At 47.5% G+C, this 243793-nt stretch overlaps 2 protein-coding genes across 9 annotated transcripts in view; one reads left to right on the top strand and one right to left on the bottom strand.

Annotated features, from left to right (window-relative positions):
- Positions 1 to 18340: 18340 nt before the first annotated feature.
- HIPK2 (homeodomain interacting protein kinase 2) lies at positions 18341 to 205660 on the top strand. 7 transcript variants are annotated; one of them, XM_060020989.1, is made up of 16 exons: positions 18341 to 18732; positions 82939 to 84022; positions 155954 to 156077; positions 156371 to 156490; positions 158495 to 158581; positions 160756 to 160940; positions 165950 to 166112; positions 169799 to 169925; positions 171019 to 171140; positions 171525 to 171581; positions 178341 to 178483; positions 181249 to 181428; positions 184330 to 184611; positions 198646 to 198890; positions 203998 to 204131; positions 205199 to 205660. In XM_060020989.1, exons 1-16 carry the CDS (start codon positions 18714 to 18716, stop codon positions 205658 to 205660), a joined length of 3534 nt encoding a protein of 1177 aa, XP_059876972.1. In that variant the 5' UTR covers positions 18341 to 18713. The 7 variants fall into 7 exon arrangements, with proteins under 7 accessions (XP_059876972.1, XP_059876969.1, XP_059876974.1 ...); XM_060020986.1 differs by having other exon boundaries at positions 169718 to 169925; XM_060020991.1 differs by lacking the exon at positions 171525 to 171581 and having other exon boundaries at positions 178344 to 178483.
- Positions 205661 to 226663: 21003 nt separating this feature from the next.
- Positions 226664 to 243793, bottom strand: part of CLEC2L (C-type lectin domain family 2 member L) — a 19450-nt gene continuing 2320 nt past the window's right edge. Inside the window, exons 2-6 of one of the 2 annotated variants that reach the window (XM_060020985.1) lie at positions 236220 to 236294; positions 233733 to 233899; positions 232783 to 232883; positions 231089 to 231201; positions 226664 to 228189 (exon numbers count right to left, since the gene is read on the bottom strand). In XM_060020985.1, coding sequence (XP_059876968.1) covers positions 231090 to 231201; positions 232783 to 232883; positions 233733 to 233899; positions 236220 to 236294 — 455 coding nt within the window. In that variant the 3' untranslated portion in view covers positions 226664 to 228189; position 231089. Of the gene's footprint in view, positions 228190 to 231087; positions 231202 to 231330; positions 231884 to 232782; positions 232884 to 233732; positions 233900 to 236219; positions 236295 to 243793 lie in introns of those variants that run through there. The other variant, XR_009520690.1, reaches the window with a different exon arrangement.

Below are 243793 nucleotides of genomic sequence, written 5' to 3'. Positions count from 1 at the left end.
GACCCACTGACCATGTGGGAGCCTTCATTTGCTGACCCTTGACTTAACTCTTCTCTCTTTCCCTCCATTCCCCCCAAGGCCAAACAGCAAACAAGAAGGTCAAGAGCTGGGAGATTTGTTTGCAATAGAAAAGGATGGCCAAGGAGAGGGAAAAAACTTTCGTAATGGATGACTTTCTACCCAACCAGCTGAATCACTACATGCTTAACTTTATTTGTTAAGATGGACAGAATACTAGGACTTTGGCATGGTTCATTCCATCAATTCGAGCTTTTAAAAAACCAAACAAGATGATACTATGTAGGAATCAATGTGGGGTAAATGGCTAATACTGTGGCCAACATCCTTGTCTGACCTCAGAATAATCAATTCAGGCGTAAACAGCCTCGGGGGAGAAGTTTCCTGGGTCAGTCACCCCTAACTATGTTCCTTCAAAATTGAGAACAAGACACTGAATTTGGCCCTTTACTTGCTAAACTGATGTTCTGTGGTTCCAAATATTCATTTTGTTCCAGATAGATACGACTTTTCCTCAAAGCTCCTGTTAGGAATAGAGAGACAGACCAAGAGAAAAGAACTCTTTTAAATAACTACCATGTCTTGGTGGGGTTTCTTTCTGCTTATGTCTAAGACTCACTAGTTATAAGCTAATAGTATTTTTCACATTGAAATTTGTGTGTTAAATGTTGAATTTTTCATTGACATTAGGATTGGGCGGAGTCTATATCATGAGAACCCATCTTACTAATTCGGTTAGTTCATTGAAAAATCCTGGATATTGTGTCGACGTGATGTCAAGCAACAAGTTTAACTGAGTTTAACATCAATAGATACAACCTTTGAAAACCTCAAATACACGCATTGCATTAGGAGTTGCCTATTCTTTATCCCAATAGTCATTAGAGGCTACGGTCAAAATCTGAAACTCTTTCTTAAAAAAAATTAATAGACTTTATTTTTAGGACAGTTTTAGAAGTTTAGAAATTTTACAGATAAATAAGCAGAAAATGCAGAGAGTTCCCATTATTATCCCCTCCCCAGTTTCCTCTATTATTAACATCTTACCTTAGTGTAGTACGTTGTACAATTGACAAGCCAATATTGATCCATTATTATAAACTAAAGTCCACAGTTTATACTAGGGTTCACCCTTTGTGTTTGTACGTTCTGTGGGTTTTGACAAATGTGCAGTGACGTGTATCCACCATTATAGGATCAGACAGAGTAGACTCACTGCCCTAAAAATCCCCTGTGCTCTACTTTTTCATCCCTCCCTCCCCCTGTATCCCTGGAAACCACTCATCTATTTAACGTCTCCATAGGCTTGCCTACTCGAGAATGTCATATAGTTGGAATTATACAGCATGTGGCCTTTTCAGACTGGCTTCTTTCATTTAGCATTTAAGGTTCTTGCATGTTTTTCTGTGGCTTGATATCTCATTTGGTTTAATCACTGGATGATATTCCATTGTATGGATGTACCACGGTTTGTTTATCCATTCTGTTTTGTATTATTATATACCTCCCATGGTCTCTATATTCTACCTAGTTCTAAGAGGGTTACCAAAAATTTCTAAAATAGCTTTATTTTCAAGTTTAGTCTAATTATGACAGTAAGACATACGTTAGACAAAATAATATAAAAGTATATTTGAAAGCATTGAAGTATATGGTTTGTACCAAACAAATGTGTTCTATAAAGTGATGTTTTCAGAGAAACATGAGTCTCTTGAAATTAGGAACATTTTTTGTGTATATGTGTTCATCAGATTCTCAAAGGGATACGTTACACCTCCTCCCAATAGTAAGAAGCATTGCAGAGATCAGGAGGGTGCAAATAATCACCACTGGCACTTATAGATGGAGAGGAGCTTGTGAAGGTGGTAGGGCTTGATCTAAAAACTGAAGGGTGATGGTAGGACCTGGTTTGGTGGAGCAAGCAGCATATAGCAAGAGAGAAGTAGAAAAGCCAGATGGGGCTGCGAAATAGGGAGGAAGAATAGATCTACTTTGACCTGGGAAGGGATGAGAAGTAAGATTGGCTAAGAAAGAGAAGTCCTTCAAAGTCCAGGAGTTACTTAATTTGGGATTATAAGCTGTAAAATGTCGTGTTCACCCCAAATAGCAAGTGTCCCATGCCAACTGTTAGTTGGCACACAACACACACGCGAGATATCCAGAAGAATACAGCTTCCTGGCTCCCTTTGCCACATCTGTGGGGAGAAATTCCCCTGTAGAAGGGCTTTAGATTAGCAAGTCCATATGAAACCATGAACCCTGATCAGGAAGGAAGGGTAGAGGGGAAAGGAGGGATGTTTCCCTTCTGATAAGTCAGCTTCATTTCAGAACTGACTCTGAAAAACTTTGCTCATTTTCACCTCTACAGCATGGATGAGAAAATGCTCCGCAAACTGTAAAGCACTTTTAAATGTTCCCGCTATCATGCTGTCCCATCTCGTGTGAAATGTTTCCTTTTCTTCTCTGATTTCTAAATCAAATCTATCCCTAAATGTTTGGCTCAAAATTTAAGCTTTTCTTGACTATTTCAGCAGACTGCGATCTTTCCATCCCTTAAAAGTCAATAGAATTTACAATATGAATCTTTCATCTGGCCAGTATCACATACCGCCTGGATATTATTTGTTCATTTCTTCTGGGTTTCTGTTTTGTCTTGCACTACAAGCTTGTGAGACAGAGGCGTTCACTGATGTATGCCACGCACTAAAACAGTGTCTGGCACATAGTAGGTGTTCAATAAATACTTTAAAAATGTACCAATGACTAATAGGATACCCGCAGGAATGCTTTATGCTATTTTTCTTCCTCAAGAAGTGTTAACTTATGCCATCCACCTGGTAGATAACCATTCGATTACATATGTAGAAACTGGTGATCTGATCTGAACATCTTGCCTAGTCAGCCATGAATTAGGCAGGCCGCAGGCAAACAGCCCACATGACCCTTCTTGGTGTTTACTGTTTTGCCTTATTTCTTATCTATGGTCTCTTCTCTGAGCCTCAAATAATACCAAATGACGCTTACAAATTAAAAAGTGCATTTTCCAAGACATCTCTTTTGGAGGAGAGGAGTGACAGTAATCCTTTCTCTCTTCCCTCATTCATCCTTTGCCGCAGACTTGACCTAGTAGTCAAAGCCCTGGCTCAGAGCAAACTCGGCTCCTATGACTGTGTAAGTAGATGAGGTGCCTGAGCCCTCTCACTGCCTCACATCCCTGGTGGCTGAAGAGGACCAGCTAACCATTCATCCAACTTTGTTTCATGGAATTCCTGAAGGATAACCGCCTACATGGCCATCACTGTTTTAATTTGTTTGTTTTGTCAATAAACTATACGTAGATGCTGGGCTAAGTTCTCTAGTAAATTGACCTAAAAGAGAGCGTCTTCAACCTCTGGGAACTGCGGAGAGAATAAAGACGAGAGTGGGTGATAACACAGGCCAGAAACCAACCACCAAACAGATCATGGGTGAGGCTGGCTGGCTCTTTGGCCTCATAGGGGCTGTATCTCTGCAGAATCTTGCGGAGCCGTGGTCCAGGTCTCAGCCTTGTGGTTTTGGTAACTCTGTTTTTTCAGTTTACCAAACAGTCATCAGGATCTGAGGAGTTGATGCTTTCTAACCAAACCACAGACTAGCTTTGTTTTTTCTCCCAAATCACAGCACGAGTGTATTAGAGTGAGAGATCTACGGTCCAAATATTTAGGTCCAGGGCACTTACCTTCTGATATACACAAAACTGGTAAATGACATTTCTAAAGAAGAGATAGCTTGCTAAGCATGGAATCGGAGTCTTGGGCTGCACTTGCTGTGGAGAATAGCATAGCCTGATACACACACCAGCCCTGCCTGGCTTTGGAAACTGCCTTCCCAGGGGAAAGAATATTATAATGTGGAGATACACAGACACATTCTTCCTCTTCACTTCTTTTTTCTAAATTTCATGAGAACCACCACCCATTTACATATGTCATTATAAAATGCATCTTTGTTTAGCATCTTTCAATCATACTTTAAATTGTTTTAATTCCAAAGTATGCAATCATTGCAAGAGATGGAAGAAAAAACCCACTCCAGAAATGAGTAAAGAAAAAGTTAATAATCTCACATCTCCATTCCTGACCCTTGTCATCCTAGATGTGGAAAGCCTGGGGTTAGCAGCCTTCTGCACCTTTCACCAGGATCTTACTAAGACACACAGCACAGTTCGGGATTTCCAAATTCTTTCTATACACGTGGGCTTATATGAGGCACCTTACTCTGAAACTTACTCTTCTCACTTGATATGTTGATGAATATAACTCAAACATGTTATCTTTTGGTAGCTACATCATATCCTCTGGTTTGGGGAGATTTGCCCAATGTCCTGCTTCAGTCGAGTCTAGTCTTTGGCCACTCCAATTACAATAAAGTATTAAATAATAAATTGTTAAATACTTCTGTGCCTGTATTGTTAGATATTGATATTTTTGCTTCTGTAAACTGGATTCCCCAAATTGGGAATGCCTTTTTTAAAGAAATGGTAGTTCCAGTTCTATAAGCTGTTTTTCATGAATTGCAGTGAATTTCATTGACCATTTCTTAATGACACGAAGAGAAGGACCTTATTTTTATCAGAAAAATCTATTTCCTCATTACGTGAAGGGGCTGTTAAACAACCCCGTGGGGTATGGATTCTCATAAGACTTCTGCCACTTTGAGGGAAAGTCCCTGATTTAAGCATTTTGCCCTTTTCATAGCATCTGAGAATGTCTGAGCTGGCCTAGCCCAATGGGCACTTAATAAATATTCACTGAGTGTTGAATACATGAAGGTCATCTGGTTCAAGTTTCTCATTTCACAGATGGGGCAATCGAAGGCTAGAGGGCTAAGTGAGGCACAGTTAAGGTGAAAGGGAGGGAGAAGTCCGAGCAATCTAAGTTGCAAAGCGATTCAGGAGCTTGGAGTAGGGAGGAGAGGACTTTGGGAGGTGGCTGCCATGTGTACGGGGTACACACATGCAAAGGTCAAGACGCAAGAAGACTTACAGAGTTTGTGCATTTAGAAGATAATTCTTTTCTGAAGTTTTCTTGAGTGACAGCAGCCAGGGATTAAATTTACCTTTCTTACTGTGATGATTTCTTGAGGCTGAACCTATGTTTCTTTGAACATGACCCAGTGCAGAACTGGGCCCTTGGCGGTTCAGGGATTGTATGGTCTTCCTGTAACTTGCTCTCCTTCTCTTGGAGAAGATCCGTTTCCCAGCCCACTCTTGTTAGGTAGAGCCACGTGACTGAGTTGTAGCCCTTGGAGTGAAGATGGAAGACAGGGACGCCACCTCTAGGCCTGGCCCACGAAAACCTCCCATTGGGACCCCCCATTCTCTCCTGTCTGCCAGCTGGAAGCACAGGGCTCTGAGGTCCCACCCAGCAGTGGGGGAAGCCTCAGTCCCTGCATCACTGCACGAAAGGTCACCTGCTGAACACCCACTCTGGGATGTTAGGAGAAATCAACTTCCATTGTGTTAGACCATCGTTAGCTTTGATCTGTTACAGCAGGTGTGTGACGGAACCGAGGCCGTGGCTTCCACTGTACGTATTAGGGTTTCGGTTTGTTGTTTGTTTGGGTTTTTTAAAATGAATAACCAGATATGAAATCCAGAACCTGTCTCAATCAATAGCGCCATCATTGTTACCCATTCTCTTAACATCCACTAACTCATCCAAATTTCATATAGAGACCTAAACCTCCCACCTTATCCATGAGAATGAATGCACAGGAGCAAGGGGAAAAATGGTCTGACATTAAAGATTTTCCTTACTACCACGTAACTTAGTTTAGTTTGATCACAGTGCAAACTTGATTTCTTTTCTCCGGAAGTTTAAGGAATCATTTCTCTTTTGGAGTACTTTGTGTCAATTGCTCTTGCCCGATAGGTTTTGCTGTCTTGACAGGAGGGGAGATTTTCTAAATAATTATTTCAGTTTTTCTTGCTTTAAAACTAGGATAAAAGATGAATAGAAAACAGTTGGGGATGAAAAAGAAAGGAGGATGAAAGGAAATTAACAGGACTTGAATCGTTCCAGTTGTCAAAAATCATCAGCCTGCTGGTAGTAGTAGTAGTAGTAGAAGTGGGGCACGTTTGAATACTTCATTCAACCGTGAAACCCAAAGGATCCCCCTGGTCCCTACTTGCATTTTAAATTAAAGCTCCACTGACTCTGTAGCTAAGACAAATTATTTAGTAAGCCTAAGATCTTGACGCAGCTGTTTGGGATAGAATGATTGCCACGTGGTCACAGGTATGTGGGATAAAGGGGAAGTTACTGTAGAGAGAGATGTACACTTGATGATGAAGAGGAAATAAATGATGGAACATATAAACAGATGCCTTGGCATTTCACCCGTGGGCCTAACTAACCATACTGTTCAGATTACGAAGCAACAGTTAAAGCTCAGTGTCGGTCGAAGGAGGAATTGACCTAGAACTACACATACAGACCTAAAAATACTCTAGAAAAAAATACTCTTACAGGATGCAGTGAGCTGAGACCATAGTAAAAAGATCATCAAATCCTAGTCACTCGGGTGGCCATTTCGTTAATAAAGAGATACTAAAAGTATAGGCATTTTCTGTAATTTCTCAAATTATTACAAAGCAGACCGAAAGGTGAGTCTGTATGTCTGGGGTGTGGGTGTGCTGAACCCGGTCAGAGTGACACACCCTCACCCCAAGGACCACCATTCAGCATATAGGCAGGTGTCATGCAGAGAGAGCTGGGGAGAGGGGTTAAGTCTTCTTTTGAGAATAGTTTACAAGGTAGGATTGACCTGGACTCAAAACCTTATAGCTTTTGTTTCCCAGCCCTTCCTTTCCGTCTTTCACTCTCTACCAACTTGGACTCCTGCTGGAAAATATTCAGTGCTTCTCCATTGCTTGTAGAAATAGAGTCGAACATCTCTGCTTGGCACTAAAGGCTATCCTCAGTGCAGGTCCAATCTAACTGTCTACATGTGTGCTGTATTCAGTCTTGCCTAACCTCTGTCCCCTGTTGGGCAGGGCACTCTCCATTCGATGCACTACGTTCATCCCTCCATTCTCAACCCTGAGCCTTTTCTCCCCACTTCTCCTCTTCCCTCCAGTCCAATCCTACGGTGCTCTGGGCACAGCTCAGCATTCTAAGGCGCCCCCCCCCCATAGGTCTGGCTGCCCCTTTTCCAAGGGCAGGTGCACAGGACCATGTGCTTGACTTGATGCTCTGCTGACACTGTCCTGAAATTCGCAATAATTTCTGAACCAGGGGCTCACATTTTCAACTTGCCCTGGGCTCCACAAATTATGTCACCAGGCCTGTGGGTGGGAACTATTTGTGGGGACAACTCCAACACATGACCTTGTGTTTTTATTTAATTAAAGTGAAGACAAAGCTTTCACACCCCCAGAGCACTTTATGTGTACAAAACAATTTTACGCGCATCACCTCATCTAAACCACCAGGCAAGTCCGGGGCCTGAGGAGACCGAGTTCCAGCAGCAGCTGTGGGGCTTCAGGCATTTCTGAACTGATGTGAAGCATTTTGGGGTTTTCCTTTTAATTTATGTTCATATTTTCCAGCTCCTCTTTCTCTGTAATGGTTGTAATAATAAAAGTTCAGAGTAGCCTGCATGTTCCCCGCTCTGGTGTGGCTTAACTGCCTCCTGTACGAGTCTCCTTTAGCTGCTGTAACAAAGTACCACAGACTCCGTGGCTTAAACACCAGAAATGTATTGCCTCATAGTTCTAGAAGCAAGAGGTCTGACATCAAGGTGTCTACAGGCCATGTTCCCTCTGAAACCTGGAGGGGATACTTCCTTGCCTTTTCCTAGCTTCCGGTGGTTCTCTGGCAATCTTCGGCATTCCTTCGCTCATGGATGTACCCCTCCAATTCGCTGTCTCCACATGGCCTTCTCCCTGTGTCTCTACCTTCACACGGCCATCTTCTTCTAAGGACACTAGTTATATTGGAGTAGAGCCCACACTACTGCACTATGACCTTATCTTAATTGAACTAATTACATCTGCAATGGCCCAATTTCCAAATAAGCTCACATTCTGAGGTATTGATGGTTAGGACTTCCATATGTCTTTTTTTTTTGGTGGGGGACACAATTTAACCCATAACACTCCCCCTTCCTCCCCATACGACTAGTCATTAAGGCCTATAGATTCCAACTCTGGAATGTCTCTTTTTTTTTTTTTTTTTTTTTTTTGCGGTACGCGGGCCTCTCACTGTTGTGGCCTCTACCATTGCGGAGCACAGGCTCCGTCGCGCAGGTTCAGCGGCCATGGCGCACGGGCCCAGCCGCTCCACCGCATGTGGGATCTTCCCAGACCGGGGCACGAACCTGTGTCCCCTGCATCGGCAGGTGGACTCTCAACCACTGCGCCACCAGGGAAGCCCTGGAGTTTACATTTTAATTAGGAGAATCAGACAGTAAAAAATGAACTTAAAAATAAGTAAATAATATATGTTAGAAAGTAATAAAAATACTCTGCAGAAAGATAGCAGAATAGGATAAGGGCAGGGATTCTTATCTTGGAGTTCCATACCCACAAGGGGTTCATGGATACAATTCAGAGGATCTGTGAACTTAGATGGGGAAAAAAAGTAACTTCTTTATTTTCATGAACCTTAAATCTTCAAATCTGACTGTAGGCAGCCAACCACAGGAGTAATTGCAGTACCTGTGATTTTGTCACCAATGGAAGCCACAGGTATTTTTATATCATATTGACAGTTGTTATGGGTAACTTGAACTATTTTTCGTATTCATCACTACTTTGTAACTATTGCGCCTTCAGTTAGGTCTTGTTATTTAATGTATCAATAAAGAAACATATATTTAATAATTGTATCTCAATGTAATTAGATTCTTTGGTAACCTTATGTATTTTTTTAATACATCTAAAAGCATTTCTCTAAGAAGGGGTACCTAGGCTCCACCAGACTTCCAGGGAGTTCATGGAACAAAATAGTTTAAGGGGCTTCCCTGGTGGCGCAGGGGTTGAGAGTCCGCCTGCCGATGCAGGGGACACGGGTTCGTGCCCCGGTCCGGGAAGATCCCACATGCAGCGGAGCGGCTGGGCCCGTGAGCCATGGCCGCTGAGCCTGCGCATCTGGAGCCTGTGCTCCGCAACGGGAGAGGCCGCAACAGTGAGAGGCCCGCGTACTGCAAAAAAAAAAAAAAAAAAAAAAAAGTTTGAGAACACTGGGTAAGGGAAATGCGGTTCAGTGAAGGACAGCGGGGGTTGGGGGACAAGGTGGGCAGGGTTGGTCTCATACCTAATGCCCTGTTGAGCCCGTTTCTAGCACATGCTCTCCAGGCATGGCCTGGCTTTGCCCAAAGTTCAGACTCAGGTGCCCAGTGATGTATTCTTGTTATTCACCGGCCTATTTTCCTGAAGAAAGAACTCTGACCCCTCCCTGCTGCTCACCACCTTCCCCTCTCAGTGGTTATTTAACACAGGATTTAACGTTCAGGAGTTAGAATCAGCAAAACAGTGTTGAAAGAACACAAGGAAATTTAAGAATATTAAAAAGAAATCTTACTTTTCGTTTTTGTTCTGCCTTCTATTGAAACATCCAACTCAACCAGACAAGCTAGCTCAAATCAGCCAGGCAGTATATGTCTCCTCAAGAAAGATAAGCAAATCAGCAGTTTCTGAATGTTGATTAAGTATATCACCCACAGCAAACAGAAGACACTGCCATATTTCAAAAGAAATTCTTTAAAAATTCAAATTTATCTCACGCGTACAGTGAAAGTCCTCAGAATTCTATGACAAAAGAACCTTTTTTTTTTTTTTAAACAAAAAAAAAAACTAGAGCTTCCCTGGTGGCGCAGTGGTTGAGAGTCCGCCTGCCGACGCAGGGGACACGGGTTCGTGCCCCGGTCCGGGAAGATCCCACATGCCGCGGAGCGGCTGGGCCATGGCCACTTAGCCTGCATGTCCGGAGCCTGTGCTCCACAGCAGGAGAGGCCACAACAGTGAGAGGCCCACGTACCGCAAAAAAAAAAAAAAAAAAAAGACCTCACTCCTCTCACTTAACAAGATGCTTGGAAATTAGTGGTTCCAAGTCAGTTCATCTCCAAGATGTCAGGACTCTGGGGTAGCACCTAATCCTAGAGAAAATCACACAGCCTCTTGAAGGATTAGGTCTTCCCCTTCTGAGTTCCATCCTTTAAACTCTTAGCTTCTCATACCAGTGGCTGCCCCAGACCAGTGGCTGTTGAACTTCCCTGTTATAACTGTATTCTCTCGGGGGTGAATTTAAAATGCAGATTTCCAGGCACTACCCTCAGAGATTCCTGAGTCAGTAGGTTTGGGATTCCCCCCGAGGAATCTGCATCTTTAGAAAGCCCCTGTGTGGTTTTGATGCGGGTGACCCAAGGACCACACTTTGAGAAACACCACCATGTATATATAACCTCTCCCTGTGTGATCTCCCTGCTCCCATGGGATTAGCCACCCATGATATACTGATGACTCAAAAATTTTTTTAGCCCCCAGCCCCCTACACCCACATGGCAACTGAGCATTCCTATCTGAATATCTCATAGGAACCTTAAACTCAACAGTTCAAAATTGAACTCATTTTCTCCCCACACCTGGCACATATAGACTATGTACCCAAATTCGTTGACTTGGCATCCCTCCCTGACCACTGCTCTTTGTGTTTAGCAGTATTCAGACTTCTTACGGATCCTGGACACACATGCCTTTCTACATACCGTCCCCAAGCCAGAATTCATGCTGCTGGGCACAGACGCCCATCTACCCCCGTCCTATAAACACACTCCTTGCCATTTGTCTCTCTGTGCCAGCTTTTGACCATGTGCATCTTTTAATTGTTGTACTCACCATACTGTATTGTACACTTTACCTGGTAGTTTTGAACTGGAGCTCCTTGAAAAGGGGTTCTGTGGCTTATTCCCTTTTTACTCCCAGCTCCTGCTATAGACTCTAACACATAGTAAGCAATCACTGAACATTTGATGAATGGAATTTCTTGGTGAAAAGAAAGAAAGGGAAAGAAAGAAAGAAAAAGGAAAGAAAGAAAGAAAGGGAGGGAGGGAGGAAGGGAGGAAAGAAAGAAAGAAAGAAAGAAAGAAAGAAAGAAAGAAAGAAAGAAAGAAAAAGAAAGGAAGGAAGGAAGACAGGAAGAGAAAGGGAGAGAGAGTGAAAGGGAGAGAGAGAGAGAGAGAGAAATGAAGGAAGAAAGAAAGAAAGGAAGGAAGAAAGGGAGAGAGAAGGAATGACCAGGAGAATTGAAGGGAAATTTTATAAGTGCATTTTTATGAAAAGGGAGGGGATTGATTCAAGAACAATGAAGGGATTAACAGCATCTAACTAATGTGTTTCTAGAGATCAACCAGGGGAGGAGCTGGAAAAGGGCACTGGATTTGGCATCGAAGAGCTCACGGCAACATCAGAGCAAAGAGCCAGCCCTGACAGCCCTCTGCCATTCCAGTCAATCTCCCTCTGGGGGTTGCCACATAGGGGCAGGCTCTTTCATGCCGGGGGAGGAGACTTTACGATACAAACTGTGCACAGCACAGAAATGCTCAATCCCACTGATTAATCACTGAGCTAGGTTTAACTTGACTTAACCGGACCCTAGGGCTTTTCAAAGAGCTCTTCCTGTGTCTGCCCTCCTTTCTGCATCCACTCTTGAGCTAGAGGCTTCTCTCTGTGCCATGTCTGCCTAGTTTATCCAAGTTCAGCCTGGACCGCATGTCAGGCAAACCAAGCTATTACCCATCTTCCCTCATCACAGAAATTTCCCTGCAGGGCTGGATTGCTTCTTTTTCTCCTGCAGATCCACCCTAATCTGCCATTCCTGAAACCTCCAACAAAATCACCCTATCTTCTGTGTGTCTTCATCACAGCTTGTTTTACATTCACGGGCTGATTGTGGTTTGGGGTTTTTTGTGAGTTGGTTTTTTTCTATAACTCTTTTCTGCCGAATGCCATTCCTGCCTCTCTTTACCTTTCCCGTATCCCCGTTCAGGTGTCTGATCGTTTTTCTTCTAGGAGCAGAAGCAGAAAATGAATGGTTTCCCTATTCCCCTGATTTTGCTGGTGTAATTCCTCCAAGGCTGCCATTTCCACAAACAGATTCCCTTCACCCTGCCAAGCCTCACTCTACCCTTTGCCCTTAAAGCCATAGCTCCTGTTTTTCCTGATTTGAATGCAGTATCCAGCCTTTCACATCCTCTGTGGTATAATGCCCTGCCCCTGAAGCTTTTGTTTAAGGAGTCCTGTAGTTATTAAACACCAGTTCCACGCAAAATGTATCATTTCAGACGATCGAAGGTTTAAAGCAGAAATAGGAAGTTATTTCTTAAGAATAAGTAAAACAAATATAGGCCTGCATTGTGACTTGTTAAGAAAGAGAATCATAATAAAGGGGAAAGGAGAGAGAGAAGAAATAATGTGTGGAAGAGGTAGAAAGATACAAGGGAAAAGAAGATGAGACAGATACATTGTCAAAGAGAGAGGAGGGCTTCCCTGGTGGCGCAGTGGTTGAGAGTCCGCCTGCCGATGCAGGGGACACAGGTTCGTGCCCCAGTCCGGGAAGATCCCACATGCCGCGGAGCGGCTGGGCCCGTGAGCCATGGCCGCTGAGCCTGCGCGTCTGGAGCCTGTGCTCCACAACGGGAGAGGCCACAACGGTGAGAGGCCCGCGTACTGCAAAAAAAAAAAAAGAGAGAGAGAGAGAGAGAGGAAAACACACAAAGAGCAAAACGCCAAAAAAGAGGTGAGATCTGGAAAGATGAATCCTGAAAAGTGAACTGCCTCCCGCTGGCCACATCCTCAAAGACAAAGCCACAGCCTCCGACCCAGAAATAAGGCCCAGGAAGGCAAATGAGGGCAACACACACCAAGTCTGAATGAGGTGCAACCTGCAGGGGCTGCAGACGGTGAGCACCCTGAGAGTGAGAACAGGACATGCACACCTGAATGTGTACATCACAGAGAAAAATCTCTCCATCTTGTGGCCTTGAGGATAACAATATCCTTTGAGGATAACAATATGGTGTTGAGGATAACAAAATGGTGTGCATTTTCACAACTGCAGGCATAAACGAAGAAAAGACCCTTTGTCACTTGTCCTGTGAGCAAAATGAACTTGAAACGAGGTCCAAGCTCCCCCATGTTTACTCTACTGATCCCTGAGAAAGATATTACTCATGCCATTTGGTAGAAAGCAGATTTAGAAGAGGTAACTGCTGTAGGTGGTTACTAAATCCTTTCCAGTTCTCTTGCCTTTATTATGTTTCTCGTAGCATACCGAAGTTAAATGGTCTATCGGCAACCTAGAGTTCTATGTAGTGTAAAATACTGGATTTGTTAAGTGAGCTAATATTTGTAAACATCTTAGAACACTGTCTAGGTGCTAATGTGTTTATTAAACAAATAAAATACAATGCATACTATCTCTAAGCCAAATGGGCTAGCTCCTGGGCCCATCTCATGTCTCACCCCGGGACTTTGGTCGTGCTCTGGGTCTGGAATGCTCTCTAGTGCCCTCTTCTGGCGCCTCCCTGACCCTCCTCCCTTCCTCCCATCTCCCCCTGTCAAACACTACGCATTCTTTGGAGGCTGAATTTAAGAACCCTACATGTGCCCCATAATTAGTCTCACTAAAGGCACTAATGTAACTCTTGTTGCTCAGTCCTTTGGATGCACCCCACACGCGTCTTGTGTGACCCCTGATTAGCACGCAGCCCTGCTGACCTCACCTCCCTTTGCAATGGTCTCTGCCCTAGGATGTCAAGGGACCATCCGTGCAGGTTTTCCTCCTCCTTCCCTGCTCTCTCCTGTTCTTTTCCCTCTTCCCAACTTTCAAATACTGGTGCCCCCGGGACTCCGTCTCAGATTCTCTCCCTTCCTGCTCTCCCGCTCTCCCTCAGTGGAGTTTCGCTGTTGGGTTTATATCCCCCTCTCACCTGACTGCTGTCACTGGAGGGAAGGGAGACAGGCAAGCAGATTCAATCTGTCAAATCATGAAAACGTATCTAAATTCATTTAAATAACATTTCCCATCTATACGATGCCAAGTGTGCTAGCTCAGCTGAACGTTTTCTACTGAAGTTGTGCGTCACATGGGTCGGCTTTGGGCACGGTGATCTGAAGAGCAGGTGGGCGGGGCTTGTCTGTTGGGTTCCATCTTCCTCTTCTTTCATGGGACTCCATTTCCACACCCAAGACGGTTCTTGCGGTACGCGGGCCTCTCGCTGTTGTGGCCTCTCCCGTTGCGGAGCACAGGCTCCGGACGCGCAGGCTCAGCGGCCATGGCTCACGGGCCCAGCCGCTCCGCGGCATGTGGGATCTTCCCGGACCGGAGCACGAACCCGTGTCCCCCGCATCGGCAGGCGGACTCTCAACCACTGCGCCACCAGGGAAGCCCTCAAGATGTTTTCAGTTGACACAAATGATCTTTCTTCATTTTAATTTGCCTTCTAGTGGGATATATTAGTTTGCTTGGGCTGCCGTACCACAAACCGTGTGGCTTTACAACCAAAATTAATTTTGTCACAGTGCTGGAGTCTCTGAGATCCAAGCGTAGACAGGGTTGGTTTCTTCTAAGTCCTCTTTGCTTGGCTTGCAGGGGGCCTCCTTCTCCCTGTGTCTTCATGTGGTCTTTCCTCTGGTGTCTCTGTCTTAATTCTCTTTTTATAAGGACCCCAGCTATATTGGATTAACGCCCACCCGAATGACCTCCTTTTAACTTAATTACCTCTTTAAAGAGCCCCATCTCCAAATACAGTCACATTCTGAGGTACCAGCAGTTAGGGTTTCAACATATGAATTTTGGGAGGACAGAGGAGGTATTCCAGAGAGTGAGACTGCCTAGAGTCACTCATGGCTACACAGCAGCGGGGACGAAGTTAGAGACAGCTACTACACATGAATCAGTGCAAGACCTGAGCCGAGGGACATCCAAACAAGTATGCCATGGACCTTGCCCCAAGATGCTGCCAACCCAGTTGTGGGGACAGGGTGCCAATACAGAAAAGGAGAGTCAGCCATCTAGACTGGAGTATGCCGAGCCCAACAGAGTGTGTGTGACAGGCAGGAGAAAGAGAAGATAAAAAATCAGTTAGATTGGGACTGTACGAAATAAGTTACACCGAGTTCTTGGTGTTGTGCTTGACACAAGGGAGCATGCTATAAATGATAGCTATTATTCATCAAACAAATATTTTTGCAGTACCTACCATGTGTCAGGCAGCGTGCTCATTGCTGGAGGTACAACATCAACCAAGATGGTCTCTGCCCCCACTGAGCTTAACATTTTAGAGATGCATTATCCAATAAGGTAGCCACTAGCCATATGTTGGCTATTAAAATCAATTAAAATGAAAAATTCAGTTCCTCAGTCATACCAGCCACATTTAATGCACTCCAGAGCCACAAATGGTTACATTCCCAGCACTGCATAAAATTCTATTAGATAGTGCTGGAAAGGGGACGAGAGATTATACCTGTATGGTAAAGGTCATGATAGAGACTTATAGGTACAAGGGAAGAATATTATTATTATTACTATTCTCATTATAATCAAGATGCAGAAACTGAAGATCAGAGAGGTTAAATAATTTGATCAAGTTCACACAGCTACTAAGTGGAAGAGCTGGGATCAGAATCAGGTCTGTCTTAATCTCATGCTGCCTCAGGCCATTTTGTGGAGGAAATGAGTCAGGCACAGGTGGAATCTGGTTAAAGAGAGAAGATGGAGAAGGCATCCTCGGTGGGAAAGCAGCAGCTTGGACAAAGGCACAAAGGCACAGCTGGGCAAGGTTGGGAGAGGACCACGAGTAAACCAGTCTGGCTGGAGAGGCAGGGACTTGCTGAACTCATGTGCTTAGAAAGGTAAGTCGGAGCCTGCCTGCCTTGATTCAGAGCCAAGGAGCTAGGAAACTCAGCCCTATGTGCACAGGTTGACTCCTTGAAGGTTGTTAGCAGGAGCCTGGCATAGTCAAAACTGTATGTTTTGAAGGTAGAAGTGCTCAGGGTGAACTGGGCTGAGGACCAGTAAAGGATGGCAGGGGGATAGAAAAAAGGGAATGAATGAATGGTACGAAGCAAAGAACACCAGAGTGGGAGCCAAGAGCTTAACCCTAAGATTGACTGATTGATTGATTTCTGTTTTCTCCCTTTTAAAAAAAAAATTTTATTGGAGTATAGTTGCTTTACAATGTTGTGTTAGTTTCTACTGTACGGCAAAGTGAATCAGCTATATGTATACATACATCTCCTCGTTTTTCATTTCCTTCCCATTTAGGTCACCGCAGAGCATTGAGTAGAGTTCCTACTGTGCTATACAGTAGGTTCTCATTCGTTTTCTATTTTATACATAGTATCAATAGTGTATATATGTCAATCCCAATCTCCCAATTCATCCCACCCCACCCCTTCCCCCTTGGTATCCATATGTTTGTTCTCTATGTCTGTGTCTCTATTTCTGCTTTGTAAATAAGATTGTCTACACCAATTTTTTCAGATTCCACATATATGCATTAATATACGATATTTGTTTTTCCTCTTTCTTACTTCACTCTGTATGACAGTCTCTAAGTCCATCCACATCTCTACAAATGACCCAATTTCGTTCCTTTTTACGGCTGAGTAATATTCCATTGTATATACGTACTGCATCTTCTTTATCCATTCCTCTGTCAATGGACATTTAGGTTGCTTCTGTGTCTTGGCTATCGTAAATAGCGCTGCAATGAACACTGGGGTGCATATATCTTTTTGGACTATGGCTTTCTCCAGATATATGCCCAGGAGTGGGATTGCTGGATCATATGGTAGTTCTATTTTTAGTTTATTAAGGAATCTCCATACTGAACTCTAAGATTTAATACTGTGTTAACACTGGGCAATATACTTCATTTCCCTGGGCCTCATCTTTTCAATTCTAAAAGGGCATGGCTGGCCCACATGATCTCTGAGACCCCCTTTAGCAATGGTAATCTAGGATTCTGCAAATGTGAGTGACATTAGGCTAAGAGAAGCCGTGTAAAGTGTAGCACTGAATATAGGGGCAAGGAAGACAGCAGGGTCAAAGGCCATCCTGAGACAAAGGGGGAATGATGTGCTACTAACAAAACTAGGTAAGTGTGTGAAAGGGCTTGTCTTTGGGTTTTTTTTTTGGGGGGTGGTGGTGACAGGGTATGGAGGTTGGAAAGGATAAGAGGTAGTGGGAAAATAATGGGTTTGTTCATTATTTTATATTCCCCAAATACAGATTTCAAACTTTTGACCTATGACCCACAGCAGGAAATACAACTTGTATCCTGGTCCAGCACAGTTGTTCAGTATATATAACTGAAACAAAAGGTTTATGAAATAAACGGGTACTCTTACTAAGGGCAATGGGTCTAATCTTTTCTATTCTAGTACACTTCATTTTTTAAAAAAGCTGCTTGCCATCCACTGAATATCTTTTATGATCAATCTATGTGTCACTAAGAGGAGGCCCCAGTCTTCTTAAGTTGGGGGCGACGGCAGGGCATCCCATCACAGAATCCAAGAAGAAGCTGCAGCAGTGAACTGGCGAGGCTTCGGGCTGGGGAGGGTCTGGAGCGTGTTTAGTTGAAGCCCTGTTCGGAGAGAGCGTTGAGGCAGGTGGAGGGAACCACCCGTCCAGGTTATGGGGGTTGCGGGGGTGCCCTCAGGACACCGTAGGCGTGAGGACCGGGCGGAAACCTGATTCCCGCAGGAATCCAGCGACCACCCGGGGGCTGCATTTCTTAAGCGTGCTCGGAATGGCTTCTGCATCTCTGACCTCATTTGGATTTCAAAAGCTCCTCCGCTTACTCATCCTCCCCGCGAGGACGGCGTGCGCCCACTCCTCCATTCATTCATCGCACACCGATCTCAGGGAGCGCCAACCAGGTGCGAGAAGGGCGAGCCGCTGCCGGCCGGGGCTCCCCTTCTGGTCTGTTCCCCCTCCCGCCCAGCTCGCGCGCACACACAAAGTTCTGGCTGCTACCCCTGCGGACCGGCTCCCCTTTGCCAATCAGAGCTGAAGCGTGTGCACACCGGACCGCGCCGAGCCTCCCTGGCCTCGCCGAGCCTCCCTGGCCTCGCCCGCTCCTGCCCTAGGCTCGGCCTTCCCCGCCTCGCATCCGTGCCATCGGCGCTCGATTGCGCGCGGAATCCGCTCTCCGGGCTCGCTCGCTCGCTCGCTCGCGCTCGGCCGCCGCTCCCGCCCCCGTCCCCCGCCCCTCCCCCGGCTCCTCCCGCCCCTCCTCCGCCTCCCGTGCAACTTTTGCCGAAGCCCCCACACACAGCCATGCTGAGCTGAGCCCCGGCCGGGGACTGGCCGCGCGCTGCCCGCCCCGGCTCCCGCCCCACCGCGGACCCGCTCGGGGGCCGCGGCCGCTCGGCCCTCGGCCTCGGCCGCTGCGCCCGTCCGCCCGGCTGCCCCGGAGCCCCGCGCAGGGCCCGGGCCGCGGCGGCGGCGGCGGCGGCGGCGGCGCCCGGCCCCCTCCCCCGGCGCCGGCCAAGTGAGGCGGTGATGCGGGCGCTGGCGGCCCCGGCTGCGCGGAGAGCGGAGACACAGGCTCAAGATGGCAGATTCCGACTGAGGCTGGGGGGGCCGAGCTCGCGCGCCGCGTTCCCTTCTCCGTTGCCATGAATCGCGGACACCCCGGCCCCGATGGCCCCCGTGTACGAAGGTAAGCGGCGCCGGCCCGCCGACCCCGCTCGCCCCGCGCCGCCTAGCCGCCGCGGCCCCCGCAGCTTTGTTCTGCCCGCCGCCCCTCGCCGGGCAGCCCCCGGGCCCGCAGCCCCCGGGCGCCCGGCCTCCGCGCCCCACCCCCGGGGCTCGAACCGGCTGCCCGCCCCCTCCACGCCGCCCCCACCCTCGCCCAGCGAACGGCCGGGATCCGGAATCGAACAGATCTTATTTCCAGGGTGGAGAAAGAGGCGGTGGGGGGGGGGGGCGGGTGTTGGTGGGTGCGAGGGTGGGCTCCTGGCCGAAGAAAAGAAATTAGGAGGGGGCGCCGGGGAAAAGACAGACCCATGACGGTGCTCTTTATTTATTTGGAATAAATAAAGGTGATACGGTGTAGCTTTCCTCCTCCCCCCTCCCCCAAAGAAAATTACCTTTAAGAGGATGTGCTTTCCACTCTCTGTCCTCGCAGCTCCCTTCCCATTTCCCTCCACTCCCACCCCACGCTCCTTTATTCTTCGCGAGCCTCTGATTTTGGGGGGCTGTCGGGTCGGAATGTACGGGGCTAGGTGATGAGAGGGGGTCGGGAGGAAAAGTCCATTTCAGACCCAGGCAGAACAATGCAGTAGGCTAAAATCTCCCCGCATTAGCGTGTGTAAGGGGAAAATGTAGTTTAGGTTTTCAAGTCGGGGAGGCAGCCAAGACGTCTGTTCGTCTCGATCGGTCTGGGTAAACCTGCGTCGTGCACCTTCACCTGGCGTCGGGTCCTTTTTCTGATCTGTCTTTAGGAAGAAAGAAAGGAACGGAAGGGCACGAGCGCTACGTTTTCCCCTGCACTCCCTCTCTCTTTCGTTTCTCTTCAGTCAGTTCTGTCAGCTTCCAGGCAGAAATCAAACTGAAATCAACTAAGTTTTTACACTTCGGTGTGTTTTTTGTGTGCTTGTAGTAGGAGGAATTTTGAACCAAAGGGTGCCTGATTTTTTTCAGTCATTTTCATCGTGAAAATGTTTTCTCGTGCAATCACTGAAGTAGCAGCCTTTACATACTTTTAGCGTCAGTCCATCCGGCTTTCTTTCGGTTTTGTTCAGATATTCTGTGGATGAAATAGCAAATGAGAGGGGCAGGGGTTTGTGGGGGAACAGAGAGGAGGGGCGAGGAGATTTTAATCCTCTGTAAATCCGGAGAGCTGTCCTGGCGAGTGAGACAGGGAACGCATTAATAGTTTTATCTCTGTTATAAAGGCAGATTAAAAAAAAACTTATCTGAAAAGAAAATCTGTTATTAGTTCCAGGGCTCCAAATGAATTAGGTTTCTGGGTGGAATAAAGTTACCAGTCAGGTCCTGGATAACGAGGCTGTAAATAACCTATGGACTGTAAATATTTTTTTTTCAGACTCTCTTAGAAACAAAGGGGCCTGTTTAGAAGGCAACAGAGAGATGTTATTCCAGGGGCTTTCCTCTTTGATTCTGAAGAACACAAGGTCCATTTAACCATTCAGCAAAACAAAACGAAATTTCTGATCACTCCACCACGCAGAAAAGAGCGAGCCGGTGGCTCTGTGAACCCGCTAGGAGGACCCAGTCGGGCGTTCATTGTTTGTCTGTGTCTCTGGGAGGGGGCTACAGTCAATGCTTCCACTGTCTGTGGAGTGTTAAAATGAAACAATTTTCTCTTTATTAAGTACCTCTTTTGAGACTCCCTCTGCTGGACACTCCGGGTGAGCACTGGAGAAGGAACTTGGCATTGAATTGAGAACTATAGTAAAGGGCTGCTTTCCCTTTTCACAAGGGGCTGGGTGTGTGGGTTGGGATGTATTTAGTCAACTTTGTGGAAAGCCATCCTGGGAACTGTGCTGTTCTCCTCCCTTGCATTCTAAATCCATATGGAATGTAGGCCATACCCCTGAGGCCAAGACTTGGCACTCCTGTTTTTCCAACAGTGCTCTTCTAGTGCATGACACCAGATAAAGACCTCTGGGTGTGTAAGATGTTGTGGTGTAAGAATCATCACCGATCTCAAAGGTCTCAGGACCTCACTTTTTAAATTTGCAAGCCTGCTGTCTGTGTCCCAGGTGACCTGCCTGGTCCCCCCTGTCCACCCTGGGTTTCCCTCAGTCTTGTCTGTGTGCTGTCTTAATTATTCCTGTGCTTTGTGCCCTTTGATTCTGAGACAGTTTCTGCATACCTTTGTCATTCTTCTAGTCTTCTCACCCCTCTGCAAGCAGTCCCAGCTTCACTCTGCACAAGCTTAGGTCTGGGTCTTTTTCGAAAGAGACTGTTGGTCATGCTCTAAAACAGACAGGTGCCCTCTATAATCAGGCATTGTATTGCGGAACCCACATTTCCGTCCTGCTATGAGTGCCTCTAAGACTCCAGTGACCTCCTTTTTCCCTCCTTGGTGACGTCTGCTTGATTTAGCGAACCTGATTTTTACCGTATCCCCATCAGAGCACATGGACACCTTGTGTGTATCCTGAAGGAGCAGGGCTTTTCCTGTGGAATTCTCCAAGAAGAGTGATTTCTAATAGTTTTTAAGCTACTGAAAGATTGAACATGGGGTTCTCAGGAGAAGGATAATGACAGGTGAGGCATTTCAGCTGGAATTCAGGGGTGTACTCATTTGTTTAAATGGGGTGCAGTTGCCCCAAGCTGGAATTTGGTGTGAAGACCTGAGTGCATTAGTGGAGCATTCTGAGCTGCCAGGTTTTTAGAGAGAAATGCTCTGTTGGAAACAGGGTATGTTTGATAATACAAATTAATGGGTAGGAAAGTATAATCCGTCTTCTGTGACTTGCTTTTAAGGATAGGTTTATAAATAGCACATTAGTTTTCAGTGGCTTGTTACTGATCAAGTTAAACTTCTTTAAAAAGGTTTATTTTCTTTAGAAGGTTAAACATTCGCCTTGCTATTATGTTTACTCCATCAACTTGCTTAGCAAGGCTTTTTCCAATATGTAGTGCAAAGGCCAACCACAAAGGTCTATAGTGCCATAGGTTCTGAATTAGAGGACCCTAAATCCCACGTTAATTGTGTTCCACTGTCCCTGGGCTGTGCCATGTCCACTAGTGTTGGCTTATCAGTCAGAGTTCCCAAAACTGTAGCGCTGAAGTCTATCATCAGATGGGCCTGAAGACACCTACCAAGAAGTGGATTCTGAATCATCTTCCATTAAAAGAATTTGATGACACCTGTTCAAAAATATCTTTTCCTGTGTTTATGTTTTATATTTTTAAAATGAGGAAGTATAAATATTGTTTTCATTCTTACCACATTTGAGGAGTGAATCAAGGCTCATTAATTTTATCCCTGATCCTGGACTGTGTGGTACGATACTTGAATCAGAGAAACCTGGGGGTTTGAATCTAGCTATATGGCTTTGGGGCGTGTTACCTAACTTCTCTGAGCTTTGTTTTTTAAAGCCTGTTCGATTGTGCCAGGGCTCCATTAGAAGCGAGTACAGGTAAAGCGCTTGGCTGTAGTAGGCATTTTCTCAGTGCGTGTTAAATCCCTCTAGCTTTTGAGCTGCTTACAGGCATGATGACTCCAGGGAAAGAATAACCCACAAATAGTTTAGAAAACCAATAGTAGCAACATTCCAATTATTGATCTCCTGCTATTCCTTTTCCAGTTTGGGCACCAGCAACAATAAACCCCCTATGGCCACAGAAGAAAGAGCCTTTTTGGACCCCCTCTGTGACTTTTCTAGATTCTTTATTCCCGCTGAGCTTCTGCTGGTTTCAGGTAGAGGATTTCTCTTCTCTAGTGGCACATTCTATGCCACTTTAAAAATGAGGCAACAAGCCGTTAGAACAGAGTTTCAGGGGCTGCAGCTGTGCCTCTGGGAAAGTATCCCAAAGTATGAAAGATAATCTTTGCCCTTAATCAGGATCCATTCGTAACCCAGGCAGCAGCCCAGGAGAGGGAGCGCCCAGAGGTGGCTTCCCTACCAAGGGCTCCTCAGAGGGGAGGCACCCGCCTCACCATGAGCCAGGCTCTGGATCAGTGCACCAAACATAATTTTCCTATAGAAGAAAATTTGGTGCTTTATGCAAGTTGCAGATGCTCATATTCTTCGTATTTTATTTTTATTTATTTATTATTATTATTTTATTTTATTTATTTATTGGCTGCGTTGGGTCTTCGTTGCTGCGCGCGGGCTTTCTCTAGTTGCGGTGAGTGGGGGCTACTCTTTGTTGCTGCGCGCGGGCTTCTCATTGCAGAGGCTTCTCTTGTTGCGGAGCGCGGGCTCTAGGTGCGCCGGCTTCAGTAGCTGTGGCACGCAGGCTCTAGAACTCAGGCTCAGTAGTTGTGGCGCACAGGTTCAGTAGTTGTGGCCCGCGGGTTCAGTAGTTGTGGCTCGTAGGCTCTAGAGCGCAGGCTCAGTAGTTGTGGCACACAGGCTTAGTTGCTCTGCGGCATGTGGGATCTTCCCGGACCAGGGCTCGAACCCGTGGCCCCTGCATTGGCAGGCAGATTCTTAACCACTGCGCCACCAGGGAGGTCCCTGTGTTTTATTTTTTATGTTTCTTTATTTCTCTCTTCCTTCCTCCCGTAGAGACCAATCTTAAAGGAACCGCCTTTGAGGTGTATATGGAACAAAGTAGTGACGATCAGGAGGGTATGATACATGAACATTTTTTATTGTTCTCTGAACATGTCATTTGCCGATGCTTTCTGGTGGTCTTACGATGACAATCCAAGCTCTCCGGGTTGCTATCAAAGGCGAGGTTCAGAATAATGCCAGCAGATGTCATATAACCTCTGATGGAGTGTGAACTTGAAAGGCCCAAACTCATAATAGTTCCATTTTGTATGGCAGTACCCTGTTGGGGGTGGGGGAGGGATTGGAGGTAGAGAAAGAAAATGGAAAACCTGGAATATAGAAAGGTCTTTTTTTTCCTCTAAAAGAAACCAAGGTGCCTGAAGTTAATGGCAGTAATTGCGACTTAGACCCCACTTAATTTGTGGCATACGCTCTACCCACATTGACTCGCTTGTCCTCCTAACAGCCACAAAATAGGCACCGTCACACCCACTTTACAGGCAGGGCATGTCTTTAAAACATCCATTTCACAAACGTTTATGCAGGGTCCCTGTCCTCGAGTTCAGGGTGCATGGGAAGTGAAAGTCAAAACTAAACATGAGCTCACCGGACCGTGGTCTGACTCAAGATGGAATGCCTTTAATGTGTGTGTGTGCGTGCACGCACCCTCGCATCGGTTCTTAATTCTTACGTGCTCATGTTTCTTGAGTTATAAAGGGAAGACCCCACTTCTCTATTTTCTCTTGAAATATTTTCTTTATTTGGAATCAAAAAAGTATTTCTGAATGTAGAAAATAGCTATTACAAATTTCCTTAGAAATATCCCTGGAAATTACCATCTCTCATTTGCAGAAGAGTCCATCTTCCTCTTTCATTACTTACATCTTATATCTTTGTAAACACATTACACTTCTGATTTGCACATGCTGCTCAGAGACTTTCTGGTTTTGGCATTTGGCGTTACCGGCTCCGTTGCCAGTGGACCCATTCATCTTACGTGGCTGTCGGAGAATTAATTCCTGGCTTTGCTGCCTGGCTGAGATCTTTAATTCTAGGTAGTTTTGTGGTACTTATTGGTGGGGATATAGATCGGGTGGTCACTCAGCAGATCCCTCAGGGAAGGAAGTTGTAGAAAAAGAAAACCTAGCTCCACCTGTTGGGAGCGTGGAGCCCAGAGCAGGAAAGGACCTTGGGAGAATTTAGTCTGAGAAACAGAATGCAGCTGACATAAGTCATTAAAAAAAAAAGTTGAACTACTCTCAAAAGAAGAGGAGAGAGTGCACAGAAGAATCTTGACGATTTGGTGTAATATTCGGTGTAATTCGTCCAGGTTTAGAAAGGACAGTTAGTCAAATTCTTTAGAGGTTCTGAGTCAGCGAAAGCCATACCTGTTTTTCCAGGTTCTCTACGAGTAAGTGAGGTGTTCATGAGAGTGGCTACAAGTCAGACTTGCAGCCCGTATTCCTCCATCTTTGGTCTAGAGCCAATGGAAAAGGCAAAAGATACGATGGGCAAAGCCATTCAACTTGTGATTTTCTGATGGGTAACTTTGCCATTAAAAAGTAAGCTAGTGAAATAGTTGCCAATAAAAAAAAAAGCAGCAGACCTTTTTTTTAACATCTTTATTGGGGTATAATTGCTTTACAATGAATGGTGTGTTAGTTTCTGCTTTGTAACAAAGTGAATCAGTTACACATATACATATGTCCCCATATCTCTTCCCTCTTTCGTCTCCCTCCCTCCCATCCTCCCTATCCTACCCTCTAGGTGGTCACAAAGCACCGAGCTCATCTCCCTGTGCTATGCTGCTGCTTCCCACTAGCTGTCTATTTTACATTTGGTAGTGTATATATGTCCATGCCACTGTCTCACTTTGTCCCAGCTTACCCTTCCCCCTCCCCGTATCCTCAAGTCCATTCTCTAGTTGGTCTGTGTCTTTATTCCCATCTTGCCCCCAGGTTCTTCATGACCATTTTTTTTTTAGATTCCATATATATGTGTTAGCATACGGTATTTGTTTTTCTCTTTCTGACTTCACTCTGTATGACAGACTCTAGGTCCATCCAACTCACTACAAATAGTTCAACTTCGTTTCTTTTTATGGCTGAGTAATATTCCATTGTACATATGTGTCACATCTTCTTTATCCATTCATCTTTCAATGGACACTTAGGTTGCTTCCACGTCCTGGCTATTGTAAATAGAGCTGCAATGAACATTTTGGTACACGACTCTTTTTGAATTATGGTTTTCTCAGGGTATATGCCCAGTAGTGGGATTGCTGGATCATATGGTAGTTCTATTTTTAGTTTTTTAAGGAACCTCCATACTGTTCTCCATAGTGGCCGTATCAATTTACATTCCCACCAACAGTGCAAGAGGGTTCCCTTTTCTCCACACCCTCTCCAGCATTTGTTGTTTGTAGATTTTTTGATGATGGCCATTCTGACCGGTGTGAGGTGATACCTCATTGTAGTTTTGATTTGCATTTCTCTAATGATTAGTGATGTTGAGCATCCTTTCATGTGTCTGTTGGCAATCTGTATATCTTCTTTGGAGAAATGTCTATTTAGGTCTTCTGCCCATTTTTGGGTTGGGTTGTTTTTTTTGATATTGAGCTGCATGAGCTGCTTGTAAATTTTGGAGATTAATCCTTTGTCAGTTGCTTCATTTGCAAATATTTTCTCCCATTCTGAGGGTTGTCTTTTCGTCCTGTTTATGGTTTCCTTAGCAGCAAACCTGTAAAACTGCAAAATAGTTTTGTGGTTTTACAGCCACTTATTTCTAAACACGGCATTTAAGAGATTTGTAGTGTTTTTGAAAGTGGCCTGTTTTAGCAATTCTTGCCTAACTTATTTTGCTCTAGTAGGTTCTGATTAATTAAATGCCACCGTGTTTAAGTAGAATTAAGATTGATTGACTCTTGCATGTGCTAATGCTGTAGACTTTATAAAACCTTCATTGTCACAGAAAGAATGCAGTTTAATATATGAATGGACAAGAGCATTTCCCCCAGGTTGTACTGTCCATCCTCAGTGAAAGATCACTGTAGAACCTGCCATAACATTGGGTTATGACACTTTGGATTCACAGAGTTACAGATTGCATTCTGATGAAATAAGGTTTTTCTCCCCGTATATTTTTACCATTTTCCTCTAGATCAGTATTACCCTTTTGATTCAACCTATAGAATGGTTATTCACAATATAAAATCATTTTCCAAGGGCTCATCATAAGAAAAGTGATCCATCATGCCAGTTCTGTATAGAACTTCTAGTTTCACGACATTAAGGAAGCAAATTTTAATGATATGTGTGTCTGGAATCCTTTTAAAAGTCACATGGTAAGGCAGTTTGGAAAACTCTGGTTCATTGCTTGTTATGGAAGTTTGATCTTCTTTCCCCAATGAAGAATTTACAGAGCTCTGACAAAAAGCAGCGTGTAAGTTCTTAAAATTGTGCAGAAAGGCAGCAAGTTACACCCTCCTGAGTTCTGTGTCACTGCACCGACTCAACCAGAATCCAGGCTGATAGCAGGAGCTTCTGCAGGAAAGTGAATTTCAGGGGAACTTGTCATGGGGGCAGGGATCGGGGGCACACACCCCTGAGGCAGGTACATTTGAAGCTCCAGCACACTGTGATCACTGTTATTCATTAAGGATGACCTGCGCCATCAGGAAAAGATTAATCAATATTCATTATGTTCTGTTAACTGAGACTGGGAGTTTCTCTAATGTATTACAGAAATGTTTCCATAAGAAAATGGTTAAAATAAAGAAACTCTTTCATTTAATTATACCATGACTTACTCCCCAAAAAGGATTTAAGGCCTCTTAAAGGGTTAAGTTACTGGAAGAGGGAAAATTAATTTATATAGATCAATTCTGTGGATCGGCCTATTTCCAAAGATGTCGGATAAGTGAGGTTTTCCTATCCAGAGCGACAGCAGAAACAGTCAAAGCTCTTGTGCTGGTGTAACCAGGTGAACAAGCAGAGTGCATAATGGAATTCATTTGCAAGGTCATTTTTGCTTGGCTGGAGTGGTAAGCACAAAATAGACCAGCAGCCGAGAACGGTAAGCGTTTGGGATCAGTTGTTGAAAGGCTTAAAACGGGTTCTAATTCGAGAGACATTTTGTGGTGTGGAAAAGGGGACCAATATAATCAAAATGATACTTGAACAAGGTAATTTTTTTCCTGGCCTGGATGTAATAGAGGGGATGAGGCAGCAGAGGGTGAGCCACGTGGTGCGGGGGGGAGGCGAGCTCCCCGTGGTGATGGAGCTGGGCTGTTGCTGAGGTCACACAAGAGAGCGTGGCAGAGCACTTAGCCGCATGCCTAATCCGGGCATTCAGTAAATATTTGCTCCTTTCCAGTTTCCTCCTCACCCCTCATGGCCGTGATCTAGGACCAGGGAAGCTTGCTGGTGTTAGCAGCACCATGATACTTAGAGTCTGCCCACTATATCCACAGCTTGCACATCCATGGAGTCAACCAACCATAGATTGAACATATTTGGGGAAAAAATCCAGAAAGTTCCAAAAAGCAAAGCTTGAATTTGCTGTGCACCCGTCAGCTATCTACATAGCGTTCACGTTGTATTCGGTATTACAAGTAATCTAGAGATGATTTACAGTAAACAAGCAGATAGTGTAGGTTATGCGCAAATACTGCACCGTCTTATGTAAAGGGCTTGAGCATACTAGGCACTTGGTATCCACAGCGGTCCTGGAACCAGCACTCCTCAGATACCAAAGGACGACCGATTCTGTTTTTCTAGAGACTCTCTTCTCTTGGTAGGCTCTCTTATTCTACCCTGGGATCACAGTATCTCAGGATCTTACTGGGTCAGTCTTCACACACTCGTATCAACCTTTGACACTGGAGGAAACTGAGGCCCAGAGCACTGAAGAGGCTGCCTCAACATTGCCTTGAGAGTCGCTCCGGCCGTGGGCGCAGAAACTCCAGGACAGTGACCACTGAGTGAGGCTTCACTGGGCCGCACTGCCGGCGGGAGCTCCATGGTGTGCTTCCCACGAGGCTGTCACAGCTGCGAACCTTCTCCCAGACCTGGGGGAGGTCCTGGGCCTGGTCCTCCTGGGTGCCCTGCCGCCCACGGTACCTCCCCGAGCCCATCCCTGGGGGGCTATTTCCCACTGTCCCGAGCAAAGCAAGGCCACATGCCGTCAGCTCTGGTTTTTAAAGAGTCTTCTGTTAGGAAGTTGTTCCTTATGTTACCCTGAGAATGTTCGCAGCTTGTCACCACAAACCACTTATTAACAACAGCAACAAAAAAATCACAGAAGAGAAATCGGTACAATTGTGATGAGTTTCACAGAACCTCAGAGCACTTTTCAGTCATTAAGTGGCTTTAAAAAAAAAAAAATGCTGGGACTTCCCTGGCGGTCCTGGGGTTAAGACTCCACGCTTTCACTGCAGAGGGACCAGGTTCGATCCCTGTTTGGAAAACTAAGATCCCACAAGCTGCGTTGCATGGCCAAAAATAAAAATTAATTAAAAAAAAAGCTAATTTCCCAAGGTAGAGCTTCGAATCATTCTTTCTCTTTGATGTGACCAAAACTTGAACCCCATCCCTGTTGTCAGGCATGCCATTCTGACCCCACAGAGGATCCTGTTGGGGTCCCTTCCGTCTTGCGCCTCCCACCTCCCTTGGAAGCTCTTTCATCCCAGTGAGTAACCCTTCATAGTATTTGAACACACAGACTTTCACACGAAGGGATGGCTTGACTTGACATTGCTGAATCCCAGGGTGACGGTGCAGGGCAGCCTGCAGCCCACTGGTTCCTGGTTTGTGTGTCCAACCTACGACCACCTCCACCTCCCCGCGGACCTAGGGGTGCCTCCTGGCCACCTGCTCGGCCCCTGTGTGCACCCCACAGGCCCTGCCTGGGGAAGGCCTACAAGTGGGTGCGAGGCCTCTTGGACGGGGATTACCAGGGTCCCAGGGATCCGGAACATGGTCCAGAAAAGGACAGGGGCCCAGCTGGTGACCCTGGGGACACCTCTCCCCTTGGGGAGGGGTGTGGCTGGGGTCTTGAAAGTACGGGGTTCAGGGCTGGAGACCCTGTTGCCCTGTTCTCAGGGCAGTGCTGGTAAGGGGACTTCTTGCTCTACAAACTTGGGCAACAAAGGCAACTCAAAATGTTTCCTGTTGATACAAGTCATGGCTGGTGATTGCTTCACTGGGTGCTCTGCTCCTTTCTTTCCCTCCTCGGCCTTGATGTTGCGCTCACAGTTGCTCCATAAAGCGTGGTTGATGAAAGTGCCCATTTCCTGTTGCTGCCTAAGGAAAGCTCGGGAACCAGTATGTTGTTCCCACAGTGAAACTTGACAGAGAGCCTAGTCAGTCCAGCAGCTCTTCCGTTTTGTCTGTTTCAGCCATTGACATTCACTGCCTCTCCTACTTCTGTCCTCCCTTGACATCATCTCACCTCTCTGCTTCCACCTACTTATTATTCCCCACTCACCTACCCACAGCGAGCCAGGCTTCTTACCTGCCTGCTGATCGTTTGACTTTGTGTATCTTGGCTGTGTCTCTGCCTTGTTATAGGTGTAGGTGTCAGGGTCCAAGTGCAGGTACGCTGGGGCTCACTTTTTGGAGTATTTGTGTAGGGAGCTGTTTTGGAGAAGTGCTTCTCCAGCTTTGGAAACCGTCAGTCACCAGGAGGGCTTGTTAAAACAAATCGCTGGGCACCACGCTCAGAGTTTCTGTTTCAGTAGGTCTGGGGTGGGGCTTGAGAATTTGCATTTCTAATCGAGAGCCCCTATTTTAGAGGAATGCATTCAGAATGAGAAATCAGTGCATATTTAAAATCAGATGGTAGATGCTTTGATGAAAACTTTCCCTGGGCATGTGGGAGTCGCAGACCTGGCCAGGGTATTATTTGCTGTACTGCTCTTGGCGGCTGAGACGGCCTCCAGCCTCCAGCCTTTCTGCCTCAGCTCCGGGAGAGACGAGGCCCCATCTCCTCTAGGGCCCGTCCATGCAAGGGGCTACTTTCTCTTGTTCTCTCTCCAGAGCCGGCCAGTCTGTAGTTCATCCAGTTTGGCACTGGGGCCTCAGAGTAGAATGGGCAGATATCATTCTCACAGTAATAATATATTATTATTAATCAACATAAAGAGCTCTGTGATTGTCTCCATTTACGGAAGAGGAAATCGAGGCTTAGAGATATTAAAGAACCTGTCCAAAGTCTCATAAGCTAGGCCTTGAGCCCTCCTGATGCCAGAGCGTGCTCTTGTCTTGACCGGCCTGCCGGCCCTCCAGCTCCGCACGGGGCAGTTGGAGTGGTCGGTGCAACATGCGGCACGTAGAGCCACGATTAACTCGAGTAGGAAGGATCCGGGATCCTTCGCGGAGCAGGGCAGCCACGGCGGGGGTTGGTGGTGCTGGAGCGTTGATGTTGCAGACACACATCCTCCCACCCCACGCTCACCCCCGCTCTGCTGTCCCATCCGCCTCCTCTCCATCCATTAGGGACAAACGAGATGGTGAGTGTAAAGCGCTTAGTCCGGGAGCTGGCATGTAGGAGGGTATATAGTAAGGGGCAGCCACGCCATGAACCCATTTGAGCAGCTAAACCAGAAATCTGAGAATAATCTTCCTGAGACCTCGAAGAAAAAAAGTTATGAAAAGGTGGTAACAGCTAATACTTATCAAGCCCTTGGTATTGCCAGTTCTGTTCTAAGGTTTCAGTTATATTAATTCATTGAATCCTGTAGTAATGCTGCAGGGTAGGTTCTGCCCAGCAGTGTTAACACTGCGGAGGCACTGGAAGGTTCCGCCGCTCACAGGCAGCTGAGCTGAGGTTGCCCCCCGGCAGCCTGGATCCAGAGCTCCCACCCCTGCCCACCCAGGCTCTAGCTGCAAAGGGGAAAGTCTTCCCAATCCCTTCCTCGATAAGAGAGTGAAATTGGTAAATACGCTGGTTCTGCTCCCAATGTAAAATGTTCTTTGTTTCAATCAGAATCTGAATAAATGTTTTAAAATTTGAGAAACTGATTTCTGTTGGTATTCTTGAAAGATAAGGTGGCCGGCGTAGAACAGTCAGGTCTGAAAGATAAGAGCAGCGGAAGGGCCAGTTCTGCCATGTGTTAAAGCAAACCATAAAGGTTCAGATTTGGCGCGGAACTTGACAGACCCGTCGGTGGGCAGAGTAGGTGTGCCAGTGTTAAGATCCTGTTGTCTGTGAGCATTTAATAGACGACGAAGAAGGCTCCACGAAGCGGTGGGGCAAGAAAACCTGATTTAACAAATGGGAATGGGACCACGTGATAGCAATTTGAAAAATCGCAACGGGTATTATTACCTCATAACATTATACCAAGATAAATTCTATGTGATTAAAATGTTAAATTCAACAAAAGTCTGCTGAGCACATTAAGTATGCCAGGGACTGTTCTAGGTGCCAGAGGTGCAGCAGTGAACAAAACAGATGCACACCCCTCCCCGGAAGCAGCCTGCATTTTAATGGACAAAGGTAAATTTATCAATGGATTTAAAAAATCCGTTTTTTAAGAAAGCTTGAAGGAAACAGAAGTGGATATTTATTAAACCTCTGGAGGGGTTGAAATTTCTAAGCTTAGAATCTGTTGAAGGAATCGCAGAGGAGAATATCGGTGGTTTTATTAGTGTAGCATTCCCCAAATGTAAGGTTGTTTCTGGTTTTTCTATCATGAATCATTTCTCAGTGTCGTTCAGTGTAACATTAAGGAGTGTCTGAATTTTAGGATCGGTTCTTCAAAAAAGCATTGCTAGGTCAAGGGGTATGAACATTTATCCAGTTCTAGTTATAGACCACTGGATTAGTTTCCTCCCCTAAGTGTTTTTATATTAAACAAACCAAACCACCTAGATAAAGACTGAAATTCACCTGCCTGTTGATTCAGGAAGGCACAGAGTCCCTCCTGCCCGGGGCTCGGGTTGGGGCACACACCATTGCCAAGGGCTTTCAAACACCATCGTCTCTGTATGTCAGTGACTCCCAAAGCTGTGCCTTTACCTAGACTTCTTTTCTGAGCTCCGAAGTCATAAAGCCAACAATCTACACGACACCTCTATTTGGATGTCTCACAAGCATCTCAAACTGAACTTGTACGAAGAAAAAAATCTTGGTCAACCACCTGAAATATGTGCTTCTCCCAGAAATCTTTATTTCCATAAATGGCATCTCCTTCCACCCAGTCGTTCACATCAGAAACCTGAGTGTCATCCTCGACTTCGTTTCACTTCATATTTAATCCATCACTGAATTTTATTGATTTTTGCTTCCCAAATATAGCCATTCTTCTTGTTCGCTATTAGTTATGTTCTATAAAGTCACCGCAGAGGCTGGATTAGGGATGATGGACCACCACTCCTAGGATTAGTTTCCTGCCAGCCTCTGCTCATATTTTCACCAACTGATCAGTACATAACCTTGTTTCATGTGTGTTTTTGTTTAAAGACACCTTATTTAATATATATCGTTGATTGATGAGCATTGAATCACAGCCCACAGCACTGTAACTCATGCCCGAATGAAGCTTACCTAACATGCATTTTTCTATGAGACACATCACAGCTTCCTTGCACTTAGGAACACTAGACAGTCCTTCATCACTGTGCTTGGGGGTCATTTAAAAATCCCCAGCAAAAAGTACCCAAAAATGTGAAAAACGTGGTACGAAATAGACCACGGAAAGTAAGCTTGCTTTTAGTATAAGAGCTGAAGCAAGAAGGCAGAGCCTGACCTCTTTTGACCTCAACTGGGAACACAGGCATCAGGCTTCATGCAGCCCAGGTTGTTCCTGGCAGTGTGCGCGTGCCCAGGGATGACTGTGAAAGCACCTGCTGAGGACTGGTTTTGAAGTTACAAATAAATTTTAGCAAGGTGGTGAATTCGCAGATACGGAATCCACAAATAAATACGATCTGCTTCGTATGGTGAACCTGTTTCTCTCTCCACTGCCATCCGCTAGTCCATCGGTCAGCAGGCATTCTGTACAGGGCCACACAGTAGATATTTTAGGCTTTGCAGGCCAAATGGTCTCTGTCACAGCCACTCAGTTCTGCTGTGGTAGTGAAGGCAGCTGTAGACCAGACGTAAATGAGTAGGTGGGGCTGTGTTCCAGTAAAGCTTTACTTACACAAACAGGCTTTGGGCTGAATTCGGCCTTCAGGCTGTAGTTTGGACCCTTGCAGCCTAGTCTAACCCACCTCTGTATCTCGTCTGCACTACCTGCCTGACCTGTCCCCACCCCGCCCCCCATCCATTCTTGAGCCTCCAGCCGATTTCCATGTGGATTTTAAGTGTAACAGATCTGATCACTCTCCTACTTCAGATGGCCAACCGCCTTCCATCACACTTCTAGTAAAATCCCAAATCCTGAGTAACACAGCGACAGCACGGCCCCTGCTGATTTCTGCAATCTCACTTTAGGTCAGTCTTCCCCTTTGTCCCCTTCGTGACTGTCCCTTGCTGCTTCCTGCTTCAGCACCTTTGCACACAGTCTCCCTGCTTGGAATGCTTGTCTGCCCTCTGCCTGGCCAGCACCTGCTCACTCTGCAGTCACAACTGAAATGTCACTTCCTCCTGTAAATTAGATGCCCCTGTTCTGGTCGCAGGGCACGCCGCTCTTTTCCCTCGTGACACTTAGAGTGTTCGGGTGCCTGTGTGTTCGCGTGTCTTTGTTTTCCACCTGCCTGCCCCATTGGACTGCAGGCTCCGGGAAGATGGGCCGAGTCTGTCATTTCTGTCTTCTCTGCTCGTGTCACCTTCACATGCATTGTAGACACTTTCCAAGACTTGTTAACTCAGCACATGATTGTACAGCACAGTTTTGTTCGTACAGATCTTTGTATGATGCTGCAATATAGAAACCTGCAGAAGTCACCCTTTCAGAGCCTCTAGTATATCATCTCAGTTTGAGAGTGATGATTAAAGAGAAAAGAAATCCTGATAAGTGAGTTTGTAAATGGGTGTGAATGTGTCTTTATTGTCAGAGGGTGATTCTGCCATCAGGTACACCTAGTCCAGGGCTTTCTCCCTGGGACTTGAGTGCTGTGTTCAGTCCTGCTGGTCTCCCTTTTCTCCTAAAGATTTTTTTGAACTTTGCTGGTAACGTTTTTTCACACAGGGAAGTGGAGGTGAAGCGTGCTTGAGGAGCCATTTAGGTACCCCTTTTAAAAACTGACTTTCGTTTCTTATCTCAAACCATCACCTCATCCCTCTGAGACCTTAACTGGTATTAGTTTTTTCCTACAGCATTGCCATCATCTGGGGAAGAAAATCTTTGATTTGTCAGAGAATCATCCAAGTAACAAAGCTCCAAATTGAAGAACATCCCAAGAATCCTGCGTGCTCTCGGTGGACAGACCACTTAGCATATTTTAGGAAGGTCATGCATCATTTCTTAGATGGTCTTTTGTAGATTAGCAGTGATGAAAAAGCCTTATTTAACTACTTTTATTTTTTCAAGAGATGTATTATAGAAACACCACTTGTGCATTACAAAAATTAGAAGATAAAGGCAAGCAAAACATACACACACCCTTTCTCTTTCCTTTCTCCAGAGATTACCACTGTTATCCTTGTAGGTCTTTTTCTGTGCATGTATATGTACGCATACTTTTTTCTTTAACCCCAAAATGGTGTAGTACTGTTTTGTAATCTGCTTTTTTCAGTGAACAATTTACAGCCTTTATTTCAGTCAACTTTATTTCCTTTAGTTCCTTGTCCATATTCAGATTTCCATTATTGGCCTTCAAATGTCCTTTGAAGCCAGTTTGTCGAAATCAATATCTAATCAAGGACCACACACTGCATCTGGTTGTAACTTTCTTTTCATCTCCCAACCTGGCAGTCTCTCTCTAAAGAAATAGGCCAGTTGCCCATAGAAGCTGTCACCTTCTAGATGTGTGGGGCTGCTTCCTTAGGGTGGTGCCGAGCTCGATTTCTTCATCTCCTTTATTTCCTGTGTCTTAGGGGCTCAGTGAATTCAGGTTCATCATTTTGGGCTAGAATACCCCAGAGTTGATTCTGGGCGCTTGCTTCACCTTCCAGGGACCCACTATTAGTGAAGCTCAGATTGACCCCTGGATGAGGGTTATGGCAGCCCGAACCCTTCCCTGTCCAGTTCCATTTTCCCCCTTGAGACCAAAAGGTGATCTGTGAGGTATAACTTTGGCATACAGACCATGTACTGAACGGTTTTAGCACCAAATGATAATTCTTGCCTGGACTCATACATTTCATTAGGTTTTGTAAAATGATGTTTTCCTAATTCTTAAATAAAGTAGAGCTTTTCCTCTTCAACTGGGGCCAACTGGTTCCCCCGAAATAATAGTTCTTACTGGAAAAGCAGGATCTTTGCTAATACTCACCCTTTAATGATTAATTTTCAAATTAAGGAGTTGCATAGTAGCCATTTCAAATAGTGAGAAATGAGTTTTTTCTGCCTTTTCTTTTTTATCATTAAGTAGTCGTGGATTTTTATTGATTTGGTATGTTTTGATCGTTAATCTTTTTGTTACAACTTTAGGCAGTGAGACCCCCGCACCTAGCTCCTGTGACCTCTTGACAGGACCTCACAATTGTGAAAAGCTTTCTTGCTAAATGGTGCAAAGGCCCCAGGCTCATCTTGGACTTTGTACTGGTATTGGACAATGGTGTTAGAGACCACGATCTGGGCATTAGGGGTGGTTATTACTACAGAGGTGACTTTTTTCTAGAGAGTTTCAGTGGACAGAGCTAGAAAGTACATGTTGTTAAAAACTAAGAGTTCAGACACATGTTTAGTTTAGTTTTAATTACCTTGTGCATTCGCTTACTTTCCTCAATTTTATCATCGTAACTCCTTTCTTTTCTATAAAAAAATCTTTATTTCTTCTATAACCTATAAATATAAGAATAAAGTTTCAAAACACCAACATTTATATTATTACAGATGCTGAAACTACAGAAGAAACTTTAACACATCTTTGTAATTATGTCTTCTCTTTAGCATGCATCCAACTAAGGATGTACGGTTGACCCTTGAACAGTGCAGGGGTTAGGGGGACCAGCCTACACCCCCTGCACAGTCACAAATTCACATACAGCTTTTGACTTCCCAGAGCTTAACTACTAATAGCCTGCTGTTGACTGGAGGCCTTACCAACAATATAAACAGTTGATAACACACATTTTGTATGTTACATGCATATCTGCATATATCTTATGCATTTATGACGTACCTTTTTCTTGATTTTTTTTTTTGTGTGTGGATATTTCTAGGGCTACACAGTTCATCTGCAGGTTTTTTCAAATTATTGCAAATCTCTTAAAAAAAAAAAAAATTCCAGTATGTTCACTGAAAAAAATCAGTGTATAAGTGGACCCACGTAGGTCAAACCTGTGTTGTTCAAGGGTCAACTGTATAATTAAAAGCTGCATTCTAAAATCTCTAAAAATAAATTCTTCTTCAGGGTGACTGTGTCACCAGTTTGACATATGGTTAGGTTCATATCTTTCAGCTTCTTTTCAGTTTAAGAAATTTTTTAATTTAGCTTTTTTTGAGAGAGGTGATGCGTTTATATGACCGCAACGTCAAAACTACACCAATGTTAAACATAGATGACAGGTATATGGGAATTTGTTAAGTTATTCTTTCTACATTTCTTTTTTGTTTGAAAGTTAAAATAATTAACCTTAAACCATATAGGGACTTACCTGGTGGCGCAGTGGTTAAGAATCTGCCTGCCAATGCAGGGGACAGGGGTTTGAGCCCTGGTCCAGGAAGATCCCACATGCCATGGAGCAACTAAGCTCATGCGCCACAACTACTGAACCTGCGCTCTAGAGTCCACGAGCCACAACTAGTGAGCCCGCGTGCCACAACTACTGAAGCCCGCGCGCCTAGAGCCCGTGCTCTGCAACAAGAGAAGCCACCACAATGAGAAGCCTGCGCACCGCAATGAAGAGTAGTCCCCGCTCACCGCAACTAGAGAAAGCCCGTGGCCGCAGCTAGAGAAAGTCCGTGGCCACAACTAGAGAAAGCCCACGTGCAGCAATGAAGACCCAACGCAGCCAAAAAGAAATTAATTAATTAATTTTAAAAAATTTATAAATTTAAACCATATAGAAAGATATACACAATGAAGTCTTTACTTTGTTCCCTCATAGATAGCCATTTTTATTAGTGTCTTGACCCTTTGAGTCATTCATTTTGCATGTTCAAATTGTGTGTGTGTGTGTGTGTGTGTGTGTGTGTGTACACACACTCTTACTTATACAAAAGGTAGCATACCTTATATATTGTTCTACATCTTAACTTTTTCTCTTAACAATATATTCTGGAGCTCTCTCTATAGTAGTACTTAGAGATTATCCTCAGGCTTTTTTACAGCCACAGAGCACCTATTTTGTTGACATACCAGGTTTATGGAACATGAACATAATCTTGGATTGTATCCAATCCTCTGCTATTTGTAAACCATCTGTGTTTTGTCACCTTATAAACATGTAATTTCATACTCATGCAGGTGCATCTGTAGGATAAAATCCTGTAAGTGGGATTGTATGGTCAAAGGGTAAATACATCTGTAACTTTTAAAAGGTATTGACAAATTCCTCCAGTTAGGATTTGTACCATGTTTCACTAGAACAAGCATTCTACGAATGTGCCTGTTTCCCTAGAGCAGAACCCATAGAATCTGTTGGGAAACTTTTGTATTTTTGCTGGTAGGTGAGAAATGGTATTTCAAAGTAGTTTTCATTTATATTTCTTTTATTATAAGTGAGGTTGAGCATCTTTTCATTTGTTCAAATGTCATTTGATATTTATTTTATGCAAACTGTGTTTTGAACTTATTATATGTTTTCCTACTATGTTGTTGGTCTTTTTCTTCTTCATTTCTAAGGACTCTTTATATATTCTTTGTGATATGAGTGGCAAATATTTTTTCCCAGTTGGTCATATATGTTTTTTGTATGTGTGTATTTATTTATTTATTTTGAATTTTTGAATTTTATTTTATTTATTTATTTATACAGCAGGTTCTTATTAGTCATCAGTTTTATACACATCAGTGTATACATGTCAATCCCAATCACCCAATTCATCACACACACACACACACACACACACACACACACACTGCTTTCCCCCTGTGGTGTCCATACGTTTGTTTTCTACATTTGTGTCTCAATTTCTGCCCTGCAAACCGGTTCATCTGTACCATTTTTCTAGGTTCCACATATATGCGTTAATATATGATATTTGTTTTTCTTTTTCTGACTTACTTCACTCTGTATGAAAGTGTCTAGATCCATCCACGTCTCAACAAATGACCCAATTTTGTTCCTTTTTATGGTTGAGTAATATTCCATTGTATATATGTACCACATCTTCTTTATCCGTTGGTCTGTCAATGGGCATTAAGGTTGCTTCCATGACCTGGCTATTGTATATAGTGCTGCAATGAACATTGTGGTGCATGTGTCTTTTTGAATTATGGTTTTCTCTGGGTATATGCCCAGTAGTGGGATTGCTGGATCATATGGTAATTCTATTTTTAGTTTTTTAAGGAATCTCCTTACTATTCTACATAGTGGCTGTATCAGTTTACATTCCCACCAACAGTGCAAGAGGGTTCCCTTTTCTCCACACCCTCTCCAGCATTTGTTGTTTGTAGATTTTCTGATGATGTCCATTCTAACTGGTGTGAGGTGATACCTCATTGTAGTTTTGATTTGCATTTCTCTAATAATTAGTGATGTTGAGTAGCTTTTCATGTGCTTCTTGGCCATCTGTATGTCTTCTTTGGAGAAATGTCTATTTAGGTCTTCTGCCTGTTTTTGGATTGGGTTGTTTGTTTTTTTAATATTGAGCTGCATGAGCTGTTTATATATTTTGGAGATTAATCCTTTGTTGATTTGTTTGCAGATATTTTCTCCCATTCTGAGGGTTGTCTTTTTGTCTTGTTTATGGTTTCCTTTGCTGTGCAAAAGCTTTGAAGTTTCATTAGGTCCCATTTGTTTATTTTTGTTTTTATTTCCATTACTCTAGGAGGTAGATCATAAAAGATCTTGCTGTGATTTATGTCAAAGAGTGTTCTTCCTATGTTTTCCTATAAGAGTTTTATAGTGTCTGGTCTTACATTTAGGGCTCTAATCCATTTTGAGTTTATTTTTGTGTATGGTGTTAGGGAGTGTTCTAACTTCATTCTTTTACATGTAGCTGTCCAGTTTTCCCAGCACCACTTATTGAAGAGACTGTCTTTTATCCATTTTATATCCTTGGCTCCTTTGTCATAGATTAGTTGACCATAGGTGCATGGGTTTATCTCTGGGCTTTCTATCTTGTTCCATTGATCTATGTTTCTGTTTTTTTGCCAGTACTATATTGTCTTGATTACTGTAGCTTTGTAGTATAGTCTGAAGTCAGGGAGTCTGGTTCCTCCAGCTCCGTTTTTTTCCCTCAAGACAGCTTTGGCTATTCGGGGTCTTTTGTGTCTCCATACAGATTTTAAGATTTTTTGTTCTAGTTCCGTAAAAAAATGCCATTGGTACTTTGATAGGGATTGCATTGAATCTGTAGATTGCTTTGGGTAGTATAGTCACTTTCACAGTATTGATTCTTCCAGTCCAAGAACATGGTATATCTCTCCATCTGTTGGTATCATCTTTAATTTCTTTCATCAGTGTCTTACAGTTGTCTGCATACAGGTCTTTTGTCTCCCTAGGTAGGTATATTCCTAGGTATTTTATTCTTTTTGTTGCAATGGTAAATGGTAGTGTTTCTTTAATTTCTCTTTCAGATTTTTCATCATTAGTGTATAGGAATGCAAGAGATTTCTGTGCATTAATTTTGTATCCTGCAACTTTACCAGATTCATTGATTAGCTCTAGTAGTTTTCTGGTGGCATCTGTAGGATTCTCTATGTATAGTATCATGTCATCTGCAAACAGTGACAATTTTACTTCTTCTTTTCCAATTTGTATTTCTTTTTCTTCTCTGATTGCTGTGGCTAGGACTTCCAAAACTATGTTGAATAATAGTGGTGAGAGTGGACATCCTTGTCTTGTTCCTGGTATTAGAGGAAATGCTTTCAGTTTTTCACCATTGAGAATGATGTTTGCTGTGGGTTTGTCGTATATGGCCTTTATTATGTTGAGATAGGTTCTCTCTATGCCCACTTTCTGGAGAGTTTTTATCATAAAAGGGTGTTGAATTTTGTTGAAAGCTTTTTCTGCATCTATTGAGATGATCATATGGTTTTTATTCTTCAGTTTGTTAGTATGGTGTATCACATTGATTGATTTGAGTATATTGAAGAATCCTTGCATCCCTGGGCTAAATCCCACTTGATCATGGTGTATGACCCTTTTACTGTGTTGTTGGATTCTGTTTGCTAGTATTTTGTTGCGGATTTTTGTGTCTATATTCATCAGTGATATTGGTCTGTAATTTTCTTTTTTTGTAGTATTTTTGTCTGGTTTTGGTGTCAGGGTGATGGTGGCCTCATAGAATGAGTTTGGGAGTGTTCTTTCCTCTGCAATCTTTTGGAAGAGTTTGAGAGGGTTGGCTGTTAGCTCTTCTCTAAATGTTTGACAGAATTCACCTGTGAAGCCATCTGGTCCTGGACTTTTGTTTGTTGGAAGATTTTTAATCACAGTTTCAATTTCATTACTTGTGATTGGTCTGTTCATATTTTCTGTTTCTTCCTGACTGAGTCTTGGAAGGTTATACCTTTCTAAGAATTTGTCCATTTCTTCCAGGTTGTCCATTTTATTGGCATACAGTTGCTTGTAGTAGTCTCTTAGGATGCTTTGTATTTCTGCGGTGTCTGCTGTAACTTCTTTTTCAATTCTAATTTTATTGATTTGAGTCCTCTCCCTCTTTTTCTTGATGAGTCTGCCTAATGGTTTATCAATTTTGTTTATCTTCTCAAAGAACCAGCTTTTAGTTTTTATTGATCTTTGCTATTGTTTTCTTTGTTTCTATTTCATCTATTTCTGCTCTGATCTTTATGATTTCTTTCTTTCTGCTAACTTTGGGTTTTGTTTGTTCTTCTTTCTCTAGTTCCTTTAAGTGTAAGGTTAGGTTGTTTATTTGAGATTTTTCTTGTTTCTTGAGGTAGGCTTGTATAGCTATAAACTTCCCTCTTAGAACTGCTTTTGCTGCATCCCATAGGTTTTGGATCATCGTGTTTTCATTGTCATTTGTCTCTAGATATTTTTTGAGTTCCTCTTCGATTTCTTCAGTGACCTCTTGGTTATTTAGTAACGTATTGTTTAGCCTCCATGTGTTTGTGTTTTTTACGTTTTTTCCCCTGTGATTCATTTCTGTCTCATAGCGTTGTGGTCAGAAGAGATGCCTGATATGATTTCAGTTTTCTTAAATTTACTGAGGCTTGATTTGTGACCCAAGATGTGATCTATCCTGGAGAATGTTTCATGTGCACTTGAGAAGAAAGTGTAATCTACTGGTTTTGGATGGAATGTCCTATAAATATCAATTAAATCTATCTGGTCTATTATGTCATTTAAAGCTGTGGTTCCTTATTAAATTTCTGTTTGGATGATCTGTCCATTGGTGTAAGTGAGGTGTTAAAGTTCCCCACTATTATTGTGTTACTGTCGATTTCCTCTTTTATAGCTATTAGCAGTTGCCTTATGTATTGAGGTGCTCCTGTGTTGGGTGCACATATATTTATAATTGTTAAATCTTCTTGGATTAGTCCCTTGATCATTATGTAGTGTCCTTCCTTGTCTCTTGTAATATTCTTTATTTTAAAGTCTATTTTATCTGTTATGATTATTGGTACTCCAGCTTTCTTTTGATTTCCATTTGCATGGAATATCTTTTTCCATCCCCTCATTTTCAGTCTGTATGCGTCCCTAGGTCTGAAGTGGGTCTCTTGTAGACAGCATATAGATGGGTCTTGTTTTTGTATCCATTCAGCAAGCCTCTGTCTTTTGGTTGGAGCATTTAATCCATTCACGTTTAAGGTAATTATCGATATGTATGTTCCTATGACCATTTTCTTAATTGTTTTGGGTTAGTTTTTGTAGGTCTTTTTCTTTTCTTGTGTTTCCCACCTAGAGATGTTCCTTTAACATTTGCTGTAGAGCTAGTTTGGTGGTGCTGAATTCTCTTAGCTTTTGCTTGTCTGTAAAGCTTTTGATTTCTCCATCGAATCTGAATGAGACCCTTGCTGGGTAGAGCAATCTTGGTTTTAGGTTCTTCCCTTTCATCACTTTAAGTATATCATGCCACTCCCTTCTGGCTTGTAGAGTTTCTGCTGAGAAATCAGCCGTTAACCTTATGGGAGTTCCCTTGTATGTTATTTGTTGTTTTTCCCTTGCAGCTTTCAATAATTTTTCTTTGTCTTTAATTTTTGCCAGTTTGATTACTATGTGTCTTGGCATGTTTCTCCTTGGGTTTATCCTGTATGGGACTCTCTGCACTTCCTGGATTTGAGTGGCTATTTCCTTTCCCATGTTAGGGAAGTTTTCGACTATAATCTCTTCAAGTATTTTCTCGGGTCCTTTCTCTCCCTCTTCTTCTTCTAGGACCCCTGTAATGTGAATGTTGTTGTGTTTAATGTTGTCCCAGAGGTCTCTTAGGCTCTCTTCATTTCTTTTCATTCTTTTTCTTTATTCTGTTCTGCAGCAGTGAATTCCATCATTCTGTCTTCCAGGTCACTTATCCTTTCTCTGCCTCAGTTATTCTGCTATTGATCCCTTCTAGTGTATTTTTCATTTCAATTATTGTATTGTTCATCTGTGTTTGTTTGTTCTTTAATTCTTCTAGGTCTTTGTTAAACATTTCTTGCACATTCTCGATCTTTGCCTCCATTCTTTTTCCGAGGTCCTGGATCATCTTCACTATCATTATTCTGAATTCTTTTTCTGGAAGGTTGCCTATCTCCACTTCATTTAGTTTTTTTTCTGGAGTTTTGTCTTGTTCCTTCATCTGGTACATAGCCCTCTGCCTTTTCATCTTGTCTTTCTGTGAATGTGGTTTTTGTTCCACAGGCTGCAGGATTGTAGTTCTTCTTGCTTGGTCATATATGTTTTGATTCACTGATTCACTGGTGTCTTTTGCCCTTCAAAAGTCTTTTTAATTTTATGTAATCACTTTTACCTTTTTGTTTATGGCTTCTATATTTTGAGTCAGAGTTAGAAAGACATGTCCTATGTCAGGTTTTAAGTTCCCTCTGGTATTTCTGTAATTTTATTTTTCCACTTACATCTTGGTTCATTTGGTGTTTATACTTGGGCATGTTCTGAGATTTTGGTGCCAACTTTATATTTTTCCAATATTTAGTTGTCCAGACACTATTTATTAAAAAGTTTATATTTTTTCCACAGTATCATGATGTCTACTTTATCATATATTAAATTCCTGTAGGCCCAGGGGTCTGTTTCCAGATTCTGTATTTTTCCACTGGTCGATCTGTTGTTAATTATTGAGGTTTATATTGTCTTTTAATATCTGAAAGGACTAGTTCTCCCTCATTGCTATTTCTTTTCAGAGTTTTCCTGGCTATTCCCCCTGTTTGTTTTTCCATATGAACTTTGGAATCAGCATGTCTTGTTTTCAGAAGAAATCTGTTGGTATTTCCATTGGGATCACATTAAATTTATAAATTGCTCAGGGGGTATTAACATCTTTACAAGGTGTTGAGTCTTGTTGAGTGTTATCTAAGATCATGTTTTCTTTCCATGTGTTCTTTTTTGTGTGTGTACTTTAGTAATGTTTAAAGTTTACTCTATATAGTTTATATATATCTTAAGTTTATGCTTATAGTTTTTCATTGTCTTCTAATTGGTTGTTGTTTGCATGTATGAAGAGTGTTGATTTTCGTATATATTTTTAGCAGCCTTATTGAGTTGTAATTCACTATTTAAATGGTACAGTTCAGTGGTTTTTAGGATATACACAGCATTGTGCAGTCATCACCCCTATCTAATTTTATAACATTTTCCTCACCCCAAAAAGAAACTCTGTGCCCATTAGTAGTTATTCCCCAGTCCCATCTTCCCCTCATTCCTTGGAGACCACTAATGTATTAATACTTTCTGTTATGGAATTTCATATAGATGAAATCATACAACACATGGTCTTTTGCAACTGGCTTCTTTCATTTAGCGTAACGTTTTCAAGTTCTTCCATGTTGTAGCCTGTGTCCATCTTTTTTTTATCATAGCCATCCTTGTGGATGTGAAGTGGTATCTCATTGTGGCTTTGATTTGCTGATTTCTTTATGTATTTAGTTTGCTTTTGCCGCCACCCACTCTAGTGAGACTTCATGAGGGCAGGGAGTGGGCTTTCAGCTCTAAAGCCCCAATGCCTAAATAATGCCTGGCAAATATTTGGTGCAACTAGATGCTTATTGACTGATTGGATCTATTATATTTCTAGACCACCTCTACTTTTTAAAATTACTGTGTGGTTTAGCACACATAAATTAATTATTTTACCATAGGCAGAATATAATTAGAGAGTGGGGTTTTTTTTCCCACTAGGAGAGAAAGTCATGTGTTATATCCAACAGCCCTGTAAAAACAATTTTGTGTGATACATGGTTTGTGACGGCCAATGCTACCTTCTCTTACATTAGAATGAATGACTGACAGTTGCTGGAACATGTCTAGGAGATTCGTTATCTTTGCAGGAGGATGATTTTAAGCCCTAGATTCTATTGTTGTTGGAGACTCCTAGGTAAGATACATAAGATAAACATGAGAAATTAGGTAAAGGTGTTCTGAGCCTGGGAACAGGGAGTTTTGAGTGAGATAGATCAGCTCGGGTATATTTAAGAAGTCCTAAGTTTACCGGGGGGCTGTGTTCCAGAATTTCTTTTATAAGGTGGTTGTGTGGACACAAATCACATTTAACAATAGAAAAAAGTGGTGTTAGTTAAGATCAGGGTCTCAAGCAAGCCTTGAAGAACATTAAAAAGTACGTGGCTGATGCACGGGTGGGGGCAGGGCGTATGTGGGAAATCCCCATGCTTTCTGCTCAATTTTTCTGTGAACCTAAAGCTGCTGTAAAAAATAAAGTATAATAAAAATTTTGAAAAAATAGCATAGCTGAAATACATATATTTTGTAGGAAAAGGGAAATAATTTAATGCCAGAAAAATAAGATTGAATAAGAAATTATTTCTCTTTAATGTCAGTGTATGAAGAAAGATATTTTAATTACAGAAATAGGTGAGCTCTTGTGTGTGTGTGTGTGTGTGTGTGTGTGTGTGTGTGTTTGCAGGAGACTTTTGATCACCGTCCAAGGGTTTAGAGGCTGACAATACTGAATTTTTATATTGCTCCAATTTTGTTCAAAAGATGTGACTTTTAACAAGATTATTACCCTCATATTATTATCAGGCATGTTTGGGTTGAGGGTAGGAGAAAGAGAGAGATTGATAAATTCACTGATTCCTTCATTTAGATAGATTTTCCTAAAGTACCTGAACCTGAGGAACAGGGATGGTAGAATATTGTTCTAAAGCATCTGCATTTGCTGTAAGAAAAGATTCGTGTGAAAGGCACTAATTGAGAATTGAAATGTACGAGATAGAAGCCGGATCTGAAGGGCAGATGGATCAAAAAAGGTAGCTGTGGACCCACCTGGAACCAGTGGTTTGAGGAGCTACAGGGAGCAGAGTTAATCAGACTGTCAGGAAGAACGTTTTAATGCCCAGATCTGTCTACAAACGGACAGTCCTGGGGATCAGAGCCTCCTTTCGTGCTGGAGGTGTTCAAGGTGAGCGCCTTTTGATGGAACTGCTGTGGAATAGGATCCAGTGTAAGATGGACAGCTGGGCTAGGGGACCTTTAAAATTCCTTCCGAGAGAGAAGGTATAGTCCTGAGATACAGGACTGTAGAGAGAAGGTATACACTCCTGATAGGAGGGAATGTGTCTGAAGTGTGTGGGTCCAGCTCTTCTCATGACCTCCACCAAACCTGATGCATCGGTTCTCTTCTCCACCAGCGCACATGAAGCTTCAGCTGGGCGTCTCATTGACCCAAAGCCAGGTGACAGCACCAAGCACCTCCCGTTCACGCTCCTTCTATCAGGAGAGACTTAGGTTAAGTAACTATTTCTCTTTAAATGGTTCTGAAATGAAAGGACAGGGCCTGGTGTGCCGTGTCCTCTTTCCAGCCCTCAGTTCAGGCCTGGCCTGCAGCTCTTGCCCACTTTCTAAGGGTGTAGACGCAGAGATAACCAGGACGCGACCCTGAACTGGAGCAGGGAGCACGGCCCTGAGCGGTTCTGGCTCCGGCATGGCGCCCGCCTCTGAAGTCCAGTTGAAGCCCAGCAGCCCGGGCTGCTGCCCTCCTGCTCCTTGGTTATTCAGTGCAACCTTTAGTCTAGGAAAAGTGCCAGTCTTCCTTTCCAAGAATCATATCTCCCTAAATGGGGCAATCTGCTTTAAATGCCTTCTCGGCTGGCGCCTTCCCCATCCCACGATTGGCACAATTAAAGCAACAGTTTCACCTTTTTAACTGCCTGTACTGTGCTAGATTGGGTGGGTTGCTGTGGGCCGTGTGTGTGTGTGTGTGTGTGTGTGTGTGTGTGTGTTCCTGCCTGCCCGTGCGTACATGCCCGTGTGCACCAACACGTCATCCTTCCACCCTCAAAATGGTCATTTTCAGGAGTGCTAAGAGTCACAGATAAGCCCTGCATTTGCATTTTCCCTATTGTGCTCAACCTAAAAAAACGTTTTTTTAAAGCAGGCTGGCTACTGTGTTGCACAAGTCTTTCTGTATCTCGCTGGGAAGACCTTCTGCTGAGCTGAGAGATACCCTTCTCTCTGCATGGTCCCAAGTTGGAATTTGCTCTGTCACTCATGACATTGGGCATCTTTCTCCGGTCTCTCCCCTTTCTCGTCCTGCACTCGCCGTTCACCGTCCGAGAGAGTTGGGGCTGCTCTCAGCACGATGTGAAGAAGCCTCCTGTGGTTGCTCTGGGTTCTCTCTGATTCCCAGTTCAGCTAACAAGCCGACCCCTGTTCAGCTGAGCTCTTTTGGAACCTGGTTTCTATTACCTGCCACTCGGCTTGAACCAGAGGCTTCTATCAGGGCGTGCCGGTGACTGCTTTGCTACCCTCTGTGCCATGAAGGCAGCCAGTTATTTGCCAGCACTTCACCCTCAGAAGTCAACTTTTCAGCACCATTTGAGGCCCACTGGGTGTAGAGTCCTGTGTTAAGTGGTTCAGCTGGGAACGGAAGACACCACCTTACCTTCTGGGTCACCTGAAGAGGGACAGAAGAACCTTGGGGCAGACGCCCACCTGTGCTCTCCCAGTAACGTAGATGGAGACACCCTCTTGTGGGACATGGACTTGGAGTTGACTTCCTGGTCGTGGGGGACAAACCTGTACTCACCCCTGCCTTGTTCGTCGCCTAGGTCCCCTTGTGATTAAATCAGCTGTGCGGACGTTCAGCCTGTAGCAGTGGCGTTGGACTCATGTTGTAAGTTAAGTAATTTTCAGCCTGGCAAGTCTGGCGAAGTAAAACCCCTCTCATTTCAGCCGAGCAGGTGTGGCCAGTACCCCACGTGTTTCAGCAGAGTTTACTGTTTTGTTTTGGTTTTTTCTGCCGGAAGGAAATACAGGTTAGTGAGAAGTAGGATTTGCTTTGCAGAAGATGACTTTGGAGAATCATTTCCTCCAAAGCAAAAGCCTAAAGGTGTGAGCACTGGGGCTATTGGATGTAGTGATCCTGACCCCAAGGAGTTAGCTTTGAGTGCCTTCAGGAAGATTTCTGGCTTTTCGGTGGTTCAGAAGGGCAGTGTGGATGTGGTTTGGTGCAGAAGGGAGAGAGGTGAGTGTGGAAGTGAGAAATTCACATGCAGACTCCACACCAGGGGAAGGGCAGGGAGGGTCTGGCAGTGGGGATTACTGGATTACTGGAATATATAGGAATGTTACTTTGTTGTGCTGTGTGCAAGGCCATCTGGGGAGTGGGGAAGAGCTGTGTGATGCACTACATCTCAGGTGTCTCTGGGGCAGCAGTATGGCATCCTCGGGACTGCTAGAGGAGCAAAGACTCAGGGTGGGAAGCGACTGACACCTGGGGGCAGAGGACGCAGGGCGATGGCGAGGAAGGAGACACAGCCCCTGCCCAACCAAAGGAAGACGCATCTGTGTGCAGGAGGGGGCGGGCGCGTGGGTGGGTTGGAGAACATTTAAAATATTGGAATGTTTCCGAGCGTGTGTGTGTGTTGCCCACGGGTGTCTGGTGTGGAAAAGATAGAAAAGGCAGCGTTACTGGTGACCTGAGAGCAGTTGATTTAAACGTGGGGGCAGTGGTACCTGGTCCAGAGAACGCACAGAGTGTACTTCCCAGGGGGGTACTAAGTTCCCCTGGCCTCCGCCATCCCTTTCCTCCGTTTTCCTTTTGTGGAAGAGCGAGAGCCGTTCCTCTGTTAGTGGTGGGGAATTTGGTGCTTGTGTAGAGATCCTGAAAGCGCTGATCAGAGGTGACCCTTTAGGGCTCCCGCGGTTCCAGGGAGAATCTGGAGAGCTGCGTTTGGAGCAGCGTCCTCAGGAGTGTCGCAATCCTTAGGGCGTCCACCTCCTTGAGCCTTTTGTCGTTTCTCACTCATTCCGGTATCTCCCAGCGGGTGTGCGTTAGTATCCAGCACTTGGTGGTGGTAAAAATTAGTATGTGTGGTTGGCCCAGGAGAAATGCATGTTTGTTCATCCATTCACCGGTCCATCCATCTGTCTGTGATTCTAGCCGCACTGATAAGCCACTCATCAAACAAGGAGCCTTCCCCATGGCCCCCAGCTGTCCTCCTCTCCCTTCTTACAGGTAGAACCAGGTGTGTTCCTGATCCCTGACTGGCAGGCACAGGAAATGGTCAGCTTAGACTCATCAGGATTGGATTCTGAGTCACGAGGGGGAAAGTGGGAGGTGGTTGGCAGTGGTGACAGTTGGGGGCATGGGGGTGGTGACGTCTGAACCAGATCCGGGCTTTGCCAGAGGAAAAAGTGGAAGTGTTAGGAAGTGTCTTCCTTGTTAGGAAGGCAACTTACAGTGTCTGCTTCAACATGTTGATTTTTTTTAATGTTTTGTTCTGATTGTGTCACTTGTTTTTCTTAACTAAAGCATTCTCTAAATTTGGCTATACTTACTATGGTAATTATTTCAATTGAATTCTATCCAATTAATTATTTATACCTCATCTTGATCTGTAAATTCTGATTGGTTTTATAGTATAATAAAAACACAGACTATAATAACCCATACAATACAAAAAAGAATTTAAGAACAGGACCAGGAAAAATGCAAATCAATATAGAAGTTCAAAGCCAGGAGGAAAAAAGAATCCCAGATGTGCCAACAATGAGACCCCTGCATTGCTTTAGCTGAGCCTCCCATTGTCTCTGAGCTTCATAGGATCAAAGAGAAGTGGTCACTTCAGTAATTCTTGCTGCCAGACAAGGAAGACATACCACGTCCTCAAGAGAAGCAAAGAGTTTTTTGTCTTTTAAACTCAATTTTGCACGTGAACTTTTATCTGGGAAGAACTGAGTGGTATCACATCGGGATGTTCCACATTCCCACAGCAGACAGACAGCTGAGCTCTTACGGCTCTTTCTCACGTCAGTCCTCTTCGGAAGTGCGAGGCATAACATCAGAATGCGACTCAGCAAGTGGAATTCTAGCCTTCCGGTGTGGTGTGATGCAGTGCCCAGAACAACCAGTGGAAATGCTGGTCTGGGTGTCCATCAGACAGTCTTTACAACCATTACTTCTTTTAACTGGTGTGTGTGTGTGTGTGTGTGTGTGTGTGTGCGTGCGTGTGTGTGTGCGTGTATGAATAGGTATGTATGTATACGTGTGTGTGTATACATATATAAAGTACTATATATATATATATATATATATATATATATGAAGAGATAGTTTGAAGTTATATTCCATTGCCTACCATGTTGTTTTCTAGCTCACTGATTGAGGCTTTAGGAATCGACCTTGTAAGGTTGACATCTTTTGTAGAAATTAAGGATTCTATTTGAAACACTCACGGAGGAGAGTTCTATTTTTGTAAATAGGATAATTGGGTGGAAAACTGTGCTAATATCTATCTTTATTTAACCACTCCCAAGGAAGAAGCCAAGCAGTTAAAACCATGAGGTTATAACCAAGAAACTACCATTCACCCAGGGTCAGTGTCATCTGTATACAGGCTGAGTAGTTAAAAAGAGTGGGGACGTCAAGAGCCATACCACGCAGTCTCATCCTGTTATCTCAAGTGTGTGAATGAAGGGTGGGAATGAGTAGGGAGACTGAAGCAGGCTGTGCGTGGCGGGCGTGGGGGGAGAGTGTGCAGAGACACCACCCCTAAGTGCCAGGAGTGTTCTGTAGTGAGTAGGAGGTTACAGAGGAGGGAGGGTTTGGGGAAGTGGCAAATGAGATAATAATTGTGTCCTGAGAGAGGTGACATTTATTCTAACTGACTTTGATGATCTCTTACCCTTGTGCAGGTGTGAGGAGTGGTGGATGGCAGCACGGCATGGATTGTTAACACAGTGTGTTCAGTACCACGGCAGAGAGTAGGGGTGGGATGCAGAAGGAACGAGCATTTATAGAGCGCCCACTGTGTACCAGACCTATCATGAAATGGTTAGGGGCATGGCTTTGCCATCAGAGAGACCTACCTCTAGGCTCTTAAGTCTAAGTTTGCTCATTCAAAAATGGGGATAACGGCGGCACCTTACCCCACAGACCGGTTGGGAGGCATCATGAATACATCGCCTGTGTTCAGTAAAAGTCATTATTAGAATGATGGCCATCAGCAGGTCTTTCTCAACATAATATGAGGTGGGTCTCATGCTCCCCCTTTTACAGATGGCTAAACTGAGGCTTAAGGAGGTAATTACCTTGGCCAAGATCTTTCATCTCATAAGTATTGAGGCTGGGATTCAAACCAGGTTTTCTAGCACTAAAGCCTGTTGTTTTTCTCTGCTCCAGGCTGTCCGGATTTGTAGATAACCCTCTTGTATCTTGTAACTCAGATGTGTGGGCTGTGAACCAAAGCGCCTTTCTGGGTCCATGTGCTGGTGGATGACTTTCTGTCCTTTATGATCACATTTGATAAGCTCAGACAGTGATTTGTATGATGATTGTGAAAAGGAGCACTATGTTAAGGAGTCTGAGGGAGGAGAGATTTTTCTCCATCTGTGTTTGTCATGCTACCTGGAGATCATACCTGTACAGTGAGGTGGCTTGATTGAATGAACGTGGAGGGACTTCCCAGCACTGATTTTAGGACCGTGACAGTTGTGACAGTTTTCCTCTAGCACTTCTGGCAAAGTCCAGGTTTTGGTTTTTGCTTTTGGACCTTATTAAATCTAGTATCATGAGCTTGAATTGCCTTGATGGATAATGGAAACAGTGTTACGTAGTATGAGCTTCTGCCTGGGTTGCCACCTGCTCCCACAAAGCTCAGTGGCCAAGTAGCTCCTTATGGATTGTCTCATGTTAATAGAATAATGGAAAACAGGTAGTGTGCCAGGAGGAGTGCTTCTCCTTGGAGGCTTGAGGGCCCATCATGGGTTGAATTGTGTCCGCCTTCAAGTTCATATGTTGAAGTCTTAGCCTCCAGTACCTCAGAATGTAACTTCATTTGGATATAGGATCACAGCAGATGTAATTAATATAAGTTCATACTGGAACGGAAGGACCCTAATCCTATATGACTGGTATCCTTGTAAAAAGGGGGAGATTTGGACACAGACTTGCACGCAGGTACTTCGTGTGAACATAAAGGCAGAGATCGGGGTGACGCATGTACAATCCAAGGAACACCAAAGGTTTCCAGAAACCACCAGAAGCTAGGAGGGGGGCCTGGGACAGATTCTTTCTCAGACACTCAGAAGGAACCAGCCCTGCTGACACCTTGATCTTGAACATGTAGTCTAGATGATAAATTTCTGTTGTCTTAAGCCACCCAGTTTCTGGCACTGTGTCCCAGCAGCTCTAGCGAGCTAATACAGGGCCCATGGAGAAATAGTGAGTTATAAACTCCAGCAGAGGAATGAGAATCACTCACGTGCTTTGGTTAATGTTTCCATCGGAGAGTGGGAGCTGGATGTAAGGCTCTGAGGTCGGGAGGTAGAAAGAAGAGAAGCACAGACAAGCAGACCACCTTCTGAAGAATGTGAGTGTTTGTTGTATGAGGGACATTGCTCTGAGGTGACCTTTTGCCTTGCTGGGTTGTTTTTTTTTTTAAGGAAAGCAATTTGTCCATTAGGGTTGGAAATATATTTTCTTCAAGACCACAAGGTGATGGTTTTAAAAAAAATCCACCTCTAAGTTTAAATTTCACTGTGTAGAACTACTTTGTCTAAAGAACTTTCTGTACCGATGATAGTGTTACAGACCCACACCGTCCAGCCTGGCAGCCACGTGCTGCACGTGTAGCTGCTTGGCGCTTGAAATGTGGCCAGCGTGGCTAAGGAACTGAATTTTTAATTTTTAAAATTTTAATTTAAGTTTCCACTCGTGGCTAGTGAACAGTTGGACGGTGCGGATCCAGAACATAAGGGCAGCGGCGGGAAAGGACCCAGAGGAGAAGACTGAGGTGTGGGCTCTTTACTGAGGTTCAGGGGACGGTTGGGTTAACGGGTCACCGTGGGTTTGCTGGTGCCCCCGAGCGTGGCCTTGTCCTCAGCTGACGGAGCACTGGTGGCAATAAAAGTGAAGTAATGCAAGCTGACGTTTCTAGGTGCTTTGCTAAAAAGATGCTTAATACAGGGCTTCTTTTTGGAGCCCAAATCATCTTAGACGGTTCAGTACTCAGTAGAGAGGCGGGGCAGATGAACGAACAGGAGAGGAGGGGTCCAGACGGGCCGAGAAGTTGCTTTCAGGTTGTGTGTGCTGACCCTCGACCTGTCCTGAGGGACCCATCGTCGCAGATTAGGAAGCCAAGACAAGGTTAGACCACCTTGTCTGACGGCAGAAGGTTGCGCCCGGAGTATTTTGTGCTTGATTTGCTGTGCGCAAATGCCCAGGAGGAGCTCCTAGAGCCCAGCCCCCCCTCACCACCCGTCTGCACTGACAGCCGCCGCGTGGAGCGTGTGGCCAGAGGATGCTGGTTTGGAGAGAGTGCAGGTGGGAGGTTTCAGAACCTAAAATGGAACCAGAGCCGGGCGTTCTCAGATGCAGTTTCACACCGAACAGGAACGGGTCCCCACGCCTGTGTTGGCCAGCCCTGGACAAATGACTGTTGTCCTTGCTCACCACTGGCTTTGGCTCGGGGCCCCGTATAATTTAAAAATTGCTCCTTTTTCCAACTCTGTTTAGCTCTCATTTTGATTTCACAGAGAAGCAAATGGTTCATCAAGTCTTGTGATTTTTCTAAACCCTGAGTCAAAGGAGGGGCGTCATGCGGAGACGCTTTATGTCAGGATGGTGCCTGCCGCTTGCCCTGCCCCCTCACTCCAGCAGACTGGACTCTTAACAGTGTAGGGGCTGTCGTGGAAGGAAGGGGCGGACTCTCCTGATTGAGCAGTGAGCGGGTGGGCATTCAGTCGGAATGTCTGGGCCTTAGAGGGCAGGGGTTTTCGTTTGAGAAGAGGTTAGGGAGAGAAACGGGGTTGAGGGAAACCTGTTTGTCAACAGCACATTCGGTAGCTTGTACCATGTGCACGGCCTTATGCTGCGGGGCTTGGGGGCAGCAGTAAGTAGTGATAGCTCGTCGTGGCTCACGCGCACACAGACAGTGTGACAGTGCCCACCGAAGCACACGCTTGCTCTTCGCCAAGAACTCATCAACTCATTGCAGACGAGATTAAACAAAGCAACAAAAGAGATCAAGGGATGCAAGGTAAGATGTGATGAGCACCGTCAGCGAGACACAAAGAAAAAACCCTGAGGTCCCAAACGACCAGGGATGCTTGATTCGATCTGGTCTTTGAAGGATGGCCTTGATTCCGACGGGCGGTGGGGAGCCCGAGGTTGCTCCAGGCGGTGGTGCACGAGGCTCGGCTGGGGACAGTGGGTGTCTCCTTTGGTCCAGCTGGCGCAAGTTATAGGTCACAGGTTTTTCCATTTGAATGTAATGATTTGACTGTAGTAGCCATCAGCAAATGGAGAGTTCAGGGGGACCACACTGAAATAGTTAATAATTTACAGGTTCAGTCAGTGGCCCCGCTGTCTTGGTGTGCCTTTCCGTTCCAGCAGAATACACGCAAAGAGTGGCATCTGCTCTGCTCTTCCCGGCTCTGTTTTTTATTTAATAACCTCTCTGTGACCTATTCATGTGAGGTCACCCATCTCCTCTTTTTCTGTGCTTCAGTTGTCTTGGCCGCCACTTGCTGTGAAGGACTCAGCTAGTTGTGGATGGGGTTGGCCTCTCAATTCAGTGAACATTTATTGAGTCTGGGACAGGGCTTGTGGTGAGCACACGCGGGCGGAGGTGGACTCTAGTGCCCAGTGGATGGGGGACGTAGAGCCAGGGGACCCCAGGCAAGCCCCAGGGGTGTGTGAAAGGCAAGCAGCGTATTTAGCTTGGGCCACAGGGAGAATGGTGATGACAGTGTAGTCATGGGAGAAAGGGAAAACAGAAGAAGAGCAGGTTTGTGGGATGGAGAACAGGGCTGTGAGCTTGATTTGGGACATTTTAACTTTGAGACAGGACATCCCCATGGAGCCATTAAGCAGGCATCGAAAAGACCCCCAACTTAGAGTATTCGAGACCCCATGATTGCAGCGGCGATTCCTTTGGCTTCAGCTTTCCTCCCCTTCCCTTCTCAAGTGGTTCCCCTGAGTGTCACTTCAGACTGGGGGGGAGGAAGTTTCTTAAGTCTCCAGTGCTTTATCCTCGCATTAAATGCTAAATCCAGAACTCCCTGTCCCTGCTAAGTAGTTCAAAAGCTCCGAGGGATCCTTGGAACAGTTGCACCCTAGTGGGACTTTTCAGAGCACTCCTGGGGTTGGGAGAGAAATTTCAGGGTAACCGTAGAATAGTGTTGAGCTATAACCGGCTTGAGTGATCTTCTGGCTGGGATATGGGTGTGAGGCCAGCATGTTTGAAGGTTGCTGAATACCTGTTGACCTGTGTGCCCCAACTGGGTGAACTCCATCTACCTTTTCATTCCTGGCTAATTGCAGCGAACAGTACGCCAGCTCGTCTTCTGTAAAAGGAGAGGGGTGAACGTTCCACCGGCCTTGCCGCCTTGGTTGGGCAGGTCAGTTGACTGCCTTGAAGCTCTACTTATTCATCTGTAAAATGAAGGGACTTGGCAAGATGCCCTGTAATGTGACTTCCAGCACTAGCATTTTATGTCGGTCAGTGATTCTTTGTCCGGGGAGTGCTATTTTTTCCATAGGAACCGTTCTGCAGTTGCCAGTTAGCTTATCATCTTGGCAAGAAGCAGCATGATGAGGTGGCCAGAATGTGGCCTCTGGAGCCAGTGACCCCAGTTTAGACCCCGTCACCCCGTCACCCGGCCGTCTGGGCCCTTCTTGGCAATTAGCTCTTCCTCGCCAGTCCTCAAGTCTCCTCACCTGCAAAAAGTGAATGATAACACACATTTCAGCTTCACTGGGTGTCAGTATGTGTCAGGCATTTACCCTTGTGCGTGGTTTTCAGCTTTATTGAGATGTAATTCACATACCGGAAGGCTTATCCTTTTGAAATACAACTCAGTTCTTAGTATATCCACAGACTTGTGCATTGATCACTACTCTCTGATTCCGGAACATGTTCCTCACCCCCAGAAAGAAATCCCAGACGCATTAGCAGTCGCTCCCCATCCTCCCTTTCCCCTAGTCCTTGGCAACAGCTCATCTGCCTTCTGTCTCTATGGATCTGCCCGTCCTGGACATTTCATATGAATGGAGTTCTAGAACATGTGGGCTTTTGTGTCTGCCTTCTTTTGCTTAGCATAATGTTTTCACATTGTGTTCACGTTGTAGCAAGTATCAACACTTCACTCCTTTTTATTGCCAAGCAGTAGTCCATTGTGCCGATGCACCATATTTTGGTTGTCCATTGATCACTTGGTGGACATGGGGTTGTTTCCACTTCCTGGCTATTATGAGTGATGCCGTGAACACTGGTGTACAAGCTTTTGTGTGGACATGTGTTTTCCCTTCTCTAGGTATCTCACTGTGGTTTCTATTTGCGTTTCTCTAACAACTCATTATGATGAGCGTTGTTCAAGAGCTCCTTGGCCATTTGTGTGTCTCCTTTAGAAAAGTGTCTACTCAGATTCTTTGCTCGTTAAAATAATTGAGTTATTTGTCTTTTCATTGTGGAGTTGTAAGACTTCTCAATATATTTTAGATACTGTGCCTGGCTTTTAAATAGTCATGCAGGGCTTCCCTGGTGGCGCAGTGGTGGAGAGTCTGCCTGCCGATGCAGGGGACACGGGTTTGTGCCCCGGTCTGGGAAGATCCTACATGCCGCGGAGTGGCTGGGCCCGTGAGCCATGGCCGCTGAGCCTGCGCGTCCGGAGCCTGTGCTCCGCAACGGGAGAGGCCACAACAGTGAGAGGGCTGTGTACCGCAAAAATAAATAAATAAAAGAAAATAAATAGGCACGCCGTCAACGTTAATCGCTCCTACCAGGTTTCTCACAGAAATCTGTAACCTTTTAGGTGACGTCGAGAACTAACTGCCCAGATACTGGATGCCCAGTATCCTGAGCCCTAATACCTGCCCTTATGTCTTGTCACGAGCTCTTCTAAGCACAAAGCTCTCATCGTAGAGCCCACATTTGGAACCTAGAACAGCAGGGATAGCGAGGGTCTGGAAGGGAGCTCTGGCAGAATCTGTAGGGCAGTGGCTATTTCTAAGTCTTGGTTTTTCTCTAGATGGAGAACTTAGGGGGTAATTGTACAGCTTTTTTAGCTGCTGCAGCACCAGGGTATCCTCCATCCTGCCCCCATGCTGTGGGCACCTGGATGTCGGGGCTGAAGACCACATGGAGGTACACCTGAGAACATCCTCTTCCTTCCACAGTGCCGCTGCCACGATGAGTAACGTATTTTCCAAGAGTGATCTGACAATTTTAAGTCATATATAAAAATGTCCCGGGACGTCCCTGGTGGCCCAGTGGTTAAGAATCCACCTGCCAATGCAGGGGACACCAGTTTGATCCCTGGTCTGGGAAGATCCCAGATGCCCCGGAGCAACTAAGCCCGTGAGCCACAACTACTGAGCCTGCTCTCTAGAGCCCGCGAGCCACAGCTACTGAACCCACACGTTGCAACTACTGAAGGCTGCATGCCTAGAGCCCGTGCTCCGCAACAAGAGAAGCCACTGCAATGAGAAGCCTGCGCACTGCACTGAAGAGTAGCCCCCTCTCACCACAACTAGAGAAAGCCCACACACAGCAACGAAGACCCAGCGCAGCCAAAAAATTAAAAAAAAAAAAAGTCCCAAGGAAAATCATGGGTTTATTTTAAGGAGAAGGGAGTTTTATGGGGAACCCTTGAAGCTACCAAGAGGACCTGGAAATTATTCTGTGTTCTGAGAACTGTACTCAGCATCCCCGAGACATGTCCTGTACTTGCTGCCCCTTTGCCTTTGCAGCCATCATCCTCTCTCTCCATCCCCCCAACCTGACATGTATAACCGTCCCTTTTCTGCCAGTTCAAATCCAGGTCATCCCTCAAGGCCCAGGGGGGTTTCCTGCCCCTCCCAGAAGCCTCTCGGCGCCTCTATAGTTGGGGCCCCTTCTCCCTGCACAGCGGGGGAAGGGAGCCTCCAGAGGAGTGAAGGCGTTGGCAGTCTGGCCTGGGCTGTCCTCTAGAGAGCCAGCGCCACCAGTTTGTGAAACTGCCGAACCACACGTCTGCCCTGACAACTTAGCCTTTCCTTCAGTGTGGATTTGAAGTGTCGTGGACAGACATTATCGATTCCTCCTCTTAAGTCAGTCAGGACAGTTTCAAATCTCTTTAATGCCCAGCAAATTTGCTTTGGAGGCCAAAGCCAGTCCAGTTGCATTTGGATGATGGCTACTTATTTTTAAAGGGTAGGAGATCCCTCCAGACATGCGTGTCCATTATTGTGCAGCCATCTCTGTCTTCTTTTGCTTCTCTGATGAACACTTGGACCTGCCTCTACCTGGCTGCCATCTTCTTGATGTCACAGAAAAGCACATTCTACACTCAGAAAGTGTGTCATCTACTTGGAAGGGTAAGATAAATCAGATAATTATTGACTGTTAGAGCTAGAAGATTCCTTGGAGATTATCCAATCCAGTATTTTCCAATCTCCCATCTTGACCAAAAACCATTAAATGCTTTATGTGGAAAAGAAAAAGTTTCCCTTCGATAAATAACTTTGGGCTGTGGAGCATATTGTGTGGCCCTCTTGGAGGTTCACAGTGTGCACTGGTGCATTAAAGTCTCTGAGAAGTCCTGCAGTAAAGACAACAGCTTAATTTGATTTAACCCAGCCTTTCTTAAACTGTTTTGGTCTCAAATTTTGTTCTTTTTTTTCATAACAGATATTAACAGTTCCCAGGTCACGAAGCACACTTTGGGAAATGTTGCCTTGTTCACATACGAGGAAACCTGCATTCAGAAATATTAAGTGACTTGCTCAAAGTTAACACAAAGCCAGACTTGAAGCCAACCTTTCTAGCTCCTACTCCATTGCTCTTTTTACGAATAGTAACCATGTCATGCTCGAAAGGGGGTGTATGATGTTTAACACGTTGTCACTTATGTTATTAATGAAAAGCACACAGGCTTTAGGGTATAGTGACATGCATGTGAACCCTGGCTCTGTCCTTTTGCTAGCTTATGACCTTTGTCAGCTAAGCCTGTGAGTCTGAGTCTCTTTCTTCTTCTGTAAAGAGAGGGGAACGGTAACGGCCTCACAGGGTTGGTGTGAGGATGAGGTGAGATAGTAATGTAAAGCTCGAGTCTGTGTTCATATTGGTTTCCTCAGACTTTTCTCCTTAGATCAGGTGTAGGACCCATTTATCTATGATTTTAAAAGGCTAGGCATATTATAGACATCAAGAAATTAATAATGGTGATCATAATGGATATTTATTGAATGCTGACTTAAAGAGTGAAGGCACATGGGATAGGAGTAATTACCTATGGAAATTCAGAGCTGTATTGAACTGCTAACTATTCATGGAATTGAGGGGAAACTGATGGAGGGGTGGACTAGAACATGTAGATTGCGTGGGGCCTGGTGGGCAGACTCTGTCCAAGTAGGAGCCATTCAGGATCTCAAGCCACCTGCCTTCCCTTTTTCCATCCCCACAACACAAAAATGTGGTTGAGGTATCTTTTAAAATAGACAGCAGGGACTTCCCTGGTGGCGCAGTGGTTAAGAATCCGCCGGCCAATGCAGGGGACACGGGTTCGAGCCCTGGTCCGGGAAGATCCCACATGCCGCAGAGCAGCTAAGCCCGTGCGCCACAACTACTGAGCCTGTGCTCTAGAGCCCATGAGCCACAACTGCTGAAGCCCGCACGCCACAACTACTGAAGCCCACGCACCTAGAGCCCGTGCTCCGCAACAAGAGAAGCCACCGCAATGAGAAGCCTGCTCACCACGACGAAGAGTAGCCCCCACTCGCTGCAACTAGAGAAAGCCCACACAGCAACAAAGACCCAACGCAGCCAAAATAAATAAATTAATTAATTAATCAATTAATAAAATAAATTCGGTAGCCGTTTTCCTTTGGAATACCATTTATTTAAAACATTTGGCAACAAAGTTTGTCCAAGGTGGGAAAGGTAAAGGACAAGTGACACGTTGCAAGAGAATGAGACGGGGCAGGGCCCGGAGTTCAGGATGGCAGAAGGGACCCAGGGGCTCCCCGGAGCTGTGACGGAGCCACAGAAATCATCCTCACCTCAGCAGCTGGTGTGGCTCAAGACTTGCTGGTGTGGCTTCGGAATTTGCACTCTGCCTAGGAATTTAGTCCGGTGCCCTAACATGAGGCTCAGGCATTTGTCTGCCACCAGCCTGGGGGGGCCACAGGCCTGTTACTGAGCCGCCAGTTGCATCAGTGGGGGCCTGGCTGCTTTCCTGGGCTTCTGTCTTAGCCCTCACCCTGGAATGTATCAGGACTAACAGGTCCCGAAGGCCCTGTCTCTTTGACATCGCCCCCCCCACCCGCCCCGTCTGATTGCTCTCTGGATCCCTCGTGGCCCTCGCTCTCTTCAAGTCTTTCTCTCTGCCAGTTCCTCAGTGGGCGGTTTTAGGAGCTCAGTCTGCGGGCGACAGTAAATCACTCTCCCTGGGCTTTGACCGGTAGCAAGACAGCCTCGCCATGGTGAGGGGACCGGCGGAGAGAGTGCCAGCTTGCGTCCTGCTGCAGCTGCTCTATGCACAGAGAGCCTCTTCATCTGGCACCAGCGCGAGACGTGCCAGCCTCGCCTCCCATGCCAGGTGCTGGCTCGGCCTCTGGACGGTACGAGGCTAAGCGTGCTGCTGGCACCGAGCGAGTCACAGCTTCTCTAATTTATTTACCTCGAATCAAACAAACCCGGACTCCTGCTTTGAATGGAGACTGTGCTGTTTCACAGGATGACAGAGGGCAGCCGTGTCTGTGGAATTGCCTTCCGTGGGCTTTCACCGGGACCGCTGTCCGCCATGAGGCTCGGGGACTTCGGAGTCCACTTTGGAAAACAGTGTGGCAGTTCCTCAAAAGGCTAAACCTGGAGTTACCACACGACCCAGCAGTTCCACTCCCAGTTCTACACCCAAGAGAACTGTGGATGTGTCTCCACACAGACGCTTGCACCTGAGTTCTCAGCAGCATTGTTCATAAATATAGCCAGAAAGTAGAAACAACCCACATGTCCACCAGCTGATGAATGGATAAATGAATGTGCTGTATCCGTTCAATGGAACATTTGGCAGCAAAAAGGAGTGAAACGCTGATACATGCTACAACATGGACGAACTTTTAAAAATCAGGTGAAGAGAAAGAAACCAGACACAGAAGGCCACATATTGTGTGATACTATTTATATGAATTATCCAAGATAGGTAAATCCAGGGAGACAGAAAGTAGATTGGCTGCTAGCGGGGACTGGGAGAGAGGGAACTGGAGGGACTGCTAAGGGCGTAGGATTTCTGTTGAGGGGGCGAAACCGTTTTGGGACTCGATAGTGATGATGATCGCCCAACTCTGAATATACTCCAGACCACTGAACCGTATGTTTTAAAAGGATGACTTTATGGTACGTGAATTATAGGTCACTAAAGCTGTTATTTAAAACACTGCTCTGAACTTGTCACTGCAGTCAAGTCTTCTGTGGACATAGACGTATAGGCTAGGAACCCCGTGCAAAGAGAGGAGAAGCCCTGATCCTGCCGCTGGGGAGAAGCACCGGGTGGTGGGTGCGGATGAGCCGTGCTGTGAGGACACTGCGAGTGTCGTCTGGGATCCACAACAGCTCTTCAGAATTTTGGGATGCCCTGAACTTCCTGGTTCCAGCCCCCTACCTGAAAATAAGTTCCAGTTGGACCCTGTTAGATTTCCGTGATTAATGAATAAATGTTCACCCTCCTATACTGAAAAAACATTTTATTTGGAAATAATTGTAAACTTACTGAAAATTTGCAAAAATAAAAATAATACAAAGAATAGCTCCATACCTTCACCCAGGTTCACCGGTTATCATTTTGCACCATTTGCTTTATCATTTGCATTCACTCGCGTGTTCCCTCCCTCTCACTTCTACTCTGTTGTCGCACGTGTGTGTGTACGTACATATCTAGATATACATAAATGCTGCTTTTTCTGAGTGATTTGAGCGTAAGTTATAAATGTCATGGCCCCTGATTTCTGCACCATCCAATACGGTAGCCATTAGCCGCAAAGGACCATTTAAATTAAAAGTAAATAAAATGTAAAAGTCAGTTCCTCGGTCATACCAGCCACACTTTCAAGTGTTCAGTAGCCGCCTGTGGTTAGTGGCTACTGTGTGGGACAGAAGGAGTTACGGGCATTTCCAGCATCGCGCAGAGTTTGAGTGGACAGCACTGGCTCCCCCGCCCTCCCCGCGTGTGTTCTGTGTCCTGAGAACAGGACGCCATGCGGTTCCTGACTCAGGAGGACTTAGCCCTGATTCAGAACTCCCACGTAGCCCGCGGTTCATACTCCAGTTTTGTCAGGTGACCCAGTGATGTTCTCATTCCTTTCGGAATGAGGTCTTCAGTCTTGTTTGTGGCCCACATCCGCTTGACTTGTGCTCGGGGGAAGCATGTGGACTATGATAGATGGTTAAGCTTTGAGTCGGGGGTTCCTTCGCTGTGGCCCTTCTTTTCGCAAACTTGAACCCTTTCTCCAAGTCATGTGCTGGGGCCGGCTCGCGTTCCCTTAGCTCAAGAGTGACTTGGTGTCTTCGTCACTGGCTGAATAACTCAAGGTGCAGCTCCCCACCTCAACCCCCCATTCTGCACTGACATTTGGTATCTGAGCAGGTGCGGCTCTGCTCTTAAAGCGGCAGGAAAGATTTCCTGTGAGAAGAAGGAAAGCGGCCTCCCCGGCAACCACGGTCTTTTGCTTTGTTCTGATAACTTTTCCCAAATTTTAGCCTGCAACCAAAGAAAGACTCATCTTCTTGCCCTTCATTTTCTGTGTTGTGGCTGAGTGGTGATCCCATGGCTCTGAATCGCTTTGCGGGGCCCAGGACCAGTGGGGCGCGGCACCTTCCTGCCTGGACTCCTCGTGGAGTGGAGGCCAGATGGTCACAGCCCGGGCTGCCCAGCCCACATTCCCAGGTGCTACCAACCCTGGCCCATTGTCAGCTCACTTTCCTCCAGTCCAGGGGAAAATGGACTGTGGTGATTTTCAACCATACTTTGGACAAAATGCAGGGAAGACAAAGAAATTGCAGAGTGGTTTCTAGTTCTGAGCTAACTGGTGTTAGAGCTTTTCCTCCAAGGAATTCCTGGTGACTTCCTGGAATTTTACTGCAGGGGTAAGTAAAGCAGATTCCTGGGCTGCTGACTTTACTTCCATAGGGCACTACCCCCATGACTCTTAACATATGGAGGGGAGTGAAAGCTGGGAAACAAGAAATCCACAGGCTTATTCCTTTACCTTTCTTATATTTCCATTTGCCCCTTAGAATGTATTCTCGTACCTTCTCCCACCTTTTATTTTGAGTCAGCATTTCTTAGAAGAATATTTAGCAAACTAAGAGTCACTGAAGAACTCGGTGGGAATCTTATATGAGCCATATAGCTTGAGCCGAGAAAGAAAGAAGAAATGGATTCATGCAGAGAGAGTGGAAATGGAGCTGAAAGCTTCATTTTCTGCTTAACTAAAAAAGAATGCAAAGGGCTTGAGTGGCAGGGCCAAGACCACACGGCGTCAGCTGAGGGCCATGAGGTGCAGCGTGAGCAGTGCAGTTTCTGCCCTTCGCCGCCTTTTGAGAGCTGCCTTAGAACGAACTTGCAACACCGGGTCCCCTCAGCCCCTTTGGAGGAGTAAACAGGGCGCATTTGATGCTGATGAAGGAGCCAGAGCACTTCCGCTGCCTCTGGCCATCAGCAGGAGAGCACACATTCGGATGCTCTCCACTCACATCTTCTGTGTAATATGAGGTGCCCTAACTGGCCGAGTTGTTCTGATCGATCCATGGGCTTCTATAAGGGTTTCCGTGTGTTCTCACTCAGGGCCGTAGGTGCCCAAGCCTAAGGACTACGATTCTGTGTTCTCTGAGAGTGTTCCCAGCTTCAGCTGAGGCCAGCGTCACAAGTCAGTAACTCGTAGGCCCAGCCTAAGCGCTGATTAGTTTCAGGCCACCTCTGGCTTGCGAGATCCACGCACCGAGAATCGGGCAGGCTGGGGGTTAGGGGGGCAGTCTTTGCCAGTGAGTGCCTCTTGCATTCTGCTGTCTGGGTTCCCCGGGGGAGCACTGCAGCCACCCGGTCCCTGGTGTGTCTGACTGAGCTCTTTCTGGCAGCAGAGTCGCCGTGCCCCGCGAGCCCCTTTGTTCCCAGGGCCCACCGCCCAGCCGGCCTGGCCGTGCACACCACGCTGTGCCTCCCTCTGCCACGCCAAGAAAGGGACCAGCCTTCCCCTCGATCTGTCACCGTGACCTACACGATATCCCAGACTCCTCTCCTGCCCTCACTTCCCCTTTAGTTGCCGGTCTTTAGTTGCCCCTTCGTCTCCTGTCTGTGACCTTGCTTTAGTTCCCATTGATGCCAGGATCTTTCCTCCAGGATCTTCTCTCCCAGATGCACCTCCAAGGTGAGCAGGTTACCTCTGGGCTTCTGCCACGAGTCCATTTTCCATCCAGAAGCCCTGCTAATCCTATCCTCTCCCCGCCCCCACCAAACACCCCTGCGACTCCTCACCACCTCCCGGATACAGGCGAAGCCTGGCGCCAAAGGCCCTCTGCATCTGACTCCAGTCTTTCCAAGTTCATTTGCAGTCTCTCTGCAGGAGCCCTCACTGCAGTCAGACCCTTTCTGTTTCCTTGTGTTCCCTTTAAACGGCTTCCGTCCTGCTTTAAGTTATCTTATTTTTATGTTGTACCTGCAAACTACCCCAGGTCCTGTGGGGAGTACATGGCTTATAAAACTTACATAAAACCAGGTCTCAGGCTTCCCAGGTGGTGCAGTGGTTAAGAATCCGCCTGCCAATGCAGGGAACACGAGTTTGAGCCCTGGTCCGGGAAAATCCCACATGCCGCGGAACAGCTAAGCCCGTGCGCCACAACTCCTGAACCTGCGCTCTAGAGCCCATGAGCCACAACTACTGAGCCCACGTGCCACAACTACTGAAGCCCATGCATCTAGAGCCTGTGCTCCGCAACAAGACACTGCGATGAGAAGCCCTCGCACCACAGTGAAGGGTAGCCCCCGCTCGCCGCAACTAGAGAAAGCCCGTGCGCAGCAACGAAGACCCAACGCAGCCAAAAATAAAGAAAAAATAAGTAAAATAAATAAAAATTAATTAATTAAAAAACAGGTCTCATCTTATTCCCTAAGCGCACTGTGTGTCCCCTGGCCTCTGTGCTTCATTTGCCCCCTTCTTCCTCTTGGGGTGCTCTCCTGTGCCCCACTCTCCCTCTGACCGCTGCAGTCAGTCGGTAACCGTTACGCCTGCCTTATATGATCAGTTATCCTTTCCCATGTCACCCATCTCGTCTTGTTGGTCTCTTGAAAAGCAATGGTACTGTTTTTCACGATGCCTGTAGCCTTCCTCCAGCACTTTGGGTGGTGCTTGGGCATAGCAGGCTCTCAACCGGTATTTCTGGGTGACCACCACAGCCTCTAGAATCCTCAGCTTGGCAGATTGGGCAATGTGACTTCATAAATTCGTCAAGGATTATGACGTTGAGAAGGACGGATTCTTACTAACCGATGTTATAGAACAGGGGTCCCCAACCCCTGGGCCACGGACCGCTACCGGTCTGTGACCTGTTAGGAACTGGGCCGCACAGCAGGAGGTGAGCAGCGGGCGAGCGAAGCTTCATCTGTATTTACAGCCGCTCCCCATCGCTCGCATTTCCGCCTGAGCTCCACCTCCTGTCAGCATTATGGTGAGTTGCATAATTATTTCATTACATATTACAATGTAATAATAATAAAAGTAAAGTGCGCAATAAATGTAAGGTGCTTGAATCATCCCAAAACAATCTCCTGCCCCTCCTCCCCCCCCTGCCCCCCCCCCCCCCCCCCCCCGCATCCGTGGAAGAATTGTCTTCCACGAAACCAGACCCTGGTGCCAAGTTGGGACCGCTGTTACGGAAGATGATTAATCTGAATTATTTAAAGAAAGATAACCCTAGACATGCGTATACAAGGGCATTTCCTCCTTTCTGTTAGAAATCAGAGATTGCTTTACTAAGCACAGAACTTGAGCAGAGCGCATTATGTGCTTTTATGGATACCTGTAAATTATGAAAACATTCTCTGCTTCAGGGATATTTCTCTCTAAAGAACCCCTATCCGGCATCTAGGTTCAAATACCTTCTTTCCCCGCTAAACAGTGAAAAATGTCAGACTCTTTTTTTTACAGACTTCGCTGAGACAGCTATCACTTATCATTGTAACATCAGCCCTCTTTATTTTGGTATGTTCGGCGTGTTTGGCATAGTTCCCAAATTTATATATATTCTGGTTATTTATATTTTAGGTTCATCATTTCTGAGTCACAAATAAGATGGCATCTTAAATCCTGGTTTGTAATTTTTGAGAATTCCTTCTTTTAGGATCTGCAGATCTCTATTTATAAGACAGTACAGCGTAACACCCCTACTAGGGGAATGACAGATGCTGTGCCTCAATTCTAGGCGGCTCAATCCAAAATCCCATATAAGTAAGGAGTCCAGAATAGTGTTTGTTCTGCCATTAATGAATCAGTGGTACCCTGGGTGTGTGAGAAATGCTATTTTTAAACCCATTGGTGACTTCAGTGATAAAGAGGGTACAGCCTGTGCCTTGCCAGGCTTGTGAGCTTCCCATGAGTAATACTCATGGTTATTATGACGTCAGAACTTGACTGTTCTTTACCAGGAACATAACCGTTGCATCATGCAACTGGGGACAGGGTGTGAAAAGTCCATTTTTCCCAGAGAACACAGCAGCAGCACGGCATCAGCTGGTTCTCCCACGAGGGCACATAAGCCTAAATTCTGTAGTGCCAAACTCCTGTTTGGGTTTGGAGAGCAGCTTCCCATTTTGGTCACTGCAGAGTCATTTGCCTCAAAGTTTCCAAACCAAACAAGAAGCATTTGTGATGGGTGATCTTATACCTTCCACTTGCTCAGGAAAGTTACTGGGTGGGGCTTAATGCATGTACACCTGAAGTCACTAATAGCTGTGAGGGTCAGAGCTGTTCCACCATTTGACCCACTGATCTCAGGAAGCATTTTCACAAAGCCCAGAAGTGATGCTAAAATATGGAAGCTAGGGACTGAACTATTTAATATTTTTTAAGTTGTCTCTAAAATATGTGTGCTCTGATTTTGGTGGGTGAGGATGCCGCACGAGCGTCAAAAGGTAATTACAATCAACCTCATTAATTCAGGCTCATTAGGGATAGGAGCATTAAGGAAGGTTACAGGGCTGGCTAGGATAGGCTAAGTTATACTGCGGCAGCAAATACCCCCCGCATTTCAGGGACTTAAAATAACAAAGGTTTGCTCCACCATCTTGCTGCCTGTCCCCCTTGAGTCAGCTGGGGTCTCCGCTCCTTCTAACCTTCATTCCATCCTTCCACCCACCCTGGGATCATCTCTGGTTACGTTCGCAAGGAGAAGTGGGACCAAATAGGCAAATTGCACACTGGCTGTAAAAAGCTTCTGCCCAGAGACGACACTTGTCACTTCCTTTTTATTAGCCAAGTTTAACCATATGGCCAAGACTAATTCCAAGTTACTTGGCTTTAGCCACTCGAGTTATAACAGGGATTTTCAAAATGCAGGGCTCAGAACAATTTATTGGGATGTAGAAGAAAATATTAGAATATGTGTATTTTATCTCATCCTTTTAAATTCTCTATTTTTGTGTTTTTAATAAACATAAGAGTAAAGTAGAACATATATAATTTATTAAACATAATTCTCACATGTATTAGGGTCTTCAGTCTTTTTACTGATTGTCGATCAGAAATGCTTAGGTCATAGTTTATACAGTAGATACAAATGTGCAATGAGTACACTGTGCATAGAAACTGGGTCCTGTTTATGACCAGGAGTAGTGCTTTTCTTTTTAGTTTTTTAAAATTGAAGTATAGTTGGTTTACAGTGTTTCAGGTGTACAGCAGAGTGATTCAGTTATACAAAAATATGTATATATATTTATGTATTTTTCAGATTCTTTTCCATTGTAGGTTATTACAAGATATTGAATATAGTTCCCTGTGCTATACAGTAGGTCCTTGTTTATCCATTTTGTATATAGTAGAGTGCAGGAGTTGTGCTTTTGATTAAAATGTTACACAGAAAAGAAGGACATACGTTTTTAAGGTAAAGTACGTAAAATATAGAGTCTGTATCTGAATCTTCTGAATCCCTCCAAGTTTCCCCGGTGTCCTCTTCAGAATCGTTGGAAGTTGCTTCCTCCTGTCCAAACCTGCCTTCCCTCTAGGAACAGCATTTGAGATAAGTGACAAATGAGCTCTTGTCCCATTTCATTGTCTTTTCTGTCTTTCCTCGTCCGGTCATTCAGAAGTAGGGTACCGAGGCCCTCGTCCGGCCAGGCGTGGTGCTGAGGGGACCCCTGGTACCCTGTGAACTTGGTTCATCTCAGGCAGCCGGCGTGTTGGCCGTGCTGCTTGTTAGATGGGCCTCGGCGAGCCAGCTGACCTCCCCCTCCCCCTCTGTCACCGGACACTTACGTAGAGCTCACTCTGGACCAGGCACTGCTCTAAGTGCATGATAGACACTGACTCATTCCCTTCATACCAGGACCCTGTGAGATACTGTCTCCATTTCAGAGAGGAGGAAGCTGGGGTGCCGAGGCTGCATCACTTGCTGAGACTCGCAGCTGGCAAGGGGCAGAGCCCACATCTGACACAGTGGCTGGGAACTCAGAAACGATCTGAATTGAGCCCTTGGAACACAAACCATTGTTAAGTTGGGACCAGCTATGTCACCAGCTGCCATCCTCTGTGCCCCAGAGCAGGACACGTGAGAGCTTTCTGACGCCTTCACTGTGCTCCGGGGGTGGGAAGCAAGACCTGGTATCATCAGAGTGGGCACCTCCCCTCAGGCCGTGTGCCAGTGGCCAGCACTGTGGGGTTGCTGGGTCACAGCAATACCAGGACTGGTTTGATGACAGTGACTCACAGCATAAAAATGTCCTCGCAGCGGCCCAAAGAGCCCGCTTTAATTTGCGCGGCTTAGAATGGGCTGTTGGTTGTCCTGCCAAGGGATCCCTGTGCCAGCTGGTTTTTATATCTGCAACATCCACACACAGATACATGCCTAAATATTGTGAATAATACCATGCAGCATTTTTCTTGTGCTAGATAGTTTACAAAACACATCGCAGTGTTCCTTTATTATTCTGCATGTGCTCACAGTACCATTTCACTTGCATTCTGTGTTCTCCCTTCCCATCTTGTATTTCTTTTTCCTTTTCCTCTTCCCCAACCTTACTCCCTTCCAGCATCCCAGCCTGCTTTTCCCCCATCCCTCCGGTTTTTCTTTATGTCTTTCCGCCCCCCTTCCTCCCTTTACACCATCGGGCGGCGTTTCCTCTACCTTTTCCCAAATCGACTGCTAGTTGAGTTTCACCAGACGTCAGTTAAAGGCAAACTGAGAGTAATGAAAAAATTCTCCGAGGAGCAAAGGAGCTGTAACGTAGAGTTACTGTTGTAAACAGCAGTCACCATTTAAATCAAGTAGGAAGGATTATATTACCGTGCTTTTAAGAGGAGGGATGAAAGAATATTGTCTTTGAAGAGAACCCAGGAAAAAGAGGTCTGTGCACTTGGCCTCATGGGCATCCCTGGGTCTGTATGACATCTTCACAAAGCTTTCTTTGCAGGTAGGTAGCAGCCCCCGAGAGAAATGTTCAAAGAAATACATAAACATGAGTGCAAGAGGCAGCGACAGGTGTTGCACTGAAGGCAGGACGCAGATGGTGGTCTCTTGTCCTGGTTTGTCTGTACAATAGCAAGAAGCTGAGGTTTAGAGAGGGCAGGTCCAAGGAAGTGCTGGCCGGGACTCCTTAACTGTTGCCATAGCCGGTGAGAACAGACTGAACTTTTCTGTGCCTTCCAGAGGAGTCACATGTTGATCACGAAGAACAAACATACTTGCATAAAGAGAAGAGGTGTTTAGCAACCCCCTTCCGGGCCTCGGAATTCAGATGGGGGCGTGTAAGGCTAGGATGCTTCTCCTGTCTATCAAGCGAGAGGCTGAGAATACAGGCTGTCAGGGCAGACTGCTGTTCGGCCAGCGTGACTCTGCAGTTGTTATAAATACTTTATCGTAGCTTGAGTACAAACATGTTTTCTCAATGAAATATATCCTGAATTACATCCCAGAGAGTATAGTTTCCTAGGGCTACTATAATCAAGTACCACAAACCGGGTGACCTAAAACAACAGATATTTATTCTCTCAGTTTTGGAGCCTGTAAGTCTGAAACCAAAGTGTCAGCAGGGCCATGCTCCGGCTGAGACTCAGGGCAGAACCCTTCCTCGCCTGTTCCCTAGCTTCTGGTGACCCCCAGCCATCCTCAGCGTTCCTTGGCTTTTGCAGCTACATCACTCCAGGCTCTGTCTCTGTCCTGATGAGGCATTCTCTCTGTGTGTCTGTGTCCTTTCTCCTTTTCTTATAAGGACGCCAGTCATATTGGATTAGAACTCACACTACGGCCTCATCTTACCTTGATGACACCTGCAAAGATTCTATTTCCAAATAAGGTCACATTCACAGGTGCTAGGGGTTAGGACTCCAACATACCTCTTGAGGGGTCACTTCTTAATAGAATTTACCCAGAGTAACAGAGTAATAGATTTATATAATTTGTTGGTGTAAAAGAAAGTTGACAGTGGCTCAATAATAAGAACACCAAAATGGAAAAGAGTAAAGTAGGTTTTCAATTCCGATTCTGAGCGTGCCAAACATTGCTGAAGGAGAAGCTAATTAAATTCACAAGACAAATTAGTTGTGGGCTGGGCATAGGATGGGTAAGGTTAAATAAAACACATAATTTGGTAAGAGGAATTTAAGAATAACAACTTCTTTTTTGCCTAAAAGAGAAAACAAGCCTGCCAGATTTTTAGTCTTGATTTGGACCTTATCAGCCATTTCTGAAGGGTAGAAAAATTCAATCTGAGGCTTACCCTAGCATCGCCAGACACGTAGCTAACCCCTCAGTACCTGCCCCCGCCGCAGCTCACCGCTTTCTTGAGGTATTCAGTCCGGGGACACAGTGCTTTTGTAAAGATTTGTTGTGACTCAAACACCTGAAAATTACTGCTGCTGAGACTTTGACTGCCTCATTTAGAACATTTCAGGGACAATGTGAGCAGCCTGCTAGATCTTTGAAAAATGTGTATTTAAATGAAATTCTGGGTTAAACCCAGAAGTATAGCTGATTTTGTTTTTCCGGTTTGTGGGTGTGTTACCTTTTTCATCCCACCAGATGTGTTTAAGTGTTCTCTTCTTGAGATCCTCAGTTGGAAAGAAGATGCAAAGTTGAAAAATGTAAGCCTCTACCACCTTTGGACTAAAAGGACAACATGGGTAGCAGAAGGGAAGTAGAGTGTGTCTGAGAGAAGACCCAACCGAGGCTCTATTAAGGCGAGAGTGGCCCTGAAGAAGGAAAGTTCCTCGTCCTCGCCCAGCCCTCACCTGATTTGCCTCTTGAGCGTACTCATGTCTCCTTCAGAAATGTTTGGAGCACTCAGAATCTGAGCTAGAAACTTAGTTTACTTTCCCATTTTGGTATTATTAATATGTGACTTTCAATTCGCTTTTATACCAGAATGACTACAATTATTCCTCGATATACATTGCAGAGACATTCCTGCATGGCCTTTTCCGGAAGCACTGCATAAGTAACATAAACTTATGCAGAATTTAATTTGAAATAATCACTTCGCTTTTGCTTGTATCATATTTGACTAACTGAAATCCCCTCCTGGGTCCATTGAGGCAAGATATAGGGAAATTACAACATGGAATGTCTTATCTCCAAGGAGGGAAAAACAGAGAGAGTTCTTTTAAAATATGGCAATATATCCTGAGAAGGTTATGCGTTAGTAAAATGCATTCGGTTTCCTTAAACCTTCCGTTAAGGGTTGAATTGTCTCCCTAACCGCCTTGCCTGTAAAAACACATGTTTAACTCTTAACTCCATTACCTCAGAATGTGACCTTATTTGAGGAAGGGTCTTTACAGAGGTAGTCAAGTTACAGATCATTAGGGTGGGCCCTAATCCTATATGATTGGTGTTCTTAAAAAGGGGAAATGTGGACCTAGAGACATGCACAAAGGGAAGACAGCCCCCTGCAAACCGTGGAGAGGCCTGGAGCAGATCCTTTCCCTCAGGGTCCTCAGAAGGAACCAATCCCTGCCAACACCCTTCCAGCCTCCAGAACTGCAAGACAACGAATTTCTGTTGTTTAAGCCCCTCAGTCTGTGGTGGTGTGTTATGGCCATCCTAGCAAATACATACACCGATGTTGAGAAGTATTTTTTTTAAATAATTAACGTTCTTAATTAATGCAATTATTGCTTGAAAACAGAGTTTTTGAAGGTTTTTTTATACACTTGTTTTCCTTTCATTGATTCTCCAGTTTCCTGGAGAAAGAAACTGAAGAGCATGTTTGTTTTATCGGTATCATTCTTTTTTTTCACCAGAATTATCTTGGATTGGTCATGTTTAGATTGCTTATGAACACTTGGCAACATGGCCTCTAGAGAATCAATTTATAGAGCCTACAGTTACTTACCCACTGCAGTGAAAGGCCGGCACATCCATAGTGCTTTATGGCTTAGTCCCAGGCAACGAGGCAGAGTCACAGGAAGGGGAATTTGAGAGAGGCCTGACTCTGTTATAGGTGAAGTTAGCGACTTTCAGAAAGAGAAAGTAAGTCTGAACGTGGATAAGGGCTGATTTGGACAAATAATGAGCCAGTAGGTAGATAGATATGTGGAGAATTTGCAAATGGTAGGAAAAGGATGTTTTCTCAACTGGAGAAACAAAGCTTATGGTAGAATTTGCAGATTCAAGGAAGATGACGTAAAAGATTTTGAAAGTCCTTAAAAGAATCATATTTCTTGGGAAAGCAAGGGGCATAATATGATGCACTTGGTTCTCTTCCCAGGGGAGTGCCACTTCTTTCTCTCCTCCTGACCCTGTGGGAAAAGGGGGCTGGTGGCTTATTCCTAGCCAGGCCCAGTAGCGCTTTCTCTGTTTTCATTCTCCTGGATCAATCCCTTAATTGTTTTTTGGGTTTTTTTTGCTTTTGCTTTTTCATCGTTTTATACTTGACTTCTTCACTGTGACTCATACTGTCCTCCTCATACTGTTTGACAACGTCTGTGCCCCCAAGGATTACTTTATTTGCCATCTGCTCTGCTTTCTACACCAATTCTCCTGGGAAACAGCTTTACCCACATGGATTCCATTTTCATCTAGGTGTTGTTGGCAGCCCTCAGGTCAACGACCCCTCGCCCATTCTCCCATCCTGGTTTTTCTGTTGGTACATATAGAACGTCGTCTCCTCTCTGTTGTTACTAATGCCTTCAGTGAAACCTCTCCAAAATCGAGCTCTTCCTTGGGACTTCCCTGGTGGCGCAGTGGTTAAGAATCTGCCTGCCAGTGCAGGGGACACGGGTTCGAGCCCTGGTCCAGGAAGATCCCACATGCTGCAGAGCAGCTAAGCCCGTGCACCACAACTACTGAGCCCGCGTACCACAACTACTGAAGCCCACACGCCTAGAGCCTGTCCTCTGCAACAAGAGAAGCTACCGCAATGAGAAGCCCGCACAGCGCAACGAAGTGTAGCCCCCGCTTGCCGCAACTAGAGAAAGCCCGCGTGCAGTAACGAAGACCCAACGCAGCCAAAAATAAATGTTAATAAGTTAATAAATAAATAAATTAATTTTTTAAAAATCGAGCTCTTCCAGCTCACTTGGCTCTCATCTTCAGCAACACCGTTCCTTTCCCAGTCTCTTTGGGATGTGACCCTTTGATTTCGGTCTTTTTCCCTTTCCATATTTTTGTCACTGTCCTACTGGTATTTGTTTAGCCATATTTTTGACCTTACCCCTTTGTCCTTGGTCTTATGCATGGATTGGTCCAGGGTCACCTTGCCCTCTCCCCGCTCTGATTCATCCTGTGCAAGCTTAGCCCATCTTATTGATTTCCATTGTCTTTTCAAAATGGTTTATCTTCATTCAGGATTCAGCTCAGCAAATGGGTACTAGATGCTTGATTGTCAATGACCAGCGGCTCCTGACACTGTAACTTTGGTAAATTAAGCACTTCCCCGCCTCAGAGTTTCAGTATGAATAGCTGAACAGTGAAGGTTTCAACTTGGATCTCTTGTCAGTGCTTGTAATTCATCGTGTTCAAAACCCATTCCATTATCCCATCCCCCAAGAGAAACAACACTTTAAGACCACCTCCCATCTTCCGTGTCACCATCTGTGGAACCCCCGCTCCTTTCAGGCCCCCAGACATATTCGATTGCTCCCTCGCCTTTGCCCTTGCGTCCCGTCTGTCAGTGCGTCTTGCCTCTCTTCTCCGCACCGTCTTATGTTTCTGCTCCTTCCTTTCTGTTTTCTCAGGCAGGGTCCTCAGTGCAGGTCCCCATTACCTCCCCCCTGGACTGCTAGGACAGCCCAGGTCAGCTCACCCAAGACCGGTGAAGTTTACCTCTTTCAGGAGGTAAATTTATTTTATTTGAACAGTTTTGAGTGGTTGTATTTCCCAGATGTCATAATAACCAGAGGATAGAGAAATGCAGGTGACTTGGGAGTGCTGTCGTGGGGTCCATTGTGTTACCAGGTGGCGTGCGGTCGGCGTGCCCCGTACCTTAGATCAGTCTCCTCTCACACACCAGCTTTCATCTTGCCTTGGCTGTTTTGCTACCTGTCTCCTTATCTGGTGCTTTAACTCCGAGACCCTAAAGCATGAAGAAGAAGGGTTAACAGCACAGATTTGGTAGTCAGGCAGACCTTAGTTCAAATCCCAGCTCTGCTGGTAGTAGCAAAGTGAGCTTGGACAAACTGTGTCATCTCCCTGCACTCCACTTACCCATCTGTAAAACGGGAAATGCACCTGACCTTACGGTTGTGGGGTGTGTGCACCTGGAGTCTGACACAGAGAGCAAACCCAGTAACGATAGCCCCTCTACGACTTGTTAATGGAGTGTTAGATGACAGTCAGTATAAAGTGAGTGGCTTTAGTGGTAGGGCTTCACACCAGCCTTTTCAGTATTTAAAAATTACTTCCAAAAGATTGAAATTATCAGGAGAGGACAATTCTGGGTAAGTAGGCTGTTGGTGCCCACAGTGTAGACTGGTAGTTGCGTTGGGGGTGAGCATTTGTTAATGTATTAAATGCTCCTAAGTTGTCTCCAAGCAAAGCCTCAGCTTCCTGAGGGCAGAGACCACAGTGCTGGCTGCAAGCCCCCAACACCCAGTTAGCAGGAGCTGGAACGCTGTCCTTGTGCCCTTCAGAAGATATTAACATCTTTCTAGTCGCAGCTCAAGTCTTACTTACCTCCCCTGTAAACCCTTGCCTAACCACAGCCCATAGTGATTCCTGCCTCTGAACTCCTGTTGCATTTACTTCGGCAAGTTGCTTACGTTGCCCAGAATTGCCAGTTGTCCTTTTTACTTTGCACTGAACTTGGCGCCCCCATGAGATTTTAAGCTCCTTTAGCGCAGTGCCGATGTCTTAGGTGTCTTGTGCTTCCTTTTGTCCCCAGCTCCAGTCTTTTTATATAGAGGGCCCTTGATGGGATCAGTAGTATCGTGATTGTCGTTATTGATAAAGAATGCTGTAGAGCTTGTGGTTGATCCTAAACTGCTCTGGTGGAATATACTACTCATTTAACATTACACAGCTAGCAGGTAAATAGACGTTGATGGAAAATGATAGACAAGCCCCACAGACATTTAGTATACACTGTTCTGGAAATGTATTATTTAGAAATGGGCTAACCTGAAATTATCTTTGTTACTACTTGTGAAATATATAAACTTGACAAGCAGGATTACTGTCATTAAAATTTATGAATATTGTTACCTATATCAGTGAAGAAAACTTTTCTATTACTGTTCAACCCCCTGAGGCATCCAATTATGGTAATCAGCGATTATACAGGTTAACCCTTTTTAGGCGTTTTTAATGTCCATTCAGATGCGTATTTCTAACATTCGTATATTTTTTGAAATATTCTGTAATGTTACTGTACCTTATGTGCATAATGTGATATGCAAGAGAGATCTAGCAGTTAGCTGGGTACAAAAAAAAGAAAGATCTGTAGCTTCTCTCAGATACTTACTATTCGGTAGAAGTGTGTGGCCAAAGGACTACAGGAAGTGGGGAAGTTGGCACCTCCTAAACTAAGGTATTCTTTTTCTTTTTTTGGTCGTACTGTGCAGCTTGCCAGGGTCTTAGTTCCCCGGCCAGGGATGGAACCCATGCCCACAGTAATGGAAGCTTGGAGCCCTAACCACTGGACTGCCAAGTGAATTCCCAAACTAAGGTGTTCATGATTCTGTTCTCTTTAATAATATAACTGGATTCTGAGTGGTGATCTACAACACCAAAATTAAACTTTACATACTGATAAAAATGGTGCCACTGTTTCGCTTATAGTTCCTTCTCTCGAGCTTTGATAAGAGTCCAGTGAAATTGAATTCAGCTTAATTATTTTTTTAATCATAGTTGAACCCTCACTCATCCCTGTAGTATAGGCAGAGTCTGATCTTCCAGTAGATAATTTTGGGGTGGTGAAATGGAAAGGAAATGTACTCAGATGTGAAGCAACTTTTCAGTTCATCTAATTGTGAAATATAAAATTATGAAGAAACTAGGCAAATACGTGGAAAAAATGAACTAAATGAGCCAATCCTTTAACAAATGACCTTTTAAAAATTCTTGTGACTTAAGAGCTCAGGAAGATCATGAAGATTTTTAACTATCCTTTTTTTTTTAAGGTGGAAAAAATTATTCTTAACCCTAGAAAAATAAATTTCTCTTTAAACTATTAAGACAAAGTGGCACATAGAATTACCCAGATTTGAACTTCTGGGGTCAAGGTCTGGTTTTTCCACTTCTTATGGGAGCCTCAACCCATCACTTGACTTCCTAGTTTTCAAACTAGGACCCTTGTAAGAATGAAAGTGGAGAGGATGCTCTTACTAATTCATTTGGAATAACAAGGGTAATTCTGGACTGTCCCAAAGTCGGATGCACGTTTACCCTGTTCGTAAAACATCCTGCCCAGAGCCTGGTCCTTACTGGGTGCTCAGGATTTTAGAATCTGGAGAATCATGAGACTCCTGAGTAATAGGGTTTGAATTCAAGTGTGACAGCATTTGATGGACGTAAATGGCAGCTCTAATAAAGAGTAGAAGGCAAATGTTTTAAAAATATTATTTTGAAATGCAGACTTCCGTGCATATCTTTTTAAAAATGCAAAATGAGCATGTGAATAAAATGGCTAAAAGAGGATCCAGTGCTTTCACTGCCTTTAGCAGTGTCAGAAATGCACCCTAGGTGGCTGGGACCTGGATTTGTTTGGGGCATGAAAGAAGCAGTCTTTCATCTTTGTGGTAATAAGAAATGACTTCTTACAAGTAATGGAGTTTAATTCTGCTAACTATAGGATGTATTTTAGTGCCTATTTTATAGGGGCTGTATTTCATTTGCCATATGCAAGGAAGGACATATTACAGTTGTGTAGTACAAGTTGACTTAAATTTTAATAAATTAGTTTTTAAATGCTTTTTACTGGTCACTTTTATAACATCTGCATAAACTTGTATCAGTAACATTAAAAAGCATGCAGGGCCCTGATGAATATCTAATATTCAATGCTTATAATTTCGACCTTCTTATGAGACAGATGGTAACAGCGATGTGCCTTTTAGAAAGTTTAGTTCTAAATTGTGGTGACTCACTGCTTTCACATGAGTGACAATGCGGTAGTCCTGTCAGGAGTTATTTTGGGAGGCTACTCGGGCTTTTGTGGAACAGTCTGGGTCTCGTGGCCCCCTCTAGGGAGCAGGTATGAGTTTTGCAGATTTATCTCACAGTGATTTCCCTGGTGCCTCACTCCCCATGGGCTCAAAACCTGCCCTCACGCCCATATGGTAAGAGCCTCCCAGTCTCCCAAGGAAGGTGGAGAAAAATTCACTTCCTCTTCCAAGAACCAAATAGGAAGGGCAGAGATGACTTAAAACGTGATTGAAATGGTGACGTAGGATCAAACTGAAAATGCCCGTTAAACCCCCTGCCTTTTCTGAGAAGAAAATTGACAGATAAGGAGGGCAGCAGGCCTTGAAGAGCACAAAGGTCAACACAGAAAGAAATGAGAGGAAACAGCTCTTCCTAGAGTGGAAAACATAAAGGCCCTTGCCTTCCTCGGCCCCAGCCTTGGGGATCTGAATAAATAGAATGCAAAGGGTGTGGGCTGGGATTCTCCACGAATCAGGAGTACTTGTTCCAGAAAAATAATCTCAAGGAGAAATGTTTGGCAATAAGTTTGGTTATTCCTGTAGGATTGTTTTGAGACTAAGCTACGCAACTATCAGCAACGGTTTATCACTTATAAGATAGTTTAGAGATTTAAAAATAAGTAACAGTAGTAGTAATAATAATAATTGCTCTTATTATTATTGAAGACTTTCTTTACCTATATTTTCTTTGAGCAGTTTGCTTCACAGAGCAAAATGACCCCTGCTACAGAATAAAGGTAATAAGACTGTAATGGCAAACTTCCAGCTCTAAGATAAATAAGTTCTGGGATGTTAACGTACAGCCTGTGACTGTAGTCAACAACTGGGTATTGTGTACTTGAAAGCTGCTAAGAGAGTAGATCTTAAATGTTCTCACCACACACACACACAAAAGGTAATTAGGTGATGGAGGTGGTAACTAACCTTATTATGATCATCGTTTTGCACCATATTTTCGTATCAAATCATCACGTTGTACACGTTAAACTGCCACGATTTTATGTGTGTTATATCTCAGTCAAGCTGGAGGGGGAAATAAGGCTGTATTGGGAATTGCTAATCTACTTCTTAGAATAGTGGCTGCTGACCTTATAAAGGAGCAGCAGTGGCCACACCAGGCCAGGCCAGAGTCTGCAGCAGGCGGTGCGGCGAAGGGTGTCTCTAGCCATGCAGGTCTCCTCTCTGATCCCGCGAATGTCACCAGAGGTACCCAGTGACAATTTCCACAATTTTATGACCCTTGGCTGTCATCCCAGTAGCAAATAAGTCATAAGCCATTCTCTTCCCCTCTGTAAAATTCCACTGCTACACCCTGGCCTTTCCACCAAGATTTTTCTGGAACAGTGAAAACAGAGAATAGAGCTACATCTCCTTTACGTAACATCAGCATATTTCTTCGGCCACCTCTGACCCCTCGCTGCCCCCCTCCCTGTCCTCCTGCCACAAAGCACTGAGGATGGAGCAGTGAGGGGCAAGCTCGATACCAAAGAATAAAGGAAATGCTTATTGCTTTGCCCCTTCAGTGGATACGTTACTAAAAGCTGAGGGATTGGTCATTTCTATGTTGTATAAAATATCTAGAACAATGTGGTTATTTAATACTGATAAATATAGAAAAGCTATTTTCTGTGTTATTATAGAATTAAGGGGAGATTGACTTGAACAAAAAGTACCATAGGAAGAAACAGGTAAAGTGTGAATTCTGAATGAGCAAGCCAAAATAGTCTTTGTCAGGCAGAAGGCTGTCTACAGAAGTATAGTCATGTTACACAAGTAGATGTTGGAGTTCAGGAACCAAACAAGAAAGGAAGCTTCTGTCAGATCTATGGGATCAGCGTCAAGGTAGGGTTCAGAGCAGGTGCTGGGTGTTAGACAGGTTGAGGTTGCTGCTGGGAAGTGAGAGCACATCCGGGATGAAGTATAGACAGAACATGACTGCTGACCCCAGGACAGGAGCTGCCTGGACTCTGCCTTAGTTTGGGTGGAAAAGTATTGGCAGGTTTTTCTTTATTCTCCAGAGTGAGGCCAGGTTCCATAGGTGCTTGTGACTGGTAATTGCTGTATAGCTAGAAAACTAAGCTCTCCTTGAAGCCTGATCGGTTAGAGTGCTTTATTCCATCAACTGAGTGCCTCCCATATGTAACAAACCCGGCTTAATGCTGGGGGAGAAAAGAAGTATAACCTGTGGCTCGCGCCTTCCCAATATAGCCTGGTTACGGAAACATGACTTAAACGTATAAAAAGTTATATAGCACAAAAGATAAGTAATTCAGTTCAAGACAAGAGATTCTGCAAGGCAGAAATGCAGTTTGTGGGCAAATGGGCAGTGCACATGGTAAGTGCCTTAGGAATGGAGAGTTGGGAATATCAGTGTAGGTTGGAGTTGTCTGGGAAGAGGAGGCATCTGAATTGTCTTATCTTTGGATAAGCTGAGAGAAGAGGTGAAGGCATGTCGGATGGGGGAATTGTGTAAGAGCATGGAGGTAGGAACTGTAAGAGACAGTCTAGAAACAGTGAGTAGAACAGCTTAATTAAAATTGAGGGTTCAGGAAGGTTAATAGTTGGAGGTGAAGCCAACAAAGCAGTTGAAATACAAATGTGAAGGTGTTAAGAGTCCTCAAATTTACCTTCTAGACACTAAGGAATCATTGAAAGTTTCTGGACAGAGACGTGACATGCTTAGAAATGTTCTAGGAAGAGAATCTGGTGGCTGAATGTGGGCAAATTAGAGGAAGAAAGAGTGTTCAGGTAGACCAGATGTCTGTGCTTGCTTTTGTCTACTGGAGAGTGATAAATGCTTTAACTATGGAAGAGGCAGCAAGAACAGAAACAAAGAGATGGTTACAAGAGACATTTTGAAGGACAGAGAAATGAGACTCCAAATCTTCTTGTCTATGGAGGCAAAGAAGAATCCTCAAAGGTTTGGAACCAAGTGACTAGAAGAATATTTTATGAACAGCCATGCAGACATTATCATGGAGGGTGAAATGGCTAGATTTTTAGGAAAAGGTAAGGAGTTCATCTTTGGAAGATCATCCTTGATTTTGTAGCAGGAGGCAGAAATACGTCACTGGAAGGCACAAGGGAGCATTTCGCCTGTGATGAACGTGTCGGGGTCGCCTGCATAGAGGTGACAGCTTCGATCCAGAGAGAACAGAGTCCAAACATTGGAGACGCCCACATTTTAAAGGAGGAAGAGGAAGAGGAACCAGCCAGCACACAATGTGCAGTCAGACGCGGGATAGGGAGGATACAGATTCACACAGCACAGATAAGAGCATCAAGAAGGAAGTCATGGTCAGCAGTATCAGATTGGTCAGTTGCCGAGAGGTCAAAGGGATTAGAGGCTGAAAAAAGGCCATGGGATTAGGCAATTAGGAAGTCGTTTACCTTTAAGAACAGAGTCCTGTAGTGTGTGTATGTGTGTGGTGAGATGGATTAAGGAGTGAGGCCTTGAAGAAAAGGGAGCATAAACCATTGATTACAGGTGAGAAGAAGGGAAGTATCAAAAAGGAAGAATACGGCTGTTACTCCTCTTACCTTCCAAGTTGGGAGTTGCCATGTGCAGATGTGAAGGCAGAAGAGAAAGATTGTCACTGATTCTTTTGGCAAAACTTTATTAAGTACCTACTAAGGACTTGGATCCAATCAACAGGGAGAAGTGGAAAGCCATCAGAGTGGACAGCGGAGGGAGCATAGCATTCAAGAGAAAATGAGAGAGGCTGAATCGTGAGAATAGGGGGAACTTCTAGTGTTGGAACAGAGAGACACCTCTTACTCTGAGACCAGAAAGATGGAAGAGAGGATGGATGCAAATTCAGGAGTGTTTTGAAATGAAGAGAATAAAGGTGGACAGCAAAGCTGCTGGCCTCAGGCTTCTGGACAAAGTGGAAGATGGGTTGTTGCTGAGAGAGAGGGTGGACTAGGGTGATGGGTGACGAGGAGAGAAGGAAAATGTTAAATAACCACCCTAGGTAATGCTACGGGGTCAGAGAGACACGAACACTGGGATCGCTAAACACCAACGGTGCTTGATCGAAACCCCACTTTCCTTATGCTTTTATAGGAAATGTTTCTCGACTGCAGCTTAGAAGATGGGCAGTGTTTCTGCTTTTACCTGTAAGGACTTATCCTTCCTCATCTCCTTGTTACTTCTCCTTAATTAATTTTTATGAATTTTTGTTTGTTTCCACTATCACCATAATTATAAATTGTACAGCCATTCCAGAGTTATGGTCTTACAGATTTCTGAGGTTATCTAAATTGTGGGTGAGGTTTTGATATGAAATAGTATTACTTTCTAGATAAATTTATTGATAGATAAATTTAGCAGGAGCGCTGAGTGAACAGAGCCCATGAATTGTGCTGCCCACTCCTCCCCTCCAAAACAAAGCTGATAAAATGATTTCAGACTATCTAAATGAAAACATCAGACCAACTGCTGGTCGATTCAACCCTGCAGAATCATTTAAGGTGACTGAGATGCCAGGGGGTCATTATGGTTCATCCAGAAGCCAGCAGATCACGAGTGGCTCTGTGCTCGGACCTGTATGGAAGCTGTTTCCTCACGTGAGTAAGCCTGACAGTCTTAGGGCCTGTGACAGAGGGGAGCTGGCCACGTGAGACAACTAAGTATGTGACAGCTGGGCCACCTGATACAGTCTTCAGTTTTAATAGGATTGCAGCCCAGTGAGAACTGAGGAAGAATTTGTTTCTATCACAAACAATATTTATTTAAAAAAAACGACATAATGAACTAAGTTCTGGTATTCTAATCGTGTTTCTGAGTCTTGAATGTATTCCCACCCTGCAAGTCTCCCACCCTCCTGATGGTGGCGGGCAGAACACTGGAACCCCTGGAGCCCACAGACTGAGTGACGAGCCGGTGCTTCTGGGTGGAATAGATTCACTTTTCCGACGTTGTTTCGAAGTGAGAAGACAGTATACTCTAGGACCCATGCTGCCGGTCCGAACTGCAGTGGCTCTGTCGCGTTCATTCGTGTAAGGGTGACTAAGATATTTCTTTTCGCCTTTCTCTTTCTCACAGGTATGGCCTCACATGTGCAAGTTTTCTCCCCTCACACCCTTCAATCAAGTGCCTTCTGTAGCGTGAAGAAACTGAAAGTAGAGCCGAGTTCCAACTGGGACATGACCGGGTACGGCTCCCACAGCAAAGTGTATGGCCAGAACAAGAACGCGCCACCATCCCAGCCAGCCGCCACGACCGTCAGCGCCTCCCTGCCCATCCCAAACCCCAGCCTACCGTACGAGCAGACCATCATCTTCCCAGGAAGCACTGGGCACATCGTCGTGACATCAGCAGGTAGCACTTCCGTCACCGGGCCAGTCCTCGGCGGACCGCACAACCTCATGCGTCGCAGCACTGTGAGCCTTCTTGATACCTACCAAAAATGCGGACTCAAGCGGAAGAGTGAGGAGATCGAGAACACGAGCAGCGTGCAGATCATCGAAGAGCATCCACCCATGATTCCGAATAACGCGAGTGGGGCCACTGTAGCCACTGCCACCACCTCGACTGCCACTTCCAAAAACAGTGGCTCCAACAGCGAGGGGGATTATCAGCTGGTCCAGCATGAGGTGCTGTGCTCCATGACCAACACTTACGAGGTCTTAGAGTTCCTGGGCCGAGGGACGTTTGGGCAAGTGGTCAAGTGCTGGAAACGGGGCACCAATGAGATTGTGGCCATCAAGATCCTGAAGAACCACCCGTCATACGCCCGCCAAGGTCAGATCGAAGTGAGCATCCTGGCCCGCCTGAGCACAGAGAGCGCCGACGACTTCAACTTCGTCCGTGCCTACGAGTGCTTCCAGCACAAGAATCACACGTGCTTGGTCTTTGAGATGCTGGAGCAGAACCTCTATGACTTTCTGAAGCAGAACAAGTTCAGCCCCTTGCCCCTCAAATACATTCGCCCGGTCCTCCAGCAGGTTGCCACAGCCCTGATGAAGCTAAAAAGCCTAGGTCTCATCCATGCGGACCTCAAACCAGAAAACATCATGCTGGTGGATCCATCTAGACAACCGTACAGAGTCAAGGTCATCGACTTTGGTTCAGCCAGTCACGTGTCCAAGGCTGTGTGCTCCACCTACCTGCAGTCCAGGTATTACAGGTAAGGCCGTTCGCCCCGAGACAGGAGATGCTGAATGCCCAGCGGCATTCCCGGAGCACGTGCAGTGTTGGTCACTACCTGGGAGGTAAGATTGCTGCCCTCAAGTGATCACGATTTAGTCGGGAAATAGGACATGTGCACATTGAAATGATGATTAGAAGCCACGTAAGAATGGAGCCGAGTAAGATTCTTGGCGTAGAGGTTCAGAGTTGGGAGGGATTCCTGGGGGCTGTGGGCAAAGAGCAAAGGCATGGTCGGGGAGTCAGGTTGTCACGGACGGGTGGAATCCAGACATGGGTGAAGGAGCGAGAGAGACACGCATTATGATCCCTCTGGCAAGGGTGCGCAAGACTCGCACTGCAGACCGGGAGGACGCCCGCCTGGCAGAGCAGAGGATCCGTGGGTGGTGGAAAATCTGATTGCAGGGATAGGTTGGGACCAGGATGGTGGGGTCTTAGATACCAGGTGAAGGGGTTGCAACTGTGTCCATAAACGTGGAGCAAGTGCCGAAACATTTGAACGACAGAGGGTGGGTGATAGGATGAAAGTGATGCTCTGAGAAGATGACTCTGTGCCCGTGTGGGAAGGGGATGGGAGGAGGGAGGGTCTGTAGCCTAGGGACCAGTCAGCGTGCTCCAGTGGTGGGAGAACTTTGGGCTCAGGAAGATGAAGGATTGTAGCACCCTTGGTGGGAAAGTGTGACGCTTTTCATTCCTTCACTCGTTCAACAAGGATTTATTTCCCTTCTAACGTGAGCCAGGCACAGCGCTGGGGACCGGGACACAGCCAGGAGGGCAGAGGCAAGGCCCATCTGGGGTCACCAGCCCATCCGAGGGATAGCCAGTGCCTTGGCCAGCTCCCCGCCGCCGTTGTCACTCTACACTTGGGGGTGCCAGTTCAGCAGGCCAGGCCGCTCCATCCTAGGTCTTGGCCTGAATTTAGGGTGAACTGCAGCAAAGTCAAGGCTGCTTGGGCTTTTATTATTTTGTTAACTTGATGCCGTTTAATGGACGATACCGGCTTTATTCATGTTTTCTAAAACTTGAGCTGAGCAACTTGTAAAAGTCCGTGGCATACTGCTTCCCACCCTGGCTCCATGTCAAAAGCACCGGTGGGTGGAGCGGGCTTTAAAAAATAACCTGATTTAGGTCCCAGTCCCCGCAAACTGAATCATCGACATCTCTGGGGGTGGCGTCCTATATGGGTGTTTTTCACAGCTCTCCTGGGGCTCCCAGTGCACAGCCAGGGTTAGGAATCGCGGCTCTGGTGGGACCCAGATGAGAGCACTGGCTCTGGGGTCAGGAAAGCCTCAACCCTCCACTCGCTGAGCTGTGCGACTGGGCTGGTTGCCTCGTTTCTCTAACCCCTTCGTTCCTGACCCATAACCTGGGCGAGTCCGGGCAGCAGCCGTGTTGGGGCTGTTGGATGGCGGAGCCGGGACGCAGCTGGGTTCTTGGCTCCGTATCTGGCGTGTGGTCAGTGCACAGGGCTTGGATGGAAATGGGAAGCGAGTGAGTCTGTTCTGGGGAGATGGCGATGGGCTGTGTCTGAGGGCATGTTGAACGGTCTGGTGAAAGTGGAAGTTGGCGAGATACGAAGCTAAAACTCCCATGAGAAGATGGGGCTGACAACACATTTAAGAGGTTGACACGTGGGCAGCAGACCCAGGATCCCACGGCTCCTCCGTGACCGAGCCCTGCTGGCCCGACCCCTGAGTGAGCACGTGCTTTCCCCACACCTCCTTCCCGGCCACGGAGAAAGGCGGGGAATGTGCTTGAGCCGCGTCAGCACAGCTGGCCCGTCACACGTTCTGAGGCACACCCGTCCCCCCCACGCCTTGTTTGCCGATTTGCTCACCCCTCCGGCCGGCCGGCTTTGTCACAGGTGCCCTCGCCCGGCCCTCAGCCCGTGGGTCTCTGTCCTTGACCTCGTACCCCTTCCCCTGGGAGGTCTGTGGCCACAGGCCACACGCCCACACTGCCCCCTCACCTCCCTCATCTCAGTCCCGAATTACACAAGTCTCTAGGCCCCTCCACCCGTGCTGTCCTCCCCCTGCCGCCTGCCCTGAGCATCCAGGAGGAGCCTCGCATCTGCGTCCCTGCTGGGCTCCGGGTGGGGTGGATCTGTACTGCTCACCCGGTTCCTCTCCGCTCACCAGCTTCTTAGACGCCTGCGGTCTGCTGTCAGGCCCGCAGCCCCAGAGCCAGGCAGAGGGGGAGGCTGTGAGCCCAGGGCTGTGGCCACCGAGGAAGGGGAGCCTGGGCCTGAAGGTGGAGGGAGCAGGCCCTGCGGACCCCCGGGAGAGGGTGAAGGAGGACGCTGGCCAGGGGCCGGAACAACAGGCGTGCTCTCTACAAAGTGCCCTTCTCTGAACGCAAGCTCTGGGTGGTACCATCTGGGGTCAGCAGCCCATCCGAGGGATAGCCAGTGCCTTGGCCAGCTCCCCGCCGCCGTTGTCACTCTACACTTGGGGGTGCCAGTTCAGCAGGCCAGGCCGCTCCATCCTAGGTCTTGGCCTGAATTTAGGGTGAACTGCAGCAAAGTCAAGGCTGCTTGGGCTTTTATTATTTTGTTAACTTGATGCCGTTTAATGGACGATACTGGCTTTATTCATGTTTTCTAAAACTTGAGCCGAGCAACTTGTAAAAAGGCTTTTAAAAATTCTATTTAAAAGGCAATGCAGGGGCTTCCCTGGTGGTGCAGTGGTTGAGAGTCCACCTGCCGATGCAGGGGACGCGGGTTCATGCCCCGGTCCGGGAAGATCCCACATGCCGCGGAGCGGCTGGGCCCGTGAGCCATGGCCACTGAGCCTGCGCGTCCGGAGCCTGTGCTCCACAACGGGAGAGGCCACAACAGTGAGAGACCCGCGTACCGCAAAAAAAAAAAAAAAAAGAAAAAAGGCAATGCATACTTATAGCCAAACTTGATGCACTGGGTAAGCTGACTTTGGGACTCTTGGCCTCGCTCGTGTTCTCACCTTCCTGTGCCCACGTGACGTGTGGCACCCCTCTCGCAGCAGACAGACTCTCCAGGCTTCCTGTGCTTTCGTGTCGGCCCCGGTGCCCGGGGACCGGGGACCCCAGCGCAGGAGCTCTGGGAGGCAGGAGAAACCGCTCCACCGGGTATGGAAGGCTCGTGTGCCGAGAGTCCAGGGCTCTCCTTAGCCCCCCTCTCCGTCTTCCACTTGCAGCCCCGGTGCCCCCATTTGCCTTGCAAGGCCCTCCCTCTGGTTGTGTTGTGACCCCTTTCTTTAGACCTCCTGTGACTGTTGCCTAAATTTCTGAGCAGGACCTCTTCCTCCTGTGGTCGCTTTGACCAAAAAAGGCGAGAGTCCTTCGGGTCCTCCTGGTGGCCGCCTGTGCCCAGCTCTGCTTTAGGGGCACCGTCAACATGAAGCCAGCCCAGGGTTTCTGCCTGAAGTGATGCTTCATCTCTAAATTGGTCACAGCGTCCTGTTCCTCCCCCGGGGCTCGTCTGAACCCCGGAGTAGTTTGCTACCACACACAGCAGTTTGAGGGTTTGAGGACAGCCTCCAGCCCGGTCGGCATCAGTCCTTGCTGTGGGACAGCCAGCTCCCGGCCACATTGGTCCAGTCGATTTTCCTGATTGTGTTGCCTCTTACGGGGGAGAGGAGGTGGGTGGAGAAGGCTCCTCAGTGGTCCGTTGTTATCTGAGAAGGTCGGTGTTCTCAGCTGCGTCGTGAGAGACTGTGTTTGAGCCACCTGGAGTAGAGGAGTCATCACCCTTCGACAGGGCCTGGGTCCCCCGGGCCCCCTGTATCTGAGCTGGGCCGTCATCCCCTGGCGACGTCACTTTCAAAGAGGAGGACATTTAACGTCCTGCCCTGTTTTTAAGTGGACAGTATTAAATGTCTCAGCCCACCGTCGTCCCCGCCTAGTGATGTGGAAACAGTCTGATATAAAGAGATGTTCCTGTCCTCGTGGGGCCGGGGTGGGGGGATGTACCTGGAAAAGTAGGTGTGTCTCGGGGAGCAAACGGTTTCCCCCGGCTATTAGGCACGTGCTTGGTTGAGGCCGGGCATATTGCCGTAGGTATCCTGTGAAGCAAGCCTGACCATGTGTTTTTCAGGAAACAAAGGCTGCTTTTTTCATTGTTTAACCCTGATGCGTGGGTAGCTCCTTCCAACCTGACCTTCCAACTTGAAGGTCAGTAACCTAGTTAAACCATCCAACCACGCTGGTCACAGGCTTTATTGTGCATAAGAATCACTTGGAGAGCGTGTTAAGAACATACTACCGCCACGGCCCTGCCCCAGACCCACTGCACCCCGGTCTCCAGAGGGGTGTCCCTGGAGAAAGTCCTCGCCCTGCACACACCCCAAGACTCGCCACGGGGAATCAGAGGTGAGCTTGTGCAGGTGGTTGGAGGCCCACTGAGAGAGAAAGGGGTCCTTAATGGTGTCTCCTTTGAAGAGTTCACACCCTAAGGGATGGAACTGAAGCAGATCCTGTGCACTTCTGTGAACGTACCTTGGAAGTCCCTGCCGTTTCCCTACAGCAGCCCTGCCTTATCCTCCAGGTTACGTTCCAAGACCCCCAGTGGATGTCCCTGAAACTGAGGATAGTACCGAACCCTATGTACACTGTTTTTTCCCATATGCATAGGAAATTTACAAATTAGACACAGTAAGAGATTAACATTGGTAACTAATAATACAATAGAACAGTTACAAGAATATACTGTAATAAAAGTTATGTGAATGTGGTGTCTCTCTCAGAATATCTTATTGCACAAATTCAGTGCCTTTTCCGTCTTAACCAAGCCCTATCGCACACTGTGGCCGTAACTTGCAGTTTGAGGCGCGACAGCAAAACTAGCATGAATTTATTTTTTCCTTCTTCACAATTTAACGGATAGAAGATTCATTCTTACCGTAGATCTTAGCAACCTCAGCATACTTTCTTTTTCTTTCCTTATTAAATGGAGAACTTTCACCTTTTCACTTAAAGGGAGCACTTTCCAGGCTTCTCTTTGGAGTATCTGAATTGCCAGCATCAGTGTTCTTGCCAGTTGGGGCCATTATTAAGTAAAATGAGGGCTACTCGAACACAAGCACCACGATGCCACAGTCAGTCTGATCACCGAGCGGGCTACTAGGAGACAAATGGGCAGGGCGTGTCGGCCAAAGGGAAGAGTCCCGTCCTGCGTGGGGTAGAACGGGACTTTGTGAGACTTTATCACGCTCCTCAGAACAGCAGGCAGTTTAAAACTTAAAAATGGTTTGTTTCTGGAATTTTTCACTTAATATTTTTGGATCGCGGCTGACTGTGATTAAGGGGGGACTACTGCATTTGATTCTACATTGATGCCAGTTAGTTTTTTGGAGCAAGCAATAAATTGATGCTGGGGTATTTCCGCTGTCAGTGTGACCAGCAAACTGAAAACAAGACTAAATATTAAGCTCTACTCAGGAAAAACAAACGGAAAGCCATGCCATTCAGGCAGGAGATAGAGATTGAAATGTGTGGATTTTTTTGTTTCTGCTCCGGTTATTCAAAATACTCTTGTCTAGACTTAATTTGAAACACTTAAGACCATTACCAGGACCAAAGAAAAAGGGTGGGGCGTGCATAAAAATTTAGGACATGAAGAAAAGGCCAGTAATCTACTCTTTCAGAATAATGTAACCTTTTTTGTCTGGTTCTTTTGGTTTCAGACACTGTCTTCAAATTGATTCCATGGTGGTTTTAGGTGAGGGGGAGATAAATTTTAATTCAGTTCAATTCATCAAACATTCATTGGATGCCTACTGTGTGTCCTGCGATGTACTGACGGGTAGGAGATAAGGCGCAAGATGTCTAATCTGGAGGAGTTTATGGTTTCTCTGAGGAGATTAAGAGACACAAATTGCCTAGAGTGTATTTCTGATACTTTGATATTACAAATGTTTGATCACTCAGCAGATATTCATTGAGACTCTAGGGAACCCGTGATGAGAAAAACCAGTTAAAGAGATTCAAAGCCAGTGAAAGATTTTGCGAGATGGGTTAATAGGGAGGGTTTTTATTATATTTTTTATTTTTTTTACATCTTTATTGGAGTATAATTGCTTGACAATGGTGTGTTAGTTTCTGCTTTATAACAAGGTGAATCAGTTATACATATACATATGTTCCCATATCTCTTCCCCCTTGTGTCTCCCTCCCTCAATAGGTAGGGTTTTTAGAGAGCAAGCTGTATTGAAGTACTCTTGAGGTCCATCTTAAAGGAAATGTGAGATGGGGGTGGGAGGAGCCTGAGAGGCATGGAGATTGGAATTAATAAGGGAAGATGGGGGGGAGGGGGGATGACAGTGACACCTGCAAGGAGTTGAAGGCTTGGGCTGGCAAGTAAGGGTTAGGTGAGGGAGGCCTGACCGTGGAGAATTTTGATGGAGGCTTGAGGGGCTTGGACTTAACAAAGGAGTAATTCAGTGAAGTTAAGGATATTAGTGAAGTTAATCAATTGAAATGGGGGCAAAAAGTTGGGGAGCACGCAGAGGCTAGGAGACAATAGTAGTTATTCATAAATAAAGGGAAGAGGCCCTAGATTATAATGGGGATCCTCTCCCCATCCCCCATCAGTAGCCAGTATAAATGTGAACACTTTTAATGCTTTTAAATTCTGGTACTGTGATTGCAGAGTTGGCTAAGAGGGAATAGGTTTTGTTCGTTTGTTTGTTTTGCTGTCTTTTGTTTATGGACTTTGCTTTCCCTAAGGCACAGTTGTGAAGCTCTGGCCTCCAGAACCGGGTTTCAAGTCCCACCACTGGTATCAAGTAATAGCCTCTGGAAGGAGAGTTAAGAGACCTTAGCTCCAGTCCTGGCCCCGTCCATCCCCAGCTGACTGTGTTCCACTGAGTCAGTATATTGGTAGAATGTCAACTGTGAGGCATCCACAGCCCCGCATCTGGATCTCATTATGACCGGGGCCTGTGCTCAGTCCATGGCCAGGGGACAGTGTTCTCTCCTGTGGGCTGACCTTGGCCTCATTGGCTCAAACCGGGGACCCTCCATCATCTCCCCATCAGCAGGGAACACGGCATCTTCCAAAATATCTTTCGCTAAGTCGCTTCAAAAAAGGGGCATAGGGCTTCCCTGGTGGCCCAGTGGCTGAGAGTCCGCCTGCCGATGCAGGGGACACGGGTTCGTGCCCCGGTCCGGGAGGATCCCACATGCCGCAGAGCGTCTGGGCCGGTGAGCCATGGCTGCTGAGCCTGCGCCTCCGGAGCCTGTGCTCCGCAACCGGAGAGGCCACAACAGTGAGAGGCCCGCGTACCGCAAAAAAAAAAAAAGGGGGGGGGCATAACTTAATAAAGTCATAAAAATAGTTTCCAAAATTGCATAGCTTGTGCAGATTCCTGACTAGAAGTTAGGTTTGATTGAAAAGAAGAGCTCTGAAAGCATCTGCATTGCCGGCATTAGCTTTTTAAGTTAATTTGTGTTTTATTACTAGTAGATACAACAGGAAAGGCTTCTAGTTTACCCTTGAGAATATTGAGTGAAATATTCAACCCACTGACAGTCTCATTCACCCAGATGAGGGAGGTGGTTATAAATATGTAAAAGCTTTTAGAGTTGCAGTGTCTTTTCTGAGGAGAAGTAATCAATAAGTTATCGGGGCTATTAGGTTATCTTTAGTTTTCCCTTACTTGTCTCTAGGACCTTGAGTTGTGTGGTGAAATAATTTGAAATCGAATTTTTTTTTTTTAAGTATGAAATAATTAAAGGGAGAACCTCTCTGTGTATTTGAGTGTATCTCTGCCCTGGTGTTCCAGTCCCGCCTACACACACGCGCGTGCACAGTCACACGAATAAACACAGATAACACAGTACAAGCCCATGCATGACATACGCACAGCTCGGTGTGCTTGCAGGCACCTTGGTGACAGAAGCTAATGCAAAGATGCTGATGTACATAGATGCCTGCCACATGGAGGGAGACGCACGCCACAGACATGCGTATACATGCAGGGACACACACACAAGTTCAAAGACATTGAAAAACCATGCACATTCACAGACCACATGAACCAACCAGAGCGACCCCAGAGCAAGGGCCCAGGTGCAGAAGCAGTGTTGATGCCCCAGAAACTTGGCCCAGTTTCCTGCCTTGCTGCAGAATTGCCATCTACATGTCCCCAGACCTGAGGACAGGAGGGCTGGAACCACTCTTGAGCTCAAGGTATAAACCAGTTGTTTTCAAAGGGTGATCCAAGGACCCTCCTGCCGAAGTATCACCCAGGTGCTTGTTAAAAATGGAGATTCCTGGGTTGCAAAAGAAATCTAAGGAACAGGCTCTCTGCGGGGTGGAGCCAGATGACAGATTTAAGCAAGCTCTAGGGTGAACTCTTTTTTTAAGCCACTGTATTGAGGTATGATTGACATACAGAAAGCTGTACGTATTTACTGTGTACAGCTTGGTGAGTTTGGAGGTAAAGCCATCCCCACAGTTTATGCCTTAAAGAGATCCATCGCCTCCAGGAGTTTCTTCCTGCTTTAGTTATTTATTTACAGTTTTTAAATTATTGTTTTGTCCTTTAAGAACTGTTGCCAGAGGTGGCTTGGATCCCAGAGTCGGTTGCCCCACAGAGGGGGTTGCCACCTGACCTGTCAAAATGGGAGAAGTGGGGTGCCGTGGGCAACCTGGCACGGGGCTGTTGCCCTTTCACCTGGGTGGCTGAGAGCCCCGCCGTGGGGCCCAGTTGTTAGATTCCTTGTGGTCCAACCCCTTACGCCTCAATGGTGGTGACAGTGAAGATCCAAAAATCATTGGTGCATGCGACAGGAGGGGTTACTGGGTGGACTGGTGAACTGCCAGGTGGGTGGTTGGGAGGGGAAGCAGAGGGACAGAGGAGACATGAACACACGTGACTTTTTGCATAATTTGCAGTCGACGGAGCACTGACTGCTTAGTAGCTGCTGAACTCTCCCTGTGGCCACAGCTGGGCTTGGAGCTATAATCCTCACTTATGCATCGAGCAAGTCATTTTTTGAATTCCAAAGATGTGCCAGACACTGTGCTTTGTGCTGGGGTTTCAAGAAACGAGTAGGAGTGCCCTCAGCTATGCAGCTCTGCCCCCGAATCTGTCATGGAATGAGCTGTCCCTGGGGAGCCAGCGGTGGGCGTGCCAGGCTCCGCTGTCCTCGTCTACCCCGGTGTAGACATCTCTCCTTAAGCCAAGAAGGCAGAGCATGTTGCCTTTGAATCGCTCTGCCCAGTCTCCCTGGGCCGCTTGTATTATATGTTCCGAGTCCTGAGTGCCCTCCCCAGTGAAGGGGCCCCCTCCCCCCTGCCCTTGGCCTCCCCTGGCTGCGGGTCTCTGCATCACAGCTGGGACAGATCGGGCCAGCCTTTCCCCACCGCCTCACCAGCTCCCCAGAGGAGGAGGGAGCGCCCAGCCACAGCCTCGCCAGGGCAGCTCGAGCCCGGCGTTCCCTTTCGTCCTTGGCACCATCGGCCTCTGGCTCCCCGGGTCTTAAAGCCAGGTGGAGGAGCAGGGCTCTTGGTGACGAGTACTGGGCTGTGGCCCTCGTTCCTGGAAAGAGATGGAGATGGTGACATTGTAGAAGCGGTTGTCATAGGTGAGGTGTCCCCAAAGCATAGCCTGAGGCAGGGCTTGGGTGCAGCATGTCTGTTTGGGAGAAAACCTCAGGAAGCAGGAGGAAGGGAATGGGGTGGGGGGATACCGGGAGGAGTTAGGGGGTGGCTCCTGCTGTAGGCCTCAAGGACTGTGCCCCAGGAGCGGGGAGGCTGGGGCTCTGGGCCCTTTGAGACCGAGGGCCCTCAAGGGTATTGACTCCCCTGTGCCTTTGTTTGGGCCGAGCTTGTTCGAGGACTGGGTGGGTTTGAGGAGACTCAGGGGAGACTGCGAAGCAGAACAGACCACGTGACTGTGGCCAAGATCAGTGGGAACGTGACATGAGCCCAGAAGGACCCAAAGTGTGAGCACCAGCCCTGTGCTCGGGGATCCGCTCTGTCCTCCCCACCGATGACCTGTGTGCCATTTTTAAATGGAAAGGGAATAGAGGGGAAGTGCCTTTGTAGGCAAGTTTAAGTATTGCAGTCTAAGAATTCAGAGTTGAACTCCACGTTTTGGTTTTGGGGAGAGTTGGGAGATCTGAATGAAACGCTAAAAAAAAAAAAAAATCTTGCCTCCACCGCACTCTCCTTCTTTATCTGGCCAGCCTGCCCACTAGAGGTGGGAGATGGAGGCTGTGTCTGAGAGAGGAGACACCTGAGCAGGGGGAGGTGCCTGAAGCCTGAGTTTGTCAGAACCGTGGGGCGATGTGGAGGCGGGTTACTGTCTGCCGCGTTCTCTCTGCTGGTGCGTGTAGCTGTTGTGTGTTCCCCAAGGCGCCTTTGTTGAATGAGCGAGTGACTAACTGGCCAAATGAATGGATGAACGGATGGACGGATGGACGGATGGACGGATGGATGGATGGATGGATGGATGGATGGATGGATATATGGTATCAGTGGCCTCATGTTTATAGCTCAACTCACACTGTCACAGCAGAAACACCCACGTGCCCAGCTTCTTGTAGTCCTTCCTACAGTCCTTTCACTGTTGCCCTAAACCTCGGGCCCATGGCATCCAGCATCTCCAAACCCTGGATCATACGGGCCCCCTTTATCAGCCTTCTGGGGAGCAGACATCTCACCAAAAATGTTCGTTCCGTCAACCTGTGAGATTTCAATTTAAAACCTGAAGACAGCTGACTCAGCTTTTAACAGATTAGTTCCCTGATATCAGCCAACATCTGTCATGTCCCATTACACCTTGACAGAAAATTAGAAATGACTTCCCAGTATGAAGAAAGGGCCGAGCCCAGCAAGACCTGACTAGGGAACCTTGCACGTGTGGAGACAGCCCTGTCCTCTGGGCCGCTAACCCCTTATCTGCTTTTCTGTTTCTGAGATGTTACGGACATGCTAGTCGTGTGCCCCGGAACTTTGTCTTCATACGTAGGAACTGAATGAGCAAAGATCTCCCGCAGAGGATAAAGTTCCTGACACATGACTCAGCGTGTTCCTGGCACGAGGCAAGCACTCAGCCCATGTTTGCTGCTATATTACTTTTACTGCCACTACTGTTATCATCATTATCATTATTCTTATCGTCATCACTCTATTGGCAGAGATCTGGATTTGAATTCCGGATCTGCTGCTTTATAGCTGTGTGACCTCAGGCAAGTTCCCAAACCTCTCTGAGGCTCATTGTTCTTTCTCTTATGAGGGAAGTACGACAGCAGTTCCTGAGGTTGTTCTAAGGACTAAACGAGATGGCTGTGGTGCGTGCTCACCTGTGTGCACCTCGCCTCTGCTGTAAGTAACCATCACGCTCTCCCCTGGGCCCCCTTCCCGGTGTGTGTGCCTCTGGCTTAGCTTTTATTTTATTTGGCCTGGTATCATTGTAGGCTATCGACATCCCCAGTATTCCCGAGCTCCTTGGGATCACGTGTCGTTTCTTTTTCATCTCCGTGGACACGTGGAGGCGCAGCACGTACTTCACATCCAGTAGGCGCTAACGGAGTACGTTTGGTGGGTTTCCTCTGGTGTCAGGAAGGGACAGTGTCCAGTGCGATGGTGAAGGGGTTAGCGTTTGAGGAGAGGAACAACATCTCTTCCCCTGAGTCAGGAGGGAGACACGGGTGCAGCATTCTTGACTGGAGGGCACGGGCCCGGCACTCTCCTGCCGCTGCTCGTGTACCTGCGGTGAAGCTATGAATCCTGCGCTTGGGCTGGGCACACAAGCTTCACGGCAGTGGGGAGCGGGCACGGGAAGCCTCAGGAGGTTACATCGCATTTGCCACCTGCCGTGCTTCCCATATCCACTGTCTGTCTCCGCCGACATCAGAAGGATCCAGGAGCCAAGACTGGAGTGATGGGCAGGACTCTGCTCACGGACTCCCTGAAGGTGTGCGTGCGTGTGCGTGCATGTGTATGAATGTGTGTTGGTATGTACTATACGTGTGGTGTGTGTGTTGGGTGTGTGAATGTGTTAGTCTGTGTTGTATATGTGAGATGTGTTGGTGTCTGGGGGGGTTGTGTTGGCTGTGTGTGTTGTACACGTGGGGTGTGTGCCTTGTATGTGTGGCATATATGTTAGTGTGTATTGTATATGTGATGTATGTTGCTCCGTGGGGAGAGTGTGGGTGTGTGAGTTCAGTGGCAGCAGGTAGGCTGGTCCCTAGGGTTCCCCATACTTGGAGCCCCTTCTGATCCTGCTTCGTGTGACTGGGGAAGTGTACTCTCCAGTCACAACCTTATTTATGTCATTATTGACTATAAAAATCAAGGTTGTTTGGCCAGAACATGAGGGATCAACTGTTGGTGCCGCCTCTTTGTCATCCACTGACCACCAGTGAAGGCTTTCTATTCCTCTTCTCTTTGTAAATTAGAACTTATATTGGCAAATAAAAATAAACTAAATGTGAACCCCCAGAACAGAGATAGCTCTGGCACTGAGAGTCAGATGTTCTCACTGTGAAAGGTGAACATTCACCCCGACGAGCGGCCGGGAGGTCTTCGGGAGATGGTACTGCTCTGTGTCCTGACTGTCGTGGTGGTAACAGGCTAAAACTCATAGAACTTACATCCGAAAATTTAAAAATTCCAAGTGAAAATTTAGAATCTATTTACCCTTAAAGATCTCGAAGAAACTGTCGGTAATATTAAACCCTTCAACTTTATCTTGCCTAGTTTTTCTTCCTGTTTTTGTTGTGTTGTGTTTGGGTAAAAGAGATACCTTTGTTCATCCTGTAACAGAATGGCCAGCAGGGAAACAATCATTTCTGGAAACTGCTGGGCCAGGGAACTATGAAAACAACTCTGGGGAATAAACAGCTGTTGATGACGGAAGCATTTCTCTCCCACAGTTTCTTTACTTTACATCTGCCGTTTCATGTATAGGTCATGGACTTGCCCTCTAAAAGTGAAGGACAGTGACTGCTAGAAACAGAGAAGTGAGGGACTGTTACCCCTGAAATGCCGGAGTCCGGGAGGAAAATGAAGTCTTTGTGGAACTTGGTCATCCAGCCTTACTGTGCCTACAGCGCCCTGCCCTTGGCTCTTACATTATCATGGCCATGGCCAGCAAACCCAGGTGTGAAACAACATCGTTTTCGATAAAATAGCTTTCCTAAAACCAGCTTTTCCCAACGGCAGGCCTCTCATCTGTGGGGACATTCATGCTTATTACAGAGAAGTGGCTGGTTTTGTAGGAAAGGTCTTTTATCCCCTCGAAAGAGAGGCCACCTGCGTGCCATCTTGGATGCAATGGGTTCTGTTGTCTGCATTCTGAGTGATGGGCCTTGGAGAGGGGCTCCTGTCCCCAGCAGTGATCCCAGGCGTGATGAGGCCAGTTCCCAAGAGCACCGCCTGGGCCACGCACCCCAGTAACTGGGCCGTGACCCAAGGCCACATGCTGGGCACAGAGCCACGTTCTTTCCGTTCCCTCCCCACTGACAGGAACTTTTCACTTGTTTCCTTGGAAGAAACGAGCCCGCAGCATGTAAATGTCGTTGCATGGTGTCCTCTGCAGCTCAGAGCGGCCGGTTGAAGACGGGGGTTTTCTGTGACCCTCCTGGCAATGAGGTCCGTGCGTTTGCAGATCTGAGCTCGTGGCCACCCCACCCCTGTTTCCCGTGCCCCGTGATGCCACCCAGGCTGCTCTCTACATTAGTTCCGAGGAGAACTGGGGCCTCCTTCCTTGCTCTTCCACGTGCCCGTTTCCTTCTCGGAAGACAGCCCCTTCTCCCTCCAGCTCCCTCCTTGATTCCATGTTGCCTGCTCTGGCTCCCACATCCCAGTTCCCAGCCCGGAATTCGGAGTCCTGTTCCAAGGCCCCAGCCTCACGCTCAGCACCCATGTGAGCCCACAGTGTTCCCAGGATGCCTCCCCTGCCTGCCGCTGCACCCAGGCCCCAGAACCCAGCCCCGTCCGGCTCCTGTGGTGGAGCCCAAGTGCCAGATGTGCCACAGCCAGAAATGGGTTCTTCCTCCGGAGACATTCGGACGTTGTATAATCTGGCATGTTATGCACTTCCTGGGGCCAGAGTCTGGCTCTTAGACCCTGTGAAAGAACCAGGGCTGATGTTGTGAACCCACTTTACAGTGACCTGAAATGACCAGCCACCATTGGCGTTGTCGAGGGAGGTGACGCGGAGACAGAGACCCGGGTCTCAGTGTCCCACCAACCATGTGACTCAGGTGAATCTCCTAACCTCCCTGACATGCCATCTCCTTAGCTGGGCCAGTGACGTAACACACCAGGGCCGTGGGCACCTTGATGGTCTATGTGAGTTCGCACCGCTGTACTTAGCCTCACGTAGCCCCTCCGAGCCTTGGGCATAGCGGAGACTGTAAATAGGTTACTATTTCTAACCATGCCCAGCCTTTCCCTTCTATCCTGCCTTTTCCTTTTTCTTCTCTTCCTCTACCTGTGTCCCCAGGGTTCTCCCACGCTAATCCAGGTGGACACAGCAGTGGTGGGACGTCTCCAGGCACTAAGGCACCACCATACGTAGACTCCAGGGACACAGTTAAGCGAGAGCTTGGTTCTTAGAAGGTTGCCAGTTAATTGCTTTGCTGCCCCCGCAAGAAATGTATTCATGTGTGGCTCTCAATTTGGGGCCATGTGGACCCAAATGAGGTTTCTGCTGGTGCAGACAGAAACAGTAAGATTGAAGATAGATTTTTCTCTGAAAATGAGCCATTAGAATATTTTTTCTAGCTTTTCCTGTTAATATTCTGTGTCATGGTTTGTATAGAAGGACCCATATCCTCATCTCGGTGCTTTACTTTACAAGCTCTCTTCAGCGGGTGATGATGTCAGATACCTGTGTGCATAACACTGCAGATGCTGTGGGTACCGCGCCGCCCCCCCCCCCACCTTTGGGGAATGTGCCGCAGCTCTTGCGGAAAGAGCATCTCTTAGGAACACACCCATTTGACGAAAGTCTCAGGAACACGAAGCCACCAAAGAAATCTGCAGAAGTGCCGAGTGGGGCAGACCCTGTCGGAGGGGGGAATTAACCGTTTGTATTTGCCTGGGTCTTTGGTTACGAAGGTGACTCGCATTTTTTGTGTTCCAGGAACTTTATGTGACCGTTATCATAACTCCGAGGGTAGCTCGGGCAGCGACGTTGTCCCCGTCTCACTGTGCGGTCATTGTCTTGTCGGGGGTCACCCACGTGTTAGTGACCAGCCCCACGAGTGCAGCCTGCGTGTCCCACTCTGTCCAGGCCATTCCTGCCCTGGTGGAGGGCCCCGGGCCAAGACACCTAGAACAACGTCAGATGCAGAGGCACAGCCTCTAGCTCCCGTGCACAGGCCCGGGCCGCACGCAGGCCCAGGAATGTGTTTGGTCTGAGCAGGCTCCCGTCCACCCTCCTGCCCTCCCCACCCTCATACAGACTGGCGGCCTGTCCTCTGGAGGCGGGGGGCGCGGAGTCGTGATTCGTTTTCCCGTCACGTTGGGAGTCCGTGCTTGGTTCCGCATGGACACTGGGATTTGCATACTACTTGGTTTTGTTTGTTGCTCCCACCCTGTCCCGGTGGTAGCGAAAGGTGGTGTCCTTGACTCGAAGAAACAGACGGCATCTACGCCCGCTCGGAAATGAACGAGTCGGGGTGGGAGAGCCCATGGGGCAGGCGCGCGGCCACAGTGCGCACGCGCGTCCTCTGGGGCGTGCTACAGCCCCGCACCTCGCCCCTCGGTGCGTTCGGGGACCAGTCAGCCTCAGCCCAAGAGCTTACCCCCCAAAATGTAAACAGGATGGATGCAGACAACGGCAGTGCCAGGTAGAGAGCAGTTGATCTGTCAGCTCGCTGAAGTTCAAGTGCTGCGGGCTTCTGCGCTGCGGAGCACCGCGCCCGGACGTGGGGCGCAGCGACCCGCACTCCAGGCCCTGCCCGGCCCTCGCACGGCAGGGTGTGCCCGAGTGTCACACTGACCTGCGCTTCGATGAAGCGTCCCTCCGCACAGAAATTTAACTTCTTGCTGTGGAAGGAAGGCACACGCAGCCTAGTAGCGGTGGAGGTGTCCAGGCACTGCGGGGGAAGCGGGGAGGGACCTTGTACATCCTCATGTGATCCCTCCTTCCATCTCGCAAGCCAGACTCACCACACTTAAAATACTTACAGTTTTGCCCGCACGGCGTGAGAATTGCTGGGTTTGTTTTGCCACAGAAATTGAACATTTCTAACGAAACACGACAACGTCGCCTTTCTTAGCAGGTGGGAGGGGCGTTCTTCTGCAGGAGATTTGGTCCCTGCCGCCCTTGGGAAATGAGGTAGGGCTCTGTGCTGGCGAGGCAGGTTGAGGATCCCAGCTCTTCGTTTCCTTCTCAGGACGCTTGCTGCCCAGGCTACCCTGAAGTAACAGCGCAGAGCACCCCTCAGTCCATAAGGCGGCCATTGGATGGAAGCCAGGGGTTATTGTGTTTCTTATTTATTATACCCGTCCTTCAGGGTCTTACTCAGGCTTCATTTCTCTATTCATCTTTCTTTGGCCACTTTGCTCTCCGTGCATCTCTCCCTCGTCTGCTATAAATTCTTGTTGCATTTAAAAATGCCTCCTTGCATTCGATGGAACTTCTGGACTTAGATTTGTTTTGTAATTGTGTCCTGAGTGTTAGTCCTGGGCAACTAGCTAGATTGTAAATGTCCTGGGTGTCCGTTCTGGTGATTAACATATTCTCCATACTTGATGGGGGGGGGGTGAGGGGGTGCTGAGGATTAGAGATTTCACAAGGACTGTTAAAGGAAAGCTGTAACATAAATCCCCTAAGCCTTTCATGAGCTGCAAAGGTCAGCATTAATAAAAAATCATTTCAGGAATTTTTTTTCATAAATTAGATATGTTTAAAAGAACTTTTTCAGGAACCTTCATACATTCCTGGTGGGTATGTAAAATGGTGCAGCCACTATGGAAAAGTTCGGCCGTTCCTCAGATTTTTAAATGTAAAATTACCAGATGATGCTCACAGTTCCACTCCAAAGGAATTAAAAACAGGTACTCAGACAAATACTTGTACATCCATAGCAGCATTATTCACAATAAACCGAAGGTGGAAACCACCCAGATGTCCAGCAGTGGATGAATGTGGTATATCCCTACGATGGAATATTAGTCAGCTATGAAGAGGAAGGAACTTCCGACAACCCTGCCACATGGGTGTACATCCAAAACACCGTGCTCAGTGCAAGGAGCCAGGCACAAGAGGCCTCATGTTGTGTGATTCTTTTTATATGAACAGGACAGATAAACCCGTAAAGACATAATGCAGGTTGGTGGTTGACAGGGCAGGGAGCGGGGAGGAATGGGTGAAACTGCTGAAAGGGCAAGAGGGTTTTCTTTGGAGTGATGGAAATGTTTTGGAAATGGGCAGAGGTAGTGGTCACACAGTATTGTAAATATACTAAATACCGCAGAATGGTAAATTTTATGTTATGTGAATTTCACCTCAATAAATTACTTTTTAAAAAGAAAAAAAAAACTTTTTCAGGCTAAAAAGTTGGAGTGGGATGTGATTTTACTGGGACCTGAGATTTAGGCCCTTTTTGGTTTATTTGTACCTGGGACCCAGCATTGTTAAAAATGCCAGCTTGAATGTGAGTAGCTTTGAGAACTGTATTTGTGCGGTAACTATGGAGCTGACTTTAAAATTCTTACAAAAGCAGATTTTTTAGGGTCATTTCTACTTTCCTGGTACTAGGCTGAAACACTAAAGAACGTTTTGTTTTGTTTTGTTTTTTCCTTGACTCGGGAAGAAAAGGAAGAGCTTTATCTTCACTCTCTTTGAGGGCCCCAGGCACCAAGTGTGCAAAAGTGCAGGTTGGTGCTGTTCTGAGGAACACGATCTCACCTACAGAGCAGGTGCAGTGAGGATGGTGAGCCGGGGGTGGCTCTCGCTCTCTCCCTCTGTCTTATAAGGGAGACTAATCTTGGTCTTAAAAAAAAAAAAAAAAAAAACCTTTGTTTATGACAGTTTTAGTATTCTTAAAGTATATGGTATTGCTGGGTTTAGAGCAGGCAAACCTGAAATAAAATTCTAGTTCTGCAACTTACTATGTCCTTGGGCAGCTTATTTAACCTTCCTAATCCCTACATTTGGGACAACAACACTGTTTTAGAAAAGTGTGAGGATTAAATGAAATCCACACATGCAAGGCCTGGCCCGTGGAAATGCGCGGAGATGTCAACTTCTCTGAAGAAGAAAATGCCGAGAGTCCCCTGGAGAGTGTGGACCCCAGGGAGACGCAAGTACTTTTCTTTCATGCTTGCCTCCCCCTGGCCCTTTCTGCCCTTCCTTACATCTGTGCCCGTTGTGTGTCACACCCTTTCTTGGCCCTGCCATTTAGAGGATGTACAAAGTACCTGGGTTTTGTTTTCACATTAACTGTCTTCCCTAATCAGTAAAGACTCTGCGTTTCACCCTCCCCCACCCCTGGATTGCCACGTAGATAATTAGATTTTATTCTCACAGGCCTTTAGGTGGAAAAGGAATTTGCATATTACCACATGTATATTTACATATTTGCTTTTTTCCCCCTACTCTCCATAAAACCAACCAAAGTTCCACCAACATGATCTTATTGACGGCTTTCCAGGTACCTGCTCCTTGCCTTGGTGTCTGCTGGTCTGCAAGGCACTTTCCCCTTCTGGCCAGTTCTCCCAGAACTGTTGTAAACATTCATAATGTGTCTGCTCTTCTCCAAGTCTTGACTTAGAGCTTTTCGTTCCCCCTTCATTCAGGAAATGTTTATAGGATACCTGTCACAAGCCAGGCAGTGTGCCACGATGAATCAGAAGTAGACCCCTCTCGCAAGGAGAACCCAGCAAGGAAAATTAGAAATCGCTGTGATCAAAGTTAAGCTGTCTTAAGTGGGATAAGATTTCATTAAACTCTATTTTTACAGCCATTTTATTCCCCAGTCACGCTTCCCCATGATTTGGGGTGATTTGTCCAAACCATCTTTTATGGGGGATACTTAGTGACTCTGTACATCTCCCTTCCCTACAGTTTTCTCTTGAGTGTACATTCTTTGTCCTCTTGGAAGTTTGTACTGGTTGTAACAAACTTTCCGTCCTGTAAATTGTCCAGTAGAACAGCTCTGATTTGTTCTGGTTCTTTGCTTTCCTCTGGCCCCCTTGGAAAACTTTCTAACGTCCTCATGCTCAGCTAGATCCATTTCTGTGTCGTGCGTACAGAAGTTTTCCTCCTGATAGCACTGACGTCAGGTAACTGGGTTGACGTCATCAGTCCCATTTCACGGATGGGGTGGCCCCAGGAGGTGGTGTGGTGAACCCCCCAAGGCCACCCAGCTGGCCGGTGATGAAAGGTGGCTTCTGACCTCTCGATGGCTGTGCAGTTATATTTAGGCCTCACCCTTGGCTCTGGAGCTGCGCACTGTGATGGTCCCTTTGACGACAAGGACCGCTGTTCCTGGACCTCCGCCTCTAATGCTAGAACACATGTGGCTGCTGGCCCACCAGTGGGAGACAGTGTGAATATTCATAAACTGTATGTCACTTTTATTACTTTTTCCTTGGGTTTTTGTGGAGATGGTGTTGGTGAGGGAAGCCCATGTGCTGAGCTGAAGATGGGCATTTTGTTTTCTTGACAAAATGGCGAAGTCGTGGCCAGAAGAGGGCATGTTGAGGAGCAGCTAGCCAGGAGAAGCTGGCTTCTAAAATGGGGTGACCCTGGGAATTTTTTTGTGTGTGTGGTACACGGGCCTCTGACTGTTGTGGCCTCTCCCGTTGCGGAGCACAGGCTCCGGACGCGCAGGCTCAGCGGCCATGGCTCACGGGCCCAGCCGCTCCACGGCATGTGGGATCCTCCCTGACCGGGGCACGAACCTGTGTCCCCTGCATCGGCAGGCGGACTCTCAGCCACTGCGCCACCATTATATTGTGACCGTCATCTGAGGCAGAAAAGTACCATCGTTCAGCAGTTTTGCAGGGAATTTCTAATGTGGCCGCGGCAGCATCTCGCCCCATAAGTGATTCCCAGGCACTTGCCCCGGGTTGACATGGGACCATCGCCCTCCTCCCAGCCCTCCTCCCCCACCTTCCTCCGCTCATCAGCATCCTTCCACCAACTCAAAGCAGACACTGCTTCCTCCATCCCTCACGTTTCACCATCTTTCTCTGTTCTCGCGTGACCTTGGACAACACTGGAATGTACAGGAGTGATCGGGCTGGCAGGTGACGGTAGTCTTGTCCAGACCGCTGAACCCTGGTCCGTGGCCCTTTGAGACTCAGGTAGACCAGGACGGTGCGCCCACGTGTCTCCAGAGACAGGAGGTGGTTCTGCGCTGGAAGAATGTGCCTTTGGTCCTGCCCTGTGGGGGGGGACACCCCACAGAGCTCCGAGCCGAGTGTGGCTGGGATGTCACGGTCAGTCCACGTTATCTCTGTGGTGGAGAGGAGGGTGTTGCTCACTGGGCTGGGTGACAGAACCTCACTCTTGCCCTACATCTGGTGTCTGGTGGCACTGTGAGTGCATGTGTGTCTGGGCAGGACAAACTGTGTGAGAGTTGTGAGGGCACGGATTTTACTGAATACATCTCTTTCATGAGTCAGGAAAATGAAGTGAATTTCTGCTAACTCGAAGCTAAATAGTCTGTGTCAGCCAGGTCAAAAGAGAAACTTGAGAAACCCAAAGTACTGAGTTGTGCAGAGCACCTAGACTTAACCATTCTTGATTATTTACTGAATAGGAAAAAAAGTATGTTCCTGCTTTTTCAATTCCAGATTTTTTTTTCTCAGTTTAGAACGAATTATTGCAAGGAAAGACTGCACTTTTTTTTTTAAAATAATTTATTTATTTTAGGCTGCGTTGGGTCTTCGTTGGTGTGCGCGGGCCTTCTCTAGTTGTGGGGGGTGTGGGCTACTTACTGTTCGTTGCAGTGCGCATGCTTATTGTGGTGGCTTCTCTTGTTGCGGAGCACGGGCTCTAGGCTCACGGGCTTCAGTAGTTGTGGCACACGGGCTCAGTAGTCGTGGCACACGGGCTTAGTTGCTCCGCGGCATGTGGGATCTTCCCGGACCAGGGTTTGAACCCGTGTCTCCTGCACTGGCAGGCAGATTCTTAACCACTGCGCCACCAGGGAAGTCCCAAGATTGCACTTTTTATGCACATAAAAGTTGCTTGTTTTTTGGTTGGATTATCACTCCTTTCATGTATTCAGTTTGCAGCAAGTATTCATTAAATGCTTACTGCATGCTGCATACTGTGTTTTAGTGCTCTAATGAATGTAGACTTTTTTCAGAAATACTCACACGAGTCACACAATACTGAAGACTAAAGAATATCCTGTGTGTATAAGTTTTCCAGGTGACTGAAACTTACCCATTTCAACACCATACTTAAAAATGTTTTCATTTTTCTGGACAGAAATCTAACAAGAAGACATCAAAGCACCCACTGCCATCTGATATGGAGTAGAAGACAAAGGGGGAAAGGCTCTGACATTGAATAAGCACCTGCTAAAGGCCAGGGGCCTACATTTAATTCTCATGACAACCGTTACTATCCCCATTTAGTAGATGAGAAAATTGAGTTTCAGGAAACCAATGGCCAGTGTCACAAGGCTAGTGACTAGGGCTGCTGGGATTGGGACCGAGTGTCAGACTCCCAAACACAGCTTCCTCCCACCAAAGGGTGCTCTCCCCTCAGCTGAGCCTTTTCTGAATCCCTCAGGGTTGTCATTATGATGTGATGAAATGTGCTCAACTACAGAGATGCACTTATGTATTCTATGTAGGTGTTTCATCCTCTTTGCTCCAGAGTTAAAAGGCTCCTGTTAGCTATATTCATTGAGTTCTTAAGATAATAACTAGAGCTGCCATTTATTAAGTGCCCATTATGTGCTGGAAACTTTACGTACATTATCTCTTTTCTGCACAACTCTTGCAGCTAGTTATTATCGCCGTTTTATAGATGAGGAAACAGGCTCAGAGAGGTTAAGAAAATTGCCCGTGATTGTGTAACCACTGAGCCATAGAGCTCCCAGGGTTCAATCATCTCCGCTCACTGCTGTCAGTGTGCCGAGCCCTCCCCGCTTCCAGTGTGATGTTCTAATCCGTTCATGACTGCAGAGTCGAGTAGCCACCTTGTTAAAGGTAATGAAAAAATACTGACGCAGGAACCAAAGGACCTGGATTCTGGCCTCAAGGCTGGACGTGTGACCTTGAGCAAGTCATTAACTCCTGGGATTTCAGAGCTGGAGGCCCATAGTTTCTGCTTCCCTGCCTGGGCCTTGGTCACAAATGTAGGAGGACTCTCTGTGCTCCCCCCACATAGTGTGTGTTCACTAGTTATGTTTGGCACAGGTGCACAGGACTTTTTTTTTTTTTTTGAGGCATACAGACGTTCTTGTGATGAATATATTGAAGAGCATTACTTGGCTGTCGTAGCTTTTTGGCATTTTGTATTATCTCAGTTGGAAGATAGTAAGAAAAGTACAATTACTATCACGTGGCTCTTACTGCCCCCCCACCCCCATTTTGCAGAAAAGGACAGAGTTCTCCTTAATGTCTGGGGCCACAGTCCCCACCACGGGGAGAGTACCCACCCTGTACCCCTTAGCAGGTCTGCTGTGCATGTCCAGGATGGGGAACATTGCAGGGGACACCGAGCCAGCCCCATGGCTCTGCCCTTGCCCAGTGGCGTTTGTGTGAAGCAGGCTCTTGGGGAGGGCCTGATCCCCTCGCCATGCGGCACACAGGAGCCTCAAGTGTAGACTCCAGGACACCTGTCTGTGGCGCTCTGAGGCCTTTTGGAGTTCACTTCCAGTTTCTGGATTATATTCTAGGTCGTCGTTGAAGCCAAATACATGAGCTCCAAATGTTACTACATTTATGTATCTCAACTAAAAAGAAAATACTGTTTCAGATACTTTATGGTTAGAGATTGCATCAGACTAGCATTGCTCTGAGCACTAGTTATTTTTTTTTTTAAAAAAGTAGATTTTATGCATGTCGGTACAGTAAATACCTTTTACCTTTAAGTTTTATTTTTGAATAAAGAATTTTCTGGAAACTTCTCTTTTTATACAACCGGGTTGTGATAGTTTCAGTACCTTCCCTGAAAGGAGAAATAAGTGTAACACATACATATTTCTATTCCAAAGAATATCTGGATTTCTTTTATAGGACACAGTTCTTAATTTATTGCTTATTTTTAATATATAAATATAATTGTATACTTTACAGAGCACGACCTTGTGTACGATTCCCTTTACTCATCAGAACAACTCCGTTTCATCATCCCCACTTACACACGTGGAAGCTGAGAACCTACCTTGCCCCAGGACACAGAGCCAGAAAGGAGGCAAGCCAGCAGTCCCCAGCCCCAGCCTGCTGCCCCGACACCCAGGCTTTCATTTTAGTCCAGTTTCTCATGCATAAATTGTGTTCCACACAGTGGTGCCAGGTCAGAGTTACATGATTCCAAGCAACATATTACTATGAGGGGCGAAATAAATCTCTAAAGAGCAAGCCCCAGTTACATTGGATATCTAGTGTGTTGTCTTATAAAAAGAGAACATTAAGTTCGTTGGCACTCCCTCCGCAGACCTGGACGCTGACGTTTGTTAATGCTGATGGTAAAGGGCTCATCCGAGTGCTAAATGACCAACAACTGCCGTGTTGCTGGATGCCCAGTTTTATCAGCAGCGGTGCCAGATGTTTGCACGATAGAAACTATAGAACTGTAGGGGCTCTGCAGCTCACCCCATATATATCCAATACTGGACGGTGATAGCAAGGAGGGGAATTTGCTTTTGTCTGAAGAGAACCTTTCCCACAGAGTCCCAGCACCGGGGCGCCAAAAGCCATCTGACGATTATGTAATCCCACCTCCTTCGGTGTAGGTCCCACTCAGCACATTTACGTCTAACACATACTAAGTTTAGGTTTAGGGTTCAGGCCCCCGGCCAGGGGCTGAATAGGAGTAGCTGGAAGGCCTGCGTGGCTGAGTTTGGCCGGGATCAGACCCCAGGTTGGGAGGGGGCTCGGTATCCATCAAGGGCCTGAGTGCGTGGTGGGACCGCAGCCCGGCTCCCTGACGCCTGCTCCCTGCTCTCATGACACTAAACACAGGCAGGCGTTTCCGCGGTGGTGTGGTCCCTGCTCCTTTAACCGGCCAACATGTGCTCTGTGGTGCTCCAGAGGCCCGCCGGGCACGCCTCCTCCCAACACTGCCCTGCGGCCCCTTTGGAATCTGTCGTCTCTGCTGCTTCCTGTCCTCGGGTCCCTGACATTGGGCCCCCGTGTGCCCCTGCGTCCTGGGCCGCCTTTGTCTCTGACCCCATCAGGGAAGCTCTGTGTCTCTCAGGGTTATTGACTCATTTGTCCTGACCCTTTCCTCCTCCTCCTCTTTTTTTGATTTCAAGTTAGGTACCTCTAGACCCCAGTTAGTCTCTAGCAAAGTTCAAGCCATGACATTGGAGTTCTGAGCCACGTGGTTCAGTGGAAGTCAGGCATCACCCTCAGACCACCCTTGGACCAGCGGGACGTGGGGGCCAGGCAGGCATGGGCAGGTTTGTAGAGGGGGAGCTCCGGTCTGGGCTCATTAGGTGGGAGCATTTCTGAACAGCTCCCCTGTAGCAGGCAGAGTACTGGGCACCTTCAACAGTTCCGCGAATACATGTAAATGACGTTGTATGGAAATGATTTGGGACCGTTTCACAGGCAATATTTATTTTCATTCCAGAATGGATAGCAAGTTGATTCTTCTCATAAGAGAAGATGGGACATAGATAACTTCAAGGTGATGCACTTGTACTGGCTAAACCTTAATCATGAGAACTTCAGGGTTGTACATGAACTTCACTGTGATGATTGGATTAGGCAGCCCCATTAACACTAGCAAATGGGACCACTTCTCTCTGATTGCCTGGGCCCGACTTGATCAGTGTTCACCCGTAGCAGAGCAGGCCTCCCTGACAGAAGTCCCTTATTTCCCCAGCTCTTGGGGAGGAGACCACAGGGTCCATGGCTGCATTCACACCCTGGGCAAATTTGGCACTCAAAAGGCACCTCCTGGCTATGACAGGATTAATCTTTAGCTATTGCTCTGAGTCACCAACTGGCAATTATGTTTTTTTCATTTTGAGAATTTCTCTTCATATGCCTTGCGAATACTGGGGTCTGACTTGCAATGATACCTGAAGACATGAGCTTAATAAAACTAGAAGCAAAAGTATAAGTATACATATATATATTTTTTAAAGAAGATGTTGAGGGTAGGAGTTTATTAATTAATTTATTTCATTTTTGCTGTGTTGGGTCTTCGTTTCTGTGCGAGGGCTTTCTCTAGTTGTGGCAAGCGGGGGCCACTCTTCATCGCGGTGCACGGGCCTCTCACTATCGCGGCCTCTCTTGTTGCAGAGCACAGGCTCCAGATGTGCAGGCTCAGTAGTTGTGGCTCACGGGCCTGGTTGCTCCGCGGCATGTGGGATCCTCCCAGACCAGGGCTCGAACCCATGTCCCCTGCATTAGCAGGCAGATTCTCAACGACTGCACCACCAGGGAAGCCCTTGTATAAGTATATTTTAATACACGAAAGCTACTGAAAGTACCCCAAAGTCTTGTGTGTTAACGGTCCTTTTCACCAACTTTTTTTTCAGGTTCTATACTGGTAACATTAAATATACACATAAGCAGAACTCACCTTGTAGTGAACGTTAATATTTTTAAGTTGGTTCTCCGGGTCTGGGTTGGATAGGAGGTAAGAAGAGGGAAAATGATTGTACATGGAAATTCATCTCTGATGTTAAAAAAAATAGTAGTCAACGGAGACATACAAGTGATAGACAAATATTATCTCGTACCACATTATTCAGGGAAACATCTGATGCCAAAATTGTAGGCTGTAGTAGAAAATAAGTAGAAGACCAGCCCTCTGAGATATGTACCTGTAGCTGGGAGCAGACCCCCCAGCAATAGCCCTTGGAAGAGACCCCGACGGCAGCCATCAGCTCCCACCTTCTGGTTCTTGACATCTGACCCAGACTCTAGAGGTGGGAGAGTAAGAAGCCAGTTCTCCCAGACCTTCCTGGGTCTTCCAGTCTCGGGCTGCCCTCCACTGCTTCTGACATTCAGAGGTCAGGTTATCACTTACTCGACACTCCCAGTTGGCGGCAGTGGCCAGAGAGGAGCCGGAGAGGATGAACGTGGAGAAGTCTGAGGAACCTGTAGAGCCAGGAGAGCACCCGGAGGATGAGCGTCGTCCGTGCCCGACCCACACGGCCGAGCAGGAGCAAGACCTCCCCGGGCCGGGTCCGGTCAGGCTTCAGGGAGAGCAGGAGGGACTCAGCGTGCGCGGGTGCGCACACGTGGTGGGCGCTGGACTTGTCCCTGCAGGCCCAGTGGGACGTTTGTGTCTGTCTGCCAGCCTTGGCAGCACCTGGCAGTGGGTTGGGCTGACAGGAACCCGTGTTGCTAGAGAACAAGGCCAGACTTACCCGCGGGTGTGCTCAAACTCAGCTGTTCAGAGCGTGGCTAGGAAGGGCCCTAGCTGGGTTCTTCTCAGAGATCTTTGCCTCTCTGTGGGAAATCTTGTTTCATCTCGTATCTAGATTGTTCTCTCATCCACCCATCCATCCACCAGCCCCAAAACTGCCTCAGAATATTATTGAGCACAAAGCTGGGCTGTTTTGGCCAGAATTTTGTTTAGTTTGGAGCAGGGGGGATTGATAATGAGACCCACTCCGTACTGCTTGATGTTTGCAAGTTTAGGAATCCAAGGAACTAGTATTTCCTCCCCAGTGCTGGCCTCCTGGTCCTGGCAAGGGTGCCTGGTGGCGGACCTGACACACGGAAGGGGGGATTGAGACAAAGCTTGGAGATAACTTAGCGCCCACACTCTTTGTTAAAATTAAAACCGAAATTCTTAAATAACGTCAGATGTTCTGTGTTCAGCCCATTTGTCTGTTTTCTTCACCACTGTGCTTCATATCCCAAGCACCTAACAACGCCTGGCACGTTATAAAAATTCAATGAATATGTTGTCGAACGTCACAAATTAATTTTTTTAAGTGGTAGGCATTTAGAGTTTTGAAAAATACATAAAATTCCATCACTGACCACTTGTCTTTAATCCTTATCATTGACACTTGATTAAACCCTAGATGAGTGGCTATGCCTTTAGACACCCGCTCCATCTTCTGTGGAATGGCCCCAGGGCTTTGGATGTCCTGGCCTCAGCAGCTGTCTTAGGCAGCGGCTCTTTCCCCCCTCCTTTACACGGAGCCCTGTTTCACCTCGTGATGGGTACCCGTGGCCTAGTAAAGGAATTGTTTCATAGGCCAGATGGCCGTAGTTTGCTTTCCTACTGGAGAGGAGGGAAGAACTTTTCTCTTTATATATTTATTGATTTTTAAATTTTAAACTTCCCACCCCAGCTGTTTAGTAGTATTATCTGAGTTTTGTAAGAGCCAAAGTTGCGTTATAATTATTGATATTTCCTTTGCAGAGGCTCTAACTCAGGATCTGTTGTAAACTTGTCTCAAGAGGGCTGTTTGTTTGGATTTTGAAAGAACACATATATTTTACTATAGAACATTCTTTTTTTAAGTGTTAGCCAAAGTGTCACATTTTTAAATAGAGGTAAACCTGAGTTTCTTTACGGTCATTCTTGATACTCACCAGGTTGCCATGCCCCAGCCTGCACCAGGTGGAGAACCAGGTGGAGCCCAGCCCAGGGCGGGTCCAGAGAAGATCTACCCTCATTCCTTAAAGTTTCCCAACCACTAACCTTGGCATTAATTCAGAATCAAGAATACTTTCTACTGAGGTCTTGAAATGATACTGTATCAGTGACATGGATGATTGAAAATGTTTACAACGTTTACATATTTAAAAACATTTAAAAATAATCTTCGTGGACTTACCCGGTGGTTCAGTGGTTAAGAATCCACCTGCCAATGCAGGGGACACGGGCTCGAGCCCTGATCCAGGAAGATCCCACATGCCGCAGAGCAACTAAGCCCGTGGGCCACAACTTACTGAGCCTGCGCTCCACAACTGCTGAAACCCGTGCGCCTACAACCCGTGCTCCGCAACAAGAGAAGCCACAGTGATGAGAAGCCTGCACACCGCAACAAAGAGTAGCCCCCCGCTCGCCACAACTAGAGAAAGCCCACACGCAGCAATGAAGACCCAATGTAGCCAAAAATAAATAAATAAATTTTAAAAATAATCTTTGTAGGGAATTCCCTGGCACTCCAGTGGATAGGACTCGGCACTTTCACTGCAGGCGTCCCGGGTTCATTCCCTGGTTGGGAACTAAGAATCCTGCAAGCTGTGCTGCACGGCCAAAAATAATAATAATAATAATCTTTGTGCACCCATGTTCATAGCAGTATAATTCACAATAGCCAAAAGGGGGAAGCAACCCAAGTGTCCATAGACGGATGAATAGACAAACAAAATGTGATAAACGTATACAACGGAATATTATTCAGCCTTAAAAAGGAAAGAAATTTTGACACGTGCTACAACATGGATGAATCTTGAGGACATTACACTAAGTGTAATAAGCCAGGACAAATATTGTATGATTCCTCTTATATGAGGCACTAAGAGTAGCCAAATTCCTACAGACAGAAAGAATGGTGGTTGCCAGGGACAGGGAAAAGGGGAGGGTGGGGTGTTATTATTTAATGGACACAGAGTTTCAGGTTTACAAGATGAAAAGAGTTCTGGAAATGGCTGGTGATGGTGATTGCACAGCAGTGTGAAAGTGGCTAATGTCACTTGCCTTACACTAAAAAATATACATGCATGTTTATGTGTGTGGGGGGGGTAGATGGATACAAAAAATATACATGCATGCATGTTTATGTGTGTGTGGGGGTAGATGGATACAAAAAATATGCATGCATGCATGTTTATGTGTGTGGATAGATAGATAGATATCCGTCCTCAGATTCTGAGCCTATTAAATATTTCACAACCATTCTCTAAAGCATCTACAGCCTTCAAAATCACAGGAGGGGAAAAAAAAATCTATCTGTGTTTGTTGTGAGCAGCCCAGGAGAGTCCCATGTAGAAAGAAACCGAGGCCTCCAGCCAACAGCCAGAGTGACTGAGGCTTCCTGCCAGTAGCCATGTAGGTGAGCTTAGAAGCAGATCATCTTAATCCCAGCCTCATGAGACACCCTGAACCAAACCACACAGCTAAGCCGCTACTGTATCTCTGACCTATGGCAACTATGAGATAATGACTGTTATTTTAAGCCACTGAGTTTTGTGGTGATTTGTCACCTGCAACAGTAGCCAGTGCAGTGTCTTACAGTATTTTTATCTCGATACATGTAGCATATGCGTGTATAGGAAACACATGAGCGTGATGTGCTCATAGTGGTCGTTGTCCAGACCCTGCGTTTGAAAGCCGGGCCCCCCTGGGAAATGCTCCATATCACACGAACAGCAAGGTTTTGTTCAGTAATTAGCGAGTGACCTTATTGAAGGGATGGTGCGTGAGTGGTGAACATGCTTCGTCTCTAAGGGGGGAGGTGCATTCTCCATCCACCACCAGAAAGTCTCGTCCTGCTGCTGTGTTGCTCCCTGGGGGCCTGGACCTCTCCTCCCACCTGCTCCCCATCCGGGGCCTCTACTGTCCTGCAGATGCAGATGGGGGACAAGGGCCGGAGGGGTCTGAGGAGAGTCTTTGGAAAGCACACAACTCAGAGTGGGGAGCTGGGGCCGGCAGGCAGACTCCTGACTTCAGTCGTCTGGCACGCTTCTGCCCCTTCCATCAGAAGAAGGAGGAACTTGGGTTCTCGGTGCAGTACTTTGGGAAGGTTGCTGTTCACCCTGAGCCTAAGATTTACTCTTAGGTACATTTGAATCAGCCGTAGACATGCACGGAGCATTCGCCGTGTACAAGCCAGGGTGCCTATCGAGGACTGTTCATGCCTGTGCGGGCCGAGGTTGAGCACATTCATTACTGCCCTGCGCCCCAGGCGGACCCAGAGGAGGGTGGGTGATGAGGGAAAGCGTCCCGTCAGAGGTGGCATCCAAGCTGGGCCTTAAGGAACCAAGAAGTGTCACCTCCGTCCTCGGCGGCTGGATAGAGCCCTCCGTCCGGACCCTGTGCTGCACATGCATGGACACTACTCAAGTGTGAGCTGCTTTTTTTTTGTTTTTTGGGTTGTTTTTTTTTTTGCGGTACGCGGGCCTCTTACTGTTGTGGCCTCTCCCGTTGCGGGGCACAGGCTCTGAACGCGCAGGCTCAGCGGCGCAGCCGCTTCGCGGCATGTGGGATCTTCCCGGACCGGGGCACGAACCCATGTCCCCTGCATCGGCAGGCGGACTCTCAACCACCGCGCCACCAGGGAAGCCCAAGTGTGAGTTTCTTGAGGAAACTCGGCTCGAGATGCGTGTTATTTAGTGTCTCTGGTACCAGGCGCAATGCTTGACTTACTGTAGGCCTCAGGGGATCTTTATGAATGAATGAACAGATGAAAAAGGGAGTGAGTGAATGGACGTGGTGGTGATTGATGAGACTGGCAAGGTAACTTGGACTGAATTATCAGGGGCTGGGATGCCATGAATATTGAGCTAGTAATTGGCAGTCAAGCATGTTTTCCTTCTAGGGTGGAATGAGCAGCACCAAGGAAAGTTGGAAGCTGGGGCAGTGGCCACATCGGTGTGTTACCATGAGCCCAGCATCACCCTGGGTCTGTACCAAAAGTGGCACAAGCTGTGGGCCAGCAACAGACGTGGCAAATTAAGGGAAGGAACGAGACTTGAAGAATGCAGTTGTGATTCCTGAGCTAGAAAGAACAAAGCCCACTCAGGCTGGCACAACTCCCACTCCACAGGGAGGCTGTCCTGCGAGCGAGGCCCCGGGTCACTGGGCAAAGACCTGTGGGGGGATTCTGGCTCGGAGAACTTGAGGCCTTCCACCCCCCGGGGCGGTGGGTGCTGCAGTGGACACGGCTTGGCCAGCGGAGAGTCCAGGCTGCATTCTGAGACTTTTCTTAAAGAAAACCTTTTGTTCCTGGGGTACCGGGACATGTCACGTGAGAATCTTTAAATGCGCTGCCTGGTGGGGGCTGCGGCATCCTTCATTTTCATTTAGAGCAAACAGCTTAATTTGGGTTCACAGAAAATGTGACGTTTTTCCTACGTGGCGTTTAGCAATCGCTGGAGATAATTTTCCATGGTCGCCTCTTGATCGTCCAGGCTGAAGGGAGGAGGAGATGGGAGGGTGGGTGGAGCATTGCGGCTCAGTGTGTAAAACGGCAGATCATCCAGACATGGGCTGTGGAAGTGGATTTGTGCTTCTCTTTATATAGAGGGGTTGTACCTGGCGTTCTGAAAATTCACCACAAACTTTTGAAATCAACTTTTAATAAGGACAACTCAGAAGGGCCCAAAAAGCAGGGTTTCTACCTCCCTCCTCCCCATTCGCCCCCGTCCTGTCCCCGGTCCTCACGTCGGATAGCAGCCGGCTTGCGTTATCAAAACAAGCCAAGAAAGAGAACGATTAAAAGCCAAAGTCCGAGAAAACATCGCAAGTTTAGTTTGCAAGTTGGTTATGGGATGTGGCAGTGAAGACATTGACCCAGTTAAAACTTCAGAGGCCCGCACTTAATGGCCTCTCCTGTGCGTTTATATTAGGAGAGGTGTGTTACCAGCTCCCCCGAAGTGCATAGTCTACCCGAAATAGAGACTGAAGAGTGGCTTTATCATATAGTGAGTCAACGTCAGCCAGGACAAGGATGAATATAGCATCATGATATCCTCCATGGGAAATTCACGAGCAGGTACCCCGGGACAGGGGGTGCTGTGTAACCCAGGGGCCCTGTGGTCTAAGCAGGGTCCTCGTGACAGGCGGGAGACACAGCCCGTGGAAACGGCCTTAAAAGGACACGCAGAGCCACCATCGGTGGCTGTCCTCTGAGCTTTATCAGGTGCCACGTTCTGAGCCGGGGTGTGGGGGGGCTGTGCCCTTCTGTCCTGGCTGGGAAGTTCAGCAAGCATATTTAAACATACACATACCCACAGATGGAGAAAGATTCTGTCTTCTGAAGACTCATGGCCAATCTTAACATCAAGTTAAAAATGGTTTGCCACATTTGAGGCATTCTTCAAGCCAGTTTGGGGTACGGACTCTGATAATTCTGTTACTGGGGGTGTTCAGTACCCATGCCTGTCACGGTCTATACTTTTCAAAACAACCCCTTGCCGCCACAAAAGCCTTCATACAGCAGCGTCCCCAAAACACCCACGGCGGCACCCTGTGAGGCAGGATTTTAAGTCAGCAACATAAACTCAATATTGGGTACCTGAGCCAGAGGCTGCTCCCTCCCAAGTGCCCCAGGTCAGGGCTCTCCTTCTGAAGGCCCCATGCCCACCAGCGCTGTCAGGGCAGCAGCTAAGCTGGGGTGTAAATCAGGTTCCCAGCTGGGGGGAGGCTTTGCGGAGTCGGTCCTTGGGAAGCAGTCTGGATCCAACACAAACAGCCCTGGGGCAGAGAGGACCTTCCCTGGGACCTGCATCCAGAGTGGTTTGAAAATACAAGACTTAAAGAGTCTTGGGGAGGGGGAGGGGTGTTTTTCAGAGATCAGTTTGCCTTAGAAAATTCTGTGTTCACCCCTGCTTTCCAGCCTACATACCCTGTACACACGGTCCCTCGGCATCATCTGCAGAGAACTTTGCACCGCCAGGGTTCTGGCTTTGGGGGACCGAGAGAGACTAATGTATGTCTCAAAATGTTTCTTGATAAAGGCGTCCTAGGTGTTAAATATTTACTTTAAGCGGAAGGTTCTATTTCTGAGAGGTTAAAGAACAAATGTAATTTCACGCAGAGCCTTTTACTAGTCAGGGTATGAATGTCTTGAGGCTTTTTTTTTTTTTTTGGCTCTGCAGCAGCCGGCTAACAAAGTACATTCCTGAGATGAGCTGACAAGAGTGCAGAAATGAAGAAATAAACAAAAAGCCATGTTAATTTCAAGCTTCAGTAGGAATACAAAAAGAAACATTAACATTTGCTGAATGACAAATACCGAAACGGCTAGGAATGTTTAATGCTTCTAGTGAGGTTTTGTAAGCTCTCACGGAATTTTCTCCCAGTCGAGTATAGCACATTTATAACTGGCAGTGCCCCGTGAAGGTGTTTTGATAGGCGGTTTAGTTTAAAGGTGGTCCCTCCAAGCACATGGCGTTCCTAATACGATTCCATAGCCCCATTTCCACTTCTCTAATCTACTCGGAGTGGCCACGTCTCCTCAGGGTAATCTTCGCAAGTGCATGTCCACAGAATAAGAGTCACTTCGCCAGCTAGAAGGATGGTCACAGAGCTGTCGTGTTGTTGTTGTTTGACAGATACGTAAAAAAATACGTACGTCAGCCTCCAGCTCCTACTTATTTCCGGTTTCTTTTATGGTCCTGTTCTTCGGAAATCGGTCCCCTCACCGTAACATTGTATTATATTTATTGAAAAATATTAAAGTTCTAAAATTTTTTATTATTTTTTAAAAATTCATTAAAATTCTTTTCAGCCTCACTGAGATATAATTGACGTATAGCATTGCTTAAATCTGAGGTGCACAGTGGGTTCGATACACCTTTTTTTAATTCAGCTGTATTGGAGTATAGTTGATTTACACTGTTGTGTTAGTTTCTGCTGTACAGCAAAGTGAATCAGTTATACATGTACACATATCCACTCTTTTTTAGGTTCTTTTCCCATATACGTCATTACAGAATATTGAGTAGAGTTCCCTGTGCTATACAGTAGTTTCTTATTTAAAGTTCTAAAATTTGTATGCATGTGTCAGGTAGACATGAGGCACTATTAATTTAAATTTTAATTCACTCTATTAACTGTTTTTTGAGTACCCACTGTGTGCACAGAACCATGTGAGGTGTCTTCTCCGGAGGGGCCTCAACTCCAGGGTGTAGATGCGGAAGCGCGAGGTGTTTCGTTGTAGAGAGCAGGTGCCGTGGCAGGTCAGAGGCAGGGGAGCTTCATCCGGGTCCTCCGTGCTGTTGAGATCATCCTCACCTGTCTGTCACCCCTACTAGACTCTAACGCTCCCATGCGGGACCAGCCTTCCACTCTGTATACCTGGCGCTGAGCACACAGTGGGCGGCCCACAAATGTCTGCTGAAGGGGCTGGTTGGGGGAGCAGACGGGTGTAACAGTGGAGGGGCCTTTGAGGCAGGCAGAAGAGCGTGTGGGATGTTGACAGCCAGTAATGAGTGTGAGGGGACTCCGTGGAAGGAGGTTGGTCTCTTGGCTGGAAGGCCCAAGGGGGACGGCCAAGGGCTCAGCATGGCTGGGCCCAGCCTTGGGATGTCTACAGAAGGGTCAGCAAACCACGGCCCACAAGGCAGCCCCGTCCACTCATTGCCAGGTGTCTGTGGCTACTCTTACGCCAGGCCGGCCAAGGTGAATAGTTGCAACAGTGTGGCCTGAGAGCCAGAATTATTTATCACCTGTCCGTTTGCAGAAGGAGATTGCTGGCCTCTACTCAGACGAAGGAACCAGGATGAATACAGTTACCTTAGGACCATATTAATTTAGGGTGACAGCCTGTACTTGGTCCTCCAGAGCAGGGGACTGACCTGATGGGACGTGTAGTTTGGGAACGTTGCTGTGGGAGTGATTCATACTGGGGAAGGAACTGGGTGTAGGAAAACCACCGAGGAGGAGCGTAGCGCAGCCATCTGTTGAGGCATCATTGAAGGAAGTAGGTTGTTTTGAGTCTCAGCAGAGAGTTGGCTTGTCACACTTTGTCCCTGGACTGGAAACCCTTGCCCTCTCCTAGCTCTTAGCACTAGTTTGAGGGTCCACCTCAAAGCTCCTTCCAAAAAACTCAAGTCAGCCCCACCCAGCTGGCCAGGCCCTGACTTTTCGTGTTGTTTGTTGGTAGGTGTGTGTCCCGCCTCACAAGCTGTCCATACCCTGGGGCCAGGGACTTCAGCCCGCCACACCTCTCTCAGTGGTTAGCTAGTATTTTTAACATAGCTACAGTCACTTTGAAATGTTTGGTGATGATACAGTCACTGAGCAGGATGTGTTGCTGGAGAAAACGTACCCTACCTCGTTCCATAAATTAGTCAGAACGCACCAGGCTAATAAGTGTAGGAGCGAGCATCTGTCCGTCGGATGAACCAACACCCATCTGAGAAAGCAGTTAAACCCACGTCAGTCATTTTGGTACAATAAAACTAAAATTAGACACAGCACAAATACAGAAAAGATGAGAGCACTTAACCCAGGGTTAGTTTTAAGACTGATAGAGGCAGACGCTTAAGGCATCTGGATTCCAAGGACAGTTCAGTTCGATGGTTCTTACAGAGAAGAGCCTGGCTGGACGGAGGGAAGGTGATGGCCAGGGCTGGAGTCCCAAGTTCATATCCAGCACCTCTTTCTCGTCTTGACCCTAAGCCCTGTCAAGGGTATGAAAAGCGAAAGTTTTAGACATACAAATCCAGTTTTACTTAGTAATATTCATTAATGACTGGAATCAAGGGAGAATCTCCTACTTAATGAAGTAATTAATTTGCTCTGGTAATTGAGGTTGGAAACAGAAGACTAATTGATTAGTATGATTACCGTGTTCCTTTTTCTTCCTCTCGTGGAAAGGAGCAGCATTCCGTCCATGCCAGGTTTGCTACTCGGGGCCAGACTAGGCCAGTCTGCCTGAGATCTGCTTTTACTGTTCTGTTCGAGCCGGTCTGGCTCCCCTCTCTGTGCCCCTGTTCCTACTTTATCCCCAGACGAAGGCCCTCTCTCTACCGCGTTCCCTGCAACACCTTCCTTGCTCAGGCTCCGCTCACACCTCGCTCCCTGGATGGATTCGGGCTGTCTTGTCCTTACGGATCTCTCCTTTGTTTAAGTCACCATTTTACCTAATCAACACCAAGCAGTTTCTCGTTTAATTTTTCTTGCTGCTTTCTATGTGGATAACGGAAGAGGATTAAAAGATGAAAAACAAAAATCTCCCCTCACTTTGCATAGTGTGAAATCTGACCTCACTGAACCCATAAGCCGCCTTCAGCACAGCTCTGAGGGACGGAAGAGAGGGTGTCGGGGAAGACGCCTTATAAACTGTGAAGAGCCACACACATTTTGGTTATCGGCATCACTGTCATTTTTGGCTATATATAGCTTCTTTACTACGTTTATACTGAAGATCCCAAAACCGAAAGACAGCAGGTGTTTGAACACCACCCTCTATGAATGGGCTTTACCCGGTGCCAGACAGTGTGCCGGAGATAAACATTTTAAAAATAGACTTCTTTAGGGTACCTACTGCCCTTGCAGGTAGAAGGACAGCAAAGACCCACTTGAAACAGTGAGAGGGAATTCGAATGCAAACACCTGGGGCCACAGCCCGGCCAGCATCTCCACCCGACCCCAGCCCGCCCAGAGCCTCACACAGGTAGCCGCACAGACCTCAGTCCCCAGGGGCTCCCGCATTTCATCTTATAAAAAGAAGCAGACAATGCTGGGCTGCTGCTCGGGGAGGGGGGATTTGGCAGTGTGCTCAGAGCACTGGTGGCTGCCTGACTTTTCCTCTGTGAGGGAGAGAGAGAACTGACAGAATATGAATGAGAGCGAGAGTACATCACTGTCAAGGTCAGGAGACTGCCACCACTCCCTTCGTTTGCTGCCAGCCAACATGCTCCTTCTGTTTCTTCCCGACTGACACTCTTTTCAGTCTCGGCGTTGTCAGCTCATCCTTTGCCCAATCTTCACCTCTACCCAGGCCTCGGAGCAGGTGGGGTGACTCTGTAGGTCTCTAATGTCATTTACTGGCCATCCTCTCCCCCAACCTCCCCTCTCCCTCCTTTTTTTTTCCATAAAAATGTTCTAACCACTGCTTTTCTAATCACCACTGTTCTAACCACTAGGACTTTCTGTTCTAGACAGATTTATGGCTGTTAAAATATTTGTCTTAATTGTTGCAGGTGGTAATTTTGCCTTCTAGGCTTTGTTCCAACTTGCGTTATTGTTTTTGCAAGGAGGATACTGAATACGTTATAAAATACTAAATCATACCATGTCTGAGGATAGTAAAAGTGTAAATTCTTTATAACTATGATAGGAGTTAAAGATGAGGTAGTCATGTGGAGGACAACCCACAATGACTAAATAAATCATGATTCTGGTTTAATGATCTTAATTGACCCCAGAATTAATAAAAATGTTACTTTTAAGTCCTTATGTTCTGAAGTCAGGACTTGAACTGACCTTTCTCCAGTAATTGACTAGTTGATATGACATATTTAAAACTTTCCCAGTTATTCTTATAAGCCTGACTAGTCTTCCATATCAAAGATATTGTATAATTTCATGCCAGCTTAAATAAATGTAACATATTTTCAAATCACTAAGTCAACAGCTAATCAACTCTGTTAACATTCCGTGTGTTATATGAGGTAAAATGTAAATTCCATGAGGGCAGGGAGGTTTGCAGTGGGTGTGTCTGTTTTATTCACTGTATTATCTCTAGCATCTAAAACAGTGCCCAGCATGCATTGTGATCACTAGATTAAATATTGAATGAACGAATTAATGAACAAATGAATGAGCTGTAGACAAACTATAAGAAATTAATAAAAATTGTTTTACAAAAATCCAGAACAAGGTATTATAATGTTAAAATTCAAATGTGTCATTTTAAACTAGATCTATAAATACAAGCATACCCTGATTTATTGCGCTTCACAGATATTACAGTTTTTACAAATTGAAGGTTTGTGACAACCCTGCATTGTCAGATAATGGTTAGCATTTTTTAGCAATAAAGTACTTTTCTTAAGCACAATAGGCCCACAGTATCATGTAAAAATAACTTTTATATACACTGGGAAACGAAAAATTCGTGTGACTCACTTTATTGCTGTGTTCTGGAACCAAACCTGAAATATCTCTGAGGTCTGCCTACAGTGAACAAATGGGAATAATTAAAATAGTCTGCGTTGCCCATCTGAACTGTAGCACTCAAAGCTCAGAGTCTGGCAAAGCCCGTTTCTAATAAATACATTGAAGTCACTTCATTACAACTTTACTCACAACTGAAAGCACTGTAATGGAGTCCAATCCATGTGGGCACACAGATCGTATAAATAGTTCTCAATCGGCTTTGACTTTCTGATCTGCATTCAACACTTTTTTTTTTAACATCTTTATTGGAGTATAATTGCTTTACAATGGTGTGTTAGTTTCTGCTTTATAACAGTGAATCAGCTATACATATACATAACTCCCCATATCTCCTCCCTCTTGCGTCTCCCTCCCACCCTCCCTATCCCACCCCTCTAGGTGGTCACAAAGCACCGAGCTGATCTCCCTGTGCTATGCGGCTGCTTCCCACTAGCTATCTGTTTTACATTTGGTAGTGTATATATGTCCATGCCACTCTCTCACTTCGTCCCAGCTTACCCTTCCCCCTCCCCATGTCCTCAAGTCCATTCTCTACGTCTGCATCTTTATTATCTTTATTTTTTTTTAGATTCCATATATATGTGTTAGCATACAGTATTTTTTTTCTCTTTCTGACTTACTTCAGTCTGTACGACAGACTCTAGGTCCATCCACCTCACTACAAATAACTCAATTTCGTTTCTTTTTATGGCTGAGTAATATTCCATTGTATATATGTGCCACATCTTCTTTATCCAGTCATCTGTCGATGGACACTTAGGTTGCTTCCACGTCCTGGCTATTGTAAATATAGCTACAATGAACATTTTGGTACATGACTCTTTTTGAATTATGGTTTTCTCAGGGTATATGCCCAGTAGTGGGATTGCTGGGTCGTATGGTAGTTCTCTTTTTTTGTTTTTTAAGGAACCTCCATACTGTTCTCCATAGTGGCTGTATCAATTTTAGAGACTGGCATAAAGATGGGTGCAGAGTAATCACAATATTAGAGAAAATGTCACATTCGCAGTTCTTTTCAAGTCTATAAATACAAAGTTAACCAGTGTGGTTTTCTATAAACCTGTCTTGGGTATAATTACTGTTTCTTTTAGTTATTCTACCTTTCACTCTTACAGTCTTCTATTGTGTTTGACGTGCCAATTTCACTTCACCAAATTCCAGTTGTAATACTTCGTTTTCAAGTATTATGAAAATACCTTAATGTCCTTTCTGTCACAAATTACTCCTTTGGTTCACTGTTTCAAATTGTGGGTTTTAAGAATGTTGCTTTTCAAGTTATCATCAAAGCTGGAAGATACTTAAACTTGGCTGAAAGCAATCCGATCTGAATATCAGGAGTGAGAGGTGCAGCTCCCCCTCCACTGCCGGCTACGGGAATGATCAGGAATTACATCGTGTCCCTCCTGCCACCTGAGAGTCCAGAATCTTAATCAGGGTGCAGACCTGGGGGGACCCTTTGACTCTGCACCCCTCCACCAGTTGTGCGGGGAGAGGTGTCCACTGAAGGAAGAACAGCTTCTTGCATGACTTCTGAACCTTCTCAGGCCGGCTTCTCAAACCCATCATGAGAGTTGAAATTAGCGTTTACCGTATCAGTTCTCACTTGCCCAATGTCTGAAAGCAATTTGAGGGTAATTTAAACCAAATCTTTTAGTAGAGCTAGTAAAAAATACATTTAACCTGTTAATTGTGCCACGTCTTGCTCTGTCTTGGAATCTCCATAAATAGAAGATGAAAATGATGGGCATTGCAAGACATAAATAAAGCTTAGTGATCCCAGTTTAAGATTCAGCCAGGTACGCCTGTGCCTAGCTGTTGTGCTGACCTCATTGCCGTATGACTGCCGTCAATAGCTCTTTATATTTCATCAGTTTCCTCTAAAAGCCACACTAGCACATTTATAATGTTTGTAGACTATTTTTTCCCATCCTAGTTGATGTAGTTTCACATTATTGAAGTCTTTTTTGAGATACAATCTATTTGGTTATCCTAGGCTTTAGTGCTTTTCTACTTCATCACTTAGTTTTTGTGTGTGTGTGACTGTGGTAGTATCGTTGCTCGTGAAACAATTCGGTGGCACCTAGGAATTTCCCATTGCGTTTACGTGGTTTCAGGTCATCCCTCCACTTGCCATATATCATCTGTGTAAGAACCATACTCATCAGATAATTTATGGAGAACCTTTTATAGTCTTGTTTTCTCATTCACAAATGAGTCTTGAAAAGCTGGATTTAAGAAGACAATTTTTAAGATCTTTCCCTGTTACAAAAGAAAAAAATGGGCTTATGAATGGTACCGCTGTCTTTAATTATGTGAAGTCAGTGTAGCTATCCCCCCTGCCAGATCACCAGCTCCTCAAAGTGAGAGATCGGGGCTTCTGTTTATGGTTCATCCTTTTAAATGACTGAACAGCAGGCTGAGTACACAGTGACCCACTGGCCTAGGGGATAGACTGTGGCCTCCTGAGTGGGAGGAGGGCTCTGAGATTCTTCCAGAAAGGTCACTCCCTAGTCAGAATGATAAACCTCCATTTTTTAAAGTAGTTGTTAGCTAAAGGGATTAATTAACCCAAAGGAAGGGATTTTAAGGCCATGTTCTTGGTTTTGTTTTTGATAAGAAAATTGAATTGGCCCTTCTGTAAATTCTACACCTCGCATTAGAAAGCACAGGTTAAGTTGATCCTGCCACTTCGTGAATTCTTCCATGGTCCGTTATTTTCAAAATATCTTGACAGTTGAAAGGCATATAGACAAAAGCCAATCAGTGTAAATAGTTACATTTAGAGGAATAAAGGATAGTCATCAGTCCTTTTTTACTTCACCGTTTTTAACCACTTGGATTCAAAGCTGGATTTTGTCTCAACGAAATAGAACAGCTAATATCCAATCAAATGTGCAATTTTAACGTTAGCCAGACAGTCCTAGAAAATCTGAATTAACATTTGTAATTTTAATCACAAAATTAATGGCATTAAACTCTAATAGAATTGATTTCATTTATTAATTTCTTCTAGTCAATCTAGAAGAAATAAATGTGATAAAGCACACTTACCAGTGCTTTACGTGAGTGATGTCTCACCAGACACCAGTTAAATAAAAAGTAAATCATGTCTGTTTCCCACAACATGTAGCATTAATCAGACTTACTTGGTTAATAGTAAGTTATCTAACTGTTGTTGCATAAGATAGTGTTAATTTTGATTTATGTGTAAATAAATGCTCTCTTCTGTCTTACCTAAAAGATAACCCAGGTAAAATAGAAAGCATTCACAACTTATTACATATGAAACCAGATTGTTCTGTGTGTAAAGGAGATTAACCAATATGTTTTGTACATTGTACAAATGTACAAACTTTTTCCAGGATATATGGCTTTTTTGGTGAGAGCTTTCCCTTTGTTATTGTTTTTCTTATTACAAAAGCCAGCAAGTCAATGCCGTTTCTGAAATGGCAGTCACTATTTTAGGACCCTGCAGCAGTGACCCAACACAAGAGGTAGATCAAAAATTATAAAATTGAATTTAAAACTATATGTTTGTACAATCCTACTAAAGATCAACTTGGCAAATTATAACAGCAGCCATAAATATATTTATATCCTTTCATCCGATAATCTCATTCCTTAAAATTACAAATAATTGATTTTTAAAAGCTGTATGCATATATATAATTATCCAACTGTTTTTTCTAAAAATTGAATATTAGAGACAACAGAATCGGCAAATGAGCAATGAAGAATAAAAGTTTGAAAATGGAATATTAATAGTTGGGTGGAGTCTGGGTTATAAGTATAAAGATCAAAAGTATACAAGAGTAATTACAAACTATCAGTGACGAAAGAAAGCAAAATTGTACGTGGACTGTGATTACGACTACATAAAAAATTGTAAGTGAAAAACTTTTGTGTTAGAGTGGCAATACAGATGTTTTGTTTTTTTATTATTATTATTTTTTTGCGGTACACGGGCCTCTCACTGCTGTGGCCTCTCCCGTTGCGTAGCAAAGGCTCCGGATGCGCAGGCTCAGCGGCCATGGCTCACGGGCCCAGCCGCTCCAAGGCATGTGGGATCCTCCTGGAGCCATGTCCCCTGCATCAGCAGGTGGACTCTCAACCACTGCGCCACCAGTGAAGCCCCCAGATTTTTTTTTAATGTAGTTTTTTAATATTGTTACAAGGTTTTTGAATACACTTTCTAGCATGTTTTTGTTCCATACCACTTTAAGGAGGAATTGAAAGGATCAGTCAAAATGACTGCAGGTCATAGCATGAAAAATAAGGTGTCTCATGGTGCCATTTAGCAAATGACTGTGTCTGTTTGTGGCGCCCGCAAAGAATGGCTGCACTTTCTGGGAGTCCGTTACCAACCCCCAGAGAGTCACACAGTGGGACAGTTCCTTCTGGAGTGTCTTATCTGTCTAGTTAAAACTTCAAGGAAGAACACGATATTTGCCAGTCCATAAAATGACATGGACTGACCTTTGACTTTTAACAGGGAAGCCCTGACTTACTGATTTTAAAGAGCTTACAGTCTCGTTGGAAACAGAACAACTGAGGAACGTTCTCAAAGCTCAAAATGAACAGGTCTCACCATGAGCATTTGCACTGAAACCCCAGTCCTGGGTGATCCTCAGATGAGCAGCAGGGTCAGGTTAGCTGAGCCCTGGGTGTCCCAGCTGGGGTGACTATATATGTAAGAGAAAGTTAAGTACCAGGTACTAATTTAACAGGGGATGAGTTTGGTAACGTAGTGAGAATAAAGAGCAGTTGTAGATTTCTGGAAAGTGGGTAATGGAATAATAATTGTGACTAGGGCGTGAATTGATTGATGAATGTGGCCAGGGGCTGAAGACAGGAGTCCAGGCAGAAGAGCTGGGTCAGTGCCTGCATAGCTTGGGTGTCTCCTGAGAAAATGGGGGAAGACACAGCAACGTTAGATCTTTTACAGAAAAGGAATCTGCTGGGTTTCATAAAGTATTGAATGTGAGATAAGAAGAAGGAAGGGTAACCAAGGGAAAGGAATTTTAAGCATTTGGAAACCGTTGTTGTGTTGGTGTTGATGACAGGCTGGGGACAGAGTACCTATAATAAGACAGAAGAGGGATTCCGAGCTGCTTGTATGGTGTGTTGTCTCCATCCAGTATCAGTAGAATGTTCATTTGGACAATTAAGGTATAGAATTCAGGAGCAGTTAGGAGCAGAGATTAGATTTGTCAGTCTTGTGTGCTTTGGACGAGTGCGCACTCAGAAGGAAAACGCAGTTGAAAGTCAAGGGGAGGATTAAGTCGGTGGTGGAGAGGGGAAAAGGGCCAGCAGAGAAATAGGGCCGTAGTGTGGCCTCAGACCCACATCACTGCCGCCGCAGAGACCCCCAGAGGGGACGCTCCTTGGCCTCCGCAGGAATGTTCTAACACAGCAGCGCAGACAGAAGCCATGCTGTAGGGATGAGGGAGAGAGTTTTCAGGGGAAAAAACTTATTGGAGTAGTTGAGAAAGGAGGACAAGAAAAACGCAGATGACAGGGGAAAAAGGAAGATGAAAGCAGGGTGATTACTACCGTGAGGGTTTTTTCAGTTAGGAGAAGCCTGGGTGTTTAGGCATGAAGTGGGGGTGGCAGTGAAGCCAGTGACCAAGTGTGAGGAGGCACAGTCCCCATGGGAGCAGCCTCTTGGAGGGAGGCCCAGGTACCACTTCCTTCTGCTGGTGACAGTTGCTGGACGGAGCGCGCTCAAAACAAAGGTGGGCTTGAGGGGAGCTGGAGATAAGAGTGTAGGAGGTTTCTGGGCTAGTTACTTCTTATCAGTTACTCTGTCGCTAGTTTCCAGGGTTGGAAGGTGGAAAGTGCTAGTCTCTCAAAGTCAAATTGTACCCCAGAGTCTAACTGAATTTAGCTTTCACATGTTTTCTGTTTGTTTGTTTCTAATGTCTCATGAACCCAGTTTTACCTGTAGCTGTTATTTAAAGTTTGGCCCCTAATGCTTATAAATAGCACTATTTAAAGCTAAATGAAGCCCCTCTCCATGCACAGTTAACTCTAAGGTTTTCACCCTCTAGCTGAGGGTACTAGTGATACCACCGGCAGCCAACAGGCGTGTGGCTCTTTCTACAGAACTTGCTCTATAGTCTGGTATCTGAGCCTCAGGCAGTTGAGGAGCCCATGGGCTGTGTCACCCAGCTCTGTGGCAGCACAGTCACTCAGGCCCAGGCCCTGGGGCCCTCCAGCTACACGTGCTGCTGCATCTCTGGGTGTAAACTCCCTTCTAAATCTAAAGGGAGAGCTCGGCCTGGTGGTCTCCAGTCCAGTCTTCCAGGTTGTAAAGGCCATTATTCTATGACTCCACAGCTGTAAACATTCAAATGAATAGTATATAAAGAAGGCAAAGGTCAGTGAGGAACAGAATTGAGAGGAAAGCTTCATGGAGGAAGGGGCTTGAGGTGCACCTTGAAGAGTAGGAAGGAATGAGCAGGGCAGAAGGCAGGGAGAGTTTACGGGCTGAGGGTGGTGGAAGCAGGACTTAGTGTAGCCAGCAGTGGACAGACGAGAGGCACCAGACATAGAGCCGAAGATGGGCGGTGGCCAGGTCGGGTGGCGGGGCCAGGAGCGTCTTGAACACGGGGCGACATAAAGAAAGTGGCGTTTCAGGAAGCTTGGTTTGGCTGTAACACACAAGAGAGTGAGCTAGAGAGATCTGTGGGAACCTGGGTGAGAACCCGGGTGGTAAACCTGTTGTTAATTCCCAGGAAGATTCTAAAAGGGGTTAATTGGCAAGTGGTTTATGAGCAGCTATGGAACCATCATAAGGTCCCCGTTATTTTCTTCGTAACACTTCTGGAGGGATAGATCTGCAGGGGAGTGGGGTGGATCATAGGCAAATCCTTACCTTTATATAGTGCTTTTCTGCTAAAAGTACATCCTAGATTTCAGCTCAGCATTTGACAGGTGTTTGAAACTCTAGGAGCAAGATGAAGAAATATGGACTGGACAGTGGTAGAGTTGGTGGATTTTAGCTGGTGGGAGGAACACACTCAAAGATCATGGGTTAAAGAATCGTTCAGTGTAGAAGGAGGTCTTTTACAGCTGCTGCAGAATTCTGTCAAAGTGAGTGAATTGGATGAAGACATAAAAGGCTTGTTTATCAAGTTTGTGGGTAACACAGACTGTGGAAGAATAACTACGTTACTGGAAAATTGGAAAAGATCTCAGTAGGACAGAAGCACGAGCCAAGCTCACCATATAACATTTAGTAAGAATAATATAGTCATAGCATATGGTGTTTTTAAAAATCAATTGATGGAAGAAACCTGAATTAGTTGTGGAATATATTAAAAGACTTTGGGATGCAGGGTTGGCCGGGTTGGGGGGCTTTGGGAAAGACAGTTGTGTAAGGATGAGTCGTTGGTATAGGATGGCTATCAAAAGAGTTAATGCAACCTTAGGACAGAGTAAGAAAAACGTAGTATTTAGAACAAGGGAGATGATAGGCATATGATTCTCATTGAATCATATTTGGGTCATGTTACATACAGAACATTTTCTTTTCATTTTATTGTGGGGGGCCAGTTTTACTTTTGATGTGAAGGGTGGTGATTGAAGAACCTGAGGATGTTTGTTTAGTAAGGAGAAGAAACACCTCCAGGTTTATGGTAACTGTCTAAATATGTAGAGGGCTGCCATGTTGAAGACACCACCCCAGACAGGTAGATTTATCCTGCACTCTTCCACTGGGCACACCTAGGGGATTCTAGGGTGAGCAGATTGGGACTCAGTGAGCAGCTCATCAGTGGAGGATTAGACGGAGCTTTGATGAAGAGTTGTCAGGGATTCTGCAGAAGAGACTCTTATTGGTTTCTAATGTGTTATCCAGTGTCTAATGTGTTATCCAGTATCTAATGTCTAAACTCCATGGTTTCTAATGTGTTATCCAGTGGTGTGCTGGTGGCTTATACCAGCTTTCAGGGGCTAGTGGTTAAATAATCAGGAATTTTGCAAGCCAGGAGTTCAACTGTTGGTGGCTAGAAGTCAGCCATGGGGGCAGTCTTTACACCACAGAAGTCCACAAATATTACAGATGACCTGCTCCACCCCCACCCAGTGCCAGCGTACCAGCACACCCCGGGATTGTCCCAAATAGAGTGTTAGGGGCTTCCCTGGTGGCTCAGTGGATAAGAATCTGCCTGCCAACGCAGGGGACACGGGTTCAAGCCCTGGTCCGGGAAGATTCCACATGCCGCGGAGCAACTAAGCCTGTGCGCCACAACTACTGAGCCTGCACTCTAGAGCCTGAGAGCCACAACTACTGAGCCATGTGCCACAATTACTGAGCCTGCACTCTAGATCCCGAGAGCCACAACTACTGAGCCCATGTGCCACAACTACTGAGCCTATGTGCTCTAGAGCCCACGAGCCACAACTACTGAAAACCGTGTGCCTAGAGCCCGTGCTCCACAAGAGAAGCCACCACAATGAGAAGCCCAAGCACCACAACGAAGAGTAGCCCCCGTGAGCAGCAACAAAGATCTAATGCAGCCAAAGATAAATAAATAAATAAATAAATTTTTTAATTAAAAAAAAAGAGTGTCTGTTAGAAGCCATGAGCCTGTGGAATGTGAGACAGCAAATCGGAGAAGGGAACGTCCACGTTTATGTTCTTTGGACTATTCAGATTCTGTTTCCTTCCATTGTACACAGCTCCCCTTGTTGGTGCTCAAGCCACTTCCTATCTCCTGCCAAGATCTGAGGGCTGGGAGTTTCTCTGTCACCGGATCTGCCAGGGAAACTCAGATACCTTCTGTTTCTTGGAATAATTCTTTCCTTGTTAAGTATCTAGACTGGCTAGCCCTGGGCACGAGGCAGCCTGACTCCATTCTCAGCACCGGCCTACAGAACTGTGAGTCCCAAATGAGTTCAGCCATCGAAATAGGATTTGGAAACACCTGGGCTGTGGAGGACAAGTGATCACAGGTGCAAGGTCCAACTCACCAGTGTAAAAAGCCCTGGAGGCCATATGGCAACAGCAGACCTCAGATCAGCCTCTGTCCCCATGGCCTGTGGGCAGAGAGCAAACAATGATTTTAATTCTGTTTCTCTTATTTCTTTTTTCAGAAAGGATTTGAAGAAAGTCTGAATCGTGTGTAAGGGAAAAGCACATGTCCTGTGGTAGACATGACAGCAAAGTCAGCTGTGGTCACGCAAATAATACTTATTTGAGTGTGTTCTGAAGTTCTAAGTCAGAAAATTGTGTTTACTTTTCTCATATGTCTACGATGTCCCACTTGAAGCCCCCAATGCTTTTCTTTTTCCCCCGATGCTGCCTTCTCCCCACTCCCGCCCGTTATTGGTTCCCCAGGAGACAGACAGTAGCACCCAGGAATGGTTAGGCTGTACACGGGGGATGGCCCTTCCAGGAACGTTCATATGGCCAGCCAGTGAATGGCTTGTATTTGATAAAAAGTTTTCTTGCCAAAGAAAACTATGCAAAGGTGATTTTTGAGCTGTGGAGCAAGCTACTCTGAATCTCAATATCCAAATTATAAATAAGGGGGCTTCCCTGGTGGCGCAGTGGTTGAGAGTCCGCCTGCCGATGCAGGGGACGCGGGTTCGTGCCCCGGTCCGGGAAGATCCGACATGCCGCGGAGCGACTGGGTCCGTGAGCCATGGCCGCTGAGCCTGCACGTCCGGAGCCTGTGCTCTGCAACAGGAGAGGCCGCAACAGTGAAAGGCCCGCGTACCTCAAAAAAAAAAAATTATAAATAAGGGAGTTGAAGTATAGGGGTTGCTTTTATCATTCAGTAATGTGTTGTGAAGCTGTAAAGAGGTCTGTTTTAGAAGTGACAAAACCAGTGACGATGAGCTGTATCCCCGAATGGAGATGGAGTGTGAAGAGGGGTCAGAGAGAACTGAATAAAGGAATAAAGGCAAGACAGGAAGGGCAGGAAAGAGATGGAATGCAGCTGTAGCACCACAAGGTTACAGGCTAGGGACCCACCCTTAGAAAGGTGTAGGCCAAGGACAGGGAATAAAGAGAAGATGGGTTCCTACGGGTTCCTACTTCAGAAGCTGTAGGATGACAGGAGGTGGTGACTTGATGATCATTTTAACCGCAGGCCGGGCCTGGGACCCTAGGAGCCCAGGGAAGAGCGTCACTCTAGACTTAGAGAAGCCACAGCCTGGGCTCGGAGCTCTGCCGAGCGCTGGGCTCAGGGCCTGGAGAACTTTGCAAAAGGATGGACTTGAAAAGGATTGTTTAAGACTTGCAATAAGTACAGAAAGAACTGAATGCCATGCAGTTGTGCCCGTGAAAATCTTCAGCTGAGTGAAATGCATACCTGAGTGCAGAGTAGAGAGTTTGGGTTGAATGGTCTGATTGTGATGCAAGTCAGGGAGAAGGTGAGGAAAAGGGATGCTCCCTGGAGAGAGTAGGGCAGCGAGGGAAATGTGGACACAGGGGTATAGAAAATCGACTGAGTTCCTTAAGGCGGTGCTCCTGAGTAAAGAAAGTCCCTCCTGCCCCCTTGCCCTTGGTGGCAGCAAAGAAACAGGGGCCCTATTGGTTTTGGTCGACCACGTGCTGCTGGCCTCACTGAGAAACACATCCACTGGTCGGCATCTCACCTTCTCCAGCCAGGGCTTCAGGGCAGAATGAAGCCCTGCCGCCCTAGACATCCACTGTGTGTAAAGAGTCAGTTTCTCGGGCTTCCCTGGTGGCGCAGTGGTTGAGAGTCCGCCTGCCGATGCAGGGGACACAGGTTCGTGCCCCGGTCCGGGAGGATCCCACATGCCGCGGAGCAGCTGGGCCCGTGAGCCATGGCCACTGAGCCTGCGCGTCCGGAGCCTGTGCTCCGCAACGGGAGAGGCCACAACAGTGAGAGGCCCTCGTACCGCCAAAAAACAAACAAACAAAAAACCATCAGGTATTTTAGCAACCTACTGGGGTTCTGCCTAAAGAGGACTGCAGAAAGCAGCTGGCCTCATGGGCACTGGGGATTGGGAATGTACAAAACAAGGTCTTACCCACCTTTGAAGCATTTCCCAACTTTGCTGTACCCATCAGAACCCCAACTGTCCCCTCTCTTTACCCAAGATGAAGTCTTTTATTAGTAAACCAAATCTATGCTTCCAAAGGCTCACCCCTGTCAAAACTTTTAGTATTGGTTTCTAGTCGTGTTGCCATTAGTTAGTTTCTATGAAGAAAATTTTGTTTTTGCCTTCCCATTTTCTCATGGAAATTATTCCATGAAAATAACTTCATGGGATTGAAAATTCTTGTCTCATCATCCCATAACAGCTTTGTCATTTCTATGGTGTCCATTGAATAATTGAGTGAGTGAGTGAACTAAGCTTACGATCAAGTCTTTCACGCATATTGACACTCTGTTGACCTTTACCCCAATATATAAGGTGACCAGGTAGGAATTATTCTTAGCATCTTACATTTGAGAAAACTTAGGCTCATAACAATTAAGAGACTCAACCAGGAAAACAAAGTACGTACATGGCAAAGTTGGGTGTAGAACCCAGGTCTCCCGATCCCTGATCCAGAACTTTTAAAGGGAATCTAGAAGAATGATGGCCGGGTGCATGGTGTGAGACAAAATAGGACAACCAGTTGTGTCTTGGTGAGCACCTAGTGTATAACACTGGGTCCTCTGATGTGGGTGTCCAGGAAAAGAAGATGCCATGGTTTCCCATCAAGAAGCTAACAGCTTCATTGTAGGGATCAAACTGCCACACCTAGAAACAATTAGGTTTAATGGAAGGTGAGTGAAGGGAAAGAAGAAAGTTCTGGAATGCACCAAAAAAGTTCCCGGGGGAAGAAATGAAACTGAATCTTGGGCAGAGATAGGACTGCATAACCATACACCAACAAGAGCGAGGGTCTAGCAAGCAGGGCATTCTGGCCAGGGGTCATCTGGGTGCAGGCAGAACGTGCAGGTCCTGTCATATCTAGAGATGAGCTAAAGGTGAGGTCTGAAAGCTCCACAGAGGTCAGGCCCGAGAGTTTGGACCAGTAAAGTGAAAAATTGAGTAGATGAGGTCTGAAGGGACATTTGGGTCAACTCGACCCACTGTAAACAGCGTGATCATGAGCTGTGATGGCAAAGCAAACATTGTCTAACAGAAGGCTTGGGGCTGATGTAATGCCTCCTGTGGAGAGACCGTGGCAAGGGGGGCAGAGAGCAGTCTGGGGCTCCTGATGGGGCAGAGCCTGGGTGAGGCCTGGAGGGACGGCCAATAAAGGGGGTGGAGCTGAACCCCAAGGATGTTTCAGATTTGAATCGGAGAGGGGAAGGCATTTCAGGTGGAGAAGGCAACACACACAAAAGTGTGGAGTAAGAAGGGAAGATTCTGGCCTGAAAGAAGAAGTTATGAATTGAACAGAGAGAGACAGGATGGGATAAAGAGACGGGAATGGCTGCTCAGGGGCTGGGAGGCAATTCGAATTTGGATTGCATGTGATAAGCAAATTGGTTCTGGAGGAAGGAAGTTGGTATGATGAAAGCGGTTCTGGGAAAACAAGTCTGGCAGCATCTTAGATGGGATTGGAAGGGAGAAAGATTAGAGGCAAACCAGCCAGGAGACTCTGTCAGAAATCTGGATAAAGCCACGGGGGTCGTGGCACTGAGAAGGAAGAGGAAAAGGTGACTGAGGAACAAAGAAAGCAGAAACTTGCGATTTAAGGGAAGATGCCATGGGCAGAGATGACCTGAGGGTCCTAATTTTGGAAATGAAAAAATAATGGTTCTACTGGGATCAATGGGGTGGTCTGGAAAGGAACCCCATTTCGAAGGGGGAAGGTGATAGTTCAGTTTGAGGCATCCGAATAGAGATACTTCCGTCTTTGAGAATATGGACCTAGAGGCCGCGAGGTTGGGGCCGGGATGCACCTGTCTGACGGCCAGTGCCTGACAGTGAACAACAGTGGACCAGTCCCACAGGAGGGGATGGGGGTCCAGAGTGACAAAGAGAGAGAAGGAAGAGGAGGCAGCAAAGGAAAGAGAAGAGCGATGGGAGAAATCCGTGGAGAGCCGGCAAAGCGCATGCTAAATCTAAATGGACTTGGAAAGAGTTGAAGGTTATCAGGGTCTGTTATCAAAGACAGGGGAGGCTAAGGGCGGGAACTGAGGAGAAGGCCAGCGGGTCTGCGCAGAGGGAGGTCAGGGCTGGTATGAGAGCAGTCTCCCTAGTTTCCTTAGGGTGGGCCTCCCCTGAAATTATCTGCCGGGCTCCAGACTCCCTGCCCCCAGCCTTCTCAGCTGACTGGTTCTCTGGGGGCCTGTCAGGAGAATGCGCTTGCTCTAAAATCTTAATCATAAGCTATTAATAGTTATGTTTCTAAACTACAGATCTAATGATACGTCTTAAATTGGATGGGTGAGTTACCTGGGCAGAGGAGGAAGGTCGTGTGGGCTCTAGGTCGGTGGGGAGAAGAGGGACGTGCTGAAGAAAGGGACGGCGGCGCAAGCAGCACTGCTAACAAGGAAGAAGAAGGGACTTCCCTGGCGGTCCAGTGGTTAAGACCCCGAGCTTCCACCGCAGGGGGCGCAGGTTCCATCCCTGGTCCGGGAACTAAGATCCCACGTGCGTCGCAGCACGGCCAAAAGCGAAAAGTAAAAAAAAAAAAAAAAAAAAAAGAGAGAAGAGAAGGGAAAGGAGAAAAGAAAGAGGGAGCAAGCACGTCTGAACCCGAAGCAAAAACTTTGCAGCCTGGGATGAGGTGCAGTGGCTACAGCAGGAGACAGACGGCTCTGCAGGTCCCTCCTTCCTGCATCTCCGGGAGCCCAGGAACTGGCCGCCACCTCCAGCGGAAGGCCTCTCCCACCTCGTCTCCCCACGAAGCTCTGCTAACCTCCTCTGCACTGCGGCTTACAGCTTAACTGATGGTACATCTTCCCTTTGTTCCAAAGGGAAGATTGACGTTTGCTTCTCGATCATAAATTGCTTCATTTGCTCTTGCCTTCTCAGTACTTCCGTCCGCTGTTTCCCTGGTTTGCATTTATCGTGAAGGTGTTCCCTCAACTAAGCGTGGTTGTTGCCGTTGACTCTGCACTTTGTGGGCACCTGGAATTCAGTCACTTGCTCACAGCCCTCAGCTCCAGCCTTAGACCCTCATTCCCAGGGACGCTTTCTGATCGGAGTGGGTTCCCTCCGCAGTCATACAGCCCTTCATGCAAATGCGTGATCTTCCACTGCTCCGTGTTGCCTGTGCCTGTGGAACTGCGTGTGTTCAGAAGGAAAGCAGAATTGAATCCTAGAACCATGATGTTGGCGAGGACTTGAGAAATCACCCCATCCTGGCTCCCGCTCACAAGGAACCCTTTCAACAGCTTTTGTTTAACTTACTAAATAAATAGCTTTTCTCTTGATTTAAACTGTTCCCAAAATAAATATTGGGTGGGTGATCCAAGGAGTGGTTTGAGAGTTGATATTACCAGGATTATCGAGACGGGCGTGCTTTTTGCAAAAACAGAACTTTGCTGAATTTGTAAGAAGCGGAGTCTCTCTTGCTGCCATGCCCTCCGTGGAGACAGTGCTGGTGCTGTCATGGGGTGGGGGGCGGAGGGGGCCAGATGACAGGCTCAATGAAGCCCTAGTCCAGAACAGACCCACCCCTTCCTAAATGCGCGAAGCAGCTCCAGAGATGTTGCGAACGATGTTTACCTTGAAGAGCAGCATTCGTGCAGCAGCCGCTTTTCTGTGTCCCGTACCATTAAGCCCACGTGAACACGGGCCCCGTCAGGTCTCTGCGCCGTTGGGACCCCGTTTCGCCTCTTTGTCACCCAACATGCTGGGCTGCACGTGCGTAAAACCGTCTCGGGTTGTTACAGACGCGGACTTCGGGGCGGGGGGAGCGTGGTTTGCTTCTTCCCTCCCCACCTTTGAGAGGGAAGAAACACTGCCCAGATGGAAAAGCCTCGCTAACGCGACAGAAAACTTGGCAATGTGCATCACGCGGGGCGGGGGGTCCTGGGCTGTGCTCCCCGAGGCCACGTGTCTCACTTCCTTTGTCACTTCTCAGCTCTCAGTGGCATCTCCAACAGGAGACCTTGGCCTCCTTCCAAGGTCGGTGTGTCAGGCGTTTACGGTATGTGCTAGGAGCCTGGTAGTCCCATCAGATCTCTAATCCCACCATCCATCTTACAGCGTTTAATAAGTCTCAGTACCACCTTTTCCAGTTACTCATATTTAGAGACAAACACCCTTGTGTCTGTACTTTCTGAGTAAAGGAATCAAAGAATAGCTTATTGTCTTACCTCAGGGCCGGGGCCCCAGAAAGGCAGAGTTCGTGTTTGCTGCCCTGGTGTCTTTTGCCCATTACTCATGCCGGCCTAGCCCATCATGTCCCTTGCTTGTTCTCTTGGACATTCCTTGTGTTCTCCTGCCTCTGCGCCTTCGCTTATAGTTTTCCAATCTGCAGGCCCTCTGCCTTCTCTGGACCCTCTAAAGTCAGCTGAAAGTCTACCCATCCCTAGCAGTCATAGTTAAATCCTACCTTCCTGTGTCCTTCCCAGCCTGGAGTGAGTCACTGAAGTCCACTAGAGTGTAAGCCCCGTGAGGGCGAGACCACCTTTTTTGTTTATTGGCAATTACTAAGCGCCCAGGACAGAGCAGATGCTCAGTAAGTTTTGTTGAGTGAAAGACAGTGATTGCTTTCTGTAAACTTGGTGGCCATCTGACATATATCCCTTCTGTCTGTATTCATCCTTCTCTACATGTCCACCAGATGCTAAGCTTCTTGAGAACAGAATCCATGACTTTGTATCACCCTGTAGCAGGGTCTGGAACACACTAGGAGCTCAGTAAATACTGATGATTGCATTTACGCAGTAATCACTCAGTAATGTTCCCTGAGCGTGGGGCGGGGTAGGGGTGGGGAAGCAGGCAGAGTGTCTTTCTCTTGCTCTTATATAAAACCACCCTGAGCAGCTTTCTAAACCAGTCCAAGGGCCCCTGTCCTCCCACCCAGCACTTGAGTGTTTAAGAAGGACATTCTTAAGAGCACGATGTTGTTAACATTGCATTCCTCGTCCGGTAAATTAGCGAAGGACTGTATAGAATTGTTCAAGAATCAGTTATCCAGGGGTTGGCTAGTTAATTCCTGAGTAAGCCACTCTGAAAACTGATTATAATCCTATTTCAAATGGAGAGTTGGGCGAGGGCCAACAAAGGGTATATTATTGTATCTTGTAGGAGGGAAGAATCCGGCAGATAGTCACTGAGTTATGGCGCCAGAGCCTTCCTTTCTTCTGTTATTGTAAATTATTGTTATAGTAGAAAGCCAGGTCAGCAGAGTGAGACTCCAGCATCACACTTCCTCTCAGCTGAGGTCTTATATAATGGAGACTTTCATAAACACACACTGTATACACTTCACGTGGGATCCTTTTAAAGTTCATGCTGTTCAGTGTAAAGTGTAATAATTGTTTTATATTCCTTCTAAGTTCTAAAGTGTCCCTTGCTTCTGGGGTAGCTGTTGACTAAACCTTCTTTGTTTAATCAAAGAAAACTAGTTTTCTACCACTCAAAAGTCCCCAGGATATAGCTAAAAACAATCATCTTGCTTAGCTACCCCATTTGTCTTGCCTCTCGCCTCTTTCTTAAGGGCTGCAAACCCACATGCCTGTAGGGCCAGGCGGGGAAAGTCAGCGAAAGTCAGCGAGCAGGGAGGGCACAGCAGGGGGCACACCTGGGCGCCATTTAAGGGGGCAGCGCTACTTGGCCCAGGCTGATGGCTGCCAAGCACAGACATGTAGCCCCGAGTTGGCAAAGCTTTGGATTTTCAAGAGAAGCTGGAAATCCAGATTTTTAGGAGATTTCACTCGATTTCTAAATGTTAATAACTAATTCCAAAAAAAATTTTTAACTCTTTACAGGCCAAACAGTTTTTGTGTCTGTGTCAGATGCTTCCTATGGGGATAGCAGTTTGCAACCTTTGCTCTATCCCTCAGGCCTTCCTGCCTTTGGGCACTTGAAAGTCCTTCTTGGGCATCACTTTCATCGTGCCACTTACCTTTTTAAGAGGGTGATCGGGGCTTCCCTGGTGGCGCAGTGGTTGAGAGTCCGCCTGCCAATGCAGGGGACACGGGTTCGTGCCCCGGTCCGGGAAGATCCCACATGCCGCGGAGCGGCTGGGCCCGTGAGCCATGGCCGCTGAGCCTGCGCGTCCGGAGCCTGTGCTCCGCAACGGGAGAGGCCACAGCAGTGAGAGGCCCGCATACCGCAAAAAAAAAAAAAAAAAAAGGAGGGTGATCGTTGATTGACATCCAGAGTGTCTGTCCCTGCAGGGAAGGGACCAGGTGGAGCGTCAGGTACAGCATTGGGCACCAGGCGGATGCTCAGCTGAGGCTTGTCAGATGAACAAGTCTCAAGCTGCTTTTGCGTGCTCCCTCCTCTCTTAGAGGTGTGGTCACACGTGGGTGTTAGTTATTTACCGCTGCGTAACACATGACCTCACAATTCATTGGCTTAAAACAACAATAAACATGTATTTCACAGTGTCTGTAGGCCTGGAATTTGGGAGCAACTTGGCTGGACAGTTCTGCTCACGTTCTCTCGCAAGGTTGCAGTCCAGTTCTCAGCTGGGGCTGCAGTCGTCTGAGGACTTGCCTGGGCTGGAGGATCTTCCACGGTGGCTCTTTGTCATGGCTGGCAAGCTGGTGCTGGTGGTTGGCAGGAAGCCTCAGTTCCTTGCTGTGTGGGTCTCTCCGTAAGACTGCTTGAGCGTCCTCACAACGTGGCCGCTGGCTTCTCCCAGAGTGAGTGATCCAAGAGAGAGCAAGGTGGCAGCTGCAACATCTTTATAACCTAGTCTCAGAAGTCACATGTTATCATTTCTGCAGTATTCTGTGGGTTACACACATCTGCCCTGTTCATGTGGGAGGGGATTCACTGTTGAATACCAGGAGGTAAGGATCACTAGGGGCCATCTTGGAAGCTGTCTGTCACAGCCGTGCTCACAGTAGTCACTAAATCCTTTTTAAACAAATGATCAAACACTGAGAGTAGTGTTTGATCTCCCAAAAAAACCTAAGGGAATAATATTTATGTCCTAGTGATTTGTCTCTAATATTCATCTCATTTACTACTGTGTTCTTGAGATCAACCTCAGAAATTAAATATCCTGTTTTCATAGCCCATCTTAAAACTGTCATCCCTGAATGTGTCAAAAATCACTTTTTAAAAGTAGATTTAAAAATTCTACCTGTATCACCTCTTAGAGTGATAGACTCAGGTGTACCATTTGCTTTTCAAGGGAGCCCTTTCAATTATTGCCTCCCTCTGTCTGCTTCGTGGGCTTTCCTTGTTCTCGTGTTCTCTCGGTTGCCGGAGGTGACACTTCTTTACTGAGCCTAACGGTGTTTTTAAGATATGAAAGGAAAATCCCCAAGAAGTAGTGTCCTGAACAAAGAATAGTACCCTCTTTGATATATTAATAGCATTTGTGAAGACAAATAGCCCCCTGAGATTCCCTGGGGCCCTCTGAATTGGTAGGAGAGGGGTGCCAGTTATCAGAGGGTCAGACAGAGAGAGGGGTGACCTCAGTTCCTGCCACAGGATCTATTTCAGGTACCCCCTGTGCAACTCCCCACCCCGACTCCAACCGCAGGACCAAGTGGGAGCTGCTACTGCTTCCAAACATACACACACACACACACGCGCGCGCGCGCGCAGAGTCTCTGTCTCTCTGCACCTTTCCTCTGTGGGAGCTGCTGCTACTTCCAAACATAGACACACACACATGCTGCACCTTGCCTTTGCCTCCTTTAAGACCACCCTAAATACTCATTTTAACCATATTTCTCCTGAATACAAATGTTCAGGGGAAGGAAAAGTGCCCCACTGTGATTTCCCCTAGGAAAATCTCCGCTGGTAGCTAGTGCTTATTTGTTCAATAAACAAAACCTTACGCTAGGAACTGAAGGGGAGCACAAGGCGAGTCCACGCGTGCGCACTGTGCGCGGGGCTCAGGGGCGTGGAGGGGGCAGCGTTTGCCTGCGCACCTGGGGGAGGGGCCTACTCCGCCCCGCCCCGTCCCAGCCACTCTGCCTTAGCAGTGGTCACCGAGAAGGGTGCTGCTAAATGGAAATGATATGCATAATTCATAAGGCCGTGATGGCGTGCCATCTGTGGAAAGCGGGGTGGTAGTTACAGAATTGAGAAATGAGGCTGCAGGCGGTAAGTAACCTTTCTAGGTTAGAGGCTGCTGTGATAGATGGCCTGCATTGTTCTCTTTCTGACCTTTTTCTGAACTTCCCCTTAGAAGAACAGCGGAAATGCAGTTCTGCCTTTTCCCATATTGTTTTTGAATAATACCTTCAGATGCCAGCTTTTAGCGTTTGCGTTCTTCCATTTGGGGTTTTGCTTTCCTGACCCGCCCCCCCTCCCCCGCTTCGGGTCCCCCCTACTCCATCCCCGCCCCGCCCCGTGCTTTGCAGCTTCCCATAGTAAAATCTAGTCACTACTTCATCCCGGTATTAATGATAAATACAGAGGCTACACATGTGTTTGTCCATATTGAATACTGTGTACAGGGAAAAAATACCCCTGCAGCATCCTTTCCCCACCTCTGCCCCCTGCCTTTCCCTCCCAAAGCTGGCTCCCCCAGCCAAGCAAGACAGGCCTGCGAGTGGCCCTCGGGGATAATGCAGATGGGCCGGTGAGAAATGTGTGGGACGTGGCCTCTCAGTAGGAGGGATGACAGAACCGATGATGCACCTGAAGCCCCAGCTTGCAGAATAGACTCATTTTCACCAGTTGTTAAGGTGCATATGCAGGAATGAGACTCATCTAAACTACTGAGGCAATCACAGAGGGAAAAAAAACATAACTAGGCTGGGGAATGTGTGCCATTATTTCTTTCATCAACCTTTCCTCTCTGCAACCCGAAATACTCAGTGCTGTACACTCCACACTTCCTCCACTGGTATTGATTTCCTGGTCTGAACTGTGAGTCCCCGGCAATGGCCCGTAACTTTGGGCTCTATGATCATCTGAAGCCTATCAGCCTCTGTAAAGTCAGGGGACCCCAGAAGAGAGAGGAAGGAAGACATCTGTTTGATTTTCACGCAAGTAAGCATCGTTAAAGAGTCAGGCAGAATTGTTCCACTTAGCCTCAAAGTTGAATCTAGAGTTGAATCTTTGGGGTATTTGGTGTTGTTTTGTTTCTTGAAAAACAGACCCTTTTTGAGGCTGAATGAAAAGGAACGAGACAGTTCTGTGTCAGAGGCTTTCAAACCGGAGGGGACGGAATTTGGTTAGTTCCATTTAGTTGGTTAATACTGATTGAACACCTGCTGTGTGCAGAGCACCACCGGGCTGCACGGCAGCTCAGCACTTCCGTAGGAGGCAAATATAGGCTCTCTCTTCTCAAGGAACTTTTGATCTCATGGGGGAATCCAGGACAAGCCTAAATGTGTACGTACAAAACCCTACTTACACAGCTGACACTCTACAGAGGCGAGTGTGACAAGCAGCCTCTCGGTTACTTTAAATGATTTTTCAAAATTTTTATTCTTTGGCCAAAAAAAAAACCCCAAAAAACTGAGCTCTTCATACCAAGGATGACTGCCGTTCTTTCAAACATCCATTTAATTGCTTGTGGTTTTTTTAGTTGTATTTTTTAAAATCTCCCTGGCTGCCTCTTCTCTTCCCATCTCCATTTGCTATTCCTTTCCTCAATTCCAGATAAATAGTTTCTCCTTTTCTGCCACCATTCCTCTGCTGACGTATCTTTTAAGGATACAAACTTCCCGTGTCAAGCTTCTCCCACTAAAAATAAATAAAGCTTTATGGGTTTCTCTTCGGATTTCTCCATGGAAATCCCCACTGTCGGAGAAGTACCAGAAAGGGCTTGCTTGTTCCCTACCCCTTCTCTTTCCTTAAACAGAAACACATCCATCCATAAATACATAAACAACAAATAGCAGGAGGTCCCCGTGTTTACTTCTTTCTCAGACCATCACTTCCGTGCAGCACGCATCTGTATGTTGAGCGTTAACTACATCTTGCGTGGGGCTTGTGGTAGGAAAAAGAGTGAGCCCGGCGCTTCTCCCGGCCTGTGAGTCTGAAGCGTGACTGTCCATATCTGTGGAGAGCTCACCCCACAGCACCTGTGCCAGGTGTACGGATGGATAATGAACAATCCACTGCCTCGAGATGCCTCCAGTCCAGCTGAGAAGCCGCCAAAAGAGTTTTCTCGTTTTAAGAAATAATTATCAGGGCAGGGATGAGTGAAAGCCAGAATCGGCAGGAGACAGATGTGGGACACAGAATAGGAGAGAGCCTCAGGGCAGAGCTCTGGAGGAAGCAGGATTCGAGTTGGAAACCTTGCGGTCCAGAGGAGTGCTTTCCAAGGAGGCAGACTGGGGGTGGCAGTGGAGGAGGCGGGGGATGCCTGAGGGTGTCCAGGGCGTTCTGCCCTGTTTTCTCTCGTGCTCCCAGCAGGTCAGGTCCTCCTTCCCTCTCGAGTCCTTTCTTCCCTTCCTTTCACGCCCCCTCTTGAGCCCCAGCTGATTGGTGTGCAGCGCCTTGATTCCACACGCGGGTTAGCTCACTCGGCTGGAGTGGGGTTCGGTGCTCGAGAGAACAAAGTGAACATTTTCATCTCTTTTGCTGAAGGCTGCTCCATTCCAGAGGCAAGATCCAAGAGTCTCATCCCTTGGATTACAAAGAAGCCTCCTTGTTATGATGAGAAAAACAGTTTCTGGACAGATGAGCAGTGGTATCCTCGTCTGCGAGGACAGCCGCCTCCCCTTCCGCCGACAGAAACGTCTTCCGGGCTCTAGTCTGCAGTGTGCTGTGGACCTGTCGCCGTGAGGTCCCGGGCTCTCCCCCGTGGGCTCTGTCCCTCAGTCCCGCAGGAGCTGAAGGTCCAGGGGCCCCTCAGAGGGTGTGTCCGCTGCTCTCCGGCAGCCCCTGATATCAGCTGCAAAGAGCCAGCTTCGTTTTTCCTCCGTGGCACAAGCAAGCACAAGAAAGCAAGCTTGAGTTTCGTTCTGTTTTGTTTTCCAGTTCCTTTAGGAAGAGGTGAATATTGGAAGGTTTTACCTAAATCAGCTGCCCTTGGTTAGAGACCTGGGATGTATGCCCACTTTGTTTGGCAAAACTCTCCCGTCCTGACTCCTGCCGGAACCGACAGCCAGCCGCCATGGGTGTGGCCTCCTTGAACTGACCGTGGCGGGTCCTAACAGACCGTGGTTAAGTCCACTCTGCAGCATGTCCTGCTGTAGAATTGGGTGAAGGATGTGTCCTCAGTCCTCTTCTGCCCGCCTGGTCTCCTGGCAAAGCCAGAACGGTGTGCACGTCCCTAAGGGAGCAAAGCCAGCCTCGCCTTCCCCTGCTCACGCCTGTCCGCTTGGAGACGGGACGCATCCTGCACCTTGTGGGCCAGAACCTACTCAGTCGGCCAGGATGGCCCCTGACTTCAGTCGAAAACTTGCTTAGGTAGCATATTAGCTGGCTTTGGCCCTTCTTTCTCTGTAACTCTATACAAACAGCGCAGTATCGGGAGGGAAGCCTCCTCTTAGGAAATGGGAATATCCCTGCGGCTGCAGGGGAAATTCACCCCCCAGCGTGTGTTCAGCATCTTCACTCAGTGGATTCCTTTTCCTGTCTCAGGTTTCGGCGCCCGCTCTCTCCATTGGTAGTTCTCCAGTCAGTGACGCCAAATGCATCTCCCTCCCAGAGAAGGAACAGGTTTCTGTCTTCAGGCCTTGTCTTCCTTACCCCCATCCATCAGCCGTAAAGACGCCTCGTGATTTAGCCCCACGAGCCACAGGACCAGCTGGTGCTGTAGGAAAGGAAATAACCTGAGGATGAGCCTTGTCTTCGGTACCGTTCACTTGCTGAGAGCTGGGCGCTCAGGGGCCTCTATGCAGGGCAGGCCCAGGGACCCCCGGGAGGACAGCATCCTGATTCTCCAGCCTTGTGCTGGTTCAACCCTTCCCCCCGACAAACGTTTCTGAGTACTCACTACAGAGCCAGTCGAAGCTAAATGTTAACCAATGGGAAGTTTTACATTTAAATGGATAATTTGCACATAGGTAAGTAATAGTACCTTCTTAGTGAGCTTTGAATTCACTAACTCAAAGGTGTGAAGGAGGCCCGCCTGCCTTCCTTCCCGGCCTGATGTCCCACTTTCACTCCGCTGGGGGTGACACGTCACCACTCTGAATAAAGTGGCTGCATCTACACCTGGTCCAGGGGAATTGAAATTCCAGATTCCCTCCTAGCGCAGAGAAAAGAGGAGTGGCCTCGGGAAGACAAGGGTGACAGTGTGACAACATGGGTCAGGCCTTCCCGGTATCAGCATGCTTCCCAGGGAAGCCCTAAATGCACGGTTTTAACCCTCAGCTTCAGTCAGCAGACTAGCAGCAAAGCAGAAGAAACAGTCAACCAAAGGAACTAACAGGAACGTCTGAGGCTTTGTCTCCTTCCTCTCCCTCAGCCGGCCGCCCCGGGCCTTTGTGCTGAGCCCGTTACTGCAAAGCCAGGAGAAGGCAGAGCCCGGTGGAGGCATGCAGTCTGCACCTCGATGTACGTCACCACTGCGTGCGGACAGGGGACAGTGTACGGGAGGGGCTTTGTGATGCCAACCGCGTCTCTCTACCCGGCTGGGAGTGACACCGGGCGTTGCCTTCTGATAAGTCATGGAGCTATATGTCTTTGCTCTGTGCACTTCTTGGTATGTGTGTTATCTTTCACAATCAAAGTTTTTTTTTTTTTAACGTTATAAGAACCTGGAGCAGGACATGTGTAACATGAATCATTATGTGTAGATAGTGCTGAAACCTGAGATTCCATTTCCCTGGCTGACAGGTGCTTCCACAGACATTTACTGAGCATGTTCTTTGGCCAAAAGTATGAGTATAAAACCTGGTAATAGGGCTTCCCTGGTGGCGCAGTGGTTGAGAGTCCACCTGCCGATGCAGGGGACGCGGGTTCGTGCCCCGGTCTGGGAAGATCCCACATGCCGCAGAGCGGCTGGGCCCATGAGCCATGGCCGCTGAGCCTGCGCGTCCGGAGCCTGTGCTCCGCAAAGGGAGAAGCCACGACAGTGAGAGGCCCATGTACCGCAAAAAAAAAAAAAAACAAAAAAAACCTCTGATAACATTATAGTCCTTTGGGGTGTTGGAAAGCAAGATCCAGGTTTCTCCAGCAATCCTTGGCTTCGTGGTAAACGCCCCAGAGACCAGACTGGGAGATAGAGGGCTTGGGAAGGGCCGAGTAGACACAGTACAGTGATACGTGTCAAGAGGATAAGGAAGGCCAGGGCAGTGTGCATGTCTTTGAAATGACCCATTGTGGAGTCCAAGTCGTTTTTCCTGTGAACATTTCTTACTGAGGTTTACAAGGAATTAGAGGCTGACATCAGCTTATCCTCCAGATTCCTGGGAACTGGTTTCCAGCTCACACCAGCATCATTTAGAAGCCTTTGGAGATTTTAGTCACTTGAGTTCTAGATCCAACCTTTTTTTCTGGTATATAATCAAGAAGGTTAGATTTTGGCCCTGCACTTTGCAGCGTTGAAGTAGTGCTGGGAACCAAGGGTCGGCACAGGGGTGGGCGATGGGAGTGGAGAGATACATACGTTTCTTTAGGGCACACCAGGAAAGTCTTCTTCCGAGCCAGGATGTTCATTGCCAATCCAAATCCAAAAAACTTCCACTCTGAGTGTAACATTGTACTGAAAATGGTCAGTTGAATCAAGGAAGCTCGCTTCCTTTGGGAGGCTGTCCCAGTGTGGCGTGAGAATGTCATCGACACCACAGCCAAACCCACAGTCATCCGAAGTTGATTATATATTTATATATATATATAAAATCACCTTTTCTGTATGGATGTGATACTTCGTTCTGATGTCTTGAGCATTTCTGTTGGTGAGAGCTGGAGATATTCAATTACAGCAGAATCACCAGTGAGGGTGTTGAATCCTCATCAGCTCACACACAGTTTTATGGATATCAACAGTGGCCCCAAGCTAGAACTTCTAGAACCTCTCTGCAACAATTTTGTTGCCTATGTAACATCACGCTGGGACCACCACAGGCACAAGTAGGGTGTCTTTCCTGGCTTTCCTTCTAGAGTCAGAGCCATGGTACCGTCAGATGACATGCCGTCTGAAATACTCTTCTGTGGGGTGTGTCTGGAGCTCTTAGGGCGCACAGTGTTTGGCTAGGCCGTTGGTAATAAGGACAGTCTCCGTATTACCTTGGCTCAGTGCAGGCTCACACAACAAGGGGGCTCCTGGTCAACCACACCCTGTGTTTTGTCCCTGGAGCTCCATCTCTGAGTCCCTTTGTCTTTCACCTCATCTTTCTAGCACCCCAAAGACAGAGCTGTTTCTTTCACATCTCCTGTTCACCAAGGAAGCTGTGTCTTTTTCAAAATCAAGTCCCAGGTTGACCTTAGATTAGCCAGGCCTCTGTTGCTATGTTGATCTCCACTTGGACCTTTCTGGATCCCCCAGACATGGTATGAACCCATGCTGTCTTCCATGCAGATCCTTTGGGCTTTGGGGTCCAATTTCTCTAAAGTAGCCTCCTCGTAGCCCTCAGATTTCTGCCATTTCTCGGGCCCTGTGTTGCTCTGATGTAATCCTTTGCCTTCTACTCCGGGTCACCAGCTCAAATAGTGGCTCTGAGAGCATGTCAGCATTTCCAAGTCTCCTTATTTTTGTGGTGGAAACATAAGATTTAACAACCCATCTGAAATACAGTTTTACATTTTGATTGCTTCTGCCCTAGCCATACCGAGGTTACTTTCAATCTACATATATTTGTGGGAACAGGCTTTTTTCACTGCAGTTCAGTTCAAGTACACCTTATAATATCAGTGAGTATAAAATACCATGGGCTAACAAAGTGTCTTGCTTCCAAGGAGTTCAAACTGCCTTATAATTCTGCCGACCATAATTTATCTTCACAAGCTGCTGTAGAGGCAAGAAAAAAAAAAGGCAAGATTAATAATCACATTTTATAGATGGTGAAATAAAAACTTGGAGAAATTGAGTAACATTTTTCCAGAAATGCACAGTTCTTCCTGTGCTCTCTGATTAGTGTTGCAGATTTATTGCCCAAGTTGGGAGTGGCCGTGAACCTTGCACTTGTTTTATTAGTGTGCTGTGTGGTTGATGGAGACATGGACTTGGCCGGGGGGAGGTTGGGTGAGGAAGAGACTGTACCGTGAAAGGCAATGCAGACTCAGAGCTGTGCTTCCCGGTAGGAGGAAGGGGGTGGGCTGCGGATGGGCAGTTTTCTTTCTAAAGCTAAATGGTAGTGACTTAGTTGTTGGCCATATTAATCTTTGTACCTTTTTCATATAAATAAATGAAGCAAAAATGTTTAATGCGTATGCTTCAATATACTTAAACTGTTTTCCTAACGTCTCAACTTATAAGGAGGAAATGGACCTTAAAAATGAGGGAAAGGGATGCTCTTTATTTAACTGCTGTCACGTGGACTTAGACACGTCATAGACAAGTGATGTGCTATCTGTTGATTGCCTGCTCCGTGCCAGGCCCTGTGCTAGGTGCTTCCTGTGATGCTGTTTCGTTTCATCCTCCTACCAACGTCAGGAGATGGGTATACAGCCACACCTAATGGCACTGGATTATTCTACCTGTGAACATGGGATCTTGCGTGTTTCCTCTCAACTCGGGTGGTGTCCACACCTCTATTGGGGGTCATTCCCCTATAGGGTCACAGGATCTGGACATCTGGGAATGCCTTATCAGCCATGTACACTGTCAGGAGAGCCAATGGAGTGAAATATCGAAGCTTAACCATTGGTGTGTCGCAAATGACAGTTGTCCATTCTCTTTCTGTAGAAAAGTAGAATTTTCCACGTCTTACTATGGGAATGTTGGAAAGGAACAGTCTCTCTCTCTCTTAGGTGCAAATTTTGTCTGACACTTCATGTATGTTTAAAGTATTTTTGATGTTCCAAAATAGCACCGAAGAGCCTCTGTAAGATGATTCCACGGGCTGGTGAGTGAAGGATGAGCAGGACCTGGGCGATTCTGGGCCCAGAGGGAAAGGCCATTTCCCAAGCCAGCCATCCTACCTGCTGCGGAGCCGAACGGAGAACAGAAATGGCCCCCGTGCAAGAAGCTGGAATGTGATTTTTTTTTTTTTTTAAGCATGTAAACTTTGAAGCGGAAAGGCCAAGTAGTCTGTATTTTGTCATAGGAGGTGTTGCCAAGGAGAAGGCGCCAGCTTCAGGGAAAATTGGCACCCGCTGAGGGTGTGGGGTTGAGACAGAAAGACGCACCCCTTCTACAGATGTATAGTGAGCACCGACGTGCCCCAGGCGCTGTGCTAGGCGCTGGAGGTACAGCAGCGACATGGCCGAGAAGCCAGGGAGGGACGTGCACTCACCCTGCCCTGTACCTGGAGGCCACCCCACCTGTCCACTCCTCCTGAGAAGCGCCCTGGGCTTTGCCTCTCCTCCCCGCAGTACCCCCTCTTTCGTGTGCCGGGCGCGCGTTTTGTGTTAGCCGTAGGCCCGCAGTTGCCTCTGACTAGATGGTGAACTCCTAGAGGAGACACAGGGTCTGGCTTCCGATCTTCAGCACCCAGCACGGTGCCTGGCATATAGTAGGTGCTCAGGAAACCGGCAGTTGAATTGTTCCGCTAAGTGAGTGAATGATTGACGCTAAATTCTGGCATGGACTAACCCTTGGTAAGAATGGTTTCTTCTTCACTGAAGGATAAGCGCACCTTCGCAGCCATCGAACGTGCTTCAGGTGTGCTAAACAAAAAGAAACAGATTTTAGACTTGACTGTGAACATCCAGGAGCTCAGAGCCTTATGGACCAACAGAACAGGGGCCAGGCATCTGCCAGGCCACAGCAGAAGGGTCTTCATTCCCCCACGGATTACTGAGGGGCTGGAGAAGGGCCTTCCTTACCCGAGGGCTGGTGGCCTGGCTTTGAGCAGATTATTATGGAGCAACTGCTGTGTGCCAGACTGAGGATCGAAACACACGAGACAGGGCTTCCCTGGTGGCGCAGTGGTTGAGAGTCCGCCTGCCGATGCAGGGGACAGGGGTTCGTGCCCCGGTCCGGGAAGATCCCGCATGCGGTGGAGCGGCTGGGCCCGTGAGCCATGGCCGCTGAGCCTGCGCGTCCGGAGCCTGTGCTCCGCAACGGGAGAGGCCACAGCAGTGAGAGGCCCGCGTATCGCAAAAAAAAAAAAAAAAAAAAACACACGAGTCACAGACTCTGCCCTTGGGAAGGTTTAGTAGAGGGCAGACACACGGACATATATCTACAATAGTAGGTGGTCAGTTAATATTTATTGGACCGATCTGGTGGTTCGTGTCGATATGTTCATCACGTGGTCCACCAGCACAGAAAACAGGGTGTGTTTGAGTGAGGAAGGGGGGGGAGGGGACAGGCTGTATCAGAAATATGACCAATGTGTCGTGCATGCAGAGAAAAGGACACAGCCTTTGAATGAGGGGGAGTTTCGGGGTAAATTGGAAGAGGTTGAAATCCAAGGCAGGAGACCAGTAGGGAGTTACAAGGGAGGCCTGGATTGCATGGGGCACCAGCAAGCCCGCAGCGGTGGAGCTGAGAGGGTTATGGCTTCAAGAGGAAGGTGAGAAGGGATGGGCCTCTGCAGCCCTGTGGTCCTGACCCTGTATTCTCCTGGTGCCACCTCCGGCCCCCCCACTACCTTCGCTGGCTTTTTTGCTGTAATTCGTTCGTGAGCCACCTACAGGTCCTCTGTCCCTCGGTGCCAGCCCCGCTGTGGGTGCCGTGCTCGGCTGAGCGGGGCCGCATGCCCACGCCTATCTCTGGGCCTCCACTCCTGCAGGTCCCGCCCGCACAGAGGCCCACTCTTTCCCGGGCGAAAGCCTCGTGCCCAGGCTTCCATCCTTTGTGAAGGTTTGCGCCTTCCATCCTCCTTTGTTTTGTGCTGCCTTAGAACTTTCCATCTGAATCACGTAATTTAGCGCTTCCTTATATTTAATAAAGCTTTATTCAGTCAACAAATCCTTACTGATTGAGTGGCTACTGAATACCAGGCACTGTGCTGCCCTTGTGGGCTGAGCAGGGGAGACAGACAGTAAGCAGGTTATTGGGCAAGTGCTGTAAAGTGACATTTATGGCACTGTAGACAGAGACTCACTGGTGCCGAGGGACGCCTGTCTGTGGCGGTGACGGTTAGGCTGAGGTTTGACGGATGAGAAGGAAGCCACCACCTGAGAGCCAGCGGAGAGAGAGCATCTGAGGCAGAAGCGACGACACTGCATGAAGGCTCTGGGTCCAGAAACTGAGAGGCGAAGCTCGTTAGTCTGGAGCTTATTGAACTTGGGCAGTGCCGAGCTGGGCAGGGCCCGGCCCAGGAGGTCTCCATGGGCCTGGAGGGCATGGAGACCTCATTCTAAGTGTGGCAGGGAGCCTCTGAAGGGCTTCAGGCCGAGGGACGTGTGACCTGTTCAGCCAGTAGAGACGGGACTGGAGGAAGGGGTGACGAAGTGGAAAGACCAGATAGGAAGCTCCAGGTGAGATGGGTGGCCAGGGCCAGAGCAGTGGCAGTGGAAATGGAGAATCAGGGGCCAATCTGAGAGGTACTTCGGAGCTGCCATATTGATGGATTGGGTGGTGAGGATGGAGAGGGAGAGAGAGGAATCAAAGGTCAATTCCAGGTTTCCAACATGAGTAACAGCGGGGTGGGGTGGTAATTCCATTTAGTGAAACAAGGACAGAGGGAGGAATTATTTGCGGGGGCGGGGGGCGCGGAGTGCAGAAGAGAAGAGTTCCCTTTCAAACGTAGTAAGTTTCAGATGATTGTGAGATATTCCGGTGGAGATGCCAGGCCATCAGAAACATAAAGCTGGGGCTTCCCCGGTGGCGCAATGGTTGAGAGTCCGCTTGGGAGTCCGCCTGCTGATGCAGGGCACGCGGGTTCGTGCCCCGGTCTGGGAAGATCCTACATGCCGCGGAGCGGCTGGGCCCGTGAGCCATGGCCACTGAGCCTGCGCGTCTGGAGCCTGTGCTCCGCAACGGGAGAGGCCACGACAGTGAGAGGCCCGCGTATTGCAAAAAAAAAAAAGAAAGAAAATAAATATAAAGCTGGAGCTGAGAAAAGTCCAAGATGGAGATAGACATTTGGAAATACACAAAATGGGATTTAAACCTGTAAGAATGGATACAATGACTCTCTCAGTTTCCTAGTGCTGCAGAAACAAGTACCACAAAATGCATGACTCAGGATACCAGATATTTATTCTCTCACAGTTCTGGAAGCTAGGAGTCCAAAATCAAGGTGGCAGCAAGGCTGTGCTTCCTCTGAAGCCTCCAGGGGAGGATCCTTCCCGCCTTTTCTAGTTTCTGCTGGCTCCTGGCACTCCTTGGCTTGCAGCATCATCACTCCAACCTCTGCCTGCATCTTCACATGGCCATCTTCCCTCTGCGTCTGTGTCCAAACTTCCCTCTTCTTCTAAGGACACCAGTCACATTGGATTAAGGATCCACCCTACCCCGGGATGACATCATCTTAACTAATCTGTAACGACCGCGTTCCCAGAGAAGGGCACATTTTGAGGTAGCAAGGGGTTAGGACTTCAACATGTCTTTGGGGGACACAATTCAACCCATAAGAATTACCTAGAAAAACAATGAAAAGAGAGAAGAGAAGGGGTCCTACGGCTTTGCCATCAGGTAGCAGTTGGATAAAGGAAGACAAGCCATGAGCCAGAGGGGCAGGACAAATGCGGCAGTGCGTGGTGTTGTGAAAACCAAGACTGCGTGTTTCAAAACAAGACAGAACGGTCAACTGCGTGGAAGAGATGCGGCTCTCGGGTTCCAGAGCTTACAAGCTGACCAGGGGACGTGACGTGGTTCCTGCTGGTCTCGGCGAGCTCTGCAATTGAGTGGAGCGGAGGGGAAAGTTCAGTTAGAGGAGGGAGGGAAGATGCGTGAGGCAAAGCAGTAGAAGCTGCCGGAGATAACTCTTAAGAGATTCAGCTTTCGAAGGAGAACAGAGAATTAAGGCAACAGCTGCGGGAGCTGAAGGGATTAGGAGAGGTTTGGTTTTGGGTTTGGTGTGTTTTGTCCTTGCGTTCTGCTTGATTTTTTTTTTTTTTTTTTGTGGTACGCGGGCCTCTCACTGTTGTGGCCTCTCCCGTTGCGGAGCACAGGCTCCGGACGTGCAGGCTCAGTGGCCATGGCCCACGGGCCCAGCCGCTCCGCGGCATGTGGGATCCTCCCGGACCGGGGCACGAACCCGCGTCCCCTGCATCGGCAGGCGGACTCTCAACCACTGCGCCACCAGGGAAGCCCTGCTTGATTTTTTAAAACGGGAGATGCTGGAGCGAGTTTGTGTGTTTGGATTAGCTCTGTTTTCATATCTGTGTGTGTGTGTGTGTGTGTGTGTGTGTGTTGTGTACGTTTTGTGCTCGACCTCATTTGACGTGTGCTTTAGTGCTGCCTTCCCAGCATTGGGGCCCAATGGACAGGGCTACGCCCTCTGTTTCTTTTGTCTCCCGGCCGCCCTACCTGACGCTCAAGCATTTGTTCACTATGGTCACGGCAAGAGAAATCCTCTGCTGTAGACGTCACGGTACCACGAATCGCCGCCGTTTCCTTTTCCGATGGAGAATGGACTGAACAATTTTCACAGGCCCTGTCCGTGTAACGTCAGCCGACAGAGTCCACGTCTAGTGTTTCTCTCCAAAGAACGTTGCTGGAGCGCCCTTTGCGTGACAGTCTTACTTGTTGGATTCTGCTAGGCAGAGCATCAGGGAACAGAATCTGGGAGATGGGTTTCCAGAGGTTCCCAGTGACCTGCTTAGGGGCATGAGGACCAGTTGATTAACCTGATCAGAAGGGCAGCCCCATGGTCACATCCAGAGATTCCCCATGGAACAGCAGCTGCCTGTTCCTAAGACCCAACCTGGAGACTGGAGTGTCCAGGCTGCAAAGGGCAAGGGGACGGGTCACAGGAAGAGGGGCCAGAGGTGCCGCGATGCTTGATCCTGAGGCAGCAGCGGCTGCCACAGGAGGGGCTTCTCAGGACCAGACCAGAATGCCTCTCCCAGGGAGAGGAGGCAGGTGGACACATCTGACTCTAGACAGAGGGGGCAGAAAGCAAAGCAGGTTCTGACACACATGTAGGAAAAGCACGTTGTTCTCTCTGTAATGTTCTTTTCAAATATTCCCTTCTTTCCTAAAAGATGTGTTTTTTAAAATAAACCAAAACCACCTCTGAGGAGATTGCATTACCAGAGGCAACCTGCAATAATTTGGTCGGTTACACACAATGATCGGGGGGCTCCGGAAGCCCTGGTGTGGGGCGGCAGCGCTGGACACAGTGACCTAGGCCAGTTGTGGGATCGGAGGCCCCATGACACAGGACAGTCCAGCAGTGATGTGTCATAAAACCACCCCCAGCGTCCCCAGGGCATCAGTGCCAGAGGGCGAGAGCGGCCTCCCGTATTCACACGGACCGTCAGCTACTAGGCTTGGAGGAGAAAAAGACCAAAGACAGGGCCAAGTGCCAGGCAAACCCTGGCAGCTGAAGATGCCCAGCCGTGAGGGGATGGGCACAGGGCAGACCCGTCAAGCAGCAGCTCGCTCCCTCCGCCCTCCGCAGCAACTCCCTTCTCCCGAGCCTGGGGAGACCCAGCCTTGGGCTTCAGGACAGGCACTCTTGCCTCCCAGATCGTGACTGTGGAGCTCTGGAAGCACTGGCAGCAGTGCTGACTCTCCAGCTCCAAGGAAGTGAAGAAACTCCTTTTTACACCTGAAAAGTCAAAAGACTGGGTAGCAAGACACTTTGGTTCTTGTTTTGTTTTTTTTTTTCAGTACCATGATGTAGAGAAAAAGAAGATTCGCAATGAGAGCAAATTTAAAGGAGCAGGTGGGGAGATGCTTTTTAAGCAGGGAAAATTCAGCTTGAAGCTCCAAGTGGAGGTGTCTCTGACGCCCCCTCCCTTGCCACCCCCCGCCTCTCGTGCTAGCTGGGCGAAGATAACGCAGGCAGAGAAAGGTCTCCCCGCTCCCTGCACTCCGCTCCAGGCTGCTGAAAGGGTGGAGAGTAGCATCTTCCTGTATGGCTTAATCAAGGGGACAGTTGAGAGAGAAAACAGAAGTTGGGCTAATGTATCAGCAGAGTGCCTCGAGCCACGTTTTTTTAAAAAACATAAACTGGGTTCGTATCTCATACTCTGAATGTGGTTTTCTCCAAAATGTACCCTTAGCAATCATGACCAATTCCTAGAAAAGAAGAGGTACTCTGTGGTCTTTGGTTTTGATTACCAACTGCATGTGAAATTTTCTCTTTGAGTTTAGGTGATTTCCTTCAGAAGTTCCAGCATGTAACCTGGTTTATCACGTGAAGGAACGTAATTTCTACAGTTAGGAAAGGGTTTACGATGGAATTCTGATCGATACCCAAACTAGGCATCGCGAACAGAGTTCTAGAATGGTCACAGTGGAGAACTTTCTAGAAGCTAATGAAAAACAACAGTGTTTCCTTGGGAAAGTGATACAAACGCCTAAGGATGGTTGGCATAAACAGATATTGCACGTAATCCCATTCTGGGTGGAGGCCACTTGTTTTATATATATTACTGAGAACAGAATACCTGTACTTAAGAATTCCTTTGTAAAAACTGGGCCCTCTAAAGGTTAGTTTCCCAAGTTTTCAGCTACAAAACATAATTCCCCAAGTGTCTCTGAAATGATACTCGGCTCATCTGGCTGGAGTGTGACGGTAATGAAGTCAATAGCTGTGGTTCCCTGGGGGTCTGTCTAGAGCCACAGACCTACCGTTCTTCCCGGCCAGTCATTCAGCCAGGCTCCCTGCTGATGGGCAGGGCCAAGTCAAAGGGTGGAGGGGTCATTTCAGTCCAGCTCGAGAATGACAGGCCCTTCAGGGGGTCAATAATGGTAGCCTGGGTTTGAAAGACTGGATTTTATGTAGAATTCATGTAGAAATACCTGCCTGCATTTCCAAATTGCTGATGATTTTTTTTCCATTCTTCCTTTCCAGGGCCCCTGAGATCATCCTTGGTTTACCATTTTGTGAGGCAATTGATATGTGGTCCCTGGGCTGCGTCATTGCAGAGCTCTTCCTGGGCTGGCCGCTGTATCCAGGAGCTTCAGAGTACGACCAGGTGGGTCCGGAGAGCACAGGTGTGCACAGCAAGCCCTCATTCTTCATCTGGATTGGCACCTCATTTATAACCTGACGTACAGATGGGGCTACGCGGTGTTACACTGTCTCCCAAACCTTGCTTCCTTTCGCCTCGCTTTTCTTTCTTTATTCCTCTTTCTTTCCCCTTTTCCTTTGATTACTTCTCTCTCTCCCTATAAAATTGTTGTTCTTCTCCAAGACACTAGAGCCATCAGTGCACCACATGTATGATGACGGGAAAAGCCCTGACCTCGTTCTCATCTTTTCTTGCAGATTCGGTATATTTCACAAACACAGGGTTTGCCAGCAGAATATTTATTAAGCGCAGGAACAAAGACAACTAGGTTTTTCAACCGTGACACAGACTCGCCATATCCTCTGTGGAGGCTGAAGGTAGGAAGAGCGTCCCCTCCAACACCCGGCACGCAGGGAAGAAGGTCCCATCAGTGGGGAGCCTTTGACAGCGGCGCGTTGGTCCTGGACCTGATTGTGATTCGGCCACGGGGGAGGCGCGACTGTGGTTGATACATGGTGTGGATGAATCTGAATGTTCAGAAAGCACCACTTGGGCTTCCCTGGTGGCGCAGTGGTTGGGAGTCTGCCTGCCGGTGCAGGGGACACGGGTTCGTGCCCCGGTCCGGGAAGATCCCACATGCCGCGGAGCGCCTGGGCCCGTGAGCCATGGCCGCTGAGCCTGCGCGTCCGGAGCCTGTGCTCCGCAACGGGAGAGGCCACAACAGTGAGAGGCCCGTGTACCAAAAAACACCACTTTGTTTGACCTGCTGCCTTTTGCGGCTCAAACTCTGATCTCTAAACTCCTGAGATTTAATCCAGTGAATCTTAATCACCTGTCTGGTTGGTTACTAGACAGAGAAATGAACCACCCGCTGCCCTCAAGGAGCTCCCAGTCCAGAGGGAGCCTGAACCTGTGTGGCAAGCCCTGCCTCCCCGCCGTGACCAGCGCTCTGTTCCCGGCAGGAACAGAGCGTGGGAGGCCGGAGGAGGGAGCCTTTAATCTCGCTGTGGCAGAGGGTCGGGGAGGAGCATTCGAGCCGGGCCCCGAAGGATGAAGAGGGCCTTCCAGGCAGGGAAGCAGGCTAAGCCACACAGCATACGAAGGCCCCGGGGAGGGGTCTGCTGGTCCTGGCCGGCAGGTGGTGGAGCGCACCATTGCATACCGTAAACTCTGGTGCTTTGACTTTAACAGAAACGTATTTTGCTTTCACTTTGATCTGTGCCTAGTAATTAAAATCAATGTTTTTTTTCCTGGGAAGGAGAAAATAATACAAGTCTTAAGTGTGTTTTGTGTTCATTTTAGGTGTTTCTTTTTTTTGCAAGAGTGTGGGTGGGTGTTTTTTTTTGACAGAAACCACACTATATTCTAATACATTTAAAGATAATGTGTGGCCAATGGTGGCAAAAGACTTTGAAAAGAGATCTGGAAGCTAAACAAGGATCCTAGGCTATTGACGGGAGGCTGGCGTTTGGCACCTGTGAGTGTGAGCAGCTCAAGGTCAGGTCCGGTGAAAAAGAGTCCCGGTGGGGAGAAGCCGAGGCCGGGCAGGGGCAGGGTTCACTTCTACATCTTAGTTAAGAGCCTCAGGCCCACTTGGCCAGCTGTTCCCAGATCGAAGCCTGGATCGTAGCAGCTCCAGGTGTGCTGTCCTTGAGCGAGATCTGAAGGATTAATTACCTGTGATCCATGAATGAGTGCCAAAATCCATAGTAATTGGAAACAGCAGCTTCCTAGACTGAGGCCAGTTCGGGAGCTGGGTGTGTGCACCCCGGGCCCAGGCGGAGGGGACACACAGAACAGACTCCGGAGCCAGCTGCCATCACTGGCCCTGGGACCTTGGCAGGCCCCTCAAGCTTTCTGTTCCTGTTTCTGCCTCTGGAAAATGGGCTGGCAGCTGCCCTCCCTAAGATGGTCGTGAAGGGCGTTACATGAGTTCACGTGCTTTAGAATAGCGCCTGGCACATAGGGAGAGCTCTACGTATACGAGTTTGATACATTAAATTAACATTTTAAAGCAAGTGGAAAAAGGGCTTCTGCTTTTCCACATATGGAACCTGACCTTATTCCTTAAACTTAGGGGAGAATGTAGGTCTATCAGGGTTGTGGCGTATCTTGCTCATCTGGGGATCCTCCAGACGTGACTCAAAGCAGGCCCCCAACAGGTGTTCATGGGAAGGAAGGAAGGAAGGAGGAGGGATGAGTTAGTGTGGAGGCTAAAGAGAGGAAGGCATTCGTACGCAGGCCACTTTAAGAAGAATCCTAGTCTCCTTCTCCGAAGGGTGGGAGAAGACCCTCTGGGAGAAGCAGAAGCTGGCAGGTTTGAGTCACAGTGACTAGGAAATAATTCATATTACCAATGGGCTTTTGCCTCTCTTGACCAGACACCAGATGACCATGAAGCAGAGACGGGGATTAAGTCAAAAGAAGCAAGGAAGTACATTTTCAACTGTTTAGATGATATGGCCCAGGTAAGCTCTGTGGGTGAGTATGCAGTGTTAGCCCTTTAAAAACCAAGCACAGCAAGACTTCTGCAAGAGCAATTAATGTAGGATGGTGGGTAGAAATCCACATTACTCAACTGTGGTGGTTGACCTTGACCTTAAACAATGATATGCCAGCCTTAGGAAGAATACCATTGGATTTGTGGAACATTTTTAAAACCTTACACCAGGACTTCCCTGGTGGCGCAGTGGTTGAGAATCCGCCTGCCAATGCAGGGGACACGGGTTCAAGCCCTGGTCTGGGAGGATCCCACATGCCACAGAGCAGCTAAGCCCAGCGCCACAACTACTGAGCCTGTGCTCTAGAGTTCGCGAGCCACAACTACTGAGCCCATGTGCCACAACTACTGAAGCCCTCGCGCCTAGAACCCATGCTCCGCAACAAGAGAAGCCGCCACAATGAGAAGCATGAGAAGCCCGCGCACTGCAATGAAGAGTAGCCCCTGCTCACCACAACTAGACAAAGCCTGTGTGCAGCAATGAAGACCCGACGCAGCCAAAAATAAAAAAATTAAAAAAACCTTACACCAGCTTTTTAAAAATGGCTTCAGTTTATTGGTTTCCAATTGTAAAATAGTACTGGACAATCTTACTGATGTCTTCACAAGAAGAATTCAAGCCCATTAGTACATTTGAGTTTAATGCCCATGATTAGTTCCCTAGGGCTACCTTAACAAGGGGCCATAAACTGGGTGACTTAAGACAACAACATTTATTCTCTCGCAGTTCTGGAGGCTGGAAGTTTGAAATCACAGTACCAACAACCCATGTTCCCTCTGCAGGCTCTAGGAAAAGACTGTCCGTGCCTTTCTCCTAGCTTCTGGCGGCCCCTGGCAATCCCCGGTTTCCCTTGACTTGTATCTGCATCCGGCCAGTCTCTGCCTCCTTCTTCATGTGGTCTTCATCCCTGTGTTCCCTCTTGTCTCTGTGTCCAAATCTCCCTTCTTTCTCTTATAAAGACGGCAGTCATTGGATTTATGGCCCACTCTACTCCAGTATGACTTTAACTTGGTTCCATCTGCAGAGACCCTATTTCACAGGTACCGGGGATTAGGAGTCACATCTTCTGCGAGAACACAGTTCAGCCCACTGCACTCAGTCTCTCTCAGCTCACTGGAGGGACCACAGCCTCTCACCTTTGTACCCAGAGAAAATTCTAGAACGTCAGCTATTTTTAGGGTAGAAACTAGTCTGAAATCAGGGCAACCCAAAGTGAGTTTTTCTTCAAAGCAATGAGAAATAAAGCTACAGACCAATAAAGACTTAGCACACCTCTTATGGAAGAGAAGTGTAACCAAAAATCATGATTCTGAGTAAAGTATACTTGTCAGTTGATTAGAAGCTTAGATTGCCTGAGAAAACCGAAATCGCCTTCCCGCGCACGTCTTGGAAAATATAGAAAGCACCACAAAACAAGGCTTTTAAAGGCCATCCTAGTATAAGCTTTTGCTCTTGGAAGAAAAATCCTGTGTTCAGATGTCCTGCCTGCCTTGGCCAGAGGTGATCCCAGCGAACCCAGGGACTTGAATAATTCGGGCCCTAGTTCAGGACCTGCAAGAGGACTGACACACCGTAGGGGTGGGAAGAGGGTGCTGAGGCCCCAGCATCTCCCTCGGAAGGTTAAATAAATAAACCTTTTTGCGTCTTATTTTTTACCGCTTGGTTGTAATTATTGTTTTTTTTAACTGTGGGGAAATACATGTAGCATAACTTTTATCATTTAAACCATTTGTAAGTGTACCGTTCAGTAGTATTCCGTGCACTCACATTGTCACGCACTCCGTCTCCAGGACTCTCTTCATCCTGTGGTTCTTTGCAGTGAGGCGTGATGTGAGGTGTATTTCCGCCTAAGTGATGAACAGGAGCCGGGTACCCCCGGCACGTTTATACATTTGCAGGTGCCGGCAGTGGCCTCTCCCTTCCCAGCGTGCCCTCCCTCTGTCTCTCCTGCAGAGAGAACAGCCGCGTCCGGTGGGCAGTGATGACCCGAGGCAGCACCTCCCACGGGGCAGACACAGCCTTCCGGGGGTTGGGAAGGGGTGACCGAGAGATTAGGATGGAGCTGCAGGGCGCAAACTAAGAGGCGTCAGGGGGAGGGAGGCCGCGCGGGCTCTTGGTAACCTGTCGCCGCTTGCTTTCAGGTGAACATGACGACGGATTTGGAAGGGAGTGACATGTTGGTGGAAAAGGCGGACCGGCGGGAGTTCATCGACCTGTTGAAGAAGATGCTGACCATAGACGCTGATAAGAGAATCACTCCGATCGAGACCCTGAACCACCCCTTTGTCACCATGACACACTTACTCGACTTTCCCCACAGCACACAGTAGGTGTCCCATGCGACGCTTTATTCCAGGGCTGGGCAGACTTTTTCCCGAAATCCCCAGATAGTAAATAATTGAGGCTTTGCGTCCATACGGTCCCTGTCACAGCGGCTCAGTGCTGCCATTAGAGCTGAAGGCAGTTGTAGACGATACATAAACCGATGAGGGAGGCTGTGTTCCGGTAAAACTATTCATCAAAGCAGGTGGTGGCCACATTGGGACCCTGGGCCGAAGTTTTCTTGACACCAAAGAGGGGGAACAGTGGGGCGTGAGAGGGCACGAGGCCGGGTGGGCCGGACCCTGGGGGTCTGTGCACGAAGCGAGGTGCTCAGAATGGCAGCGTCTGTGACGCAAAGCCACGTGCGAGGGCAGAGGTCACGAGTGGACTCAGTCCAGTGTGGATCTGGGTGTGTTCTTTCGTTCATTCATTCATTCGCTGTGCGGTGTGTATGCCAGGGGCTGCAGTATGTGGGGAGTAAAGCAGATGGGACCCCTGCCCGCCGGAGCTTACAATCTGTAGGAGAGAGGAAGGTACTAAACCAGCGGTCCCCACATATCCAGGATGCTATCAGGGGACACATAGGACGGGAGAGCATGTAACAAGGGGGCCTTGCTTGGGGCATGGCGGGGAAGACCCGAGGACAGGACCGCCAAAGGAGAGGGAGGTGCCTGGTGGAAGGGCCTGCGAGAGCGGAAGGGGCGTTGCCGCATGGAGACTCCAACACGGGCAGGACCGGCCCTGGAGCTGAAGGACGGGGAGAGATGAGGCCCCAGGATAAGCCAGGGGCGGGCCTTCCGTGTTACAGATTGCAGCCTTTCTTCTAAGAGCAACGGGAAGTCATTAAAGGCTTGATGGCAGAGGAATGGCTGGTGAGAGTTGTGTTTAACAGAGATCTGTCTGCTGTCGCTTGGTCAAGTCAAATAAGCTTGGAAAAAAATGCCCATCAGATTTGGCAACTTGGAAGTTGTTGGTAACTAGTGAGAGCTGTTTCAGTGGATGGTAGAAGCAGAAACCAGTTTAGCAGGTTGAAAGATTGAGAGGTGAAGAAATAGATAGTACCCTTTTCAAGAAGGAAGGCTGGGAAAGGGGAGGGAAAAAATAGAGGGGTGACTAGGGAAGGCCCCAGGGTGGGGTTTCTTTTCATATGGAAGAGACTTGAGCAATTTAAGATGCTGATGGGAAGTGTCTGGTAGTAAGAGCTTAGAGATAAAGGATGCTCAGAAGATGTTTCCCGAAAGTTCAGGTAGTGGGAGGTGGCAGAGTAAATGGAACAGAGAAATAGAGCAGAACCATTGAGCGTGGAGGTTGGACATGAATAGCGCGGCTGTAACTGAGCTTCCCAGGTGAAGGCATGGAGAGACGTGGAGGGATGGAGGTAGCTGGGTCCGTCAGGTGGAGTGTTGCCGGGCTGCTAAGAGAAAAAGGTTGACACGGAGATAGGCGTTGGCAATGGAGCAACTGAAATCCAAAGTGATGGCTGTGGGAGGCTTAGCCAGAAGAGAAAGGAAGGGAAGATGGGAGGGGTCCAAAGAGACTGAGTGGTCTGATCAGCTCAGAGATCGTTTAGTATAGTAATAGTCGAATAAGCCAGATGGGTAGAAAATGTGACCGGATGGGAGGCTTGAATTTCTAGGCTTGAATTTGGGGGATGCGAAGCAGTTTCCGGTTGGACAGTCTAAGGAATGGGTGGCTGGAATTGACCGCAGGTCACTGGAGGTGAGAAGGAACTAAGAAGCCAGGATGTCTGACGAGGAGTCAGGGTGACCTCTGAAATCTCCCGGGTGGGCAGGACTGAGCTAGTGGCCCAGGCCTCGGCGAAATGAGGAGGAAAGACAAGACATGAGGTTGTGCGGCCTGAGCGTGGGAGGGGGTAGTAGGAGGCACCATAACAAAGGACCACTGAGTGGCTGCGTGTCTTAAACAGCAGACATTTATTTTCTCATCGTTTTAGAAGCCCAAGATCTAGGTGTTTGGCAGAGTTGCTTTTTCTGTGGCCTCTCTCCTTGGCTTACCCATGGCTGTCTTCTGCCTGTGTCTTCACATGGCCTTCCTTTTTTGCATGTCTGTGTCCTAATTTCCTCCTCCTTCTGAGGAATTGGATTAGGGCCCACCCTAATGACCTCGTTTTACCTCTTTAAAGATCCCATCTCCAAAGTCAGTCACGTTCTTAAGTACGGGGGGATTAGAACTTTAACTTAATGTGAATTAGGGGAGCACAGTTCAGCCTATAACAGAGAGTAACGAGAGATAGCACTTCAACGCCTCGACCCCGAGGCGCTTGGGATGTGAAAGCATAAACAGTCACCTCCCTGGGTGTCTGCTGGGAGAAGCAGGGTGCTCGAGAGAGCAGCAGATTGTAGATAGGGTCAGGAGGGAGAGGGAATACACGGGAAGAGGCCGCGGATCAGAGACAGCTGCAGGTCATCGTGGGCCCTGCCGTGGCCACAATCAGATGGGGCTGCTTAAGGCTGGATTTGACCTTAACCAGCATATGAGAAAGGATGGTGTGGCACCTACCATGGACGGTGCTTCCTCAGTTTTAGGTCTGTTCCTTACTAGCTGTTGTCGAGCAAGTCAAATTTTATTGCAACGACCAGACATTGCCTCTAATTTAGAAGCACGTTTGAAACAACCAAACTCCTGTATAAAGAAGGCACTTGGACCCATCCCTTGCAAACTCTCATTACGGGATTTGTCCTTTTTCTGGGTGTGGTAGGGGTAAGTCAAGGGGTGTCAGTCTATACCACAAAAGAAAGGCAAACTTGGTGATTTACTGGATGGGGCCCCATAAGATCAGTCTTTGCGTATTCGGGGTGAAGTGGGATGACTGAGAAACAGCTACAGATTGGAGATGGAGGGGTGCTGACTAGCGGGCTCCCGTTACCATCTGCACCAAGTCAGTGAGACAGTCCCCTGCATAAAGTTGGGGGCTTGGTTGAATGACCTCAGGGTTCTGTCTGTCCCTGGGTTCTGTAAGGAAACAGATATAGGGTGCTTCACTGTGGTGGATGAAGACCAAGCGTGGAATCCATGGGCATCAGCTTCCAATTCAGAACTTGGTGTGAGACCAAGAGAAGAACTGACAACTTAGATTTCGGAAAATAAGCCTCGGAAGGAAAGAAGGGTCTTTGCGCATACCCAGGCTTACCCGAGAGTAGGCCTGATCCCCAGGTAACCCTAGAACTTGTTGGGCAGACCGTGGAGAACTCTGGGGCTAGAAGAAACCTCCAGGCCACCCCACCGCCCTGCTAGAGACCCCACCTCTGGGGCTCGGCCAGGGTTACCCCAGCATCCAGATTAACAGGTGAAAGAGACTCCACTCATTTCTCCACGCCAGGATTCTAGTGCACAGATTCCTTAAAAACCACTCTCAGAATGAACCCAACGTGAAAGTGCTTTCCTCTAACTGAAACTAAAAACTCAGACCGTTTCAGCTAGAAGATTCTGAGTCTAAAAGCTTTGTGTTGAATTGTCAGAAAACCGTTGATGCATTAACTACAGTCCAAAAAGAACACAAAATCTATTGTTTGATTCCGTCAGCCTCCATGTGAAAGCACTTAGCAGTGGGCTTGACACTTCGTAGATGCTCAAAACATGTTGGCCTTACCAGCATTAGTAATGGTGTTTCTAGCTCTTGGTTACTGGAGAATACGTTTTCCTTCCTCTCCAGGGCTGTCAGTCAGTAAATGTTTATTTAGTGTGCATTGTGTAGCCAATGTAAGTAGTCATTAACTCAGAAAGAATGTCTAAGTCAGTTCAGAACATCTTTCATGGAGAGGATGTTTTGGGATAGCCCACAAGCACCTGCTTGGCCCAGAATATAACTTACCTATAGTATGTGGAAACAGTATGCATCTGTAATCTTAAAATAGTAGAATTTTATATTGTTATTAAACTATTTATACTTAAAAATAAGTATTTTAAATTGAAATTTAATATTCATTGTCTTGAATATTACCATTTGAGGAAAATTAAGTTTAATTAGAGGAAGACACAAGTGAATGAAAAACAATGTATAAAGTCTAAAGGACACTATATGGTGGATTTTCAAAAGTTTGGTCAGGGCCACTCGTGGCTTTCCTTGTCCTTGATGCTGGTGTCAGCAACACTTCTATACTTGACTTTCGTAATTAGAGTTTTGTTTTGATTCACAAATGCAATGGAGGAAGAAAAAGAGGAAGAGAAAGTTTACTTCATGTAACTGGGCAAGAATTAGAAAACTGAAAGGCAGAATGAAGGAAGGTAAAGAGAATGTACATGTGTATGTGAAGACTGCCAGTGATTAGCTCTTGATCTTGACAAATTACCCATCCTCTGTCTGCTTCAGCCTTACTCATAAGATAGGGCCAATGGTCGTATCTCTTCCCCTCGTGGTTGCTGTAGGACTGAATGAGACAGTGCTTGCAAACAACTACCACCACAGTGTCAGTAAAGTTAGCCACTAGCAGTAATCATTAAGATCATTGTTCTCATTCCATACACAATCCAGGGAGGAACAAGCGTGGCACGAGGTCCTGGTACTGGGTTGGCTAGTTCCTTGGCTGACCCCTAGATGGCGCTGGTGCCCTAGACTAGCTGGAAAGGGTGAGCGCAAGGAAGGTGGAGGCAGGTCATCAACTGCTGTTCAACGCTCCCAATCAGAGAACTTATACGTTTGTTTATGCGCCAGAAACCACCTTGAAAGCTGAGAATGAGCAGTGAAGGTGCAGGCAGATCAGCAGCATGAGGAAGTGCAGTGAGAGCCCAGAGGTCTGTTGTGCTGGTGGAGAACCTTTACCCACCAGGATGGGGAGAAGAGGTAGTGAGACAATGGGGGGATTCATCTAAGTACCGCCGACTCTTGCAAATGCAGGCGCTGCATGAGAAATCCAGGAAATTGAGACCTACCGTGAAGTGTCCCGGTTGTTTTGTTTATTAGATTAACTGTTCTCTCTCCATTTTCTCCCCTGGATTCCACCTTACCTTCTTGTCCTTCCCTAATGCCTCTGTCTCTGCCTTTTGCGTGAACAGCGTCAAATCATGTTTCCAGAACATGGAGATTTGCAAGCGTCGGGTGAACATGTACGACACGGTAAACCAGAGCAAAACCCCTTTCATCACACACGTGGCCCCCAGCACATCCACCAACCTGACCATGACCTTCAACAACCAGCTGAACACCGTCCACAACCAGGTGAGTGGGGAGCGGAGGGGAAGGCAGGCGGGGCTGATAGTGTGAGCGACAGGAATTGTACTTTCCCACCAAACCGAGTCAGGAGACAAAACTCCTCCAATATCACGTACAACAGACAAAATCCCTCTGCTGCCACGTTCAACTCTGTAAGAAAGTGTGTGTTCCCAAGGTTATTTCCTTTGAGAATCCCAGGCACTTTTTGTATTGACTACTGGCTCATCGAAAGGTCCCAGAAATGACTCACTAAGGGAGTTACTTCTGAGATGGTACCTCTTACTGCTCTCCTGTCTTGATGTGGGAATAAGGTAAAGGAGATGCTGTGATCCTTTTATGACCGATATCTGCCTGATAAAGAATTCTAGAACTGGAAGGGATGCTGGCGGTCACCCAGCTCAGGCCCTTGCTCCTGGTGTCCACACTGCTGGGTCCACATGGTCTCCTTTCAAGAAAGATAAAACCTGTCCTTTTCCAGTTCTTGGGGAGAATCAATTCATCAATCTTGTCACCAGAATTCCAGCAGTTAGAACTAAAAAGGGACCGGGAAACTGAGGTTTTCTTCCTGCAGCTTTCCAACCTTTTGCAGAAAATTAGCAGAATCTAACACCTAATACACTGCTCGAAATATGGATGACACCCAGGAAATAGTTACTGAATGAATAATCCCCAAGTCCTCACTCAGGCTGCCTCTGGCATCTAAGAGACTTTTACTTTTATTCCCACCAACCAGCCTTACCAGTTCCACCAAATAAATGTCCCTAGATTTTTTTCAGTCTTAATATCAATCTCTAATGACAACAGCACACCTCTGTGTGTGTGTGTGTGTGTGTGTGTGTGTGTACACACACACCCCACCCCATAGGAAAGGAGTGTGTATGTTCTAATCCTGAAGTGTAAATACTCTGTCGGGCCATCTACTCTTTTCCGACAGGTCCCCTACTCCCACGGAAGAGTCATTGACCCTGTTTTCCAGGCCATTCCTGGCATGGTGTGTTGCTAAGGCCCAGCTTTACTTCCCAGCCTGTCCTCTCCTTCTGCCTAAACTCTAGTAGGAGAGGCTGCCTGGAATCTGCTGCCCCCTGGGGGCCCTTGGTGTTCTTACAACTCTCCTTAGTGGGAAGAGCTAATGTTCTCTACAGCCTGGAGTCCAAAATAATAAACGTTCCCACCCAGTGCCTAGCTCAGTCCTCAGGCTAAGGCGGCCACAGCCAGTCGGTGAACTCCTTGCCAAAATATCACCGTGGTTTTGGTCTTCATCACCAGAGCCCCATCACAGTGAGTGGACTGTCTTGCTGGTGCCGTAAGCAGGAAGAGTAGGATACGTTGCAATGGGAAGGTTGGCCTAACTGTGAGGAAGGAGGGCCAGACCAAGATGCATATACAGTATTCGTTAGGCAACAATTGGAGATTTTTGAGCAGGGTGGTGACATGCACCAAGTAGTCTTTTGGAAAGAATGTTCTAGCCTCTGTGTCCAAAACGAATTGGAAGAGAGGAAGCAGAGGCCAGAGCATCACTAGTCAGGGCCTTACAGGTCCCAGGCACCAGGACAGGCCTCAGCTAAGGAAGTAGTGATTAAAAAGAGGGTTCTGGGGACGTTTTGAAGGAAGGAGCAGCAGTACCAGCGACTGGCCAGAAGGGGGAGTAGTTGAGCGCCAGCATGGGAACTGGAGGAGATTGGTGCTAGTGCCCTGAAGAGGGAAGCCCGGAGGCAGGAAGATGTGAGGAGGGTCTGGTCTCTGGTGTGTAGAGTGCAAGCAGGTGGTGGGAAGTGTGTATGTGGGGAAGCCTCCGGGAGAGGTGAGGCCATGGAGAGAACAAAGAGGAAACACAAGTCGTGCCATCAGTAGCAACACAGATGCTGGCCCAATACAGACGACTGTATATAAAACAGATAAACAACAAGGACCTACTGTATAGCACAGGGAACTATATTCAATACCTTTTAGTAACCTATAATGGAAAAGAATATGAAAAAGAATATACACACACACACACACATACACATATATATGTAACTGAATCACTTTGCTGTGCACCAGAACTAACACAGCATTGTAAATGAACTATACTTCAATAAAACATAAAAAAATTAGATTGGCCCAAAAGTTCGTTCAGCTTCGTAAGAGCTTATGGAAAAAGTTCATAAGATCTTACGGAAAACCCAAACGAACGTTTTGGCCAACCCAATAAAAGATGCTGGCCCACACGTGTCACACGTGCATCCCCAGTCACACTACCTGGAGGCCAATTGTGTGGTGCTGCAAAAACAGACACTTATTGTTACAATAATATCTTAAAATCTAAACATGGGCGCCAAATAATTTAGTGATTACTTTCAAATTCGTTTGCTTTGCACTGAAATTCAGCATCAAATATAAGTATAAAAATCATGTAAAATGAGACTTTATCCTTTTTATCAGATTTGACACACATGCATACCCTTCTTGAAATCCTGATTTTGTATGTGTCCACGATATCCTTGTGGCTCTTTCCCTCCTTACTTTTTTAGTGCTTGTAACCTCTAGTGGCAAAACCTCTTATAAAGGTTGAATCTGAAGCCATAGGTAACTCCACCTATCTTGCTAAAGGCTCAGCATGAAGAAGACTAAGATGGGGTGAAACTGGAGAATTCTCAGTTTAGAATTTCTTTTCCTTCCGTGCGTGGCTTTGCTTCACATGGAATTTCAATCTCAAATGCTGTCTCTTTCTGGAAGAGAAAGGGAAGAGGACATAACTTCAGTATCTATCTAACCCATCTCCATTTAAGTTCTCTTGACCCCCTGGCATCTTTCCTCCCTGCCTTCCAGCTTTAGTAGTTGAACGCCAGCATGAGAAGGCACCGAATTCCAACAAGTAACCCCAGTCTCATCATGTCCCTCTCCGTCTCTATTTCTGCAGCGTATTTCTTTACAGTAACGGTGCTCTGCAAACATCTCAGGGCATCTGTAAACAGTGCTGCCCTTAGACCTGAGAAAAAGGGCCCCCTGCCTGGGCCCTCCCCAGGTATGTGTGCTTCCATGCCAAGCTCTGGGTACCTGGCACCCCAGGCTTGGTTTCATCCTCCCCAGTATGGACTGTACCACCAAGTCCAAATACATGCACCCAAAGGCCCTCAAGTTGTGGGACAGAGCTGGGACAGGGAGAGAAGGCAGGCAGGCATTCAGCTCCACGTTCCAGTGGCCAAGCCAAGGAATCCAAGAGGGATTCAAACTCAAACCCAGTCTTCCAGGTGGTTATGAAAGTGTACGTGTCCAGGTGGAAGGGCAGAACGTAAGTCCTTTAGCCAAGTTTTAACTTTGCAGTGTTTAGACATGATATGCAGGCGTCCACTTGCACTTGCAGGCCCCATAAATGTTAGGAACAGGCCTGGATGTAAGCACCGCAGGTGGTCCTGTGTCTCATGGGGCTGCAGGTGCCTGCTTTTCCCTGAGACTTTCCAACTATATTTCCACTCCCCTCTGTTTTTGCTTTTTTGCTCTTGGTTTTCGTTTGTTTGTTTGCTCTTCTTTGAGTTCATTTATTTGATTTAGATTCGTGTCTCCCAACATGCCACCTCCCTCATTTTTTATTTGTGTTTATTTTTGTTTAATCCCCACCATTCCTTTAGGCTCCCACCTCCACCAGTGCCACTCTTTCCTTAGCCAATCCTGAAGTCTCCATACTAAACTACCAATCTGCACTCTACCAGCCCTCAGCGGCATCCATGGCTGCGGTGGCCCAGCGGAGCATGCCCCTGCAGACGGGAGCGGCCCAGATCTGCGCCCGGCCCGACCCCTTCCAGCAAGCGCTCATCGTGTGTCCACCCGGCTTCCAAGGTAAGGCTGAGTGGACACAGCCTCTCACCTGCTTCCAAGAAGACCACCTCTGGGGCGCCAGCCCCCAAACTCTTCTGTCCTGCTAAAGCCCTCTTCATTTCTTTTGCTGAGAGCCCTGGCACCACTGAACTTGAGGGCCCCCATACTGCGGCGGCCAGCCTAGAAACAGTGGGACTTACGTTTCGGCACCAAGTCAGCGCCTTGTTATTCTCATCACCTGCCAGTGGTTTCGGCCCAGGCCCAGCTGCTGTCTGTAAATCAGCGCATTGTGTGTGTTCCCATTGTTATGCTGATGTCAGCTCTTGCGTTTCCTCACATGGAATATCCTGTGTGGCTTATCTGTAAAAAATTGCCGATCTCCGACAGCCAACTAGTCCCAGTTCTTGTGAAGAATATAAATCTGTCTGGAAAGCATTTCCTGGACACCACCCCCCAACCAAGTGCCCACCAGGTGATCCTTTGGCCATGCACCCCGGCCTCTTCTCCTGAAAACTCTAAGCTGGAGTTGGCTGCTTGGTTACAGTTTACACAGAAAGCTCAAGAATTTGTCTCTGAAACCCTCCTGGTGTAAGTCTACGCGGTTCAGTCTGAATCAGTGCAATTCCAGCCGCCTCACTCCTCCCCCAAGGCCTGGCTTTGACATACGCAGATATATCTTCATGTCAAAAGCAGTTGTTTTCCTGCTGTAATTTGCCAACGTAACTGTTCCACTTTTGGCTTTAAAGATTCCTTAATCTTTCAAAGACCTAGCCTTTGAAAACATTCAAGGCTGTTTTCGTGGTTCTTTTAAATTTTAAGTTAGAGGGAATTCCCTGGCGGTCCAGTGGTGAGGACTCCACGCTTTCACTGCCAAGGGCCCAGGTTCAGTCCCTGGTCGGGGAAGTAAGATCCCGCAAGCCATGTGGCATGGCCAAAAGAAAAAAAAAAATTTTTTTTTTTAAAGTTAGAAACTAAAGGGGAGACTTCCAAAGGACCAGGCGGTACCTAGTGCCAAGGGAAGCTGAGAGCTGACACAGCGGGCTAGGAAGGTTCTCCTCGTCCAGCTGTTTCCAGTCACTTAGCCCTTTTCCCCCTTGCCCGTTGTCTGGACTAGGATTGCAGGCCTCTCCCTCTAAGCATGCTGGCTACTCTGTGAGAATGGAGAACGCGGTTCCCATCGTCACTCAAGCCCCAGGAGCTCAGCCTCTTCAGATCCAACCAGGTCTGCTTGCCCAGGTAATTCTTTCTTTATTATTACTGGTATTACCATGATCCACGTTAATGTTGTTCACAAAAGAGCTATATCTTCGCTAATTCCCTCCCTGGCAATGAGTTAGATGCTTGAAATCATTAGAATATATCAGTAATATTCTGAATGATGCCCAGGTGAATTACCTTCCTAAGTATCTAGCTTACAATTACAAGAAGAAATTTAGACACAGGGAGAGTCTGGGGAAATTATCATTGTATCTTTGTAATGCAAATTAATATGGGAGACCTAGGGTTTAATCCTAACTCTCTGTGACCCAAGGCAAGTCAGTTAGCATTTCTTCCTTGTAAAATTGAAATTATTTTTTTAAAGCCAAAAAGAGCCTTGGAGATTATCTCTTTGTTTTATAGTTGAAAACCAGGATCACAGAAGCTTTGGGATGGAACCTTCCTTATCTGTTCACACAGGTACTCTGACAGATTCTTAGAATGAAATCACAGAGGTGAAACTGGTTGAAAATATGTAAAGTGTTGTGGAAATTTTAGGTAACCATAGTGGTGTAATGATAATAGTAATCAATCCTTAATGTCACTTGAACCTTAATAACAAATATATCCTCATTATGCCAGGCACTTTACAGTTGTTATTGATTTAATCCCCACAACATAGTAAGGTATTTGTCTCCTTTTGACAAATAGGGGAAATGAAGCACAAGCACTGGCTCAAAGTCACACGGCAATTAGGTGGCAGAACCAGAACAGAAACCCAAGACACCAGCATCTGTATTTTTACCACCATGCTGTACTGTTTCTGTTGTTGGGCGTCAAGGACAGCTTGACCAAAATGTCGTTAGTTTAGAGGCACTTTTGTTTTTAAATAAAGTTGGTTCCCAAAGACACTTACTTATGGTATCTTTTGTTGAATAGAGGTTTGGGGTTTTAATTTTAATATAGTCAAATTGCATAGGTCTATTTTGGACTCACTCTATGCTATTCCATTGTCCTCTCCAATATCCTATTGTCTTAACTATTATGACTTTAATATATGTCTGGTATCTGGTCAGAAAAGCCCTGCTCCTATATTGTTCTTCAGAATTTCGCTGTCTATTCTTATCCCTTCGCTTTTCCATGGGAATTTTATCATCACCTTTACATAAGAATTTTGGTTCCAAAACAAGCCAAAACAAAACCCAAAACCCTGGTTTGTATTTATTGGACTTGCATTGGATTTATATTTACTTTTAGGAAAATTGACATCCTTATAATATTAAGTCATCCCTGAACATGGTATAACTGTATATAAATTACCTTTTATTCCTTTCAATAAAGTTTTCTATTGTTAGAATAATTCCTAAACATTTTACAGTTTTGTTATTAATAACTTTTTTAACTGTATGTTCTAATTATTTGTCTTTGGTTCATAGGAATGTAACTGATTTTTCTTTATTGAGTTCGTTATCTAGCAATCCTTCCAAACTCTGATTAGTTCTGATTGTTTCTGTGAATTCCCTTGGATTTTCTATGTAGACTATCTTTTCATTTACAAATGATACAGTTTTGTTTCTTCCTTTACAATCTCTATAACTTTTATTTATTGTTCTTATATCACTGTGCTGACAGCCCCTCCAAAACAACGTTTAATAACAGTGTTAATATTGAGCATCCTTAACTTGAACCTAACTTTAAAGGAAATTCTTCTAGCTGCTTGCCATTAGGGATTTTGTTTACTCTGAAGAGTTGATAGGGACGCTTCATCAAGTTTGCTAATTTTTTTAATGAATTAATATTAAATTGCATCAAATGTTCTTTCTTCATCTATTGAAATGCTCCTGTGTTTTTGTTCCTTTATCTGTTAATGTACCAAGTTACTTAATAGATTTTGTCATGTTAAACTATCCCTGTATGTCCAGGGTGAACTTTATTTAATCATGATGTGCTTGATGTGTTTGTATGCTTTTCAATCCTGGATAGTTTGCAAACACTATAGCTAGTATTTTTGCATCTATGTTCATAAGTGAGAAGCGGCATGAATTTCTCTTTCTTGTAGAATCTTTATCTGCTTTGGGCATCGAGATTACACCAATCTCGTAAGATATGCTGGATATTATTACCTCTTCTTCTGTTTTCTGGAACAGCTTGTTTGAGATTGATATTAGCCATTCTTCATCTCTTTGTTCTTATGTCCAAACTGAGACTGCAAATGACCACTAACACCAGCTTCTGATGGCACAGAAAGCTGTGACTTGCTGAAAGTTTGTAAACAGAGAACCTTCAGCGTATAAAGCACACCTTCTACTCCTTCCTCTGTCTCTGGTCCTCCTAGCTCCCTTTTGTTTGCAGTAGGAGTGGCTGGGCCTGTGAGCCATGGTCGCTGAGCCTGCGCGTCAAGGACATGGTAGACCAAAGTGCCTTGACATGCAGAGACGCCTAAGAGAGATTAAGTTTAAAAAAAAAAAAAAAAGTCCTGTCCTATCTAGCATCACTGTGTGTCTTTTTGTTTATTGGTTGCTTTTGATTTTTCTGTCACTCAATTCATGCCAATATGTTAGCCTATTAAGGTCGAGCTTTCCTAGGTTTTTGGGTTTTTTCTCTTTTTGGCTACGTTGGATCTTTGTTGCTGCGCACAAGCTTTCTCTTGCTGCGCACAGGCTTTCTCTAGTTGTGGTGAGCGGGGGCTACTCTTCATTGCAGTGCGTGTGCTTCTCATTGCGGTGGCTTCTCTTGTTGTGGAGCATGGGCTCTAGGCGTTCGGGCTCAGTAGTTGTAGCTCGCGGGCTCTAGAGCACAGGCTCAGTAGTCGTGGCGCACGGGCTTAGTTGCTCTGCGGCATGTGAGATCTTCCCGGACGAGGGCTCGAACCCGTGTCCCCTGCCTTGGCAGGCGATTCTTAACCACTGCGCCACCAGGGACGTCCTCTCCTAGGTATTGTTTAATGGTCCCTTCAAAGGACGAAAATAAGCTAACTTCTAAAACTAGTAGGGCAGCTATAAAAAAAAAAAAGAAAAAAAGCAATAATTAAACACGTAAGCTGACGCCTTCATTTTTCTTGGGATAAACTTCTAGGTATCAGGCACTCCAAAGGCACTCCAAAGATTATTACTTTAAATATATCCCCAAATTCTGCGTATTTCTTTTTATCTAAACAGTTATACTTTTTCCAGGAGTTTATCTGTGAAAGTTTAGAGAGTCTTTTAAATCCATCCCTCATGTTAGCTTTGTTTGCTCTGCCCTTTTCTGCCCCACCTCCCAGCAGCATCACATGTCCCTCAAAGGGAAACACTCTCTCTGGGGCACCCCAAAGATGTGTTCATGGAAGAAGAGGGTGTAATCACACCCTCTCATTTCAGTGACACGAGGGTGACATGGATTGCCTTACCAGTAATGCTTTTTTGATACCGCCTAAAAGGAGCTGTCACCTCTGTCCTTCCAAGCCCCAGGCCAGAGCTGGCATCTTGACCACCATCAGAAACTATGAATGAGTAGGTAAAGGTAGAGAGATGGGAAGTACAGTTCTTGATTGATACAGTATTGAATTTATCTCACGTTTCAAATGGCAGATCCCAGACCCGCTTTGACCCTTCAGAGCCCCCAGGATATGGCGATTTCTGGTTGCCAGATCCTTGTAGACTCTGCCCTGCCATGAAGAAGTTTTGTGCATTCTTCTAGCCAATCAGCGTGTACCACCTGAACCCCTTTAAATGTTTCCCTAAGGATAAACCACTGGCTTGGACTCTTTAAACTGTTAAAATACAAAACATCGATGCTTCTCAAAACCTTCTCTGGTTACTTTCAGCCAGTCTGTCCAGCCATTCTGTCTTGCCGTCTGTGTCAGTCTTGCTTGGTGCCTGATATTGTTAATGAATAAGGAAGACTCTCTCATACCACTTTTATGCAGTTACCACCAACACCTGATCCTGAACAGGGCCAGCACTGTTATGTATCATCTCCATAAAAAGAGGTAGGAGTTTGGCTGAGAGCGCGGGCTCTAGAGTTTGACTGCCCGTGTCCAGGTGCCAGCCCCGCCACTTACTGGCTGTATCACTTTGGGGAAGTTATTTTTGAATTTAAGTTTAATTAATTATTATCATCGATAGTGTATCATTATTTTCAGCTGAGCCTCATAATATACTATGATTCCATTTCTTTTCCTGTACAGCGTGTTGTTCCTGGAATTAATGATTGTCTCATCTTTTCATTGGGTTTCCTCTGTGTCTATTATTATGCAGCCCCAAACTCTTCCCGAGTTCTAAAAGGCTTGTGTGTTTGATGTGTTGATGTGTTTGAGCACATTGAGAAGTTCAGTGGTGGTTATGTTTCTCTCTTTCTGAAATCTTTTAAGACTCTCCCTGTCTACCGTGGTCTGAGATTTCATGACTGCATGTTTCCTTGTGAGTCTTTTAGAATACATTGTCCTGGACAACCTATTTGCCCTTTTTACCTGGAGAATTTTCTTTTATTTTTGCCTTTGTTAACTTCTTCCCTTCCATTTTCTCTGTTCCCTCTTTGCAGAATTCTTATTAGGTGCTGGTGTTTTGAAGTGATCTAATGATTTTCATATCTCCCCCCGACCCGCCCACCTTTTTGTCTCTATATATTCGATCTATGCTACTTCCGAATATTTTCTCAACTCTATGGAATCGTTCATTTCTGTTGTCATAGGTCTCATTTCCAAGAGTTCTTTCTCGTTCTCTGAATATAGGTATATCTTCTTATACATGATCTTGTTTCATGGAGATATAGATAGATTTTTTTTTACCTCTATGAGGACATTAATTACATATTTTTTTGAAATTTTCTTCTGATTCCTACACTGTTGTTGTTTCCTCTGAGTTTCATTTTTTTGTTTGTCTCTTTCATCTTAGAAGCTTCCTTTAAAATCTGGCGATCCCGGCTGTTCATTCATATATAAGACTGAAGCACTGAAATAACTGGAGAGCTTCAGGGGCAGGGCGGTGGACTTCTCCACAGCTGAACGTGGGCTTCTGTATAGACCAGTAAGGAGTGAGCTCAGCATTTTCATTGGCAGATCCCCTCTCGTCAAATGTATCTATATTTTTTTCTCTTGGAATAGTCAGTTTCCCTAGAGAGAATCCTCCAGGCTCCTGCTTTGAGACTGGGGAGGCTGGGTAATAATTCTACATACCAGGGATCTGGGGGTGAAGGCATCTCATAGTTTAATATACAGACTTGTCCTTAGATTCCTTCAGTCTGTGAACTCAGTAATCGCCCTTCTGGTTAACAGCTTCTAAAATTTTGTTAACTGTTATTGTCACTTCCTGTTCTCTTTGTCCTATGGCTCTATATATATTTTTCATTCCTTCACTGTCATTTTAGTTGAGCTTAAAGAGGGAGAGCAGTAAATGTATGTTTAATTTACCATATTTCCAGGCAAGCTATTTAACTTCTCTATGTTTCAGTTTACTCATTTGAGAAAAGGGAGGGGAAAACAGTCCTTACCTCACAGGATTGGTCTTAAGAGCAAGTCAGAAAATCTATTTATGGTCTTAGTTCTATGCTTGGCACACAGTATGCATCCAGAAATATCAGCGCTAACCTTATAAATTATAAGGTAGTAATAAATTATAGAAATATCTGATGAAGTGTTGTCTGAAATGAGCTGAACACACCAATCAGTGATAGAGGTACAAAAATATCTCCCTTTGAAGTAAAATGTTAATATTCATTTTAGGGAAATAGGGAAAAAATAATGTCCTTAGCTTGATGTCAAGATGTATTATTTTAAAATGACATTAGTCAAAACACATGCTTTTTATGAGATCTGAAATAAGTTCCAGGCAAAATCAGTAGAAATCTTACTGCCAGTGAAACTGTTATTCATTTAAGCTTTTGAGCTCATAACTGTTTCAATTAAATTATTTTTCTGCTCACTATGTTTGAATTCAGTAAACCTGAAATACAGTTAAGTATAGTTACTTGCCTTGGTAGAACTGCTTCCTTCATTTCATCAACAGACATTTATTAAGCATTTACTGTTTTATCTGTGGTCCCTGAGCTTTCTGCCTCTATCAAAAAAGATCAATAAGCAAACAGGCAATATCGACAAGGTATAAGAGATTTCACTGGGTCTCATCTGCCACAGAGATGACAGGATAGACCTGGTGAGCGATCCACTCAGGTCTAAACTGCAGCTGTATCATTTTATACACATCACTGCTTATTAAGCCTTGACTCAAATTTGTAATCCACTTCCAGAAGTGCTTGTTTGTACGTGTGAGCCAAAACACACATATTAAACACACGCACAGTTTGTGGAGCACTACATTATATTAATTACCCAGTGTCAGTCATCTCCATCCCAATGGCAAGAGAGATATAACTAAGATCCCCAATCAAAGTCCTTGATCTGCCCAAGAGGAATTTTACCTTAGTGGTGTTCCTTCAAGTGTCCAGCTTTGGACAGCTGTGTTCATTGTGAATCATTTAATAACCAAAGGCAAGCAGAATAGTGACTGAAGATGCAGAGAGCTCAAAACACAACACACGCACGTGCACGCACACGTGTAAGTCTGTTCAAGGAGGAATCAAGAAAGTTCGTTTTAGACTTCTTAGAAAACGCTTAATATTTACGAAGAATCAAGCTGCGACTCCCCCACTGTCTCATTTTTGCTTTGAGGAAAAGTCAAGGTAATTCTCAGGTAAGCTTAAGGTCCCAGCTAAGGATTGTACGTCACACTCGCCTGCCCTCAGTTGCAGGCAAGTATCGGATACTTGGTGATCTCAGAAATATGTTAACTTAGATTCAGAAGGTAACACAAGTTGGACCTCTAGATTCTAGCTGATAAACACAAGGCAAAATATTAAATAAAGGATACTAGACAGAAAACTTCTTGAGGGCAAGAAGTTACCCTTGTATGGCCCAATTCAACTACCTCAATCTCTCGCACGTAATTTTGTGACAGAATAAATCAATAAATGAACTCTTGGAAATTTTAAGCTTTGTTCATTAGAGCAAATTATAAATAAATCATTCTTCAATGTGAATGAATTGCTTCCATACAGTTCTTTGCCCCTATCCTTATTATCTTCTGTTGACGTCCCATGTGCTAATTTTATCTCCCCTGGATTTTGAGGCCGAAGAGCAGGTCTCCACTTTCACACCTATCACAGGGTCGAGCACAACTCTGGGCACAGAATAAGTGCTTGACTCATGCAGATTGATTTTATGACTAACAGACATGGTGACAGCAAACGTCCTCTGTCCTACAGCAGGCCTGGCCAAGTGGGACCCAGCAGATCCTGCTTCCCCCGGCGTGGCAGCAGCTGACTGGGGTGGCCACGCACACGTCGGTGCAGCACGCGACTGTGATTCCCGAGACCATGGCCGGCACCCAGCAGTTGGCGGACTGGAGGTAAGCGAGGCAGCAGGCATGTCTGGGATGGGAGGCACGTCTACCACTGACCCAGAGAGCTGCCGGGCTGGCCTGTACTAGAATCCCCTGCTTTTTAAATTAAAAAGATTATTAGGTGGAATAGACTACAGTGTAATGAGAGGTTATTTTTAAATAAATGTGTACCAGGACACTAGAAAATCAGCTTCATTACATTATGGTCAGTTGTCATTTTCAACCCAAAATTCAGTTCCATTATTTGATCACCAGTGTAATTCACCAGACTTGGCATGGGACGATTTTTTGGTTGTTTCTCAGAATTAAATTCCACTCCCAGAAAACAAAGATTTGTCACCAGCGAAAGGATGCGGAAGAGAGTCCCCGGGGCTCCTATGCAATTCCGGAAAGTGTTCTCGAGGCGTTCTGAGACGCGAGCACACTGGAGTCATCGCAGACCTCCCAGGGGGAGGCTTGACAGAAAGGGCTTTATTGGGATGATAAACTCTGGTGTGTTTGCTGAGTGTGTCTCTTCAGTTGATAGTCATATCTTCGAGATCCAAGTGCACTTTCCGCAGACCCCAGAGGCAACCAGCTGACAGCCACCAGCATGCCACACCCCCTGCATCTGTTTCCAGAGCCCCCCACCCCATCCCGCTCGCCAGCTTCATCACTGACACGTCGCTCCGTTGTTTTTATGGCCGCTTTCCACTTTTCCTTGTACCTGCCACCCACCCCACGCCAACACCACCAACATGCCCCGCTGCACCAGTGCAGAACCAAATGGCAGCCCCCAAGTTGTCCCCAGCTTCCCGTGGCCCCCTGCACTGTCTCTCTTTCAGCCCAAACAGCAGGGCAGGTCGCACCCCTCACCCTCTTGACAGCCTCCATACCAGCCATGGAGCCTCCTGACAGCTCCTTTTCCGACCTGAAAGGCTACTGTGAACGAAGAGCTCTGGACAAAAGGTCGAGAGGTGGAGAGACAGGCCCCCAGTCCAGCCTCAACTGCAGCTTCCTCTGTTCTGCCAGTTAATTTTCTAATTACTAATGTACTAATTCTAATTTAATTTAGTAAGAAGAAGAGAGGAACACGGGCTGCTTATCACAGCCCCATTCACTTCCCACTGACAGCACCCTCCCTACATCTCCCCCCACTCATTGGCAGCATTTTCAAACCAGGTAAAACTGGGGTCATGTCTGGCCCTGCAGGACCTGGGAAAAGCTACTTAACCTGTGTGAGCCTTGGTGCTTCTTCAGTAAAGCGGGGACATTCGTCTATTCATAGGATCGTTGGGAGGTTTAAATTTAAGATAAAGAAACAAAGCACTTGACTGAATTTAACCTACCCTACCAGCGCCTGGTACATGACAGGCAGTAAATAGATCTGTTATCTGCCCTTGCCCCGTTCCCACTGGCTCATGCTCAGCAAGACCACCTTCCCTCTTCAGCTCATTAGGAACAGCAACCAAGTGGAAAGCTGTTTGACCAGTTGTGTTTTTCTCCTCACCCCTTCTCCTAAAAGACCACACGAATGCTGTACTCCTTCTTTCCTTTGTCTTTCAGCATTTATAGCTCATTGAATTTCAACAATACTCACTCACTCATGCATATTTTCTTATCCCTCATCCCTCCTCATCTCTGATCTGGTGACCACAGAAGACACCTAAAGCCAACACAGTTTCTTTTCAGTCTCTTCTCCATTTCATGTGTGGTCCAAAGAATGTCTGTGATCATGGCTAATAAACAAAAGAGAAATACCAGTGCTAGACAGGTATCAAAGGAAAAAGAGTGCCATGTCTGTAGATGAAATAGCAACAAAGTAAAGAAGCTACAACATCAGTTTCTAAAGTTCATGGAAATGTCCAAAAGTGTCTCCCTACTTCTTATTTTCCTATTCATCTTTCTCCCTAAGTTTCAAAGATAAATTTCATAATATTTTAAAAATTCAGATGAATTCTATACCTTTTCATTTTATTATGTATTAAATGGGTTTTTATGGGCAATTCTCTTAATTCATCACTACTCTTAATATTTCTGTGGGAAAACAAGCCTTTGAGCGCCACACAACCCAGATCCCATATAACCCATTTTCAGGATAATGGCTGGCAGTGTTTCTTATCAGCATGTGTCTGACGTTAGTAATTTTCACTTAGTACCAAACTCTATGCATGTCTAGTCAACCTTCAGTTAATCTAATTGTTCACTCAGGAAGCGTGTAACTCATTAATCAGCTGCTACACGCCCGAGCATTGTGCTGGCCGCTGAGAAAATTCTAAAGTGTTAACATTTCCGAACGCCAGAAACATACGGCGCCCAGTCTTCGAAGTTTGTTTTCCACATAAACTACAATATCCTCCCTTATAAAGTGGTATTACTAAGATATCCTAACTCCCTCACAGAGTGGAATCACCCACTGAAGGCACTTGGTAAATTCTAAAATAAAATACACAGCACAGTCACCTGTTCAGGGACCTGAAAAGCTGGAGGGAATATTTATTTTCTCTCCCCAGAACTTAAGCTGAGTCTGCCTACTTGGCATTCTCCCCGCTTGAAATGCCCTCTTTCTCACTCACCTAGTTGTGTCCCTACCACTTGAATGTAACTGCACCAGGGAAGCTTACCTGTTGAAGTCACCGGGGGTGGCTCCTCCCTTCAACAACTCTCCGGGTAGTGAGAGACCCACCTTTTGGTTTTAGTTTGGCTTTTAATTGGGGAGGGAACTTTATCTTATAAACGAGCTCTGTTTCTATAAAACCAGTAAAGAGCCTGTTTTCCCATCTTTCTTTTAGGAACACGCATGCTCACGGCAGCCATTACAATCCCATCATGCAGCAGCCGGCGCTATTGACTGGTCATGTGACCCTTCCAGCAGCTCAACCCTTAAATGTGGGCGTGGCCCACGTGATGCGGCAGCAACCTACCAGCACCACTTCCTCCCGGAAGAGTAAGCAGCACCAGTCCTCTGCGAGGTAGGTGGTGAAAGAGTCTATCCCTGTAGGAAGGAGACCTCGAGGAGCTTGGAAGTTAAAGACCTGGATCCCTGGAGTGGGACAGGAAGTGGCCGGTAGAATTTGCTAGACCATGTGGGGAGCACTAGGGTTTGAAAGAGGCACTCTTTCTGAGGTCTGAATGCTGACCCTGCCAGCACCCAAAGGTTGGGGGCCTGGGACCACAGTGTTCAGTGTCTGGGCCTTGAGCGGTACTCCACTTCTTTAGAAAACACTCAGACTGATCTCTGAAGTTGCATTTTCAAAACCATAATAACTTTATTTAAAAGTAGTAGAGGGAATTCCCCGGCAGTCCAGTGGTTAGGACTTGGCGCTTTCACTGCCATGGCCGCCCTGTCAATCCCTGGTCCGGGAACTAAGATCCGGCTTCCGGTGCAGCCAAAAAAAAAAAAAAAGGTAGTAAAGAAATGTGCTTTCTCTGAAATCTAAGGTCAGAAATTTAACTCATTTAGCTACTTGCTTAAATATAAGCAGTAACTTCGGTTAATCCTAGACACTAACCAGCAGAACAATAATCTTTCCCATTTCCTTTAAATCCAGTTTCATCTCCATGAACTCTTAAAAATCAAGATTGACAAAGGTCATGTGCTGTTTAATTCCATTGATAAGGTATTTTGGAAAAGGTTAAACTATAGGGACAGAGATCAGATCAGGAGCTGCCAGGGACTAGGGTTGGAGAGGAGAGGATTGACAAGGAAAGAGCATAAGGGAATTTTTCAAGGTGATGACAGAGTTCTATATCTGGATCGTGACGGGGGTTACCTGACTGTACATCTGTCAGAACTCATCAAACATTTCAAAAGGATGTCTTCCACCGTACGTAAATACCTCAAGAGACCTGACTTAAAAAATAGAGATTTCCAAAAAAAATCTTTTTTTTAATTTTTTAAAAATTAGAGATTTCCGAACAAACAAGAAAATCAAGATTGTGTGGGTGCAGAATTTTTCCTGCATCTCTCTCCAGTGGCACTGGCTGGGAGGTACGTAATTGCTTATTTGGAATAGGCTAATCAAGAGAAGTCTAGTATAGGAAATGTCTAGTGAATTTTGGTTTTCTACTTCCTTGTATAGGAAGTTGCCAGAAATTAGGCCCGCCCTTTTTCATTCTTTTTCACTTGAAAACGAATCCAAGAGCTGACTTCCTTAAGTTGTCATCCTTCCCGAGCAAGATTCTTATTTGGATGTTTCTGACAACTTAGGGAAATTCACGTCAGATCAGTGGCAGGCTTCCAGAATGCTTTTGCGTGGCAGCCCTGTGACAGCACACCTGTGTCTTTGTTAGATTGGGTGGCAACAGAAGCCACCGTCTCGATCCTCACGTGCTGTCATGCTCACCCTGGTAGGTGGTCGCCAGAACCCTGGTCTGGCCGGTAGGTGGGGTTTAGCCTCCTTGTAGCTCACCTTGGCCAGGTAGGGGCAGGAAGAACCGTTGGCCTCTGACCTGCTGGCAAGTCCCTCTTTCTTGCCTCCTCACCACCCAGCTGCCTTCAGGAAGGCTCATTGCCAGTGCATTTCAAGATCAGTATGACTATAGTGAAAATTAGGTGTTTTCCTATTTTTAAGACCAGTGCCTTAGGCATTAACAGTTGGGAAGACCAGAAGGCTTTCCCCTGTCAGGTAGTGCCATCAGGCGTACTCTTCTTTAACAACACCAAATGGACTGTATTTTAACTGCTCGAGTAGTGAAAACATAATCTCAAAATTGTAACGTATTAGTAATAACAAATACATAGTTCTGTGGTAAGTACAAAGAATGGAACAATCTTATCAGTAACACTTCTTATTACGAGCCCCCCAAAAGGAACAAGCAACATATCTGATATCAACTAAATAGAAAATTAAATAGATCTGCCTTTATGGAATTATTTTCATCTTTATTGCCATCCCTTTAGCTAGAAGATGCTAGAATCTCTAAGGACATATCACAGTCTTAAGTTTCATCATAGGCTGGCTTTGATCTCACTGTACAGATATGACCAAGGTCAGCAAGGGTTGATGGGGAGGGGAAAAGGTAAGGTATTTTTTTCTCCAAAGTTACCAGAAACTACATTGGCTGATTTGATAAGTAATTTTGAGTTGATCAAAATCAAGATTAAAAGGTCCCTTTTTAAGTATACCTTTTCCTCTTGCATTTTTCCTGATTTTTCATTGCAACTGAAACAGACTGGTAAGGTTCCTGTGATGCCCATGTGTCAAAATCCAAAAAAATCGTTCTTTGAAAGATTATACCCACACAGATACTTTTATGGTCATGTCCATAAAAGGAGGAAGAAGGGAAAGCTAAACTTTAACATTAGATCCTTTGGATCCAGGAACTCTTAGGAAGTGAGTGTTTTAGTTTAATCAGTGGTAAACCAGCCATTAGCAAGGAAACTAAAGCTTTCTGTGCAGATACCTTTTCTTCCACCTCTCAAACAAGAGCTAAATACATTGGGGAGGATGACCAGCTTGAGCTCAGGGAGTTGCGCCTCGACCCTGAAGACAGGGGGCCGCATTGGGGCAGACACCCCTGAAGTCCTGGGCGTTACGTCTGCCCCCACAAGACCAGCCCAGTCCTGGGTCACAGCCCTGTGCCCTCTCCTGAGAGCCCTGACTACTCCCTTTGTCCCGCTGGGGGCGGGTGCAGGGGGCCAGGCCAGAGCCCAGAGAAGACCAGGCTGCTGCCCCCGTCTGTGTCGCAGCTAACTGGAAGAGAGAGCTCCACGGGCAGCCGCTTCTGCAGTCACATTAGGTCTGAGTGCCCTGGTCCTCTACCTGTTTACGGAGACTTGGCAAAGCTGGTGTTTCTAGACAGTTGAGCCCCTCGGAAGGAGCTGCCGGGTCTGACCCTCTCCGTGAGCGTGTGTGGCTTTGTCGTTCCAGAAACGTCTCCACCTGTGAGGTGTCCTCCTCTCAGGCCGTCAGCTCCCCGCAGCGGTCCAAGCGTGTCAAGGAGAACACGCCTCCGCGCTGCGCCCTGGTGCACAGCAGCCCGGCCTGCAGCTCCTCCGTCACGTGCGGCTGGGGCGACGGGGCCTCCAGCACCACCAGGGAGCGGCAGCGGCAGACGATAGTCATTCCTGACACCCCCAGCCCCACGGTCAGCGTCATCACCATCAGCAGCGACACAGATGAAGAGGAGGAGCAGAAGCATGCCCCCGCCAGGTGAGGCTGTGCCACCTTCAGACTCCAGGAAGGAGCGGAGTTGCGTTTCCGTCTCGCACGGAGACAGTTATGGTGGATCTGGACCACCTTGCATCGTCCAGCATGATGACCCCTCTCTCCCGGCCCCTGAATTTTGGCTTTGCCGTGTCCTGGAGCCCTAAGGTGATTTCAAGGGAATGTCAAACAGATTTTCCATAATTGTTGAAAGCCGAAATGATTTTGAGTCACTTTGGTCTTAAAAAATAGTCACAGGCCCTTTACACTTGGGGGACGTGAGGCCATAAAAATCAGGCACACGGTGCCAGTGTATTTCGAGCCTCGTGCGCTAAAAATCTCTGCCTCGGGCTATTGAATTTATTCCTAGCTGGTCAGGCTGTTTCTCTAACACTGCCTTGGCTCTCTCAGAATTTGAGGTAATTGCCCAATTAATCAGAAAGTTTCCTGTGTCTGATTAACCCCGTCTATTGAACTGCCAGTTGGCTCTTCACCCAGAGAGCATTACTGTTTATTCCAAAGCAGTAAGAACTCATTTCACTCTCTATATGCTTCCTGGGAAGAGGGAAGAAATATTTATTATATTTGCGAGACTGTTCACCCTAGTGCCAGAGCCTCTTCTCTACACTTTCCAGCCAGACTGCAACGGAGTGCGGTGTGAGCTTGGGCTGTCTGATGGTCCCCTGGAACTTGCCTCTCTGAACGGTTGGTCCCCTGGCCTTCAGCACCCCTGGGCCTCGGGACCTTGTAGATCCAAAGTCTCACAGTCCCAACCTGCTGGCTCCTCCCTTTGGGACCCAGGACCTGGGAAGGGAGGCCTGCCCCACGCTGCCAGTCGGCGCACATCCCATGACCTGATGTGAAGCTTAACATTCACAGTTAGGCCCGAATTACTAATTCCTGATTGGATACAATGTCCCTGATTATAATCACAGACCCTTTTTATTAGATAATAAATTCCTACACTTAAAATCATTACAAGATATGCAGATAGACTGATTCAGACATTCTCACTACAGCTATTTCTTCCTGCATGGGGCATCCCGTTCCCATCTTTATAATGAACTCAGTGTCTTATCTTCTCAAGATAGGGCTAGTGTATCTTTCATTCCACTATCCTCTTTAGTGGCCCAGCCTAGGCTTCAGTGTGTCTCAGAGAAGCATATCGTGGAGCATTTCTGGTCCCAGCATTGGGCCAGGAGCTAGAGGGGCCACGGGGCCGGGGGGATGGGGCTCAGTGCTCATTCCCAGGCTGCCTGTTCCAGAACTGGGCTCAGTTTCCTTTTGGAGGACAGTCCCAAGTTGAGTCAATACCCCATCCTGCCCAGTGCCGCGTGCCTCGCAGGCCCTTCCCAAAGAGGAAGGCTCCTCCCGGCTCCGGCCGGCCCCCGGCCTGGAGCAGCTGGTGCACACATCTGTAGCATCAGGCACGAGAAGGACCAGAAACCTCCACAGCCCTTTGCCACAACTGGAAAAGGCGATTTTAAAATCCGACAACTGACTAGATTGGAATATCATTTTGACATTTGAATTGACACAGAATCTCAACCTCTGTGCTCCAGAGAGAATTGAATAGTGGGTCTGAGGAGAAGGAGGATGAGAGAGCCATCTCTCCACCTGTCAGGCCGCTGCCGGGGCCGTGAGCGCAAAGCGAGCCAAAGCACAGGCTGCTTCCGCAGCAGCTCCGGGGCCCAGAAAGAAGAGAACTGGGGTACTTGACAGCATGTGAGGACCTTGGTGACTTCACGAGTGAGTCAAGACGTAGGGGAGAGCAGGGAAGGAGCTGACTGCCAGGTGCATGTGTAAGCGACAACCACAGACAGCGACAGTGGGCTGCTGAGTACCAGAGCTTCATACAGTGGAAAGCGCAGGGGACGGCCTGCCTGCCCAGGGGAACGCAACGCACCAGAGAGGTTCCGCCAAATGGGGGAAGCTGCAGGCTGAGGCCAGTGCGTAATCGAGACGGGTGTCGGCAGCGCACAGTTGTGAGGGGAGGCGCACAGAATGGGATGATAGTGTTTTCTGGAGGGATCAAATGATCCTTAAAGGAATGTTTTAGGACCCAGGAAGACAGGAAAGTGTATTTGAGTCTGAGGAGGATCAAACAGAAACCAGTAGCTATTTTATTCATAGCGAACCCACCGTGTAATGTGACCACGTTAATGTGACTGCATTTTGTAATGAGAAAAGAAACGGGGAAATACGATTACTCGTTCTTAGATATCAGAATTATGGCAAACTTTTAACACAGTAAATATCTATTGGCCCCACTGGTAAGATATTACAGTCAGAACCACAGGTGCTACATAAATAAGGTAGACAGCCTCTGTCCTCAGGAGGTTTGCAGGGTAATAAGCTCGGTAAGACGCTTGCAAATCATCATAACATGAAACAGAATGTCAGCCCCCTAGAAACTAGCAGAGGCCTGTGGAGATTCAAGGGGGAAGTAGCTTGAGGAAGTAGCAGGGGAGAGGAGGCTTTCCAAGGTCAAAGGTCCTGATGGGTGTGGACAGTGGGTAGAGGAGGTGAGACTGCAAATTCCAGCGAGATAGGTGTTGGGCGGAGCCTCAGAGGTGGGCGGAAGGGATCAAGAGCACGTGGGGCCGCTGATCAGAGAGAAGAAGCGGGAGGCAAGGAAAGAAGGGACTTCAGATTGGAAAGGGAGATTTGAGGGTCTCTCCTTAGGTGGGCGTGGCCAGCTTTGCGAGGAGCTGCTGAGGAGCTGGTGGGAAAGCATCAGTCCTGGGAAAACAAGGACGTGCCCCCAGGTGCAGCCCTCCAGCTGGAAGCTTCTCTACCTGTCAGTGCTCCAGTGTGAACCGTGGAGACTTCCCTCCTAGACCCTAACCGTTCTTGTTCCCAAACCTGATTTCTCCCAGCTGTGAGCACCTCGATTCTGATCTTCTGTGTCCCTGACCTCATTTCCTGTTTGCGGCTCACCCCCAGTGCTAGCCCTGTAACTGCCTGAAATGCCGATCGCTCCCCATCACGTGACTCAGCCTCAACACAGCAGCCAGAGAGCGGAGTGGGGGGGGTGATGCTCACAGGGGTGGTGAGCACGGACCACACGGCAGCGTCTTTTAGAGCCGACGTGAGACAAATAATGGTAAATCCACCTTTTTTAGGACTAAGCTTGTCACTAAATCTCTGGGACCAGCTGATAATTGCCTAGAATTTTCAGAAGAATGCCAAAGCAAAATTATCATTCCTGCCCCCCAGTGTGTGGCACTGTTCGTTGCCAGGTTAGGTGGACGGTCAGCAATTCCTCTTGTAAGGAGGACTCCAGAGCGTGAGGGGCAGGCTGGGGGCGAGTGAATTAGGGAGGAGGGGAGTCGTAACAAACATTCCCCAGGTGTTCCCACCTGCACTTTCTGTGCATCATTCGATGGAATATACAAGGCCAGTAGTTGTAGTCCCATTTGATAGATGAGAAAACTGAGGCCCAAGAAAGATAGGTGACTCGCCCAGATTGACAAAGTTCTAAGTAGCAGAATTAGGATTCAGGTTCTGTGACATTGAGGAAATGGCAGTCTTTATTACCGGCAAAAATAATTGATTTCTCTTCAGTCATTAATTCAACACATTATAAATTGTGTCCTGTGCTTCCTCTGACCACCACCATGCCCACACCCATGGTCACACCCACCGTGTGCAGGGCACCAGGCCAGGGCAGTGGGAGAGTCCAGGGTACGTTCCCTGAGCCCTGACTGGGGCGAGGCGTTGATTGGTCAGAGTGCTGGGGCTCTAGCAGCAGGCAGGGCAGAAGTCAGCTCTTCTCATTCTTCAAGATTTGAAAAAGTGAGGAGGCCAAGGAAGACCCAGCAGCCTCCTCTTTCTCGATGTTGGACGAGGGGGCCCTGTGGTCATGGCTAGAGAATTTGCCTAAAGATAGCAAACAGATATTTTTCTGGGTCCCCCAAGATTAGGAAGTAGAACCAGTCCTATTTTAAATATATTTAAATGACTTTGATCAGAGGAGCATTTGACTGTCCACACGTGCTGAATAAGCTGTCTTTTCTCCCTTGAACTTTCCTTGGAGAAAGTTTATGGGTGCACGTCTTATTATTCAGACCCTTCTGCCGACCTTGCCTTGTGCTGAAACTGTCTTTTAGAGGCCATGAGGCTGCATCATACAGTCTTCCAAAGTGTGTGACCAGAGTGGCTCATTTCAGCTGATCAATTAGAAATCATTTTGCCCAGTCTCCATTATTCGTTCATTTATCTGTTCGTTCAATTAGCTATTTCTGGTAGCCGAGGTTCATCTACTTAGGTCATCAGGGCACTGCTGTATTCTGCATCACTTTGGGAGTGTGTGACAGTCAATGTGACGAAAATGTGAGCTTCAGTAGAAGATTGATTCATCAGGATCGCTAAGTATTTTAAACAGGGATCACTCTGAAAATGTTTACGCAAAAAAAAATGTGACCCCAAATGTTCTTTTTTACACTAAATTGAAAATCTAGAGAAATTACTATAGAAAAGGCACAGTCAGGAAGCTGATGTACTGCTGCTCAAAAGACAGCCTGAAAAATTAACATCCACTTATCAGTGGAAAAGCGCACACACCCACTTAGGCCAACATTGTGCCGTGCTAGTGGCATCAGAGTCAAGTCGAGGGAAGAAGCAAAGGACCCAACTCGCAGCGCCATCTGGAGGGCTCGTTGCTTCGCGGTGTTAAGTTACACCCCACAGATGAACAGAGGATGTTTTGTCGAGGGAACTCTACTGCATCTTTATTACAGGGTTACGTTCAAAACACCCCAGTGGGGGGCTTCCCTGGTGGCTCAGTGGTTAAGAATTCGCCTGCCAATGCAGGGGACACGGGTTCGAGCCCTGGTCTGGGAAGATCCCACATGCTGCGGAGCAACTAAGCCCGTGCACCACAACTATTGAGCCTGCTCTCTAGAGCCCACGAGCCACAACTACTGAAGCCCACGCGCCTAGAGCCCGTGCTCCGCAACAAGAGAAGCCACCGCAATGAGAAGCCCATGCACCTCAACGAAGAGTAGCCCCCGCTCACCACAACTAGAGAAAGCCTGCGCGCAGCAACGAAGACCCAACGCAGCCATAAATAAATAAATAAATCTATTTAAAAAAAAAAAAAACACCCCAGTGGTTAAGGGGGTGCATTTTATGAAAACGCCGTGTTTTGAAGAGGAGACACTGCACCGGACTGTCCCCTGCCACCTGTCCTAACACTGCCGCACGTTACAAAGCTTTCACAGACGTGTAGCGACTTCGTGGTGTCCTCCCTGCCTTCTGCAGGGCAGAGGGTGGAGGGCAGGAGCGGGCTGGGAAGCACAGGGCAGAGCCATGCCCAGCGGATGGACCCAGCGCGATCCGGAGAGACTCGCAGGCTGGAGCGCAGGAGGTGGAGGGAGAGTGAACACCTGCTGCTGTGCGTGATGCGTGAGGACTGGGGCCACCCTTCGCTCCTTCTAGGCCCTGTTGCAGATTTCTCCAGAAGGTAGTCATGTAAAAAGTGACCGTAATGGTGACACGGATGTGTGTGTGTGTATGTTGAGAGACATACACATAGATACAAACATGTGGATAATGTAACGCGAATGTCATGTATGCACCCAATTTAAAATGTAGATTTTTTTGGTTCTCACTAATGACTTTAAATTGGAAGGCACATGATACATCGGAAGTACACTGGCCTGGTGGCATCGTCGCCTGGCCCCTCTTTTCACATGAAGGGCTGGTTAAAAGCAGTCGGCCTTGTATTTATTTATAGCTGGGTGGAGAGGGAGTGGGAACAGCATAGCGAGCCGTGCGCACGCCTGTGCAGGTGGCCGGCTTAGGAGCTGTCACCTCCATCATCCGGGACAGCTGTCCATGCGAACAACCCCATGGCCCATGCTTGGAGGAGACCACCGTCACCAGCTGTGCCCCTGGTGGAAGCAGCAGGAACAGTCTCCGTTGCCTTACGTTCTCAGTCTCGCGGGTAGGAGGGGGCTGTGTAGCTAGTGATTAAAAGGGAGTGCAGGCTCTGGACAACCCAACAGCGAAAAAAATAACAACCTAATTTAAAAGTGGGCTAAGGACTGGGACCGACGTTTCTTAAAAGAAGACACGTACGGGGCCAACAGCCATATGAAAACTGCTCCACGTTATTCGTGATCAGGGAAATGCAAACCAAAACCACGATGAGATATCACCTCACGCCTGTCGGGATGGCTATTATCGAAAAGAAAAGATAACGAGTGTTGACGAGGAGGATGTGGAGACACTGGAACTCTTGTGCGCCGTTGGTGGGAATACAAATTGGTGCAGCCGCTATGGAAAACAGTATGGAAGATCCTCAGAAAAATTAAAAATAGAGCTGCCATATGATCTAGCAGTACCACTTCTGAGTATTTATCCAAAAGAATGGAAATCAGGACCTCAAAGAGGTAGCCACTCCCATGTGGATTGCAGCATTAGTCACAATAGCCAAGATGTGGAAACAGCCTAAGTGTCCATCAGATGAATGGATAAAGAAAATGTAGCATGTGCGTACCGTGGAATACTGTTCAGCCGTAAAAAGAAGAAAATGTGCAGTATGCAAAGAACCTCTTACATGAGCTATCTAAGAGTCAAATTCACAGAATCAAAGAGCGGAATCTCAGTTGCCAGGGACTGTGGGTAGGGGGAGATGGGGAGTCACTGATCAACAGGCATACACTTCAGTTGCGATGAATAAGCTCTGTAGATCTGTACAGCGTCACAGCTATAGTCATCACCACTGTATTGTATACTTAGAATTTTATGAAGGTAGATCTCATGTTGCATATTCTTACCACAATAAAATAAAAATTTTTTAAATAAATAAACTAAGACCACACTTAGTCACAAAAAGAAAAAGAAGAAGAATTCTAGCTCTTGGTTCCAACCTGACTTTGCCCCTAACCAGCTGTGTGACCTTGAACAACCAAGTGACCTAAGCTCTCCACATCTGAAGTTAGTTGTTCTTAAAATGAAAGTTGTAATATTCTTCACCTCGTAGTTTTGCTGTGAAGATTAGAGGGGATAAAACATGCAGGGGACTTTGAACAGTAGTTGTGCATTCAGTAATCGTTTCCAGTGTTTAGTAATCAATGTCATAGTAACAGAAGAGCAGTATTTTTCACATATAGCATTGATTATGGCATCAGAGGCATGAAATAAGTCATGGAAAGTTCATTGGTGGAGATGAGTTTTGACTCAGGTCTTGGAGGACGGAATTGATGGTGATTGGCAAATGGAAATCAGAAGCACATTCCAGTTAGGGTCCTACAGAGAAGGGGTCACAGATTTGTGTCTGATCTTCCAGCAGTGTTTTCTCCATTGAGGCTGATTTCTTTACTTAGCTCCTTATTTCTTTTCATCATTTTAAAATGATGAAAATCATCTCTTGCCATCACAACGCAAGGCAGTCATGAACTCTGGCAGCTTTGGTTTTTATTCGGAAGTGATGTTCTGTCGAGACCACTTAAACAAGTATCTCTCATTCTTCTCCTATCACTGTTTCTCACTTCCATTAACCAATTCATAATGGGATTGATAAGCTATCAATAATAATTAGACACTACAGTGGGATGAAGCCCAGTAGAATAGACACGTAGGAGCCAAAAGAACCCATAGTAGTAATGTCAAATGTGTGCTCATTTTTTTTTATAGTTTCTAAGTGATTAGCTTTTTTTTTTTTTTAATTTATTTTTGGCTGCATTGGGTCTTCATTGCTGCGTGCGGTCTTCTCTAGCTGTGGCGAGCAGGGCCTACTCTTCCTTGCAGTGCACAGCCTTCTCATTGTGGTGGCTTCTCTTATTGCGGAGCACGGGCTCTAGGTGCAGGGACTTCAGTAGTTGTGGCATGTGGGCTCAGTAGTTGTGGCTCTAGAGTGCAAGCTCAGTAGTTGTGGCACACGGGCTTAGTTGGTCCGCGGCATGTGGGATCTTCCTGAACCGGGCCCGAACCCCTATCCCCTGCATTGGCAGGCGGATTCTTTTTTTTTTTTTTTGCGGTACGCGGGCCTCTCACTGTTGTGGTCTCTCCCGTTGCGGAGCAGAGGCTCCGGACGCGCAGGCTCAGCAGCCATGGCTCACGGGCCCAGCCGCTCCATGGCATGTGGGTCCTTCCCGGACCGGGGCACGAACCCGTGTCCCCTGCATCAGCAGGTGGACTCTCAACCACTGCGCCACCAGGGAAGCCCTGGCAGGCGGATTCTTAACTACTGTGCCACCAGGGAAGCCCGTGTGCTCATTTTTTAAGCTGACTCGTTTAACAATTTCTCATTTGTTCTCTAATCTGCATAGTACATCAGGTAGAGCACAGAGATTTCTAACAATAGAAGAGATTAAAAACAGAGCTATCAAATGAATTCACCTTTTCCAAACCTGTCACGTGTAAATCCAAAGAGATAGGTAGATCAGCATTAGACTGTGTTGTACCTCTCTGCTCCTTGGGCACGGGGACTGCCAGATCAGATAAAAGGGATGGGACCCATGAGGAGTTCGGAGAGGTTTTCTCCCACACTCCTTGGTGTAGATGACAAGATCCTGACATGCAGAATTCCTCAACATTTCTGTCGGGAGATGGCCCCCAATTCTGAGGGGTCATCTAGACCAAGCTGTCAGTTGTTACAAGACTTTTGCCAGAAAGCTTTCCTTCAGTGACAGGAAGCTCACTGATTCATTAAGCGGCCCCTTGTATGTTCAGATAATTCCAGTTGTCAGAGAATTCGTACTCGTATTGAGCTGAAGCTTCTCCACAATTTCTACAATTGAAGAATTCCAAATATGTCCAACTTGAATTTTATTGCGGCTTGGCCAAACTTAGTGGTGTGGGGGGGGGGTGTGTGTGTGTTTAATTTGCTCATTTTCTAAACTATTCAGAACCTAAGGAGGATATATAGTCAGCAGGAATTGTCTGGGTCTGGGTCAACATATAAGGTACACTTACTAAAAGGATTTATTTTCTCTCCAAATTAGGAGTAAAGCGAATCCTATTTTAAGTGTCTTTAATAATAAATCTTCAAGGGACCATCACGATGGCTCCTTTAAGGCCACCCTCCCTAACGGATGTCATAGCAGGTTAGAGCTGGAGGGACATCCAGGGTCACCCCAATATCCAGGCCACTGCCCGAGGTCACACCAATAAATGGACAGCAGCACCAGGACTAGAGCACGAGCTCCCAGGACACATTTGGGAGCAGCCAGCCTCTGTTCTTCGCGTGGGGTCCGCCACCCACAGACCATGCATCTGCAGCAGAACATTTCTGCGTTTTGTGAGATGACCAGATGAGTCACTGTGTGTGTGTGTCATTTAATCAGGCAGAACTGGCTGTGACCGAAGCTGAGAGTGAAGGGCAGGACACTTGGAGCTGCATGCTCATGGCCTCCGGCGCTGACCCTGGTCCGGGGAGCGTTTTGTGGTGGTGCCGGTGGGGGGGGTTGGGAGGGTGGAGGTGGAGGGCTGGGCGTTCCTTTAACCGCGTGGCTCGCGGACCAGCTCCGTCACCTGCCCACAGAAAGCAGTTGCAGGTTTCACCTGTCTATGCTTTTTTTTTTTAACATCTTTATTGGGGTATAATTGCTTTACAATGGTGTGTTAGTTTCTGCTTTATAACAAAGTGAATCAGTTATACATATACATATATCCCCATATCCCCTCCCTCTTGTGTCTCCCTCCCACCCTCCCTATCCCACCCCTCTAGGTGGTCACAAAGCACCGAGCTGATCTCCCTGTGCTATGCGGCTGCTTCCCACTAGCTATCTCTTTTACATTTGGTAGTGTATATATGTCCATGCCACACTCTCACTTTGTCACAGCTTACCTCTTCCCCCTCCCTGTGTCCTCAAGCCCATGCTCTAGTAGGTCTGTGTCTTTATTCCTGTCTTACCCCTAGGTTCTTCATGACTTTTCTTTTTTTCTTAGATTCCATATATATGTGTTAGCATACAGTATTTGTTTTTCTCTTTCTGACTTATTTCACTCTGTGTGACAGACTCTAGGTCCATCCACCTCACTGCATTCATTGCAGCTCTATTGACAGTAGCCAGGACGTGTCTATGCTTTTTAAGGCGGCTCTCCTTCCTCTCAGGGTTCCTCCCAGTTTCACAGCTTTCCACAATTCCTGCTGCCCTTGGGGCCCTTGTCCCTACTTTCCAGGCATGGGGCCTTTCCCTGGCGCCCCACTTTCTAGTTCTTCTGCCAGATCTCAGTCGTCCCCTCCCCAATGATACCATTTGCTTCCTTTTTTATATATATATATATATATATAAATTTATTTTATTTATCTATTTTTGGCTGTGTTGGGTCTTCGTTGCTGTGCGTGGGCTTTCTCTAACTGTGGAGAATGGGGGCTACTCTTCGTTGCGGTGCACAGGCTCCTCATTGCGGTGGCTTCTCTTGTTGCGGAGCACGGGCTCTAGGCACACGGACTTCGGTAGTTGTGGCACGTGGGCTCAGTAGTTGTGGCGCACGAGCCCTAGAGCCACGGGCTTCAGTAGTTGCAGCACACAGTCTCAGTAGTTGCGGCTCGCGGGCTCTAGAGCGCAGGCTCAGTAGTTGTGGTGCACGGGCTTAGTTGCTCCGCGGCATGTGGGAACTTCCCAGCCCAGGGCTCAAACCCATGTCCCCTGCATTGGCAGGCGGATTCTCAATCAGTGCGCCACCAGGGAAGCCTGTTTTCTTGTTTCTGAATAAGCATATGGACTTTTAAAAACTTGAGATAGAATTTGCGTGCCATACAGTTCATCCATTTAAAGTGTACAGTTAAATGGGTTTTGGCCTATTACATTAATTTTTTAAGTTGTGGTACTACATATATAATAAAATTTGCCATTTTAACCATTTATAAGTGTACAATTCAGTGACATTAAATACATTCACAGTGTGTGCAGCCATCACCACTATTGCCAAAACTTTTCATTCACCTCAGACAGAAACTCTGTACCCATTAGGCAGTAACTCCCCAACTCGTCTTCCCTCAGCCCCCGGTAACCTCTGATCTGCATCTGTCTCTGTGAATGTGCCTATTCTAGAAACATCGTATAAGTGGAATCACACAGTGTCTGTCCTTTTGTGTCTGGCTTATTTCACTTAGTGTAATGTTTTCAAGGCTTATCCATATTGTCGTATATATCAGAACTTTATTCATTTTTATAGCTGAATAATATCCCATTGTGTGGCTGTATCACATTTTGTTTATCCATTGATCCACTGATGGGCACTGAGGTTATTTCCACCTTTGGCTATTGTGAATAATGCTGCAGTGAACGTTAGCATGCAAGTATCTGTTAGTTTCTGCTTTCAGTTCCATTTCGTACTTAACCTAGAGCAGAATTGCTGGGTCATACGGTAACTGTTTACCTCAAACTATGTTTGAGCAACAAGCATATGGGCTTTTTGCATTTAAACTGTTATAAGTAGGAAGTGTAGTTCTTTATTAATTAAGATATATCCATTTTATCAAAGTTAGCATGAAGAACTATAAATATATGCAATCAGTTCATTCCTCACCTTCTTGAGTTCTTAATTATCATCTGCACAGCTCACTTGACAGTTCATCGTGGAAGTCTTTATGACATCCCTTCTCTTTAACTGATTATTTTAAAGATTTTACTGTTTAACTTGTCATGTTTTTATACAGTCCCCCACTGAGATGTTAATCTCCTCCAAGAGCGGAGACATGTATTATATTTCTTTATACAGAAATTCCCTGTAGCACCTAGCATAGATCTCTAAGATACCTAACTGATGAGTTTTAACTTCTTTCGTATCAATCTCTGGTTTATTCCTAGACTAGAAACTTTTCCAGCAAGTATGTACCTTCATAGAATTCATTTTGCCTAGAGATGTTTTTTGCAAACCTGTTTTCACCTGTTTTTAAATGAAGTAACACTAATAATAATCATGGTAGAAGCTAGCTTTTTTTTTTTATTGGAATATAGTTGCTTTACAATGTTGTGTTAGTTTCTGCCACACAGCGAAGTGAATCAGCCATACGCATACATACATCCCCTCCCTCTTGGACCTCCCTCCCGCCCCTACCCCGCCCCCATCCCACCCAACTAGGCCATCACGGAGCACCAGGCTGAGCTCCCTGTGCTATACGGCAGGTTCCCACTAGCTATCTGTTTTACATATGGTAGTGTATTTATGTCAAACCTAATCTCCCATTTCATCCCACCCTCCCCTCCCTGCCGTGTCCACACGTCTGTTCCCTACGTCTGCCTTTCTATTCCTGCCCTGCAAATAGGTTCATCTGTACCATTTTTCTAGATTCCACATATGTGTGTTAATATACGATATTTGTTTTTCTCTTTCTGACTTACTTTACTCTGTATGACAGATTCTAGGTCCATCCACATCTCTACAAGTGACCCAGTTTCATTTCTTTTTATGGCTGAGTAATATTCCATTATATATACGTGCCACATCTTCTTTATCCATTCATCTAGAAGCTAGTTTTTAGAGTATACTTACTATAAATGGTGTCGTGCACCATCCAAAGCACTTTGCATGTATTTTCTCACTTCTCAAAACAAGCCTGTGGCATAGGTACTATTAATATACATCTCACCGATAAGGAGACTGAATCGCTCAGAGGTTGGACAGCTACACCACCAGCACATGCTGACGTTAGACATCTGTCTGCCAGGCGTGTGTCCTTATCCACAGACACAGTTAGGGAGGGACCCTTCTACCCTGAACCGGGGAGGACAGAATATGCAGCCCCAGAAGAATTATCTGGCCCAGATGTCAGCAGGGCAGGGTCCAGGGAGCAGGGCGTCAGGCCCCCTGCGGGCTCACTCCCAGCCCCTCAGCCTTTTGTAGGCTAGCAGCCCTGCTGTCCTCCCACTTCCTGGGGCTCGAGTTCCCTCATTTCTCTGCCGCCCTTAGTGGTGGTAGGATTGATCTTGGAATGTGGCCTGTGGCTGACTGTGTGACCTTGGGCAAGACACCTGGAGCGGGTGTTGTGGCTGCATTAGGTGCTCTACAAATACCAGCTTCTTCTCTTAGCAAAGTAGTTGCAAACTGACCGTCTTATTTAGGCAATAGATATTTCTTAAAAATAGACGATCAATATACAAAAATAGATGAAAATCCATTTTTAAAACTTTCCCAATAAGCAACAGATTCCATATTCGTCATCGCACCAGCCTCTCACTAGCTTGGAGGCAGACAGAATTGGTTCCCAAAGGAACCAAACATAAATATCTCCGGAAAAAACGTGCTGGCCCAGAGCCATCCAAAGCCAGTTCCTCCTGATACCTCCTGGTATCAGTGTATTAAGTCTCAGTTATAGGATGAAAACCAGGGATTCAGAGCCACTCCCTCACAGACTCAGCATCTCTGCCCTCACCCAGATACGGTGCCGGTCCCCCACCCCATCGTCGGCCAGGCAGAGGGGAAGCTGCAGGAGGGCCGGGCCTCTCCTGAGAAGGGGACTCAGAGGTCTTGGGTCGCTGCTGTGTGTGGGATCAGCGTGCTCAGAGCCTCACTCTCTCCCGTCCCTCTCACTGCGTCCCGGTTCCTCCTGGATGTCCTGTTCCCTCCTGCCTAAATTGGCTGGGTCTTCCAGGTCCCGAGCCTCCCGAGCTTATGTTGTTCCCTTCCCGGCGGTGTTTTTCTCCTACACCTGGGCCTCAGGTGGCCTGGGTCTGGCTGGGTTCTCTGTTGGCTTTCGTGTCCCCTTCCGGTGGCTCAGAGGGCACTGCCACACAGCTCTGTGCTGCACGCACCTCCCCGGTAGGTCAGCTGAGCGCGGCTGCACAGGGGACAGCCCAGGCCTGCCCGGAAGTTTCTCTTGCCCCCATTTCCAGAAGCTTCTGTGGGCCCCCCTCCAGCCCCTTCTCCCGTCCTCACATATTCCCCCACCCCCACTGGTCAGACTGGTGACACTTGTGCCTCCCCGCTAGGGTTCTGGAGAGCAGAAGTCACATTCCCACCCCGTCTCCGGCTCTGCCTGTCCCCGCCCCTGCCCCAGAGCACAGAGAGGCTCTTCGCCGTCAGTTTGGTGTCTCCCTCCCCAGCCTCTCACAGTCCTGCTTTCTCCCCTTCCATCTCCAGCCCTGTGTCCAAGCAGAGAAAAAACGTCATCAGCTGTGTCACGGTCCACGACTCTCCCTACTCCGATTCCTCTAGCATCACCAGCCCCTACGCCGTGCAGCACCGCTCCGGGCACAGCGCCGCCACCTTCGACACCAAGGGGAACCTGGAGTCGCACTGCACCGGGAACCCCCGGACCATCATCGTGCCGCCCCTGAAAACCCAGGCCAGCGAGGCGCTGGTGGAGTGTGACAGCCTGGGGCCAGGTAATTTGGGGCCGGGGCGGCCAGGAGCATCTCTCCGGAGGCTGGTTTTCTGGTTCCCTGCTGTTCGCCATCTTGTTACGGGAGAGCTGCTAAGCCCCGGGTGGTAATAGGTCCTCACCCAAGGATCCTGTTCAAGAAGACTCCCTGTTGTCAGCCCAGGAGGCCAGAGCTGACCTCACATCTGTCAGAAAAAGTCCTCCCTGGGATGGCCACCTCACTTCTCAGCTGTATCTCATGAATGGATGGACGGATGGGGTAGGGAGTTTGCAAAGAGTTGGCCGCCTGAGCGAAAGAAAACAAGCCTGGTTAGCCCTCAGTGTTTCCTGCTGAGAGGGGCTTGTCTTTGCTCTCACGGGACTGTCCTTCAGGAGCCATTTGTTCTGGAATGATCCCATTTGGGTGCCCCTTAGGGTTCTCACACCTGGAGGCAATGCACCATTTCAACATTCAAGAGAGTGAGAAGGAAGCCTTTCTTTTGTAATATGGGAGAAGGGTGAATGAGAGAGAAGGCGAGTAAGGGAACCGGGGGGTCCCAGGGCCGGTGCATCTGTTTAGGAAAAGATACATCTGAAAGGTGAGACTCTGGACATTGACCCCTCAAACCTCTGCTTGCCGTGCACCCTCGGGTCCTCAGGTAGCCCCGCACGTACCCCAGGTATAAAGATCGCAGCCTAAGTGCACACAGCTTGGTGTGAAGGGCTCTCCTGCTTAAATAACAGTGAAGGTCTCAAGACTGTGTTGTTGAAAACCTCAAGACCAGCCCTTTTACCCAACAGGAGGAGAAGGAAGATTCCTTTTCATCTGTAATCTAAAATCCAAAATGCTCCAAAAACCAGATTTTTAAGTTTACAGTAAAGTCAGTTGGTAAAACCTGACCTGAACTAACTAGAGGCGATTTATAGTCCCTTTGTCATATTCCTGTTTGTGTCAGAGTCATATTTGTGCCCCTTGGTGAAATGTCCCAGTATTCTGTAGCAGAAATAATCACTTTTTTTAAATTACGTGGTAGTGCACAGGGCTCCACTGGGGGTAACCTAATATATTGAATATATACCACATGACCTTCTAAAATCGGAAATTCTTGATTTCAAAAGTGTCCGACCCCAGGGATTTCAGGGAATTCCCTGGCGGTCCAGTGCCTCGGACCCTGCGCTCTCACTGCCGAGGGCCCGGGTTCGATCTCTGGTCAGGGAACTCAAATCCCACAAGCCACGCAGTGCGGCACAAAAAAAAAAAAAAAAAAAAGTGACACCAGGGATTTCAGATCAGAGACTGTAGACCTACGGGAGGAGACGATGCGTGTTGTAAGTCGAGGATGCCCATGTTCCAGGACATCTCAGGGGAACTCTGTAATAGTAACGGTCCCTTTACACTTTGGGACGATGGTCTATAAGGATTGGCTCAGGGTAGACCTTACGCAGGACCTCTAGGAATTGATAAAGGCGGGGGAAAAGGTAGCTGGTGCTGAATTTCCCTTGGCCTTTTAAATACAGTGGAGGACGCACGAGGCAGCGGCCGGATCATCGCAGGCTAGACGTCTTCCAGCTCGGAACTTTGTCGGCCCGGGTGCTGGTGCCGGAATGTGGAAGGTGACAAAATTGAGAGCTACTGAAATTTTAAGACTAGTCCAACCCCCTAGTTAAGACAGGTCAGGGGACTGAGGGCCAGCTTTGTCCCACATCACGCAACAGTTTTCTGTGGGGAACCACGATGGCGAGAGGCGGGGAGGCAGCTCTGTGGAGCCCACAGGTCACGCCTTTCACGCTCCGTTGCCCGTTTCCACCATCAGCCGTCGAGCTGTGGGCCGCCCGTGGCGGTTTTGAGCACTCACCCCACTGCATTTCCACAAGGACTGCTACAGCTGAAGGGCTGAGAATCTCTCAGGGATGTTTTCAACCAAAAAAAAAAAAAAAAAAGGAAGGTTATTCTCAGTAAGGCACCTAGTGCCACTGTCTCTGGGGAAGCCCATGGTATAGTTTCCTAATGGAAAGAGAGATTTATGTTCCCCTGTGAGGACACGCTGCACGGTCTTTCCAGTGACAGGCAAGGGGCAGGAAGGAACTTCATTCTGGTGCCTGTCCGCCCCCAGAACGTGGTCCTCCTCAACGCTGATATCCTCCATTAGCTCAGTCGTCCTAGGCTTGGAGAAATCAAGCAAAGCAGCCTTCCTCAGCCTCCTGGGCCCCGCTGGCCCATTTACGGCCAAGGTGAGAAGCGTTTCAGCCACCTCCGCTGGGCTGCCAGGCTTCCCTGAGCCCCCCAGGTCAGGACGGAGGCTGTGCAGGTGACGGTCCATTTTCTGTCATTGCTAATCCCCTCTGGGGGTCTCAGCTCAGGAAGATTCCCTATTTCTCACGTAGCCTCCTCGAGTCTCTTGGGTCAGTTAAGGTTCTTCTGGGAGGCAACAGAGTGAACTCTGCACTGCCTTAAGGCAAATAAGGAATTTATTGGAAGGGTGCAGGGCTGAGAGAAAGTTCAACAACTAAGTCCCAGGCAGGACAGCAACCAGAACTCCTTGGTCTGAGCCACTGGGGGCCCGACACCTGCTCTCTGAACACTGCTGCACCCTGACCCAGTGAGCCCCGGGCTTCCAGTTTCCCAGTCCCAGGAAACAGAACTTGCTGGTCCCAGCTTGGGGCAGACAGCTGTTCCTTGAGCATCGCTTTGGCCAGGGGACAGGACGCTAATAAAGACATCAACCGTAGTTAACACATCTGACACCTTTAAGGGCTCAACACGTGCCAGATAGATACTAAGCTTCTACGTGCATTAACTCGCGTAATCCCCACAAGGACCCTACGTGTAGTCACCGTTACTTTCCCAGTTTTCCAGATAAGAAAATGGAAGCACAGAGAGGTTAACTAACTCCACCACGGCCATGCGGCTGTCCCTCCAGGGCTCACCCAGGATTGAAGCACTCTCCCACCTGCCTTGTACAGACAGGGCCACCAGGGGCCATCCGTGAACCCAGGGCTGTTGCCGGGCAGCAGATCTATGAGAGCAGCTAGGCAAGGCTCGAGCAGAGAGCTCTGTACTGTCCTCCCAGCTCCGAAATACGCCTCCGGAACTTGACCTTCAGCACTTGCCTTCTCCGCTCCATGGTCACTTTCTCTGCAGGAGGAAATTACTATTTTAATCTCTTGGTCCCTTTCAGGACCCCCTCCCTGATTCTGGGGTCCCCTGCTCTGGCAACTTGACAAGTTCCTGTCCCACTTCCTGTGCCCGTGATGAGGGTAGCCTGGCTCTGTCACACCCATTTCATCTGAAGCCCTCTAATCTCTTCACTTGCAGCCTCACGCTGTGGATCCCTTGCACTCAGAGTTTCTCCCTGAAATGTAATTACCGCAAAATGCCCAGAGAGTTGAAGTAGGAGCAGAGAGGTTCCACTCACAGCTGGGCCCAGGCAGCAGACACAGCTGGCGACGCGCTGCAGGGCAGGGAGTGTTGGATGCCTGCACGGTGGCACCATGGCTGATCGATGGGCACAACGTTCTCCTGATAGGCAGCATTTGTAGCTTTGCATCCCTCAGCCTACAGTGGGTCCTCCGAACCCCGCCCTCCACCCCCCCAGGCTTTGGAGGGCCTTTGAGAGTCTAACCAAGCTTGGCCTGAGCAGCAGACCCCCGATTCCACAATGCAGGTCAGCTGTGTCCACCAAGGCCGGGCTGGCTCCTGCTCTCCTGGGAAGCTTGTGAAGAATACGAATTCCTGGGCACCCCCGACTGGGGTGCGCTTCGGTGGGTAGGATGGGAGGGCCGCTGGGCCCCAAACCACGGTTGGATTTGGGGTCTCCGTTAGGACGCGCTGCCCCCTTCCCAGTGAGGCAGCTCTCCCTTTACTTGAGGGGGACTGTGGCCTCGGGGAGCAGAAGGCTCCCCTTGACTTCATCGTGCTCCCCGGTCTCCTGTCCCCCGGTTTCTGGTTTGCCTTCACTTTTCAGCTTTCTCTCCATCAACAATTATCAGCATTCTCTCTTGCCGGTCCCAGCCTCACGCGGCTCCTCTTTGACCCTGATCTCATCACCCTGGGGTTCGTAGCAGAATTGACCCAACCCAGTTACGTCAAGGGCCTGATCCTTACTGTGTGTGCTTCATTCGTTCTTAGCATCCTTCACACCCAAGAGCTGCCAGACTTGCCCATTTTACACTCGCGACCCCAGGGTGCCTGACTGATACCGTATTAGGCTTTTGTGTTTCCCAACGATGCTCAGCCCCGGGAAATCTGAATTCTCTGCTGAACAGCACAAGAAACAGACCTGCCTCTGAGGTCCTGTGTACGTCTTGCCGGTTCTCCCTCAGCTACCAGGGTCTCCCCTTGAACTCCCCACTCTGGGCAGCTCCCTCACACGTGAGTGGTTTTAGAGTCGGGGAGTCTGCGGAGGACAACGTAGGTTTGGGCGGATGTCCGGATTCCCTGTGCCAAAGGCTTCTTGGCAGTCACTGTGGATCACTTCCTCTTGATCTAGACAGAGCTTCAGCACAGAAACGTCTGACGTCAAGAGAGACACTGAGAGGCAGGCGAACAGTCGCACCTGATTCCGCACATCCTGTACCCGGGCGTACAGTCCTCTGCCTGTGCCCCCTGGAGACACGAGCCCCACTCTGCCAGGAGCTGGTGTTCACAGACCACTCAGCACCGAAACTGACGCGAATGGTTTCTTTAATATAAACCTCCTCGCCCTATTCATTTTATTTTGGCTGTTTCTCCCCCTGGGGCATGTAGTCCCTCTTTTGAGACTCGGTTTTCTGTACGCTGCTGCATCTGTCAGCGTGTCTCTGCATCTCGGCAGATGGCCCCCCGCTGCACCCCTGGCTGGGACACGAGGAGCTGCAGAGAGCTCTCCTTCTGTCTCTTAGACTCTCCTTATGCTTTCGGTGTCACCAGATAGTAATTCTAAAGTCCAGCAGGGTTTGCTCCCAAGCCGCAGGCCAGGTGCCAGCCCAGAGGCGGCATCGTCGCTGGGTCTGGGGCAGTGCTGCTGAATGGTGATCACCCAGTCTCGGTAAAGGGTTCTTGGAAGGCCACTTGTTGTCCCCCAAGGAGTAGGGTCTTCCGGGCAGCTGAGGGCCTGTGACGGACCTGTGACCTTTTCCTCCTCCCAACACAGTCACCACCAGTCACCACTCGTCCTCCTACAAGTCCAAGTCCTCCAGCAACGTGACCTCCACCAGCGGTCTCTCTTCAGGGAGCTCATCTGGAGCCACTGCCTACCGGCAGCAGCGACCTCTCAATCTCAGCCAGGTAAGCCCGCCCGACGGCCGCTCGCCAGGGGCGCCAGGGTGGACCCTTGCCCACCTCCCGTGGCGGCAGGAGGCGCCCCGAGTGACCACTGGTGTTCTCGTTCTGCTGTGGGTCACCTTGGGGGAGGCGGATCCCCGATTCACAGAGAGCCGGCCCAAAGCAAAATGACTCGTCTGATGCTCCGAAGTACTTAGTGACGTGGTGTCAGAGCTTAAAAATAGGCTGGCCCACGTCTTGCTATTTCGGCCCAGCAAAGGGTAAAACACTGCGTCTGGGTCCCATGGTCCGGCCATGCTGGGCCTAGCGAGTCCTTACAGTGGAGGAGGCCTCCCACAGGGACCTCACACCCAGGAAAAGAGCCGGAGGATTCGGAGAAGGTGGGTGACATTCGGGGGGAATGTGAACAAGACAGAGTCTCCACGGGCAGCGCTCAGCCTGTGTGTAGAGGGTCACTCAGGTCCGAGTTGCAAAGTGGACTGCGGGCCCTGCTTCCTTAGAAGCTCAGAGGTAAGATAAGGGGGAGTTTGCGTTGAGAAGCCCTTCATCGGAAGCGGTGCCCCTGGCTGTAAACCGAGGCCGCGTCCGTGTCATCACTTAGGTTCTCCAGGTGAGAGAGGGCTGCTTCCTGTGTACCTGTGACCTCAGACAGCGAAGTGTCTGAGAGCCTGCAGTTTAGGGAGCAGGACTTCACGGTGAGAGAGAAAGGGGCTCCTTTCGACACTTCACAGCTGCAGGATGCCCTCGGGGGACCTACTGGCTCCCGTTCCCTTTGCGTCTGGCTCTGAGTGTCACCCAGCCCGGAGCATGGCTGGGCACGGCTTTCCTTCTCAGCCCAGGCTAATTGACACTTCGCGGGCGCGCGAGGGAGGTGTCTTCTGTTACGCCTGCCGCTCCTCTCCCTCCGCCTTCCCCCCACCCCCTCCTCCCCACCTTGCTCTCCTCCGCACTCCCTGCCTCTCCCTCCTCTCCCCCGCCCCCGCCCCTCGCGGCCTCTCCCGTGGGTGCGCATGCGTGCGCGTGTCCAGCCCTGATGACGCAGCCCTCTCCTGGTGCTTCTCCCGCTCCAGGCTCAGCAGCACATCACCGCAGATCGCACGGGGAGCCACCGACGGCAGCAGGCCTACATCACCCCCACGATGGCCCAGGCGCCATACTCCTTCCCACACAACAGCCCCAGCCACGGCACCGTGCACCCGCACCTGGCCGCCGCCGCCCACCTCCCCGCCCAGCCCCACCTCTACACCTACACGGCGCCCGCCGCCCTGGGCTCCACTGGCACCGTGGCCCACCTGGTGGCCTCCCAAGGCTCGGCGCGTCACACCGTGCAGCACGCCGCCTACCCAGCCAGCATCGTCCACCAGGTCCCCGTGAGCATGGGCCCCCGGGTCCTGCCTTCGCCCACCATACACCCGAGTCAGTATCCAGCCCAGTTCGCCCACCAGACTTACATCAGCGCCTCTCCAGCCTCCACCGTCTACACTGGATACCCACTGAGCCCTGCCAAGGTCAACCAGTACCCTTACATATAAACACTGGAAGGGGAGGGGAGGGGAGGGGAGGGAGGATGGCCAGAGGGTAGGAGAGAAAGGAGGAGGGACGAGGGGGGAGCTGGGCTTTTTATACTGAAGGTGCCGCACAGAAACAATGCAAACGGGGCAGGGGAGGGGAGCAGGGGGCAGGGACGGGACACAAATGAAACTTGAACTAGGAAGTAGGAAGACTGAGAGCGGAGAAGAGAACATTTTAAAAAGGAAGGGATTTAAGGAGGGGGGGAAATCTATGCTTTTTATTTTAAAAAAGAAAAAGAAAAAAAAAGAAAACGTCAGTAACAAAAAACCACAGCTCACGAACCCATTCTGCACCAGACTGGAAAGGAGAAGAAGAGAGCCACGGAAGATTCCAGAAATTGGGGGGGGGGGCCACCCAGTGTTTGAAGAACTTTATGAATTTTTCAAAGATTATTTTCGTATGGCGGCAAGTGGCGTTTAAGAATTTGCTGTCAGGGACACCTGATACGAGTTTTAATCTATTGGATTAAAAATCCAATAGATTTTTAATGATTGAACGTAAGAATTAGGGATTTTTCCAGAACTCTAAAGGGTCAGCAACCGTCTAGAAAGGGCAGGCCGTGGCCGGAGGAGGCTGGTATCTGGGGGCGGGTCCGGGGCTGGGGAAGCCCCGATCTGGCCCACTTGCTGGGAGCAATGGGGGCAGCCGGGCTGAAGGAGGACCCCTGGGAGAGGAGGGCGCGTTTTCTCTTTCTGAGCACTCTGGATAAATCCCTAAGCAATGATATTCCTCAAATGTCATTAATGATTTTTTTTCTTTTCTGAAGATTTCTTTTCTCTTTGAGTCCATCCCTCGTCACGTAGCGTAGGGCCCGCGGCGTCGCCGACACCCTGGTAGATGTCGCAGTCTGCACCTGTCTGTGCTACTTTGTGTTCACCCCCAACGATACCAAGAGACTATTCCTCAATGTAATTGCACAAGAAGAGCGATCTCACCTAGGCACGTGACCCGCGCCGTGGTCCGGGTGCACGCGCGGGTGCCCGCGGTGCCGCGCTCCTGTCCCCGGCTCCGCCGCCGGCTCTCGCAGACTTGGTTTTACATCTTTCCCTCCTAGTGCCTTAGCGACCGGGGACGCGGTTGAGGGTTTACTTCCACGGTACTCCAAGAAGCCGGCTGAGGCGAGTCACATCATCTCAGCCCTTCTTCTGTGCTGTTGCAACATTTTACTCTGGTCTTTCCTCTTTTTTTTTTTTTTTTTTGTTTGTTTAATTTCTATTTTATTTTAATACCTGTTGTCTTTCCTGGACTGTTTGCTAGCAGAGGGGTGTCAGGCAGCTGGCAGGGGCTAGGTGAGCCCGTGGATCTGGAGAGAGATGTGCGAGATGGATGGTGGTGGGTGAATCTGACGATGGTGATGGCTTTGGATGACTTTTACTTTGGAGACAGAGCAAGAGAGACTCCCCACCCTGTACCCTCACCCAGTTCTGCCCCCAGGGTTGGGAGGGCAGGGGCTCTGCCATTCGTTGGGGACCACAGGTCCCATCTCTGTTTTAGGAATGTTGGCCTTGCCGGGCAGCCACCTCCTTCCCGATGTAGAAGCATCAAAGGAGAGGAGCCGCCTTCAGCCTCCAGTCCTGGCACAGCCTCCCTGTTGCTGTCCGCGGGATGGAGAGGAGGCCTGGTAGCGGGCCCAGCCCCGTGTTCTCAGACTCGCGCCCCTCCCCACCCCGCCCCGCTTCACTCGCGCAGCCCTGCCCCCTCTCCTCTGGTTCCACCAGCTGTGTTTTGCTCCCACCGTTTTGCCGGGTCCTTCCCCCTGTAGACAGCCATCAACCGTCGTTTGCTGCTGAATCGTTCCTCGAGTTACCCAGGCCTACCCAAGGAACGCCTTCGTTTTTGGTTTTGAGGAGTCTGGTGGGCAGAGGCTGGAGGGACATTTATGAGGGTAACCATGTAGTTCTGTACTGCACTTTGGAAAACACTCCCATGGGCAGTTCAGTTTCCAAGGAAATTTGCCCTTTGCCCTCTTTGCACCTTTGATACATTCTGAAATTTTTCTCAGGCTTTGAACACTGGTGGGGGTGAGGGCAGAGGGGTCACTCTGTCCATAGCAAATTATTCTTGAAATACGTGAATGTTGGGAAACGCTATCTGGTCATCAGTGGGACTTGAAAGGGTGGGCCTGATTGTTTGATTCTTGATGCTGAGTCCTTAACTGACCCCAAAGCCAAGTTTCCAGGGTGCAGAGAGATGGCTCTCAGATTCGGACAGAAGTCCGTCCTCACTCTCCCTCACTTTCTGTCCTCGTTCTGTGGTCTCCCTTTACGATCGATCTACTGTGAAAGGTGTTTTTATCGTGATATCTGACCTAATTCAGTAACGAAGCCAAGCCCTTACCTTAGCTCTTAGCTGTGAAATGTGAAATAACTCTGGAAATTTCCCCTCTCCAAGCATAAATGCTACTTATCCTACAAAGAAATCGGTCCCCAGGTTGGAACCAGCCTAGTCCCAGCCTTAGGCCGGAAGGAAGGAAGGACACCATGTCCCACTCGAGGCAGGGCAGGCTCGGGCAGAGCCCCAGGTACCCAGCGGGCCCGCCGGGGAGCCATTGGCAACAGGACAAGATTCTGTCCTCGTGGTGCCACGATCAATACGTCTTTATCCGGACATGGGGAAGTTCTGAGACGACAGAAACATGGCCCGTCCAGAGAGTGAGGGGAGGAAAGTCTTTGGAGGACATGTGAGCCAGAGGGCTCCCAGAGCCGCGCCAGCCTGGGGAACCATCTCTGTTCTGGACTCTTGGCATCCGGAGGGCAGCAGTGCCCCGTCCGATCTTCCCGCACCCAGTTACAGAAGTCTTGGCTGCAATGAGCCAGCATTTTTGCCTTATTGGGTAGCATCCTGGACCCCCTTGTACAGTTCACTTCCAGCCCTTTCTAGATCTGATCTTTTATAGGAAAAGACAACATAGCCTTCCATTTTAAAGAAAATTATTTTGTCTACTTAAGTTGGAAGTTGCTCTTTCACCTGATATTTTCTTTCCTTTTCTTCCAGATCAGGAATGAAAGTTTCGTGCTGCTCATAAAGATATTATTGTACTAATTATTTTGGTTATTACCATTTTGGTTTGGTTATTATTACCATTTTGGTTTGATTTGGTTATTACCATTGTAATTATTACCATAATCATCATTTTGATACTTTAGTTGGGGTTTTAAAATGCACATTTATTCCACGTATCTTTGTGTTTTCTCTTTAATATTTAAATTTATTTTATTATACCTGTGAATATCTGAGTAAACAGGAGGGACATGCAAATGTCTAGTTTTGTCAGACCAAAAAACAAAAAGAAGGAAAGGAAAGAGCCAGGAATTAGGAAAATGTCAAGGAAGATCCCCCACAGAACAAAAGTTTGAAGAATCGAAGCCTTTATCTCTATACAGGTCAGATTGGGCTCTGGACAACATGGTCCATGGTCACCATCAATGCTGTATTCTTCTAGATTCTCAGTGGCCTGAGAGGAGATCTGAGGAGGCATCTCATGGGCTGAACCCTTAGCCGTGGTCCTCTCCCATGTTCCCTGTGCTTCTGAAACCTGCTAAGTAGATCCCGGGCATGCCTCGCGTCTGATACTGACCTGTCAAGCAAAAAAAAAAAAAAAAAACTCCCCTCTGCCCAGAGCTGACTCAGCCCCTTTCCCAAATGTCCCCCCTTTTCCCATCAGCACACCAGGAGTATGGCTTACATCCTTCAGTGCAGAGATAACTGACCCCTCCTAGAAGCCACTGGAGGTAAACAAGCTGATGGAAAGTGCTAGGCAGGTGGTACCTTCCCCTGGGAAACGTCAGCCTCCCTCCCTCTCACTAACCACACTGCCCACTTCTTCAGTGCCCCCCGAACCCCGGTACATGTTCTCAGCACACAATTGTAGGGACAAACTATGGAGCCAAAAAAAAGGTGGAGGGTTAATAGGAGGCCAGAGGAACACTGCCAAAAGTCCAGCAGCTACTTGGACATTGCAGGCTGCTGCCCCCCTGAAATAGTTGGCTGACGGAGGGGCACAGTGGGGCCTCGAGCCAGGCCTACGGGGCTCCGACTGTGCCCCTTAGGGCACGGTGCTGTGTGCCGTGGGCTTTTTAAATCAGCTTGAGGTGCCTACACGCGACCCACCAAACCCAGAAACTGCCGGGCCCCGAGTGGGTAAAGGAAGGTCTGGAATGGCTGGCTTCACTGAAGCTAATGAAGGGAGACACCAGGCCATGCCCAGCCCAGAGCCGCTCAGCAAACATTAGCGCCCTCCCCGAGTCGCTATCTGCCTTCCTCTTCCAGCCGAGCACAGAGCTGTGGTTCCGAAGCCCCAGGAGAAGACCCCAGTGGGAGAGGCCAGCCCCTGCGTGGGCTTCCTCAGCATCTGCCCCAGCTCCCATCCTGCCCTCCAGCTCCGAGTCGCCCTGGCCAATAGGATGAATAAAAGGCTGCCCGTCCCTAAGACCCAGCTCTCACGTAGAGGAATGCAGACCTCGTCCTTATTTAGATCACAAACAACTTAGAACATCATCTGCTCTGGAATTGACTCCATCTCTCTTTACTGAGGAAACGTGGTTAAGGCTAAAAGGGAAGGTTGATAAAGACCGGGCAAGGAGAACCTCATAACTGGAGCCTTAGGGACCGCAGGTCGATTTGCTTCTGCTCGGTGGGGTCTCGCAGACCCCTCTGGGTATTTGCACCCGTATCTCTGCGCTTAGTGCCTCTTCCGTGATGGTTTGGCTGTTTCCAAGGAGGGGGTGAGCAGGCCGATGGGTGCGAGAGTCTGAGGCTTGGTGCCGGTTAATACTGTGAAGTGGAACATGTGGTTGATGGAGTGCAGAGGGAAGAGAAGGGTTGGGGTCAACCAGCGGTTGTCTCCTGGACTGTATTTGCATTCCGGCCTTACTGGCGGTGGGTGGCTGGCGGGCTGTGGGAGCCAGCTGGCCTTGTCCTCTTCACCCTGGAAGACTCAACCCGCCCAAACACCAGATTGTGGGATGTAAGGAAGGGAAGGTGAGATCAGCCCAGCTGCTAACGGGCGGATTTCCCTTGACCAGACCTTTGGTGTTGCAAACACTCATTTTGGAACAAGCTTGCGGTGGAGGATTTGGGTTGTGTGAGTGCGTGTGAGTGAGTGGAGCAGACTTTCTTGGAAACTGGAGGAAGGAGATGAGGAGGCTTACGGAGCTATTGCTGATGGGCTGTGGTTGATGAAACGCGGTGCGCCGACGGGCTCGCCCCAGCTTTCCTCCCGGGTTCTCTGGTGCTGGGGCGGGGTAGGATGTGGGGCTCTCGCTGGCCTGTTCAGCAGCTGCTGGGACAGAAAACAGACAGAAGAGGAAAGCGAGGTGCCCCCAAGCAGCAGGGAGGGCGCGGCAGAGAGGCCGGGGCTCCTTCCGCAGGTCGCGGGCCTCGCCGGGTGCCGCTCAACGCCAGCCCAAGCAATTCTGCCAAGAAATATGCCAGCCAGGGCCATGCATGCTTCCCTCCCTTTTCTTCTCTGTCTTTTCCTTCTGGTGCGTCTTACAGATTTCAGATGGGGAAGCCTCAGAGTTGAGCAGGCCCGAGCTGTCCTAACCAAATTGGAAAGGAAAGTGAAAGTCTTCCTTTCTTTAGCCAAAGAACCCTTCTCAAAGACACCCCAGATATGGACAGAGTGGCGTTCCTCTCCCGGCAATAATGACTTTGTCAGAGATGCGATCCCATTTGTCTCCCTCTTTCGTCTCTATCCTGACTTGGAATTTTTTTTTTTTTTTTTTTTGCTTTTATTTTAAAACTGTGCTCATCTTGTAAGAGGAGTGGAGGTTCGTAACCCTAAATGCTGCTGCTGTTGGGAAACTGGAGGCACCGCACGGATCTGTGGGCTTAACTAACCTCACGTTACCTCGGGCATCAGCCAGAGCAGACCTTCTGCCAGGAGGTGCGGCCGCATCAGGGTCCGGTGCACGCTGGGGCCGGACTCGGGGTGTCAGTGCTTTGCTGCCTTAGGACGCTCACTTCTGATCTCCACAGACTGGACTCAGTGGAGAAGTGGAGACGGTGAAATGACATTTAAACACAGTAGAAACCTTTTGGAGGCTTTCGGCGCCCTCGCTCACTAGAGCGACCCAACCTAGGAAAGGCTGCTCACATCCTTCCTGCAGCTTCCAGAAGCCCAGGAGAGCCAGCTCCAAGCCAGTTCTTCCCGTGAGACCCAGTGAGAATTTACAGAGAAGCGACCCTCCTGTGGGGCACGCTTGCTCTGGGTACCTCTACCAGCAGGGAGCTTCCTGGTGCCCCAGCTTGACTCCTGCAAGCCTTCGAGAGCCCCTAATCACAGGCCCTTGCATTAGAATGCTACGTTGACTGTCTCTTCTTGGTAAAAACTTGTCACATCCCTCCAGTGAATAAGAGCCACCATTTGCTGAGTGCTTTCAGTACTCCAGGCTCGTGCCAAGCCCCGTGTGAGCTCGTGGCGCCCTCAGATCCACGCCATTTACAACACCCCCTCCCCCATTTACAGAGGAAGGAGTTGATGAGACAGCTGACCCTCTAAGAAAGCAGCATGCGTTAAAGGAAAGAAAATACCATGGTGGCCCCAAATCCCCAAGTTTCTAGTGAAGTTTTTTGTTAATCAGACCTTTACTAAAATACGAATTGTTTCACTTCTTGAATTAGCATCAGTAAGTGGCCTCGTGTTTCTGATGGACCATCTAATGATGTTCCCATTGATTGTGTGCCGAACACTGTTCTGACAGTCGCTCACGTTTATCCCATGTCCTTCCGTCTTCATAACGACCCTATGAAATCTGCAGCACTAGTCCCCTTACAGATGAGGTAGCTGGCTTGGTGAGCTGGTAACCAGCCTAGGATCACACAGCTAGTAGGGGAGCCTAGCCCTGAACCTGGGCCTGCCCAGCTCCAGAACCGAGCTCGCAGACACCAGCCTCGGCTGTCTTCTAGGTGTGTGAGCGAAGAAAGGTCTCGAAGGAACGTTGCCCCGTGCCACCCCTGCCCCATGCGTGGAACTCAGCAGAAGGTCTGTGTGTAGAGAGAGTCCTGAATTGGATCCAAACAGCAGGGGCAGAATTAGTTTGACTTTTAGAGAAAATCTTAGGGGAGTTTCTTGATTCATAGTAGAGTTCATTTTCTATTCCTTTCCAGTGTACCAATTAGCTTTAGTAGTGCTGCTACAACAAACTCTTATAAGAGTGAAGAAAAAAAAAGTGTTCTTTTCTTTAAAAAAGAAAATAATTTTTTTTCTTGCTTATAGTTAATTCTAGAAAGGCAATACTAAAGGTATATATTTTTTTCAAAATGCTATTTTTTACTGCACTGATAAATATGACAACTCTGGTCTCTGTAATCGATCCACTCTTCAGCTCTGGGTAGAACCAGATGCGGGATTCACACCAAATTTGTAAATACCGTATGTGGGTCTGGTGTCCAGGAACTGTTTTCTTTGTGCTTAAAAAAAAAAAAAAAAAAAAAAAGAAGAAGAAGAAGAAGAAGGAGAAAGACAAGATGACTTTCAGAAAGAGGAACAAAGTTTTCTTTCGAGATAGTCTTCTCAAAGAAATGGAAAGCAACAGTTGTGTAAACTGAGAAAAGCTAGCCAACTTTCAGGAGTTAAGGAAGGAGAGTCTCTTGCTGAGGCATGAGATTAATAGTAACACAGAAGATTTTTACTTTGCTTGAAAGGTGGCGAGAATTTAGAAATGCTTTAGGACTAGATTTTTAATTTTTTAGAAAACTATCACCATTTGTTATGAAACATCTCCTCAGTTGTTTGGGGTGGGGTTTTCGTTTCTTTTTTTACTTTAAAAACTACTTTATTGACTGGCTCCAGGCATGTTTGCCTAAATTCTTAGGTAGTTTACACAAGTTCTAGAATCTTCTAGAACTTAAATTCCATTGGAAGCAAACCCAGCTGATCAGAATTTGAGATCCTGGTTGGTTTCATTCAATAGGTATTCTGGAATTCTGACAGAACACCTAAAAATTTTTTTAAAGAAGGTTTTGGATACATTATCTTACACAAACTGTGACCTGATGGCAATAATTACCTCAAATGTGGGCATTCATCCTGGTTATAGCCTTTTTTGAAATCATGTAGCCAGCTTGATCTTGGGATTTAAAAGACTATGAACTCTGTGTGGGCTGAAAATAACGATTAATGCACACCCTGGTCATTGTTGCTTAAGTGAACTCTGAAAATAGGTAATCTTTACAACAAAAATGGAACCAAGGAAGAGATTATTCCTTGTGTTTTGTAATCAAATGTGATTTTCAAATGCACATGTTAAGTATATATGTTTTTAGCTACTGTAAAATGCTGTTAGGCTTCTAAGATATCAAGAGAGTCACATTTTAAAATGCGTGAACTAAATAATGGACTGTGGATACTTAAGCATATTTCTGGCTACGTTTTATAGTTAAAGTGTTTTATAGTTTACATGTAAACTGGTACTTTTTAAAGAAAATTTCTGTTTATAACTGACATCTTCAAACCCCAGCAATTTCGCCTCTTTAGTTGGAGGCCACGTTCCCCCAAGGCACCCCAAGGCAGGTGTGTTCTACCCATACTGTTGTGTAGCCTTCCATATTACTGGTTTCCATGGGAACATGAGAGAATGTGAAAGGATTTCCAGGTCGAGCAGGGAAGGGGTGAGTCCACAGGCCTGGGCCAGATGCGAAGATCTCGTGCCACGTTGTATCCACACTGGTCGTCAAGGCCTTCTCTTTGACATCTTGGAAGAGGCAGAGAGAACAGATACCTGGTTTGTTGATTCTGTCTTGATTTGAATGTTTAATTTATTCATCGGTCCACTGACTTCCAGTCACCGGGCAGTAGAAGACACTGGGATTCAGGTGGCCCCGAAGGTACAGCTGCTATTTCTGGGCCCCCAGCAATATTCTGATTGGCGTTTTGCAGGGGAGAGTCATACACCCCTGTGCCCATACTTATTGGTTGGGTTTTCCATCTATCTGCTGTCATTTGTTCCTTTTCTCCTTTAAAACAAAATAAGTGTAAAAGGTTGTGTTTCCTTTTCACTCTTTGTCAAACTTCGTTTTAAAGCCTAGGTCATTAGGAGGTGGGATCTAGATTTTTTGCTAGAGATTGTAAGTGCTGCTGAGTGGGGGAGGAGGGGACTGGGGACCGAGGGGCAATGGGGGTGGGGGGGAGGAGCAGTGAGATCCGTCCGAGTAGAGGTCATAATTGAGAGGGCCCATCACCATGATGCAGGAGCCAGTTTCCCTAAGAGTTTTGGTTCATTTCTTCTTTTCTCTTGTGCCACAACCTTGGTGCAGAGGACCTGCTGTGATCTGAAGGGCATTCCTTTAGCAGATAACACCTTGAAAACTGCTGAACACCTGGGACCAGGGAACGAACTGGTGGTTGTTTTTAATGCATTTGCTTTTTCGCTGTGAACTCTGTTGACAGTATGCTCTTATCACGGTTTTTGGTTAGAAATCTCATTGTAAAATATTTTTCATCTTGCCCCTCCTAATTATCCTCTGCTTTCCTCTGTTTGGTTTTTTCCCTTTGATTTAATTAACCAAATGAATTTTATGTCATGGTCTTTGGGGCTTAATCATATTTTTTAAAAATAAAGGTATAGAAATTGGCTTTTTTTTTTTTTTTTAAGTAACTACGCTGTATCTGAAAAAGGACTCTGCCCTCGCTCTCTGGTTGCCTTTCAGCCAGCCTCCACACGAACATCCTGGCACTCCCTCCCCCCTTCTTGTGTTGGGTCACTGTCCCCGTGGCCACCTCGGCCTCTGCCCTGCTGTCACCACAGCCCCGTGCCCAGGCACCCAGGACTCCCGGGAAGCTCTCAAGAGCCAGGAAGAAGGACCCACTTAGACTTGTGAGTGGTGGTCTTGCCTCCCTGTTAGATGCTCGCCTGCTTGGTTGAAGGGGCAATGGATTTACTATTATTGTTATTATTGTTATTATTATTATTATTAATTATTATTTTAATAGTTTGGCTCAGGAAGAACTTGGGAGATGGAAAGTGACTTGACCACGCCCATCCTTCGTAGCTTTCTGTGACTTATGGATGGAACCTAAAGTGTCCCCACCTCACCCCACCCTCCTCCCTTCCTGCAGATATTCCTGTTCGCCGCCAGCGCGGCGCATGGTTTCTCCCCACCGTCTCACTCCCCCTGTCACCTTTCACCCTTTCACTGTTGTGTTACTGCTCATTTAAAGCTTTCTTCTGTGGCTTTCCCAGGGCACAATCATTTCTGGCCCCCAAAGCATCTCCTCATCCTCTTTCTGTGCGTTTTTTTTTTAACCAAATGAAGTAGACCAGGAAGTCATACTTTGGGGCAGCAGAGTTTCCAGTCTAGTAGAATCACTGTATAGATATAGATGCTGATATATATGTTTGTGTATATATATATCAAACCAAATTTCTGATAGGAAAAGTATAGCTTTACGGATGAAGGGGGGAGAGGAGCTTTTAGAAGTCGGAGTCAGCGTTGGGTGGTGGATGGGGGGAGCCCGGGGCGGCCCAGGCTGCACCTTCGCACGTGGCCTGAGGCCGGGCGCCGGGCCCCGGCCACCACCCTGCCACAGTGGAGGCAGGTGGCCCCAAAGGGGAGCCGCTGCTCTCTGGGTCCCTAGCGACAAGGGCATAGATGAGTGAGGGGGGCAGCACATCAGAATGACCGGAATTTTCCATCCTGTTTTGCTTTGACCACATGTTATTGAGCTGCAGCCTCTGATATTATATCATGTTTCCAAAAATGGTATCCATTAGGATGGAAAGAGAACGGATCTGTAGAAATGTTTACCTTTCAACTGCCCACAAATTCAGGACACCCTGGATAGAAAGCCGCACTCCCCAGAATGAGAGCAGGGAAGAGGAGGCCCGGTGAGGCTCGGTCACCGGTCCCAGGAACGCGGTTCCTCCCCAGGGCCATCTCGCCCAGATCTTTCTCTACCAGGTCATCTCAGCTCAATTACCCTATGGAAGCCCTGGCCTGTTGTGTTCCTTCACTGTACGGTTTCTGTAATAAAAAGTATTAATCCATGTTAATCTTTGTGAAAATTATTGCGTGCAACAGTATTTTCTCGTGTACCTCTTTTTCCTATGTGAATTGTCCCTCTTTTCTTTTTTTATTTATAAATGTCTACTTTTTTAAAAAGACAAACCAATGTGTTGTAGGCCTATATGTAACCTATCCCTTAGTCTCATATTATAGGTATAAGAATGGATATTTTACTTGGCTTTAGAATGTTTTACAAGAAAAATAATTCTTAACTGATCAAGTCCTTGCTACTAAAATGCTTGTGTTTTTCATCATGACGTCGTGTGCTTCTAAATTAATGATCATTTTCGTTGTAGAAAAATGGAGTGAATTTATATTAGTCTTGGAAACTAATAATAGCATTGTAAATTTATGAGATGATTTTAACAGAAAAAAATTATAGAAGAATATAGTTATTTTAATTGTAATATTACTAACTGTAGGGTGAGAAAGGGGGGTCCCGTTGTGGTGAACTATGTTATAGCTTGTTACTTACAGTTTCTTTTTGATCATTTTTTCGGTCTCTGAGGTGAAACGAGTTATTAATTAAAATTTGTAAACTCACATATGCATATTGTATATGTGTAGAAATGTAATCACACTTTGTCTTGGAATTACATTAAACTGTTTGGAATCACTGTACACTCAGCCTGGCATGCTTGTTTATTCTAGAACCAGACCAGTTCTGAGGCTACAGAGGTTATCGTTACCAGCCACATCTTTTGTAAGTTATTTAGCCCTCCGGAGAGTATTCAATACCTCTGAACATGTTCGCAACCCACCACTGCATTTAAAATTTGCCACTATGTGTGGCGGTGGAGGGCGGGCTTTGAGGTCGTTTCACTACCTGCTCCCGGGCAGCTGGGCGGAGGGCGGGGAGCATGCTCACTGCCACTAACTCTCCCGAGCCGTTCCAACCCTCACGGCTCCCCAGCTCCATCCCTGAGGCCTAAGGCGTTGCTGTCACCTGCCATCCGAAGAGCTTCCCAAGTTCATCCCGGATCTGGCTGCGGAGCCGACATCCTTTGCACCCGGGCCTTGCCCTCTCGCGAGACTTCAGTGCCAGGCAGCCTCTAGCTCGCCGGCCTCACCACCAGGTCCTCCCCGGGACGGCCCACCGGAGCTCCACCACGGTGAGTCACCATCCCCTCTGACGGCCTTCTCACCCTTCCAACAGTTTTTGTGTGGTTTTTTTTTTTTCGGTACGCGGGCCTCTCACTGTTGCGGCCTCTCCCGCTGCGGAGCACAGGCTCTGGACGCGCAGGCTCAGCGGCCACGGCTCACGGGCCCAGCCGCTCCGCGGCATGTGGGATCCTCCCGGACCGGGGCACGAACCCCTGTCCCCTGCATCGACAGAGGGGCTCTCAACCACTGCACCACCAGGGAAGCCCCAGCAGTCATTTTTTTAAACATTATTGTTATTGTGGTAAAGTCAGTACATAACATAAAATTTACCATTTTACCCACTTTAAAGTGTACTGTTAGAGGGACTTCCCTGGCAGTCCAGTGGTTAAGACTCCAAGCTCCCAATGCAGGGGACACGGGTTCCATCCCTGGTCAGGGAACTAAGATCCCGCATGCCACGGGGCACGGACAAATAAATCAATCAACTGTACTTCAATAAAAAATAAATATTTTTTTAAAAAAATTTTTAAATAAAGTGTACCGTTAGTGGCATTAATTAAATTCACAGTGTTGTGCAAACATCACCTCTACCTCTTTCTAGAAATGTCATCATCCCAAACAGACTCTCTGTGCCCATTAACCCATAACTCCCCATTTCCCCTTCTGTTTGGCAGCCACCCTTCTACTTTCTGTCTCTGAATTTCCCTTCTCTAGCTACATCATTTAAGTGGAATCGTACAATATTTGCCCTTTTATGTATGGCTTATTTTACTCAACAGTGTTTTCAAGGTTCATCTATTTATCTTATAGCGTACCAGAATTTTATTCCTTTTTAAGTCTGATAACATTCCATTGTATGTATACACATTTTGTTTATCCATTCATCTGTTGATGGATAAGTGAGTGGTTTCCACCTTTTGGCTTCTGTGAATCATGCTGCTTGAACACTGGTGTGTAAGCATCTGTGTCCCAGCTTTCAATTCTTTAAGACATACACCTGCAAGTGGAATTGCTGGATTGTATGGTAATTCTTAACTTTTTGAGGAACTGCCAGACTTTTCCACAGCGGCTGCACCATTTTAACACTCCCAGCAACTCCAATATCCTCACCCAGCCCTCTTATCCTGGCTTCCATGGCCAGTGTTCTCGGGCCTGAGGACTGCCAGGCTCCTGGGCCTGCCTTTTCTGTGCCTCCTGGTTTCACAAGGTCCCCAACCAGCCTAAGCTCCACCCATCTTCTCAGCCATACCCTCAGCTCCCTGCTACCCACTTCAACCATCTACAGCTCTGCTTCTCCACCCAGACTCCCAGAACTGCGGGAACCTCGGGCCAGCGTCTGTGCTCATCCGCTCCATCTGTGGCTACTTGGAAACCCACCACTCTCTCCACCCCCAACCCTTACCCTCCAGAGTAACCCAGAGAAATCCAGGCCACCGCAGGGCTCTCTCAACCCCTCCCCTTCCCACAAACCTGTGCCTCACACCTCTTTCTCCCTTCAGCCTCAGAGGAGTAAGGCCCTGCGCCCACCCCATCCCTTCCTGTATCCAGAGCTCTTTCTGTCAAGCATCCGCCCCCTACCTGGGATCCTCCTGCTTTTCTCACACCTGTGCCCTTCAAGAACCAGCCTGAGTCATTTTTCTGGGAAGCTTATCCTAAGGCTCCTGATGAGGTGGGTGTCCCTCGCCCAGGTTCCCAACCCCTTGTGCGTAATTCTCATTATGCCATACTGTCAACCTTTCTTTCCTGATTTTCCTTCCCCAAGGAACCACAAAATCCTTGCAGGTAAGGATTTGTCTTTCATCTCTATTTCTAGGGCATCTGTTACCCTGCCGGGCAGAGTAGGAAGTCAAGAAATATTTGGATAAATAAACTACTCAGCCCGTGTTATTGTCCAATCCACCCACCTTCCCACCCTCCAAATTCCGTGTCTCCCAGAATTCAGGTAATACTAATAAACCCTAAATGCAGCCAAGGTTAAATGCAACTCAACCAAAATTCAAGTTCCATAAAAACCCATGCCAAAGATTGTGACAGAATTCAGAATGCTTCCAACATACTTTTTTTTAAGTTAGAAATGCACTGCCAGGGATCACAGTCCATGGAAATGGAGGGAGAAGCAGACCCTATATTCCAAGTGAGATAAGAGCGTGTCAACAGGGGAATGCAGTGCAGCTGTGTCTAAGGATCTACCCACCAGCGTCTCCAGCAAGTTATATGAATCTAAAGTGAAAAGACAAACGTATTGCGCTCAATATGTTCCTCCAAGCACATTCAATACTGGGGAAATTAAAAAAACAGATTCTTTCCTTGAACTGATAATGAACAGGAAGCAGAGTTCTAGACGCCCATAACAAGTGCTATTTCCCAGCAGAGCCGAGGAGCCCCTGGAGGAGGGCCAAGCCACAGATAGATGGTGCTCTCACCCGGCAGCCAGCTCGGGACTCTGCCCACTGGGGCTTTGGCCTTGGGGGGAGGTGCTCCCACGTCACCAAGCTCCCCTTGCTTTGGGGGCACGTTGTTGTGTAGTGGATGTCGTGCCCAAGAGACGGTTCCAAACAGCCAGGTGTACTACATTTTTTTGTGAGAGTCTGACTTACATGTTTTCTAACTCTTTCCTGGAATAGCTAAGCTTAAGCGAATATAAGTATAAAAGCAGAGAATACAGTAAGAGCAAAGGGTAAATGTAACACTGGTGGGGTGGGTGTCCTCATGACCTCTTCACTGTGCGCAGTCCCTCCCTTCTGCCAGTACTCAGCTTTAACGAAGGAGCCTCGGACCCTCGGACCCTCCCCCCTCCCCCCTGGCACGCTTTAGGTCCAACTTGGTCCATGCAAACGGCCTCCAATAGATCTTCCTTAGAAGATCTATGTTCCTTACACTGCCTGGCACTGCTTGAGGGTGGGAAAAAACCCACTGTTCAGCAACAACCCTAATCCTCACTCTATAGGGAAGAAACAGCCAGGAGCGAGACAGTCCTCCAGTTCTGTGAGACTGAAACGGTGCGTGATGAGTCAAATCCACTCCACCTGCCTTCACTAATCACGATCGCTTTAACGCTTGCGTGGCCTCCAAGCCGCACGTAGCCCGAACAGCAAGCTCTTTGCCCGAGTTGTTTTCCAGGAACTTGGAGCTGCAGCTGCCTCTAGTTCAGCTTAACCAGTTAAAACTGGATAGGACCGGCGATTCTCCAGCTGGGCACCTGCAGGGACCCGTAGCTTAGTTACGCCTGCGCAGAACCATGATTCCCGCACCTTTTTCCCATAACCTTTCCCCGTGCGCCCGCGCTTCACACCGCCCTGCTTCTTTATTCGTCATCCCGTGAATACCCCAAGCCCCTCGCCTTTGGGGAGGCAGGTTTGAGATCTGAGATTTTTCTCCCATATTCTCTGCTCGGCTGCCTTGCGAAGAACCCTCTTTGCTGTGAACTTCGGCGTCTCAGCGTTTTGGCTGGCTGTGCGACAGCAGGACAAGGCTGGTTTGGTAAGGAGGCCATCTAATGCCCATTCTTTTTTTTGTTTTTAAAGCAGCTTGGATACACTTTATTTTTTATTTTTGTGGCTGCGTTGGTCTTCGTTGCTGCGCGTGGGCTTTCTCTAGTTGTGGCAAGCGGGGGTGGGGGGCTACTCTTTGTTGCGGTGCGTGGGCTTCTCCCTGCGGTGGCTTCTCTTGTTGCGGAGCACGGCCTCTAGGCGTCCGGGCTTTAGTAGTTGTGGCGTGTGGGCTCAGTAGTCGTGGCACGTGGGCTTAGTAGTTGTGTCTCGCAGGCTCTAGAGCACAGGCTCTGTAGTTGTGGTGCACGGGCTTAGTTGCTCCACAGCGCGTGAGATCTTCCCAGACCAGGGATCAAACCGGTGTCCCCTGCATTGGCAGGCAGGTTCTTATCCACTGCGCCACCAGGGAAGTCCTAATTCCCATTCTTAAGTGCTTTCTTTACACGCGCTGATCTGTAGATGTGGTCTCTTCTACTGAGACACTTTGCATTTGACAATACTTGTAAAACAACACTGGAGGGCAGATACCCTGTCAATAAACCACTTGATATCTGCTTCTATGTCTCTTTGTGTTCTGTTTCGATGTCTTCTTATGGCTTATTGCCATGGCTCTCAGACTCTTTATCTGCTGAAGACTAAGCCCGTGGACCAGGATGCTTATAAGCGAACAAATTACCCATTAATAAAAGCCAGAACCAGAAGGAAAAAGTGGATGCTTGGAGGAAACCCTTCTAAGGGGGAAAAGATTGCCACAGGTCTTAAGATTGCACAGGCCAGTGAGTCAGTAGGAGAGAAAGCATTATCCATAGCAGAGCGATTCAGAGCATGACTTTGGAGTCAGCCATATTGGGGTTCAGTTCGAGGCTCTGTTGTTTATGACTGTAAAAGCTGGGAGATCACTTAACCTCTCAAGCCTCAGTTTTCTTATCTGTAAAATGGGGATAATGCCACATGTGGCAAGGACTGGGTGGATATTCCCCGTAGCCATTTCCTGTTCTTGCTGAGTACAGGACTAGATTATATTTCCTAGCTTTCTTTGCAGTTAAATATAGCCAGACCTGACCCCTAAAACAAAACTCACATACTTTGATCCACACTCTCTCCCCTAAATTTCTGTCCACATGTGGAAGAACTGATGAAGGACTCTGATGAAGAAGCCCAGATCACTGATGATTTAATGACCTCCTAATAAAACCACTTTGGACAAAACCACAAAAAGTAAGAAAGAACTCTTTTTATTATATTTAAGCCACTGAAATTTTAGGATTTTTTATACAGCAATTAACCTACCCTGACTAATATAGACATTAGTTCCTGAAAGTGAGGTACGGCTGTAGCAAACAGCTAAAATAAAATACATGGCGGGCTTCCCTGGTGGCACAGTGGTTGAGAGTCCGCCTGCCGATGCAGGGGACACAGGTTCATGCCTCAATCCCGGAAGTTAGCACATGCCGTGGAGCAGCTAGGCCTGTGATCCATGGCCGCTGAGCCTGCGCGTCCGGAGCCTGTGCTCCGCAACGGGAGAGGCCACAACAGTGAGAGGCCCGCGAACTGCAAAAAAAAATACATGGCATTGGTTTAGCAGCTGGACAGAGAAATAAGGAAATTGATTTCAGGCGCTGGAATCATGGTGGCCCATGTTATGCTTTAATAAAAACATTGGATACACGTGCAACTAAAAACCCTGTTCAGTCTACCAAAAAATCTAGAACTAACAAGCCAATCTGTAAGATTACAGGATAAAAGATCAGTGTACAAAAATTGATTCCATTTCCTTTAATAGAATTTTTAAAGGTTGCATTCTGGGGCTTCCCTGGTGGCGCAGTGGTTAAGAATCCGCCTGCCAATGCGGGGGACACAGGTTTGAGCCCTCGTCCGGGAGGATCCCACATGCTGCAGAGCAACTAAGCCCATGTGCCACAACTACTGAGCCTGCGCACCTAGAGCCCGTGCTCTGCAACAAGAGAAGCCACCTTAATGAGAGGCCTGTGCAGCGCAACGAAGAGTAGCCCCCGCTCGCTGCAACTAAAAAAAAGAAAGCCTGCATGCAGCAACGAAGACCCAACGCAATCAAAAATAAATAAATTTATTTATGTGTGTGTGTGTATATATATATATATATATATATATATAAAGGTTACATTCCATTTACAGTCATTACAAAATATTGGCTATCTTCCCCGTGTCGTAACATACATCCTTGTAGCCTATCTTACACCCAATAGTTTTTACCTCCCACTCCCCTACCCCTAGGGTGCCCCTCCCCCTCCTCTCCCCACTGGTAGCCATTACCAGTGTTTGTTCTCTATATCTGTGAGTCTGCTTCTTTTTTGTTATATTCACTAGTTTGTTGTATTTAGATTCCACGTATAAGTGATATCACACAGTATTTATTTCTCTGTTTGACTTATTTCACTTAGGATAATGTGCTCCAAGTCCATCCAAGTTGCTGCAAATGACAAAATTTCGTTCTTTTTTGTGGCCATGTAATATTCCATTGCGTATATATACCACATCTTCTTTACCCATTCATCTGTTGATGGACATTTAGGTTGCTTCCATGTCTTGGCTATTGTAAATAGTGCTGCTATGAACATTGGGGTGCATTTATCTTTTCGAATTAGTGTTTTTGTTTTTGTTGGATATATACCTAACAGTGGGATTGCTGGATCATATAGTAGCTCTATTTTTAGTTTAAGGAACCTCCATGCTGTCTTCCAAAGCAGCTGCACCAGTTTACATTCTCACCAACAGTGTATGAAGGTTCCCTTTTCACCACATACTCGCCAACATTTGTTATTTGTGTTCTTTTTGAGGATAGCCATTCTGATCGGTGTGAGGTGATATCCCGTTGTGGTTTTGATTTGCATTTCCCTGATGATTAGTGATGTTAAGCACCTTTTCCTATGCCTGTTGACCATCTGCATTTACTCTTCGGAGAAATGTCTATTCAGTTATTCTGCCCATTTTTTTAATCAGGTTGTTTGGTTTTTTTGATGTTGCTGTTTTGTATGAGCTGTTCATATATGTTGAATATTTATGAGCTATTTATATATGTTGGATATTAATTTCTTATTGGTCATATCATTTGCATATTTTCTCCCATTCGGTGGCTCATCTTTTTGTTTGGTTGATAGTTTCCTTTGCTGTGCAAAATATTTTAAGTTTAATTAGACCTCAGTTGTTTATTTTTTATTTCCTTTACTTTAGGAGGCGGATCCAAAAACATATTGCTGCTATTTATGTCAAAGAGTGCTCTGCCTATGTTTTTCCTCTAGGAGTTTTATAGGATCCCGTCTTACATTTAGGTCTTTAATCCATTTGGAGTTTGTTTTTGTACATGGTGTTAGAGAATGTTCTAATTTCAGACTTTTACATGCAGCTGTCCAGTTTTCCCAGCACCACTTATTGAAGAGACTATCTTTTCTCCATTGTATATTCTTGCCTCTTTTGTCGTAGATTAACTGACCATATGACCATAAGTGCATAGGTTTATTTCTGGGCTCTCTATCCTGTTCCATTGATCTATGTGTCTGTTTTTGTGCCGGTACCATACTGTTTTGATTACTGTAGCTTTGTAGTATAGTCTGAAGTCAGGGAGCGTGATCCCTCTAGCTCTGTTCTTCCTTCTCAAAGTTGTTTTGGCTAATTGGGGTCTTTCGTGTTTCCATATAAATTTTGAAGTTATTTGTTCTAGTTCTGTGAAAAATACCATTGGTATTTTGATAGCAACTGCATCAAATCTATAGATTGCCTTGGGCAGTATGGTCATTTTAACAATATTCATTCTTTATACTAGCAACTAACAAACTATGAAATTTAAAAAAAAGTCATCTACTACAGTAGCATTAAAAATATTTAAATAATTTAACAAAATATATGCAAAAACTCTACCCTTAAAACTTGTAAAATGTTGCTGAAATTTTTAAAAAGTTAAATGGAGAGAGCTACTTCAGTCATTGATTGGAAGAGTCAAATTGCTAAAAAGTCATAGTTCATCAAATTGATTTGTAAAATTGATCAAAAGACAAAAAACTTGAGCATTAGACCTGTGTGACAATCTCAAACAGCCTTAACTGGAGTCCTAGAAGGAGAGCAAAGAGTCGGGCAGGTGAAATATTTAGAGACAAAGGTGATGAATCTTCCAAAATTGATGAAAATCCTCAACTTTTAGAATCAAGAATCTCAGGTATCCAAGCATACAGCTGGAAGTTATTTCTCAGCCTTCCATGACTGTCCTGGCCAATGGACTGTGGATGGAATGTGTGCCACCTCCAGGCCTGGCCCCTGTCTAGTCTAGGGTAAGATAGGCTATGATCACAACAAACCCAAAACCTCAGAGGCTTTCCAGGAAGCTTCTCCCCCACACACTGACTTAGCATCCCAGGATGCTTCAGTCCTCTGGAGCCTCCAAATCAAAAAATCACAACTTGGGGGAGGGAGAATATGGAGGAGTATGCACTGGTTCTTAAATGTTTCCACCTGGAAATGACATCTGTCACTTTTCCGTGGTTAAAGCTCTGATGTCACCTGACACCTACCTTCAAACAGACCAGGAAATACAATCCTTCCATGTACCTAGAATGAGAGGAAAGGAAAAGTTCTCGATGCATAGCGGCCACATCTACCACATTTCCTAAAACACATCCTGTGTGAGCCTCTATGTTCAAAGACCCTGGATGGAGCAATGCTATTCCCTGTCACTGACCTGCATTAGTCTGTGGTGCAAGCCAGAAAGGGATCTTCTCTTGGGTAGGCCTCTGAAATGTGGGTATTACAAAAGCTAGCATGCTCTAAGACCCTACTCAATTTACAGCGTAGTGAAACAAGATGATAATTTTTTTTAATATAATAAATGTATTTATTTTTGGCTGTGTTGGGTCTTCGTTGCTGTATGCGGGCTTTTCTCTAGTTGCGACAAGCGGGGGCTACTCTTGTTTCAGCACGCAGGCTTCTCATTGCGATGGCTTCTCTTGTTGTGGAGCATGGGCTCTAGGCACGAGGGCTTCAGTAGTCGTGGCTCGCGTGCCCTAGAGCGCAGGCTCAGTAGTTGTGGTGCGCCGGCTTAGCTGCTCCGTGGCATGTGGGATTTTCCCGGACCAGGGCTTGAACCCGTGTCACCTGCATTGGCAGGCGGATTCTTAGCCACTGCGCCACCAGGGAAGCCAAGATGATAATTTTTAAGCACTTACTATGGGCCAGGCACTTTGTATGAATGGCTGGCCCTAATAAGCTCTTAACTAGTGTTCATTGTTACTACAATTTTGTCTTAGATGTGTATGTCTTTATTCAAATGGAATCTGTGCTCTAGACTACAGGACCCTAAAGCACATTGCAAGGCAGTTGAGCATCTTATCTTTTTCTCTAAAACATCTGCAAGTTTGCATACTTTTTGTGGGCAGCTGGACTGGCAGTACAGATTTCTGAGATCAGAGACAGCATGGTGTAGAAGAAGGAGCCCTTGAACTAGGAGTCAAGATCAGTTTAGGTCAACACACGTTTATTGAGCACCTTTAGTATGTACCAGGCGCTAGAGAAAAAAGGGGCGTGAGAGTGGATCCCTGCCCTCTAGGGGCTTACACTTCTGCGTGGATGGTGGACAGGTAAACAAACCAAGCATGATACGTGCAATAATAGTATCAACAACGAATAGAGGAGCCACAAGACCTGAGATCTAGCTCTGCCACTAGATGCGTGGCTAGATGCGTGACCTTGGACGTGTTATTTAACCTCTCGTGGTCTCATGGATAGTGAGAATGGGGTCGATAATTTCTAATCCCTGAAATTCTAACATCTACAGTTCTCAAAACCCTGTGAGGTAGGCAGGGCAGGCACGATTTCTACTTTATATTAGAGGTGAAGCCTGGGGTCAGGGAGGTTGAGCACAGCAGCCTGAGCTACACATCTGCTTGTTGGTAGAGCTGGCCCCAGACTAGACTCGGGCAGGTCTTCTGAGTCAGGCAAAGTGTGTGTCCACTCCAGGCTGAGACGGGGGATCTCTGATGGGCACGGCAGGAGGTTTTCTGGATGACCCCTGTTTGAATCTCATACTTGCTCCCAGTTTGGAGTTCTTTACGGACTAAGGAAAGAGCAGTTACCTCCTCTACCTCCACCCCCTCCTGATGTAAATACACAGCAGACAGTGGGCATTTCTGAAAACCAGGTCGTCTTTCACAAACAGCACAGTGATGTTAGCATAATATCCTGGTGACCACAGGAATCTTCAGCCACCAACCGCAGTCACTGATGGAAACCCTCCCCGGGCCTGGTTTCCACTCGCAGCCAGCTCCTTGCCCTCGCCAGCGGGGCTCTGTGTGTGATGGAGAGGATGTTCTGGAGGCGAAGGCAGCTCTCCCTCCCTCACGGCCTGGATGCTCCCTGTCACCTCCACTCAGCCCGCCCAGTATCTACGTGCTTAGGGAATGTGAGCGAGCTAACTTAACTGAAGCAAAACAAACTAAAGAGTGCATCTTGCCGGGCCTCTAAAACCATGCCACGCCCACCAAAGCCAAAAAGCCACGCCCACCAAAGCCAAAAAGACGAGCCTCTTACGATGGCCGGCCACTGCTGTCTCCCACCGTGGCAAAGAGTTTCAGAGATGACATTTGGGGGCAACCTTACTGTCATATACAACAATTTTTTTTGAGCACATGCTGTGTGTGCTACAAAGAGGCCAGTGACACATAATCCCTGCTATCCAGGGGCTTATAGTCAGATGCCAAGAGCGGTCAGATGACTTTAGAGATGAGTCACAGATGAAAACTTCCGAGAGACTCCGGAGGTGTGAGAGGAGGCTCAGTCTTAAGTGCTGGAGTTGCTGGGGTGAGGGAGTGGTCACTGAGGGCTGCCGCTATCCTGGAAGGAGTCCCAGGGAGCTCGAGCTGGACCTTGAAGGGAGAGAAGGACGGAACTCAGTATTTGCATTACCCCCTCCCTATGGGAAATTCACCTGAAAACCATACAACGACGACGATAAAAGTGCACAGGAAAAAAATCGCCTGTGGGCACCCCACGTCCTCTCCCAAGGTGGCCCCTTCCACCCCGCCTCCCCTTCCACCACCTCCTAGGCCTGTGATGTACAGCAGTAGAGCAAGTCCCTTAACCGCCCTGAGCCTGCGTCCTCATCTGTAAGGTTGTAGGAGGGTTTACTAAGCAAACACTAGTGAAACCCACCAGCACGGCAACAAACGCTACCTCCAAGTGAGTCCTCCTGCAAAAAATAACCCCGTCCCTCCATCTTCACAAAGGACGTCTGAGGGTGACCTGGTGTGCGTGCTCCAGCCTTCTACCCGCATCCTGCCGGCTCCAGGGGCTACGCCGAGGACAGGGCTGCCGTGCGGGGTCAAATTCACCCAGGGCGCAGCCGCCCAGGCTCCCAGCCAAGCACCTTCTCAACTCCAGGGGCAAATCCTCCAAAGGGGCTGAGGAGTGGGGCTGGAGTAAGGGTGGTCCCTTGGGCCTGCCGCCAACACCTCCTCCTACGCTCCACCGAGGGGGGGCCAGCTCGAGCTCCGAAACCGGCAGAGCGTCCGGCCTCCGTGCTGCACCTGTGGCCGCCGGCCCCAACTGCACCCGACTCCGCGGCCCCGCCCACCCAGCCTGGCTCCGCCCACGTGGGAGGTGCGGGTGCCTGGTTGGTGTATAACCTTTGGAAGAATACTCAATGTTTCTGAAGTTTGGCGTGCCAGTGTTTTGTTTTGGTCTTCCTCGTCGGAACAGATAAGAGAGCTCATAAAACACCCGTGACCTTGGGTCAGAGTTCCTCTTAGCTCTACCGGACTTAAAATTGTTGTGCGGTCCCAGGGCAAGCCCAAGGCTAGAGAGCTCATCTGCCAGTGTGCCTTGAGGCAGCAGGCTGTGCATATTGAATGAGAACTAAGATCCCAGTGGCCCGGGTTCCTCGGTCCCTGCCGTCCCACACTGCTCCCTCCCCACCCACGTCGTGGCGCCCTTCTTCCCGCCGGAACCCACAGGACAGGATGAGAGCACAGCTCTAGCCCACCCCGTCCAGGACGTTTTGTCACCCGTGGCAGCATTACGTGCCTCAGGGTCTTTCTGAGAGACTTAAATGAGGTGCCATGTGGAAAGCAATGAGCCCAACTTTGAGGGGAAGATACTGGTGAGAACTGGCGTGAGGGAGAGACGCCCTCCCACTTACCACCCGGACCCCTGACCAACCCAAGCAGCAGTAGCGGCAGCTGACCACTTCCTCAATTCCAGCCCCTCAACACACTTCCCCACAGGGGCTGGGAAGGCGGTGGGCTCCCGCCACCCCTCCACAGGCCGCACTGAATTCCCTTAGCTTCTTTATTGCATACTCAGGTTCCACGCTGGCTTTCCCGTAAAGATAAAATATGAAACCACAAAATCCCCAGATTTTACTAAATACCTGGAAAGCTTTCAAAAAGCTCAACGAACCCAAGCTGACAGTTTTGTCTGAAAACTGACAGTAAAAGGACTGAGCCGAGCAGAGCAGGACCTGTTTCCCTGTGAGCCATTTTCTGAAGATGGGCCGGGACCCAGATTCACACACGCGGCTCCCACGCGGGCTGGCTGTGTCTCACCCGGCCACAGCTTGCTCTGGGCTCCACATGTGTGCATTGGAGAGGGTGGCACCTGCAGCCCCTGTAGGCCCAGGGGAACCGCCAGCCTCCCCCCACACCCCTGTCCCCGCTTCCTCTCCAGGCAGACCAAGGGGGCACAGGAAGGGGCCCCAGCACCTGCACAAACTCTTAACCGGCCCAACATGAACATCATCTCTTCTCCGTGGCTCATCCTCCTGCTTCCTTCACCCCATCTTCCCCTAAGGCAGAATAAGCCATCCTTCAACTGGGTTCCAGAACGTTCTAGTGCTTTCCAAGCTGTTTCCTCTGCTCCCTGTGCGCTCCTTGGGGGATGAAGCTGTGGGTCCCCATGCCTAGTGTGGTGTCTGGCGCGACGTAGGAGTGGATCAATGTTTGTCATGCTGAGTTGAATAGTAATGAAGGAACCAGATGGAGCACACCCCTCAGACATCTGAGAATAACTCAGTGGCCTGGCAACATTAAACGGTGCCCTGAGGCCACAGAGTGTGTTTTTGGCCTGGCTTGCTACACATGCCGCCTGCCACACCGGTGCCTCTTGGTCATGTCCCTCCAAGGACGGGCACCCAGAGACATGCCCCTCCCCCAAGCCATGATCCTGGAACAAATGGCAGCCGACTTCTCTGGACGCCAGTCGTCTCTTTAGTCCATCAGTGACCAACACGGCAGCACCGCGGACACAGCAGGGGCCTGCCTGAGACCCCAGGCGAGGCAAGGACGGTGGATGCTGGGCCCAGGCGAGGGGGCTTCCCTTCTGGCCTCCCCAGCAACCAGGAGAGAGATGCATGGGGAGGGGGCCCATCTGTGTGGACAGTACCGCAGCCTGTCAGCCCCCAGCCTTTCTCAGAGCACCAGGGCCTCCGGAGGAGGGAATGTTCCAGGATAGGGCCAGGGAGGGACTTGTTGGGGTGACTAAGGGTGGACTCTGAATTTGAGCGGGGGCTGTGTGCCCTTGTGGGCATGCGTGAGCGTGTCAGTGTGCATGTGTGGCTGGGGACAGATGCCTGCTGTGCTACTGACTCATGGGATTTGACTGCCGAGCCACAGGACCTGCCTGGGGCCAAGGAGACCAGGGACCAAGACTCCGGGGCCTGGGGGAGCGCCCAGGGGCAGAAGGCAACCTCCTCACTGCTTCGCTTGGAGACGAGCCCGGGGCTGGCAGGCCTCGGAGGCTGGCTGGAGGGCCGCCCCTGGCCTGACCCACCTCATGTGTAGGCCATCTTGCTGCACACCCAGGGCCGGGTCATCAAACACTCCGTCGACACCAGCCTGGTGGGCTCCACGAAGACGCACTCCCCCGGGCCCGAGATGGGGAATCTGTGGCGGGGAGAGAAGAGACCAGGCACTCATGACCTGGCAGACGCGGCCTGTCACTGGGCAGCCCCAGAGGCCCTGACTTGTCCTTCCCTCTGGAGCAGCCTTCCGGGACAGTCGGCCCCCACAGACCTTGCTAGCGTGGCTCCCGTCGCCTCCAGACAGTGCATCACGGCTCCAGCCCCCCGGTGATGCCCACGGGTGTTTCTGGGACGCACCCTGCACTCCTCCATCCGGCTCCGCCATTCCTGTCGGGCTCAGCTCACTCATCCCAGGAACCCGGGGCCCCGTCTAGGACCACGCTCCACACACCCACCTTCCCCACAGCGCCCTGCCTGCACCTCCTGTGTCTAGCACAGGGGGGGTTCTCCCTGCCTAACATACTCCCTTTTGAATCTCAACACTTCTTCACCTCATTTGGTCACCCTGACCTGAGCCCCCTGCCAAGGCTGGAGCTGGGGTCTCATAAGAGAGGGCATCAGGAGGACCCCAAGAGGGAGAAGGGGGGCCAGGACCACCTCGATGTCAGAGAAGTGTGGCCCCAAGGCCCGCTGGTCGTCAGGTAGTCAGTGCTCTGGGGACCCCAGCCTCCAGGGCTCCCTGGGTTCCGGGAGCAGGAAGCTTCCAGAAGGGGAGAGGTGGGAGCAGCAAGGGCAAGACGTTCTCAGCAGCTCTAAGAACAGATCTGGGATGAGGGCAGGACAAGGAAAGAGAAGGAAAAAAAAAAAGAAAACAAGGAAGAGGCAGTGAGGACAAAGACAGGTGCAGGAGACAGGGAGAAGCCGGCACAGGGAAGGAGTTGTCACGGGCCGCAGTTCACGTCAGGTCGGCAGCTGTGCCCCCGCCCGGCTCCGCGGGCCTAGTCCTCCAGCCTTAGAGTCTACGTCAGAAGCTGAGGTTCTTACTCCCCTGTGTGTGCTGCTCTGTGTCTCCCTAATCCTAAACTGCCCCTACACCCACGACTCCTGCCACCATCGCCCCGCAAACAGTCCCTGGCTTTGCACACCCACCAACCCATCACACACTCCCCGCCATACCATGTGGGCCACACAAATAATACCACCACTGCACACACCACCAACACCCTCAATAGGTGTTTTCTCTAAGGGAACCCTCCTGGTGCCCAGGGTTCAGATCCCATTTCTCCCACAGTGACAAGGTTTAGGTGACACGTGGCCTCCCAGAACAGAGGCCCCACCTCCCACCCTCCCTTGCAGTCAGGTGTGGCCGTGAAGCTAAGTTCTGGCCAACGCAGAGGGATGTCCAGGGCATGTCCTCCCTTTCCCTGAGCCACACTGAGCCGTGCAGATGGACTGGGGAGCCCAAGATGGAAAGAGCCCCGGGCCCTTTCCAGCAGCAGGAAGCTCTGTTGCCTACGTGGAGCAGGGCCACCAAACCAGGCTGGACTTTACCAGGGAGAGAGTGGTAAAGCCATTATCATGACTGCGTCTCTGTCCCACACCCCTGACCCTAGAGGTGAGTGGCTCCAGCTGGCATAAAACCAGGTTCTTCAGAAGGTGCGTCCGGGAGGCTATGGCTTCCCCGGTCTAAGCTCCTTGGCCAGAAGATGAAGCCTCAGCTCACGTGTCTGGGTCAAACGGGTCCCCGTTGACCCAGTGGAATTCGTCTCCCACTCTGCGCAGACCAATCCAGGGCTCCCTCCGTGTGAACTTGAACATGAATTCCTGCACCAAGGAAAGAGGGAAACCTCAGAGTCAGGTGCGATCTCCTGACTGCTCACACGTGCCCAGACTAACCTCAGCTTGGAAGACTGGCTCCCAAGATGCATAGACGTGGAGAGGGTGACGCCTCACTGCATCCCAAGAGTGAGGAGCTGGGGTTACAGACACCCTGCGCTCACGTGGAGCTGCCTGCGACGGCCTCCAAGGGACCCGGGCTCTGGGAGCGCACCACTGGGCCAGGAAGCCTGGAACAGGCTCAGTGGGCCAGCATGCCTGCGTTCCTCACTTTCAGGAAGCCTGGAACTGCCTACTTGATGGGTTATCTGGGACACATCTCAAAGCTCAGGCTGGATGTCCTTCTACCCGCATATTCCTGGGCCTTTCTCTGCCGAAAGGAGCTATCAGACTGTGTATCAGAGAAAAACGGAAGCGACTTAGATTTTCTGCTAATTTGGATTGCATGAACTGTTGCCCTCAAAACCCAAAATGGCCAAGGGACCCACTAATTGTGTTTCTTTCACATTTCTAGTGATATAACTGTGTTAAATGAGAGATCAGGCCCTGATTTGGACTAGCAGAAGAAGCCAACGCGATTTTTCATTTCACAAGTGCAGGTATAATGTGTAATGCTCACGCTTCAATACTGAGTTGAGCTCAGCAAACCGGCCTCGGGTGGACATAGTTGGCCTTGACAATAGCGGTGGAAACAAGAGCCCCTCGTGGACCTGCTCAGACCCCATGGAGCCCACCTGCACCCCCCACCCCAGGCTGTGCTCTGGAAACAGGTCACAGGGGACACCAGGTCCTTGGGGCAGGGCTGTCCCCGAAGGTCCCCGCCCCACCAGCACGCACCAGCTCCTTCTGGCTCTGGATCACTGCCAGCGCCGCCTCGTGGCCGCGACAGTACTGCCTGCCCGTGTTCCAGTCTCTCGGTTCCTCAGAAAAGAAGTAGCATTTCCTTCCGTAGAGCAGCCAGTCCTCCGGGCAGGGCGCCTCGCACTTGATGCAGCCCTTGGAAGCTGCAGGGAAGAGGGGTCAGTATCCACCAGCACAGCGGGCCTCTGTGCGGCCCCCCAGGGCCCCCCAAGCTCCCCGCCACTCCCTCCACCTGCCTCCACTTAGGTGCCCATCAGCCACATGCCTCGGGGGAGCGCCTGTCACAGTCCCTGGCAGGTAAAAGGCTGGTGGCTAAATGAGTAAGGAAGAGGAATTTGGGACGCTGCCCCGAGGGGAAGTGACAGCAGGTTAGGCCCCTGGGTTAAGCTCTCCTCTCTCTCTCCGAACTCCCCGAGGCGTGGAACCCGAGAAACTTGGACTTGGAAGGGACCTGGGGGCCATGCGTCCTCTCTCTCCAGCCAGGGTGGGAACCGTCCCGATGGGCCTGCTCTCATTGGCCACACCCTCATCAGCTAACACTGCTGAATTGCTGGAAAGATCCTTTGCAATTTTTGAGTTCCAACCTGCCTTCCCATGACCTGGAACCTGTGGGTCCAGGATCTGCCTCTGGAGTGACCCGGACAGACCTGGTCTGTCTTCCACCTCCTACTTGAAGAAGGACCCCTGCCTCCCCTCTTCCAGGATTCAACAGACACCGTCCCTTCCACAGTCCCTTGCAGGGACTCCAGAGCCTTCTCCATCCTGCCCGGCTCAGTACGGTGTGCCCACATCACCAGTGAAATGCTGCCACCAGAACAGGCTGGGACACGTCAGCTGTGGTCCACCACCCAGCAGTGATCACCGTACCCCTTCCAGCTGCTGTGGGTTTTCCAGTCTTCAGATGCTCCAGTGAGAAGAATCTGCTTATATGTGCCTATGTGCACTTTTCTGGGAAGGAGGCCCAGAACTTCCATGAGATTCTCTAAGCCTCCTTGCCAAAAGGAATTCAGCCATACTCGCCAACTATTTTCCTATGATCTCTTCCTAAGCCAGGTCTCCCCTGTCCAGAACATGTGTAAATCACATTGAAATCCAAATGCAGGATCTTGTGTTTATTTCTTCCACAGTCATCTCAATCACATTGGCTCATTTGAGTTTCTGAAGATAAATTTTAATCTTGATTTCTTTTTCATCTGTCATATTGAGCATTCCTCTTTGAAGTGTTTCACCTGCAGATTCCGTCAGCATATTTTTTTGTTTGTTCTCATACAAGAGATTGACTAAAATGTAGACCAGGACAGAGGCAAGAACAAGTCCATGGTACTCGAGCCCCCAGGGGAGCTACCACCACACCAACACCAGTTAATTAATGGGCACTCTGGCATGCCTGCTCGATGAGCTCCAGGCCCACTTAGACCTGCTGGCCATGCATTCCCACGAGGATCTCCAGGGACTCTTGTGTTTTACCGCAATCTCAATATGCTGTGTTTACACATTGCCCTGTCCTCCCAACCTAGCAACAGAACAATTTGATTTGTAACAATTAGTCTAGGTGAACCCAGGCTCACCCCAGCGCTTGTCACATTCCTTGCTAAGTACTCACAGCTCCCTGTGTAGCCTGCATGCCCTACAGGTGAGGGTTTGGTAGGAATTGATGTTATCAGTGGATTTTCCTCCCATTTTGAGGTCTTAGGGTGCTTCTCGAAGATGAAAGACAGAGGTCTTGAAGTCACTTTGCAAACCCTTCAGAAGCCATGACGTACTTTGACTTGAATCCATTAAATGCAGCAAATCCCAGGGTCGTATAGCCTCGCCTCCCTTGCTTAGTAGCAGTTTCCCCTTTTGCATTCCTCCTTCACCCCTTTCAGTCCTACCTGCCACTCCGTGTTTCTCAGGCCTCTCCCCCTTGGAATGCTCTGGTCCCTCTACCTCCTGCTCTCTAGGAAACTATTCATTCTTCAGGGGTTAGCACATGTGTTCCCCACCTCTGGGAAGCCCCCAGGCAGTAACACCTCTACCACTGGGCAGGGAAGTTGATGTCATACATTTTTAAAAATCTCCAACACTTAGCCCAGGGCCTGACACACAGCCGGGCTCAATAAATGTTTGTTGAGTGAGTGAATGAGATCTCTAAGGCCCTTAACCCAAACCGTCTCCTTCAAGAAGCATTACGTGACTAACACACACCAAGTTTGTTCTGCATTCCCGAAGCATTTTTGTGAACGTACCTAAGTTAACATCTCCACTTTCGCTGCACGGCTTAGCAAAGAGGACAGGTATAGTCGATGTGTGGATGTACTATTTTAGGCTAAAATCTCATCTAGAACCAACACTCTATTTCCTATTTGCTTTGACCCCACAGAATTGGCGGTATGTCTGGAACCTTTCTTTACCTAATTAGACGTGCTTTTGACGAGGTGTGTAGGAACTGAATTGCATAAATGCTCTGACATCTATGCTCACCCAGTATGCTCATCACCACCAGGATGGCGAACAGAAGCACTGCGATGGCCCCCAGCAGGAGACGCGTGGTGGTGTCTGAGGAGAGAGAAGGGGGTTATTACCTGGCACATCCCCACCACCCATCCCCGCCTCCGGCCCCAAGTCCTGATAGTGAGAAGCTCTGGGGCTGTGTTTGAACAAGCCCTCCAGGAGACTCTGATGCCGCAGTCTGAGGTGCCGTTCTAAAGCACGGGTCTGTCCGATTCTGCGATCCCCCTGCTTAAGAACCCTCCCTCCGGGGCTAGGCTTCTGTGGCTGTCGGAATTTTCCAATCTTTCATCTCCTGCTGCTTCTCTACCTCATCCCTGGTTTCAGCCAGACGGACTCCTTGAAATACCCGAGTCCGTCCTCACAGCCCTTCAGCTGGGCCTTTGCTCCCGAATTTCTTCTCCTCCACTGCAGTCTCTTGAAATCCTGCCCCACACCCCCCATTCTCTTCGCGAAAGCTTTCCCGATCCTCTGGCTTCTCCCTTTTAAATTTATATTTATTGTTTTCACCTAAAATTTTAATTTGATGTTTAATGAAAGAACCCTTTTAGACTTCAGACACAGGGTCTTTGAAAGGTCTTTTGTGATAAAATATACATAACATAAAAGTTGGCATCTTAACCATTTTTAAGGGTGCAATTTGTGGCATTAATTATATCCACAAGGTTGTGCACTGTGAATTTGCAAAATTCCACTGTCTATTTGCAAAATGTTTTCATTACCCCAGACAGAAACTCAGTACCAATTAAGCATTAACACCTCATTCCCACCTCCTTCCAGCCCCTGGTAACCTCTAATCTGCTTTCTGTCTCTATAAATTCACCTATTCTAGGAACCTCATGTAAGTGAAATCATACAATATCTGTCCTTTTGGGTCTGACTTCTTTCACTTAACATAATGTTTGCAAGGTTCATCCATGTCGTAGCACATCAGAATTTCATTCCTTTTTCATGGCTGAATAATATTCCATTGTATAGTTATATACATTTTGTTCATCCATCCATCCATCCATCCATTGACAGACACTTGGGCTATTTCCATCTTTTGGTTATTGTGAATAATGCTGCTATGAACATTGGCAAATATCTGTTTGAGTCTATTTTCAATTCTTTTGGGTATATACCTAGGAGTGGAATTGCTGGATCATATAGTAATTCTACATTTAACTTTTTGAGGAACCACCAAACTGTCTTCCACTGCTGCTGCACGATTTTGCATCCTACCAGCAATGCCAACGCACAAGTGTTCTAATTTCTCCATCTCTTCACCAACACTTGTTAGTTTCCATTTTTGTTTGTTATAGCCATCCTAGTAGGTGAGAACTCCCTTTCTATTTTTAGCCATTTTTAAAACTTTTTAAAAGTTATATGTGGGGGCCTCCCTGGTGGCGCAGCGGTTGAGAGTCCGCCTGCCGATGCAGGGGACCCGGGTTCGTGCCCTGGTCCGGGAAGATCCCACATGCCGTGGAGCGGCTGGGCCCGTGAGCCGTGGCCCCTGGGCCTGCGCGTCCGGAGCCTGTGCTCCCCAACGGGAGAGGCCACAGCAGTGAGAGGCCTGCATACCGCAAAAAAAAAAAAAAAAAAAAAGTTATATGTGTGTATAGATGAAAGAAGTGTCTCCACAGCCCAGTGCTGGGCTGTCCACCATTACTCACCCATGACGAGCTAGGTACCAAAATCAAGAGGAAGTATCTAGAAACTTACAGCAATTCAGCATTGCTGTGACATCCAAGTGCCTGATACTGTTTCTAGTAATTTGTCTGTATTGTACTTCACAACAAATTGGGAAAAGAAACCTGGTCCTTTATCAAGATCTGAAAAGCAACAGATCTGAAGTTAAGAAATTCTGTCAGCTTCACTAGACAAACTAACAACCCAAGAACATTGCCCCTTCCACAGAGGCAACTACTTCCAACCCTTTTAGCTAATTCTTTTGGTATTTACCTCCAAATCTCTAAAAGCTTTGCGTATATCAATACTTTTTGACTTTTCTATTTAAGACACTACTTATTAACTTCCCACAGTAATGAGGAAGATTTAATTCTCTGCATGACTGTCCCCATCCTGACCACTCACACACTACCTGCTCTCTCAACATCATAGTTTGTGTTACACTGATCATTAGGTGTTCTTTTCGTAGGGCAATGTAAATGCTACTCCCAGGAAAGCTATGCAGTGTATTATGATCTCTATTTCTACACAACTTCTTGTTTCCCTGTAATTAATCATTTTCCTTTGCTTACACTTCTGTGTGCTCATCATTATTTCAACTTCAAAACTCCTTTAAGCTGATGAGGCAAAATCAGGAATTCTACTTCACCTTTGACTCAGTCTGCACAGGCTGCGCTAACAAAAACCACAGACTGGGTGCTGAAACAACAGACACTCCTCTCTCACAATTCTGGAGGCAGGGAAGTCCAAGATCAAGGTACCAGCAGATTCCATTCTTGGTGAGGGCCCCCAGGATGGGATTAGTGCCCTTATTAGAAAAGGAAGAGCCACCAGAGAGGAGAGAGGAAGCCCTCATATCCACTTTGCCTTTGCTATTTCCTGAAGATTTTTTTCAACTTTATCTTCCCACTCTCTACTGAATCTTTTATTTCTACAATTATTTTTAACTGCTAAGGTTTTTTTGGGTTTGTTGATGCTGTTCCCTGAATACTCCCTCTTAAAACATCCTGTTCTATTTTTTTTTTTTTCTTTTGCGGTACGCGGGCCTCTCACTGTTGTGGCCTCTCCCACTGCGGAGCACAGGCTCAGCGGCCATGGCTCACGGGCCCAGCCGCTCTGCAGCATGTGGGATCTTCCCGGACCGGGGCACGAACCCGTGTCCCCTGCATCGACAGGCGGACTCTCAACCACTGCGCCACCAGGGAAGCCCCCTGTTCTTATTTTAATGATGCAAAATTTTCTCTTATCTCTCTGAGGATATTACTGATAGTTTTTTAGGGTTTTTTTTGGGGGGAGGGGGGCTCCAGAGGGAGTGGGGGAGCGGTGGGCAGAAAGTTTAATCTGTATAATCTCTGTTTTCTCCAAACTGTTTTTTTTTTCCTGTTCATTTGTTTTGATCTCTAGCTTCCATGTCAGAGACTTTCCTCAGATGTCTGGAGATCCTTGGTTATTTGTTCATGATTAAGGCAGGAGGAATAGGACTTCACTGGCACCTCTGAGACAGGAAGGGGGGCTTATTAACTGTGAGGGTCGTGGCAGAGTGACGGGCTGGTCCTCAAGGCTGTTTGTTGACCTCCTTGGGTTTTTCCTCTTGGGTCAGTGTCCCTGGAGACTGCTCTTCTGTTTTCCCTCCTGGAGGGTGTAGGCTTGGCTGGGAAAAGAGGCTAGGAGGCCAACCTGAGCCCTCAATACATAAATGTCGCCTTAACTGCTTGCTCTCAAGTGTGTTGGTGTCCGGAGGCCCTCTCTCCCCAAGGCAGAGGGCTGGGGATGGGCTCACAGGGTGGGGAGAGGATTGGGGGATTTGAAGTCTTCCTAACACGTGTTCAACCAGCCCTCCTGATTTCAGCTCCCTCTTCATTCACGGCCGTGCTGACTGGTGCCCCGGTCTCTGCGCTGTGGGGTTCCTGTTTGTGACTCAGGTTGCTCCTCTGCTTCCTGAACTTTCTCAGGCCAGTGGATTCAGTGTCAGTTACACCATCGTTGATCCCTATGTGTTTGTTTGTTTGTTAAACTTATTTATTTATGTTTGGCTGCGTTGGGTCTTCATTGCACCGCCAGGCTTTCTCTAGTTGTGGCGAGTGGGGGCTACTCTTCATTGCGGTGCGCGGGCTTCTCATTGCGGTGGCTTCTCTTGTTGCGGAGCACGGGCTCTAGGCGCACGGGCTTCAGTAGTTGTGGCTTGCAGGCTCTAGCGCGCAGGCTCAGTAGTTGTGGCGCACGGGCTTAGTTGCTCCGGGGCATGTGGGATCCTCCTGGACCAGGGCTCAAACCCGTGTCCCCTGCCTTGGCAGGCGGATTCTTAACCACTGCGCCACCAGGGAAGCCCCTCGTTGCTATTGTTTTGTCTCCTGTTCTTGTTATCCTTGTGACCTTTTAAAAATCCCTTTACGGTTGTATTAATGAGCTTTGGAAGAGGAAGAAAATAAACGCAGTCTGCCATCTTTACTTGCAAGTCCAACAGACATCCGGGAGTCCTTCCTATGAGCACGGTCTATACTGGCAAGTGACCAGGAGTCCAGAGGTGGGTGCCTTCCGGCACAGTAAAAACAGGCTCACGCCTGCCCTCGAGGGCTGGGCTCCTTCTGTATCTGCTGTGCTGTCCTCAGGGGCAGCTTGTTGTAAGACTAATCCCCTTGAGCTGCGTATGAATCCTGCCTTTCCCTTCTTTATTTTTTTTATTTTTTAATTCTTTTTGGCTGCACTGGGTCTTTGTTGCAGCTCGCGCAGGCTTAGTTGCGGTATGTGGGATCTTAGTTCCCCGACCAGGGATCAAACCCAGGCCCCCTGCATTGGGAGTGCAGAGTCTTAACCACTGGACCACCAGGGAAGTCCCTCCTTTCCCTTCTTTAAATGTCTCTCAATCCTCTTCTATAACCCTGGCACTGCAATAAGAGCATAGCATCGTCAGCCACTTCACGGGGGTTCAAATCCCAGCTCTGCCACTTTTTAGTGGCAAAGCTACTTAGCTTCTATTTTATTTCCTTTTCCTCGTCTTTCAAATGAAGTCATAATAGTGTCTCCCTCTTAGAATTTTATGAGCATTCAACGTATAGGCCTTAGAGCAGTGCCTGGCACGGTAAGCTCTCCCTCAGTGCTAGCAGTTACCGTCATGATGGTAATCGGCCCATGGGCTTCTCTAGGGTGAGGGCAGTGCTTTCCTTACGTTTGGGTTCCTTATAACAGGGCTCGGTCATTGCCTTGCATGTTACAGAGCACCCACTGATACTAAAGAACACAGAGGGAATCTAGCTACCCTGAATGACAATGCCCTTGGCCGTGCGGATATACACCTGCTTTCAGGGAAAGGGGAGTCTGTGCCTGTGTCTCCGGCATTGCCAGAACTGAGGACTCTCTTCATCCTCTCATGGGGATAACTGCTCTGGCTGCTGCGCTGTGGACAGAGAGAGGGTGCGCTAGAGTCTGACACGCCAAAACAATGTTGTATTAGTTTCCTAGGTTGACGTAACAAAGCACCACAAAGCAGGGGGCTTCAAACACCGGAAGTGTGTTGTCTCGCGGTTCTGGAGGCTAGAAGTCCACGATCAAGTTGTCAGCGGGGCTGTGCTCCCTCTGAGACCTGTAGGGAAATCCTTCCTTGCCTTGTCCTCGTTTGTGCTGGTTGCCTTGCCTTGTCCTCGTTCATGCTGGTTGGCTGGCAGCTGCGTCACTGCAGTCTCGGCCTTCGTTGTCACATCCTTCTCCCTGTGTGTCTCTTTGTCTTCATGTGACCACCTCTTATAAGGACACCAGTCATATTGGGTTAGGAGCCCACCCTGCTCCAGTATGCCCCCCTCTGAACTAATTACAACTGCAATGACCATATTTCCAAATAAGGGCAGATTCTGAGGTGCTGGGGAGTTAGGACTTCAACATATCTCTTTGGGGGGGATACAATTCAAGCCGTAACAAATGTCTAACTCAGCAGTCCTTCCTTCTATGCAATGGCCCTTATTAGATGGAGTTTGAGGGGGCAGTTTATTTATGTTATAAATGTATATGACTTAGCCTAGTGTTAGAAGGAACAACTGAAAAAAGCCTGGCACCCAAGCCCAGACAGATCTCCCAACACCCTCATAGCCACAGTGCAAAAGAGAATCATAGCTGACGTCTCTAAGTTGCCAGGGCCACGGCCTGGGAAGCATACTCTTGACTCACAAACTATCAAATGCAGAGTTTGGTAATTTTTACATTTTTAAGAGGCTTTGCTAAATGCGTGTGTGTGGTTTTGAGCAGGAAGTTGTGGGTTTATGTCTTATCAAGAAACTTTCAACATTAAAAATTCAGAATTGGTGAGCACTGGAAAATCTATAGCCTGAGATTTGCAGAATCACTCTGTCCCCACTCCTGTACCCCCAGGCTGCTTTTCCTCACCCTCCCTACCCCAATGCCAGAAATATTCCCGTCTCCCATCACCTCCAGTCTTTCCAGAATCCAGGCGGGAGCTCTGGATCACTTTCCCAGCCTGTCCCCCAAGGCTGAGGGTGGAAGGAAAGGTTAATATCCACAGGGAGAGGACTCAATCAGGAGAATTTCTGTTTGGCTTCCTATTTATAAAGCTAACTGTTCATCGAAGGAGAGTCTTAAAGACCTGGGCTGTAATCCCAGCTTCAGATTTAAGACGTTTTCCACGTCACTTAACCTGTGAAGAGGAAAAAGCATCTGCCGGAGGTGGCAGGGCTGTCTCAGGAGCGCAGGGAGGGGGGCTACATGCGTCAGAAGCACAATTTGATTCTCTCCAATTAGCCTCCCCAAGCCGCATGTTGGTCAGCTCAGGACAGAGTAAGAGGTTTCACATCAGAGGGCCTCGTGGCAAACCCAACGGGATTTCACGAGTGAGAGAGCAACGTGCATCCTTGGGCAAGACACTTAGCCTCTCTGAGTCTCAGTTTCCTCATATATAAGATAGGTACAACACTCACCAAGCCCCTGCAAGGGCAGATGTGAGGGTTAAACACGACAGCTATTGTGAAAGCCCCAGCACGGGGCTCGCGCTTTGTAGGTACTTGATAAATATTCGGTACGTGGTGATACAGGAGCACAGGCCCCCTGAGGGTTCAGCTTGGTCAAATCAAGAAGTCTCAAGACAGATGCTTGGCTAAGCAAGGGCTGCAAAACCCCTTGGTCCCCAGGCCTGGCAGACCCCTCATCCCATCACGGGTGTTTCTCAGGGTCTGTAGACTGGGCTTATTATAAGGACTTCAGTTTGGGGCCGGAAGTGGACTCACAGTAGGCAGACGAGCAGTCAAAGGATTTCAGTTGAGCAGTTGGTCATACACTTTCCCTGGGTTCCCTCATCAGGGATGCCGGGCTCTAGGGACTGGGGAAAGGGATCACCTGCACACAGCCTACACCCCAGCACCTTTGTCTGTGTAGCCCCGAGAGGCAGAAATCCTTATCTTGCTTAGCAGATGAAGAAACTGAGGCTCAGACAAGTTTGAAAACCTGCCAGCCCGCTGGCAGTGGAAGGATCTGGCTCAGGCTTACCCAACTCCAGAATCAGTGCTCTTTGCACTGCAGCAGGCTGCCTCAGCCCCTGTCCTGTGATTTCTGCAAGGGCAGGGATGTTCCCAGTGCCTAGAGCTGCGCTGGAACAGTGGGGCCTCCAGGAGTGTTTGTGGGAGGTGAGGAAGAGTGCGTGAATGTGGGGGGATAAGCACACGGCAGGACCCTGGAGAGCACCATCGTGGTCCGAGAGCTCCCCTCTCCCCGCAGGAGACGCGGCGCCCAGGGAACACCGAGGAGATACTCGGGACCAGTGGAGGGGAGGCCCCTGGCAGGGACACAAACTCCACATCCTAAAACTCCTGTGGAAAAGGCCCACAGGCCCCAGATGCTGAGCCCCCAAGGTCCACAGGCACCAGGGTGGGGCTGCT

Source organism: Delphinus delphis, chromosome 9 (assembly GCF_949987515.2).
Source record: "Delphinus delphis chromosome 9, mDelDel1.2, whole genome shotgun sequence".
NCBI classification, from domain to species: Eukaryota; Metazoa; Chordata; class Mammalia; order Artiodactyla; family Delphinidae; genus Delphinus; species Delphinus delphis.
This window is presented reverse-complemented; position numbering and strand designations above follow the sequence as displayed.

Coding starts and splice junctions, on each gene's coding strand:
- HIPK2 (XM_060020986.1), top strand. Junction 156,078..156,370: donor GAGCTTCAGAGTACGACCAG/GTGGGTCCGGAG, acceptor CTTTTCTTGCAG/ATTCGGTATATTTCACAAAC. Junction 156,491..158,494: donor ATCCTCTGTGGAGGCTGAAG/GTAGGAAGAGCG, acceptor TCTCTTGACCAG/ACACCAGATGACCATGAAGC.